The sequence below is a fragment of the Giraffa tippelskirchi genome, chromosome 1, assembly GCF_054371585.1.
Source record: "Giraffa tippelskirchi isolate mGirTip1 chromosome 1, T2T-mGirTip1v1.2.pri, whole genome shotgun sequence".
Classification (NCBI taxonomy): domain Eukaryota; kingdom Metazoa; phylum Chordata; class Mammalia; order Artiodactyla; family Giraffidae; genus Giraffa; species Giraffa tippelskirchi.
Window position 1 is genome coordinate 111,715,086 of NC_137275.1, and position 287,345 is coordinate 112,002,430.

At 44.0% G+C, this 287,345-nt stretch overlaps 9 protein-coding genes, 6 long non-coding RNA genes and 5 pseudogenes across 24 annotated transcripts in view; 7 read left to right on the forward strand and 13 right to left on the reverse strand.

The window, feature by feature from the left end:
* Positions 1-1,183, reverse strand: part of LOC145506846 (uncharacterized) — a 4,932-nt gene extending 3,749 nt beyond the window's left edge. Inside the window, exon 1 of the long non-coding RNA XR_014054380.1 lies at positions 532-1,183. This is a non-coding gene — a long non-coding RNA (uncharacterized LOC145506846). The remainder of the gene's footprint in view (positions 1-531) is intronic.
* Positions 1-1,503, reverse strand: part of LOC145506893 (uncharacterized) — a 71,638-nt gene extending 70,135 nt beyond the window's left edge. Inside the window, exon 1 of the long non-coding RNA XR_014054425.1 lies at positions 1,373-1,503. This is a non-coding gene — a long non-coding RNA (uncharacterized LOC145506893). The remainder of the gene's footprint in view (positions 1-1,372) is intronic.
* A 109-nt stretch (positions 1,504-1,612) lies between these two features.
* On the forward strand, positions 1,613-28,942 carry LOC145506144 (uncharacterized). Its single transcript, XM_081490119.1, has 13 exons — positions 1,613-1,862; positions 11,446-11,529; positions 19,441-19,561; positions 22,303-22,362; positions 22,751-22,830; positions 23,654-23,815; positions 23,905-24,002; positions 24,476-24,587; positions 25,353-25,603; positions 26,052-26,077; positions 26,653-26,710; positions 27,890-27,956; positions 28,829-28,942. The coding sequence occupies exons 1-12, from the start codon at positions 1,747-1,749 to the stop codon at positions 27,904-27,906; spliced, it is 1,185 nt and encodes a 394-aa protein (XP_081346245.1). The 5' UTR covers positions 1,613-1,746; the 3' UTR covers positions 27,907-27,956; positions 28,829-28,942.
* LOC145506904 (uncharacterized) lies at positions 25,845-29,548 on the reverse strand. Its single transcript, XR_014054432.1, has 2 exons — positions 28,486-29,548; positions 25,845-26,746 (listed from the first exon to the last, which is right to left on the reverse strand). It is a non-coding gene; the product is annotated as an uncharacterized LOC145506904 (long non-coding RNA).
* Positions 28,843-51,171, forward strand: LOC145505898 (liprin-alpha-1-like). 9 transcript variants are annotated; one of them, XM_081489214.1, is made up of 11 exons: positions 28,843-28,942; positions 31,238-31,339; positions 31,811-31,951; positions 32,541-32,687; positions 38,586-38,669; positions 41,403-41,516; positions 42,749-42,811; positions 43,749-43,828; positions 46,034-46,169; positions 48,805-49,028; positions 50,833-51,171. In XM_081489214.1, exons 3-11 carry the CDS (start codon positions 31,880-31,882, stop codon positions 51,149-51,151), a joined length of 1,239 nt encoding a protein of 412 aa, XP_081345340.1. In that variant the 5' UTR covers positions 28,843-28,942; positions 31,238-31,339; positions 31,811-31,879; the 3' UTR covers positions 51,152-51,171. The 9 variants fall into 9 exon arrangements, with proteins under 9 accessions (XP_081345340.1, XP_081345350.1, XP_081345331.1 ...); XM_081489224.1 differs by having other exon boundaries at positions 31,276-31,339; XM_081489194.1 differs by lacking the exon at positions 28,843-28,942 and adding an exon at positions 29,449-30,035.
* Positions 51,172-97,977: 46,806 nt separating this feature from the next.
* LOC145505920 (liprin-alpha-1-like) lies at positions 97,978-119,479 on the reverse strand. 2 transcript variants are annotated; one of them, XM_081489256.1, is made up of 11 exons: positions 119,113-119,479; positions 117,809-117,910; positions 117,197-117,337; positions 116,461-116,607; positions 110,479-110,562; positions 107,632-107,745; positions 106,337-106,399; positions 105,320-105,399; positions 102,979-103,114; positions 100,120-100,343; positions 97,978-98,316 (listed from the first exon to the last, which is right to left on the reverse strand). In XM_081489256.1, exons 1-11 carry the CDS (start codon positions 119,227-119,229, stop codon positions 97,998-98,000), a joined length of 1,527 nt encoding a protein of 508 aa, XP_081345382.1. In that variant the 5' UTR covers positions 119,230-119,479; the 3' UTR covers positions 97,978-97,997. The 2 variants fall into 2 exon arrangements, with proteins under 2 accessions (XP_081345382.1, XP_081345374.1); XM_081489248.1 differs by lacking the exon at positions 97,978-98,316 and having other exon boundaries at positions 99,314-100,343.
* A 116-nt stretch (positions 119,480-119,595) lies between these two features.
* Positions 119,596-123,303, forward strand: LOC145506824 (uncharacterized). Its single transcript, XR_014054364.1, has 2 exons — positions 119,596-120,662; positions 122,402-123,303. It is a non-coding gene; the product is annotated as an uncharacterized LOC145506824 (long non-coding RNA).
* LOC145506143 (uncharacterized) lies at positions 120,206-147,534 on the reverse strand. The gene is made up of 13 exons (XM_081490104.1): positions 147,285-147,534; positions 137,620-137,703; positions 129,588-129,708; positions 126,787-126,846; positions 126,319-126,398; positions 125,333-125,494; positions 125,146-125,243; positions 124,561-124,672; positions 123,545-123,795; positions 123,071-123,096; positions 122,438-122,495; positions 121,192-121,258; positions 120,206-120,319 (listed from the first exon to the last, which is right to left on the reverse strand). The coding sequence occupies exons 1-12, from the start codon at positions 147,398-147,400 to the stop codon at positions 121,242-121,244; spliced, it is 1,185 nt and encodes a 394-aa protein (XP_081346230.1). The 5' UTR covers positions 147,401-147,534; the 3' UTR covers positions 120,206-120,319; positions 121,192-121,241.
* Positions 147,535-147,549: 15 nt separating this feature from the next.
* On the forward strand, positions 147,550-219,289 carry LOC145506871 (uncharacterized). Its single transcript, XR_014054407.1, has 2 exons — positions 147,550-147,774; positions 216,432-219,289. It is a non-coding gene; the product is annotated as an uncharacterized LOC145506871 (long non-coding RNA).
* Positions 147,901-152,895, forward strand: LOC145506845 (uncharacterized). Its single transcript, XR_014054377.1, has 2 exons — positions 147,901-148,615; positions 149,954-152,895. It is a non-coding gene; the product is annotated as an uncharacterized LOC145506845 (long non-coding RNA).
* LOC145543816 (olfactory receptor 10AG1-like) lies at positions 165,386-166,309 on the reverse strand (annotated as a pseudogene).
* On the reverse strand, positions 176,122-177,745 carry LOC145506249 (olfactory receptor 10AG1-like; annotated as a pseudogene).
* Positions 187,015-194,574, reverse strand: LOC145539166 (olfactory receptor 10AG1-like; annotated as a pseudogene).
* Positions 201,300-202,241, reverse strand: LOC145539172 (olfactory receptor 10AG1-like; annotated as a pseudogene).
* Positions 203,335-203,735, forward strand: LOC145521369 (large ribosomal subunit protein eL30). Its single transcript, XM_081529892.1, has one exon. It carries the CDS (start codon positions 203,387-203,389, stop codon positions 203,732-203,734), a length of 348 nt encoding a protein of 115 aa, XP_081386018.1. The 5' UTR covers positions 203,335-203,386; the 3' UTR covers position 203,735.
* Positions 219,290-223,768: 4,479 nt separating the features above from the next.
* On the reverse strand, positions 223,769-224,689 carry LOC145506758 (olfactory receptor 10AG1-like). The gene has a single exon (XM_081492103.1). The coding sequence runs from the start codon at positions 224,678-224,680 to the stop codon at positions 223,769-223,771; it is 912 nt and encodes a 303-aa protein (XP_081348229.1). The 5' UTR covers positions 224,681-224,689.
* Positions 224,690-232,628: 7,939 nt separating this feature from the next.
* Positions 232,629-233,694, reverse strand: LOC145506767 (ras-related protein Rab-12-like). The gene is given in 2 exon segments (XM_081492113.1): positions 232,629-233,161; positions 233,319-233,694. Coding segments are annotated over 2 exon segments (735 nt in total). The 5' UTR covers positions 233,606-233,694; the 3' UTR covers positions 232,629-232,713.
* Positions 233,695-239,619: 5,925 nt separating this feature from the next.
* LOC145506754 (olfactory receptor 10AG1-like) lies at positions 239,620-240,543 on the reverse strand. Its single transcript, XM_081492097.1, has one exon. It carries the CDS (start codon positions 240,526-240,528, stop codon positions 239,620-239,622), a length of 909 nt encoding a protein of 302 aa, XP_081348223.1. The 5' UTR covers positions 240,529-240,543.
* A 13,704-nt stretch (positions 240,544-254,247) lies between these two features.
* Positions 254,248-255,174, reverse strand: LOC145539176 (olfactory receptor 10AG1-like; annotated as a pseudogene).
* Positions 255,175-267,682: 12,508 nt separating this feature from the next.
* Positions 267,683-268,675, forward strand: LOC145539179 (olfactory receptor 5T1-like). The gene has a single exon (XM_081572765.1). It carries the CDS (start codon positions 267,683-267,685, stop codon positions 268,673-268,675), a length of 993 nt encoding a protein of 330 aa, XP_081428891.1.
* The last annotated feature ends 18,670 nt before the right edge of the window (positions 268,676-287,345 follow it).

Sequence of the window (287,345 nt, forward strand, 5' to 3'; positions counted from 1 at the left end):
GGCATGATCCCATACAGTTTTGAGATAAAGGATTATACATCAAAGCTCACTAAGGATATAGATCAACTCAAGCAAACTGAGCAGTAAGTCATTACGACCCCCTACAGAGCTGGCCAAGAATGCTAATCTTGTAAGACACTGCACTGCTAGGTCAGAAGGAAGGAAGGTGGATCTTTGCAGGCCAGGCGTTTCTCCAGTCTTTGACGTCTGGTTAATGGGGAAGGAAGGCAGACAGCACAGAGAACTTTCCGTTTAACTTCTTTTGTCTGACCTTAGTATGTAAACTTTAATCAGAAGCAAACCACCAGTGACAGCCCACACTCAGGATACTGCCAACCACAGTACCTGACCGCCTGGAGCCCGGCCACTGTGGCCTGTCCTGTGGAGAAGGGCTGTTATCTTATACACAACATCAGGGAACCGGGGCCCCAAGGCTGGCGGCATGTTTCTCCGAGGTCCTTGCCCTGAAGGGGGCCGTTGCTGTTCCCGTGGGGACACGGTTTCCTGTGGCGGTGCTGGGTTTCCACTCACCTGGCTGTTTGGGGAAAACAGGCTCTGGAATCAGCTGGAGATGTGGCTTGTGGCCCAGAACCGGGGACTTCTCCTGGGGGCCACCCACGTGCCGCCCCTCGGCTTGCTCAGGGCCCCCCCTCCAGGTGCTGAGGCTCTGGAGCCCCGGGCCCGCCCACGCAGCCGGCCTCGGTCAAGGAGGGGGACACCCTTGGGTCAAGCGGTCATGCGGGTGAGGGACCTCTGGGGCCAAAGCTGCTGCTCGCTATACCAGCCACGGCCTCTCGCGACAGCAGGCGCAGACCAGGCAGGTTCTGACCAGCCGTGCCAGCCCCAAGCCCCTCGGTTCTTCCTCGGGCTGCGCAGTGACCCTCCAGGGATGTGCTCGTCTCGGGGACCCCACCTGGGCTCCACCTGAGAGTGCCCTGACTCCGCCTGAGGCGCACCACTCCCCGCTCCCTTCTCTGCAGGGCTGTCCCGTGAGCTCTCCCTCCGCCCGGGACGCTGAGTGGGCAGGCTCCCCCGCGGGGTCTCAGGCTCCGAGCCCGTGGCCGGCCCGCCCTTCCAACCGCGGGCGTCACTCGGGGGCTCCTCTCCTAGTGGCTCGTTCGCCAGCGAGCCGGAGGCTCACTGCCGCCGCGCCGCGCCCCTCGGCGTCGCGCCCCCGCCCCTCGGCGCCGCGCCCCCGCCCCTCGGCGCCGCGCCCCCGCCCCTCGGCGCCGCGCCCCGGCCCCTCGGCGCCGCGCCCCGGCCCCTCGGCGCCGCGCCCCGCCCCCGCGACGCGCCCCGCCCCTTCTCGCGCCGTCTCGCCGTCGCGCCCGCCCCGCCCCCTCGCGCGCTCCCCCGCCTCCGCACGGCCCACCTCGTTTTTTCCTGGGAGGAGCGCGCTGATGTCTGTGGCCTCGGCAGCTCCAGGAGGCGAGACGGCGGACGCGTAGAGCCGGGCGGGCGCCGCGTCTGGCCTTTTGCGGAGGCCGCCGCCTCCGGCTGTCAATCCCGCCGGCCTGGCCCCGCCCCGCCCCGCCCCGCCCCGCCCCGCCCCGCCCCGCCCCGCCCCACGGCGGAGCGTCGCGGGGCGTAAGGCCGCGGGGGCTGCCGGGACGGACCCAAGATGGCCGGGCGCCTGTGTTCCGTTCCTGCCCTCGGCCCGAACCTCATTCCTTGCCGTGCTGCTGAGCGGAGCCGCGAGCCATCCCGAGGGCTCCGGGCGTTGTTCCCGCGGGGCCGCAGGCCGCCATGGCGACCCTGGAAAAGCTGATGAAGGCCTTCGAGTCCCTTAAGTTCTTCCAGCAGCAGCAGCAGCCGCCGCCGCCGCTATGCCCGGCCGTGGCCGAGGAGCCGCTGCACCGACCGTGAGTACTGACCCGCCGCAGCTCGGCCCCAGCCCTCCCCGGCCTTCGCCAGCCTCCCGCGGAGGCACGGAGGCGGCCCCGGCCCTCTGCCCTCCCGGCTGCCCAGTTTGGGGAGGAACCGGGGTTGCGTTGTGAGCAGGACTCGGCCGAGCCGAGGCCGCGTCCAGCCCCCACTCTTCTGCTCTGAGGGGAGCAGGGCCGCGCGGGCGCTGGACGCTCCCCGAGGAGCCGGGAATTGGGAGCCCGAGTGATGCGGGGACAGTGGTGACCTCATGCCCGGGGACGTCGGGCTGGAGGGCGGGGGAGCGCGCGCGTTCCAATGGGGAGCCTCTGGCGGGGCCCCCTTTAAACAGGCTGGGAGTCAGTCGGGCCTGTCTTCCCGTAGCCTCAGGGCTTTTCGTTTAGTTCGGGGGTCGCAGCAGAAGACTGAAGTGTTGGAAAGAGACCGGCTTGTCTCAGTTCAAGGCGGTCTGCAGGCCCCTTAAATGAGCGGTGGTCGCCCCGTAAGTGTGAACTTAGCCCAGATGGTTGTTATTAACACACAAGAAACAATCAAACGGCCTTCAATAGTGGGAAGAGTGGGCTGAAGTTTATTACTTGTCTGCAGTTGGAAATAAATCACATCTTGCTGAGGGAGAGGTTAATCGTCGGGGCGAGTGATGTCCATTTCACGGGCATCGCAGTCACGCTGGCCAGAACCTGGATGGGTGTCTGCGGACAGTCTCCTGTGGCAGACATCCTGGTACTGTTCGGAAGTAGGGGGTCTCGGTTGCTTGTGCTAGGGAACTTTTCGAAACAGAAGAAGAGAGACCATTTGATGTCACCTTCTTACAGAGCCCAAGTACTTTTCCTTGAAGTCTTGGGTGTTCCGCAGAGGTCAGGGCGTGCTCTGCTACAGTTCAGGCCTTTCTTTCATGTGCGGGCGTTTTCTTTCTCATCTGGATTTGTACAAGACGGCATTTAATGAGGACAGTTTTTGGGAAGCCGCCCCTTTAAGAAGTTCACCTTAATGTTAAGATGGATTCATTTTCAGGAATGTTTTCATCTTTGTTTCTGATATGATTCCTTGCTGTGTCCTGAGGTTTAATCAGGAAATGAGTATTTGGGGAGTCATTTTGGCTTATCTGTGAAAATGTAGCAGTAAAGCGCTTTTTCTGCTAAAAGGTGAAAAACTTGTTTGGATACTTTGAGAAAAAAGAATCTTTTTTTTAACAACTTGACGTTTCTCCGCAGCAAATAACTTGTAACCATGACCCATTCCAGACTTAGCATAGTGCTTCTCCGTGGAGGTAGAAGTCAGAGAAGTTGACGCATCTCAGCGTCTCTTGGATCTTGTGTACAAACAGGAAGCACCAGGCAGGCTCTGGGTGGGAAGGAACGTCTTAACTGCCGTCCCTGTCTGTTGTCCAGCACTTGGTCTGTCATCTTTGCATAAACAATACATTGCTGCTGCTACTGCTAAGTCGCTTCAGTCGTGTCCGACTCTGTGCGACCCCAGAGACGGCCGCCCACCAGGCTCCCCCGTCCCTGGGATTCTCCAGGCAAGAGTACTGGAGTGGGTTGCCATTTCCTTCTCCAGGGGATCTTCTTTCCCCAGAGATGAAACCACAGCTGTTGCTTCTCCTGGGTTAACAGGCGGATTCTTTACCACTAGCGCCACCTAGTCATTATTGTTTGAATTTTAATATAAGATCAGTCACCACTGAAGACCGTCCATCTACCTGAAGAATTTTATGATTTTAGAGCTACCTATTGAGTGCAGAAAAGACTAAAATTTAATCAGGGCAGATGTTTTCCCCCTCAAATCGGTGTGGATTGCTGGGAAGTGACTTTGGATGAGTTAGAAGAGAGATCTGAACCATGCGCTTTCTTCGTAGCTGACCGTGATGGGACGTGTACTCACTCTTTCTGGCAGTAAAGCTGTGACAGTCAGGGTCACAGACGGGCTGTCACTGACGTCTTGGTCACACCTGAGGGCTGCAGCTGGGACTCCACAAGCTGCTTGAGCTCAGTCGTGTGGGACTGCTCTTCAGGGTCTCTCTTTTTTTAAGCTTTGCTGTTTCTACTTCTCTTTCCATCTCTTGGTTTTAGAAACTCAAGGTTAACATAATTATCATTTATCTTCCGAAACCTGTTGGAAAGATTGACTCAAGACTTTTGAGTCAGTTTTACTGTGTATTGAACCTACTCCTTTGGTCTTCCCTTGTGGCTCAGCCAGTAGACTCTGCCTGCAGTGCGGGAGACCTGGGTTTGATCCCTGGGTTGGGCAGATCCCCTGGAGAAGGGAAAGGCTACCCACTCCAGTATTCTGGCCTGGAGAATTCCATGGACTAAGTCCACGGGGTTGCAAAGAGTCAGACACGACTGAGCGACTTTCATTTTCTTTCACTTTCAACCTACTCTTGTACGGCAAGCACTTGCCCACTCCTTTGTTGTCTGGGAAACACCTGTCCAGTGTAGGTGCTGGGCTGAGTGCCCGTGAGAGGCACGCGCTTGTTCTCAGTGAGTCTGTCATCCCTGGAGAGCAACCGTGGGAACCGTTCCTTCCAGAGTGTGGTGCTGGCTCATGGCAGGGCCTGGGGCAGGAGCCCTGAGGGAATAGGGCAGGCTTCCCCAATGGCTCAGCAGTAAAGAATCTGCCTGCAATGCAAGAGAGGGAGATGCAGGTTTGATCCCTGGGTCAGGAAGTTCCCCTGGAGACAGGGGATGGCTGTCCGCTCCAGTATTCTTGTCTGGAAAACCCCGTGGGCAAAGGAACCTGGTGAGCTACAGTCCATGGGGTTGCAAAGAGTCGGACACCACACACACACACACACACACACACACACACACGTATCTTTCACTCTATCCCCACAGGGAGCTCAGAGGAGGAGCTAGACCCAAGCAGACAACACAGGAGTGTACTTTTATTTTGATGGGTGAAATTGGTATTCGGTCTTTGATTTTTTGCTTGTTTCATAAATTTTGCTCAAATTCTAGCATGGGGCCTCGGGTGCAGCACATGTGAGTCTTAAGGAAATCAGGCAGCAGGTTCAGAAAGTGGTATCATTTTTTGTTACCTGTATTCTTGTGGCCTAGTCCACATACGAGGAGAGAGACACAGTTCTTTTTAAAGCTTATATTTGTATTGATCACTTTTCTGTTGTGACCATCTTAGGTAGCGAGGTGCACTCAATTTAGTGTTTGTCAGCTTTTTCTGATGGCCATCCCCCCAGGAGTTGTTTTAGACCCTAGGGTAAGAGGCTGCCCACAGAGGGGTCACTGCCTGTAGAGCTGGGAGACCGGGTGTGTGAATGCAGCTCATTTAAGGCCTTTGTGGGTTTTCACTTTGGAAGGGAACCATACAGAAGAGAGTTTGTTTGCCTCCTAACTTGTTGGGAGAGGTCAGTGTTCTTTAATTTTCTTGATGACTTAAGGTCTTCAACTAGGTGAGCTGCTGTAATCGAGACTTGAATGTGGTGGCTCGAAGAAGAGAGCATTTAAACTCTCATAGTACTTTCTGTTCATGATCTGAGCCACAGTCTGCTCCTGGTCTTGTTTTTGCTGACTGTATAGAGCTTCTCCATCTTTGGCTGCAAAGAATATAATCAATCTGATTTCAGTGTTGACCATCTGGTGATGTCCACGTGTAGAGTCTTCTCTTGTGTTGTTGGAATAGGGTGTTTGCTATCACCAATGCGTTCTCGTGGCAAAACTCTATTAGCCTTTGCCCTGCTTCATTCTGTACTCCAAGGCCAAACTTGCCTGTTACGCCAGGTGTTTCTTGACTTCCTACTTTTGCATTCCAGTCCCCTATAATGAAAAGGACATCTTTTTTGGGTGTTAGTTCTAGAAGGTCTTGTAGGTCTTCATAGAACCGTTCAACTTCAGCTTCTTCGGCGTTACTGGTCGGGGCATAGACTTGGATTACCGTGATATTGAATGGTTTGCCTTGGAAACGAACAGAGATCATTCTGTCTTTTTTGAGATTGCATGCAAGTACTGCATTTCGGACTCTTTTGTTGACCATGATGGCTACTCCATTTCTTCTAAGGGATTCTTGCCCACAGTAGTAGATATAATGGTCATCTGAGTTAAATTCACCCATTCCAGTCCATCTTAGTTCGCTGATTCCTAGAATGTCAACGTTCACTCTTGCCATCTCCTGTTTGACCACTTCCAGTTTGCCTTGATTCATGGACCTAACATTCCAGGTTCCTATGCAATATTGCTCTTTACAGCATCGGACTTTGCATCTATCACCAGTCACATCCACAGTTGGGTATCGTTTTTGCTTTGGCTCCATCTCATCATTCTTTCTGGAGTTATTTCTCCACTGATCTCCATTAGCATATTGGGCACCTACTGACCTGGGGAGTTCATCTTTCAGGGTCCTATCCTTTTGCCTTTTCATACTGTTCATGGGGTTCTCAAGGCAAGAATACTGAAGTGGTTTGCCATGCCCTTCTCCAGTGGACCACAATCTGTCAGACCTCTCCACCATGACCCATCCGTCTTGGGTGGCCCCACACGGCATGGCTTAGTTTCATTGAGATAGACAAGGCTGTGGTCCGTGTGATCAGATTAGCTAGTTTTCTGTAGTTTTAGTTTTAGTGTGTCTGCCCTGTGATGCCCTCTCGCAACACTTACCTTTTTATTTGGGTTTCTCTTACCTTGGGCCTTGGGTAATTCCTCTTGCCGCCCCCAGCCCCCGGCCCCCGGCCGGGCCTAGCCCCTGTCGGCCGCCGCCCCCGGCCCCCCGGCCCCCGGCCCGGCCTAGCCCCTCTCTGCCGCCGCCCCGGCCCCCGGCCCGGCCTATCCCCTGTCGGCCGCCGCCCCCGGCCCCCGGCTCCCGGGCCCCCGGCCCGGCCTAGCCCTGTCGGCCGGCCCCCCGGCCCGGCCTAGACCCTGTCGGCCCCCGGCCCGGCCTAGCCCCTCTCGGCCGCCGCCCCCGGCCCCCGGCCCCCGGCCCGGCCCGGCCTAGCCCCTCTCGGCCGCCGCCCCCGGCCCCCGGCCCCCGGCCTCCGGCCCGGCCTAGCCCCTCTCGGCCGCCGCCCCCGGCCCCCGGCCCCCGGCCCGGCCCGGCCTAGCTCCTCTCGGCCGCCGCCCCTGGCCCCCGGGTCCCGGCCTAGCCCCTGTCGGCCGCCGCCCCCGGCCCCCGGCCCGGCCTAGCCCCTCTCGGCCGCCGCCCCCGGCCCCCGGCCCGGCCTAGCCCCTCTCGGCCGCCGGCCCGGCCTAGCCCCTCTTGGTTGCCGCCCCCGGCTCCCGGCTCCCGGCCCGGCCTAGCTCCTCTCGGCCACGCTTCTGCGCCGAGCCGTCGCAGCCGTCGCAGCCGTCTTATGGCAGAAAGTGAAGAAGAACTAAAGAACCTCTTGATGAAGGTGAAGGAGGAGAGTGAAAAAGTTGGCTTAAAGCTCAACGTTCAGAAAACTAAGATCATGGCATCTGGTCCCATCACTCCATGGGAAATAGATGGGGAAACAGTGGAAACAGTGTCAGACTTTACTTTTTTGGGCTCCAGATTCACTGCTGATGGTGACTGCAGCCATGAAATTAAAAGACGCTTACTCCTTGGAAGGAAGGTTATGGCCAACCTAGATAGCCTGTTTAAAAGCAGAGACATTACTTTGCCAACAAAAGTCCGTCTAGTCAAGGCTATGGTTTTTCCAGTGGTCATGTATGGATGTGAGAGTTGGACGGTGAAGAAAGCTGAGCGCCGCAGAATTGATGCTTTTGAACTGTGGTGTTGGAGAAGACTCTTGAGAGTCCCTTGGACTGCAAGGAGATCCAATCAATCCATTCTAAAAGAGATCAATCCTGGGTGTTCATTGGAAGGTTTGATGTTGAAGCTGAAACTCCAATACTTTGGCCACCTCATGCGAAGGGTTGACTCATTGGAAAAGACCCTAATGCTGGGAAGGATTGGGGGCGGGAGGAGAAGGGGACGACAGAGGATGAGATGGTTGGATGGCGTCACCGACTCGATGAACATGGGTTTGGGTAAACTCCGGGAGTTGGTGATGGACAGAGAGGCCTGGCGTGCTGCAATTCATGGGGTCGCAGAGAGTCGGACACGACTGAGCGACTGAACTGAACTGAGTACTTTCTGTTTCAAACTGAGGTCTAATATACACATACATACACACACACACACATCTATCTATATAGTTGCTGTTGTTCACTCCTTCAGTCATGTCTGACTCATTGCAACCCCATGGACTGCAGCACCCCGGGCTTCCCTGTCCTTCACAATCTCCCAGAGTTTGTTTGCTCAAACTCATGTCCATTGAGTCAGTGGTGCAATCCAACCATCTCATCCTCTGTCACCCCCTTCTCCACCTGCCTTCAGTCTTTCTCAGCATCAGGGTCTTTTCTTAAGAGTCAGCTCTTCACATCATGTGGCCAAAGTATTGGCGCTTCAGCATCAGTTCAGTTCAGTTGCTCAGTTGTATCCCACTCTTTGCAACCCCATGGACTGCAGCATGCCAGGCCTCCCTGTCCATCACCAACTCGCAATTTACTCAGACTCATGTCCATTGAGTCGGTGATGCCATCCAAACATCTCAACCTCTGTTGTCCCCTTCTCCTCCTGCCGTCAGTCTTCCCCAGTCTTTCCTGAGTCTCTCCCATCAGGAAGCTTCCATAAGCCTCTTATCCTTCTCCATCAGAGGGCAGACAGAATGAAAACCACAGTCGCAGAAAACTAACCAGTCTGATCCCATGGACCAGAGCCGTGTCTAACTCAGTGAGCTATGCGTCATGCTGTGTAGGGCCACCCAGGACAGACGGGTCATGGTGGAGAGCTCTGACAAAACGTGGTCCTCTGGAGAAGGGAAGGGCAAAGCACTTCAGTGTTCTTGCCTTGAGAACCCGTGAACAGTATGAAAAGGCAGCTTTAGCGTCGGTCCTTCCAATGAATCTTCAGAGTTGATTTCCTTTAGGATTGACGGGTTGGATCTCCTTGCGGTCCAAGGGACTCTCAAGAGTCTTTTCCAGCACCACAGTTGAGAAGCATCAGTTCTTTGGCGCTCATCCTTCTTCACAGTCCAACTCTCACATCCATACCTGCCTACTGGAAAAACCATAGCCTTGACTAGATAGACCTTTGTCAGGAAAGTAATGTCTCTGCTTTTTAATACGCTGTCTAGGTTTTTCATAGCTTTTCTTCCAAGGAGCAAGCGTCTTTTAATTTCATGGCTGCAGTCACCATCTGCAGTGATTTTGGAGCCCAAGAAAATAAAGTCTGTCACTGTTTCCACTGTTTCCCCATCTATTTGCCATGAAGTGATGGGAGCGGATGCCGTGATCTTAGTTTTTTGAATGTTGAGTTTTAAGCCAGCTTTTCACTCTCCTCTTTAACCTTCATCACGGGGCTCTTGAGTTCCTCTTCACTTTCTGCCATTAGGTTGGTGTCACCTGCATATCTGAGGTTATTTATATTTTTCCTGGCAATCTTAATTCCAGTTTGTGCTTCATCCAGCTTGGCATTTCGGATGATGTACTCTGCATAGATGTTAAATAACCAGGGTGACAATATATAGTCTTGACGTACTCCTTTCCCAGTTTTGAATCCAGTTCACTCATCGGTACCTCTTTTAGTGTACTCCTCCCCTGCCAGGGCCCTGTAAATTTCAGACCACTTTACATTCCCTTAAAGGTAAAGACTGTGGCATAAATGAATCATCCCTGTGTACCTTGAAGCGGATGCATTGAAATTCATCCTTGTGTGTGTCAGTCGTTTGCTTCTTTCACTGCCAAGCAGTATTCCGTTACTCCATGGCAGCTGTTTATCCATCCACTGAGACATTTGGGTTGTTTCCATCCCAGCACTTTTGAAGTGAGTGACTCAGGTGGGCGGGAGGTGAAAGGCCTCTGCCTCCTCCTGCCACTCAGGACCCAGGCTCCTTCCATCCTGTCACCCTGCAGCCTTTTTGTTGTCTTTGTCTGTATGTTCAGAAACTGGGTGTTAGAAGTGTCTGTTCCAGTTGGGGGAAGCTAAAAGGAGGGGGTGGTGCCCTGGGCAAGCCACAGGCAGAAGCTCCGCTCGCTGCTGTGTTCCCGTTTCATCTGTGTGAACAGTCACTTGTGTGTGCCTGGCTGCAGGGAAGCCGGGCTGTGGGACTTGTCAGCAGGAAGCTCGTGTCTGAGAAGGGAAGCACGGTGTTTTGGTGGGTGCCTAGCAGCCCACAGCACAGCTCATCAGCGAGTCTCTTTTAGGAAGGAGACCAGTGGGGGACATGGTCACCTGTCCATGTGGTGAGAGACTTACTGGCTGCTGACTGGGAGCCCCTCTCTGCACACCATGGACTTGGCCTCTCATCCAGGCCTGTCTTTCCTTCTCCCGGGCCCTGACTTTCCGCTCGGGAGACTCTTCCTTGTCCATGTTCTTCCCTGGCCACGTCTGAACTGCCTTTTGAGGGTGTGTCTTTCTTGGTTTGCACAATTGCAAGAGTCTGTTCCTTCACATGTAGTTTTTTGGAGCCTGCAGTTGCTGCTGCTGCTACTGCTGCTAAGTCGCTTCAGTCGTGTCCGACTCTGTGCGACCCCATAGACGGCAGCCCACCAGGCTCCGCCGTCCCTGGGATTCTCCAGGCAAGAATACTGGAGTGGGTTGCCATTTCCTTCTCTAGTGCGTGAAAGTGAAGTCGCTCAGTCGTGTCCGACTCTTAGCGACCCCATGGACTGGAGCCTACCAGGCTCCTCCGTCCATGGGATTTTCCAAGCAAGAGTACTGGAGTGGGGTGCCGTTGCCTTCTCCGGCCTGCAGTTGCATTAGGGATTAAACGGAGGTGTTGGTCAGTTAGTATTTTAATCTCTTTGGTACTCTTTATAGAATCCCCTCAAAAACGTAGTAGTCTTCTGGTCTCACTGTTTCTAGTTAGTACCATGTCCTGGTAGCTGTCAGACACTCGGATCCTTTTTTGGATGTAATCATCAAGCCTGATTCTTTTTCGCTTCCTCTTTGGATCATCCCTGTCTTCTGTATTTCTCCGGTGCCTACTTCAGAGACCTCTGAAGTCATAGGTTTGGGTGAGAAGCAGGCACCTTTTATCTCATCTTCTTGACCAGTCTGTCTCCTTTTTACAATTTTGACTGAAAAGTCTCACTAGGAGGCTTTTGAGAAAGGCTCTGGGCAGGGTACTTGTTTGTAGCCATTCAGAGATATAGGAGCAATTAACCATTGTGTTAATACATTCTCTCATACTTCATTGTGTGAGGCCTGTGTGGGGCTGACTCGTCAGTCCGTGTGGTTTTGCGAGGGGGCCGCTGTGGAGAGTAGGTGTTATACTATTGCGTTGAATTGAAGCTCCCTCTGTCCACGCGATCCTGGGCCAGCCCTGTTGGCGCTGCAGTTTCTTCTCTCTGCAGCAGAGAAGGCAGGCGTGTTAGTGACGCCCCCTGAGTTTTCTGTGGAGCCCAGTCCTGGAGGGGACCCGAGGTTCGGCCCACCCCACCTCTCTGACCTCAGAGCACCCTGCCCCGGCACGGTTTTACTCCTTGGAGTCAAAGAAGCTGTGTTGAATGAATGAATGAATGAATGCCACGTAGAAATAGATGGAGTGGACAACACTAACTTCCTTTACTCTTTTTTTCCCCCTTTTAGAAAGAAAGAACTCTCAGCCACCAAGAAAGACCGTGTGAATCATTGTCTGACAATACGTGAAAACATAGTGGCACAGTCTCTCAGGTAACTGCACTTTGAACTTTCCAGTGAAAATAGAACACTTGTGTGTTTTCATCCTTAATGGGCTAGAATGTTCTTCGTCGCCCCAGTTGTTTTGAAACCTTGACGGGACCCCTCCCCCTTCTGGCGGTGGATATGGAGGATTTCCAGACACCGTCACCGTAATGAGTAATGCTTCCTTCTTGTAATCTTACACCGTGTCGTTGTAACCATTTGGATAACTGAACAGCATGTTTGTATTTTACTTATTGCGGTGTGGGAACAAGAGCCTGCCCAATTACTGGGATCTCGTGGTTGCTTTTCTTCTGCGCTCTGCCCTGTCCGCCCTGTGGGGGTGCTCCCTGCTCATCACAGCTTTGGGATGGTGGGCTCATGGGCGTTAACCGGAGGCCCACCTCCCTGGCTCAGGCTTTCCTGTGGGGTGAGCAGGCAGCACCTTCTTGTATCGCTTTTTTGCTGATTGTCCTCATTCTCCTTGCTTTTTACTGTCTGTCTCTCTTTCTGAGTACTGTTCCTTGTATCTGTGGGTGGTAGTTATTTTAAGCCTGTCTCTAAATGAGTGAGTAGGAAACAGATGTGCTTATGGTTTCTGAACTCCGTTCCTCGGATGGGACGTGTGAAATACTTCTCTTGGAGTAAGTACTTTCTCTTGGAGTAAATCATTCATGTTCTTCTCCTGTTGGGAAGGGCTCTTTGTAATCTATTAGAAAAACCTCTAAGAATAATCACCTTGGTTTTCGTACTGACAGAAATTTGGTGATTCATTTATTTTTCGTGGCATATTGCCACTTGTATTTTATACTTGCCGCTTGTATTTTATGCTTTCAAAGTGATTTCATGTAGACTATTTCATTTTAGTTGAACTCAATGCCATTTTGAAAGACAGTGTATGATTACTGTTTTTATCTAATTTGTAGAAATATTGTGGGAAGAAATGAAGTGACAAGTGAGAATATGTGCTGAAAATGAGAATACAAAAATTCTCAGTTAGCATGCTCTTGTAGACAACAGTACTAAGTAAAAGTAGGGGAGAAGGTTTGAATTCTGTCTCCGCTCCGAATAAGCCAGGCAGCTTCAGACAAGGCCAACTTCTTGGAGTCCCTGTGGCCTCGTCTTTGATGTGTAAACTCAGTGTACAGAGCTCTTGTGGGAGGAGCGACACCCGTGGGACGCTGTTGAGAGCTGCGTGAAAGTGCTCATGAGCTCCTGAGAGGCAGAAATCCATCCTGTGGGGGCGCACGTTGTCCTGCAAGCCGCCATGACTCTTGTGTGAATGGACGTTAGATGCCTGGCAGAGCCCCGGGGCCTGCTGCTTCCTTAGCACAGCTGTGCTCATCAGCCTTCCAGCATCCAGGTCTCAGGAAGGAACACCTCACATCGAAAGCTTATGGACCCAGAAAATAGACCTTTTCCATTCTGAGTGCTTCATGCCTTACGCTTACTTTGTTTCTTGATAATTCCCAGTGGACTTGATGGACTGTTGGCTTAGATTCACACCTGTGTGTGGGGGTGTGTGCGTGTGTGAGTGAGTGTGTGTTCAATTGCTCAGTCACGTTTGACTCTTTGCAGCCCCATGGACTGCGGCCCACCAGGCTCCTCTTATCCATGTAATTTTTCAGGCAGGAATACTGGAGTAGATGGCATTTCCCTCCTCCAGTGGATCTTCCCCACCCAGGAATTGAACCTGCATCTCTTGTGTCTTCTGCATTCAGTCAGATTCTTGACCACTAGCGCCACCTGGGAAGTACGTTGAGATATGTTAAGACTGGTTTGTGGTTCACTTTGCCATCGTAAATCATGGTAATCGCTGTTAATAGGTTCTCCATTCCTGTGTCTGTTCGGTTTTTATGGAGTAATGCTAATGGTCTTTGCGGTGCTTGTTCTACGTAGGATCAGGTGAATGGGATATGTTTTGGAGCCAGAGAGGTTGTCTTTGGTCGCATCAGATCAAAGAACGTGTTTGTTTTAAGATGTTCTCCATACTTTTCAGAAATGTCGAGTTGTAGAGCTGCAGTGGATCTTTTATACACAGGTAATGATTTAGGAAGTCTTCGTGGCTGGCATTTCCTGTGGTCTCTCCTCTAATGTACCTGATCTCTGGTACGTTCTTCAGCTTCTGTCAGGTACTGATCTTATCTCTCGGGGCTTATTTGAGGCAGCTTCTCGAGTCCTTGAGGTGTGGTGTGACTCAGCCTACTTCAGCTCTCAATTTGGTGGTCTGTCCTGCTGCTTCCTACATTCGCATGAACATCAGAATCACCCGGAAAATTTGTTAGAAATACAGGAACGAAGATAACCTCACTGCCCTCTTTCCCCAGCACTCTGATGTTTTCTGTCCAGTGGAGGGTGAGGATTCATTTGTAACTCGTTTCCTTTTGGGAGGACCTCAACACCCTCGTCTAAGCAAGTGGACCTGATAAGGTGATTGGGTAAAAATAAGTGTACAGGAATCTATAGATTTCCCATTCCCATATATTAGCTTAAATCTGTTAGAAAATATAATGCTTCAAGAGCCAATTCATAGTAGCACCAACATATACTATTTCAAGAAATTGACAAGAGATATGCAGAAACTATGGAAGGACTGTATGGACTTCCCTGAAAGGGACAGATGACTACTTCCTGCTTTTTCAACGTGGGAACAGTTCCTTATCATAAAGTTAAACTTTCTCTAAATTAATCCATAAATTTAAAATGAGCTTGATCAGAATTCTAGTAGAGATATTTTTGAACTTGTTCATCTGCAAGAATAAATACATCAGTTTTAACAAACAAAATCTGAAACCATCAGTAATTGGTGAGACCTGGTGTTCATGACATTAAAATAGCTCTTAGACATTAAAGAAGGTACAGAATAGGAAGTGGGAAAGTGTATGTGTGTATGTGCAGATACGAATTTCCGATAAAGGTAACATCTTGTATTAGTGTGGAAATGATGGATTATTGAACCAGTTGAGTATTTAGGGGAATATTCTTCATATTGCAGGCAAACGTAAATGCCAGATTAATTACCTAAATGTAAGAGAGTGAAGTCATTACTACAAAAAGAACATTTAATCTTAGTCTGTGGAATGCTTACAATATAAAGGAAGAAAGTGTTTAATCTAGAATATAGTTCAGTATGTCAAAATCTACTTGCAACTGAAACTTAAATGCAACTTGGGGAAAGTATTGATGGTATATGTATCAAAGGTTTACTAGCTTCTTTAGAGAGAAATTGTAAACCATTAAGAAAAAGGCTGTCTTTCTAATAGGAAAACAGGCAAAACTATGAATGGGCAGTTTGGAAAAGAAGAAATGTAACTGAGCCAGTAGACGTAATAGCTAACACTTATTTCATGCTTCCTGTGGAGAAATGTTCAGATTTACTAGTAATCACTGGAATGAGACGAAAACAAAAATGAGAACATTTCTTTTTTACCTGTCAACTTTACAGACATTAAGCAATACTCAGGATTTTGTCAGAGATGATGCAACTTTTTTAAAAGGCAACTTGGGGAATTTCACGGTCCAGGGGCTAAGACTTTGTGCTGCCGATGCAGGGGGCCCAGGTTCGATTCCTGGTCAGGGAACTAGATCCCGTGCGCGGCAACTAAGACCCGGCGCAGACAAATAAGTAAATATTTAAAAAAATGAAAGGCAGTTTGGCCTGTTTGATTTGGCCATTTCGCTTCAGGAGTTTATCCTTAGGAAAGTGTCTGGTGATACTGGTGCAATGCTAGTCATCCCGTTAAAGAATGAAAAATAATCTTGATGACTTACCTACAGGGGAATTGAACTTGATACATTTATGGAAAGGAATATTAGTTAACTTTATTAAAAATGATTTCTAGATCTGTGACTAGGTGATATAATAATAATATGATAAAGATTAAATTAAAAAATTATGAAGGATTTTTGCTTCTGACTCAGATGGTTAGATAGCATCACCGACTCAACGGACATGAGTTTGAGCAAACTCTGGGAGACAGTGGAGGACAGGGGAGCCTGGCGTGCTGCAGTCCATGGGGTCACAGAGTCAGACATGACTGAGCGACTGAACAACAAGATGAGTGACAAGGACAGGGTTTGCCTTCCTGCCCAAAGCAGTTGATAATGGATACAATGCATTAACTGTGGTTTTCAAGGCCTCAGGTATTAGGCATCTCTGGGAAAATGGAAGCTAATGCTATGAGCCTGAGGATTTCCCCAGATGACTGCCTGGAGGGGGTTTCCCAGTGAGGACGGGAGGAGGGAAACCCGGGAGAGCCCATGGTTGCTGGGACAGAGTTGATGGCCTCAGGAGGCAGGGTGGCTGGGACCATGGGGGGAGGATCAGAGAGGGACAAGCTGCACAGAGAGACCTGGAGACCCGCGAGGGCTCTCAGGTCTCAGCTGAGTCTTGCTGCAGACAGTGGCCTGGAGCTGCGGGTAGAGTCACCTGAAGGGGCTGGAGGGAGCAGGTGCTGAAACTCCAAGTGCGGGAAGAGCTCCTCTCACCAGCCAGAGGGGGAACCTCATCCTTCTGGCGCCTTGGGTCAGCTGCTCAGAAGGGTTTGCCTTCACAGCAGGGGTGACTCACTTCAGCCCTAGATGAGATGCTGTTCTGATCCTGCCTGCAGGTGGAGCCCAGGGCGGCCCTAGTCCTTCAGAATAACACAGTTGCATTCCAGGGCAAGCTTCAAGAATGTCGGAATTCAGAAGTGTATAGCGCCCAACAAGATAGAAGGTATAAGGTCTGGCATCTGATGAGAAATGGTCAGGAATGCCAAGAAGCAGGAAAACATGAGCAACGGTGAGAAAAATAACTGAAGCTGACCCAAACAGTATTTAACCCAGAAGAAGGCAGGGAAGAGGGCCAATAAAGAGCATATGGACCAAATAGGGAAGTCGCAGTACAGTGGCAGATTCAAACCTAGTTTTAGGGACTTTTCTGGTGGTCTGGTGATTAAGAATCCGCCTTCTAGTGCAGGGGACATGGGTTCAATCCCTGGTCAAGAAGCTGGGATCCCACATGTTGCAGGACAGCTGAGCCTGAGTGCCACAGTGAAGAGCCTGGGCGTTGCAGCTGAGACCCGTTGAGGCCAAAAAATAAAAAATAAACCTAGTTATATCAATAATGACATGAAATGCAAAAGATTTTTCAGATCAAATGAGAAGCAAGACCCAGTCTCTGCTGCCTACGAGAAATCCATTTTAAATATAAAGATTCATATAGGTTAACAGGAAGACAATGGAAAGAGGTTCACCATGTTGGCCCTGAACAGATGGAAGCTGATATTACCATCAAGTGGAAGTGAAAGTCTCTCAGTTGTGTCTGACTCTTTGTGGCCCCATGGACGATACAGTCCATGGGATTCTCCAGGCCAGAATATTGGAGTGGGTAGCCTTTCCCTTGTCCAGGGGATCTTCCCAACGCAGGGATCAAACCTAGGTCTCCCACATTGCAGGTGGATTCTTTACCAGCTGAGCCACCAGGGGAGCCCTGTTATCATCGAAGTGGGTCTCTAATCCAAGGCCATGACCTGGAATAGGATCATCATTTCATAACAACAGTAAAGGCATCAGTTCATCAAGTGGGCATGACAGCCCTAAATGTGTATGTACTTAAGTCCAGAGCTTCAGAAACACACGAAGCAAAACCTGATGGAATTGCAAGGAGAAATAGACAACCCCACAGTTACAGGCAGATGTCAGTGGCCTCTCAGAAATTCTTAAAATCTGGATCTAGAAAACTGCAAACACTGTCCCACTGTGTGCTGATCGACATTTACAGAAGCTCCATGCAGGAGAGCAGAAGCCTCCTTCCTTTTGAGTGCCCACAGGACACGTGCCAAGGAAGACTGACGGGGCCGTAAGCGGGTCTGTGGACGTAAATCACTGAACGTCACACAAAGCGTGCTCTCCGACCTCAGTGTAGGTGTCTGGGACTCTACTGCTGAAAGGCAGTCTTGAAAAGCCCCCACTATGTGGAAATCAAATAGCACATTTCCACGTGACCCATGGGTCAAAGAGGAAGTCAAAAGGGAAATTTGAAAATATTTTGAACTGAGTGAAAATAAAAAGAAAGGATTAAAAAACTTGTAATATGCTGCTATAGCATTTTAAAGGGGCATTTATAGCATTAAACGTCTATTTTCTAAAAGAAGGAAGGTCTGAGACCTTCAGTAACCTCAGTATACCTTAGAAAACTAAAAAGCAAATGAGACCCAAATTGAGCAGAAGGATGGCCATACTAAAAATAACAAAAGTCAGTAAAATTCAAAACAGAAGTGTATAGAAAAGTCAATAAAACGAAAAGTGTGTTCTTTGAGAATGTCAGTAAGAGGAATAAGACTGATCAGGAAAAAGTGAAGTCACAAGTTTCTAATGTCTGGAAAAGGGAAATGGTGTCAGTGTAGGTTGTACAGATAGTAAAAGGATAGCAAGGAAATATGAATTTTATGCCAGTAAATTCAACCACTTAGATGATGGGCACGTTTCTTTTTCGAAAAGCACTGTTTATTCTGTTTGGCGGTGCTGGGTCTTCGTTGCTGCGCACGGGCTTTCTGTAGTTGCAGCCAGCGGGGGCTGCTCTCCGTTGCGATCGGTAGGCCTTTCATTGCAGTGGCTTCTCTTGCTGTGGAGCACAGGCTGTAGGCCCACGGGCTTCAGTGGTTTCGGCTGTCAGGCTCTAGAGCACAGGCTCAAAATCTGTGGGGTACGGGTTTAGTTGCTCCGTGGCATGTGAGGTCTTTGTGGACCAGGGATCAAACCCATGTCCCCTGCACTGGCAGACGGATTCCTGTCCGCTGTAGCATCAGGCAAGTGCGATGGACAAGTTTCTTGAAAGACCAACTTCTAAAGCTCTCTCAAGCAGAAATAGATAGCTTGACTAGCCCTGTGTCTCGTTGTTGTTGTGTTTTGGGGGCGTGCTGTGCAGCTCACAGAATGTGTTCCCCCGCCAGGGGTCGAACCTGGGGCCACAGCAGCAAGAGCTCAAGAGTGCTAACCACTAGGCACCAGGGACTCCCTAAGTCCTCTATCTATTTTATTAAATTAAAATTTAAAAACAGTATTTGATTTCGTTATTGGAGAGCTTCTTAAAAGCATGGTTAGAAGTAGTATGTAAACCTACTTTTTGTCTTTTTTAAAAATTGAGAGAGAATGGGCCCACAACACTGGTGGTTTGATTCCCTTGTATAATGCACTGCGGCAACCTAGTGTTAGCCAGCACCTCTGTCGTATCATTGTCATTCCTTTTTGTGTGTTGAGAGCACTAAAGAGCTCGTCTCTTAGCAGCTTTGAAGTTTAAAATGCAGTATTGCTGACTGCAATCACTAGGCTGTGCTTCCGAGTTCCAGGTTTTCTACTAATTACAAGTCAGCCTGCTTTTTCAGCTGTGAATTGTATGGAATCTCTATACACGTATTTCTGTCTCCCCCCCCTCTCTCTTTTAAAGGTTTATCTAATTACTTGTTTTGGGCTGTGCTGGGTCTTCGCTCCTTCTCGGGCTTCCTCTAGTTGCAGCAGGCGGGGGGTGCTCTGATGGCGGTGTGCGGGCTCAGTATTGTGCCCGGGCTTAGCTGTCCCCACAGCACGTGGGAGCCTGCCAGTCTTCGCAGACCAGGGAGCGAGCCTGTGTCCCACCACTGGACCACCATGGAAGCCCCCAAATAAAATAGTTCTGATGAAAATTTTGTGTCTGAATTCAGATGTGCTGTAAAAGAGGTTGTTCCATAGCACAGTAATTTCTTCATGTTGATTACATGTTGAAGTAATATTTTGGATACATTGGGTTAAATGAAATATATTATTAAGATGAATTTTACCTGTAACGTAAATGTAACGTCCTTTTTCTCTTCCAGAATCCCACACAGGATACCAGAAACCTAACTGCGTTTCATCATCGTGTGTTCTCTGGGCTGTGACAGTCTCTCTTCTCTTTTCATTTAGAAATTCTCCAGAATTCCAGAAACTTCTGGGCATCGCTATGGAACTTTTTCTGCTGTGCAGTGATGACGCGGAGTCAGATGTCAGGATGGTGGCTGACGAATGCCTCAACAAAGTCATAAAAGTAAGAACCCTCTGGACGGTGTTCTCTGAGATACGATCACTGTAGCTAAGGGAAGAAGCCGTGACTTGGTGTTCTTTTGTTTTGAGTAGCAAAGTCCTTTAGGTCGTCTGCACTTTTTTAATCGAATAGTGTGTGGTTTGGAGGGACTCTAGTGTCTGCCAGGGTACTGGCTGTACCTGCCCAGTCAGAGGGAACGGGTTTCCCCTCATGCCTGCGCGGGGCGTAGGTCAGGGATGGGCGCTGGCAGTGACCTCTGGGGGCTCTTGGACCGAGTGTCACTCTGTCGAGAAACCATGACGCCCCGAGAAGGCAAGGGGACGGGCTGTGGAATCCGCCGTTGATGTCTTCATCTCCCGAGTCCTGGGTCGGGCAGGACTGTTCACAGGTAAGGACGTGCCTTCTCTGGTAGCTTGGCTGGAGTTCTGGCTGGAGTTGGTGTGACGTGACTGGGGAGATAGGAGTTCCCAGAAAAGGTTGGTGAAGCCAGAGCCACCTGGGTGGGAGGTGAGGTGAGGAGCGCGGGGGACACAGGTCCTCTTTGCTCAGGCTTTCCCAGTGCAGAGTTTGTACCCAAGATCAGTGTAGCTTTAATCCGCTTTTCCCTTTTCCTGTTTTCTGCTGCCATTGAAGATGAAGTTCTTTCATAATTCTTACTATCTTGGAAAACTGCCTTTGTTTTTCTCATTCTGCCCTTCTCCTTGTTTGTATCCCCAGCCATCCTGGGGTTTCAGCTGACAGTGTGCTCCTGCCTTCGGATGATGTACAGTCTCAGATGGGGAGCATGTTTGTTCAGAAATGCCTGAACGCATGGTGTAAGTTCTGAGTTCTGGGAGACGTTGGCAGCTCATCATTGCAGTCTGGAGGTGGAGGTGATTTCTGTGTGGGGAGGCAGAGCAGGCTCCCCGGAGGTGGTGGCAGTTAGGTGAACGAGAAGATTTAGGACCTTCTCTTTTTTTGGCTCCCTGTGTGGCATGTGGGGTCTGGGTTTCCCCCACCAGGGATCGAACCCGGGCCCCAGTACAGTGGAAGCAAGGAGTGCTCTAGGGACGTCCCTTAGGACCTTCTTAACGCTTGCAGACTCACAGAGGAGGGGGACTCTACCAGAGAACGGGAGATGTTGAGGATCAGTTCAAGGGGGTTGCACTTTATTTGGTAGAGAATGAAGAAAGGGAAGAGCTCTCGAGGATTTGTAACCTGGTAGTTGAAGTATCCTGGTGGTGCCTTGTATCCTGCCTTGGACAGAAGAGAGACTTTGTGCCCAGAATCCATGAGGGAGGCTAAGTGTCCAGGGAAGAGAGGTGGGGCCCTGAGCCAGGAGGAGGTGCTGGGGTGCCAGTGAGGAGCAGAGGTTGGGCTGTCACGGACTGGACCTGGCGGCTGTGTGTCCACCCCGGTGTGGAGGTGGAGGCGGGAGCAGGGGGGGCTCAGGTGGCGCATTAGCATCGCCTGTGGCTGTGAGCGCCCATTCAGTGCTATTTCTCGGCTTTGAAGTTTACTTTTCTCCTGTAATAAAATACATTTGACATTAGTTTATAAAACATTTATGAAGTGAAACAAAACTTGGATATGCCTTCTAGTTTTACTGGCCAAGCCGTGTTTTACTATATACTTGTCCGTTTTGATGTGCTTGTTTGAGGGACTGTAGTCCAAACTGAAATAGTAGAATTAGAATTTTAAAATATCCTAGGCATGATTCAGAACCTCCCAGAATGTAACCCTGTTTTGATTTTCAAGCTCGCTGAGCCTCTGTGGGTTTGCTAAGACCAGCTTGGTTTCTAGCTGTCACGTGCTTATATCACAGGAAAGGAAGAGGTCTTTTCTGTGGAGGCTTGGTTATATCTTCCCTCTCTTCTTGTGGACAAGCCATTGGCAGTACCGTTCGGAGGAGAGGGTTCTCATGGCTGAGAGCGGGGCCCAGAGATCTTTCCGTCTTGGGAAGCCATCTCCAGCGTGGACTTTGTGTCCTTGCTGGTGGTTGCCATCTGCCATTATTCCTGGGTTGAAGTTGCCCGTGTGGCCATTTCGGTTTGACTTGTAATCGAGCAAGAGGGTCAGGGCTCTGAGGAGCCTGTGGTTCCAGCAGGTTCGTGTGTCGCTGGGGCCCTGAGGTGGGGAGCACGTGTGCCTCACGGGCGGACCAGACCTTTGGGAAGGGTGCGGCTTCTGCGTGGAGCGGCGTGTTCCCACGCCAGAATCAGGGCTCTGCCCTTGGGTGTCCACCTCCTGTCCCACTTGCTCTGCAGACTCCAGGGAATTGCTGATGTTGGATCATCATTAAAAACGATGGTTAAAGAATGTGCTTTAATGACTAAAAATGATTAAAGTATGTACTTGAATTGAATATAAGAGCTTTAGAGTGAATTTGAACTATCTACCATTTAATTTTGGTATTATGTAGTGTTTGATTGTAATGAATATTCTTTTCCTTCCTTTTTTAAATATTATGGTGAATGACCTGTATCTAGTTGGTAACTTCCTGCATACATATACTTCTTTCTTAATGAAGAGGTTTTCAATTTAGTTGCTATTATATTCTCCTTCACATCAACATTGAAGTTTTAGTTGCCCTTCAGATTCCTTTAGAACTGCTTCGTGGTTGTTGTTCAGTCGCTCAGTCGTGTCCAACTCTTTGCGGCCCCGTGGACTGCAGCACGCCAGGCTTCCCTGTCCTTCATCACTCTTAGAACTGCTAGTAAGTAGAATGTATCTTCTCTGAACGAATCTCTTGTGTTTTGTTGTAGGCTTTGATGGATTCCAATCTTCCGAGGTTGCAGCTGGAACTCTATAAGGAAATTAAAAAGGTGGGTTTTTATTTTTCCTTATTGAAACAAGTCTATTGATCCACTGTATTGAGTAATGTATGAAATTTTCTTGTATTTGATAAGTAAAAATGTTAGAAGGAAGCAAATGCTGTTGGATAAAGTGGACTCTATTGTTTTACTTCTTCTCAGAATGTTGTTCTTCATTATTTATTGGATGCGATGGGAATTAAAATGGGAGTTTTTTAAAAAAATTCTGTATAATTTCGTCCCATTAAACCTTAAAATTTCAAAAGTAGTTGCACACTTAAATGGCCTTTTCTCTAAAATTAGAAATTAGTGAAAAGAGCTCTTTTGTTTATCTGAAGTCCTGTTGATGACCGGTGTCTGTGACTCCTCCGGGTAACACACCGCTCCTTCACTCCCTCAGAACGGCGCTCCTCGGAGCCTGCGCGCTGCCCTGTGGAGGTTTGCCGAGCTGGCTCACCTGGTTCGGCCTCAGAAATGCAGGTGAAGTGGGTGCTGTGGGTCGTCACTGTTGCTGTTATTTTGGTCGGGAGGCCAGCTCCTGTGGACTCTTTCTGTCTCAGCTCAAAAGTCGTTTGTCTGAAGGTCTCCCCCCCCCCCCCCATCTGAAGCCAGCCACCTCCTCCCGTCCCACTGCCGTCCGCTTCCTCTCCCTCACAGCAGCCGTGGCTCAGAAACGCTCTCACACACCTGTTCGCTTTCTGCCCCCCCGCCCCCCAAGGCACGTGCGTCCCAGGACAGGGGGCGTCCCTGTCGGCCTGCTGTAGCCCAGCACTGCGGACGGTGTCTGCCCGGGGGCTCGCCAAGGGGATGCTTGTCAGGTGGTCAAAGACTGCGTGCCACCTCACTGTTGCTCACCGTAGGGATTATAGAAAACTCTTGTCTGTCTGTTACATGGGTTAAAAGTAGGAAGTGTGAGGAAAGTTTTGACTGATTGAAACAGTTGTATCTTTTTAATTTCTTTTAATTGGAGGATAATTTCCTTATGGTGTGGTGGTGGTTTTTGCTATGAATCACCCATGGGTGCACATGTGTCCCCCATCCTGAAGCCCCCTCCCGTCTCGCTCCCCACCCCACCCCTTGGTTTGTCCCAGAGCACCGGCTTTGAGTGCCCCGCTTCATGCGTCGAACTTGCACTGGTCATCTCTTTTACATATGGTGATATTCATGTTTCCGTGCTGTTCTCTCAAATCATCCTGTCACCAAGATTTTCCAGGCAAGAGTACTGGAGTGGGTTGCCGTTGCCTCCTCCATTTTTTCCTCAATTAACCATCCTTAATTATTGAATGCAGACCCTTGCGTACAGGAACGTGAAACATGAGTGGATCGGCAACAAGTGGCTGCCCAGTCTGGGCTTCCCGCAGAACCGTAGCTATTTCATGGAGTGCCTTGTGCACGCGCAGATGCTGGACCACTTGACCAAGAAAGCCCTTCGTGGACAACTGAAAATGATTGATAGTTTTCACAGGTCAGTCGGTGCAAGAAGTTCTCACTAGCCTGCTGAGAGATGTTTGCCTGCGGCCAGGTCTAAATTTTTTCTTCTTCTCTTGGAAACAGAAACAGTTTGCAGTGTGGAACTGTGTGCCTGCGAAGGTTGAATTACGACCGAAAAGGACTGGAAAGGAAAAGAGAAGAACGCCAGAATGACCTGAAAGGCTAGTACAGTCCTATTTCTTGCTTCCCAGTGTATAAGCAGCCTCAGTGATTTCCTATTTGAAAGAAAACTTCAGGAAATGCTTTCCTTGGAGAAAACACACCTCGCATCATTACAGAGGAGGGAGGGATGGAAAGGACTGTTTTTGAGGTCATCCTCTGTGGCCAGAGAACCTGTGCTCTGTCCTGGGGCTCACATGGGTGAGCTCAGCCGTGTCCGACTCTTTGCGACCCCATGAACTGTAGCCTACCAGGATCCTCCGTCCATGGGATTGTTTAGGCAAGAGTACTGGAGTGGGTTGCCATTTCCTTCTCCAGGGGATCTTCCCGACCCAGGGATCGAACCCAGGTCTCCCGCCTGGTAGGCAGATGCTTTACCGCCTGAGCCACCAGGGAAGTTCCAAACACCCATGAAAAACACTAATTCTTTCATTGAAACAGCAACAAACAGCAAAACCTTATCTTTGGTCTCTAGGAGAAGAAGAAAAAAACCGCTGCACCTCCACCAAGGACACTGAGTGTCAGTGCAAACCTGGCACTTTCCGTGGAGAAGATGCACCTGAGTTCTGTCAAAAATGCAGCACCGGGTGAGACACAGGAGCCTAGGGGGCTTCCAACCCACAGGAGACCCCAGTTTCCTTGTACCCATGTCTCTCTCCTGCTTCCATGAAGCCCCTCCCACCTCTCAGAGCTCCCCTGTGCCTGTGGGGTCTCCTGAGCCTGCAGCGGCGCTCCCCACCACCCCCGTTTGTCCTGCACGGCTTTCCCAGTGGCCCCTTCCCACGTCTCCTCAGGAGGGGCCTAGAAAGACCAAAGTGCTGACAGCAGACAGAAGTCATCCTGAGGCCACGTGTGTGCTCCTTCAAGGTTCCTATAAAACCGGAGCCAACTCGCCAGGCCTCACACCCAGCCCTTGCTCCCCAGTAGCACCTGAATCTTTCCTGTTGGGGGGCTCGGTGGCCAATAGTAATTCACTGTCCTCTGACGCTCCAGTGTTGGCTGAGATTGGTAGGAAGAGTCAACAGGTGGATGAGAGGGCCTCGTATTTAAGTTTGACTGGAAGATGAGTCAGACTTGTGCCCATACCCTTCTGAGCCTTGACCTGGATGAGGCCCCCCTCACAGAGCTCTTGAAGAACAGCTCTGAACACTCAGCAGGAGCCCGGGGGCCACAATACACAATCCTGGATCCTTCTCCTGCCCAGTGAGGGGGAGTGAGGGGACCCTGCCCTGCAGAGAGCAGGAGCCTGTCCCCCCTCCAGTCTTGTCAGGGGACCCAGGACAGGAGGCTACCCCCTCTTTCTCCTCATGCAGCTAGCTGTCCCTGATGAGTCCCCCTGTATCTGTACCCAGGTGCCCTGATGGGAAGGTCATGGTCATGGACTGTACGCCTTGGAGCAACATCAAGTGTGTGGACCAAGAATCAAGTACCCTGGCCCATGGGGAGGTCCTGGTTCCTGGAGAGCGAGCAACCATGAGCCAGAGACTACCCATCACTCCCTCTCCCTCCTCATGCACTTCACTGGTGATGAAAATGGTAACTGGACTTGGAGTCAGCACTGTCCTAGTCCTAATCGGATGTGCTGTATGCTGGTACTTTAAAGGTGAGGTTCTAGAAGGGAAGGAGGAGGTGCTGGCTCCCTCCTCCATCTCCCCAATCCTCCTGTTCCTCCTGGCTTGTCTCTGATCTTCTTCCCCAGGAAACCCCTCCTCCTCCCACCTCACCAGGTCCTACCAAACCGTGATCACATCGGTCCCCCCAACTCAGCTGACGGTCCCCTCTTCCCCCTGGCCGAGTCTGGTGGGAGGAGGCAGGAGAAGAAGGTGGTTCAGGAGCGCTGCACAGAGATTTTCCACGGGTTTCATTTTATTTCCTTTTCTCCCTTCTCTTCTCTTCCCTGAGGGTTCTCCAGACTCGGAATGTCCCGCTTGCCGTCACAGGCCCGGGGCTCTGTTCAGTGTCTAAGCCCCCAGCCTGCACCCTGTCCCTAGGGAGGGAGGTGTGGCAAGAGGGCTGTCCCCACCACTCAGCGGATGTCTCTTCTCTTCTAGGTCGCTTGAGTGAGTGTTGCCACGAGGTGAGTCGGTTTCTCCAGCATCTGGCAGCATCAGACCCTCAGTCACTGCTTTCCCCCCACAACAAAGCCCAGGGTGGACACGGTCCCTGGTTTGTCCTCTACTGTTGTCGCTGATTCTCTCAACTGGCCTGGGGGCTCTAGGCTGAATGTAGGAGGGAGACGGGCCTGTTGAGAGCTGTCCTAAGGCCGGTTGGCAGCCCCGGCCCTGTCCTTACTGTTTGAGACACCCTCACTCTGTAACCCTGGACCCAGAGGCATGGGGGGTGTCAGGCATGGGTGCTCAGATCCCCTTAGCATCACATCAGAGTCTGGGTGCCATCAGCAGAGCCCAGATGTGCTGAGTCTATGCCCACTTGGGGGGCAAAGCACAGGAGTAGGTGGGAAGGCAGAACCCACTGTGTCCCCCCAGATACTGTAGGGGTTTGTGGGTTTGTGACTCCTGGGTCAGCGCCTTGCTTTCTCAAGGCCCTTTTCTGGTGCTTATGTGTCCCCCAAGAGGGTCTGGGACTCTGGACCATGCCCACAACAATACGCTGACCAATGGAGATTCCCTTTCTCTTCTGGTCCCTTGGCAGGAAAAGCTGACAGAAGACAACGCCCAGTCCCAAGATGAAGCAAGCAGTCTGTCTGTCGGTGAGTGTGGGGCTCTGGCCCTTCTGCTTGCTCGGGCTGTGGTAGAGACAGGGAGAGGCAACGCTGGTCAGGTCTCCTCTCCTCTGGGGAGGTGGTGATGGAGGGAGACCAGGGCATGGAGGGAAGGGAGCCCCACTCCCTGCTCTGGAGAGAGACCAGGGCATGGAGGGGAAGGGAGCCCAACCCCTGTTCTGGTCCACTGGCAGCTCTGATGCTGTTGATCCTCTGTCTTGTTCTCACCACATCCCTGGTCTAGAACAGGGCAGCCGAAGGGTGATGACTCCTCCCATGACTGACCCAGTGATGGAGTCAGAGCTACCTAATATTTGTCTGTGTGATTGTTACAGCCTTTTAAGCCATTCCTCGTCATAGTAGGAATTTCACATTTATTTCAAAAGTATGATTAAGTTGAATCTACTTGAAGTAAAATTTCTTTGTCAACATATAGAAGTATTTTCACTGTGTATATGTGTGTGTGTGGGGCATGGCAACCCACTCCAGTATTCTTGCCTGGAGAATCCCCATGGACAGAGGATCCCAGCAGGCTACAGTCCACGGGGTCGCAAAGAATCAGATATGACTGAGTGACTAAAGACATACATATAATATATATGTATACATATATGCACACACACATACAGTGACATCTACAGTTTGGAGTCCTATCACTTCAATAGCTTTGAGGTTTTTGAGTATTACCTTAATTTATAAATTAATCTAGAAGGAATTGAGATCTTTCAGGTGTTCTATATTTTTCTTATGAAAAGATTTAGCATTTTAAGTGAAGCGTTTTATAATCCCTCAACTCCATGTGTGTTTTTCTTTGGTAAATTTCTCATTTCTTGTTGAGGATGTATCTTTGTATTACAGTGTTCTGTAACCTTATGAGTTTATCCAACTCATAATTCATTATAGAATTTATTGCCTGTTATAATTTTTAACATTCATCCATCCATACATTCACATTTAGGTATTAGTGTTGAACCATTCGAGTTTGATAAGAATACAACCATACATACAATAATGACTCTTTTGTCCACTCCCTTCAAAGATCCTGCATTGGTTTTGTTTTGCTTATGGCTGCATCTGCCAGAATTTCAGAACAATGTTTACTAGGCTCAGTTCTGTAATCTAGGATCCTCGATGAAGACCAAGGCTGCTCTCCATTGTGTTTTACAGAAACCAGCAGCCCCTGAAGGATCTCAGAGGAGAAGATGGCTGCTGGTTCCAAGAGACGCCACTGAAAGTGAGTGTTTTTCTCCTGGGCAGTGGATCAGGAGTGGAGGGAGGAGTGACAGAATTAGTGGCCTAATTTCTGTCTCCATAGCTGTTAGGGCAACTCAGAGAGGGGACGGCTTGTCCCTGGACCATCAGGACTCGAATTCCCTCCCTGCACCCCTTTGTCCTCTACCAGTGGCCCCTAACACCTCCCTGTCCTTCCCTCCTCCACCATCCTCTCTCCTCCCTGGTTGCTCAGGGCCAGGTTGACCCACCCCGAGACATCTGAGAGGTTGTGCTGCCCAGCAGGGCACCCACTGGCCCAGGGAGGCTGTGGAGCACCTGTCTATGCGTGCTCAGTGGCTTGAATCATGTCCAACTCTTTGCAACCCCATGGCCTGAGGAGCCTGCCAGGCTCCTCAGTCCATGGGAATCTCCAGGCAAGAATACTGGAGTGGGTTACCATGCCCTCCTCTAGGGATCATTCCAACCCAGGGATCGAACCCACATCTCTTCCATCTCCTGCACTAGCAGAGCCCCAACTGCCCCAGGCTGACCTCACGCCGCTCCCACTGCTGTATCCTGAGCGGCTGGTGGTGGAGGAGAAGGCTGAGGAGGAAGGGGTTCGGTGACGTGTATTCTGTGACGTGGTCACATGCGGGTTTGCTTTTTCAGTTTGAAAATATGACTGCTTTTAGTCTTCCCTCCAGTTTCACGTGAAGGTTGAAAATGAAGATTTGATTCTTAAATTTGAGCAGTGATTTTACAGTCTCTTTGAAAGCAACAGTTGAGGTTTTCAAAAGACATCTCAGAAAACTCCAGTAGATAAAGCCAAAAAAACCAGAATGTGTTCAGGGTGAACTGCGGGCGGCACCCCAAACTGTCCTGTGTCTCTCCCAGAGTCTGTAATTGCTGAGATGGGTGGATATAGGACCCCAAGCACCCTCGGGACTGAGGTCTTCAAGTGACAGCAGAGGTCCCGGCTGAGCCAGGAGCAGTGTGGCCTGTGCCCCGGTGAGTGGGGAGCCGTGAGGGTGGGAGTGGAGCCGGGAGAGGGGCGTGGGGGACTCGGGGGCGGAGGAAGGGGCAGCACCTGGCGGGGCCTGGGAGGGGCTGGCTGTCGGGGCTCGAGGCAGGGACACCCCTGAACCTCCACCATGCAGCCCTCACAGGGCAGAGTTGTCTGACCGCCCAGGGTCGAAGTTAAGAGAGCGAGTTCGCAGCAGGTTGAGTGAACCCCTGTACCCACTGTGGGTTCATTTTAAGTGCCTGGAGTGAGGTTGGTCAAGCCCTTGCTGAGCTCGATTGAGAGAGTCAGTCAGGGAGGACCGAGCTCAGGGTGAGAGTGAGGGGCAGCTAGTGTGGTGAGTCCTCCTCACCTGGGTGGGTTCTGGGGACGCCCTTGAGTTCAGGGGTGCCCTTTCACTAGCCTCCCTGGAGGCTTGTTTAGTGGGTGGAGGGGCAGAAGTCCACTTAGAAGATATGCTCATTCCTAGTGGTGGTGGTTTCTGAAGCAGTTCATCCTGTTCGGTTCGACTGTGAACCAGTACCTTGCAGGATCATGTTTGACGGTAGGCCTGAGCTGTGGGCACGGCCTTCCTTCTCCCGCACCCCACACTCACCTGCCGTCTTTTTGGCAGCCCCTCCCCCTTCTCTGCGCCCTTGCTGGTGGGCCTGAGGCCAGCCCCCCTGTTACCATGGAGCCCCTTGTGACTCAGTGGGTTCCAGGTTCCGGGCTCCAGGGAGACGTGCTGGAGGCAGAGCCTTCGTGCCATTTCTTCTTGAGACACCGGTGCTGGTGGACGTAGTGTGAGAGCAGTGGTCATAGTGTGAGAGCTGTGTGTGTGAGAGTGGGGTGTGAGAGTGGGGTGGTTGTAGTGTGAATAGCGGTGGTCATTGTGTGAGATCGGTGGTGATAGCTCGGGTGCTGAGGCATCTGATTGTGAATCAGCAGTTGCCCCCTAGTGGGGGGCTGCCCCCATCCGCGAGGATGGGTCGCAGAAAGACCCGCCTTTGGGGGCTTTTCCAGTGCTGCAACCCCAAGGCAAAGGCCAAGAGGAGGAAGAACTTGGTCTCGGCCCAAGTCCTGGAAGCAGAGTGGCCTGAGGTGAGAGCAGCCGGGGTCTGGGCCCATTAGATTGGCCCTCAGCCGGCAAAGCGTTGGCTTTGTGTTTGATTTTGTTAGCACGGTTGTGGGCCTTGCCGGCCAGGGCGTTTGGCCTTAGTGGGCAGGATGGACCCCAGCAGGTGGACCTTGTAAGAGGTTGTGCAGGTGCTGCGTGGAGGATGGGCGGGGGCCCCACAAGAAGGGCAACACTGGCTGGAGGAGTCACTGGGGCACGTAGACTGAGCTATGGAGTCAGTCCTTGAAGCAGAAAGGCGAAGCCCCTTATTATCTCCCCTCTTCCAAAGAAGGGATATACTGGCTGGAGGAGTCTCTGGGGCCTGTGGATCGAGCTAGAGAGTCAGTCCTTGAAGCAGAAATGCTAAGCCCCTTAACGTCTCCCATCTTACAAAGCACAGACGAGTGGGTCCAGTATTTTAATGACTGGTACCTACTGCTTTACGTGTATAACATACACCCTCATAGCTTCACATGTCTACTACATGCCTCTCACAAGAGTTGGGCACTGTTCTGGGTGCTGAATACTCAGTATGTAGTAGGGGATACATAGCCCAGGATTTTTGTATTTCTGCAAAGAAAAACAGAAGAATGAAAGACTCCGTGTGGTTTAGTTTGAGCAAGTTCAGCACGTGGACGGCCCCGTGTGCACGCAAATTGTGGTAAAATACATATAACGTGAATTTAACATTTTAACCAGTTTATTGAATGACTGGGTGACTTCAGTGGAGTCAGGCTAACGGATGGCCTTGGGGTGCCATCAGCCTTTTTCCCAGAGGAACACTCCAAAGCCTGGTGGCCTTGTAGACCTTACCTTTGTTCTTCACTCTCCCCAGTGGTTCCAGGTCACTTGTCTGGGTGTCATTTAAGAATCTCTTTATCCACTTTGTTGTTAGGATTTCTGTTTAGGAAAGTTTCTCAGACGTCCCTGGGTCTTGAGAAGGCAGGCTTGGATTCCGGGTTCTCCCCTGCCGCGTGCCTGCCAGGTCGAGGTGGAGGCTGCAGGCCGGTCTGAGTTGTGGTGGTCTGTGTGGTCTGGGGGTCAGGGGGACCCCCTCTTCTCTGGAGGGACAAGGAGATCCTTTGTGTGGAGCCTGGAGAGACTTGACAGGGTCAATGTTCAGCGGCTCGCTCTCTTTTTAATTTGTGTTTGCATTTAGTTACTTACTCATTTCACTGTCTTCTAGGAGTTTATAGAACTTACTAAAGAACTCAATGTATGCAGGGAGCAGCTGCTTGAACGAGAAGAAGAAATTGCTGAGCTGAAAGCGGAAAGGAGCAACACCAGGGTCAGTAGGGGGATTCTCACGTGTTGCCATTTGCCCCGCGGGGGTCACCACTGGGCTCTGTGTTGCTGTCTTTAAACTCGGTCTGGTTTTCAAGTCATTTTTCACATCTTCCCACTGAGCAGACCAAGGGGGATCAGTTCGGGGTTCTCATACCTTGCTTCAAATTTACGATGAGAGCTAATGTAATTTTAGTACGTTTGAGGGGAGAATTCTCTTAACTTACATTTTTGTCCATGCTCCACTTTGTGTGGGATCTTAGTTCCCCGACCAGGGATTAAAACCTATGTCCCCTGCCGAAGTGCGGAGTCTTAACTACTGGGCCACTGGGGAAGTCCACTCTAACTTGAGACTGAACTGGCAGGATTCCGACTTGCCTTAGCGTGGTTTCAGCTTTAGCGTGTGGCTGAGAGGACTTATTGGCCCTGAGTTCAAGAATGAGGTTGACGGCGCTCCTTTGGCCCCGCCCTGCAGCTGCTGCTGGAGCACCTGGAGCGCCTGGTTTCCCGGTACGTGCCGTCCCTCCGCACGTCCCCAGCCGGCATGACCAGCGAGGTGGAGGTGCTCAGGGCACTGAAGTCACTCTTCGAGCACCACAAGGCCCTGGGCGAGAAGGTACCAGCCACCCGGCCGTCCTGGATTTGTACACTTGCTGCCTTGTTAGGTGGATGATGCACGTATTTATGTAACTAGTTGACTTTTGAGCTTCTTGAATTTTTGTAAATACATTTTTTCTGTACGAAGTCAGAGTTTTATATGGTTAAAAAGCATTGCCTGCGTACGTGCTCAGTCATGTCCGAGTCCTTGTGACCCTGTGGACTGTAGCCCACCACACTCCTGACTCCTGAGGTCCTGACTTCATGCCAGATACCTTTCCTCCTGGAATTCTTGCAATAACAGGGTAGTTTAGTATACTTTTTGTTTGCTGTTTGGGTTTATTATATAGAAAAGAAGCTTGATAAACCGAGTGGCCAGACAGAACGTTAAGACAGATGGGTGCCAGTCGTGGCAAATGTGACATTTGAAGTAGGCACGTTTCTGCTCAAGTCTGAGAAAAGGGCCCTGTCTAGGAGTTTAATTTTGAGGATGCCAACTTTATGTGTGATTTGAGACTTAGGATTTAGTCCAACTGTTTTACTCTTAAGTGTATTGGAGTGTTGTGTGATAATGACTTACCTTTTCTACTCTGCAATGCCCGCTATAGGCCATGGCCCAGAACACGGACATGGAGGCGAGAATCACTACCCTTGAGAAACGCTACCTCGCCACACAGCGTGAAGCCACCTCTGTGCACGACCTCAGTGATAAAGTTGAAAATGAAATCGCAAATAAGGATTCTATGCATCGACAGGTAATGGCTTTTACTGAACTGTGTCTGACTTTTATAGTAGTGAATTCCTGAGGGAGGAAGGAAGGTAAAGACCTTTTCATGTGACTCCCACGTTGGAAATCAAGTACCAGTGTAAAGCTCTTATGCCCCTAAAATACTGCGTTCAAAAGTGTGGATGTACATCATGGTAAAAAAGCGGTACTGGAAGGAAATCCATTTTTTAAAAATTGGGGGTGACTGCAACTTACAGGTTTGAATTATTTGGGATTTGGTGTAACCATTTTGTGGAATTCCACTCCTGACTCTTTAGTTTTACTTGAACGTGAATCTGTTGGCTTGTTAGCATTTTTCCTGAAAGAGCAGAGTTCAGTTCAGTCGCTCAGTCGTGTCCAACTCTCTGCGACCCCATGAACTGCAACACGCCGGGCCTCTCTGTCCATCACCAACTCCCGGAGTCTACCCAAACCCATGTTCATCGAGTCGGTGATGCCATCCAACCATCTCATCCTCTGTCGTCCCCTTCTCCTCCCGCCCCCAATCCTACCCAGCATTAGGGTCTTTTCCAATGAGTCAACCCTTCGCATGAGGTGGCCAAAGTATTGGAGTTTCAGCTTCAACATCAGACCTTCCGATGAACACCCAGGATTGATCTCTTTTAGGATGGACTGCTTGGATCTCCTTGCAGTCCAAGGGACTCTCAAGAGTCTTCTCCAACACCACAGTTCAAAAGCATCAATTCTGCGGCGCTCAGCTTTCTTCACCGTCCAACTCTCCCATCCATACATGACCACTGGAAAAACCATAGCCTTGACTAGACGGACTTTTGTTGGCAAAGTAATGTCTCTGCTTTTAAACATGCTCTCTAGGTTGGCCATAACCTTCCTTCCAAGGAGTAAGCGTCTTTTAATTTCATGGCTGCAGTCACCATCAGCAGTGATTCTGGAGCCCAAAAAAGTAAAGTCTGACACTGTTTCCACTGTTTCCCCATCTATTTCCCATGAAGTGATGGGACCAGATGCCATGATCTTAGTTTTCTGAACGTTGAGCTTTAAGCTAATTTTTTCACTCTCCTCCTTCACCTTCATCAAGAGGCTCTTTAGTTCTTCTTCACTTTCTGTCATAAGGGTGGTGTCATCTGCATATCTGAGATTATTGATATTTCTCCCGGCAATCTTGATTCCAGCTTGTGTTTCTTCCAGCCCAGCGTTTCTCATGATGTACTCTGCATATAAGTTAAATAAGCAGGGTGACAATATACAGCCTTGACGTACTCCTTTTCCTATTTGGAACCAGTCTGTTGTTCCATGTCCAGTTCTAACTGTTGCTTCCTGACCTGCGTACAGGTTTCTCAAGAGACAGGTCAGGTGGTCTGGTATTCCCATCTCTTTCAGAATTTTCCACAGTTTATTGTGATCCACACAGTCAAAGGCTTTGGCATAGTCAATAAAGCAGAAATAGATGTTTTTCTGGAACTCTCTTGCTTTTTCGATGATCCAGCGGATATTGGCAGTTTGATCTCTGGTTCCTCTGCCTTTTCTAAAACCAGCTTGAACATCTGGAAGTTCACGGTTCACGTATTGCTGAAGCCTGGCTTGGAGAATTTTGAGCATTACTTTACTAGCATGTGAGATGAGTGCAATTGTGCGGTAGTTTGAGCATTCTTTGGCATTGCCTTTCTTTGGTATTGGAACGAAAACTGACCTTTTCCAGTCCTGTGGCCACTGCTGAGTTTTCCAAATTTGCTGGCATATCGAGTGCAGCACTTTCACAGCACCACCTTTGAGGATTTGAAATAGCTCAACTGGAATTCCATCACCTCCACTAGCTTTGTTCGTAGTGATGCTTTCTAAGGCCCACTTGACTTCACATTCCAGGATGTCTGGCTCTAGGTGAGTGATCACACCACCGTGATTATCTGGGTCGTGAAGATCTTTTTTGTACAGTTCTTCTGCGTATTCTTGCCACCTCTTCTTAATATCTTCTGCTTCTGTTAGGTCCATACCATTTCTGTCCTTTATCGAGCCTATCTTTGCATGAAATGTTCCTTTGGTATCTCTAATTTTCTTGAAGAGGTCTCTAGCCTTTCCCAATCTGTTGTTTTCCTCTATTTGTTTGCATTGATCGCTGAGGAAGGCTTTCTTATCTCTCTTTGCTATTCTTTGGAACTCTGCATTCAGATGAGAATATCTTTCCTTTTCTCCTTTGCTTTTCGCTTGTCTTCTCTTCCCAGCTATCTGTAAGGCCTCCTCAGACAGCCATTTTGCTTTTTTGCATTTCTTTTCCATGGGGATTTTCTTGATCCCTGTCTCCTGTACAGTGTCACGAACCTCTGTCCATAGTTCATCAGGCACTCTGTCTATCAGGTCTAGTCCCTTAAATCTGTTTGTCACTTCCACTGTATAGTCATAAGGGATTTGATCTAGGTCATACCTGAATGGTCTAGTGGTTTTCCCTACTTTCTTCAATTGAAGTCTGAATTTGGCAATAAGCAGTTCATGATCTGAGCCACAGTCTGCTCCTGGTCTTGTTTTTGCTGACTGTATAGAGCTTCTCCATCTTTGGCTGCAAAGAATATAATCAGTCTGATTTCGGTGTTGACCATCTGGTGATGTCCACGTGTAGAGTCTTCTCTTGTGTTGTTGGAATAGGGTGTTTGCTATCACCAGTGCGTTCTCGTGGCAAACTCGATTAGCCTTTGCCCTGCTTCATTCTGTACTCCAAGGCCAAACTTGCCTGTTACGCCAGGTGTTTCTTGACTTCCTACTTTTGCATTCCAGTCCCCTATAATGAAAAGGACATCTTTTTTGGGTGTTAGTTCTAGAAGGTCTTGTAGGTCTTCATAGAACCGTTCAACTTCAGCTTCTTCGGCGTTACTGGTCGGGGCATAGACTTGGATTACCGTGATATTGAATGGTTTGCCTTGGAAACGAACAGAGATCATTCTGTCTTTTTTGAGATTGCATGCAAGTACTGCATTTCGGACTCTTTTGTTGACCATGATGGCTACTCCATTTCTTCTAAGGGATTCTTGCCCACAGTAGTAGATATAATGGTCATCTGAGTTAAATTCACCCATTCCAGTCCATCTTAGTTCGCTGATTCCTAGAATGTCGACATTCACTCTTGCCATCTCCTGTTTGACCACTTCCAGTTTGCCTTGATTCATGGACCTAACATTCCAGGTTCCTATGCAATATTGCTCTTTACAGCATCGGACTTTGCGTCTATCACCAGTCACATCCACAGTTGGGTATCGTTTTTGCTTTGGCTCCATCCCATCATTCTTTCTGGAGTTATTTCTCCACTGATCTCCATTAGCATATTGGGCACCTACTGACCTGGGGAGTTCATCTTTCAGGGTCCTATCCTTTTGCCTTTTCATACTGTTCATGGGGTTCTCAAGGCAAGAATACTGAAGTGGTTTGCCATGCCCTTCTCCAGTGGACCACAATCTGTCAGACCTCTCCACCATGACCCATCCGTCTTGGGTGGCCCCACACGGCATGGCTTAGTTTCATTGAGATAGACAAGGCTGTGGTCCGTGTGATCAGATTAGCTAGTTTTCTGTAGTTTTAGTTTTAGTGTGTCTGCCCTGTGATGCCCTCTCGCAACACTTACCGTCTTACTTGGGTTTCTCTTACCTTGGGCCTTGGGTAATTCCTCTTGCCGCCACCACCGCCGCCGCCGGCCCCAGCTCCCGGCCCGGCCTAGCCCCTGTCGGCCGCCGCCCCCGGCCCCCGGCCTGGCCTAGCCCCTCTCGGCTGCCGCCCCCGGCCCCCGGCCCCCGGCCTGGCCTAGCCCCTGTCGGCCGCCGCCCCCGGCCCCCGGCCCGGCCTAGCCCCTCTCGGCCACCGCCCCACCCCTCTCGGCCACCGCCCCCGGCCCCCAGCCCCCCGGCCCCCGGCCCGGCCTAGCCCCTGTCGGCCGCCTCCCCCGGCCCCCGGCCCGGCCTGGCCCCTCTTGGCCGCCGCCCCAAGCCCCCAGGCCCCGACCCCGCCTAGCCCCTCTCGGCCACCGCCCCCAGCCCCCGGGCCCTGACCCGGCCTAGCCCCTCTCGGCCACCGCCCCAGCCCCTCTTGGCCACCGCCCCCGGCCCCCAGCCCCCGGCCCCCGGCCCGGCCTAGCCCCTGTCGGCCGCCGCCCCGGCCCCCGGCCCGGCCTAGCACCTCTTGGCCGCCGCCCCCAGCCCCCAGGCCCCGACCCGGCCTAGACCCTGTCGGCCGCCGCCCCCGGCCCCCGGCCCCCGGCCTAGGCCCTCTCGGCCACCGCCCCCGGCCCCCGGGCCAGCCTAGCCCCTCTCGCCCCCCGGCCCCCGGCCCGGCCTAGCCCCTGTCGGCCTCCGCCCCCGGCCCCCGGCCCCCGGCCCCCGGCCCGGCCTAGGCCCTCTCGGCCGCCGCCCCGGCCCCCGGCCCGGCCTAGCCCCTCTCGGTTGCCGCCCCCAGCTCCCGGCCCCCGGCCCCCGGCCCTCAGCCCGGCCCGGCCTAGCTCCTCTTGGCCACGCTTCTGCGCTCGTTTGTGGACTGAGCAGCATGGGCAGGGGCACGGAGGGACAGCACAGGAACAGGAGCCAGTAAGCCTCAGCAAACCACAGCAAGTACAAACCCTAATCAGCAGCAGGGAACTTCACGGCAGCCTGTTGGGAACTGGGGTCACTGTGACAAAAGGCAGGGTTAGAGCTCCAGTCTGATTAGGGTTTGTACTTGCTGTGGTTTGCTGAGGCTTACTGGCTCCTGTTCCTGCGCTGTCTCTCCGTGCCCCTGCCCATGCTGCTCAGTCCACAAACAAGCGCAGACGCGGGGGTCGTGCTGCCCGTCCGAGATGGGAGTGCTCCCTGAGTGTCAGACAGTCCCCGCTTGTGTGTCATCCATACGTTCATTTCCCTCCAGTTTTGTCCTGTGTTCTGTGTGTCCCCAGGACACTTCAGCTCCGAGTCACTGCTGCTCAGAGTTCAGTCAGCAACTCAAATCCTAGCAGGATAGAGACCTAGAAAAATGCCATTCTCGTTGAAGAGATGGCTTAAATAGCTCTGCAGTGAACACAGCTTTTTTATTCATACACTTGCTGAAGACGTCAGAGCGGGGCATGTGCAGACCAGGGGCCCCACTCCCAGCTCGCCGTCCCCGGAAGCCGGAGGGTGAGAGGCCGCGTCCCAGAGATGTGGCGCTGCTGGGGGCATTGTCCCCACAGCCAGCCAGCCAGCCACCCCGTCCTTCTGGCAGGAAAGGCGTGGCCCTGCGCTGCCGGCGGGCACTGTCTGGGCACGGAGAAGCGGGCTGGGCCTGTTCTGGCGCGGCTGTGGGAGCGTTGCCCGGAGCTCAGTGAGCGGCAGAGGGGCCGGCCGGTCGCGGGAAGCCGGCGGTGGGGCTGCTGGCAAACCCCCCAGAGCAGGGTCAGTAACAGGCGCAAGGGGAGCGCCCTTCTGCCTGTGATCTTCCTCTCAAGGCTGGCTTCTTCTCTCCGCTGGCATCTGTGCTGTCTGTCCCCGGTCGGCCTCGTAGTCTGACCTTTTGTCTTCCAGAAGCTCTGCCATAAGGAGGCTAAACTGTTGGAACTTACCTTCCAGCTTAGGAAGGCAGAACGCATGCCCTCATGCGTCCCGTGCTTGCCGCTGCCTGCTGCCCACGCTGGCTCGCCACAGGCAGTCTGAGGAGGGGGCGCAGCGGCCGCGGTTGTGGGGCCCGGGGTGGGGGGGGGCGCACGTCTCCTCTCATGAGCCGGTCACCAGCACCCTGCGTCACCCACGTGTCACACGCGAAGCTGTGCAGGCTGCGTGAGCCGGCGTGCGGGCGTGTCCCCCGCGAACCCGGGGCCAGTGGTCCACCCAGAGCATGGCCCGCTTGCCGCCCCTGTGGTCACAGCCCGCATGTTGTCAGGACAGTGTTTGTTGCGAGCGGAGCTGACGCTGTTCTTGGCCGACAGGCGGAGGAGGGACACGGCAACATCGAGGAGAGGCTGCGCCAGATGGAGGCCCAACTGGAGGAGAAGGACAAGGAGCTGCAGCCGGTGCGTGTGCTGACGGGGAGGCCGCGTCTGGGCCGGACATGCGGCTTGGGCGGGGGCCGGCGCTGCCGTTCTCCGCTGCTCCCGTCTCTGCCGCGGAGTGTGTGCGTGTGTGGCCCGTCTGCTGATCCGGGCACCCACCTCCTCGGGAGCAAGGCCAGAGGTGGTCGCCCATAGGCGGTGGGCAGGGGCCAGGGCGTCCCCACGTTCAAGGAGGCTGCTTGTTGCTCTGACCAGCCAGTCCGGCGAGCTGCTCGGGATACAGGTGGACCTCCCGACTGCCCCGCAAACAAAGCTGAGGGTGCCAGCCCGGGGCTCATGAAACTGAAGGCATGGCGCCCAGATGTGGAGCTGCTTGCCTCAGACGTGGCGCTGAAGTCCCATATGCCAAACTGCTGGTCCAGACAGGGTGTGTGTGTAGGATGGCTGCTCCTAGGCAGGAGGAGAACCGTAGTTGTGCTGGGACAGAAGGCGCATCAGGAAAGGGCGATGGTGGAGGCTCGCATGAGCGAGTCCTGAGGGAGGTTTCCGAGAAGGGTTGTCCACACGGCGATACAGACCATCTAGGAAATGGAGTGGGGATCCCAGGTCCAGCCTCAGGGGTCAGTACGGTCCCCACCATACCAGTGTTCTTGGGCCTGGACTGCAGAGCCTCACACGCGGGCTCCCAGGGGGCAGTGGTTCTGACTCCCATCAGGAGACCCGCAGTGAGGCGCTCTCCCCGCCTCGGCAGAGAGCTCAGTGTCTCCCGATCAGGGGTGTACTTCCTCACTTTCAGAACTGCTGCTCAGAGGCTGTTGAGATTGGGATGCTGTTTATGACTAAGCCAATTCAAAGTCAACTTTTGTTTTGCTTTAAAAATATTTGAATGCCGATGCCTTATTGTGGAAGTTGTGACAGGTTTTATTTCCATGGGCTCAAAAATCACTGCAGCCATGAGATTCAAAAAAAATGCTTGCTCCCTGGAAAACGATGACAAACCTAGACAGCATATTAAAAAGCAGAGACGTCACTTTGCCGACAAGGGTCCATGGAGTCAAAGCTATCGTTTTTCCAGTAGTCACGTGTGGATGTGAGAGTTGGACCACGAAGAAGGCTGAACACTGAAGAATTGATGCTTTCGAATTGTGTTGCTGGAGAAGACTCTGTTTTAACAGACAATATTTAACAGAAAAGAACCTGTTTTTTAAGTTTTTACGATGGAAAATTTCAAACATGCACAAACGTGGATGCAGTAGGATAATAAATACCCATGACCCGTCAATCAGCCTCAGCAATTTCTAACACAGGGCCAGTCTCAAATATATCATTCTTGTGTCTTCTCTGCATTTTTTTTTATACAGTAGGTCCTAAAACAGCTTTCTAAACGGTGAAATTGATGCTCATTTTATAAAACACAGATTTGCCAACTTTGTTATTACATTTAAAAATTGCTTGAGGTAATTATTTCCAGTGTTTTCATATGAATTTTCAAATTGGAAAAGACCCTGATGCTGGGAAAGATTGAAGGCAGGAAGAGAGTGGATGACAGAGGATGAGATGGTTGGATGGCATCACCCACTCAGTGGACATGAGTTTGAGCAAGTTCTGGGAGTTGGTGATGGACAGGGAAGCCTGGCATGCTGCAGTCCGTGGGATCGCACAGTCAGACATGACTGAGCAAGTGAACTGAATTGAATATGAATTATCATTGGAAGCAAAGCTATGACCAAGCTAGACAGCATATTAAAAAGCAGAGACATTACGTTGCCATCAAAGGAACACCTAGTTAAAGCTATGGTTTTTGCCGTAGTCATGTATGGACGTGAGAGTTGGACCGTAGAGAAGACTGAGCGTCAAAGAATCGATGCTTTTGAACTGAGGTGTTGGAGAAGACTCTTGAGAGTCCCCTGGACTTCACTGAGATCAAACCAATCAATCCTAAAGGAAATCAGTCCTGAATATTCATTGGAAGGACTGATGCTGAAGCTGAAGCTTCCATACTTTGGCCACCTGATGCAAAGAACTGACTCATTGGAAAAGACACTGATGCTGGGAAAGATCGAAGGCAGGAGGAGTAGGTGCGACAGAGGACGAGATGGTTGGATGGCATCACTCACTCGATGGATGTGAGTTTGAGCAACTTCTGGGAGATAGTGAAGGACAGGGAAGCCTAGCGTGCTGCAGTCCATGGGCTCACAAAGAGTCAGACACAACTGAGCCGCTGAAGAGCAGCAATCATTACAAAGAATGCAAGTGATGTTGCATATAAAGAAAAATTAGTGAAAGTCTATCTCCACTGACTTTTTTCCCAAAATGAATTTTCTCACCTTTTACTTTACCAATTGAATTCATTTTACCCCCTTAATCCAGACTCAAGCTTCTGTTTATGTACTGAGAAATTCCTTCACCTACGTGTGTGTAAGCCGATCGCCTTTAAAGTCTCCTTGTTTCTGAGTGTAAATGTGCTTGCCTTCGGAGCCCCTTCGACAGGAAATGGCTAGTGACACTAAGGTCCCCCAGGTGCTGTGCCGAAGAGAAGCGTTGGGAGTGACCTTTGACAAGTGAAGTCCCAGCCTCCCTCTGCACCTGCCCGTCTGCTCTGGTGATGCTCAAGAGCCCACCAGGGGTGGCCGTGGGAGGGGTCCGCCTCGGGAACCGGGGCATAGGCCGCTCACGTCGCGGCTCCCCAGTGCTTTTAAAAGAACGACCGTACTTGCTCTTGAAGTTTATGAGTTTTTGTGTTTCCTGTTTTAGGTGAGGCAGAGAGAAAACATGCATGAAGAACATACTGAGGATAAGCTTCTGTCCGGATCAGATGAGAGGCTTCAGCTTCATCTGAAGGAGAGAATGGCGGCTCCGGAGGATAAGGTGAGCCAGCCCCACGGCCCCTTTACAAAGAGGCGCATCTGGCCTGGCCCGGCCCAGTCTGTGTGTGGGGGGGGATCTCCAGGACAGGAGTCGGAAAACTGTTCCCATAGAGGGCCCCAGAGTGAGTGTCTTTCATGGTTACGAATAATTGAGTAGCAGCATTTCATGCTAGTCAATAAGCGTGACAGCTTCCACAGGCAGTGTGTACAGGAACAGACCTAGATGTGTGCCCACAACCCTTAGAGAAAGCATCAGGGAGCTGGATCCACCGACGGCCCCGGTGTTGCCAGCCACCGTGTGAGAACTTTCTTCTATATCCACCCTCACCCCTTCGTTTCTTTCTTAGAAGTTGATTTCTGTGGCTTTGCTGGCAGTCCAGTGGCTGAGAGCCTGCCTTGCAAGGTCAGGGATGCAGGTTCGATCCCTGGTTGGGGAGCTAAGGTCCCACGTGCCAGGCGGCAGTCTCGTCAAAGGAGTCCTGCGTGATGCAGCTAAGGCCCGACGCAGCCAAATCAAGAAGTTTAGTTCGGGATCTTTTATATAATGTGATAGAAAAGAATGAAGCAAGTAAACGCAAGCTTTCTCATATGCCAGCTCCAGCCTCCTCTCGTTTCATTTGCTTTGGAAAGTGTCTGAGAAGCTCCATCAGAGCAGCTCAGTGGGCAACAGTCGGGTTCAGTCTTGGTGAAAACCTGTCCCAGCTGCACCAGTGCCCTAAAGACAAGGCCCAGAACCTTCCCCGCGGTCGGCGCTTGGGCGACGCTTGTCTGAGAGGGACCCATGGTCACTACAAGTGCTACGGCACGTTTTTCCCCCACAAAACCCAAGGTGACACACACCTCACCAGAGACCACACAGGGCTCCCCTCACGTCACCCTGACCTGTGGGCTGGGCCTGAGGTGGGGAGAGTTTTGTCTCAGGTTTGAATTTGGCATATGTACCCTGCGCCTGTTTCCTGAGTGACCACTGAACTGCAAGAGCTGAAAGCAAGTATAAAGCAGTTTCACTTAGCCCAGGGACCTGGTGTCCTTGTATCTCGAAGATCAGTCGGGGAAGCAGGAGATTGTCTGTGTACAAGTGAGCGTTAAAAGTTGTCATCCGGCCTCGTGCCAGCACTTCACTCTGCCGCTCCTCCCGAGGTGCTTTTCGCTTTCAGACGGAAGAGGAGCCCTCCGCAGTCCACGCGATGTCTGTGACTATTGACTCTAAAGCACTGTGTGTGTCTTTTTCAGAATTCTTTCCAACGGAGAGTTGAAAACGCGATAAAGGAATTAGAAGAAATGCAAAACTACCAGGTACTTAAATCTCTAAATCCTTCAGAAATGTGTTAAGAGCTGAATTGAGCTGGGTTCATTGTTACAGTTACTACAGATGCTTAGTGGAAGTCGAGTTACCTTTTCCTCCTGGCCAGTCTACTGCTGTAACACGTATAGCATTTCTGGTTTTGAACATTGAATGTGTTTGCATTATAGGTGGATTTAGAGTGTGTGGCCGTTGTGTGTGGTTCAGAATTCTGAGTAGTCCTTTCTGGGTTCACCCGAAAGCTGAGACAAAGCGTGAGCCTTTCCCGTGGACAGTGCTGTCCGTCAGAAAGATAATACGAGCCACACACACAGTCTAAACTTTCCTAAAAACGAACGAGCTACTTCCATACTTTTTTCACCGCGAGTCTTGAAATCTGTGTGATTTCCACATCGAGCTTTGCACCGGCCTGTGTCTCGTCCTCAGTGGCTGCACGAGGTGATTGACTGCCGTGGCCGACAGCACAGAGCTGCCAGGTTGAGTCGAGTGACTCGGAAACTTGGCCCGTTTGACTTGTTTTACCCCGTGAGGAAGTGAAGTGGGGTGTAGAGGAATGAATGTGAGCTCCATGGAAACACTTTAAAGCAGTGAGAGGAGCGAGGGCAATAGAGTGAGTCCTGTCCCCCCGACCCGAGCCCCCGCCCCAAGTCCAGCTTCTCTCTACAGCCTTCATTGTTGTTCATGGCTTGCCATGATACCTCCAGAAGCTTTTCTACACCTGAGATGTAACTTCTAATTCATTATGGTTTATAAGGGTTACTATTGTTCTGAGTGTTTACATTTGCTCTGGGACGCTTAGAGTACATTTCCTCAGAATTAAAATGTTCGGAGTTGATAACGACTAACGTAACCTGTTACGCACATTTTGGTGCAAGTCATTTTACATCCGGAAAGCAAGCGGTGCAGGCTGTGTCATTTGCTCTCTCGTAGGACCAGCTGATTAAAAACCTGGAAACCCTGAGAGCCGAAGTGGACCAGATGATCCTGGGAGGGGCTCCCCTCCACCACGGGTAGGGCCCTCCCCTGGGCAGCTCCCCTCAGCACTGTCGAATGTGACACGGGCCTGTCTGGTGTGTGGACAGTATGACTGGGTGTCGCTCATGGTCGCACCTCAAGGAGCCTGTAGCTTCGTGGCCAGCGAGAGGGAAGAGACAAGCATCGTTCCTCAGGGTCGAACTTGGTACCGGGGAGAGTGGTGGTCACAGTATTGACAAAACTCAAAACCACAGGCGGAGGTTTGGAAGTAGGGGGCGGCCCAGTTGATATATGGGTGTATTCATTTGAGGGACCTGACAGACTGTGACACTGATGTTTCTTTAAAGTCGCAGAAGGTTAATGACCTGTAGTCTTTTCTACGTGAATGGAGACTGAGACGTGACTTGGCCATTGGCTGCGGTGGGAGGAATCACCTGGCTTGTGAATGAGGCGACCAGATTACTGAGCATCCTGATTTTTTCTTCCTCGTTGTTGTAGCGGCAGTAATTCTTATTAAGTATTTAAATGTTTCTTTGGCTTCTGCATGGAAAATGGTCACAAGTAAGAGAGAAACTTTAGCAAAGGTTATTGAAGTGCTTAACTGGTGACATTCATTCATATGTAGGAAATCGACTGCTGCTTGAATCCCGATTTAGGAGACAGTTTGGAGCCCACACGCATATTTCTGTGTTTGTGTGCTTAGGGGATGCTCGCGGTCCAGGGCCCCTGCCCAGCCTTCTTCTAGAGTAAGGGGATATCATTTGAGACAAAGACAGAGCCAGAAAGGCTGGTGCAAGGGAGGGGTGTGTCCAGGAGGCAGCTCTCAAGGGCTCATGCAGGGACTTGGCAGCACAGGGGGGCCTTGGAACAGGGCTTGCGGGCAGTGTGGACTGGGTAGGGGGCACTATGCTGGCTCAGGAGGGAGGGAGTGGGGACAGAAAAGCTGGCTCACAGTCAGGGCAGGCTCGGCGTATTTGGCAGGACCTCCCAGTGGAAATGGTCACCTTGTCTCTGAGACCTTCTCCCAGAGGAAAGAGCCTCGGGTGAAGAGGGAGAGAGAGATGGAGGCTGCACTCCACGAGGGGACTGGGAGGTGATGGTTGGGGGGCGACACACCCAGAGACCTTTGTGGCCTTCAGAGGACCCTCGAGTGTCCGCAGTCCACAGCGGGACTGTGTCGTACCTCCCACCCAGTTCCCAAGTGTGGTCTGGCCCCGGGCCCTTGGGTAGAAGTCGAGGAGAGAAAGGAGTGGTTCCCTCAGGAGGTGGGGGAGCCGGGAGGGAAGACAGGTGTGGCTCGGGGAGAGTCCAGATTTCCATCTCAGCGCAGCACAGTTTTCCTCGCAAAACTGTTGAGCAGAGCAGCGTGTGAACCCGAGCAGGCTGACCGGTGGTTGGCCTGGCCGCTCTGCAGACGTATGGGGTGTCCTGTCCTCGGAGGAGGGCTCTGTCTCCCGGGTTTAGGGACTCCTGCAGGTGAAGGCGCCACCCTCTTCCCAGAGACAAGACTGAGCAGACCCCCGGCGGTCCTGCAGTGTAGGCGGCTCACAGTCAAAGCGGGGCCGCACCGCCTCTCAGCAGGCCCCTCCTGAGTGAGCTCCTGGCACCAGCAGGCCCAAGTCTTAGTGCTCAGGGCCTGAGCATCTGTGCTGGGCCTTGTTCCGCCCAGAGTCTGGTGACATGCTCATCTCTGCTTTTGATGGGAGACACCAGTGCGGCTCAGCTCGGAGCTGTGGGTCTCAGGGCTTTCTGCTGCTGGTTGTCTGAGGCACCTTTAGAAGCGCTGAGAGCGGTGCAGAAAATGTTCCAGGTAGACGGGTGATTGTGATCCACGGACATGACGCGGGAGAGGGAGGTCAGAGCAGGCGCGGGCCGGAGGGGAGGTGCGGGTGCCAAGGAGAAAGCAGAGAAGGTGCAGGCCCCGCCCTAGGACCTGAGGGTGGGCTCCGAGGGGACCACGGACGCCCCAGCCCCAGACAGCTGATCCCGTCCTAGTCAGCTCCACACCCTCGCGTCAGCACTGCCTTCCCCCCATATGGGAGTTTTGCAGATGGTGGGCTGAGCCCTGAGTGGTTGCGGGGCAGCAGGCGGCCTGTTCCTGTTGGAGCCAGGAGGGCAGTGCCCTCCCGGGGGCCCTTTTCTCTGAAATTGCCGATTTTCCAAATCGACAGGCTCTGGCTTGACTGACAGAGTGAACTCTCGTTCCTTCTAACAGCGCTCTTGTCTCCCGTGTGTTTCAGCCAACCCCACTTGGACAGCGCCCTGGACTTCAGGTTCCCTGTGGCGGATGGGCCGGCAGACTCCTCCAGCAGCGGGGCGGTGCTGCGGTGCCCCCAGAAAGGCCGGCTGGCCGCGCTGCGTGACGAGCCGTCCAAGGCAAGGACCCCCCCGCCCCCTGCCCGTCCCTGGTGGGCACCTTGTGAGGCACCTGCACCCTCACACTGCGGTCCTGAGATGGGTTTGGAACAAAGCGTTGATAGATCGCTTTATGTCTTCCCATTTTCCTTTTTCTGGCTAAGAGTTTACTTTGAAGACATGCTTTTTTTGTCTTAAAAGAACCAATTCTGATAACTTGTGGCCTACTGCGAGGCCCAGCATGGTACTAATTAGCACAGTTTTGAAATCGTCCTACGAGTAACTGGATACACATATCCATCATCTTATAGTGAGAAGAATTCTCATTGGAAGTTTAAGTGCCTTTATCTTTTTGCCTCATTCATGGCATGAATTTTTTCATACATGTCTGTGTTTGAGCTTCCATATTCAGTGAGCAGCTAGTTGGGGCCAGACATCGTCAGAAGAAGGACTCCAGCAGTGAATTAAAACCCGTGTGCATTCTTGATCCACTGCGACGTAAGGAATCACTGCAAAGCTTAGTGACGTCCCAGTGAGCAGGTCACAGAGCACCGTTTCTGTGCATTGTTGCAGGTGGGCCTGGTTCAGGGCCTCCTGAGGGCACAGACATGGGAAGGCCCCCCAGGGCTGGATGGCAGGCTTTCAGACTCACCTGGCTGGTAGGGAGAGGCCCAGGTCCCTGCTGTGTGGACCTCTTCATGGCCTGGCTTTCCTCAGAACACCCTCTGAGAGCGAGAGCGCGGGATGTAGCCCGGGGCCTTTTGCGCCCCGGTCTCGGAAGCCGCACACCTTCAGTTCTGTTTGCGAGAATGAGCTGCGAAGTTCTGCCTCGCTCAGGGGCTGAGCAGGAGTTGCCCCCCTCTGCCTCTTGAAGGGAAGAGGATGGAAGAATTTGTGGACCCATTTTTAAACCCACGCAGCCTGTCGGACAGTAATGAGCAGGGAAAGGAGACCAGAGTGCCTGAGTTGTCTGAGGAGGGGGGACGATCGTGTGTGAACAGGGTGGCCAGCGAGGTGACACCAGGAGGGTGACCTTGAACAGAGACCCGGAGGATGGAAGAGAAGTAGCCACTCGGAGATAGATAAAAGGGTCTTGTCAAGAAGCTAGGATAACGGAGAGAGAGGGCCGCATCAGGGAGGACCCCGGACTCAGGCCTGAGCAGCTCGAGGCCGGAGCCTGTTTCCTGAGGTGAGGAGGGCACTGGGGTGGGGAGCTAAGAGCCGACCTCAGCCCTGTTCAAGTGGACGAGCCCGTCAGATGTCCAGGGGACGTGTCAGGTCAGCAGCTGAGTGTTCCGGCCTGGATCCGGGAGAGGACTCAGGGTCGTGGGCATACAGATGGCATTTAAAGGCACGAGCACGGTAAAGTCACCAGGCATATGCTGGTGGAGAGAGATGGGGTACAAGAGTAGAGCCGTGGGGTGCCCCACATTCCAAGGTTGAGAAGGGGCAGGAGGGACTGAGGAATAACCCCAGAGAGGGAGGGGCCAGGAGCCCAGGGAGAGACATGCTGCGGGGGCAAGGAGGGGAGGGGGCAAGGAGGGGAGGGGGCTTGATAACATGGGTTCCTTGACGCCCCCGGGGAACTGCCCTGCGGGGTGGGGCACACCACCTGCTTGCAGAGAGCTGGAGACTGGGTGGGGCAGGGGACAGTAGAGGCCGCTCCCAGGGAGCTTTCAGAGAGCTGCAGTGGGTGCTGCAGGGAGCCCTGGAGGAGGAATCTGCTGGTTCCCATTGTGTGATTTTAAGGTGAGAAAAGGGAGAGGACGTGCTGACCGGGCTGATGGGGGTGAACCCATAGGCAGCTGGTTCACTGGAGCGGAGCAGGAATGATGGCAGGAGGTGCTGGAGCCAGCGAAGGGGGTGGCCCAGCCCTGGGGAGGGATTGTGACGAAGAGAGAGGGCGAGGGCACAGACAACGGGGGATAGGGAGCCGTCGAACCAGCCCCTGAAGGCTGCCCCTCGGTTGCTTTGAGGTCATGTCTGGGAAAAGAAGGCAGGACCTGGGTTGAGAGTGGGGCAGGGGGGAGATTTGCAGAGAGAAGGGTGTGAGGTGTGAGAGTGGAAGAGCGGCATGGGGCCCAGCAGGCACTCTCCCGGGCACCTGTGATGACAGCCGCCCCTGCGGTGTGAGGGGCCGTCCCCCAGAACAGCCCAAGTGCCTGTGTCCCGAGAGGAGAGCCGCGGGTGGCTGGCCCTCCCGTCCCCTGGCTGCCCCTGCTCACTCCTGTCTGAGGTGTTCAGACCAGCCTGGAAAACGGAGGGCTGGGAACCTGCGAGGACTGCACTCCTCGGTGAACTAGTACAAGTGATGATGGCTGAGGTGGACCCAGCGGCTGCGGAGCTGAAGGATTTTTTTTTTCTTTTCCTTCAGCCTGGCTGAAGAAAGCATGGATGTATTTTTTTTTAATTTTTGGTTTTTGTCTCTGACTCCATCAGCCCACCCTTACGAAAAACCTCACAGGATTGCCTTCCGTCCATGCTAAGACCTGAATGTCACCAGGCCATCTAGGAATTGGATTCTCCTCCTGCCCGTTTCTTCAGTGCTGCTCGCTGAATAGATGGCAGTGTCTCATAAGCATGGCCCGTTTATCCAAAGTCAGGGCTTCCATGTAAAATCGTGGTCACTGATGAGACGTGGTCCTCTCGTGCCCAGGTGCAGACCCCGAAGAAACAGGACTGCGAGCGCGCCAAGGAAGCCAGCGTGCCGGCCAGCGTGGCCCAGGCGTTCGAGAGTGACGTGGACGTGTCTGACGGCGAGGGCGACAGGGCCACCCTCTTCAGCTCGGCTGCTCTGCTGTCGCCCAGCGGGCAGGGCGATGCCGAGACTCTGACTGCGATGCTTCAGGAGCAGCTGGACGGCATCAGCGAAGAGATCCGGTGGGTGCGCCCGAGCCCAGCTTCCTGGAAACTTGGTTTCTCTGAGGAGCTGTTCTCCTTAGACAAGTCTGAGTGTTCCCTAGTAAGAAAACTGACTTCAGGTCTGCTTCAAGAATTTTCAGTTCCGAGATCACCCTTGATTATAGAGCTCAGTCAGCCAGGGCGTTCGGTCCACAGTGTGGTGTCAGCACTCTGTGGGGAGGCGCCGTGGGCTGTTCCCCTCTCAGCTCTGAGCCCCAAGGTGGGTGAGGTGCCAAGGCGGTGTCCCCCTGTGGCCCGTGCACCCTCCGGCACCGAGGGTTCGCCCTCCTGTGTCCTTCGGAGCCGCCCACATTCTGGTGAAAAGCCACCTAGAACAGAAAAGCTGGGGTTTGGGGGTTGGCAAATTCCCACTCAGATCTGCATTTTCCTTTTAAAGTTAATACAGTGTGAAGATCGGCTTGTTGTAAGTAAGACAGTGGTCCAAGGACATGTGTTTGAGTTTTTCTCATCTCATCAGTATATTGAAGATGTTTTCCTTAGACACCGTCTTGGCAGTTATAACAATTTACAAAACGGGCTAGAATCCAAAGGCCGGCCTCGTGGTGAACAGGGGGCCTTGGGTCTGGGTGCAGCCGGGTGGCTGGGGGCCCCGAGATCTGCCTGGTACCACACCCGCACAGCCGTGCCTCCTGTCCCGAGTCCACGTTCAGAGTTGGTCGCAGGCCGGTGACTCTGCACAGGACCTGGCAGAGCCGCTGCTCAGATTGTTCTTGTCACGTCAGCCCAGGCCGAGGTGCCTGTTCCTGTCGGCCGAGCACGGGGCACCCGGGGGAAAGGCGGGGGTGACGGCCAACCAGCAAACGCAGGTGGTGCCGCCTGCACTTCTGACGCCGTAGACAGACTGCTCTGTGGGCCGGCTTTGAGCACAGACAGCTCAGAAAGATTGTCTTTCCCCGTCCCCGCAGGTAATCTGGAACGGTTATATATTAATATTTTTATTTTTACAGCACGTTGTCAGGTAAAGGTGATTTTTCCTTATGCCACAAGTTAACTTGATGTAAATGGCAAATGCTGTCCATCAACTTGTTATCAATGGTGAAAAACTTCCAGTATGTATAAGCAGAAGTGAAACTGGAGAGGTTACGACCTGTAAGAATCTTGTAGTTAAATTTGAAAATCATTTTATTTGCATAATCGAGTATTTAAACTGCTATATAAAATCATCCACGACACATTAGGGGAGAAAAGCAGTAACCATGAATTACAGGTTAATGCAGCACATTGACATGAATCCAGAAACTCACACAAAGCTGGTGGAGAACTGCATCAAGTGATGCGTTTGTATGTATAGAACCTTAAAAAAAAAAAAATCAACTCAGCACTTCATCTGGTCTGGAGACTTGTGTTTAGAAACTCCAGCTTGTTCGTGAATTGCTGTTTGATTATACAGAGTTCCTGATTCCCAGTGGAAAAGACTTCAGGCACTGCCGTGCATCTCTGCCCTGAGAGCAGGGAAGGTGAAGGTTGTCAACTTCAGGTATCTCCTCACAGGGAGAGAGGCGCCACCCAGGCCCCGTCAGAATGTTAGAGTAAATAAGTCAAATCAAACGTGAATGATCAGGGGCCACTTTGTAAGACTCAATGATAATTATTCTAAGTTTGAGACTATTGAAAAGAGGGAAAGTCCTACCTTTTTGCTGAGATGTTAGTTGAGCAACTGTTCCTGGAATTTGCTAATCGTGACACAATGCAAGCCCAAATTTGTTGTCCAGACACGTTCCTCTGCTGACAAAGGCAGGTGAAGAGTTTTATTCTATTTTAGGTTGATCCAAGAAGAGAAGGAGAACACGGAGGAGCGGGTCGAGGAGATTGAGAGCAGAGTGTGCAGGGGGAGCTTAGGCAACCTTCGTCGTCGTAAATCTGTGAGCTCCCTCAACCTGTGTCCCACCTCCTCGCTTGCCGACTCCTGCCCGCCCAGCAGTGGGCGCTCCAAGCCCCAAAGAAGGCTGCACAGCCCGGAGCAAGAGGTGGACAAGCTGGACATCAAGACTCTGGCCTCCCTGCTGCGTCCCTCCCCAAGCACACTGGTTTTGTTTTGTTTTTGTTTGTTTTTTGTTTTTTTCTCTTTTTACCCAGAATAAAATCAGATACATTTGCTACACTCAGAGGTCTAAGATTTTTAAAACCGGCTAGTCTTTAATCATTCTATAATCACACAGCGACAAATGAGTCTTGATATTTGGACCACCGGCTTAGCCACATCATCATGAACTCAGCCAGAGCCTGCCTCTGTAACGTTGGGCCTGGCCTGTGCTGGGTACAGCAGCTCCAGGGAAGTTTCTGTTCTCAGGGAGCAGACAGCTTCGTGAAAGTAACCATAGGCAGGTCTCATGGTGTGTGAAAACCGTGCAGCACATTTTCCATTGGGGATGCCTGGCTGCAGGGTGCAGGGCATGCGGTGGGAACAAAACCAAGAAGCTAAACTGGTCTGCTTGCTGCTGGACCTGGCCGCACGCTCAGGCCAGCTCTGCGTGTGAAACCAGGTTAAAAGCCCAGGGCCCCAGGGAAGAAGTTGGGCTTCCTCACTCTTCCGAGTCTAAAAATGGGATGACGACCTAGGGCTTTTGGTGACAGAGTGTGCGGCTCTAAAGCACATGTTCCAGCTTTCTTGCGTGTTTAGCTTAGGTTTTGTGAGTGCATTGCTGTTTACCCCATGAAATCATGTCTGCAACACTCTGCTTTGTAACTGCACTTGTACTATCACTTTTTTTTGTTACCACCCGTTTCATTGTAGCTGCATTGTTAGTTAGCATATAATTAAATTAACGGTGAATCATTTTAGCTGCAGATGAAGTGGTAACTCGTCCATTTTGTGGTCTCTTGACACACTGTTTTTATAATTTGCATCACTGGCTAATTAGTTGGTATTTAAAATTCTTTGAAATTTCTCTGTGGTTTCATGTTTGATTTCTTTCCGAGTATTTGTAAAAGAACAGTTCTGTATATTTTTTCCTTGTTGTTGGAGCTCTCTGACGGTGTGTCTGCTTTCATCATTGGTTTTGATTTCCTGTCTCATACTGTTGTCTGCTTAGTCGTCGTCAGTCCAGACCCCAGCCTCCCATCCCCCCACCCGGAGGCTGTAGTTTACCCATCCGTCTCCCCTCCCTCGCCCTCCCACTTGCTCTGGTCATAGCAGTGCTGTGGTCCACAGCGTGTGTCCCTTTTCGTCGGGTTTGTGCTTTGTCGTCATGTCTCATTAAATGATGTTCTTCCCCCACAGCAGGAAGTTTGAATTATTGTATCACTCTGCAGTTACAAGCAGAATGTAGATGGATAGTACACTACGTAACGTGTGATTCATAAATGAGATTATGCTTACCTAAAGAAATGATCCTCTAAGTGTAGAATTAATGGACTTTTGACACAATATCCTTTCTGTGTTGGTGCTTGTACTTAAGACTGTAAATCTCATCAGCTTTTGCACGGTTAATGTCTCTACTAGACTCTTTTAAAATGTATCTTCTATGGTTCATAAAATGTAAAGACTCCACCTGCTATTATTCTAGCTTTCATTCTTATATATTTTCACAGGGTACCTGCTTTAATGAACTTATTTTGAGAAGTTTGAAATCAGATGCTACGTAAAGATATTACATTAACGTCCAATAGGTGGTTAGATTTGTTCAGTGTTAAAAAAGGTATTATGGTAACTTCCTCATCTGTTAAATTACTATTTTGAAGTATAACATGTTATTTATTAAGAGAAACTAAGTTATAGAGAAGTTTGGCTGAGAATAGAAAACTCAGGCCCTCTGTTAAGGCCCTTTGTTGTACAGAATGCTGTGCTTTAACAAATCATGATGTTGGAATAGAATTGTATCTTCCTGAGGAATAATGTATAGTGTTTCTCTAGTAAATCCTGAATAGCTTATTTAACTTCTGTGGTCAAAGAAAATGTTCTGTTTCCAGTTACATGTTCTCTAAATCTTCATCTCACTTATATGTTTGCTGTCATTTTTGCTTTACTGTCTTTGCCTATACGGATTCTTGGATTTTTAGCTTCAAAGTCGCAATAAATCTGGTTTCTCTTCATTTCTTTGCATGCATCTATCAGCCTAGTGATTTAAGGAAGCATCGTCGAAAGGTAAACTATTTAGTAATTTAGCATGCCTTTGTTTCTCGATGAAGTATTAAAGAGTCTTTATCGTTTTACATGAATGAACGCTATGTGGTTATGTACTGGTGAATAATTGACATTTTAATGGAAGTGATGAAACTCACCCACCACTTAAAATATGCTGATGGTTTTGTTGCAAATGGGTCATTCCTTGGGAAAATTGTAACAGTTTGCCTTTCTCCCACTTGTTTGCCTTCTAATCATATCATGCTTATTTATAATGGACATAGTATTATTTATTATTTTTAAAATTTTATTTACTTATTTATTTTGGCCATGCTGCACAGCTTACGGGATCTTAGTTTCCCAACCAGGGATCAGATTTGTGTCCGGGCAGTGAAAGTGCCTCTGGACCTAACCTCTGGACCACCATGGAATTTCCACTTAGTGGTTTTTTAAAAGAAATGACTGAATCAGAACCATAGATGTTAGAATTGGGGGAAACCAATTTAATGACGGTGGGTAGCAGTGTGCAGGAGACTCTGTGCGCCAGGCACCCCGAAGAGTGCTTTCTGAGCCTGTCATCTAATCCCACAGACACCCAGGTGAGGTCCAGGCTGCTGTTATCCCCATTCAGCAGACATGGACACTGAGGCTTAGAGAGGCTGGGCACCATGCCCAGGCTTGCACACCCAGCAGTGCGGTGGGGACTGGTCTGATCAGAGCCTGGACACTTAGCTGTGGTGCCGTCCAGCCCGCTTTCCTCCAGAGGCTCTCGTGTCCATCATGGCATCCCTGATGGAGGGAGCATCAGGAGGGAGCTCGGTGCCTCTCCCCTCGGGTCACTTGGATGAGCCCCTGTTGTTGGAGTCCAGTGCCCCGAGGGCTGGCCTTCCTTGTCCCTCTCTCGCTTCCAGCCTGCTAATCGAGCACTCCTGGGGCCTTCCCGCAGGACTCGGGCAGCCGCTCTCCAGTTCAGGCAGCGCAGTGCCCAGGAACCCTTCTGCCGGGCACAGCAGAGCAGCACCGTCACCCTGGGGTTTGTGACCTGGGTGTACGGCTCGCCCGCTTTGTGGCCTGCTTTGCCCTCTTGTTAAGTGAGGACACGGTACTGCCCGTCCTAGTCACGTGGGCACCCGTGGGGCGGGCTCCCATCCTGGGGGAGGGCAGCCAGGCTGGGGACCCAGAGGCCTGCCTTAGGAGGAGGCCTGGGGGAAGGGCCTGGCCGTGGTCCCTGACTTTGAGGCAGGTGTTTTTCTCCATGGAGTCTATAGTCAACCCAGGTGTGTCACTTCCTTGGTCTGTTCTTTGTTGTTTTCTGATTTTTATGAATGCTTCTTTTAACTTGAATTTGAGATTGATCCCTGTTCAGTTCCATGTGGATAATTTCTAGCCTTTTAGCCTTCTGTTGTCTGAGGGTGGTTGTTACAGATCAGGGGAGGGTGCACAGTTTATTCAACTGCTGTTAAATGAGTTCAGCTGTATTTTGCACTCAGTCACTTTGTTGTCACCAAGCTCCTGTGGGGCTGCAGTGGATCAGTATTCTTTACAGAATCTCATTAAAAAGGCACAGGTTAGTTGGTTAAAACAGCGCACTCATTGTTTATAAAAATACTTGGCCGTGCATATTTCCTAAAACCTCTCCTGGCTGAACCACACGCGCAAAGGTATAAGTGAGACCCGTCTGGACCCTGAAGGGGTTAGCTGTTCCCCACACTGTTGCCACCACTATTTCCTGTCCTCAGACCCAGGACCAGTGGAAAAGCTGGGAGTCCAGGAGAGATCATCTATTTTTTTTTAATTAGTTTATTTTTTAATTGAAGGATAATTGCTTTACAGAATTTTGTTCTTTTCTGTCAAACTGCAACATGAATCAGCCACAGGTACACATATAGACCCTCCCTTTTGAACCTCCCTCCCATCTCACTTCCCATCCCACCCCTCTAGGTTGATACAAGATTATCTCTTAGTGAAGACTTCTTTTCAGTTCAGTCGCTCAGTCGTGTCCGAATCTTTGCAACCCCATGAATTGCAGCACGCCAGGCCTCCCTGTCCATCACCAACTCCCGGAGTCCACCCAAACCCATGTCCATCGAGTCGATGATGCCATCCAGCCATCTCATCCTCTGTCGTCCCCTTCTCCTCTTGCCCCCAATTCTTCCCAACATCAGGGGCTTTTCCAATGAGTCAACTCTTCGCATGAGGTAGCCAAAGTATTGGGAGTTTGAGCTTCAACATCAGTCCTTCCAATGAACACGCAGGACTGTTCTCCTTTGGGATAGACTGGATGGATCTTCTTGCAGTCCAAGGGACTCTCAAGAGTCTTCTCCAACACCACAGTTCAAAAGCATCAATTCTTTGGCACTCAGCTTTCTTCACTGTCCAACTCGCACATCCATACATGACTACTCGAAAAACCATAGCCTGGACTAGACGGATCTTGGTTAGCACAGTAATGTCTCTGCTTTTAAATATGCCATCTAAGTTGGTCATAACTTTCCTTCCAAGGAATAGGTGTCTTTTCATTTCATGGCTGCAATCACCATCTGCAGTGATTTTGGAGCCCCCCAAAATAAAGTCTGACACTGTTTCCACTCTTTCCTTACCTATTTGCCATGAAGTGATGGGACCAGATGCCATGATCTCAGTTTTCTGACTGATGAGCTTTAAGTCAACTTTTTTTTTTTTTGTCCTTTTTTTTTTTTTTCCCATAATAGTGAAAATAACTCATTTCTTTTATTTTTTATTTATTTATTTATTTTTTAGTTGGGGGCTAATTACTTTACAATATTGTAATAGTTTTTGCCATACATTACATGAATCAGCCATGGGTTTACATGAGTTCCCCTTCCTGGACCCCCCACCGACCTCCCTCCCCATCCCATCCCTCTGGGTCATCCCATTGCCCTGGCCCTGAGCCCTTGTCTCATGCATCGAACATGGAATGGTGTTCTGTTTCACATATGATAATAGACATGTTTCAATGCTATTCTCCCAGAACGTCCCACCCTCACCTTCTCCCTCAGAGTCCATAAAATTGTTCTATGCATCTGTGTCTCTTATTCTGTCTCACATAAAGGGTTATCGTTACCATCTTTCAAATTCCATATATATGCATTAGTATACTGTATTGTTGTTTTTCTTTCTGGCTTACTTCACTCTGTATAATGGGCTCCAGTTTCATCCATCTCAGTAGAACCGATTCAAATGTATTTTTTTTAATGGCTGAGTAATATTCCATTGTGTATATGTACCACAGCTTCCTTATCCATTCGTCTGCTGATGGACATCTAGGTTGCTTCCATGTCCTGGCTATTGTAAACAGTGCTGCGATGAACATTGGGGTACACGCGTCTCTTTCAATTCTGGTTTCCTCGGTGTATATGCCCAGCAGTGGGATTGCTGGGTCATATGGCAGTTCTATTCCCAGTTTTTTAAACTAGTACAGCCACTATGGAGAACAGTGTGGAGATTCCTTAAGTCAACTTTTTCACTCTCCTCTTTCACTTTCATCAAGAGACTTTTTAGATCCTCTTCACTTTCTGCCATAAGGGTGGTGTCATCTGCATATCTGAGGTTATTGATATTTCTCCCGGAAATCTTAATTCCAGCTTGTGCTTCCTCCAGCCCAGCATTTCTCATGATGTACTCCGCATAGAAGTTAAATAAGCAGGGTGACAATATACAGCCTTGACGTACTCCTTTTCCTATTTGGAACCAGTCTGTTGTTCCATGTCCAGTTCTAACTGTTCCTTCTTGACCTGCATACAGGTTTCTCAAGAGTCAGGTCAGGTGGTCTGGTATTCCCATCTCTTGGTGAATTTTCCACAGTTTATTGTGATCCACACAGTCAAAGGTTTTGGCATAATCAATAAAGCAGAAATAGATGTTTTTTGGAACTCTCTTGCTTTTTCAGTGGTCCAGCAGATGTTGGCAATTTGATCTCTGGTTCCTCTGCCTTTTCTAAAACCAGCTTGAACATCTGGAAGTTCACGGTTCACGTATCACTGGAGCCTGGCTTGGAGAATTTTGAGCATTTACTAGCGTGTGAGATGAGTGCAGTTGTGCAGTAGTTTGAGCATTCTTTGGCATTGCCTTTCTTTGGGATTGGAATGAAAACTGACCTTTTCCAGTCCTGTGGCCACTGCTGAGTTTTCCAAATTTGCTGGCATATTGAGTGCAGCACTTTCACAGCATCGCGGGGGTTGGGGGCGGGGGCGTATTATGGGACCTCATCAGGAGGATGTTCAGGAGGCTGGTGTTCCCCCGGGTCCTCCATTTCCCTGTGGACTCTTGAAAGGATGTCACTGAGTGGTCCCTTTCCTGTGACACTATCAGAGGGTGCCACGTGGCATGGATGGTAGACGGTCATTGACCATCTAGAGGAGGGGTCCTCAGTCTCCAGGCTGTGGTTCAGTACCTCCTGTCATCATCAGTAGTGGGGTTAGATTAAAAATAAAGTGCACAGTAAATGGAAAGCTTGAATCATCCTGAAAACACCCCTCATTCCCGGCTGGGGGAAGAATTGTCTTCCACAAAATTGGTCTCTGATGCCAGAAAGGTTGGGAACCACTGATCAAGATGACCAGCCTGTGTTCCATCTAGAAAACAGTGCTCTGCTGACACGCTGATGGCATTACACTAACTGAAGAGGTCAAAGAAAAGCCCGCTGTGGGCAGAGGTAAGCACTGTTCCTTCCTTTCACCGTCAGAGGAAATTGCCAACAGCAGAAGTGGCTTTTGCCCATTGTTGGGGATGAGCCAGTGGGCCTCTGATGCGGTCTGGAAAATGGGCCTGAGACACCTGAAGGGAAAAGAAGCCCAAAGTGGGGGCTGCATCATGAAACTCCTTACTGCATCGCGGGCGGGTGTCCCACTGCAGCAGTTTCAGACTAACCCCAGGCAACTCCCACAGCAACCAGGAACTGCTGGTGCAGGTGAGTCAGCCTGGCTTGGCGGCATAACCAGAGACAGATCTCGCCGGAAGCTTCTAGCAAAGTCTCCCAAAGCAACACACATCCACAGGTGATGGTCCCATCTGTGGGTGTCGCATCCTCCCATGTGGGGGGCCTCGATGGCAAGCCCATGGTTTGCCTGGACTCTCCTGCCTGCCGCTCCAGGTCCTTATCTTCACTAAAACCTCACACAAGGATGCTCCACAGAGCATCAACCATCTGAATCTCATTTTCCATATATTCAACCTCAACTATATTATGGAGAAATAATAAAGCCTACTTCATAGGCTTGTTTACAGGGACAAATTAAAACTATTTAAAGTGTTTAGAACAAAGCTGGCACATTTGGTGCTGAAAAATATTCACTTTTATCACTGAAACAAGGGCATCACTGCCATCATTAATAATCTCCCAAGGCAAACAACAATACATGCCTGGATATGTAAATTCCAGCTTGTCTATTTCTTAAATACTTCACAATCACACATCAAAATGAAATATTATTTTGCAAAAACTGTATTTGCTATTTCAATGGATAAGACTAGTGTGTGTGCTCAGTCGCTCAGTCGTGTCTGACTCTTTGCAACCCCATGGACTGTAGCCCACCAGGCTCCTTTGTCCATGGGATTTCCCAGGTAAGAATGCTGGAGTGGGTTGCCATTTCCTACACCAGGGGATCTTCCTGACCCAGGAATCCAATCAATGTCTCCTGCACTGCAGGTGGATTCTTTACTGCTTGAGCCACCAGGGAAGGATTTTTATATGATGACATGAACTTTATTTACTGATTTCAAGAAAAGTTAAGTCATGGTTATGGCTCTGCTTTGTTCACATCTGCTCCGTGAGAACTGATGCTCCTTCCTAGGACCAGCTCCAGCCTTCACATGGGAGTCAGACGCATCTTGTGTTTCAATTTCAAAACAAACAAATAAATTCGCCTGGCAATGCAGGAGACGAGGATTCAGTCCCTGGTCCGGGAAGATCCCGCCTGCCCCAGAACAACTAAGCCCGTGTGCCCCAACTACTGAGCCTGTGCTCCAGAGCCCGGGCTGCAACAAGAGAAGCCCCTGTAAAGCGAAGTCTGCATTCTGCAACGGAGAGGAGCCCCCGCTCTGCACAGCTCGAGAAGAGCCTGTGCAGCGACGAGACCCAGCACAGTCGGATAAATAAAAAACAATTTTTAAAATGGTATTGACAAACCAAAAGGAAAATATCCTCCAGAAACACCTGATACCTCTTTTCAATACACATTGCTTTTAATGTTAATTTCATATGAGACCCATTTACCATCATAAGTATTTCTCCTTCTTTAATGAGAATGATTCTCTGACTTCTAATCTCTCTGAAATATATGAAAATTACTATTCCAGAAATATGAACTTTGTTTCAAATTAACATATATAACTAATGTACTAGAATCTAACTTTTAAAGTGGTGAAAATAATTTTGTAGTATGTTACTTTTTTCTTTGAGTTTTAACTAAATTTCTTATAAGGTTTGGAGTCTCTGATTTGAAAAATAATTTAAAACAGGTTATTCTTATTCATGAATTCTGTTGCTACAAAATGGAAAGGGTGAATGCAAATTTCCAATTAGAGGCAGCCTTAAATGGGCTTTTGAATCTCAGTCTATGTCCAAAGTGCAGAGATAAAGATAATTTTTAAAATCATATTTTTTCATTTATGCATGACATAGATAGCTATTGTATATTCTATGTGAATTCTCTCAAAAAATTGCTTTAGATTGAAGAGCAATACTCTGTCGATATATGAAATTGACAGTCACATTTAGAGTTGGACAAATGTGGCTTATACAAGGAAAATCTATTCTTATAATTGATAAGCAACACAATTCAGGAAAGCTAACATTTCCTATTTCGCTTCGGAGAGAGTCTTGAGGTTTACAAAGATGGAGGTTTCAGGGATTGCTGGCTAGGATGACCAGTGATAACATTTTTAAAGTCTTGGAAAAGAATATTTCTGAAAAGTAGATGAATTTGGATGACTGGTAACTTTGGTTGTTACACTAACAGGTGACCCGAATATGCCATACAGGGTGAGAGCACGGCCACACGGGGACGTCCAGGGGCCCACCAACATGACCGCCTGCCTTGCCCTCGGTTCCAAATCCTTAGAAAAACCAATTCATTCATTCAAACTATTTTGGGTGCTTTATATATGTCATATATAACTATATATGAGCTTCCCTTGTGGCTCAGATGGTAAAGAGTCTGCTTGCAATGCAGGAGACCCGGGTTTGATCCCTGAGTTGGGAAGATTCCCTGGAGGAGGGCATGGCAATCGACTGCAACATTCTCACCTGGAGAATCCCCATGGACAGAGGAGCCTGGAGGGCTACAATTCATGTGGTCACAAAGAGTCAGACACGACGGAGCCACTAAGCACAGAACAGCACAAGCTTTATATAGAGGATAGGTAAACAACAAAGTCCTACTGTACAGCAAAGGGAATTGCATTTACTGTCCTGTGATAAGCCATAATGGAAAAGAATATAAATAAAAGGTATATGTATGTGTGTGTATATATATATGTATATATAGCAATCACTTTTCTGTACAGAAGTAATTAGCACACTATGAATCAACGCAGAAAAGTGAAAGTGTTAGTCATTCAGTCATGGCTGACTCTTTGGGATCCCATGGACTATAGCCTGCCGGACTCCACTGTTCCATGGGATTTTTCAGACGAGAAGACTGGAGTAGGTAGCCATTTCTTTCTCCAGGGGATCTTCCCAACCCAGGGATCGAACCTGGGTATCTTGCATTGCAGGCGGATTCTTTACTGTCTGAATTGTACTCATTATTATACTACTTCAGTTTTAAAAAATCAAATTAAAAAAAAAGAACAGGTTGGCCAGGTTAAGATATTATAAGGAAGCAATGTTCAAGCAGAGGTCTCAATAAGAAGAAAGAGCCACGCTTGCCAAATATGGGCACAGGGGTCCACATAAATGAAGAGCAGGTTTACATGTCACGTTAAGGTTCTGAGCAGGAGCCGAGTTTGCTGTCCACAAGCCCTCAAGGAGACGGCCTTTGGTCTGGAAGGAAAGGCAGGTGAGCAGGCAGAAAGGCTCAGGGCAAGGCCAGGGCTGAGCACAGCCTGGCGAGACTGGGGCAGAAGATGGGTTTTATCTGAACTGTCAGTCAGTGAAGGATGTTAGAGGGGTGAGAGACAGATCCAACTCTCTCTGGTTCAGCCTGCAGACCGGACACTGCAGAGCAGAGCAGGTCATCAAAGCTGCTCTGTGAGGACGAGGGAGCAGAGGTCGAGCTGGCGTGAGAGGAGACGCTGACCCAGGTCAGGACACACCGCAAGGCAGTGTCACAGGACCTTCTGGTGGTTCAGGGTACACAAAGCCTCTGAGGGGTGAGACCCAGATTCCTGGTTTGAGCAGCTGGTTGGGTCGTGGGAGGAATGTGGTGGCTTTGACTCACATGGGAGGGTGGGCTGCATTGAGGTGAATAAAAATGTCTGGTCCTTCTTGATACATTAAAAATTTTTTTCTTGGCGTCTAGTTGCTTTACAATGTTGTGCTAGTTTTTGCTATACAGCAAAATGAATCAGCTATACGTATACACATATCCCCTCTTTTTTGAATTTCCTTCCCCTTTAGGTCACCATGGGCTTCCCTGGTGGCTCTGACAGTAAAGAATCTGCCTGCAATGCGGGAGACCTGGGTTAAATCCTGTGTCGGGAAGATCCCTGGAGAAGGGAATGGCAACCCACTCGAGTATGCTTGCCTGTAGAATTCCATGTACAGAGGAGCCTGGGGGGCTACAGTCCATGGGGTTGCAAAGAGTCGGACACGATTGCATGACTAACACTCTTACTAGGTCACAGAGCACTGAGTAATCTCTCAGAGATGTGTCTGCTTTCCTGACTATGAAGTAGGTAGAGTCATCTTTAAGCTCTTAAGCAATAGCTGCCCATCAAAGAGAAAAAGCCCATGTCCTCACAGGGACTCAGGGTCCATTCATTTGGCTTTATTTTCCTCTGGCTTTTGTTTTAACTTTCTGCCTCCTGAGTCCTTCTTTGCGATCCTATGACATACCAGTCAGCCTCCTATTAAAGAGCCGTTGCTTGGGACTTCCCTGGTGGTCCAGTGGCCAAGAATCTGCCTTCCAAGGCAGGGAATGTGGTTTGATCACTGGTCGGGGACCTAAGATCCCACGTGCTGTGGGGCACCTAGTCCCGTTCACCCAGAAAGGCACGGCTTTATTCTTCCTGAGATGCTCTGTCTACATGGCTTCTCTTCCATCTTTCACTTCTCTACTTTGTTTTCTGTTCTCCCAGGAAAAAAGGAAGCAGGTTGACCATTGCTTATTTCTCTCCTCATTTACAACTGATAGCACCTAGATTATCTTGTAGTTCCGTATTATGTTCTGAGAAAGCCAAGCAAAATAGAAACAAATTAATATTTAGGTTTATTGATGATTACCTTTTCTACCATCATCATGAGATTAATTTTTATTTTCACAATAAGCCATAACATAAGCAAAATAAATAACTGGAAAATAACTTTTAGTAAAATTCTTAATAAAATACATACCTCCTTAACAAAATTAAGGAAAAGCACTGCCCTTGATGTATATGATAATTGCATTCCTGGAAAATTCACTATTGTTAAAAATTACCCCCACATACATGATTTCTATATATTCAATGTCGTTGTTGTTTAGCTGCTAAGTTGTATCCAACTCCTTGTGACCCTTTGGACTGTAGCGCACCAGATTTCTCTGTCCATGGTATTTCCCAGCAAGAGTACTGGAATGGATTGTCATTTCCTTCTCCAGGGGATCTTCCTGACCCAGGGATCAATCCTACATCTCCTGCATTGGCAGGTGGATTCTGGATTCTTTACCACTGAGCCATCACAGAAGCCCAAATATTCAGTGGGAGTCTTTCAAAAGTCATGTGGGTATGAAATGTCCTTTTTTTTTCTTTTCTTGGTCAGGACTGTCCAGTGTTTCAGAGAATTTCTAGTATCCTTGACCTACTCACTAAATGCTAGCAGCGCTCCTAGATATTACAACAATAAAAGTGCCCCCACCAGATATCCAAAATGCCCACCTCCAGGAGATGGTGTTACCTTTACTGACAGCCATTGCTCTAAAGGAATTTGGGTGGAGTGTTCCTTCCCTGACTTTGGGGCCAACGGTCCTTCTGAGGAAAACACAATTTAGCATCATGTGCTTTGTCCTAAAGGCATAGGTTGTAAGGGAGCTCAGTTCTTGCCCTTTGTAACTGACGCAGGGTGAGATGACTGTGCCCCCACGTGCAGACATATTAACGGAATCACTGATGCTTTTCCTGCTGACCATGTAGGCTCTATGAGTGTGATTTTCTCCATGTGGAATTTAGGGAGGAAAAAAAAGGGAGAAAAGGCAAAAGCAATCTTCTTTTGCTACATATGTCTTAGCCCCATTATGTGTGAAAGTACTAAATTTACAGGAAGGTCTAAGTAACTGCAAACAAGATAAGGAAAATTTCCTCCTAACAGGCAAGGCATAATCTCCCTAAAAGGGACCTTGAAGGAGACTTATTCAGCTGTACATTTAGGGTATTTTGCTGTCAGGGGAAACTAGAGGAAGATTTGAGGGCAAATGTTAACCTGAAATGCACACACAGCTGCATGCAAATATCTAGGGCACAATTTCGCTTTAGTTAAGTGAAAGACCTTCTTCATCCTTCTTGCAAAGTTGTAGCTCCTGGTAATAAATAAGTTTATTTCTGAATGATCAGATTCTCCTTCTTTAGTCTTCCCATTTTTTTAGCTTGCCCCCCCTCCCCCGAACATTCTTGGCTATCGAATCCTTGTTTATCAGGAGGGCTGAAGATGAATAATTTTCTACAACTGTAACAAGCTATTCCTTGTGGATGCCCCAGACTCTTCATCTATAATATAGGGAAGGAAGTTTGAACAAGACTCTTTAATCGCCCTTCCAACTCGAGAGCTTCGGTTTCAGGGACCTTAATTCTAGCTGAATGACCTTGTATTTAATAGCAAGGATATTCTTCCAATAAATGGGTAAAGTGACTAATTTTTCCAGTAGGAAATTAGGTGACCCCCCCACATTCAAATCACTCTTCTGCCATTGTTTATCTCAGTTTAGTCTCTCATCTCTGCAGTGTATCATCTGGGGTTGAATCTCAGACGGATTCCTCAGTAGCTGGGTGACCTTGAGGCAGTTACTGAGCATCTCAGAGCCTCAATTTCTTCAAGTGTGAAACAGACAATATTGGTTTCTATAGAGCTCTTATGAGGAGTAAATACCTGTGAACATATTAGCTGGTCACCATCATCCCCAGCATATGGTAGGACTCAGCACCATTTGACTTTTTAAAAAAAAACTATTTAAAAATTTTTTAAAGTATTTATTTATTTATTATTTTTGGCTGTGCTGGGCTTTCGCCGCTGCATGGGCTTTCTCCAGCTGCGGGAGCGGAGGCTACTGTTGCAGCGGTGCTCAGGCTCCAGGCGCACGAACTGCAGTAGCTGGGGCGCACAGACTTAGTTGCCCCGTGGCCTGCGGGGTCTTCTTGGACTAGGGATCAAACTTGTATCCCCTGTGTTGGCAGGTGGATTCTCAAACACTGGACCCCCAGGGGAGCCCTTGACTTGCTATGTGCATCCCTACTTCTCAGCACGTAGGGGACATGCATTCAAAACTCAATGAACTGAATAAGGTCACTTCCATCCTGGCCATTTCTCCAAACTCACTGTTCCTATTGCCGGGGCTAGCTGTAAAACATTGTCTCCAGCCTTTCAGAGATCTGGATTTTTAGTGAATTTCTGAAATCATACTGAATCTGGCAGTGCCTGGCTCCCCCAGGTACGGTAGAGCATTTTCCCAGTCTGTCATTTGCGGCTCTGCGGTGGTTCCGCCCACACATTCCGGGAGTTACCCCCGCACAGCTTCACAGCACAGTCATTCCACTTCGTCCATAACCTTGAGAGAGGGGTGCTCAGGGTTCCCATTAAAAGGTAACAAATGAAGGCCCCAGTCTTCCCATCCGCCTCAAATATATGGACTTTTTAACCCTGGGAGGATTTTACGTTTCTGTTATAGAAATGATAAGTGTAGTGGGCTTCAGGTTTCCCTAAATTGAAAGAGCTCTGTCATATCCTTCAAATGCTACGGGCTGCTCTCTCCCTTCCCAGAACAAGTACATTCATACTTAGGGGAATTTCAAACGTGACTCTGCAGCAGGCCAACACTGGAGCTATAGACTGTTTTGTGCACCCTCAAAATCCATATGTTGAAGTCTAACCCCTTCTGGTTTCAGAAGGGTGGAGCACCCCATCAATGAATTAGTGCCATTTACCAAAGAGATGCTGGAGAGCTCCCCTCCCCCCTCTGCCATGTGAGGACATTACAAACAGATGGTAGCCTGTGAACCAGGAAGTGGGCACCCAGGAGACTCCACACCTGCCCATGCCTTGATCTTGGACTTCCCAGCCTCTGGAATGCACAGAAACAAACGTTTGTGGTTATAGTCATCCAGCCTACAGTGTTCTATTACAGCACCCAGAATGGACGAAGGCAGCTAGGGTAAAGGGAATGTGACACTGGCCTTAGGTGCAATACCCGAGAGGCCACCAAAAAACCTAGTAATCCAGATAAACCATACTTTATTTTATAAAATATTTATATTTATTTATTTGCACTGGGTCTTGGTTGCAGCACGTGAATTCATACTTGTGGCATGTGGGATCTGGTTCCCCGACCAGGGATTGAACTTGGGCCCCCTGCCTTGGGAGCATAGAATCTTAGCCACTGGACCACTAGGGAAGTCCCCAGATAAATGATATTTAATGCAATAGTTTTAAAAGTCAAAATTAATTTAAAATCCCATGATGGGACTTCCTGATGGTACAGTGGCTAAGAATTCACCTGCCAATGCCAGGGACACGGGTTGGCTCCCTAGCCCAGGAGGATCACATGCTCTGGGACAACTAAGCGCATGAGCCATACTGCAGGAGCCCACAGCCCCAGTGCCCAGCAGCGAGAAGCCACTGCAATGAGAAGCCCACGTGCTGGAACACAGAGAAGCCCCACTTGCTGCAGCTAGAGAAAGCTCAGGCAGCAGTGAAGACCCAGTGCAAAAAAAACAAAGAACAAAAAAACCCCATGATGAATGAAAAAATCAAAATTTTAAAGAAAGATTGGGTCAAGAGTAGTGTTAGAGTGAGCCATTAGTTAAAGGAATTAATAATAGTAATTGTGCATTAAAAATATTTTGTTTATCATGGATGTTTTGGTGTTAATTTTGATTGAAAAATGCTACATTATAATGTGATGTACCTGGATAACTGAATGCTTTGGCATTCTGTCTTCCACCCTTAGATTTTGTGTCTGAGCTTGTATTTCTCTTCTCTCATGTTAGTCTTTACCCTGAAAGAGAGGGTCATCCATTCCTCTTTACATTGTGTTCAGAAAACTTCCTTTGCTTATCTTTCGACCACTAAAAACAAACAAACAAACACTACAGGAATCATTCTTAAGCCTTGGTCAAAGATAAGGGACAGAAGTATTTGGCGCATGGACCGCAGTCATTGGCTGACCTCCACTCTAGGCCAAAGCCAAACTACCCAGCTCTTAGTTATGAGACAATCTGAGAATGTCTTTCAGCAAAATGATTCAAAGTATCTTCTAGAAGGTAATTTAAAAATGTGAGTTTCTTAGATGAGAGTCGGGATTTTTATAAAGAGATGTAGAGAGAGTAGATTAAGAGAAGCACAGATTTGTTGTTCTAAATAGCCAAGTTACATTAGGTGCCCCCTCTCAACCTTCTAACATTGTGTAATTATCTGTATGGAGCATTTAAATTGCCTGTAGTTATGTCTGTTTTCTCGTCTGGACTGACAGTCTGTGATGGCAGAGGTTCTTGTACTCTTGACTCCCTGGACAAATTTGGTGCAAAGCAAGGTTATAATGAATGTTTGATGAATGCATAAACACATATTTACATCCCAAGAAATAAGCAGAAATTTCCGTATTTCAGGCTCACCAACAAATACTATGTGTGTCAACACAAGCATAGTTTTGCAGCAATTTATGGAGACATTAATCCACTAAGAAAAATAACATTGTTTCATTCTTCAGAGGAGAGATAGTCTAACAGCAATAGTAATAAAATACTCTTCTGTCTGATGTGAGTTATTAACTACTCGCCATAAAATCAAAAATAAAATGAAAGACTTAAATGGTTATATCTTGCTTTTAAATGGATAAAATAAAGTATTTCCAAATTTTCTGAATAAACCAAGAATCTCAAAGTCTAAATTTACTAATGAGCTGGTTTTTTACAGGAATCAGTCACTTTGTTAACATAAGGAAAGATCCTGGGTAATTCAACTTTAAGATCGATGTTGTTCAATTATTTAGTAATAAATCCTCCTAGAGCAGCATTATACAAGCACTGTGCCTTTAAAAACATAGGATTGGAGGGAGATGAGATGGCAGCTTTTTGATCAGATGAGACTATGCGGGGAGGTGATAAATTTCTGTAGATGCTGGCAACGCTGAATGCCACTAGAAATGATTCTAGTATTTTATCTATACATTAAAAGCTAAATTGCAAAGTATTTGGCATCTTTTCAGCGCAAAAGCCATCTTAGGGAATCCTCATTCCATCTCAGGTAAAATTCGAAGGTCAGTACAGAGGGCAGAAATCATCTGCAGGGTGAACTAACTGTGAAAATCTCTTTAGGAGGGCATCCTATTGGAAACTGACATACATTAGGTCAATGATTCAATCTGGCCACTTCTGCTCTTGGGTACAAAGAGATCTCTGTTTTTCTGTGTAAGCATCCCAAGAAGCAGTTGCCTTGTATTTTTAGGCAAGGCTGTAGAAAAGGGAATTCTGCGTCATTAAGCCCCAGCGAGTCTGATGGTTATACGGTGAAAGGCAATGGAGAAGGGAGACGGAGAAAGAAACAACAGATCTGTGTTTCTTACATGATTCTTACTCTGCAATGATTTACTCACTGGTTGGAGGGGGCAGTTGCTTGCACTGTTGCAGGTATTTCTGACGCTCTGTGAATTGACCTCTACTTGGCCACCTTGCTGGATTAATTAACTCACATGTTCCTTCTGGAAAGCATCCTGACTCCTTATGCCTCCACGCTGAAGACTCCAGGCTGGTAGACTAGTTTTCCTGCACACTTCTATTGCAGCTTGGTGCTTGCCAAGTGTTCATTTTTTTGTCTTAAATCTGTTCATGGTAATTGTACTTGCTATTATAATTATACCATTTAATTAAGCATTGTATAAACTGATAAGTTGTAAGTATGAAAAGAGAATTATCTCTATGACAACTAAGTTGAACACGTTGGAAAAAAATGATAAAGGCAATCAGCTAAAAGATGCTATCATATTGGGTGTGAGGGAGACAAGACAGTGAAAATATCATACAAATCTAGAAGTCTGAAATCAAAGTACAGTAAAAGTCTTTCGAGGTCCTGCAGCATTTTCAAGAAACTACCATTTATCTAGTTAAGTTACATAAGCAGCATAGGATTGGTCAGCTTGCAGTTGTCAGTATCTGCACCACAAGAAGAAAGAAGAAATGCTCCGAGACCATCCCCTGACCTCCTAGAGTAGCCACGCTGGAGGGCGCGGTGGTGCCCTTGGTGCTGGAGGTCATGCGAATGGCACCCTCAGAGTTGATCAGTGTGCAGCCTGAGGAGCTGTAGATGGCGCTCCTGCTGATGCTTGCCAAAATCAAAACCGCCTCATTAACCAACCATACCCACGGTCCTGGAGAGTATGTAGCAAAGCAGATAAACTCCCAGACGTGATTGGTGGGAGTGAAAGTTATCTAGTTCTTGAGAAGGGCAGTTCTACCAGAAATTAAACACTATATGCACTTTGAGCAGGGCTTTCGTCTTCTAGGAGGTTATTTTTTAATTAATCGATTTTACTTTTGGCTGCACTGGGTCTCTTGCTCCCCGTGGGCTCTCTCTCGCTGGGGCGTGTTGGGGGCCCACCCTCGCTGGGGCGTGCCCGCCTCACCGCGACAGCGTCGCATGTCGGTCACTACAGGCTCTCGAGTGTGCAGGTGTCTGTAGCTGCCACCCTGGGCTCAGCAGCTGTGGCTCATGGGCTGAGCTGCCTCGTGGCATGTGGCATCCGCAGACCAGGGGTTGAAACCAGAGTCCTTTGCATTGCGAGGTGAATTACTGACCAGTGGACACCAGGGAAACCCTATTAGGTCAGTTTTAAGAAATTCTTGGGGCTTCCCTGGTGGTCCAGTGGTTAAGACTGCACACTTTCCCTGCAGGGGGCACAGGTTTGATTCCTGGTTGAGGAACTAAGATCCCACAAGCTGAGTATCAGGGCCCAAAAAGAGAAAAACAGCAATTCTCATTCATGTGCATGGAGATACATGTTCACATGTGTCCATTTTAGCAGTGGAGAAAAATCTAAATGCCCTTCTTACTCCAATCCTTTGTTATTTGGACTAGGGATCAAACTTGTATCCCCTGTGTTGGCAGGTGGATTCTCAACCACTGGACCCCCAGGGGAGCCCTTGACTTGCTATGTGCATCCCTAGTTCTCAGCACATGGGGGACATGCATTCAAAACTCAATGAACTGAATAAGGTCACTTCCATCCTGGCCATTTCTCCAAACTCACTGTTTCCTATTGCCGGGGCTAGCTGTAAAACATTGTCTCCAGCCTTTCAGAGATCTGGACTTTTTGGCTTATGGAAATTCAGACTGGAAGAGACACACAATGACCCTGACCTCAGGAAGCATGCCTTTCTGTGAGGTCTCAGATAAACCAGCCAACAGATGCACAAATAAATATGTATCATGATATCGAAAGGTCAATAAGGCCATGGAGACATTATTTATGATTCATTTTGGAATTCTATTAAGCCATAACAAAAGAATGACATAACCAATTTTTACAGATAAAAAAATTATTAAAACATTTTCAATTCTTTCCCGGAAAATAAGTCACACCACAGTGCAATGTGAATCATAAGATCACAGCTATGAACAGTCTGTGTCCATGGGCGTACATATGACTCTACTGTACAGAAGACATCTGAGAGTGTACGCATCAGAATAGAATGGAGCTATGTCTGGGGTGGGGGTCTTAGTGCTGGGAGAGGGCGAGTGTGTATATGTGAGGTGGGTGAGGTGGGGAGTGAGAACAAGGGGAAGGTTGATACTCTGTTTTGCCTTATTGCATCTTCCCATTCCACTTTTGTGTTTGAAAAGAAGAAATCTATGAGCACTAATCAGTGCTTCTCTAAAGCTGATAACTGAGTGGGGCAGTGAAGAAAGGAACTCCCCTGTCCTGATGCAGGACTGAAAAATCTAACCTTTCTAGAAGGCAAGGTCAACAGCTTTAAAAGCTCAACTTTTTGAAGCAACAATTTGACATCTAGGAATTTAGCCTAGAGAAGTAACTCATGGTGTGGAAAAAAATTTAAATAGAAGAATGTCCATCTCAGGTTTTTCTGCTTAGAAAATTTTAAAAATGATGTCCACATAGGGAAATGGCTAAATAAATTATGACAGTTCCTAAGAGATAAAATATTACACAATTCAAAAATCTTCTTTTGGGGATTGTGAACATATAAATGCTCACAATATTGCAAATTTGGGAAAAATATTAGAAAACAAAAACAGACCACTTGGCATAATCCAATATTGTAATAAAAATAGAATATGCCTTTGAGGAGGACATGGCAGGCCACTCTAGTATCCTTGCCTTTAGAATCCCATGGACAGAGGAGCCTGGCGGGCTACAGTCCATAGTGTCACAGAGGGTCAGGCACAACAGAAGTGACTTAGCCCATGCAGGAGACACAAGACACGCTGATTTGATCCCTGGGTTGAGCAGATCCCCTGGAGGAGGAAAACGGCAACCCACTCCAGTATTCTTCCCTGAAAAATTCCATGAGCAAGAGGAGCCTAGTGGGCTATCATCTATGGGGTCAAAAAGAGTTGGACATGACTGAGCAGCTGAACATATACACACATATCTACCTATGCATTTATGCATGAGTTTATGTATCTACCTATCTATCCATTAATCCATCCATACACACAACAGAAAACTGGAATGAAAACCAAAGTCTTGGGGGCCTTCCCAGGTGATGTGGTCACTGAGAACCCACCTTCCAATGCAGGGGACGGGGGTTCAGTCCCTGGTGGCAGGGATCTGGTCCCATGTGGCAAGGGACTCGAGAGCCGGGAGGCTCTGGGACCCAGAGCAGCAAGAGAAGCCTCATGCCACGACGGGGCACCCACATAGCCAGTAAATACATAATTAAATAACAAACAAATGAAAGCAAGTTGTTTATACGGAAAAGAAAACCCCAAATTTTACAATGAGAGCATAGAATCGTGTTCATTTTTAAATTAATTTTGTAAAATTTTCTAAGTGTCCGAGACGCAGACGTGTTATCTTTATGCACATGTGTACACATAGATACTAGTTATCGTCCTGCAAACATGAAATACAAGGACCCGTGTGTGGCAGCCGTCAGCATCATCTTATTTCCTTTCAGTGTTGCCAACTCAAAAGGTTATTAATCCTAAGGAAAGCGTGCTGTTATGACAGCTGTGAATGAGGCTTTAACCGTATGAAATTGCTGTTTATAGCGAAAAATGTCGGTAATTTTATAGGTTCAACATATTGGTGCTAGTATATTCTTCAATCCTAATGAAATTAATCAGCGTCTCTAGACCCTCATTGATTCTTTTTTTTTTAATCAATTAATTGTTTAAATTGGAGGGTAATTGCGTTACAACGTTGTGTTGGTTTCTGCCATACAACAACGTGCAGAAGTCAAACCTTTACACACACACCCTCCCTCCTGAGCCTCCCCCCTAACCCCTCTGGTAATCACAGAGCTCTGGGCTGAGCTCCCTCTGCTATAGAGTAGCTTCCCTCGAGCCGTCTATTTCACACACGGTCGGGTATACTTGTCAACACTACTCTCCCAGCTCTCCCCAATCCCCGCCTTCCCCCGCTGTGTCCACAAATCCATTCTCTCCCTCTTCTTCTCTATCCCTCCCCTGCAAATCAGTGTGAGTACCTGTTCTCTAGATTCCATATATCTGTGTTAATGTATGATATTTGTTTTTCTCTTTCTGACTTCACTTTGGGGCTGGAAAAAGATATTGTATGCAAATAAAAATCAAAAGAATGCTGGAGAAGCAATACTCCTATCTCATTCTTTCTTGCAAAGAGCTGTTCTTTCTGGGAGACTCTGCCATGAAGATGGCCGCATGCTTTGTCTTTGTGATATGGAAGGTTTCACTGGTCACACTAAAAAGAGCCCTGGGTTTGATGTTTTACTGTACTGTGACTGTTGTGAAATTCTTCATAACTTTTGTACAATGGACCCCATGTTTTCATTGGCACCGGGCCCCACAAATTTTACCGTGATCCTAGACAGGTATGTTCTTGAGAACAATGGGCTGTGATTTCAAGGATGCATATAAAGAAGCTAGTATTTTTGGAAACCCTAAGGAAGCAGTCAAATAAAATCACTCCCATTTCCTAAGTCATAAACCTAAGCATGTTAACACCAGCCTCTGTGTCCCTGGGGACATCGTGGGGGTTGTGCTAGGTGTCGATGTGTAGGAGGTAATGGAAGGCTTCACTGGGTTCTTCTAACTTAAAAAAAAGTGATAAAGTTATATAACTCCCTAAGGTCCACATGGGCACACGGAGTCCTCATTAGTGTTTCTGTAAGCTTCTCCTTTGCCCATTGGGAAGAAAAGGAATTCTCGCTGCTTGCTTTTGGAATGAAACTGGCAGGAGAGAAAACAGCTCCAACTTTTGTGTCTCCTCCAAATACAGAGCTTCCCAGGTGGAGCAAGTGGTAAAGAATCTGCCTCCTGCCAGTGCAGAGGATGCAGATTCCATCCCCACTCCAGGATTCTTGCCTGGGAAACCCCATGGACTGAGGAGCCTGGCGGGTTACAGTCCACGGGGTTTGCCAAGAGTCGGACACGACTAAGCATGCACCACACCCAAACACAGAAACTATAATGCCTGCGAGGTGGGGTTCTGCCGGGAGCCAGCTCACGAGATCCCACCCATGACAGAGTCATGAGGAGAAGACCTGATGAGCAGAGCAACTCAGGCCTCAGGGCATTCTCGGAAGGCTGCTTCAGCGCTCACCTTAAAGATGATATCTATCTTTCTAATAAACCTCTTCTTATTTTCTGCGGCTTAGGTAGAAGGCCTTTCCTGATCTCTTCTCAAATAGATCAATCTGAAAACTTTACGGCCCCTGAACGGTAGTTCCCTATAAGAGTATCTAGGATATAGAGTATTTTAATTGACACTTCTCTTACTAGTATATTAGTTTGCTTGATAAAAATCCCTGTGCCTTTGGAGCTAATGTGCGTGACTGCTCCTTAACAATAAACAGCATTAAGAGCCTCCGCACAGAGAGCCCCAATGGGCACAGAGCCCTTCGTAGGAAAGGGCTTATTAGAAAACATAAGAAACACTGCTTTATGAAACTGTTACTTAGTCTATATTTACTTGCTATATTTTTCCTCTTAACATATTTAGCCTACATAATAAAAATATAATAGTTTAAGAATTATAAAAATAAAAGCTTAGCCTTAATACAAATAATAAGACAATTGTTAATTCAGCTGGTGATTTTTGCTAAGAAATGACCTTTGCGCTACATTGTTTCAGCTTGCTCTTCTATGATTTTATGGGACCACATTCTTTTCTGTTAGGCTCAAGGCTAGGATAGATTAGGGAAAACAGGTTTTACTTGGAAACTTTCTGTTGATGAATTCTTTCCTGCTGTGCCTGATACAAAAGTGTTCTGGCTGATCAACCCTTATCAATAGAGTCACAAGATGTTAGCAGGCCCCCAGGCCAGAAGATGATGTAAACAAAATGAAACTTTTTGTAACTAAGATATGCAAACGGTGTCCATAAGGGTTAAAACTGCTGAGCCATTAAGCTGATTTGGTATGACTCTACACGTTACATTTGTTTCTATGTACCACTAAAAATTTAAAAGCTGTCGTGAAAACAATAAAGTCAGGAGACACTTGGACACTCTAAGATTCGCTGTGTCTTCTCATTTCGCATGGCTGACGCCGTCCTTCCTGAAGGAACCCCTGGACCAGCTGGAGCAGAACTCCGGCAAGACCTCACCCATATATCTGCAAGAGAAGGCAGAGAATGGGGTATAGGTCAGGTCATGGAGGTCACTGCCAACCTCCACAGGACCCAGCAGGTAGAGGGGGTGGGTGACAGCCCAGGTAGGATGCAGCCAGGGAGATTCAGAGGTGAGGAGCAGGATAACACAAGTACAATACACTTTGGAGGACTTGTGCCATAAGAAACAGAGTTTGCAATAACTGGCGAAGAAAGTGGGATTGTGAAAAACTTTTCAGCACAGTAGAAGCTGTTTACAGATAAAGAAAATGAATTCACATACGAGAATATATTTCTATTTCTACCCATGGAACTTTTGCTGGTATTCAAATTTGCTCATAAATGTTATGAATACTTACACACACATATACGAATATACATGTGTGTGTGTGTTTGTGTGTGTGTCTATGTGTAACCTCCTCTCTAGAAGCCATGTGCTGGGATGTTGAGAGCCAGGGCTTCTGCATTAGCTGGGCTCAAACTCTGGCACAGTTACTTAATAAAGCTGCTAATAATAGTTCACTTTCCCAGGTGTGTTTTGTGCTCCAGGGCTTCTCAGAGCTTTACCTGCCAAGTGATCCTCGAGAGACTCCTCTAACACAGGTGCTGTTATGCCACCCATTCTGCTGTGCTGTGTGCTGTGCTACGTTGCTCAGTCATACCCAGCTCTTTGCGATCCCACTGCCGGCAGCCATGGGATTCTGCCCTCTGTCCACGGGATTCTCCAGGCAAGAATACTGAAGGGGGTTTCCACGGCGTCCCCCAGGGGATCTTCCTGACTCAAGGAAGGAATCCACGTCTCTTATGTCTAATCTTCATTGGCAGGTGGGTTCTTTACCACTTGCACCACCTGGGAAGCCCATATCGCCCATCTCACAGGTAGGAAAATTGAGATGCAGAAAGCTTAAGTAAGGGCTTCCCAGGTGGCGCTCAGTGGTAAAGAACCCGCCTGCCAAACCAGGAGATGCGGGTTCAATCCCTGGGTGGGGAAGATCCCCTGGAGGAGGAAATGGCAGCCCACTCTAGTATTCTTGCCTGGGAAATTCCACGGACAGAGAAGCCTGGCGGGCTACAGTTCATGGGGTCGAAAAGAGTCGGACACAACTGAGTGACTAAACAACGACAAAGCTTGAGTAAATGGTCCTCAGCACAGAGCCCTGGAGGTAAAGCTGGCCCTGAGTGCTCGTGCAGTAGTGATCCTACAGTTATGTTTGCCCTGCTCTTCCAGTAAAGCAATCCACAGCTGTTACAGAAGTTTTGAAATACTATTAGCAATAATAATAATACTTATTAGCAATATGCTTGTATATGACTACAAGGAAAACGTGCCTGCATCGAATTTTCCAGTCCAGCATGTATGAGTTCAACAGAAGCTTCAGTTGCAGTGGAGGCCCTCACCCACGAGTCATGAGTTTTGTTAAATTCCAGAGTGTCAAGTTCAGACAATGCAGTCCTGTGATAGTAAAATGCAATCGCAGTACGAATAACCTTTTCTTATTATTTGTTCAGTAAGTCATACTGTAGATAAGCAATGCAAATCACATTTCTTGCTTGGAATGTTTCTCTCAGGAATCCCTTTCTATAGGAAAAATCTGCTTTTCAAACGATTTTGCCTTTGAATCCACTGTACTCCAATAAACATGTTTTACAAAAGATCTTGCCCTTCCCAGCTTCTACCCCCAGGGGAGGGAGGCCTTCTCAGCCTGCAGACCCTCCCAGACTGAAAGCCCGGACTTGCTTCTGACTTCCTGCCTGTCTGCCTTCCTCACCGGCCATTCGCACCTGAGCAGCCATGCGTTTAATTCATGTTGTTGTTATTCGGTCCTCAGTCATGTGCGACTGTTTTTGACCCCACGGACTGTCATGCGCCAGGCTTCCCTGTCCATGCGATTTCCCAGGCAAGAATATTAGAGTGGGTTGCCATTTCCTCCTCCAGGGGATCTCCACCCAGGGATCAAACCCAAGTCTGTGCCTCCCGCCTTGGCAGGTGGGTTCTTTAATACTGAGCCTTGTTTTGTGTTCGTTGAGCTGAAATGTAGAATGCCTTGTCGCCCATTCTAGACGTTAGCTCAGCTGCTGTTGTCGGACTGTTCTCAGGCCATTCTGGAAGCAAATCTATGAGTAACAGCATCTCTGTGAAAATACCGCTGCTAATTTCCTCTCTCAGTTGGACTGACAAAGGGTCTGCTCTTTCCTTCGTAACATAACCTCGAATTATGTAGGATCATCACACTTAGGGGCTTCCCTGGTAACTCAGCTGGTAAAGAATCCACCTGCAGTGCAGGAGACCTGGGCTGGGAAGATCCCCTGGAGGAGGGCATGGCAACCCACTCCAGTATTCTTACCTGGAGAATCCCATGGACAGAGGAGTCTGGCGGGCGACAGTCCATGGGGCTGCAGAGAGTTGGACATGACTGAGGGACTAACACACAGCAGTGACACTTCGACGTGTTTACCCTCTAACTGTGTACGTGTGATGGATACAGTTTTGGACTTACATTCTGTTTCGCCACTTCCTGCCTTTCCATTCCTGGAAAAATTATTTAACTTCTCTAAGCCTCAGTATATTCATATGGAAACTGGTAGATAAAATTTTCCATGAAGGTTGTGAAGCCTAAAAGCAATATATTTAAAACCACTGAGCAGGATGTCTGGAGCCTCCAAGAAGAACGGAAGGACCTTTGCGTGTCCAGGAGTATTCTTGTAAAAAGATTCACAGTGACTGTTCCATCAGACAACGCACGCAAAGCTCCCGCTGTTTATCACCGACTAGGAAATTGTAATAGTGATAACTTCTCTCTGTGTAAAATAAAATGTAAATTCAGGTATGGAATGTGTGCTCGACATATTCTATTGCTTGTGATCTTCCCATGATTAACTTTTTTCAGAGTCAATAAATGTGGTAGAAATAGGAAAGTTGTCAAAAGGAAAGGAAAAGGACTATAATTTCCTTTGAGGCAAAAGGGAAGAGTGTTCCCAAGTAAAGGAGTCTATAATAAATAAAATGCTACTGTACAAAATGATGGAGGAGGAAATGATAACCCAACCCACTATTCTTGCCTTGGAAATCCCGTGGACAGAGGGGCCTGGTGGGCTACAGTCCGTGGAGTCACAGAAGAGTCAGACACGACTTAGTGACTGAGCACGCACACAAAACGGGGGAATCAGTTGATGACAAAACAGGACAAAAACAGCCAACAGTTTTGGCAGAAGAATCAGGGCGATGTATGTGGAAGAGACAGTGTTTTGCTGTGGATAAGAGCTTGAGTTACGGTGGCAGAGAGAGACCTGGTTTAGATACTGATCTGGGCAGGTTTTTGGCAGTGCTCTGCAGTGAAATTTTTTCCACTCGAAGAGACATGTTATAATACCATCTTCCTGACGGGTGATTTATATCTGGCTAAATAGTAAATCAAAACAATTCGAGGCTCGCCAACGTCATTTCATTAAAGCTTGCTTTTGACAGTTTTACAGTCAAGCACACCTGTAAAATACTTACACCTGTAAAATACTTACAGGAAGGTGAATTTACCTTCTTGGTGTAATTAACCCACTTGAATTACTTTAATCCCTGAGGGTCCTCGAACTCCAAAATTCTGGAAAGGAATCTTCAAGGAGTGCATATGCTTCTTTCCCATAGAAATATAACTGCTTTTCTCTAATTCTTGCCTCTTGCTTGATTGCTGTTTAAATTTTCTATGTTTTGTAACTGACATAATGCATTATTTTGGTGGCTCCAAAGACAGTCATGTGTTTATACCAAGGGGGTGAATTCAGGTGTCATTCAATCAGAGCTGCTGAGAAGAAGGCTCAGTCGATAATTTAATTTTAATGTAAACTCAATAGTTTAACAAGCAACCCAGTCAGTAACTATCTCCCCTATGACTTGAAGACTTTTGCTTATTATGCAAAAGTCTGCCTTTTGCTGAAGGACACACACCCAGAATGGAGATCAAACAGGTGAACTTGACCTCATATATTGGCCTCTTTAATAGCCAATTCTTCCCAGTTAGTCCATAAATCTTAAGGATATATATATAGAACAGGATGTATAAATATATATCCTAAAGACTATAAATATAATCACATGATTATGTAAAACCATGTCTCATTTTCTGAGATAATTCATAAAACCTAATATTTATCTCTGAAATAGATGATCAGAACACTTAAAATGAAAGTTTGGGTCTGCTGAAATCCAACTCTTTAATCTCTGATGTTCTTCTTTATCTACAGAAGCATGGCAAACCATTGCAGTTCTTTAAAAGCTTGTTATCATTGGTAACTTTTAGTAGTCTCTGAAATGTAATTTAAATATTCTATGAATATATCTTTTGATAGATGGGCATATAAATGTTAATATAACACCATATGTACCCACAGAATATAGTTTTAATTACTTCCAAATAATTGTACTTGAATGAACAAAAAGGGAGAAATCTTCTATTCATCCAAGTACAATTATTTGAAAGTAATAATCGGGAGAAAACAACTTCTTTTACAAATTAAATCATTTACTGTGCTGGCCTAAATTACATAACAACTTCTGTTTCTTTAGTAGAATGTAACTGCCTTACAATTAATAAGATGATGAAGGAAGTTTCAACTGCAAATAAGATCCTGAAATCTCAAGGAAAAATTAAGATTCATGAACCAACAGTGATGGAAAGTAGCTACAGTTGAGGTCCCATTCAATATTTAATTTGAAAAACAATATAAGTAAATAAAAATTTCTAGGGATCAATACTTTGTAAATGGGTAAATAACATCATTTTTGTGCCAGAGTTTAACCAAATACTTGTTTTCTTTTCTTGCATAACATTTTTGCACTAAAAATAAAAGGCTTCTGGAAAGCATTTTTAACGATACAGATTTTTAGAAAATCCTCAACAAAGGTATATATAATTTCCGAGGCTGTGTGAAGTGGATATCTTTTCAAATGATGTACATTTAAATAACTCAGCGTCTCTATAGGCTCTTCCAAAGTTCATGGACTATTAGAGCAATTGGATCAAAGTGGCTCAGACAAGGAAAAAAACAGAATGACTAAACTAAGTCTTACATTTGTTTAAATTCAAAATAATTGTTAAAAAATAAACTGTATTTTCTGAACATACCATAGATTTTAAATAAAAATTAGCAGTCAGGTTTACTTTTAGTTTCTTATAGAGAGACGTAAGTATGGAGACAAAAAGAGCTTATTACACTTCAGTTAGAATTCTGAGTCAGGTAACTTTAGAAAGTAGGGATCACTGAATTGCCTCTAGAGAATAATACATTATTTCAAAATTAGCATGAATTTGATATTTAATAACACAAACTTGGTTTAATAGTTACATTGAACACCTACTCATTAAAACTTTAATGAAGATAAATTAAAACACCAGTATTTCTTGTTGAAAATGTCAAGAACCACAAATGAAATTTTATCAACAAGGTTCACATCTCGAAAAACTGTCAAGTTTTATGAAAATAGCCATTATACTCACATAGTCTCCGCAAAACATTTTGATGATAGTGTTTAACTTCAGGGCAGATCAAAAGGTGTTTAGTGTGTGGTCAGTTGAATAGACTTGTTTCACGGTGTCCCTTGAAAGAACTGAAGTTCACCGTTCAATCCAATTTAAGTATGTCCACTCTCCGCTTTGGTTTCTCAAGCAAAAAAACACAGGGTCAGTTATGGACAAGCATTTATTAATATACTGAGCCACCAGTCACAGGCAGAAATAATGCACAAAACAAACAGAACCGGTAGCCTAACCCCTGGCTCTGTGTTAAGAAACATTAATTAGAGAACCTATGAAAGCAGTGTAATCTTTTGAGAAAGCTGGTGACTTGTGGAAAGTGGGTTGATTAACACATGGTTAATGATTTATTTTCTGCTTTGTCGTTTTTAACACTCAGACTTTTTCTGCTCCTCCAGCCTCTAGCTTCATGCTTCACGTGGCTAGGTTTTATATGCATCTATACCATTCACTTGGAGAAGGAAATGGCAACCCACTCCAGTATTCTTCCCTGGAAAATCCTGTGGATGGAGGAGCCTGGCAGGCTACGGTCAATGGGGTTGCAAAGAGTTCCACATGACTGAGCGACTAACACACATACTATTCACTAAATATATTAAACTGTTATGTGTCTAATGTTAAAAAACAGTTTATTTACGAAAGAAATGATTACCCAACAGGGACGTTTTGGAGAAATCACATATGTGCACCATCTTTGGTACACTTGGGCTTCCCTCATAGCTCGGTTGGTAAAGAATGTGCCTGCAATGCCGGAGACCCCGGTTTGATTCCTGGGTTGGGAAGATCTGCTGGAGAAGGGGTAGGCTACCCAATGTGGTGTTCTTGCGCTTCCTTTGTGTCTCAGCTGGTAACGAATCTGCCTGCAATGTGGGAGACCTGGGTTCGATCCCTGGAGAAGAGAAAGGCTACCCACTACAGTATTCCGGCCTGGAGAATTCCATGTATAATCCATGGGGCTGCAAAGAGTCACACACGACTGAGTGACTTTCATTTGTACACTTTTGTATGTATATACATTATCTTAGGATTTAGCCTTATTACATTTTGAGGAAACATTTTAAAAACAGCTTCAAAGTCCAATATATTTGTAAACGTATGTTTCATACATTATTTCTCCCAAATCACAAAATAAATGTGTATTATAGCATTTTACTGCTACTTGGCACTTAGTGAACAATCCAGTGTTCATTTGTTGTTGTTGTGGGTCAGTCACCAAGTCCTGTCTGACTCGCCGAGACCCCATGGACTGCAGCATGCCAGGCTTCCCTGTCCCCTGCCATCTCCTGGAGTTTACCCAAGTTCATGTACATTGCATTGGTGATGCCATCCAACCATCTCATCTTCTGTTGCGCCCTTCTCCTTCTGCCTTCAATCTTTCCTAGCATCAGGATCTTTTCCAATGAGTCGGCTCTTCCCATCAGGTGGCACACGTGGTGGAGCTTCAGTATCAGCATTTCCAATGAATATTCAGGCTTGATTTCCTTGAAGATTAACTAGTTTGATCTCCTTGCTGTCAAAGGGACTCTCAAGAGTCCTCTCCAGCACCGCAGTTCAAAAGCATCAACTCTTCAGTCCTTAGCCTTCTTTATGGTCCAACTCTCACATCTGTACGTGACCACTGGAAAAACTATAGCTTTGACTAGTCGTACCTTTGTCGGCAAAGTGATGTCTTTGCTCTTTAACACACTGTCTAGGTTTGTTACAGCTTTCCTGCCAAGAAGCAACTGTCTTCTAATTTCTTGGCTGCAGTCACCATCAGCAGTGATTTAAGAACCTAAGAAGAGGAAATCTGTCCCTGTTCCTACCTTTCTATTTGCCCTTCTATTTTGCCCTTTCTATTTACCCTTCTATTTGCCATGAAGTGATGGGACCAGATGCCATGATCTTAGTTTTTTTAATAATGAGTTTTAAGCTGGCTCTTTCACTCTCCTCCACCCTCATCAAGAGGCTCTTTAGTTCCTCTTCACTTTCTGCCAAGTGGTATCATCCACATATCTGAGGTGGTTGATGTTTCTCCCGGCAATCTTGATTCCAGCTTGTAACTCATCCAGCCTGGCATTTCATATGATGTACTTAACATCTAAGTTAAGTAAACAGGGTGACAATAAACATCTTTAGTATACTCCTTTCTCAATTCTGAACTAGTCAGTTGTTCCATACAAGGTTCTAACTATTGTGTATTGACCTGCATACAGGTTTCTCAGGAGACAGGTAAGATGGTCTGGTATTCCCATCTCTTGAAGAATTTTCCACAGTTTGTTGTGATCCATGCAGTCAAAGGCTTTAGTGTAGTCAGTGAAGCAGAGGTAGATGTTTTTCTGGAATTCCCTTGCTGTCCCTTGATACCATAGTTTTCTTCTGCTGATCTGCATCATTGTAGCTATGGGGGTTGAGAAGATCAGGAATCAAAAATCCACAAATTCAGGTCTGAAAGCCTCAAATTCACTTTTTTTTCCCCCCCTGGCGGAAATTGCTTTACAACGTTTTGTTGGTTTTCGAACAATGCAAATAACTGATAATTATATATATATATCCTCTCTCTCTTGAGCCTCCCTCCCAGCCCCACATCCCACCCTGCTAGGTCATCACAGAGCATGGAGCTGAGCTCCCTGTGCTGTACCGCAGCTTCCCACGAGCTGTTTTACACGCGGCGGTGTGTGTGTGTCAGTGCTCCTCTCCCAATGGGTCCCACCCTCTCCCTCCTCCCCTGTATCCACTGGTCTGTTCTCCACGAGGCTCATCGGTGCCATTTTTCTAGATTCTCTCTATATGCTTTCATATTCCTGGGTGGCTCAGAATGAGACACAAGTGTGATTCCTGGGTCAGGAAGATCCCCTTGAGCAGGATATGGCAACCCACTCCAGTATTCCGGCTGGAGAAATCCCATGGACAGAGGAGCCTGGCAGGCTACATACAGACCATGGGGTCGCAAAGGGTCAGACACAACTGATTGACACACACATATACAATACTTCTTTTGACTTGCTTCACTCTGTATAACAAACTCTGCGTTCATCCACTTCACTATCACTGACTCAAATTCCTTCCTTTTCATGACTGAGTAATATTCCATTGTATATATGTAACACATCTTCTTTATCCATTCAGCTGTTGATGGACATCTAGGTTGCTTCTATGTCCAGCATTATTGTAAATAATGCTGCAGTGAACATTGAGGTACATGTGTATTTTTGAATTGTGCTTTTCTCAGGGTATATGCCCAGGGATTGCTGGGTCATGTTGTCGATTTATTCCTAGTTTTGTTTTGTTTTTTTTTTTTTTGTATTTTCTTTAAAGGATTACTTTATTAATTCTAAGTACATAACATAAAGTATACTAATTTTAAATGCACAATTTTTCAAAACATGTATACATCAGTAAAACTACCACTCATAGGAAGGTATTGAACATTTATTTTACAATGAATGCCCTGTTATCTACCGCATGCTGCTACTGCTAAGTCACTTCAGTCGTGTCCGACTCTGTGCGACCCCATAGACGGCAGCCCACCAGGCTCCGCCATCCCTGGGATTCTCCAGGCAAGAATACTGGAGTGGGTTGCCATTTCCTACCACATAAATCATCTTAAATGTTACAACCTGTACTGTATGTCTTATAAATATGCTGTAGCTTGAGTTGTCTAATAAAAATATTGCTCCCTACTTGCATTTCTATGACTCTTTGTTTTCAGTATCTTTATACTCTTTTATGGTTTGTTTTCTACAAATATGAGTATCCAGGGTTATAGAGCCATACTGTTCTTCATAGTGGCTGTATCAATTTACATTCCCGCCAACAGTGCAAAAGGGCTCCCTTTTCTCCACATCCTCTCCAGCATTTATTGTTTGTAGATTTTTTTTTTGATGATGGCCATTCTAACCGAGGGCTTCCCTGATAGCTCAGTTGGTAAGAACCTGCCTTCAATGCAGAAGACCCCAGTTCGATTCCTGAGTCGGGAAGATCCACTGGAGAAGGGACAGGCTACCCACTCCAGTATTCTTGGGCTTCCCTTGTGGCTCAGCTGGTAAAGAATCTGCCTGCAATGCAAGAGACCTGGGTTTGATCCCTGGATTGGGGAGATCTCCTGGAGAAGGGAAAGGCTACCCACTCCAGTATTCTGGCCTGGAGAATTCCATGGACAGTATAGTCCATGGGGTTGCAAAGAGTCAGATATGACTGATCGACTTTCACTTCACTTCACTTCATTCTAACCGAGGGCTTCCCTGATGGCTCAGACAGTAAAGAATCTGCCTGCAGTGCAGGAGTCCCAGGTTCAATCCCTGGGTTGGGAAGATCCCTTGGAGAAGGAAATGGCAACCTACTCCAGTATTCTTGCCTGGAGAATCCCATGGACAGAGAAACCTGGTGGGTTAGGGGTCCATGGAGTCACAGTTGGACCTGACTGAGTGACTAAAACGTTCATTGTAGCCATGTGACGTGATACCTCATATAGTTTTAATTTTAATTGCTCTAATAATGAGTGATGTTGAGTATCTTTTCATGTGTTTATTGGTCATCTGTACGTCTTCCTTGGACAAATGTCTGTTTAGGTCTTCTGCCCATTTTTTGGTTGGGTTTGTTTTTCCAATATTGAGCTGCATGAGCTGCTTGTATATTTTGGAGATTAATCCTTTGTCAGTTGCTTCATTTGCAATTATTTTCTCTCATTCTCAGGGTTCCCTTTTCATCTTGTTTGTAGTTTCCCTTGCTGTGCAAAAGTTTTTAAGTTTTATTAGGCTCCATATGTTTATGTTTGTTTTTATTTGCATTACTCTGGGAGGTGGGTCATAGAGGATCTTACTGTGATGTATGTCATGCAGCGTTCTACCTATGTTTCACTCTAAGAGTTTTATTGCTTCTGGTCTTACATTCAGATCTTTAATCTGTTTTGAGTTTATTTTTGTATATGGTGTTAGGAAGTGTCCTAATGTCATTCTTTTACATATAGCTGTCCAGTTTTCTCAGCACCACTTATTGAAGAGGCTGTCTTTTCTTCATTGTATATTCTTGTCTCCTTTGTCAAAGAGAAGGTGCCAATATGTGCATGAGTTTATCTCTGGGCTTTCTACCTTGTTCCATTGATCCGTATTTCTGTTTTTGTGCCAGTACCATATTGTTTCAATGACTGTAGCTTTGTAGTATATCTGAAGCCAGGAAGGTTGGTTCCTCCAGCTCTGTTTTCCTTTCTTAAGATTGCTTTGGCTATTTGGGGTCTTTTGTGCTTCCAAACAAATTGTAAAATGATTTGTTCTAGGTCTGTGAAAAAAAATGCCTTTGGTAATTTATAAGGATTGCATTGAATCTGTAGTTTGCTTTAGGTAGTCTAGTCATTTTCACAGTATTTATTCTTCCAGTCCAGGAACATGGTATGTCTTTCCATCTGTTTGTGTAGTCTTTGATTTCTTTCATCAGTGTCTTACCATTTTTTGCATACAGGTCTTATGTGTCTTTAGGTAGGCTTATTCCTAAGTATTTTATTCTTTTTGTTGCAAACACATTTCTTACTCTTAAGAACTGTTTTTTTTTTTTAAGAGCAAAATTTCCTGTAGCCTCTATCTGATTTTGGATAATTTCTACTGCCTTTACATTTTCAACTTTTTATTTCATCTGGCTCTATAATTGTTATCTAGTACAATTTTTTATCTACACTGGTTGAGTCTACACAGCCATTTTACTTGGACAACATTTCTGGACATTGTCTCTCTGTTAAAAACTAAAATCTATTTATTTATGTTTGGCTGTTCTGGGTCTTTGTTGCTGCATCGGCTTTTCTCTAAGGGTGGTGAGCAGGGTCTATTCTGAAGTTGCGGTGTGTGAGTTTCTCATTTCAGTGGCTTCTCTTGTTGTGGCTCCTGGGCTCTAGAGCACAGGCTTAGTAGTTGTGGCTCCAGGCTTAGTTGCTCTGAAGCATGTGGAATCCTTCCAGACCAGGGATTGAACCTGTGTCACCTGCATTGGCAGGTGGATTCTTAACCACTGGACCACCAGGGAAGTCCTGGTTGTTCTCTCTTTATGCATAAAATGTAATTAGTAAAAATCCTGTGAACATAATCTTCTAAGTATTAAAATTTTTCTTTCTTTCAAGAGATTTCCTTAGAGTATTAGTGCACAATTGGTCAAAAATATAAACATTTTTCAGATATATTGTATTATAATGAGATAAATAAATGATTTTTCTCAAATCCCTGTGGGTGAATGTTGCTGGTAGCTGGAATGGGAGAGTAATAGTAAACCAGCAAGCATTCCAGTGTTTTAAAAGAGGGTTAGCTTTGCAAAGCATATTCAGATCAGTATTGCGGTAGGAACAAGAGAAGTTTGTTTGTTTGTTTACAAGAACGTAATTCACTTCTGTGAAGCTCTGAGTAATATGAACATTGTAAATGTCTCATTGAAACATTTATCAGTTTACAAGTTGACAAATTTGGTTCAGAAAGATTTTCTCTTCAATCATTATTATCATCATCTCAGTTTCTAATAAAAACACTGAAAAGCACAACCTCCCTAATGACTATTAATTTTGCTCTTCTTACTTTCTTAGATACATCTTGTTGTCAGAGTTAAAATCGAACATAACTGGGGAAACACGATGCTACAAATAGGAAAAGTGGGAAAGTTTTTACTCAAATTGTCACCTGGTATCAAAGACCTATATAACAATGCTTAATTTTCTTGGTTCTCTTTAAATCCCTTGAAAGTACTTGAAAATTGGACAGAAATCAGACGCTGTGGAAATACTAGATGTATTAGTAGCTAAATACAGTGTTTGAAAACAATTCAGTGTACAATTCAGACTTTTGCAGAATTTGAACAGCAGTGAACATCTGCAAGAATGTAATTAATCTTAACCCAACGAAGCTGGTTTTCCTAAATCCTAGGCATGACTCCCTGACTGCAGTGAGGGGTCCTTTGCCTTACTCTGACTGCACCAGGTCACACTGTCTCAGTCTCCTGCTCTGTGAACGCTTTCTCTTCCCCACCTCCCTATTTGGAAATGTCCCCTGATTCGTATTAGGTCCTTTTCTGTTTCTGTGTAAACACTTGTCCTGATTTATCTCATTTAATTCCTGAACTTTGAAACCGTCTATCTACTTAGGAGTCCCAATTTTTGGATTGGCCCCGAGCTCCAAAATGTTTATTCAACACCCTCACTTGAATGTCTACAAAGAGAAAAACAAATATCATGTGTTAATGCATATATATGGAATTCGAAAAAATTGATATAGATTATCTTATTTACAAAGCAGAAATATACATTCAGACATAGGGAACAAATGAACAAATGTATAGACACCAAGGAGAGGGAGAGAGGATGAATTGAGAGATCGGGATTGACACACATGTATTATTGACACTATGTATGAAGCAGGTAACGAATGAGAAGGTACCGTATAGCTCAGGGACCTCTACTCAGTGCTCTGTGACCTAGTAAGAGTGTTAGTCATGCAATCGTGTCCGACTCTTTGCAACCCCATGGACTGTAGCCCCCCAGGCTCCTCTGTACATGGAATTCTACAGGCAAGCATACTCGAGTGGGTTGCCATTCCCTTCTCCAGGGATCTTCCCGACACAGGATTTAACCCAGGTCTCCCGCATTGCAGGCAGATTCTTTACTGTCAGAGCCACCAGGGAAGCCCATGGTGACCTAAAGGGGAAGGAAATTCAAAAAAGAGGGGATATGTGTATACGTATAGCTGATTCATTTTGCTGTATAGCAAAAACTAGCACAACATTGTAAAGCAACTAGACGCCAAGAAAAAAATTTTTAATGTATCAAGAAGGACCAGACATTTTTATTCACCTCAATGCAGCCCACCCTCCCATGTGAGTCAAAGCCACCACATTCCTCCCACGACCCAACCAGCTGCTCAAACCAGGAATCTGGGTCTCACCCCTCAGAGGCTTTGTGTACCCTGAACCACCAGAAGGTCCTGTGACACTGCCTTGCGGTGTGTCCTGACCTGGGTCAGCGTCTCCTCTCACGCCAGCTCGACCTCTGCTCCCTCGTCCTCACAGAGCAGCTTTGATGACCTGCTCTGCTCTGCAGTGTCCGGTCTGCAGGCTGAACCAGAGAGAGTTGGATCTGTCTCTCACCCCTCTAACATCCTTCACTGACTGACAGTTCAGATAAAACCCATCTTCTGCCCCAGTCTCGCCAGGCTGTGCTCAGCCCTGGCCTTGCCCTGAGCCTTTCTGCCTGCTCACCTGCCTTTCCTTCCAGACCAAAGGCCGTCTCCTTGAGGGCTTGTGGACAGCAAACTCGGCTCCTGCTCAGAACCTTAACGTGACATGTAAACCTGCTCTTCATTTATGTGGACCCCTGTGCCCATATTTGGCAAGCGTGGCTCTTTCTTCTTATTGAGACCTCTGCTTGAACATTGCTTCCTTATAATATCTTAACCTGGCCAACCTGTTCTTTTTTTTTAATTTGATTTTTTAAAACTGAAGTAGTATAATAATGAGTACAATTCAGACAGTAAAGAATCCGCCTGCAATGCAAGATACCCAGGTTCGATCCCTGGGTTGGGAAGATCCCCTGGAGAAAGAAATGGCTACCTACTCCAGTCTTCTCGTCTGAAAAATCCCATGGAACAGTGGAGTCCGGCAGGCTATAGTCCATGGGATCCCAAAGAGTCAGCCATGACTGAATGACTAACACTTTCACTTTTCTGCGTTGATTCATAGTGTGCTAATTACTTCTGTACAGAAAAGTGATTGCTATATATACATATATATATACACACACATACATATACCTTTTATTTATATTCTTTTCCATTATGGCTTATCACAGGACAGTAAATGCAATTCCCTTTGCTGTACAGTAGGACTTTGTTGTTTACCTATCCTCTATATAAAGCTTGTGCTGTTCTGTGCTTAGTGGCTCCGTCGTGTCTGACTCTTTGTGACCACATGAATTGTAGCCCTCCAGGCTCCTCTGTCCATGGGGATTCTCCAGGTGAGAATGTTGCAGTCGATTGCCATGCCCTCCTCCAGGGAATCTTCCCAACTCAGGGATCAAACCCGGGTCTCCTGCATTGCAAGCAGACTCTTTACCATCTGAGCCACAAGGGAAGCTCATATATAGTTATATATGACATATATAAAGCACCCAAAATAGTTTGAATGAATGAATTGGTTTTTCTAAGGATTTGGAACCGAGGGCAAGGCAGGCGGTCATGTTGGTGGGCCCCTGGACGTCCCCGTGTGGCCGTGCTCTCACCCTGTATGGCATATTCGGGTCACCTGTTAGTGTAACAACCAAAGTTACCAGTCATCCAAATTCATCTACTTTTCAGAAATATTCTTTTCCAAGACTTTAAAAATGTTATCACTGGTCATCCTAGCCAGCAATCCCTGAAACCTCCATCTTTGTAAACCTCAAGACTCTCTCCGAAGCGAAATAGGAAATGTTAGCTTTCCTGAATTGTGTTGCTTATCAATTATAAGAATAGATTTTCCTTGTATAAGCCACATTTGTCCAACTCTAAATGTGACTGTCAATTTCATATATCGACAGAGTATTGCTCTTCAATCTAAAGCAATTTTTTGAGAGAATTCACATAGAATATACAATAGCTATCTATGTCATGCATAAATGAAAAAATATGATTTTAAAAATTATCTTTATCTCTGCACTTTGGACATAGACTGAGATTCAAAAGCCCATTTAAGGCTGCCTCTAATTGGAAATTTGCATTCACCCTTTCCATTTTGTAGCAACAGAATTCATGAATAAGAATAACCTGTTTTAAATTATTTTTCAAATCAGAGACTCCAAACCTTATAAGAAATTTAGTTAAAACTCAAAGAAAAAAGTAACATACTACAAAATTATTTTCACCACTTTAAAAGTTAGATTCTAGTACATTAGTTATATATGTTAATTTGAAACAAAGTTCATATTTCTGGAATAGTAATTTTCATATATTTCAGAGAGATTAGAAGTCAGAGAATCATTCTCATTAAAGAAGGAGAAATACTTATGATGGTAAATGGGTCTCATATGAAATTAACATTAAAAGCAATGTGTATTGAAAAGAGGTATCAGGTGTTTCTGGAGGATATTTTCCTTTTGGTTTGTCAATACCATTTTAAAAATTGTTTTTTATTTATCCGACTGTGCTGGGTCTCGTCGCTGCACAGGCTCTTCTCGAGCTGTGCAGAGCGGGGGCTCCTCTCCGTTGCAGAATGCAGACTTCGCTTTACAGGGGCTTCTCTTGTTGCAGCCCGGGCTCTGGAGCACAGGCTCAGTAGTTGGGGCACACGGGCTTAGTTGTTCTGGGGCAGGCGGGATCTTCCCGGACCAGGGACTGAATCCTCGTCTCCTGCATTGCCAGGCGAATTTATTTGTTTGTTTTGAAATTGAAACACAAGATGCGTCTGACTCCCATGTGAAGGCTGGAGCTGGTCCTAGGAAGGAGCATCAGTTCTCACGGAGCAGATGTGAACAAAGCAGAGCCATAACCATGACTTAACTTTTCTTGAAATCAGTAAATAAAGTTCATGTCATCATATAAAAATCCTTCCCTGGTGGCTCAAGCAGTAAAGAATCCACCTGCAGTGCAGGAGACATTGATTGGATTCCTGGGTCAGGAAGATCCCCTGGTGTAGGAAATGGCAACCCACTCCAGCATTCTTACCTGGGAAATCCCATGGACAAAGGAGCCTGGTGGGCTACAGTCCATGGGGTTGCAAAGAGTCAGACACGACTGAGCGACTGAGCACACACACTAGTCTTATCCATTGAAATAGCAAATACAGTTTTTGCAAAATAATATTTCATTTTGATGTGTGATTGTGAAGTATTTAAGAAATAGACAAGCTGGAATTTACATATCCAGGCATGTATTGTTGTTTGCCTTGGGAGATTATTAATGATGGCAGTGATGCCCTTGTTTCAGTGATAAAAGTGAATATTTTTCAGCACCAAATGTGCCAGCTTTGTTCTAAACACTTTAAATAGTTTTAATTTGTCCCTGTAAACAAGCCTATGAAGTAGGCTTTATTATTTCTCCATAATATAGTTGAGGTTGAATATATGGAAAATGAGATTCAGATGGTTGATGCTCTGTGGAGCATCCTTGTGTGAGGTTTTAGTGAAGATAAGGACCTGGAGCGGCAGGCAGGAGAGTCCAGGCAAACCATGGGCTTGCCATCGAGGCCCCCCACATGGGAGGATGCGACACCCACAGATGGGACCATCACCTGTGGATGTGTGTTGCTTTGGGAGACTTTGCTAGAAGCTTCCGGCGAGATCTGTCTCTGGTTATGCCGCCAAGCCAGGCTGACTCACCTGCACCAGCAGTTCCTGGTTGCTGTGGGAGTTGCCTGGGGTTAGTCTGAAACTGCTGCAGTGGGACACCCGCCCGCGATGCAGTAAGGAGTTTCATGATGCAGCCCCCACTTTGGGCTTCTTTTCCCTTCAGGTGTCTCAGGCCCATTTTCCAGACCGCATCAGAGGCCCACTGGCTCATCCCCAACAATGGGCAAAAGCCACTTCTGCTGTTGGCAATTTCCTCTGACGGTGAAAGGAAGGAACAGTGCTTACCTCTGCCCACAGCGGGCTTTTCTTTGACCTCTTCAGTTAGTGTAATGCCATCAGCGTGTCAGCAGAGCACTGTTTTCTAGATGGAACACAGGCTGGTCATCTTGATCAGTGGTTCCCAACCTTTCTGGCATCAGAGACCAATTTTGTGGAAGACAATTCTTCCCCCAGCCGGGAATGAGGGGTGTTTTCAGGATGATTCAAGCTTTCCATTTACTGTGCACTTTATTTTTAATCTAACCCCACTACTGATGATGACAGGAGGTACTGAACCACAGCCTGGAGACTGAGGACCCCTCCTCTAGATGGTCAATGACCGTCTACCATCCATGCCACGTGGCACCCTCTGATAGTGTCACAGGAAAGGGACCACTCAGTGACATCCTTTCAAGAGTCCACAGGGAAATGGAGGACCCGGGGGAACACCAGCCTCCTGAACATCCTCCTGATGAGGTCCCATAATACGCCCCCGCCCCCAACCCCCGCGATGCTGTGAAAGTGCTGCACTCAATATGCCAGCAAATTTGGAAAACTCAGCAGTGGCCACAGGACTGGAAAAGGTCAGTTTTCATTCCAATCCCAAAGAAAGGCAATGCCAAAGAATGCTCAAACTACTGCACAACTGCACTCATCTCACACGCTAGTAAATGCTCAAAATTCTCCAAGCCAGGCTCCAGTGATACGTGAACCGTGAACTTCCAGATGTTCAAGCTGGTTTTAGAAAAGGCAGAGGAACCAGAGATCAAATTGCCAACATCTGCTGGACCACTGAAAAAGCAAGAGAGTTCCAAAAAACATCTATTTCTGCTTTATTGATTATGCCAAAACCTTTGACTGTGTGGATCACAATAAACTGTGGAAAATTCACCAAGAGATGGGAATACCAGACCACCTGACCTGACTCTTGAGAAACCTGTATGCAGGTCAAGAAGGAACAGTTAGAACTGGACATGGAACAACAGACTGGTTCCAAATAGGAAAAGGAGTACGTCAAGGCTGTATATTGTCACCCTGCTTATTTAACTTCTATGCGGAGTACATCATGAGAAATGCTGGGCTGGAGGAAGCACAAGCTGGAATTAAGATTTCCGGGAGAAATATCAATAACCTCAGATATGCAGATGACACCACCCTTATGGCAGAAAGTGAAGAGGATCTAAAAAGTCTCTTGATGAAAGTGAAAGAGGAGAGTGAAAAAGTTGACTTAAGGAATCTCCACACTGTTCTCCATAGTGGCTGTACTAGTTTAAAAAACTGGGAATAGAACTGCCATATGACCCAGCAATCCCACTGCTGGGCATATACACCGAGGAAACCAGAATTGAAAGAGACGCGTGTACCCCAATGTTCATCGCAGCACTGTTTACAATAGCCAGGACATGGAAGCAACCTAGATGTCCATCAGCAGACGAATGGATAAGGAAGCTGTGGTACATATACACAATGGAATATTACTCAGCCATTAAAAAAAATACATTTGAATCGGTTCTACTGAGATGGATGAAACTGGAGCCCATTATACAGAGTGAAGTAAGCCAGAAAGAAAAACAACAATACAGTATACTAATGCATATATATGGAATTTGAAAGATGGTAACGATAACCCTTTATGTGAGACAGAATAAGAGACACAGATGCATAGAACAATTTTATGGACTCTGAGGGAGAAGGTGAGGGTGGGACGTTCTGGGAGAATAGCATTGAAACATGTCTATTATCATATGTGAAACAGAACACCATTCCATGTTCGATGCATGAGACAAGGGCTCAGGGCCAGGGCAATGGGATGACCCAGAGGGATGGGATGGGGAGGGAGGTCGGTGGGGGGTCCAGGAAGGGGAACTCATGTAAACCCATGGCTGATTCATGTAATGTATGGCAAAAACTATTACAATATTGTAAAGTAATTAGCCCCCAACTAAAAAATAAATAAATAAATAAAAAATAAAAGAAATGAGTTATTTTCACTATTATGGGAAAAAAAAAAAAAAGGACAAAAAAAAAAAAAGTTGACTTAAAGCTCATCAGTCAGAAAACTGAGATCATGGCATCTGGTCCCATCACTTCATGGCAAATAGGTAAGGAAAGAGTGGAAACAGTGTCAGACTTTATTTTGGGGGGCTCCAAAATCACTGCAGATGGTGATTGCAGCCATGAAATGAAAAGACACCTATTCCTTGGAAGGAAAGTTATGACCAACTTAGATGGCATATTTAAAAGCAGAGACATTACTGTGCTAACCAAGATCCGTCTAGTCCAGGCTATGGTTTTTCGAGTAGTCATGTATGGATGTGCGAGTTGGACAGTGAAGAAAGCTGAGTGCCAAAGAATTGATGCTTTTGAACTGTGGTGTTGGAGAAGACTCTTGAGAGTCCCTTGGACTGCAAGAAGATCCATCCAGTCTATCCCAAAGGAGAACAGTCCTGCGTGTTCATTGGAAGGACTGATGTTGAAGCTCAAACTCCCAATACTTTGGCTACCTCATGCGAAGAGTTGACTCATTGGAAAAGCCCCTGATGTTGGGAAGAATTGGGGGCAAGAGGAGAAGGGGACGACAGAGGATGAGATGGCTGGATGGCATCATCGACTCGATGGACATGGGTTTGGGTGGACTCCGGGAGTTGGTGATGGACAGGGAGGCCTGGCGTGCTGCAATTCATGGGGTTGCAAAGATTCGGACACGACTGAGCGACTGAACTGAAAAGAAGTCTTCACTAAGAGATAATCTTGTATCAACCTAGAGGGGTGGGATGGGAAGTGAGATGGGAGGGAGGTTCAAAAGGGAGGGTCTATATGTGTACCTGTGGCTGATTCATGTTGCAGTTTGACAGAAAAGAACAAAATTCTGTAAAGCAATTATCCTTCAATTAAAAAATAAACTAATTAAAAAAAAATAGATGATCTCTCCTGGACTCCCAGCTTTTCCACTGGTCCTGGGTCTGAGGACAGGAAATAGTGGTGGCAACAGTGTGGGGAACAGCTAACCCCTTCAGGGTCCAGACGGGTCTCACTTATACCTTTGCGCGTGTGGTTCAGCCAGGAGAGGTTTTAGGAAATATGCACGGCCAAGTATTTTTATAAACAATGAGTGCGCTGTTTTAACCAACTAACCTGTGCCTTTTTAATGAGATTCTGTAAAGAATACTGATCCACTGCAGCCCCACAGGAGCTTGGTGACAACAAAGTGACTGAGTGCAAAATACAGCTGAACTCATTTAACAGCAGTTGAATAAACTGTGCACCCTCCCCTGATCTGTAACAACCACCCTCAGACAACAGAAGGCTAAAAGGCTAGAAATTATCCACATGGAACTGAACAGGGATCAATCTCAAATTCAAGTTAAAAGAAGCATTCATAAAAATCAGAAAACAACAAAGAACAGACCAAGGAAGTGACACACCTGGGTTGACTATAGACTCCATGGAGAAAAACACCTGCCTCAAAGTCAGGGACCACGGCCAGGCCCTTCCCCCAGGCCTCCTCCTAAGGCAGGCCTCTGGGTCCCCAGCCTGGCTGCCCTCCCCCAGGATGGGAGCCCGCCCCACGGGTGCCCACGTGACTAGGACGGGCAGTACCGTGTCCTCACTTAACAAGAGGGCAAAGCAGGCCACAAAGCGGGCGAGCCGTACACCCAGGTCACAAACCCCAGGGTGACGGTGCTGCTCTGCTGTGCCCGGCAGAAGGGTTCCTGGGCACTGCGCTGCCTGAACTGGAGAGCGGCTGCCCGAGTCCTGCGGGAAGGCCCCAGGAGTGCTCGATTAGCAGGCTGGAAGCGAGAGAGGGACAAGGAAGGCCAGCCCTCGGGGCACTGGACTCCAACAACAGGGGCTCATCCAAGTGACCCGAGGGGAGAGGCACCGAGCTCCCTCCTGATGCTCCCTCCATCAGGGATGCCATGATGGACACGAGAGCCTCTGGAGGAAAGCGGGCTGGACGGCACCACAGCTAAGTGTCCAGGCTCTGATCAGACCAGTCCCCACCGCACTGCTGGGTGTGCAAGCCTGGGCATGGTGCCCAGCCTCTCTAAGCCTCAGTGTCCATGTCTGCTGAATGGGGATAACAGCAGCCTGGACCTCACCTGGGTGTCTGTGGGATTAGATGACAGGCTCAGAAAGCACTCTTCGGGGTGCCTGGCGCACAGAGTCTCCTGCACACTGCTACCCACCGTCATTAAATTGGTTTCCCCCAATTCTAACATCTATGGTTCTGATTCAGTCATTTCTTTTAAAAAACCACTAAGTGGAAATTCCATGGTGGTCCAGAGGTTAGGTCCAGAGGCACTTTCACTGCCCGGACACAAATCTGATCCCTGGTTGGGAAACTAAGATCCCGTAAGCTGTGCAGCATGGCCAAAATAAATAAGTAAATAAAATTTTAAAAATAATAAATAATACTATGTCCATTATAAATAAGCATGATATGATTAGAAGGCAAACAAGTGGGAGAAAGGCAAACTGTTACAATTTTCCCAAGGAATGACCCATTTGCAACAAAACCATCAGCATATTTTAAGTGGTGGGTGAGTTTCATCACTTCCATTAAAATGTCAATTATTCACCAGTACATAACCACATAGCGTTCATTCATGTAAAACGATAAAGACTCTTTAATACTTCATCGAGAAACAAAGGCATGCTAAATTACTAAATAGTTTACCTTTCGACGATGCTTCCTTAAATCACTAGGCTGATAGATGCATGCAAAGAAATGAAGAGAAACCAGATTTATTGCGACTTTGAAGCTAAAAATCCAAGAATCCGTATAGGCAAAGACAGTAAAGCAAAAATGACAGCAAACATATAAGTGAGATGAAGATTTAGAGAACATGTAACTGGAAACAGAACATTTTCTTTGACCACAGAAGTTAAATAAGCTATTCAGGATTTACTAGAGAAACACTATACATTATTCCTCAGGAAGATACAATTCTATTCCAACATCATGATTTGTTAAAGCACAGCATTCTGTACAACAAAGGGCCTTAACAGAGGGCCTGAGTTTTCTATTCTCAGCCAAACTTCTCTATAACTTAGTTTCTCTTAATAAATAACATGTTATACTTCAAAATAGTAATTTAACAGATGAGGAAGTTACCATAATACCTTTTTTAACACTGAACAAATCTAACCACCTATTGGACGTTAATGTAATATCTTTACGTAGCATCTGATTTCAAACTTCTCAAAATAAGTTCATTAAAGCAGGTACCCTGTGAAAATATATAAGAATGAAAGCTAGAATAATAGCAGGTGGAGTCTTTACATTTTATGAACCATAGAAGATACATTTTAAAAGAGTCTAGTAGAGACATTAACCGTGCAAAAGCTGATGAGATTTACAGTCTTAAGTACAAGCACCAACACAGAAAGGATATTGTGTCAAAAGTCCATTAATTCTACACTTAGAGGATCATTTCTTTAGGTAAGCATAATCTCATTTATGAATCACACGTTACGTAGTGTACTATCCATCTACATTCTGCTTGTAACTGCAGAGTGATACAATAATTCAAACTTCCTGCTGTGGGGGAAGAACATCATTTAATGAGACATGACGACAAAGCACAAACCCGACGAAAAGGGACACACGCTGTGGACCACAGCACTGCTATGACCAGAGCAAGTGGGAGGGCGAGGGAGGGGAGACGGATGGGTAAACTACAGCCTCCGGGTGGGGGGATGGGAGGCTGGGGTCTGGACTGACGACGACTAAGCAGACAACAGTATGAGACAGGAAATCAAAACCAATGATGAAAGCAGACACACCGTCAGAGAGCTCCAACAACAAGGAAAAAATATACAGAACTGTTCTTTTACAAATACTCGGAAAGAAATCAAACATGAAACCACAGAGAAATTTCAAAGAATTTTAAATACCAACTAATTAGCCAGTGATGCAAATTATAAAAACAGTGTGTCAAGAGACCACAAAATGGACGAGTTACCACTTCATCTGCAGCTAAAATGATTCACCGTTAATTTAATTATATGCTAACTAACAATGCAGCTACAATGAAACGGGTGGTAACAAAAAAAAGTGATAGTACAAGTGCAGTTACAAAGCAGAGTGTTGCAGACATGATTTCATGGGGTAAACAGCAATGCACTCACAAAACCTAAGCTAAACACGCAAGAAAGCTGGAACATGTGCTTTAGAGCCGCACACTCTGTCACCAAAAGCCCTAGGTCGTCATCCCATTTTTAGACTCGGAAGAGTGAGGAAGCCCAACTTCTTCCCTGGGGCCCTGGGCTTTTAACCTGGTTTCACACGCAGAGCTGGCCTGAGCGTGCGGCCAGGTCCAGCAGCAAGCAGACCAGTTTAGCTTCTTGGTTTTGTTCCCACCGCATGCCCTGCACCCTGCAGCCAGGCATCCCCAATGGAAAATGTGCTGCACGGTTTTCACACACCATGAGACCTGCCTATGGTTACTTTCACGAAGCTGTCTGCTCCCTGAGAACAGAAACTTCCCTGGAGCTGCTGTACCCAGCACAGGCCAGGCCCAACGTTACAGAGGCAGGCTCTGGCTGAGTTCATGATGATGTGGCTAAGCCGGTGGTCCAAATATCAAGACTCATTTGTCGCTGTGTGATTATAGAATGATTAAAGACTAGCCGGTTTTAAAAATCTTAGACCTCTGAGTGTAGCAAATGTATCTGATTTTATTCTGGGTAAAAAGAGAAAAAAACAAAAAACAAACAAAAACAAAACAAAACCAGTGTGCTTGGGGAGGGACGCAGCAGGGAGGCCAGAGTCTTGATGTCCAGCTTGTCCACCTCTTGCTCCGGGCTGTGCAGCCTTCTTTGGGGCTTGGAGCGCCCACTGCTGGGCGGGCAGGAGTCGGCAAGCGAGGAGGTGGGACACAGGTTGAGGGAGCTCACAGATTTACGACGACGAAGGTTGCCTAAGCTCCCCCTGCACACTCTGCTCTCAATCTCCTCGACCCGCTCCTCCGTGTTCTCCTTCTCTTCTTGGATCAACCTAAAATAGAATAAAACTCTTCACCTGCCTTTGTCAGCAGAGGAACGTGTCTGGACAACAAATTTGGGCTTGCATTGTGTCACGATTAGCAAATTCCAGGAACAGTTGCTCAACTAACATCTCAGCAAAAAGGTAGGACTTTCCCTCTTTTCAATAGTCTCAAACTTAGAATAATTATCATTGAGTCTTACAAAGTGGCCCCTGATCATTCACGTTTGATTTGACTTATTTACTCTAACATTCTGACGGGGCCTGGGTGGCGCCTCTCTCCCTGTGAGGAGATACCTGAAGTTGACAACCTTCACCTTCCCTGCTCTCAGGGCAGAGATGCACGGCAGTGCCTGAAGTCTTTTCCACTGGGAATCAGGAACTCTGTATAATCAAACAGCAATTCACGAACAAGCTGGAGTTTCTAAACACAAGTCTCCAGACCAGATGAAGTGCTGAGTTGATTTTTTTTTTTTAAGGTTCTATACATACAAACGCATCACTTGATGCAGTTCTCCACCAGCTTTGTGTGAGTTTCTGGATTCATGTCAATGTGCTGCATTAACCTGTAATTCATGGTTACTGCTTTTCTCCCCTAATGTGTCGTGGATGATTTTATATAGCAGTTTAAATACTCGATTATGCAAATAAAATGATTTTCAAATTTAACTACAAGATTCTTACAGGTCGTAACCTCTCCAGTTTCACTTCTGCTTATACATACTGGAAGTTTTTCACCATTGATAACAAGTTGATGGACAGCATTTGCCATTTACATCAAGTTAACTTGTGGCATAAGGAAAAATCACCTTTACCTGACAACGTGCTGTAAAAATAAAAATATTAATATATAACCGTTCCAGATTACCTGCGGGGACGGGGAAAGACAATCTTTCTGAGCTGTCTGTGCTCAAAGCCGGCCCACAGAGCAGTCTGTCTACGGCGTCAGAAGTGCAGGCGGCACCACCTGCGTTTGCTGGTTGGCCGTCACCCCCGCCTTTCCCCCGGGTGCCCCGTGCTCGGCCGACAGGAACAGGCACCTCGGCCTGGGCTGACGTGACAAGAACAATCTGAGCAGCGGCTCTGCCAGGTCCTGTGCAGAGTCACCGGCCTGCGACCAACTCTGAACGTGGACTCGGGACAGGAGGCACGGCTGTGCGGGTGTGGTACCAGGCAGATCTCGGGGCCCCCAGCCACCCGGCTGCACCCAGACCCAAGGCCCCCTGTTCACCACGAGGCCGGCCTTTGGATTCTAGCCCGTTTTGTAAATTGTTATAACTGCCAAGACGGTGTCTAAGGAAAACATCTTCAATATACTGATGAGATGAGAAAAACTCAAACACATGTCCTTGGACCACTGTCTTACTTACAACAAGCCGATCTTCACACTGTATTAACTTTAAAAGGAAAATGCAGATCTGAGTGGGAATTTGCCAACCCCCAAACCCCAGCTTTTCTGTTCTAGGTGGCTTTTCACCAGAATGTGGGCGGCTCCGAAGGACACAGGAGGGCGAACCCTCGGTGCCGGAGGGTGCACGGGCCACAGGGGGACACCGCCTTGGCACCTCACCCACCTTGGGGCTCAGAGCTGAGAGGGGAACAGCCCACGGCGCCTCCCCACAGAGTGCTGACACCACACTGTGGACCGAACGCCCTGGCTGACTGAGCTCTATAATCAAGGGTGATCTCGGAACTGAAAATTCTTGAAGCAGACCTGAAGTCAGTTTTCTTACTAGGGAACACTCAGACTTGTCTAAGGAGAACAGCTCCTCAGAGAAACCAAGTTTCCAGGAAGCTGGGCTCGGGCGCACCCACCGGATCTCTTCGCTGATGCCGTCCAGCTGCTCCTGAAGCATCGCAGTCAGAGTCTCGGCATCGCCCTGCCCGCTGGGCGACAGCAGAGCAGCCGAGCTGAAGAGGGTGGCCCTGTCGCCCTCGCCGTCAGACACGTCCACGTCACTCTCGAACGCCTGGGCCACGCTGGCCGGCACGCTGGCTTCCTTGGCGCGCTCGCAGTCCTGTTTCTTCGGGGTCTGCACCTGGGCACGAGAGGACCACGTCTCATCAGTGACCACGATTTTACATGGAAGCCCTGACTTTGGATAAACGGGCCATGCTTATGAGACACTGCCATCTATTCAGCGAGCAGCACTGAAGAAACGGGCAGGAGGAGAATCCAATTCCTAGATGGCCTGGTGACATTCAGGTCTTAGCATGGACGGAAGGCAATCCTGTGAGGTTTTTCGTAAGGGTGGGCTGATGGAGTCAGAGACAAAAACCAAAAATTAAAAAAAAATACATCCATGCTTTCTTCAGCCAGGCTGAAGGAAAAGAAAAAAAAAATCCTTCAGCTCCGCAGCCGCTGGGTCCACCTCAGCCATCATCACTTGTACTAGTTCACCGAGGAGTGCAGTCCTCGCAGGTTCCCAGCCCTCCGTTTTCCAGGCTGGTCTGAACACCTCAGACAGGAGTGAGCAGGGGCAGCCAGGGGACGGGAGGGCCAGCCACCCGCGGCTCTCCTCTCGGGACACAGGCACTTGGGCTGTTCTGGGGGACGGCCCCTCACACCGCAGGGGCGGCTGTCATCACAGGTGCCCGGGAGAGTGCCTGCTGGGCCCCATGCCGCTCTTCCACTCTCACACCTCACACCCTTCTCTCTGCAAATCTCCCCCCTGCCCCACTCTCAACCCAGGTCCTGCCTTCTTTTCCCAGACATGACCTCAAAGCAACCGAGGGGCAGCCTTCAGGGGCTGGTTCGACGGCTCCCTATCCCCCGTTGTCTGTGCCCTCGCCCTCTCTCTTCGTCACAATCCCTCCCCAGGGCTGGGCCACCCCCTTCGCTGGCTCCAGCACCTCCTGCCATCATTCCTGCTCCGCTCCAGTGAACCAGCTGCCTATGGGTTCACCCCCATCAGCCCGGTCAGCACGTCCTCTCCCTTTTCTCACCTTAAAATCACACAATGGGAACCAGCAGATTCCTCCTCCAGGGCTCCCTGCAGCACCCACTGCAGCTCTCTGAAAGCTCCCTGGGAGCGGCCTCTACTGTCCCCTGCCCCACCCAGTCTCCAGCTCTCTGCAAGCAGGTGGTGTGCCCCACCCCGCAGGGCAGTTCCCCGGGGGCGTCAAGGAACCCATGTTATCAAGCCCCCTCCCCTCCTTGCCCCCTCCCCTCCTTGCCCCCGCAGCATGTCTCTCCCTGGGCTCCTGGCCCCTCCCTCTCTGGGGTTATTCCTCAGTCCCTCCTGCCCCTTCTCAACCTTGGAATGTGGGGCACCCCACGGCTCTACTCTTGTACCCCATCTCTCTCCACCAGCATATGCCTGGTGACTTTACCGTGCTCGTGCCTTTAAATGCCATCTGTATGCCCACGACCCTGAGTCCTCTCCCGGATCCAGGCCGGAACACTCAGCTGCTGACCTGACACGTCCCCTGGACATCTGACGGGCTCGTCCACTTGAACAGGGCTGAGGTCGGCTCTTAGCTCCCCACCCCAGTGCCCTCCTCACCTCAGGAAACAGGCTCCGGCCTCGAGCTGCTCAGGCCTGAGTCCGGGGTCCTCCCTGATGCGGCCCTCTCTCTCCGTTATCCTAGCTTCTTGACAAGACCCTTTTATCTATCTCCGAGTGGCTACTTCTCTTCCATCCTCCGGGTCTCTGTTCAAGGTCACCCTCCTGGTGTCACCTCGCTGGCCACCCTGTTCACACACGATCGTCCCCCCTCCTCAGACAACTCAGGCACTCTGGTCTCCTTTCCCTGCTCATTACTGTCCGACAGGCTGCGTGGGTTTAAAAATGGGTCCACAAATTCTTCCATCCTCTTCCCTTCAAGAGGCAGAGGGGGGCAACTCCTGCTCAGCCCCTGAGCGAGGCAGAACTTCGCAGCTCATTCTCGCAAACAGAACTGAAGGTGTGCGGCTTCCGAGACCGGGGCGCAAAAGGCCCCGGGCTACATCCCGCGCTCTCGCTCTCAGAGGGTGTTCTGAGGAAAGCCAGGCCATGAAGAGGTCCACACAGCAGGGACCTGGGCCTCTCCCTACCAGCCAGGTGAGTCTGAAAGCCTGCCATCCAGCCCTGGGGGGCCTTCCCATGTCTGTGCCCTCAGGAGGCCCTGAACCAGGCCCACCTGCAACAATGCACAGAAACGGTGCTCTGTGACCTGCTCACTGGGACGTCACTAAGCTTTGCAGTGATTCCTTACGTCGCAGTGGATCAAGAATGCACACGGGTTTTAATTCACTGCTGGAGTCCTTCTTCTGACGATGTCTGGCCCCAACTAGCTGCTCACTGAATATGGAAGCTCAAACACAGACATGTATGAAAAAATTCATGCCATGAATGAGGCAAAAAGATAAAGGCACTTAAACTTCCAATGAGAATTCTTCTCACTATAAGATGATGGATATGTGTATCCAGTTACTCGTAGGACGATTTCAAAACTGTGCTAATTAGTACCATGCTGGGCCTCGCAGTAGGCCACAAGTTATCAGAATTGGTTCTTTTAAGACAAAAAAAGCATGTCTTCAAAGTAAACTCTTAGCCAGAAAAAGGAAAATGGGAAGACATAAAGCGATCTATCAACGCTTTGTTCCAAACCCATCTCAGGACCGCAGTGTGAGGGTGCAGGTGCCTCACAAGGTGCCCACCAGGGACGGGCAGGGGGCGGGGGGGTCCTTGCCTTGGACGGCTCGTCACGCAGCGCGGCCAGCCGGCCTTTCTGGGGGCACCGCAGCACCGCCCCGCTGCTGGAGGAGTCTGCCGGCCCATCCGCCACAGGGAACCTGAAGTCCAGGGCGCTGTCCAAGTGGGGTTGGCTGAAACACACGGGAGACAAGAGCGCTGTTAGAAGGAACGAGAGTTCACTCTGTCAGTCAAGCCAGAGCCTGTCGATTTGGAAAATCGGCAATTTCAGAGAAAAGGGCCCCCGGGAGGGCACTGCCCTCCTGGCTCCAACAGGAACAGGCCGCCTGCTGCCCCGCAACCACTCAGGGCTCAGCCCACCATCTGCAAAACTCCCATATGGGGGGAAGGCAGTGCTGACGCGAGGGTGTGGAGCTGACTAGGACGGGATCAGCTGTCTGGGGCTGGGGCGTCCGTGGTCCCCTCGGAGCCCACCCTCAGGTCCTAGGGCGGGGCCTGCACCTTCTCTGCTTTCTCCTTGGCACCCGCACCTCCCCTCCGGCCCGCGCCTGCTCTGACCTCCCTCTCCCGCGTCATGTCCGTGGATCACAATCACCCGTCTACCTGGAACATTTTCTGCACCGCTCTCAGCGCTTCTAAAGGTGCCTCAGACAACCAGCAGCAGAAAGCCCTGAGACCCACAGCTCCGAGCTGAGCCGCACTGGTGTCTCCCATCAAAAGCAGAGATGAGCATGTCACCAGACTCTGGGCGGAACAAGGCCCAGCACAGATGCTCAGGCCCTGAGCACTAAGACTTGGGCCTGCTGGTGCCAGGAGCTCACTCAGGAGGGGCCTGCTGAGAGGCGGTGCGGCCCCGCTTTGACTGTGAGCCGCCTACACTGCAGGACCGCCGGGGGTCTGCTCAGTCTTGTCTCTGGGAAGAGGGTGGCGCCTTCACCTGCAGGAGTCCCTAAACCCGGGAGACAGAGCCCTCCTCCGAGGACAGGACACCCCATACGTCTGCAGAGCGGCCAGGCCAACCACCGGTCAGCCTGCTCGGGTTCACACGCTGCTCTGCTCAACAGTTTTGCGAGGAAAACTGTGCTGCGCTGAGATGGAAATCTGGACTCTCCCCGAGCCACACCTGTCTTCCCTCCCGGCTCCCCCACCTCCTGAGGGAACCACTCCTTTCTCTCCTCGACTTCTACCCAAGGGCCCGGGGCCAGACCACACTTGGGAACTGGGTGGGAGGTACGACACAGTCCCGCTGTGGACTGCGGACACTCGAGGGTCCTCTGAAGGCCACAAAGGTCTCTGGGTGTGTCGCCCCCCAACCATCACCTCCCAGTCCCCTCGTGGAGTGCAGCCTCCATCTCTCTCTCCCTCTTCACCCGAGGCTCTTTCCTCTGGGAGAAGGTCTCAGAGACAAGGTGACCATTTCCACTGGGAGGTCCTGCCAAATACGCCGAGCCTGCCCTGACTGTGAGCCAGCTTTTCTGTCCCCACTCCCTCCCTCCTGAGCCAGCATAGTGCCCCCTACCCAGTCCACACTGCCCGCAAGCCCTGTTCCAAGGCCCCCCTGTGCTGCCAAGTCCCTGCATGAGCCCTTGAGAGCTGCCTCCTGGACACACCCCTCCCTTGCACCAGCCTTTCTGGCTCTGTCTTTGTCTCAAATGATATCCCCTTACTCTAGAAGAAGGCTGGGCAGGGGCCCTGGACCGCGAGCATCCCCTAAGCACACAAACACAGAAATATGCGTGTGGGCTCCAAACTGTCTCCTAAATCGGGATTCAAGCAGCAGTCGATTTCCTACATATGAATGAATGTCACCAGTTAAGCACTTCAATAACCTTTGCTAAAGTTTCTCTCTTACTTGTGACCATTTTCCATGCAGAAGCCAAAGAAACATTTAAATACTTAATAAGAATTACTGCCGCTACAACAACGAGGAAGAAAAAATCAGGATGCTCAGTAATCTGCTCGCCTCATTCACAAGCCAGGTGATTCCTCCCACCGCAGCCAATGGCCAAGTCACGTCTCAGTCTCCATTCACGTAGAAAAGACTACAGGTCATTAACCTTCTGCGACTTTAAAGAAACATCAGTGTCACAGTCTGTCAGGTCCCTCAAATGAATACACCCATATATCAACTGGGCCGCCCCCTACTTCCAAACCTCCGCCTGTGGTTTTGAGTTTTGTCAATACTGTGACCACCACTCTCCCCGGTACCAAGTTCGACCCTGAGGAACGATGCTTGTCTCTTCCCTCTCGCTGGCCACGAAGCTACAGGCTCCTTGAGGTGCGACCATGAGCGACACCCAGTCATACTGTCCACACACCAGACAGGCCCGTGTCACATTCGACAGTGCTGAGGGGAGCTGCCCAGGGGAGGGCCCTACCCGTGGTGGAGGGGAGCCCCTCCCAGGATCATCTGGTCCACTTCGGCTCTCAGGGTTTCCAGGTTTTTAATCAGCTGGTCCTACGAGAGAGCAAATGACACAGCCTGCACCGCTTGCTTTCCGGATGTAAAATGACTTGCACCAAAATGTGCGTAACAGGTTACGTTAGTCGTTATCAACTCCGAACATTTTAATTCTGAGGAAATGTACTCTAAGCGTCCCAGAGCAAATGTAAACACTCAGAACAATAGTAACCCTTATAAACCATAATGAATTAGAAGTTACATCTCAGGTGTAGAAAAGCTTCTGGAGGTATCATGGCAAGCCATGAACAACAATGAAGGCTGTAGAGAGAAGCTGGACTTGGGGCGGGGGCTCGGGTCGGGGGGACAGGACTCACTCTATTGCCCTCGCTCCTCTCACTGCTTTAAAGTGTTTCCATGGAGCTCACATTCATTCCTCTACACCCCACTTCACTTCCTCACGGGGTAAAACAAGTCAAACGGGCCAAGTTTCCGAGTCACTCGACTCAACCTGGCAGCTCTGTGCTGTCGGCCACGGCAGTCAATCACCTCGTGCAGCCACTGAGGACGAGACACAGGCCGGTGCAAAGCTCGATGTGGAAATCACACAGATTTCAAGACTCGCGGTGAAAAAAGTATGGAAGTAGCTCGTTCGTTTTTAGGAAAGTTTAGACTGTGTGTGTGGCTCGTATTATCTTTCTGACGGACAGCACTGTCCACGGGAAAGGCTCACGCTTTGTCTCAGCTTTCGGGTGAACCCAGAAAGGACTACTCAGAATTCTGAACCACACACAACGGCCACACACTCTAAATCCACCTATAATGCAAACACATTCAATGTTCAAAACCAGAAATGCTATACGTGTTACAGCAGTAGACTGGCCAGGAGGAAAAGGTAACTCGACTTCCACTAAGCATCTGTAGTAACTGTAACAATGAACCCAGCTCAATTCAGCTCTTAACACATTTCTGAAGGATTTAGAGATTTAAGTACCTGGTAGTTTTGCATTTCTTCTAATTCCTTTATCGCGTTTTCAACTCTCCGTTGGAAAGAATTCTGAAAAAGACACACACAGTGCTTTAGAGTCAATAGTCACAGACATCGCGTGGACTGCGGAGGGCTCCTCTTCCGTCTGAAAGCGAAAAGCACCTCGGGAGGAGCGGCAGAGTGAAGTGCTGGCACGAGGCCGGATGACAACTTTTAACGCTCACTTGTACACAGACAATCTCCTGCTTCCCCGACTGATCTTCGAGATACAAGGACACCAGGTCCCTGGGCTAAGTGAAACTGCTTTATACTTGCTTTCAGCTCTTGCAGTTCAGTGGTCACTCAGGAAACAGGCGCAGGGTACATATGCCAAATTCAAACCTGAGACAAAACTCTCCCCACCTCAGGCCCAGCCCACAGGTCAGGGTGACGTGAGGGGAGCCCTGTGTGGTCTCTGGTGAGGTGTGTGTCACCTTGGGTTTTGTGGGGGAAAAACGTGCCGTAGCACTTGTAGTGACCATGGGTCCCTCTCAGACAAGCGTCGCCCAAGCGCCGACCGCGGGGAAGGTTCTGGGCCTTGTCTTTAGGGCACTGGTGCAGCTGGGACAGGTTTTCACCAAGACTGAACCCGACTGTTGCCCACTGAGCTGCTCTGATGGAGCTTCTCAGACACTTTCCAAAGCAAATGAAACGAGAGGAGGCTGGAGCTGGCATATGAGAAAGCTTGCGTTTACTTGCTTCATTCTTTTCTATCACATTATATAAAAGATCCCGAACTAAACTTCTTGATTTGGCTGCGTCGGGCCTTAGCTGCATCACGCAGGACTCCTTTGACGAGACTGCCGCCTGGCACGTGGGACCTTAGCTCCCCAACCAGGGATCGAACCTGCATCCCTGACCTTGCAAGGCAGGCTCTCAGCCACTGGACTGCCAGCAAAGCCACAGAAATCAACTTCTAAGAAAGAAACGAAGGGGTGAGGGTGGATATAGAAGAAAGTTCTCACACGGTGGCTGGCAACACCGGGGCCGTCGGTGGATCCAGCTCCCTGATGCTTTCTCTAAGGGTTGTGGGCACACATCTAGGTCTGTTCCTGTACACACTGCCTGTGGAAGCTGTCACGCTTATTGACTAGCATGAAATGCTGCTACTCAATTATTCGTAACCATGAAAGACACTCACTCTGGGGCCCTCTATGGGAACAGTTTTCCGACTCCTGTCCTGGAGATCCCCCCCCACACACAGACTGGGCCGGGCCAGGCCAGATGCGCCTCTTTGTAAAGGGGCCGTGGGGCTGGCTCACCTTATCCTCCGGAGCCGCCATTCTCTCCTTCAGATGAAGCTGAAGCCTCTCATCTGATCCGGACAGAAGCTTATCCTCAGTATGTTCTTCATGCATGTTTTCTCTCTGCCTCACCTAAAACAGGAAACACAAAAACTCATAAACTTCAAGAGCAAGTACGGTCGTTCTTTTAAAAGCACTGGGGAGCCGCGACGTGAGCGGCCTATGCCCCGGTTCCCGAGGCGGACCCCTCCCACGGCCACCCCTGGTGGGCTCTTGAGCATCACCAGAGCAGACGGGCAGGTGCAGAGGGAGGCTGGGACTTCACTTGTCAAAGGTCACTCCCAACGCTTCTCTTCGGCACAGCACCTGGGGGACCTTAGTGTCACTAGCCATTTCCTGTCGAAGGGGCTCCGAAGGCAAGCACATTTACACTCAGAAACAAGGAGACTTTAAAGGCGATCGGCTTACACACACGTAGGTGAAGGAATTTCTCAGTACATAAACAGAAGCTTGAGTCTGGATTAAGGGGGTAAAATGAATTCAATTGGTAAAGTAAAAGGTGAGAAAATTCATTTTGGGAAAAAAGTCAGTGGAGATAGACTTTCACTAATTTTTCTTTATATGCAACATCACTTGCATTCTTTGTAATGATTGCTGCTCTTCAGCGGCTCAGTTGTGTCTGACTCTTTGTGAGCCCATGGACTGCAGCACGCTAGGCTTCCCTGTCCTTCACTATCTCCCAGAAGTTGCTCAAACTCACATCCATCGAGTGAGTGATGCCATCCAACCATCTCGTCCTCTGTCGCACCTACTCCTCCTGCCTTCGATCTTTCCCAGCATCAGTGTCTTTTCCAATGAGTCAGTTCTTTGCATCAGGTGGCCAAAGTATGGAAGCTTCAGCTTCAGCATCAGTCCTTCCAATGAATATTCAGGACTGATTTCCTTTAGGATTGATTGGTTTGATCTCAGTGAAGTCCAGGGGACTCTCAAGAGTCTTCTCCAACACCTCAGTTCAAAAGCATCGATTCTTTGACGCTCAGTCTTCTCTACGGTCCAACTCTCACGTCCATACATGACTACGGCAAAAACCATAGCTTTAACTAGGTGTTCCTTTGATGGCAACGTAATGTCTCTGCTTTTTAATATGCTGTCTAGCTTGGTCATAGCTTTGCTTCCAATGATAATTCATATTCAATTCAGTTCACTTGCTCAGTCATGTCTGACTGTGCGATCCCACGGACTGCAGCATGCCAGGCTTCCCTGTCCATCACCAACTCCCAGAACTTGCTCAAACTCATGTCCACTGAGTGGGTGATGCCATCCAACCATCTCATCCTCTGTCATCCACTCTCTTCCTGCCTTCAATCTTTCCCAGCATCAGGGTCTTTTCCAATTTGAAAATTCATATGAAAACACTGGAAATAATTACCTCAAGCAATTTTTAAATGTAATAACAAAGTTGGCAAATCTGTGTTTTATAAAATGAGCATCAATTTCACCGTTTAGAAAGCTGTTTTAGGACCTACTGTATAAAAAAAAATGCAGAGAAGACACAAGAATGATATATTTGAGACTGGCCCTGTGTTAGAAATTGCTGAGGCTGATTGACGGGTCATGGGTATTTATTATCCTACTGCATCCACGTTTGTGCATGTTTGAAATTTTCCATCGTAAAAACTTAAAAAACAGGTTCTTTTCTGTTAAATATTGTCTGTTAAAACAGAGTCTTCTCCAGCAACACAATTCGAAAGCATCAATTCTTCAGTGTTCAGCCTTCTTCGTGGTCCAACTCTCACATCCACACGTGACTACTGGAAAAACGATAGCTTTGACTCCATGGACCCTTGTCGGCAAAGTGACGTCTCTGCTTTTTAATATGCTGTCTAGGTTTGTCATCGTTTTCCAGGGAGCAAGCATTTTTTTTGAATCTCATGGCTGCAGTGATTTTTGAGCCCATGGAAATAAAACCTGTCACAACTTCCACAATAAGGCATCGGCATTCAAATATTTTTAAAGCAAAACAAAAGTTGACTTTGAATTGGCTTAGTCATAAACAGCATCCCAATCTCAACAGCCTCTGAGCAGCAGTTCTGAAAGTGAGGAAGTACACCCCTGATCGGGAGACACTGAGCTCTCTGCCGAGGCGGGGAGAGCGCCTCACTGCGGGTCTCCTGATGGGAGTCAGAACCACTGCCCCCTGGGAGCCCGCGTGTGAGGCTCTGCAGTCCAGGCCCAAGAACACTGGTATGGTGGGGACCGTACTGACCCCTGAGGCTGGACCTGGGATCCCCACTCCATTTCCTAGATGGTCTGTATCGCCGTGTGGACAACCCTTCTCGGAAACCTCCCTCAGGACTCGCTCATGCGAGCCTCCACCATCGCCCTTTCCTGATGCGCCTTCTGTCCCAGCACAACTACGGTTCTCCTCCTGCCTAGGAGCAGCCATCCTACACACACACCCTGTCTGGACCAGCAGTTTGGCATATGGGACTTCAGCGCCACGTCTGAGGCAAGCAGCTCCACATCTGGGCGCCATGCCTTCAGTTTCATGAGCCCCGGGCTGGCACCCTCAGCTTTGTTTGCGGGGCAGTCGGGAGGTCCACCTGTATCCCGAGCAGCTCGCCGGACTGGCTGGTCAGAGCAACAAGCAGCCTCCTTGAACGTGGGGACGCCCTGGCCCCTGCCCACCGCCTATGGGCGACCACCTCTGGCCTTGCTCCCGAGGAGGTGGGTGCCCGGATCAGCAGACGGGCCACACACGCACACACTCCGCGGCAGAGACGGGAGCAGCGGAGAACGGCAGCGCCGGCCCCCGCCCAAGCCGCATGTCCGGCCCAGACGCGGCCTCCCCGTCAGCACACGCACCGGCTGCAGCTCCTTGTCCTTCTCCTCCAGTTGGGCCTCCATCTGGCGCAGCCTCTCCTCGATGTTGCCGTGTCCCTCCTCCGCCTGTCGGCCAAGAACAGCGTCAGCTCCGCTCGCAACAAACACTGTCCTGACAACATGCGGGCTGTGACCACAGGGGCGGCAAGCGGGCCATGCTCTGGGTGGACCACTGGCCCCGGGTTCGCGGGGGACACGCCCGCACGCCGGCTCACGCAGCCTGCACAGCTTCGCGTGTGACACGTGGGTGACGCAGGGTGCTGGTGACCGGCTCATGAGAGGAGACGTGCGCCCCCCCCCACCCCGGGCCCCACAACCGCGGCCGCTGCGCCCCCTCCTCAGACTGCCTGTGGCGAGCCAGCGTGGGCAGCAGGCAGCGGCAAGCACGGGACGCATGAGGGCATGCGTTCTGCCTTCCTAAGCTGGAAGGTAAGTTCCAACAGTTTAGCCTCCTTATGGCAGAGCTTCTGGAAGACAAAAGGTCAGACTACGAGGCCGACCGGGGACAGACAGCACAGATGCCAGCGGAGAGAAGAAGCCAGCCTTGAGAGGAAGATCACAGGCAGAAGGGCGCTCCCCTTGCGCCTGTTACTGACCCTGCTCTGGGGGGTTTGCCAGCAGCCCCACCGCCGGCTTCCCGCGACCGGCCGGCCCCTCTGCCGCTCACTGAGCTCCGGGCAACGCTCCCACAGCCGCGCCAGAACAGGCCCAGCCCGCTTCTCCGTGCCCAGACAGTGCCCGCCGGCAGCGCAGGGCCACGCCTTTCCTGCCAGAAGGACGGGGTGGCTGGCTGGCTGGCTGTGGGGACAATGCCCCCAGCAGCGCCACATCTCTGGGACGCGGCCTCTCACCCTCCGGCTTCCGGGGACGGCGAGCTGGGAGTGGGGCCCCTGGTCTGCACATGCCCCGCTCTGACGTCTTCAGCAAGTGTATGAATAAAAAAGCTGTGTTCACTGCAGAGCTATTTAAGCCATCTCTTCAACGAGAATGGCATTTTTCTAGGTCTCTATCCTGCTAGGATTTGAGTTGCTGACTGAACTCTGAGCAGCAGTGACTCGGAGCTGAAGTGTCCTGGGGACACACAGAACACAGGACAAAACTGGAGGGAAATGAACGTATGGATGACACACAAGCGGGGACTGTCTGACACTCAGGGAGCACTCCCATCTCGGACGGGCAGCACGACCCCCGCGTCTGCGCTTGTTTGTGGACTGAGCAGCATGGGCAGGGGCACGGAGAGACAGCGCAGGAACAGGAGCCAGTAAGCCTCAGCAAACCACAGCAAGTACAAACCCTAATCAGACTGGAGCTCTAACCCTGCCTTTTGTCACAGTGACCCCAGTTCCCAACAGGCTGCCGTGAAGTTCCCTGCTGCTGATTAGGGTTTGTACTTGCTGTGGTTTGCTGAGGCTTACTGGCTCCTGTTCCTGTGCTGTCCCTCCGTGCCCCTGCCCATGCTGCTCAGTCCACAAACGAGCGCAGAAGCGTGGCCAAGAGGAGCTAGGCCGGGCCGGGCTGAGGGCCGGGGGCCGGGGGCCGGGAGCTGGGGGCGGCAACCGAGAGGGGCTAGGCCGGGCCGGGGGCCGGGGCGGCGGCCGAGAGGGCCTAGGCCGGGCCGGGGGCCGGGGGCCGGGGGCCGGGGGCGGAGGCCGACAGGGGCTAGGCCGGGCCGGGGGCCGGGGGGCGAGAGGGGCTAGGCTGGCCCGGGGGCCGGGGGCGGTGGCCGAGAGGGCCTAGGCCGGGGGCCGGGGGCCGGGGGCGGCGGCCGACAGGGTCTAGGCCGGGTCGGGGCCTGGGGGCTGGGGGCGGCGGCCAAGAGGTGCTAGGCCGGGCCGGGGGCCGGGGCGGCGGCCGACAGGGGCTAGGCCGGGCCGGGGGCCGGGGGCTGGGGGCCGGGGGCGGTGGCCAAGAGGGGCTGGGGCGGTGGCCGAGAGGGGCTAGGCCGGGTCAGGGCCCGGGGGCTGGGGGCGGTGGCCGAGAGGGGCTAGGCGGGGTCGGGGCCTGGGGGCTTGGGGCGGCGGCCAAGAGGGGCCAGGCCGGGCCGGGGGCCGGGGGAGGCGGCCGACAGGGGCTAGGCCGGGCCGGGGGCCGGGGGGCTGGGGGCCGGGGGCGGTGGCCGAGAGGGGTGGGGCGGTGGCCGAGAGGGGCTAGGCCGGGCCGGGGGCCGGGGGCGGCGGCCGACAGGGGCTAGGCCAGGCCGGGGGCCGGGGGCCGGGGGCGGCAGCCGAGAGGGGCTAGGCCAGGCCGGGGGCCGGGGGCGGCGGCCGACAGGGGCTAGGCCGGGCCGGGAGCTGGGGCCGGCGGCGGCGGTGGTGGCGGCAAGAGGAATTACCCAAGGCCCAAGGTAAGAGAAACCCAAGTAAGACGGTAAGTGTTGCGAGAGGGCATCACAGGGCAGACACACTAAAACTAAAACTACAGAAAACTAGCTAATCTGATCACACGGACCACAGCCTTGTCTATCTCAATGAAACTAAGCCATGCCGTGTGGGGCCACCCAAGACGGATGGGTCATGGTGGAGAGGTCTGACAGATTGTGGTCCACTGGAGAAGGGCATGGCAAACCACTTCAGTATTCTTGCCTTGAGAACCCCATGAACAGTATGAAAAGGCAAAAGGATAGGACCCTGAAAGATGAACTCCCCAGGTCAGTAGGTGCCCAATATGCTAATGGAGATCAGTGGAGAAATAACTCCAGAAAGAATGATGGGATGGAGCCAAAGCAAAAACGATACCCAACTGTGGATGTGACTGGTGATAGACGCAAAGTCCGATGCTGTAAAGAGCAATATTGCATAGGAACCTGGAATGTTAGGTCCATGAATCAAGGCAAACTGGAAGTGGTCAAACAGGAGATGGCAAGAGTGAATGTCGACATTCTAGGAATCAGCGAACTAAGATGGACTGGAATGGGTGAATTTAACTCAGATGACCATTATATCTACTACTGTGGGCAAGAATCCCTTAGAAGAAATGGAGTAGCCATCATGGTCAACAAAAGAGTCCGAAATGCAGTACTTGCATGCAATCTCAAAAAAGACAGAATGATCTCTGTTCGTTTCCAAGGCAAACCATTCAATATCACGGTAATCCAAGTCTATGCCCCGACCAGTAACGCCGAAGAAGCTGAAGTTGAACGGTTCTATGAAGACCTACAAGACCTTCTAGAACTAACACCCAAAAAAGATGTCCTTTTCATTATAGGGGACTGGAATGCAAAAGTAGGAAGTCAAGAAACACCTGGCGTAACAGGCAAGTTTGGCCTTGGAGTACAGAATGAAGCAGGGCAAAGGCTAATCGAGTTTGCCACGAGAACGCACTGGTGATAGCAAACACCCTATTCCAACAACACAAGAGAAGACTCTACACGTGGACATCACCAGATGGTCAACACCGAAATCAGACTGATTATATTCTTTGCAGCCAAAGATGGAGAAGCTCTATACAGTCAGCAAAAACAAGACCAGGAGCAGACTGTGGCTCAGATCATGAACTGCTTATTGCCAAATTCAGACTTCAATTGAAGAAAGTAGGGAAAACCACTAGACCATTCAGGTATGACCTAGATCAAATCCCTTATGACTATACAGTGGAAGTGACAAACAGATTTAAGGGACTAGACCTGATAGACAGAGTGCCTGATGAACTATGGACAGAGGTTCGTGACACTGTACAGGAGACAGGGATCAAGAAAATCCCCATGGAAAAGAAATGCAAAAAAGCAAAATGGCTGTCTGAGGAGGCCTTACAGATAGCTGGGAAGAGAAGACAAGCGAAAAGCAAAGGAGAAAAGGAAAGATATTCTCATCTGAATGCAGAGTTCCAAAGAATAGCAAAGAGAGATAAGAAAGCCTTCCTCAGCGATCAATGCAAACAAATAGAGGAAAACAACAGATTGGGAAAGGCTAGAGACCTCTTCAAGAAAATTAGAGATACCAAAGGAACATTTCATGCAAAGATAGGCTCGATAAAGGACAGAAATGGTATGGACCTAACAGAAGCAGAAGATATTAAGAAGAGGTGGCAAGAATACGCAGAAGAACTGTACAAAAAAGATCTTCACGACCCAGATAATCACGGTGGTGTGATCACTCACCTAGAGCCAGACATCCTGGAATGTGAAGTCAAGTGGGCCTTAGAAAGCATCACTACGAACAAAGCTAGTGGAGGTGATGGAATTCCAGTTGAGCTATTTCAAATCCTCAAAGGTGGTGCTGTGAAAGTGCTGCACTCGATATGCCAGCAAATTTGGAAAACTCAGCAGTGGCCACAGGACTGGAAAAGGTCAGTTTTCGTTCCAATACCAAAGAAAGGCAATGCCAAAGAATGCTCAAACTACCGCACAATTGCACTCATCTCACATGCTAGTAAAGTAATGCTCAAAATTCTCCAAGCCAGGCTTCAGCAATACGTGAACCGTGAACTTCCAGATGTTCAAGCTGGTTTTAGAAAAGGCAGAGGAACCAGAGATCAAACTGCCAATATCCGCTGGATCATCGAAAAAGCAAGAGAGTTCCAGAAAAACATCTATTTCTGCTTTATTGACTATGCCAAAGCCTTTGACTGTGTGGATCACAATAAACTGTGGAAAATTCTGAAAGAGATGGGAATACCAGACCACCTGACCTGTCTCTTGAGAAACCTGTACGCAGGTCAGGAAGCAACAGTTAGAACTGGACATGGAACAACAGACTGGTTCCAAATAGGAAAAGGAGTACGTCAAGGCTGTATATTGTCACCCTGCTTATTTAACTTATATGCAGAGTACATCATGAGAAACGCTGGGCTGGAAGAAACACAAGCTGGAATCAAGATTGCCGGGAGAAATATCAATAATCTCAGATATGCAGATGACACCACCCTTATGACAGAAAGTGAAGAAGAACTAAAGAGCCTCTTGATGAAGGTGAAGGAGGAGAGTGAAAAAATTAGCTTAAAGCTCAACGTTCAGAAAACTAAGATCATGGCATCTGGTCCCATCACTTCATGGGAAATAGATGGGGAAACAGTGGAAACAGTGTCAGACTTTACTTTTTTGGGCTCCAGAATCACTGCTGATGGTGACTGCAGCCATGAAATTAAAAGACGCTTACTCCTTGGAAGGAAGGTTATGGCCAACCTAGAGAGCATGTTTAAAAGCAGAGACATTACTTTGCCAACAAAAGTCCGTCTAGTCAAGGCTATGGTTTTTCCAGTGGTCATGTATGGATGGGAGAGTTGGACGGTGAAGAAAGCTGAGCGCCGCAGAATTGATGCTTTTGAACTGTGGTGTTGGAGAAGACTCTTGAGAGTCCCTTGGACTGCAAGGAGATCCAAGCAGTCCATCCTAAAAGAGATCAATCCTGGGTGTTCATCGGAAGGTCTGATGTTGAAGCTGAAACTCCAATACTTTGGCCACCTCATGCGAAGGGTTGACTCATTGGAAAAGACCCTAATGCTGGGTAGGATTGGGGGCGGGAGGAGAAGGGGACGACAGAGGATGAGATGGTTGGATGGCATCACCGACTCGATGAACATGGGTTTGGGTAGACTCCGGGAGTTGGTGATGGACAGAGAGGCCCGGCGTGTTGCAGTTCATGGGGTCGCAGAGAGTTGGACACGACTGAGCGACTGAACTGAACTCTGCTCTTTCAGGAAAAATGCTAACAAGCCAACAGATTCACGTTCAAGTAAAACTAAAGAGTCAGGAGTGGAATTCCACAAAATGGTTACACCAAATCCCAAATAATTCAAACCTGTAAGTTGCAGTCACCCCCAATTTTTAAAAAATGGATTTCCTTCCAGTACCGCTTTTTTACCATGATGTACATCCACACTTTTGAACGCAGTATTTTAGGGGCATAAGAGCTTTACACTGGTACTTGATTTCCAACGTGGGAGTCACATGAAAAGGTCTTTACCTTCCTTCCTCCCTCAGGAATTCACTACTATAAAAGTCAGACACAGTTCAGTAAAAGCCATTACCTGTCGATGCATAGAATCCTTATTTGCGATTTCATTTTCAACTTTATCACTGAGGTCGTGCACAGAGGTGGCTTCACGCTGTGTGGCGAGGTAGCGTTTCTCAAGGGTAGTGATTCTCGCCTCCATGTCCGTGTTCTGGGCCATGGCCTATAGCGGGCATTGCAGAGTAGAAAAGGTAAGTCATTATCACACAACACTCCAATACACTTAAGAGTAAAACAGTTGGACTAAATCCTAAGTCTCAAATCACACATAAAGTTGGCATCCTCAAAATTAAACTCCTAGACAGGGCCCTTTTCTCAGACTTGAGCAGAAACGTGCCTACTTCAAATGTCACATTTGCCACGACTGGCACCCATCTGTCTTAACGTTCTGTCTGGCCACTCGGTTTATCAAGCTTCTTTTCTATATAATAAACCCAAACAGCAAACAAAAAGTATACTAAACTACCCTGTTATTGCAAGAATTCCAGGAGGAAAGGTATCTGGCATGAAGTCAGGACCTCAGGAGTCAGGAGTGTGGTGGGCTACAGTCCACAGGGTCACAAGGACTCGGACATGACTGAGCACGTACGCAGGCAATGCTTTTTAACCATATAAAACTCTGACTTCGTACAGAAAAAATGTATTTACAAAAATTCAAGAAGCTCAAAAGTCAACTAGTTACATAAATACGTGCATCATCCACCTAACAAGGCAGCAAGTGTACAAATCCAGGACGGCCGGGTGGCTGGTACCTTCTCGCCCAGGGCCTTGTGGTGCTCGAAGAGTGACTTCAGTGCCCTGAGCACCTCCACCTCGCTGGTCATGCCGGCTGGGGACGTGCGGAGGGACGGCACGTACCGGGAAACCAGGCGCTCCAGGTGCTCCAGCAGCAGCTGCAGGGCGGGGCCAAAGGAGCGCCGTCAACCTCATTCTTGAACTCAGGGCCAATAAGTCCTCTCAGCCACACGCTAAAGCTGAAACCACGCTAAGGCAAGTCGGAATCCTGCCAGTTCAGTCTCAAGTTAGAGTGGACTTCCCCAGTGGCCCAGTAGTTAAGACTCCGCACTTCGGCAGGGGACATAGGTTTTAATCCCTGGTCGGGGAACTAAGATCCCACACAAAGTGGAGCATGGACAAAAATGTAAGTTAAGAGAATTCTCCCCTCAAACGTACTAAAATTACATTAGCTCTCATCGTAAATTTGAAGCAAGGTATGAGAACCCCGAACTGATCCCCCTTGGTCTGCTCAGTGGGAAGATGTGAAAAATGACTTGAAAACCAGACCGAGTTTAAAGACAGCAACACAGAGCCCAGTGGTGACCCCCGCGGGGCAAATGGCAACACGTGAGAATCCCCCTACTGACCCTGGTGTTGCTCCTTTCCGCTTTCAGCTCAGCAATTTCTTCTTCTCGTTCAAGCAGCTGCTCCCTGCATACATTGAGTTCTTTAGTAAGTTCTATAAACTCCTAGAAGACAGTGAAATGAGTAAGTAACTAAATGCAAACACAAATTAAAAAGAGAGCGAGCCGCTGAACATTGACCCTGTCAAGTCTCTCCAGGCTCCACACAAAGGATCTCCTTGTCCCTCCAGAGAAGAGGGGGTCCCCCTGACCCCCAGACCACACAGACCACCACAACTCAGACCGGCCTGCAGCCTCCACCTCGACCTGGCAGGCACGCGGCAGGGGAGAACCCGGAATCCAAGCCTGCCTTCTCAAGACCCAGGGACGTCTGAGAAACTTTCCTAAACAGAAATCCTAACAACAAAGTGGATAAAGAGATTCTTAAATGACACCCAGACAAGTGACCTGGAACCACTGGGGAGAGTGAAGAACAAAGGTAAGGTCTACAAGGCCACCAGGCTTTGGAGTGTTCCTCTGGGAAAAAGGCTGATGGCACCCCAAGGCCATCCGTTAGCCTGACTCCACTGAAGTCACCCAGTCATTCAATAAACTGGTTAAAATGTTAAATTCACGTTATATGTATTTTACCACAATTTGCGTGCACACGGGGCCGTCCACGTGCTGAACTTGCTCAAACTAAACCACACGGAGTCTTTCATTCTTCTGTTTTTCTTTGCAGAAATACAAAAATCCTGGGCTATGTATCCCCTACTACATACTGAGTATTCAGCACCCAGAACAGTGCCCAACTCTTGTGAGAGGCATGTAGTAGACATGTGAAGCTATGAGGGTGTATGTTATACACGTAAAGCAGTAGGTACCAGTCATTAAAATACTGGACCCACTCGTCTGTGCTTTGTAAGATGGGAGACGTTAAGGGGCTTAGCATTTCTGCTTCAAGGACTGACTCTCTAGCTCGATCCACAGGCCCCAGAGACTCCTCCAGCCAGTATATCCCTTCTTTGGAAGAGGGGAGATAATAAGGGGCTTCGCCTTTCTGCTTCAAGGACTGACTCCATAGCTCAGTCTACGTGCCCCAGTGACTCCTCCAGCCAGTGTTGCCCTTCTTGTGGGGCCCCCGCCCATCCTCCACGCAGCACCTGCACAACCTCTTACAAGGTCCACCTGCTGGGGTCCATCCTGCCCACTAAGGCCAAACGCCCTGGCCGGCAAGGCCCACAACCGTGCTAACAAAATCAAACACAAAGCCAACGCTTTGCCGGCTGAGGGCCAATCTAATGGGCCCAGACCCCGGCTGCTCTCACCTCAGGCCACTCTGCTTCCAGGACTTGGGCCGAGACCAAGTTCTTCCTCCTCTTGGCCTTTGCCTTGGGGTTGCAGCACTGGAAAAGCCCCCAAAGGCGGGTCTTTCTGCGACCCATCCTCGCGGATGGGGGCAGCCCCCCACTAGGGGGCAACTGCTGATTCACAATCAGATGCCTCAGCACCCGAGCTATCACCACCGATCTCACACAATGACCACCGCTATTCACACTACAACCACCCCACTCTCACACCCCACTCTCACACACACAGCTCTCACACTATGACCACTGCTCTCACACTACGTCCACCAGCACCGGTGTCTCAAGAAGAAATGGCACGAAGGCTCTGCCTCCAGCACGTCTCCCTGGAGCCCGGAACCTGGAACCCACTGAGTCACAAGGGGCTCCATGGTAACAGGGGGGCTGGCCTCAGGCCCACCAGCAAGGGCGCAGAGAAGGGGGAGGGGCTGCCAAAAAGACGGCAGGTGAGTGTGGGGTGCGGGAGAAGGAAGGCCGTGCCCACAGCTCAGGCCTACCGTCAAACATGATCCTGCAAGGTACTGGTTCACAGTCGAACCGAACAGGATGAACTGCTTCAGAAACCACCACCACTAGGAATGAGCATATCTTCTAAGTGGACTTCTGCCCCTCCACCCACTAAACAAGCCTCCAGGGAGGCTAGTGAAAGGGCACCCCTGAACTCAAGGGCGTCCCCAGAACCCACCCAGGTGAGGAGGACTCACCACACTAGCTGCCCCTCACTCTCACCCTGAGCTCGGTCCTCCCTGACTGACTCTCTCAATCGAGCTCAGCAAGGGCTTGACCAACCTCACTCCAGGCACTTAAAATGAACCCACAGTGGGTACAGGGGTTCACTCAACCTGCTGCGAACTCGCTCTCTTAACTTCGACCCTGGGCGGTCAGACAACTCTGCCCTGTGAGGGCTGCATGGTGGAGGTTCAGGGGTGTCCCTGCCTCGAGCCCCGACAGCCAGCCCCTCCCAGGCCCCGCCAGGTGCTGCCCCTTCCTCCGCCCCCGAGTCCCCCACGCCCCTCTCCCGGCTCCACTCCCACCCTCACGGCTCCCCACTCACCGGGGCACAGGCCACACTGCTCCTGGCTCAGCCGGGACCTCTGCTGTCACTTGAAGACCTCAGTCCCGAGGGTGCTTGGGGTCCTATATCCACCCATCTCAGCAATTACAGACTCTGGGAGAGACACAGGACAGTTTGGGGTGCCGCCCGCAGTTCACCCTGAACACATTCTGGTTTTTTTGGCTTTATCTACTGGAGTTTTCTGAGATGTCTTTTGAAAACCTCAACTGTTGCTTTCAAAGAGACTGTAAAATCACTGCTCAAATTTAAGAATCAAATCTTCATTTTCAACCTTCACGTGAAACTGGAGGGAAGACTAAAAGCAGTCATATTTTCAAACTGAAAAAGCAAACCCGCATGTGACCACGTCACAGAATACACGTCACCGAACCCCTTCCTCCTCAGCCTTCTCCTCCACCACCAGCCGCTCAGGATACAGCAGTGGGAGCGGCGTGAGGTCAGCCTGGGGCAGTTGGGGCTCTGCTAGTGCAGGAGATGGAAGAGATGTGGGTTCGATCCCTGGGTTGGAATGATCCCTAGAGGAGGGCATGGTAACCCACTCCAGTATTCTTGCCTGGAGATTCCCATGGACTGAGGAGCCTGGCAGGCTCCTCAGGCCATGGGGTTGCAAAGAGTTGGACATGATTCAAGCCACTGAGCACGCATAGACAGGTGCTCCACAGCCTCCCTGGGCCAGTGGGTGCCCTGCTGGGCAGCACAACCTCTCAGATGTCTCGGGGTGGGTCAACCTGGCCCTGAGCAACCAGGGAGGAGAGAGGATGGTGGAGGAGGGAAGGACAGGGAGGTGTTAGGGGCCACTGGTAGAGGACAAAGGGGTGCAGGGAGGGAATTCGAGTCCTGATGGTCCAGGGACAAGCCGTCCCCTCTCTGAGTTGCCCTAACAGCTATGGAGACAGAAATTAGGCCACTAATTCTGTCACTCCTCCCTCCACTCCTGATCCACTGCCCAGGAGAAAAACACTCACTTTCAGTGGCGTCTCTTGGAACCAGCAGCCATCTTCTCCTCTGAGATCCTTCAGGGGCTGCTGGTTTCTGTAAAACACAATGGAGAGCAGCCTTGGTCTTCATCGAGGATCCTAGATTACAGAACTGAGCCTAGTAAACATTGTTCTGAAATTCTGGCAGATGCAGCCATAAGCAAAACAAAACCAATGCAGGATCTTTGAAGGGAGTGGACAAAAGAGTCATTATTGTATGTATGGTTGTATTCTTATCAAACTCGAATGGTTCAACACTAATACCTAAATGTGAATGTATGGATGGATGAATGTTAAAAATTATAACAGGCAATAAATTCTATAATGAATTATGAGTTGGATAAACTCATAAGGTTACAGAACACTGTAATACAAAGATACATCCTCAACAAGAAATGAGAAATTTACCAAAGAAAAACACACATGGAGTTGAGGGATTATAAAACGCTTCACTTAAAATGCTAAATCTTTTCATAAGAAAAATATAGAACACCTGAAAGATCTCAATTCCTTCTAGATTAATTTATAAATTAAGGTAATACTCAAAAACCTCAAAGCTATTGAAGTGATAGGACTCCAAACTGTAGATGTCACTGTATGTATGTGTGCATATATGTATACATATATATTATATGTATGTCTTTAGTCACTCAGTCATATCTGATTCTTTGCGACCCCGTGGACTGTAGCCTGCTGGGATCCTCTGTCCATGGGGATTCTCCAGGCAAGAATACTGGAGTGGGTTGCCATGCCCCACACACACACATATACACAGTGAAAATACTTCTATATGTTGACAAAGAAATTTTACTTCAAGTAGATTCAACTTAATCATACTTTTGAAATAAATGTGAAATTCCTACTATGACGAGGAATGGCTTAAAAGGCTGTAACAATCACACAGACAAATATTAGGTAGCTCTGACTCCATCACTGGGTCAGTCATGGGAGGAGTCATCACCCTTCGGCTGCCCTGTTCTAGACCAGGGATGTGGTGAGAACAAGACAGAGGATCAACAGCATCAGAGCTGCCAGTGGACCAGAACAGGGGTTGGGCTCCCTTCCCCTCCATGCCCTGGTCTCTCTCCAGAGCAGGGAGTGGGGCTCCCTTCCCTCCATGCCCTGGTCTCCCTCCATCACCACCTCCCCAGAGGAGAGGAGACCTGACCAGCGTTGCCTCTCCCTGTCTCTACCACAGCCCGAGCAAGCAGAAGGGCCAGAGCCCCACACTCACCGACAGACAGACTGCTTGCTTCATCTTGGGACTGGGCGTTGTCTTCTGTCAGCTTTTCCTGCCAAGGGACCAGAAGAGAAAGGGAATCTCCATTGGTCAGCGTATTGTTGTGGGCATGGTCCAGAGTCCCAGACCCTCTTGGGGGACACATAAGCACCAGAAAAGGGCCTTGAGAAAGCAAGGCGCTGACCCAGGAGTCACAAACCCACAAACCCCTACAGTATCTGGGGGGACACAGTGGGTTCTGCCTTCCCACCTACTCCTGTGCTTTGCCCCCCAAGTGGGCATAGACTCAGCACATCTGGGCTCTGCTGATGGCACCCAGACTCTGATGTGATGCTAAGGGGATCTGAGCACCCATGCCTGACACCCCCCATGCCTCTGGGTCCAGGGTTACAGAGTGAGGGTGTCTCAAACAGTAAGGACAGGGCCGGGGCTGCCAACCGGCCTTAGGACAGCTCTCAACAGGCCCGTCTCCCTCCTACATTCAGCCTAGAGCCCCCAGGCCAGTTGAGAGAATCAGCGACAACAGTAGAGGACAAACCAGGGACCGTGTCCACCCTGGGCTTTGTTGTGGGGGGAAAGCAGTGACTGAGGGTCTGATGCTGCCAGATGCTGGAGAAACCGACTCACCTCGTGGCAACACTCACTCAAGCGACCTAGAAGAGAAGAGACATCCGCTGAGTGGTGGGGACAGCCCTCTTGCCACACCTCCCTCCCTAGGGACAGGGTGCAGGCTGGGGGCTTAGACACTGAACAGAGCCCCGGGCCTGTGACGGCAAGCGGGACATTCCGAGTCTGGAGAACCCTCAGGGAAGAGAAGAGAAGGGAGAAAAGGAAATAAAATGAAACCCGTGGAAAATCTCTGTGCAGCGCTCCTGAACCACCTTCTTCTCCTGCCTCCTCCCACCAGACTCGGCCAGGGGGAAGAGGGGACCGTCAGCTGAGTTGGGGGGACCGATGTGATCACGGTTTGGTAGGACCTGGTGAGGTGGGAGGAGGAGGGGTTTCCTGGGGAAGAAGATCAGAGACAAGCCAGGAGGAACAGGAGGATTGGGGAGATGGAGGAGGGAGCCAGCACCTCCTCCTTCCCTTCTAGAACCTCACCTTTAAAGTACCAGCATACAGCACATCCGATTAGGACTAGGACAGTGCTGACTCCAAGTCCAGTTACCATTTTCATCACCAGTGAAGTGCATGAGGAGGGAGAGGGAGTGATGGGTAGTCTCTGGCTCATGGTTGCTCGCTCTCCAGGAACCAGGACCTCCCCATGGGCCAGGGTACTTGATTCTTGGTCCACACACTTGATGTTGCTCCAAGGCGTACAGTCCATGACCATGACCTTCCCATCAGGGCACCTGGGTACAGATACAGGGGGACTCATCAGGGACAGCTAGCTGCATGAGGAGAAAGAGGGGGTAGCCTCCTGTCCTGGGTCCCCTGACAAGACTGGAGGGGGGACAGGCTCCTGCTCTCTGCAGGGCAGGGTCCCCTCACTCCCCCTCACTGGGCAGGAGAAGGATCCAGGATTGTGTATTGTGGCCCCCGGGCTCCTGCTGAGTGTTCAGAGCTGTTCTTCAAGAGCTCTGTGAGGGGGGCCTCATCCAGGTCAAGGCTCAGAAGGGTATGGGCACAAGTCTGACTCATCTTCCAGTCAAACTTAAATACGAGGCCCTCTCATCCACCTGTTGACTCTTCCTACCAATCTCAGCCAACACTGGAGCGTCAGAGGACAGTGAATTACTATTGGCCACCGAGCCCCCCAACAGGAAAGATTCAGGTGCTACTGGGGAGCAAGGGCTGGGTGTGAGGCCTGGCGAGTTGGCTCCGGTTTTATAGGAACCTTGAAGGAGCACACACGTGGCCTCAGGATGACTTCTGTCTGCTGTCAGCACTTTGGTCTTTCTAGGCCCCTCCTGAGGAGACGTGGGAAGGGGCCACTGGGAAAGCCGTGCAGGACAAACGGGGGTGGTGGGGAGCGCCGCTGCAGGCTCAGGAGACCCCACAGGCACAGGGGAGCTCTGAGAGGTGGGAGGGGCTTCATGGAAGCAGGAGAGAGACATGGGTACAAGGAAACTGGGGTCTCCTGTGGGTTGGAAGCCCCCTAGGCTCCTGTGTCTCACCCGGTGCTGCATTTTTGACAGAACTCAGGTGCATCTTCTCCACGGAAAGTGCCAGGTTTGCACTGACACTCAGTGTCCTTGGTGGAGGTGCAGCGGTTTTTTTCTTCTTCTCCTAGAGACCAAAGATAAGGTTTTGCTGTTTGTTGCTGTTTCAATGAAAGAATTAGTGTTTTTCATGGGTGTTTGGAACTTCCCTGGTGGCTCAGGCGGTAAAGCATCTGCCTACCAGGCGGGAGACCTGGGTTCGATCCCTGGGTCGGGAAGATCCCCTGGAGAAGGAAATGGCAACCCACTCCAGTACTCTTGCCTAAACAATCCCATGGACGGAGGATCCTGGTAGGCTACAGTTCATGGGGTCGCAAAGAGTCGGACACGGCTGAGCTCACCCATGTGAGCCCCAGGACAGAGCACAGGTTCTCTGGCCACAGAGGATGACCTCAAAAACAGTCCTTTCCATCCCTCCCTCCTCTGTAATGATGCGAGGTGTGTTTTCTCCAAGGAAAGCATTTCCTGAAGTTTTCTTTCAAATAGGAAATCACTGAGGCTGCTTATACACTGGGAAGCAAGAAATAGGACTGTACTAGCCTTTCAGGTCATTCTGGCGTTCTTCTCTTTTCCTTTCCAGTCCTTTTCGGTCGTAATTCAACCTTCGCAGGCACACAGTTCCACACTGCAAACTGTTTCTGTTTCCAAGAGAAGAAGAAAAAATTTAGACCTGGCCGCAGGCAAACATCTCTCAGCAGGCTAGTGAGAACTTCTTGCACCGACTGACCTGTGAAAACTATCAATCATTTTCAGTTGTCCACGAAGGGCTTTCTTGGTCAAGTGGTCCAGCATCTGCGCGTGCACAAGGCACTCCATGAAATAGCTACGGTTCTGCGGGAAGCCCAGACTGGGCAGCCACTTGTTGCCGATCCACTCATGTTTCACGTTCCTGTACGCAAGGGTCTGCATTCAATAATTAAGGATGGTTAATTGAGGAAAAAATGGAGGAGGCAACGGCAACCCACTCCAGTACTCTTGCCTGGAAAATCTTGGTGACAGGATGATTTGAGAGAACAGCACGGAAACATGAATATCACCATATGTAAAAGAGATGACCAGTGCAAGTTCGACGCATGAAGCGGGGCACTCAAAGCCGGTGCTCTGGGACAAACCAAGGGGTGGGGTGGGGAGGGAGACGGGAGGGGGCTTCAGGATGGGGGACACATGTGCACCCATGGGTGATTCATAGCAAAAACCACCACCACACCATAAGGAAATTATCCTCCAATTAAAAGAAATTAAAAAGATACAACTGTTTCAATCAGTCAAAACTTTCCTCACACTTCCTACTTTTAACCCATGTAACAGACAGACAAGAGTTTTCTATAATCCCTACGGTGAGCAACAGTGAGGTGGCACGCAGTCTTTGACCACCTGACAAGCATCCCCTTGGCGAGCCCCCGGGCAGACACCGTCCGCAGTGCTGGGCTACAGCAGGCCGACAGGGACGCCCCCTGTCCTGGGACGCACGTGCCTTGGGGGGCGGGGGGGCAGAAAGCGAACAGGTGTGTGAGAGCGTTTCTGAGCCACGGCTGCTGTGAGGGAGAGGAAGCGGACGGCAGTGGGACGGGAGGAGGTGGCTGGCTTCAGATGGGGGGGGGGGGGGGAGACCTTCAGACAAACGACTTTTGAGCTGAGACAGAAAGAGTCCACAGGAGCTGGCCTCCCGACCAAAATAACAGCAACAGTGACGACCCACAGCACCCACTTCACCTGCATTTCTGAGGCCGAACCAGGTGAGCCAGCTCGGCAAACCTCCACAGGGCAGCGCGCAGGCTCCGAGGAGCGCCGTTCTGAGGGAGTGAAGGAGCGGTGTGTTACCCGGAGGAGTCACAGACACCGGTCATCAACAGGACTTCAGATAAACAAAAGAGCTCTTTTCACTAATTTCTAATTTTAGAGAAAAGGCCATTTAAGTGTGCAACTACTTTTGAAATTTTAAGGTTTAATGGGACGAAATTATACAGAATTTTTTTAAAAAACTCCCATTTTAATTCCCATCGCATCCAATAAATAATGAAGAACAACATTCTGAGAAGAAGTAAAACAATAGAGTCCACTTTATCCAACAGCATTTGCTTCCTTCTAACATTTTTACTTATCAAATACAAGAAAATTTCATACATTACTCAATACAGTGGATCAATAGACTTGTTTCAATAAGGAAAAATAAAAACCCACCTTTTTAATTTCCTTATAGAGTTCCAGCTGCAACCTCGGAAGATTGGAATCCATCAAAGCCTACAACAAAACACAAGAGATTCGTTCAGAGAAGATACATTCTACTTACTAGCAGTTCTAAGAGTGATGAAGGACAGGGAAGCCTGGCGTGCTGCAGTCCACGGGGCCGCAAAGAGTTGGACACGACTGAGCGACTGAACAACAACCACGAAGCAGTTCTAAAGGAATCTGAAGGGCAACTAAAACTTCAATGTTGATGTGAAGGAGAATATAATAGCAACTAAATTGAAAACCTCTTCATTAAGAAAGAAGTATATGTATGCAGGAAGTTACCAACTAGATACAGGTCATTCACCATAATATTTAAAAAAGGAAGGAAAAGAATATTCATTACAATCAAACACTACATAATACCAAAATTAAATGGTAGATAGTTCAAATTCACTCTAAAGCTCTTATATTCAATTCAAGTACATACTTTAATCATTTTTAGTCATTAAAGCACATTCTTTAACCATCGTTTTTAATGATGATCCAACATCAGCAATTCCCTGGAGTCTGCAGAGCAAGTGGGACAGGAGGTGGACACCCAAGGGCAGAGCCCTGATTCTGGCGTGGGAACACGCCGCTCCACGCAGAAGCCGCACCCTTCCCAAAGGTCTGGTCCGCCCGTGAGGCACACGTGCTCCCCACCTCAGGGCCCCAGCGACACACGAACCTGCTGGAACCACAGGCTCCTCAGAGCCCTGACCCTCTTGCTCGATTACAAGTCAAACCGAAATGGCCACACGGGCAACTTCAACCCAGGAATAATGGCAGATGGCAACCACCAGCAAGGACACAAAGTCCACGCTGGAGATGGCTTCCCAAGACGGAAAGATCTCTGGGCCCCGCTCTCAGCCATGAGAACCCTCTCCTCCGAACGGTACTGCCAATGGCTTGTCCACAAGAAGAGAGGGAAGATATAACCAAGCCTCCACAGAAAAGACCTCTTCCTTTCCTGTGATATAAGCACGTGACAGCTAGAAACCAAGCTGGTCTTAGCAAACCCACAGAGGCTCAGCGAGCTTGAAAATCAAAACAGGGTTACATTCTGGGAGGTTCTGAATCATGCCTAGGATATTTTAAAATTCTAATTCTACTATTTCAGTTTGGACTACAGTCCCTCAAACAAGCACATCAAAACGGACAAGTATATAGTAAAACACGGCTTGGCCAGTAAAACTAGAAGGCATATCCAAGTTTTGTTTCACTTCATAAATGTTTTATAAACTAATGTCAAATGTATTTTATTACAGGAGAAAAGTAAACTTCAAAGCCGAGAAATAGCACTGAATGGGCGCTCACAGCCACAGGCGATGCTAATGCGCCACCTGAGCCCCCCCTGCTCCCGCCTCCACCTCCACACCGGGGTGGACACACAGCCGCCAGGTCCAGTCCGTGACAGCCCAACCTCTGCTCCTCACTGGCACCCCAGCACCTCCTCCTGGCTCAGGGCCCCACCTCTCTTCCCTGGACACTTAGCCTCCCTCATGGATTCTGGGCACAAAGTCTCTCTTCTGTCCAAGGCAGGATACAAGGCACCACCAGGATACTTCAACTACCAGGTTACAAATCCTCGAGAGCTCTTCCCTTTCTTCATTCTCTACCAAATAAAGTGCAACCCCCTTGAACTGATCCTCAACATCTCCCGTTCTCTGGTAGAGTCCCCCTCCTCTGTGAGTCTGCAAGCGTTAAGAAGGTCCTAAGGGACGTCCCTAGAGCACTCCTTGCTTCCACTGTACTGGGGCCCGGGTTCGATCCCTGGTGGGGGAAACCCAGACCCCACATGCCACACAGGGAGCCAAAAAAAGAGAAGGTCCTAAATCTTCTCGTTCACCTAACTGCCACCACCTCCGGGGAGCCTGCTCTGCCTCCCCACACAGAAATCACCTCCACCTCCAGACTGCAATGATGAGCTGCCAACGTCTCCCAGAACTCAGAACTTACACCATGCGTTCAGGCATTTCTGAACAAACATGCTCCCCATCTGAGACTGTACATCATCCGAAGGCAGGAGCACACTGTCAGCTGAAACCCCAGGATGGCTGGGGATACAAACAAGGAGAAGGGCAGAATGAGAAAAACAAAGGCAGTTTTCCAAGATAGTAAGAATTATGAAAGAACTTCATCTTCAATGGCAGCAGAAAACAGGAAAAGGGAAAAGCGGATTAAAGCTACACTGATCTTGGGTACAAACTCTGCACTGGGAAAGCCTGAGCAAAGAGGACCTGTGTCCCCCGCGCTCCTCACCTCACCTCCCACCCAGGTGGCTCTGGCTTCACCAACCTTTTCTGGGAACTCCTATCTCCCCAGTCACGTCACACCAACTCCAGCCAGAACTCCAGCCAAGCTACCAGAGAAGGCACGTCCTTACCTGTGAACAGTCCTGCCCGACCCAGGACTCGGGAGATGAAGACATCAACGGCGGATTCCACAGCCCGTCCCCTTGCCTTCTCGGGGCGTCATGGTTTCTCGACAGAGTGACACTCGGTCCAAGAGCCCCCAGAGGTCACTGCCAGCGCCCATCCCTGACCTACGCCCCGCGCAGGCATGAGGGGAAACCCGTTCCCTCTGACTGGGCAGGTACAGCCAGTACCCTGGCAGACACTAGAGTCCCTCCAAACCACACACTATTCGATTAAAAAAGTGCAGACGACCTAAAGGACTTTGCTACTCAAAACAAAAGAACACCAAGTCACGGCTTCTTCCCTTAGCTACAGTGATCGTATCTCAGAGAACACCGTCCAGAGGGTTCTTACTTTTATGACTTTGTTGAGGCATTCGTCAGCCACCATCCTGACATCTGACTCCGCGTCATCACTGCACAGCAGAAAAAGTTCCATAGCGATGCCCAGAAGTTTCTGGAATTCTGGAGAATTTCTAAATGAAAAGAGAAGAGAGACTGTCACAGCCCAGAGAACACACGATGATGAAACGCAGTTAGGTTTCTGGTATCCTGTGTGGGATTCTGGAAGAGAAAAAGGACGTTACATTTACGTTACAGGTAAAATTCATCTTAATAATATATTTCATTTAACCCAATGTATCCAAAATATTACTTCAACATGTAATCAACATGAAGAAATTACTGTGCTATGGAACAACCTCTTTTACAGCACATCTGAATTCAGACACAAAATTTTCATCAGAACTATTTTATTTGGGGGCTTCCATGGTGGTCCAGTGGTGGGACACAGGCTCGCTCCCTGGTCTGCGAAGACTGGCAGGCTCCCACGTGCTGTGGGGACAGCTAAGCCCGGGCACAATACTGAGCCCGCACACCGCCATCAGAGCACCCCCCGCCTGCTGCAACTAGAGGAAGCCCGAGAAGGAGCGAAGACCCAGCACAGCCCAAAACAAGTAATTAGATAAACCTTTAAAAGAGAGAGGGGGGGGAGACAGAAATACGTGTATAGAGATTCCATACAATTCACAGCTGAAAAAGCAGGCTGACTTGTAATTAGTAGAAAACCTGGAACTCGGAAGCACAGCCTAGTGATTGCAGTCAGCAATACTGCATTTTAAACTTCAAAGCTGCTAAGAGACGAGCTCTTTAGTGCTCTCAACACACAAAAAGGAATGACAATGATACGACAGAGGTGCTGGCTAACACTAGGTTGCCGCAGTGCATTATACAAGGGAATCAAACCACCAGTGTTGTGGGCCCATTCTCTCTCAATTTTTAAAAAAGACAAAAAGTAGGTTTACATACTACTTCTAACCATGCTTTTAAGAAGCTCTCCAATAACGAAATCAAATACTGTTTTTAAATTTTAATTTAATAAAATAGATAGAGGACTTAGGGAGTCCCTGGTGCCTAGTGGTTAGCACTCTTGAGCTCTTGCTGCTGTGGCCCCAGGTTCGACCCCTGGCGGGGGAACACATTCTGTGAGCTGCACAGCACGCCCCCAAAACACAACAACAACGAGACACAGGGCTAGTCAAGCTATCTATTTCTGCTTGAGAGAGCTTTAGAAGTTGGTCTTTCAAGAAACTTGTCCATCGCACTTGCCTGATGCTACAGCGGACAGGAATCCGTCTGCCAGTGCAGGGGACATGGGTTTGATCCCTGGTCCACAAAGACCTCACATGCCACGGAGCAACTAAACCCGTACCCCACAGATTTTGAGCCTGTGCTCTAGAGCCTGACAGCCGAAACCACTGAAGCCCGTGGGCCTACAGCCTGTGCTCCACAGCAAGAGAAGCCACTGCAATGAAAGGCCTACCGATCGCAACGGAGAGCAGCCCCCGCTGGCTGCAACTACAGAAAGCCCGTGCGCAGCAACGAAGACCCAGCACCGCCAAACAGAATAAACAGTGCTTTTCGAAAAAGAAACGTGCCCATCATCTAAGTGGTTGAATTTACTGGCATAAAATTCATATTTCCTTGCTATCCTTTTACTATCTGTACAACCTACACTGACACCATTTCCCTTTTCCAGACATTAGAAACTTGTGACTTCACTTTTTCCTGATCAGTCTTATTCCTCTTACTGACATTCTCAAAGAACACACTTTTCGTTTTATTGACTTTTCTATACACTTCTGTTTTGAATTTTACTGACTTTTGTTATTTTTAGTATGGCCATCCTTCTGCTCAATTTGGGTCTCATTTGCTTTTTAGTTTTCTAAGGTATACTGAGGTTACTGAAGGTCTCAGACCTTCCTTCTTTTAGAAAATAGACGTTTAATGCTATAAATGCCCCTTTAAAATGCTATAGCAGCATATTACAAGTTTTTTAATCCTTTCTTTTTATTTTCACTCAGTTCAAAATATTTTCAAATTTCCCTTTTGACTTCCTCTTTGACCCATGGGTCACGTGGAAATGTGCTATTTGATTTCCACATAGTGGGGGCTTTTCAAGACTGCCTTTCAGCAGTAGAGTCCCAGACACCTACACTGAGGTCGGAGAGCACGCTTTGTGTGACGTTCAGTGATTTACGTCCACAGACCCGCTTACGGCCCCGTCAGTCTTCCTTGGCACGTGTCCTGTGGGCACTCAAAAGGAAGGAGGCTTCTGCTCTCCTGCATGGAGCTTCTGTAAATGTCGATCAGCACACAGTGGGACAGTGTTTGCAGTTTTCTAGATCCAGATTTTAAGAATTTCTGAGAGGCCACTGACATCTGCCTGTAACTGTGGGGTTGTCTATTTCTCCTTGCAATTCCATCAGGTTTTGCTTCGTGTGTTTCTGAAGCTCTGGACTTAAGTACATACACATTTAGGGCTGTCATGCCCACTTGATGAACTGATGCCTTTACTGTTGTTATGAAATGATGATCCTATTCCAGGTCATGGCCTTGGATTAGAGACCCACTTCGATGATAACAGGGCTCCCCTGGTGGCTCAGCTGGTAAAGAATCCACCTGCAATGTGGGAGACCTAGGTTTGATCCCTGCGTTGGGAAGATCCCCTGGACAAGGGAAAGGCTACCCACTCCAATATTCTGGCCTGGAGAATCCCATGGACTGTATCGTCCATGGGGCCACAAAGAGTCAGACACAACTGAGAGACTTTCACTTCCACTTGATGGTAATATCAGCTTCCATCTGTTCAGGGCCAACATGGTGAACCTCTTTCCATTGTCTTCCTGTTAACCTATATGAATCTTTATATTTAAAATGGATTTCTCGTAGGCAGCAGAGACTGGGTCTTGCTTCTCATTTGATCTGAAAAATCTTTTGCATTTCATGTCATTATTGATATAACTAGGTTTATTTTTTATTTTTTGGCCTCAACGGGTCTCAGCTGCAACGCCCAGGCTCTTCACTGTGGCACTCAGGCTCAGCTGTCCTGCAACATGTGGGATCCCAGCTTCTTGACCAGGGATTGAACCCATGTCCCCTGCACTAGAAGGCGGATTCTTAATCACCAGACCACCAGAAAAGTCCCTAAAACTAGGTTTGAATCTGCCACTGTACTGCGACTTCCCTATTTGGTCCATATGCTCTTTATTGGCCCTCTTCCCTGCCTTCTTCTGGGTTAAATACTGTTTGGGTCAGCTTCAGTTATTTTTCTCACCGTTGCTCATGTTTTCCTGCTTCTTGGCATTCCTGACCATTTCTCATCAGATGCCAGACCTTATACCTTCTATCTTGTTGGGCGCTATACACTTCTGAATTCCGACATTCTTGAAGCTTGCCCTGGAATGCAACTGTGTTATTCTGAAGGACTAGGGCCGCCCTGGGCTCCACCTGCAGGCAGGATCAGAACAGCATCTCATCTAGGGCTGAAGTGAGTCACCCCTGCTGTGAAGGCAAACCCTTCTGAGCAGCTGACCCAAGGCGCCAGAAGGATGAGGTTCCCCCTCTGGCTGGTGAGAGGAGCTCTTCCCGCACTTGGAGTTTCAGCACCTGCTCCCTCCAGCCCCTTCAGGTGACTCTACCCGCAGCTCCAGGCCACTGTCTGCAGCAAGACTCAGCTGAGACCTGAGAGCCCTCGCGGGTCTCCAGGTCTCTCTGTGCAGCTTGTCCCTCTCTGATCCTCCCCCCATGGTCCCAGCCACCCTGCCTCCTGAGGCCATCAACTCTGTCCCAGCAACCATGGGCTCTCCCGGGTTTCCCTCCTCCCGTCCTCACTGGGAAACCCCCTCCAGGCAGTCATCTGGGGAAATCCTCAGGCTCATAGCATTAGCTTCCATTTTCCCAGAGATGCCTAATACCTGAGGCCTTGAAAACCACAGTTAATGCATTGTATCCATTATCAACTGCTTTGGGCAGGAAGGCAAACCCTGTCCTTGTCACTCATCTTGTTGTTCAGTCGCTCAGTCATGTCTGACTCTGTGACCCCATGGACTGCAGCACGCCAGGCTCCCCTGTCCTCCACTGTCTCCCAGAGTTTGCTCAAACTCATGTCCGTTGAGTCGGTGATGCTATCTAACCATCTGAGTCAGAAGCAAAAATCCTTCATAATTTTTTAATTTAATCTTTATCATATTATTATTATATCACCTAGTCACAGATCTAGAAATCATTTTTAATAAAGTTAACTAATATTCCTTTCCATAAATGTATCAAGTTCAATTCCCCTGTAGGTAAGTCATCAAGATTATTTTTCATTCTTTAACGGGATGACTAGCATTGCACCAGTATCACCAGACACTTTCCTAAGGATAAACTCCTGAAGCGAAATGGCCAAATCAAACAGGCCAAACTGCCTTTCATTTTTTTAAATATTTACTTATTTGTCTGCGCCGGGTCTTAGTTGCCGCGCACGGGATCTAGTTCCCTGACCAGGAATCGAACCTGGGCCCCCTGCATCGGCAGCACAAAGTCTTAGCCCCTGGACCGTGAAATTCCCCAAGTTGCCTTTTAAAAAAGTTGCATCATCTCTGACAAAATCCTGAGTATTGCTTAATGTCTGTAAAGTTGACAGGTAAAAAAGAAATGTTCTCATTTTTGTTTTCGTCTCATTCCAGTGATTACTAGTAAATCTGAACATTTCTCCACAGGAAGCATGAAATAAGTGTTAGCTATTACGTCTACTGGCTCAGTTACATTTCTTCTTTTCCAAACTGCCCATTCATAGTTTTGCCTGTTTTCCTATTAGAAAGACAGCCTTTTTCTTAATGGTTTACAATTTCTCTCTAAAGAAGCTAGTAAACCTTTGATACATATACCATCAATACTTTCCCCAAGTTGCATTTAAGTTTCAGTTGCAAGTAGATTTTGACATACTGAACTATATTCTAGATTAAACACTTTCTTCCTTTATATTGTAAGCATTCCACAGACTAAGATTAAATGTTCTTTTTGTAGTAATGACTTCACTCTCTTACATTTAGGTAATTAATCTGGCATTTACGTTTGCCTGCAATATGAAGAATATTCCCCTAAATACTCAACTGGTTCAATAATCCATCATTTCCACACTAATACAAGATGTTACCTTTATCGGAAATTCGTATCTGCACATACACACATACACTTTCCCACTTCCTATTCTGTACCTTCTTTAATGTCTAAGAGCTATTTTAATGTCATGAACACCAGGTCTCACCAATTACTGATGGTTTCAGATTTTGTTTGTTAAAACTGATGTATTTATTCTTGCAGATGAACAAGTTCAAAAATATCTCTACTAGAATTCTGATCAAGCTCATTTTAAATTTATGGATTAATTTAGAGAAAGTTTAACTTTATGATAAGGAACTGTTCCCACGTTGAAAAAGCAGGAAGTAGTCATCTGTCCCTTTCAGGGAAGTCCATACAGTCCTTCCATAGTTTCTGCATATCTCTTGTCAATTTCTTGAAATAGTATATGTTGGTGCTACTATGAATTGGCTCTTGAAGCATTATATTTTCTAACAGATTTAAGCTAATATATGGGAATGGGAAATCTATAGATTCCTGTACACTTATTTTTACCCAATCACCTTATCAGGTCCACTTGCTTAGACGAGGGTGTTGAGGTCCTCCCAAAAGGAAACGAGTTACAAATGAATCCTCACCCTCCACTGGACAGAAAACATCAGAGTGCTGGGGAAAGAGGGCAGTGAGGTTATCTTCGTTCCTGTATTTCTAACAAATTTTCCGGGTGATTCTGATGTTCATGCGAATGTAGGAAGCAGCAGGACAGACCACCAAATTGAGAGCTGAAGTAGGCTGAGTCACACCACACCTCAAGGACTCGAGAAGCTGCCTCAAATAAGCCCCGAGAGATAAGATCAGTACCTGACAGAAGCTGAAGAACGTACCAGAGATCAGGTACATTAGAGGAGAGACCACAGGAAATGCCAGCCACGAAGACTTCCTAAATCATTACCTGTGTATAAAAGATCCACTGCAGCTCTACAACTCGACATTTCTGAAAAGTATGGAGAACATCTTAAAACAAACACGTTCTTTGATCTGATGCGACCAAAGACAACCTCTCTGGCTCCAAAACATATCCCATTCACCTGATCCTACGTAGAACAAGCACCGCAAAGACCATTAGCATTACTCCATAAAAACCGAACAGACACAGGAATGGAGAACCTATTAACAGCGATTACCATGATTTACGATGGCAAAGTGAACCACAAACCAGTCTTAACATATCTCAACGTACTTCCCAGGTGGCGCTAGTGGTCAAGAATCTGACTGAATGCAGAAGACACAAGAGATGCAGGTTCAATTCCTGGGTGGGGAAGATCCACTGGAGGAGGGAAATGCCATCTACTCCAGTATTCCTGCCTGAAAAATTACATGGATAAGAGGAGCCTGGTGGGCCGCAGTCCATGGGGCTGCAAAGAGTCAAACGTGACTGAGCAATTGAACACACACTCACTCACACACGCACACACCCCCACACACAGGTGTGAATCTAAGCCAACAGTCCATCAAGTCCACTGGGAATTATCAAGAAACAAAGTAAGCGTAAGGCATGAAGCACTCAGAATGGAAAAGGTCTATTTTCTGGGTCCATAAGCTTTCGATGTGAGGTGTTCCTTCCTGAGACCTGGATGCTGGAAGGCTGATGAGCACAGCTGTGCTAAGGAAGCAGCAGGCCCCGGGGCTCTGCCAGGCATCTAACGTCCATTCACACAAGAGTCATGGCGGCTTGCAGGACAACGTGCGCCCCCACAGGATGGATTTCTGCCTCTCAGGAGCTCATGAGCACTTTCACGCAGCTCTCAACAGCGTCCCACGGGTGTCGCTCCTCCCACAAGAGCTCTGTACACTGAGTTTACACATCAAAGACGAGGCCACAGGGACTCCAAGAAGTTGGCCTTGTCTGAAGCTGCCTGGCTTATTCGGAGCGGAGACAGAATTCAAACCTTCTCCCCTACTTTTACTTAGTACTGTTGTCTACAAGAGCATGCTAACTGAGAATTTTTGTATTCTCATTTTCAGCACATATTCTCACTTGTCACTTCATTTCTTCCCACAATATTTCTACAAATTAGATAAAAACAGTAATCATACACTGTCTTTCAAAATGGCATTGAGTTCAACTAAAATGAAATAGTCTACATGAAATCACTTTGAAAGCATAAAATACAAGCGGCAAGTATAAAATACAAGTGGCAATATGCCACGAAAAATAAATGAATCACCAAATTTCTGTCAGTACGAAAACCAAGGTGATTATTCTTAGAGGTTTTTCTAATAGATTACAAAGAGCCCTTCCCAACAGGAGAAGAACATGAATGATTTACTCCAAGAGAAAGTACTTACTCCAAGAGAAGTATTTCACACGTCCCATCCGAGGAACGGAGTTCAGAAACCATAAGCACATCTGTTTCCTACTCACTCATTTAGAGACAGGCTTAAAATAACTACCACCCACAGATACAAGGAACAGTACTCAGAAAGAGAGACAGACAGTAAAAAGCAAGGAGAATGAGGACAATCAGCAAAAAAGCGATACAAGAAGGTGCTGCCTGCTCACCCCACAGGAAAGCCTGAGCCAGGGAGGTGGGCCTCCGGTTAACGCCCATGAGCCCACCATCCCAAAGCTGTGATGAGCAGGGAGCACCCCCACAGGGCGGACAGGGCAGAGCGCAGAAGAAAAGCAACCACGAGATCCCAGTAATTGGGCAGGCTCTTGTTCCCACACCGCAATAAGTAAAATACAAACATGCTGTTCAGTTATCCAAATGGTTACAACGACACGGTGTAAGATTACAAGAAGGAAGCATTACTCATTACGGTGACGGTGTCTGGAAATCCTCCATATCCACCGCCAGAAGGGGGAGGGGTCCCGTCAAGGTTTCAAAACAACTGGGGCGACGAAGAACATTCTAGCCCATTAAGGATGAAAACACACAAGTGTTCTATTTTCACTGGAAAGTTCAAAGTGCAGTTACCTGAGAGACTGTGCCACTATGTTTTCACGTATTGTCAGACAATGATTCACACGGTCTTTCTTGGTGGCTGAGAGTTCTTTCTTTCTAAAAGGGGGAAAAAAAGAGTAAAGGAAGTTAGTGTTGTCCACTCCATCTATTTCTACGTGGCATTCATTCATTCATTCATTCAACACAGCTTCTTTGACTCCAAGGAGTAAAACCGTGCCGGGGCAGGGTGCTCTGAGGTCAGAGAGGTGGGGTGGGCCGAACCTCGGGTCCCCTCCAGGACTGGGCTCCACAGAAAACTCAGGGGGCGTCACTAACACGCCTGCCTTCTCTGCTGCAGAGAGAAGAAACTGCAGCGCCAACAGGGCTGGCCCAGGATCGCGTGGACAGAGGGAGCTTCAATTCAACGCAATAGTATAACACCTACTCTCCACAGCGGCCCCCTCGCAAAACCACACGGACTGACGAGTCAGCCCCACACAGGCCTCACACAATGAAGTATGAGAGAATGTATTAACACAATGGTTAATTGCTCCTATATCTCTGAATGGCTACAAACAAGTACCCTGCCCAGAGCCTTTCTCAAAAGCCTCCTAGTGAGACTTTTCAGTCAAAATTGTAAAAAGGAGACAGACTGGTCAAGAAGATGAGATAAAAGGTGCCTGCTTCTCACCCAAACCTATGACTTCAGAGGTCTCTGAAGTAGGCACCGGAGAAATACAGAAGACAGGGATGATCCAAAGAGGAAGCGAAAAAGAATCAGGCTTGATGATTACATCCAAAAAAGGATCCGAGTGTCTGACAGCTACCAGGACATGGTACTAACTAGAAACAGTGAGACCAGAAGACTACTACGTTTTTGAGGGGATTCTATAAAGAGTACCAAAGAGATTAAAATACTAACTGACCAACACCTCCGTTTAATCCCTAATGCAACTGCAGGCCGGAGAAGGCAACGGCACCCCACTCCAGTACTCTTGCTTGGAAAATCCCATGGACGGAGGAGCCTGGTAGGCTCCAGTCCATGGGGTCGCTAAGAGTCGGACACGACTGAGCGACTTCACTTTCACGCACTAGAGAAGGAAATGGCAACCCACTCCAGTATTCTTGCCTGGAGAATCCCAGGGACGGCGGAGCCTGGTGGGCTGCCGTCTATGGGGTCGCACAGAGTCGGACACGACTGAAGCGACTTAGCAGCAGTAGCAGCAGCAGCAACTGCAGGCTCCAAAAAACTACATGTGAAGGAACAGACTCTTGCAATTGTGCAAACCAAGAAAGACACACCCTCAAAAGGCAGTTCAGACGTGGCCAGGGAAGAACATGGACAAGGAAGAGTCTCCCGAGCGGAAAGTCAGGGCCCGGGAGAAGGAAAGACAGGCCTGGATGAGAGGCCAAGTCCATGGTGTGCAGAGAGGGGCTCCCAGTCAGCAGCCAGTAAGTCTCTCACCACATGGACAGGTGACCATGTCCCCCACTGGTCTCCTTCCTAAAAGAGACTCGCTGATGAGCTGTGCTGTGGGCTGCTAGGCACCCACCAAAACACCGTGCTTCCCTTCTCAGACACGAGCTTCCTGCTGACAAGTCCCACAGCCCGGCTTCCCTGCAGCCAGGCACACACAAGTGACTGTTCACACAGATGAAACGGGAACACAGCAGCGAGCGGAGCTTCTGCCTGTGGCTTGCCCAGGGCACCACCCCCTCCTTTTAGCTTCCCCCAACTGGAACAGACACTTCTAACACCCAGTTTCTGAACATACAGACAAAGACAACAAAAAGGCTGCAGGGTGACAGGATGGAAGGAGCCTGGGTCCTGAGTGGCAGGAGGAGGCAGAGGCCTTTCACCTCCCGCCCACCTGAGTCACTCACTTCAAAAGTGCTGGGATGGAAACAACCCAAATGTCTCAGTGGATGGATAAACAGCTGCCATGGAGTAACGGAATACTGCTTGGCAGTGAAAGAAGCAAACGACTGACACACACAAGGATGAATTTCAATGCATCCGCTTCAAGGTACACAGGGATGATTCATTTATGCCACAGTCTTTACCTTTAAGGGAATGTAAAGTGGTCTGAAATTTACAGGGCCCTGGCAGGGGAGGAGTACACTAAAAGAGGTACCGATGAGTGAACTGGATTCAAAACTGGGAAAGGAGTACGTCAAGACTATATATTGTCACCCTGGTTATTTAACATCTATGCAGAGTACATCATCCGAAATGCCAAGCTGGATGAAGCACAAACTGGAATTAAGATTGCCAGGAAAAATATAAATAACCTCAGATATGCAGGTGACACCAACCTAATGGCAGAAAGTGAAGAGGAACTCAAGAGCCCCGTGATGAAGGTTAAAGAGGAGAGTGAAAAGCTGGCTTAAAACTCAACATTCAAAAAACTAAGATCACGGCATCCGCTCCCATCACTTCATGGCAAATAGATGGGGAAACAGTGGAAACAGTGACAGACTTTATTTTCTTGGGCTCCAAAATCACTGCAGATGGTGACTGCAGCCATGAAATTAAAAGACGCTTGCTCCTTGGAAGAAAAGCTATGAAAAACCTAGACAGCGTATTAAAAAGCAGAGACATTACTTTCCTGACAAAGGTCTATCTAGTCAAGGCTATGGTTTTTCCAGTAGGCAGGTATGGATGTGAGAGTTGGACTGTGAAGAAGGATGAGCGCCAAAGAACTGATGCTTCTCAACTGTGGTGCTGGAAAAGACTCTTGAGAGTCCCTTGGACCGCAAGGAGATCCAACCCGTCAATCCTAAAGGAAATCAACTCTGAAGATTCATTGGAAGGACCGACGCTAAAGCTGCCTTTTCATACTGTTCACGGGTTCTCAAGGCAAGAACACTGAAGTGCTTTGCCCTTCCCTTCTCCAGAGGACCACGTTTTGTCAGAGCTCTCCACCATGACCCGTCTGTCCTGGGTGGCCCTACACAGCATGACGCATAGCTCACTGAGTTAGACACGGCTCTGGTCCATGGGATCAGACTGGTTAGTTTTCTGCGACTGTGGTTTTCATTCTGTCTGCCCTCTGATGGAGAAGGATAAGAGGCTTATGGAAGCTTCCTGATGGGAGAGACTCAGGAAAGACTGGGGAAGACTGACGGCAGGAGGAGAAGGGGACAACAGAGGTTGAGATGTTTGGATGGCATCACCGACTCAATGGACATGAGTCTGAGTAAATTGCGAGTTGGTGATGGACAGGGAGGCCTGGCATGCTGCAGTCCATGGGGTTGCAAAGAGTGGGATACAACTGAGCAACTGAACTGAACTGATGCTGAAGCGCCAATACTTTGGCCACATGATGTGAAGAGCTGACTCTTAAGAAAAGACCCTGATGCTGAGAAAGACTGAAGGCAGGTGGAGAAGGGGGTGACAGAGGATGAGATGGTTGGATTGCACCACTGACTCAATGGACATGAGTTTGAGCAAACAAACTCTGGGAGATTGTGAAGGACAGGGAAGCCCGGGGTGCTGCAGTCCATGGGGTTGCAATGAGTCAGACATGACTGAAGGAGTGAACAACAGCAACTATATAGATAGATGTGTGTGTGTGTGTATGTATGTGTATATTAGACCTCAGTTTGAAACAGAAAGTACTCAGTTCAGTTCAGTCGCTCAGTCGTGTCCGACTCTCTGCGACCCCATGAATTGCAGCACGCCAGGCCTCTCTGTCCATCACCAACTCCCGGAGTTTACCCAAACCCATGTTCATCGAGTCGGTGACGCCATCCAACCATCTCATCCTCTGTCGTCCCCTTCTCCTCCCGCCCCCAATCCTTCCCAGCATTAGGGTCTTTTCCAATGAGTCAACCCTTCGCATGAGGTGGCCAAAGTATTGGAGTTTCAGCTTCAACATCAAACCTTCCAATGAACACCCAGGATTGATCTCTTTTAGAATGGATTGATTGGATCTCCTTGCAGTCCAAGGGACTCTCAAGAGTCTTCTCCAACACCACAGTTCAAAAGCATCAATTCTGCGGCGCTCAGCTTTCTTCACCGTCCAACTCTCACATCCATACATGACCACTGGAAAAACCATAGCCTTGACTAGACGGACTTTTGTTGGCAAAGTAATGTCTCTGCTTTTAAACAGGCTATCTAGGTTGGCCATAACCTTCCTTCCAAGGAGTAAGCGTCTTTTAATTTCATGGCTGCAGTCACCATCAGCAGTGAATCTGGAGCCCAAAAAAGTAAAGTCTGACACTGTTTCCACTGTTTCCCCATCTATTTCCCATGGAGTGATGGGACCAGATGCCATGATCTTAGTTTTCTGAACGTTGAGCTTTAAGCCAACTTTTTCACTCTCCTCCTTCACCTTCATCAAGAGGTTCTTTAGTTCTTCTTCACTTTCTGCCATAAGACGGCTGCGACGGCTGCGACGGCTCGGCGCAGAAGCGTGGCCGAGAGGAGCTAGGCCGGGCCGGGAGCCGGGAGCCGGGGGCGGCAACCAAGAGGGGCTAGGCCGGGCCGGCGGCCGAGAGGGGCTAGGCCGGGCCGGGGGCCGGGGGCGGCGGCCGAGAGGGGCTAGGCCGGGCCGGGGGCCGGGGGCGGCGGCCGACAGGGGCTAGGCCGGGGCCCGGGGGCCAGGGGCGGCGGCCGAGAGGAGCTAGGCCGGGCCGGGCCGGGGGCCGGGGGCCGGGGGCGGCGGCCGAGAGGGGCTAGGCCGGGCCGGAGGCCGGGGGCCGGGGGCCGGGGGCGGCGGCCGAGAGGGGCTAGGCCGGGCCGGGCCGGGGGCCGGGGGCCGGGGGCGGCGGCCGAGAGGGGCTAGGCCGGGCCGGGGGCCGACAGGGTCTAGGCCGGGCCGGGGGGCCGGCCGACAGGGCTAGGCCGGGCCGGGGGCCCGGGAGCCGGGGGCCGGGGGCGGCGGCCGACAGGGGATAGGCCGGGCCGGGGGCCGGGGCGGCGGCAGAGAGGGGCTAGGCCGGGCCGGGGGCCGGGGGGCCGGGGGCGGCGGCCGACAGGGGCTAGGCCCGGCCGGGGGCCGGGGGCTGGGGGCGGCAAGAGGAATTACCCAAGGCCCAAGGTAAGAGAAACCCAAATAAAAAGGTAAGTGTTGCGAGAGGGCATCACAGGGCAGACACACTAAAACTAAAACTACAGAAAACTAGCTAATCTGATCACACGGACCACAGCCTTGTCTATCTCAATGAAACTAAGCCATGCCGTGTGGGGCCACCCAAGACGGATGGGTCATGGTGGAGAGGTCTGACAGATTGTGGTCCACTGGAGAAGGGCATGGCAAACCACTTCAGTATTCTTGCCTTGAGAACCCCATGAACAGTATGAAAAGGCAAAAGGATAGGACCCTGAAAGATGAACTCCCCAGGTCAGTAGGTGCCCAATATGCTAATGGAGATCAGTGGAGAAATAACTCCAGAAAGAATGATGAGATGGAGCCAAAGCAAAAACGATACCCAACTGTGGATGTGACTGGTGATAGATGCAAAGTCCGATGCTGTAAAGAGCAATATTGCATAGGAACCTGGAATGTTAGGTCCATGAATCAAGGCAAACTGGAAGTGGTCAAACAGGAGATGGCAAGAGTGAACGTTGACATTCTAGGAATCAGCGAACTAAGATGGACTGGAATGGGTGAATTTAACTCAGATGACCATTATATCTACTACTGTGGGCAAGAATCCCTTAGAAGAAATGGAGTAGCCATCATGGTCAACAAAAGAGTCCGAAATGCAGTACTTGCATGCAATCTCAAAAAAGACAGAATGATCTCTGTTCGTTTCCAAGGCAAACCATTCAATATCACGGTAATCCAAGTCTATGCCCCGACCAGTAACGCCGAAGAAGCTGAAGTTGAACGGTTCTATGAAGACCTACAAGACCTTCTAGAACTAACACCCAAAAAAGATGTCCTTTTCATTATAGGGGACTGGAATGCAAAAGTAGGAAGTCAAGAAACACCTGGCGTAACAGGCAAGTTTGGCCTTGGAGTACAGAATGAAGCAGGGCAAAGGCTAATAGAGTTTTGCCACGAGAACGCATTGGTGATAGCAAACACCCTATTCCAACAACACAAGAGAAGACTCTACACGTGGACATCACCAGATGGTCAACACTGAAATCAGATTGATTATATTCTTTGCAGCCAAAGATGGAGAAGCTCTATACAGTCAGCAAAAACAAGACCAGGAGCAGACTGTGGCTCAGATCATGAACAGAAAGTACTATGAGAGTTTAAATGCTCTCTTCTTCGAGCCACCACATTCAAGTCTCGATTACAGCAGCTCACCTAGTTGAAGACCTTAAGTCATCAAGAAAATTAAAGAACACTGACCTCTCCCAACAAGTTAGGAGGCAAACAAACTCTCTTCTGTATGGTTCCCTTCCAAAGTGAAAACCCACAAAGGCCTTAAATGAGCTGCATTCACACACCCGGTCTCCCAGCTCTACAGGCAGTGACCCCTCTGTGGGCAGCCTCTTACCCTAGGGTCTAAAACAACTCCTGGGGGGATGGCCATCAGAAAAAGCTGACAAACACTAAATTGAGTGCACCTCGCTACCTAAGATGGTCACAACAGAAAAGTGATCAATACAAATATAAGCTTTAAAAAGAACTGTGTCTCTCTCCTCGTATGTGGACTAGGCCACAAGAATACAGGTAACAAAAAATGATACCACTTTCTGAACCTGCTGCCTGATTTCCTTAAGACTCACATGTGCTGCACCCGAGGCCCCATGCTAGAATTTGAGCAAAATTTATGAAACAAGCAAAAAATCAAAGACCGAATACCAATTTCACCCATCAAAATAAAAGTACACTCCTGTGTTGTCTGCTTGGGTCTAGCTCCTCCTCTGAGCTCCCTGTGGGGATAGAGTGAAAGATACGTGTGTGTGTGTGTGTGTGTGTGTGTGTGTGGTGTCCGACTCTTTGCAACCCCATGGACTGTAGCTCACCAGGTTCCTTTGCCCACGGGGTTTTCCAGACAAGAATACTGGAGCGGACAGCCATCCCCTGTCTCCAGGGGAACTTCCTGACCCAGGGATCAAACCTGCATCTCCCTCTCTTGCATTGCAGGCAGATTCTTTACTGCTGAGCCATTGGGGAAGCCTGCCCTATTCCCTCAGGGCTCCTGCCCCAGGCCCTGCCATGAGCCAGCACCACACTCTGGAAGGAACGGTTCCCACGGTTGCTCTCCAGGGATGACAGACTCACTGAGAACAAGCGCGTGCCTCTCACGGGCACTCAGCCCAGCACCTACACTGGACAGGTGTTTCCCAGACAACAAAGGAGTGGGCAAGTGCTTGCCGTACAAGAGTAGGTTGAAAGTGAAAGAAAATGAAAGTCGCTCAGTCGTGTCTGACTCTTTGCAACCCCGTGGACTTAGTCCATGGAATTCTCCAGGCCAGAATACTGGAGTGGGTAGCCTTTCCCTTCTCCAGGGGATCTGCCCAACCCAGGGATCAAACCCAGGTCTCCCGCACTGCAGGCAGAGTCTACTGGCTGAGCCACAAGGGAAGACCAAAGGAGTAGGTTCAATACACAGTAAAACTGACTCAAAAGTCTTGAGTCAATCTTTCCAACAGGTTTCGGAAGATAAATGATAATTATGTTAACCTTGAGTTTCTAAAACCAAGAGATGGAAAGAGAAGTAGAAACAGCAAAGCTTAAAAAAAGAGAGACCCTGAAGAGCAGTCCCACACGACTGAGCTCAAGCAGCTTGTGGAGTCCCAGCTGCAGCCCTCAGGTGTGACCAAGACGTCAGTGACAGCCCGTCTGTGACCCTGACTGTCACAGCTTTACTGCCAGAAAGAGTGAGTACACGTCCCATCACGGTCAGCTACGAAGAAAGCGCATGGTTCAGATCTCTCTTCTAACTCATCCAAAGTCACTTCCCAGCAATCCACACCGATTTGAGGGGGAAAACATCTGCCCTGATTAAATTTTAGTCTTTTCTGCACTCAATAGGTAGCTCTAAAATCATAAAATTCTTCAGGTAGATGGACGGTCTTCAGTGGTGACTGATCTTATATTAAAATTCAAACAATAATGACTAGGTGGCGCTAGTGGTAAAGAATCCGCCTGTTAACCCAGGAGAAGCAACAGCTGTGGTTTCATCTCTGGGGAAAGAAGATCCCCTGGAGAAGGAAATGGCAACCCACTCCAGTACTCTTGCCTGGAGAATCCCAGGGACGGGGGAGCCTGGTGGGCGGCCGTCTCTGGGGTCGCACAGAGTCGGACACGACTGAAGCGACTTAGCAGTAGCAGCAGCAATGTATTGTTTATGCAAAGATGACAGACCAAGTGCTGGACAACAGACAGGGACGGCAGTTAAGACGTTCCTTCCCACCCAGAGCCTGCCTGGTGCTTCCTGTTTGTACACAAGATCCAAGAGACGCTGAGATGCGTCAACTTCTCTGACTTCTACCTCCACGGAGAAGCACTATGCTAAGTCTGGAATGGGTCATGGTTACAAGTTATTTGCTGCGGAGAAACGTCAAGTTGTTAAAAAAAAGATTCTTTTTTCTCAAAGTATCCAAACAAGTTTTTCACCTTTTAGCAGAAAAAGCGCTTTACTGCTACATTTTCACAGATAAGCCAAAATGACTCCCCAAATACTCATTTCCTGATTAAACCTCAGGACACAGCAAGGAATCATATCAGAAACAAAGATGAAAACATTCCTGAAAATGAATCCATCTTAACATTAAGGTGAACTTCTTAAAGGGGCGGCTTCCCAAAAACTGTCCTCATTAAATGCCGTCTTGTACAAATCCAGATGAGAAAGAAAACGCCCGCACATGAAAGAAAGGCCTGAACTGTAGCAGAGCACGCCCTGACCTCTGCGGAACACCCAAGACTTCAAGGAAAAGTACTTGGGCTCTGTAAGAAGGTGACATCAAATGGTCTCTCTTCTTCTGTTTCGAAAAGTTCCCTAGCACAAGCAACCGAGACCCCCTACTTCCGAACAGTACCAGGATGTCTGCCACAGGAGACTGTCCGCAGACACCCATCCAGGTTCTGGCCAGCGTGACTGCGATGCCCGTGAAATGGACATCACTCGCCCCGACGATTAACCTCTCCCTCAGCAAGATGTGATTTATTTCCAACTGCAGACAAGTAATAAACTTCAGCCCACTCTTCCCACTATTGAAGGCCGTTTGATTGTTTCTTGTGTGTTAATAACAACCATCTGGGCTAAGTTCACACTTACGGGGCGACCACCGCTCATTTAAGGGGCCTGCAGACCGCCTTGAACTGAGACAAGCCGGTCTCTTTCCAACACTTCAGTCTTCTGCTGCGACCCCCGAACTAAACGAAAAGCCCTGAGGCTACGGGAAGACAGGCCCGACTGACTCCCAGCCTGTTTAAAGGGGGCCCCGCCAGAGGCTCCCCATTGGAACGCGCGCGCTCCCCCGCCCTCCAGCCCGACGTCCCCGGGCATGAGGTCACCACTGTCCCCGCATCACTCGGGCTCCCAATTCCCGGCTCCTCGGGGAGCGTCCAGCGCCCGCGCGGCCCTGCTCCCCTCAGAGCAGAAGAGTGGGGGCTGGACGCGGCCTCGGCTCGGCCGAGTCCTGCTCACAACGCAACCCCGGTTCCTCCCCAAACTGGGCAGCCGGGAGGGCAGAGGGCCGGGGCCGCCTCCGTGCCTCCGCGGGAGGCTGGCGAAGGCCGGGGAGGGCTGGGGCCGAGCTGCGGCGGGTCAGTACTCACGGTCGGTGCAGCGGCTCCTCGGCCACGGCCGGGCATAGCGGCGGCGGCGGCTGCTGCTGCTGCTGGAAGAACTTAAGGGACTCGAAGGCCTTCATCAGCTTTTCCAGGGTCGCCATGGCGGCCTGCGGCCCCGCGGGAACAACGCCCGGAGCCCTCGGGATGGCTCGCGGCTCCGCTCAGCAGCACGGCAAGGAATGAGGTTCGGGCCGAGGGCAGGAACGGAACACAGGCGCCCGGCCATCTTGGGTCCGTCCCGGCAGCCCCCGCGGCCTTACGCCCCGCGACGCTCCGCCGTGGGGCGGGGCGGGGCGGGGCGGGGCGGGGCGGGGCGGGGCGGGGCGGGGCCAGGCCGGCGGGATTGACAGCCGGAGGCGGCGGCCTCCGCAAAAGGCCAGACGCGGCGCCCGCCCGGCTCTACGCGTCCGCCGTCTCGCCTCCTGGAGCTGCCGAGGCCACAGACATCAGCGCGCTCCTCCCAGGAAAAAACGAGGTGGGCCGTGCGGAGGCGGGGGAGCGCGCGAGGGGGCGGGGCGGGCGCGACGGCGAGACGGCGCGAGAAGGGGCGGGGCGCGTCGCGGGGGCGGGGCGCGGCGCCGAGGGGCCGGGGCGCGGCGCCGAGGGGCCGGGGCGCGGCGCCGAGGGGCGGGGGCGCGGCGCCGAGGGGCGGGGGCGCGGCGCCGAGGGGCGGGGGCGCGACGCCGAGGGGCGCGGCGCGGCGGCAGTGAGCCTCCGGCTCGCTGGCGAACGAGCCACTAGGAGAGGAGCCCCCGAGTGACGCCCGCGGTTGGAAGGGCGGGCCGGCCACGGGCTCGGAGCCTGAGACCCCGCGGGGGAGCCTGCCCACTCAGCGTCCCGGGCGGAGGGAGAGCTCACGGGACAGCCCTGCAGAGAAGGGAGCGGGGAGTGGTGCGCCTCAGGCGGAGTCAGGGCACTCTCAGGTGGAGCCCAGGTGGGGTCCCCGAGACGAGCACATCCCTGGAGGGTCACTGCGCAGCCCGAGGAAGAACCGAGGGGCTTGGGGCTGGCACGGCTGGTCAGAACCTGCCTGGTCTGCGCCTGCTGTCGCGAGAGGCCGTGGCTGGTATAGCGAGCAGCAGCTTTGGCCCCAGAGGTCCCTCACCCGCATGACCGCTTGACCCAAGGGTGTCCCCCTCCTTGACCGAGGCCGGCTGCGTGGGCGGGCCCGGGGCTCCAGAGCCTCAGCACCTGGAGGGGGGGCCCTGAGCAAGCCGAGGGGCGGCACGTGGGTGGCCCCCAGGAGAAGTCCCCGGTTCTGGGCCACAAGCCACATCTCCAGCTGATTCCAGAGCCTGTTTTCCCCAAACAGCCAGGTGAGTGGAAACCCAGCACCGCCACAGGAAACCGTGTCCCCACGGGAACAGCAACGGCCCCCTTCAGGGCAAGGACCTCGGAGAAACATGCCGCCAGCCTTGGGGCCCCGGTTCCCTGATGTTGTGTATAAGATAACAGCCCTTCTCCACAGGACAGGCCACAGTGGCCGGGCTCCAGGCGGTCAGGTACTGTGGTTGGCAGTATCCTGAGTGTGGGCTGTCACTGGTGGTTTGCTTCTGATTAAAGTTTACATACTAAGGTCAGACAAAAGAAGTTAAACGGAAAGTTCTCTGTGCTGTCTGCCTTCCTTCCCCATTAACCAGACGTCAAAGACTGGAGAAACGCCTGGCCTGCAAAGATCCACCTTCCTTCCTTCTGACCTAGCAGTGCAGTGTCTTACAAGATTAGCATTCTTGGCCAGCTCTGTAGGGGGTCGTAATGACTTACTGCTCAGTTTGCTTGAGTTGATCTATATCCTTAGTGAGCTTTGATGTATAATCCTTTATCTCAAAACTGTATGGGATCATGCCTTGGGCTTTTAACAGGCTCTCTCAAAGCGTCTGAGAGTTTGTCTCCTGGGTTATAATCTTCACTTTATTTTTTTTCAATTTTTTAAAAAAATTTTTAATTGAAGGATTATTGCTTTACAGAATTGTGTTGTTTTCTGTCAGACCTCAACATGAATCAGCCATAGGTATACATATATCCCCTAGTTTGAATAAAATTCTTTTTTAACTTAATTGAATTTTCACTGACACCTCTAACAGTGTAATGGGCAAAGGTGGCGCTCCTGGGTTTACGTTACAGAGGACTGAGCCTTCCCTCCAGCTGGCCTCCATACCCCCTTGCTTGCACATGTTCTTGAAGCCAGCTGCCATGGTGGGAGGCCCAGGTGGCCAGCAGCCCAGGAAGGACTAAATCTGCCAACGTCACAGGAGCTTGGACGCAGATCCCTGCCCCGTCCAGCTTTCAGGTGAGAGGCAGATGGTACTTGAAGGCAGGCTTTCAGGAGACCAGGGAGTGAAGGACCTCGTTAAGCTGTGCCCAGATTCCTGATCCACAACAACTATGACATCCTATGTGGTTAAGCCACCATGTAACTGGCAACAGATAAGTGTATTCATTTGCTAGGGCTGCTATAACCAAGCCCCACAGACTGGGAGGCTCCAACAGCAGGAATTTATCTTCTCACCTCCCTGGAGGAGGCTGAACTCCAAGACCAAGGTGTGAGCAGGCTAGTTCCTCCTGAGGCCTCTCTCCTTGCTGTGTGGACGGCCATCTTCTCCGTGCGTCTTCACGTGTTCTTCCTTCTATGCATTGTTGTTTTTGTTGTTTAGTCGCTGAGACCCATCCGACTCTTGAGACTTCACGGACCGTAGCCCTGCAGGCTCCTCTGTCCATAGGATTTTCCAAGCAAGAATACTGGAGTAGGCTGCCATTTCCTTGTCCAGGGAATCTTCCCGACTTAAGGATTGAGCCCACATCTCCTGCATTGGCAGATTCTTTACGGCTGAGCCACCTGGGAAGCCCCCTTTCATGCATGTCTGTGTCCTAATCTTCTTTTCTTGTAAGGACAATGGTCATATGGATTAGGGCCCACCATCATGACTTCATTTTATCTTAATCACACCATTAAAGACCCTTTTTCCAACTACAGTCACATTCTGAGGTGCTGGGGGTTAGGACACAACGTGTGAATTTCCAGGGGACACAACTCAGCCCATCACGGTACGTAGCGCAGCTGTCTCCTGTAGCCACTCTGATGTCTTCAGTACCAGGACCTCAGTTCTACCTGGGCAGTTTTTCACTGCATTTCTCTCCTTCCCTTCAGCTGGCTGTAGCTGTGTGACTAAATAAGTTTTTGCTGATGAGATGTAAGCAGAAGTGATGGGTACCTCTTAAAAGCAAGGGGTACACCTGTATTCTTCCTCTACTGGGCTGGGGACATAGTGGTTGGCCCTTAAACAGTCACTTTGGATCATGAGGATGAAAGCCACATCCCAGGATGATGGTGCTGGCAGGACTGGGTGGAGATGCCATTCCAGCCTGCCTACATCAGATCTGGACTGCCCACAGACAAATACCTATAGGAGAGAAATGTAACTCCATTTTTGCTTAAGCCACCTTTATGTTGGATTATACTGTATATCAGCAATCAATGCAAAGAAATAGAGGAAAACAATAGAATGGGAAAGACTAGAGAGCTCTTCAAGAAAATTAGAGATACCAAGGGAACATTTCACGCAACGATGGGCTCAATAAAGGACAGAAATGGTAGGGACCTAACAGAAGCAGAAGATATTAAGAAGAGGTGGCAAGAATAAGCAGAAGAACTGTACAAAAAGATCTTCACAACCCAGATAATCACGATGGTGTGATCACTCACCTAGAGCCAGACATCCTGGAAGGTGAAGTCAAGTGGGCCTTAGGAAGCAGCACTACGAACAAAGCTAGTGGAGGTGATAGAATTCCAGTTTAGCTATTTCAAATCCTGAAAGATGATGCTGTGAAAGTGCTGCACTCAATATTCCAGCAAATCTGGAAAACTCAGCAGTTGCCACAGGACTGGAAAAGGTCAGTTTTCATTCCAATCCCAAAGAAAGGCAATGCCAAAGAATGCTCAAACTACCGCACAATTGCACTCATCTCACATGCTAGTAATGCTCAAAATTCTCCAAGCCAGGCTTCAGCAATACATGAACCATGAACTTCCAGATATTCAAGCTGGTTTTAGAAAAGGCAGAGGAACCAGAGATCAAATTGCCAACATCCGATGGATCATTGAAAAAGCAGGAGAGTTCCAGAAAAACATCTATTTCTGCTTTATTGACTATGCCAAAGCCTTTGACTGTGTGGATCACAATCAACTATGGAAAATTCTGAAAGAGATGAGAATACCAGACCATCTGACCTGTCTCTTGAGAAACCTGTATGCAGGTCAAGAAGCAACAGTTAGAACTGGACATGGAACAACAGACTGGTTCCAAATAGGAAATTAAGTACGTCAAGGCTGGATATTGTCACCCTACTTATTCAACTTATATGCAGAGTTCTTCATGAGAAATGGTGGACTGGAGGAAGCACCAGCTGGAATCAAGATCGCCAGGAGAAATATCAATAACCTCAGATATGCAGATGACACCACCCTTTGGCAGAACGTGAAGAAGAACTAAAGAGCCTCTTGATGAAAGTGAAAGAGGAGAGTGAAAATGTTGGCTTAAAGCTCAACATTCAGAAAACTAAGATCATGGCATCCAGTCCCATCACTTCATGGCAAATAGATGGGGAAACAGTGGAAACAGTGGCTGACTTTATTTTTCTGGGCTCCAAAATCACTGCAGGTGGTGACTGCAGCCATGAAATTAAAAGACACTTACTCCTTGGAAGCAAAGTTATGACCAAACTAGACAGCATATTTAAAAGCAGAGACATTACTTTGCCAACAAAGGTCCATCTAGTCAAGGCTATGGTTTTTCCAGTGGTGATGTGTGGATGTGAGAGTTGGAATGTAAAGAAAGCTGAGCACCAAAGAATTGATGCTTTTGAACTGTGGTGTTGGAGAAGACTCTTGAGAGTCCCTTGGAATGCAAGGAGATCCAATCAGTCCATCCTACAAGAGATCAATCCTGGGTGTTCATTGGAAGGACTGATGTTGAAGCTGAAACTCCAATACTTTGGCCACCTCATGCTAAGAGTTGATTCATTGGAAAAGACCCTAATGCTGGGTGGGATTGGGGGCAGGAGGAGAATGGGACGACAGAGGATGAGATGGTTGGATGGCATCACCGACTTGATGGACATGGGTTTGGGTAGACTCCGGGAGTTTGTGATGGACAGAGAGGCCTGGCATGCTGTGATTCATGGGGTCGCAAAGAGTCGGACACGACTGAGCGACTGAACTGAACTGAACTGAACATGAGTACATCTTGTAATGATAACTCTAGAACAATGTACTCCTTCTGTCCAGTATTTAATAGATAGTAGTGTGTTGTACTCTTGACTGTAATTAGAGTGATACAATGAAATATAGTTCAGCTATTTAAAAAATAATAATAAAAGCAAAAATGATATTAGTGAAATGAAAGCAAATGTCAGTAAGCATCAGCTGAGAGCATGTTTTAGACAGGGACGAGTTTAAGGCAATTCCTTAAATCCTCTCAAGATACCAAGTCAAGGAGATTAATGAATTAACTGCTTTTCTCTTTGGCATTCTTTATTATTCTTGGCTTCTAGTAATCACAGCATAAATATTAAATGACTGAGTAAAGTGAGCAAAAAATTAGTGTTAACTTCTCATCTTTAAAAATCACTCTATATAGCCTCCTCACTAATTATATATGTGAGCAAACACAAATAGCTGCATTTAATTTTTATCCTAGTATGATTCAGGATGTTGAGTCATTACTACTGCCACAGTCGGCTAGAACAAATGGTTGGGGTCATTCTCTCATTTATATAAAATTATTGAGACAACTACAGGGCTAAGAACTTCATCGTAATATCATCTAATCACTAAAAGTATGCTATAATATAGGCACAGAAAAGCCTAAGAATTAGAAGGGTTAGGATGCTCTCTTATGTTATTATCTCAAAGAGTGTGAATGAGATGCAATACCTTGTTAGGATAGTGGTTAATTTACTCTTATTTTGCCTGTTTTCAAGGTAATCAGAGTGTTCAGAAATGATAAGACCTAAATTTAGAGTTTATAAGCATTTGGTTAGAATCTTATATTAGCCACGTGAATTGTATGACCTTGCACAATTAGAGAGAGAGAATCTGCTATACTTAATACATGTACTATATGCATATTATTATATATAACATTATATCTATTTAAAATCATGGTTTCTCTGTCAGGTTAAATTAGGAAGACTACCTATCTATACTTTCTTGCTATCTCAGTTTAGATAGACTGCCACATAATAGTTAGAGTGAAGATTAGTTTCAATTACTCCACTGCTCTCTGCTCAGCAGTAAAGAATCCACTTGCCAACGCAGGAGATGTAGGTTCAAATCCTGATCTGAGAAGATCTTCTAGAGAAGGAAATGGGAACCCACTCCAGTATCCTTGCTTGGAGAATCTCATGGGCACAGAAGCTGATGGGCTACAGTCCATGGGGTCACAAAGAGTTGGACATGACTTAATGACTAAATGACAACAGAAACAATTCCACTGCTCTTGCTTATCCCTAGCTAATAATTAGAACTATGTCACTATATCTTTTAAATAATAGTTATCATTTATATAATGATTGTGATGTGAAATGCAATATTCTAAACACTTTACATATAATTTATTTAACTGTCACACAAAAATATACTAACAAAATTTCGCAGCAGTTGCTATCACTGTCGTCTTTCTCTTACAGTTGAGGGAGCTAAAGCACAGAGAGCTGGAGAGCTAAGATGTGATGAAAATAGGATTGGAGCCCAGGCTCCTGCCTCCAAAACTTCAAGACAGATTGGCTGTGTTAGCTATATTCTCATTATTGATTCCATGTGTTGTATGGGGACATTGAAGCTTAATGTTCTGAGTCACTCCACAAGATGTGTGAAGTCAAAGTTCATGAGGACAACCATGAAGGTGGTTAGAGAATTAATAGTGTTGCCTCCGTGAGACAGGCTGTGGTGCAGACTTGCTGAAGGCAGGACAGAATGACTCAGTTATTTCCTAAAAATATAGTCCGTTACTCTCGGGGACTCACAGCGAGCATCCCTCTCAATAGACAAAGAAGGGTTTCCCTGGTGGCTCAGCCCTTAAACAACCTGCCTACAATGCAGGAGAATGCCTACAATTCAGGAGACCTGGGTTTGATCCCTGGTCAGGAAGATTCCCTGGTGAAAGAAATGGCAACCCATTCTAGTATTCTTACCTGGGAAATCCAATGGACAGAGGAGCTGGGCGGGGCCACAGTCCATGGGGTTGCAAAGAGTCGAACACGACTTAGTAACTAAACCACCTCTGCCGCCACCACCACCATCCATGTAGAGAAACGTGAATGAGAAGAGAAGCCCGAGGGGAAAAGTTGGAGATGAGCGTGAATCTTGGATTCTTGCTTTCAATGGGAATGACCAAAAAGATTCAATCAAACTGAAGTGATTCGCTAAATTTTTCATAAATATATAGCAAAACAATGTTAGAACAGAAAATAAATTAATTAAAACTATCAGGTAGCCAATCATGTTTCAGTTTATTTCTGTTAACAAAAAAGCTTATTTAAACAAGGTGAGTGTTTCAGATCCCTGCAGAAGCTGTAAAAGAATGACGCAGGTAGATTTATTTGTGGGTAATATCTAATACATATGATTTTATAACTATTTTGACACGTCAGTGGTCTCAGATCCATAAAAGTCTATTTTTGCATCAATAAAGCCAATCTGATAAACACAAAAGCTACTTACCAAAGAAGGAGACATTTTCCTATTACCTAGATAAATAATTTCACCGATAGAAGCAAGGACTTTTTATACATTCTCAAGCCATTAGGGACCTAATAACTGAAGATTCCAAACATGTTCATTTCCAAGAGATTCCTGGGGAATAATTAGTAAGTTATTGTGAATTATTATTTTGAAACAACTTCATAATTATAATAGCAATTCTGTTAGTGTTAGTTTGAAGAGGCAATTTTTGCTCTCAGTAGTATTGTGGTGGTTTTTTTCCTGACACTTGAAATCCCACTAGAGTCCTACACTCTAATACTGTAGAGGTTCTTTTAAATAGTTCATATATTTTAAAATGTAGCTCTCATCTAAATTATTTCAAAAACCACATGGAAGTTCCTAAAAATGTTACTTGATATCCTCAGCACTGAAATGTAATATTTTTTGTTGCACTGAAGGGTGAGACCAGCAGAGGCTACTATAGAGCCTGTCATCAGTAGGTGCTTTCTGAGAAGATGAAAGGACTTTATTTTTTAAAATTATCTATCTACCTATATATTTACTTTTGTCTGTGCAGGGTCTTCCTTGCTGTGCATGGGCTTTCTGTAGTTGCAGAGAGTGGGGGTACTTTCTGTTGCAGACCACGGATTCTAGAACTTGGGCTCTAATACCACAGGCTCAACAGTTGCGGTGCATGGCTTAGATGCCCTTTGGCTTGTGGTTATCTTCCTGGACCAGGGATTGGCCCTGAAAAGTTGTTGCTGGACCATGAAAACACGGCCGGGATTCTTAGCCTCTGGAGAAGAATTCAATCCGGGGCCAAGATGAGGCTTGATCGCTCAGAGCTTTTGTGTAATAAAGTTTTATTAAAGTATAAAGGAGATAGAGAAACTTCTCACATAGGCATCAGAAGGGAACAGAAAGAGTGCCCCCCTGGTAGTCTTCAGCTGGATGTTACATAGTCACCAGCAGTCTGTTAATGAAAGAAAGAAATGTCTTAAAACTCAGAATGGCACCAGGCCCCTCATCCATAAGATGTTTTTTGGGATAATCTTGGCACCAGACGAGGAATCCCGGGTCATAAAACGATTGACTTGAAACTTGTAGAAGGGCAGATTACCATGCAAATAGTTTCATTTACATAGATTAGGGGAACAATGTCTGAGTATCACATACTGGTTTGTCAAGTCTGTTATGAGCCATTAGGCAAACTGACTTGAAGCTAGAGTTTGGGGTAAATGCATAGTACATTAACATAGCTTAAGACAAACATTTTCATAAGAATGCATAGGTTAACTCAAGGTTTGAGAATAGTTAACTTCAGGTGAAACCAGGTGTCATTATGACAACACAGTATTTTAAGAGAAACCTCATTTAAATTTGTTTAGAGAAGGGAAAAAATATCACTAGTTTGTTTCCTCCTGCCACTTAAGAGAGATAAAAATGTCTGACACTTGCAGCCTATTTCCTCCATTTGGAGACCCCTGGCCTTCCTGCCTGTTACCCTCTCAACCCCATGTCCTCTGCAGTGGCAGGTAGACTTTTAACCACTGGGCCACCAGGAAAGTCCCAGAAGGACCTTTAAATAAGAGTCTTATGCCTGAGAGCATCAAAAGGAGGCAAAACCATCCCAGTTAGTAAACAGTTTTTCATCGTCAACTTGATTGTTCTTATGTGCATTTTGTATGACAGTTTCACTAAAACAATGATATTTCAGCGGCTCTCAGAAAAGCTTGCAGAACTTGTGGTAATTACACAGTACTAGAGTACCCAAACTGGAAATTTGCATGGCTACAAACACAGAGCTGTCTTCCCTTCACAGCATTTGCCAAATTTTAAATTGTTTGGAGTGGGGGTTAAAGATATATCAAAAACCTCTGAAAGACAAGAGTAGACGATTCTTTTTTTTTTTTGGAACACATGTACACCCATGGTGGATTCATGTCAATGTATGGCAAAACCAATACAATATTGTAAAGTTAAAAAATAGATAAATAAACTAATTAAAAAAAGAGTAGACAATTTTATATTACTTTCGTGCTGAAGAGACCAAGAAAGCTCAAGTACTTATGTGAAAGTCCTAGGTTGCTATGCCCTAGTAAGAGGGGTGAACTGGAGATACAGTGCATGTTGCCAAAACCAAAAGAATCAGTTTTCTATTGAATGGGGCTTACCACTCTTAATTGCATCAGAAAAATAATTGAAGCTTCGTTGATTTGAGAAATCCTGTAGAACATCTTTGTAGTCTGTATGGCATAAAATAAACAAATTACTAAGAATGATAACAGGAAAGATTTTATGCCCATACAAGAGGGAAAATGCCAAAAGCAAATACACATTGAACCAAAATTGGAGTTGGCAAGCAAGAATTTAAAAATAATTCTAAAAACATCCTAAAGAAAACTGTCAAAAAAAAAAATTGAAAATGACAAAAATTGGGAGACATTCCACAAATGATTGGAAACCTTAGAAAATAAGAGAGAATTGAAAATACATCTAAATTAGCAACTTATTGAATGGATTTATTGATACATTGAATTTTTAAAAACAAAGAATTGGATGAAAAGTGACAAGGTCAAAAGTGTTTGTATTAAGGATCTTTGGTTTGGAACTTGCAACTAATCTGGTAAAGGAGGTCATCAGGAAAATATATGCTACTTCCACTCAAATACTTAAATGCTCACCATGAACCGGCCTTAAGAAAACAGACTTTCCTAGCAAATGCTCTTTCACATTGGCACTGCTTGAGAAGAATGAACTTAAAAAGTGTTTTCCATATACCATAGAACCTAGAATCCTTACATCTTTCAGACAATAGATGGCACCAAGACAACTATCTAATCTAGTTAGTACGCCTCTGAGTCAGTCCTGAAAAAGAAACTTTCAGTGGTCTTAAAGATTTTTGCATAACTGGGATTTCCAATTATGTTAGTACTCTGTTTCTCACCGTGTATATATGTTTGTTTGGGTTTTTTTTTCAGAAATTTAAATTTTCTTTTAAGAAATTCTCCCATTACTTGGTAAATTGATAACACTTCTCTCTGTGCAGGAAACTATGACTCTCAGGTTCCAGTAAATCATTATCAAGCAAAAAGTCCTGATTCTTCTCATCCTTCGTATTAATACCCAAATATTCTTGTTGTTGTTTAGTCTCTAAGTCATGTCTGACTCTTTGCACCCCCACGGACTGTAACCCACCAGGCTCCTCTTTCCATAGAATTCTCTAGGCAAGAATACCTGAGTGGGTTGCCATTTCCTCCTCCAGGGGATCTTGCTAACCCAGTGATCAAACCTGGGTCTCCTGCACTACAGGTGGATTCTTTATCGCTGAACCACTGAGGAAGCCCTGATATCCCAATAAGTTGAATTAATTTTACGGTAGGTCAGTAAAATACAATTGAATTAAAGTTGAACTCATGTTCTAGAATAAGCATCAAATTATTGCTTATAGTCTCACATATAGGGCTTTTCATAGGAAGCTGTGAGACAAGTAGATCTCAATACCCACCAGTCAGAATTCCAAATATTTATATAGAGGTCTTAACCAGCTTCAAGCATGTATACTGTCCAGACAGTCTCAACAGCAAGTTGCTCTCTCAAGACTGCTTGTGTGGTCTTTGAAAATATCTCTCACTGTAGGAATGATGGACAGAATGTACATTCTAAAGACTAGGGAGAGGGTGAGGAGCACCCAGGTCCAGTTTGCCAGTCAACCAGATGTCACCTTCTCCAGATGACCTCCTCCAATGGTCCTAAATGAATCTGTCAAATGAATCCCTTTATGTGCATGAGCCCTAAGTTGCTTCAGTCATGTCCGACTCTTTGTGACCCTCTGGACTGCAGCTCACCAGACTCCTCTGTCTATGGGATTCTCTAGGAAAGAACACTGGAATGGATTGCCATACTTTCCCCAGGGGATCTTCCTGACTCAGGGATTGAACTTGCATCTCCTGCAGCTCAGCAGGCAGACTCTTCACTGCTGACCCACTGGGGAAGCCTGAATCCGTTTATACATAATGTCATATCCATATTTCCAGAAGGAGTTGAATGCAGTTAATATCTTGAAAAAATTGTATGAGATGGCCAAGCTACTGAGATACCCTATGAGTAGTTAAGTAAAGTATCTTGTGTCTCTTTAGAGGTGAAAGCAAACTTCCTCTGAGAGGCAGTCGAAATAGGCACTGAACAGAATATATTAGCTAAATCTATGGCTGCAAAATACTTGATACTTGCTAATGGAATGAAGTCGGTAATTTCATTGTTATTGCCTATGGAGCCTTCATAGCTGGGGCTACGGCGTTAAGGTTGTGATCATATGGTGTCAATCATTATTTCCATTTTATGGACCGGCCAAACTAGGTTGTAAAATGGAAAAAAGTTGGGAGCTAATCCCCGCTCTTCCTGAATCAACTTGATCTGGAGAAAGGGGATGGATGAAGGTAGACGACAAAGCCAGGACACAAACCAAGGGCCCCTGGGCATTGTGCGGCTCTCGGTGCCTGATGGGGGGATGGAGTCCTTCATCCCTGTTCCCTGCAGCTTGTACCCCAGGACTGGGAACACGCTGCCTCTGGAACAGCCTATACTCTCTGAACCCAGACGGCCTGACCAGAAGCAAAGCAGAGGTCCTCCTGCCTTCCTGGGAAGGCCAGGGCTGCTGGGGCCCCCATCACCTCCGACTACAGGAGGGTCCAGCTTACGGCCATTCTCTCCCAGATGAATCACAGCCTGAACCTGGGGCTGTGCAAGGCCAGCCCCAGGGAGAGGGCGTGCAGTGAGCCTGTGGGCAGACAGGTCTGAGCAGGGGTCGCCTGGGCCTCGCTCTTTACACAGCCCCACAGCCACAAGCTGCCGGTGTCAGCCCGGAGAGTCTGTTTCACAGGGACGACCTGCAGCGGCTGGTGCGGGTACAGAAGGACGGGGAAGACTAGAAGAGGAAGGCGCTTTCGGGCCCTAATTACTCAAAAAAAAAAAAAAAAATCCCCTTCTCTTTCAAATGGTTCTTGCATAAAGAGTTTAAGTCTCAGAGGATCCCATTTTATTTTACACTGGGTCATTTCAACTGTTTTAACTGTGTGCTTTAAAAGTTTTCCACCGTCAAACATCAAGTATGGAGTCAGATTCCTTGTTTCAAGTCTCTTTTCATGAAACGTAGCATACATGTGCAGCTGAGCAGTTCTATCAGCTTAATTCCTGCCAGTAAAATTTTTGGATAATGGCTTTCTTTCATTTTGTAATCTGTCAATGAATATTGTTGTTGTTTATTCCGTAAGTCGTGTCTGACTCTTTTGCAACCTCATGGACTATGGCTTGCCAGGCTCCTCTGTCCATGGAATTTCCCAGGCAAGAATACTGGAGTGGATGGCCATTTCCTTTTCCAGGGGATCTTCCCCATCCAAGGATTGAACCCTTATATCATGCTTGGCAGCTGGATTCTTTACCACTGAGCTTCCAAGGAACCTGTCAGTAAATATAAATATATATGAATACTTATGCATTGCATATATACTTTTTGTATTTGCATATAAATATATAAAAATCTTAAAACTCTGTAATAAAGAAATCAACAGCACAAGTAAAATGTCAGAAAACAATTTGAACAGATAATTCATCAAAGAAGATATAGAGATGACAAATTACACCATGAAAAACTCAGTGTGAAATTACTGAGTTTGATTAAGAAAATCAAAATTAAAAAATGAAATATCTGTGTCTCTTTGGGAGGTGGGTTCTGGAAGGGGAAAACATGTACACTCACGGTGGATTCATGTCAATGTATGGCAAAACAAATACAATAATGAAAAGTTACAAAATAGATAAATAAACTAATTTAAAAAAATGAAATATCACTAGACACATTAAAGTTGAAAAGAAAATCTAATGAAAACAAAACAACAACAAAAATCAATGCACAAATAATACTTAATGCTGGTGATGATTTAGAACAAGTGAACTTCTGTGCATTTCTCATGGGAATGGAAAATTGAGACAGCTTCTCTGAAGGTTGGTGGTTCATTATAAAGTTATTTGCACACTTACAAAACACATTTATCCAGAAGTCCCACTTTATAGAGAAATGAAAACTTGTATTTACACAAAAATCTATTGCCAAACATTCAAGGCAGGTATAACAGTGAAATTCTGGAAACAGCCGCGTGTTCTTCACCTAAGGAATGAGTAAACAAACTCTGGTATACTGCATAGTGTAAGGCAATACTAAGAAATATAAATAAACAAACTATATTGATGCAGGCAGCAATATGCTAAATGCTTTATGCAAAGTGAAAATTCAGACTTGAAAGGCTTTATGATTCCATTTATATGACATTTTGAAAAAGGCATATTGGCAGAGGACTGGTCAGCTGGTAGTAAATTGGTAAGGTATTGACTAGAGAGACAAAAAATGAGAATTTTGGAGAGTTATCAAGCTGTTCTGTATTTTGATTATGTTTTTGGTAACATAACTCTGTGGATTTGTCAGACTTCTCAAAAAGTTTACAACAAAAAAGTGCATTTTAATTTGCATGCAAATTTAAAATATTATAGAATATATTTTAAAATGTTATCAATTAATGAAAACATCTCTATAGTATTATACATGGCCATTCTCATGAACCAGTCTGAAGAGGACCTTTTATCCTCATTTAACAATCAATTACCTTTGACAACTAGACTGCCATGGTCAGCCTGTGGGTTAAGAAATAATCTCAGTTAGATGCTGGCAGGAGGTCTTTGTCGTTCCTGAGTCACTTGTTTGTCACAGACACTCTCATACACCTAATCAATACAGTTTGCAGACAGGGACACACAGATGTTGACAGTAAAATTTAATGTTAAAACAAAACATGCCTGTTATGTCACAATTGTTTGACTGAAACATGCACAATACTGTTAAAATTGTGCTATATTTCAAACACGACGAAGTGATCCTTTCCAGACTAGAGAACAACCCATTCTTCCTTGAAGGCTATATATAAATATTTAACTAATTTAATTTCAATGATAAAATTTTAGTCATAGGAACATATTATCATGTTTGGCTGGACATTCAAAGGAAAGATAGATTGAAACATAACTATAGGTCAGTACCAATATAGGCATTATTAATCAGAAGCAGAGCATATCAAGAAAGGGTGGCAAGAATACACAGAAGAACTAAACAAAAAAAGATCTTTATGACCTAGATAACCACGATGGTGTGATCACTCACCAAGAGCCAGACATCCTGGAATGCGAAGCCAAGTGGGCCTTAGAAAGCATCACTACGAACAAAGCTAGTGGAGGTAGTGGAATTCCAGTTGAGCTATTTCAAATCCTAAAAGATGATGCTGTGAAAGTGCTGCACTCAATATGCCAGCAAATTTGGAAAACTCAGCAGTGGCCACAGGACTGGAAAAGGTCAGTTTTCATTCCAATCCCAAAAAAAGCCAAAGATTGTTCATACTACCGCACAATTGCACTCATCTCACATGCTAGCAAAATAATCTTCAAAATTCTCCAAGCCAGGTTTCAGCAGTACATGAGCCATAAGCTTCCAGATGTTCAAAGTGGATTTAGAAAAGGCAGAGGAACCAGAGATCAAATTGGCAACATCCATTGGATCCTTGAAAAAGCAAGAGAGTTCCAGAAAAAATCAACTTCTGCTTTACTGACTATGCCAAAGCCTTTGTGTAGATCAAAACACACTGTGGAACATTCTTAAAGAGATGGGAATACCAGACCACCTGACCTGCCTCCTGAGAAATCTGTATGCAGGACAAAAAGCAATAGGTAGAACTGGACATGGAACAACAGACTGGTTCCAAATTGGGAAAGGAGTATGTCAAGGCTGTATACTGTTACCATGCTTATTTAATTTATATGCAGAGTACATCTTGAGAAATGCTGGGCTGGATGAAACACAAGCTGAAATCAAGATTGCCAGGAGAAATATCAATAACCTCAGATACGCAGATAACACCACTCTTATGGCAGAAAGCAAAGAAGAACTGAAGGGCCTCTTGATGAAAATGAAAGAGGACATTGAAAAAGTTGGCTTAAAGCTTAACATTCAGAAAACTAAGATCATGGCATCCAGTCCCATCACTTCATGGCAAATAGATGGGGAAACAATGGAGACAGTGACAGACTTTATTTTGAGGGGCTTCAAAATGACTGCAGTTGGTGACTGCAGCCATGAAATTAAAAGACGCTTACTCCTTGGAAGAAAAGCTATGACCAACCTAAACAGCATATTAAAAAGCAGAGACATTGCTTTTGCTGACAAAGGTCCATCTAGTCAAAGCTATAGTTTTTCCAGTAGTCATGTATGGATATGAGACTTGGACTATAAAGAAAGCTGAGCCTCGAAGAATTGATGCTTTTGAACTGTGGTGTTGGAAAAGACTCTTGAGAGTTCCTTGGACTGCATGGAGATCAAACCAGTGACTCCTAAAGGAAATCAGTCCTGAATATTTATTGGAAGGACTGATGTTGAAGCTGAAACTCCAATACTTTGGCCACCTGATGCTAAGAGCTGACTCATTTGAGAAGACCTTCATGCTGGGAAAGATTTAAGGCAGGAGGAGAAGGGGACGACAGATAATGAGATGGTTGGATGGCATCACTGACTCAATGGACATGAGTTTGAATAAGCTCTGGGAGTTGGTTATGGACAGGGAGGCCTGGCATGCTGCAGTCCATAAGGTCACAAAGAGTCAGACATGACTGAGTGACTGAACTGAATTGAACTGAATCAAAAACTGAATTGAACTGAATCATAAACTGTGGAAATAGTTTTCCCAACTTTAGTTTTACCATTATTTCAAATAATGATTATGGGGTCATATTCTTTGTAAACAAAATTGTAAATAAAATCTGCAAAGCCTGCATGTTCAACAATGCTTTTTAATGTTAAAATCGTATAGGAGTAGTAACAAACTGGGTGACAAAAAGAAACACATTTTTTTTTAAATAGTAGATATTTGTGCAAAAATGCTGTCAAACATCTATAGCTATAGGATTTTTAATTATGAAATCCACACCTACAGAAGCATGCAATTCTTTTCTTTAAAATAAAACCTCTTTAACTGCTCTCGCATTGACACCATGAGTATATTAAATTCTTGTAAAGTACTAATGAGATGTGTCTGTAGTCACAGCTGTTTATATTCACAGAAGTTCATATATCAGATGTAGTTGTGTTGAATACATACACAGCAGAGGAAAGCACTGTTTAAACATCGAAGTGGTCAGTCAAAACACACACATTAAAATAACAAAAGCTGCATTTCTGAGAAACATTTCCTACCACTAAAGAGCTTCTGCACCAGCTGAAAAGCCACTAAAAAGTACTATCTACCACCACCAAACACTGTGAAACATGAATGTGTATTTTCTTCTTTAGCATCATATTCAAGCCTGTGTAACAAAACACATTTATTTATTTCACACAGCAACACTTCTGGTGGGATGGTATGGCTAACCTGTGCTTTTAAATAAGCTTCATACACATTTTAATTTTGTTCTTTAAAAGAATGAAAGGAAAAAATAGTAGCTAAATGACTTGCTCTACATCTGGTAAAGAGAAGATTAAAAGCCAATGATCAAACTCCTGGGACAGCAGTGTTCCACGATTTTGTAAAACCTTCTTTACTAAGTAATACATATATATGGAATCTAAAAAAAAAAATGATACTGATGAACCTATTTGTAGGAAAGGAATGGAGACACAGATGTAGGGAATGGACTTACGCAGTGGGGGAAGAAGAGAGTGAGATGAATGGAGAAAGTAGCATCAGCATATATACACAATCAAGTGTGTGATGGATAGCTGGTGGGAAGTTGCTGTGCAGCACAGGGAGCCCAGTCTTAGGTGATGACCTGGAAGGACGGGATGGGAGAGAGGAGGGGACATAGGAGTAATTATGGCTGATCTATGTGGTGTTGGAGAAGACTCCTGAGAGTCCCTTGGACAGCAAGGAGATCAAACCAGTCCATCCTAAAGGAAATTAGTCCTGAATATTCATTAGAAGGACTGATGCTGAAGCTGAAACTCCAATACTTTGGCCACTTGATGCAAAGAACAGACTCATTTGAAAAGACCCTGATGCTGGGAAAGATTGAGGGCAGGAGCAGAAGGGGACAACAGAGGATGAGATGGTTGGATGGCATCATTGACTCGATGGACATGAGTTTGAGCAAACTCCAGGAGTTGGTGATGGACAGGGAGGCCTGGCGTGCTGCAGTCCATGGGGTCGCAGAGTCAGACATGACTGAGCAACTGAACTGAACTGAAAAATACAGTATAAAAAGAAGTGGTTAACTTCTAAACTGGGAAATGTAGAGATCTTTAAAAAATTTCTCTAATAACCCTGTGTCCAGTATTTAAAGCATTTTAAAATAAACTCATCACACTACATTTTTCAGTAATAATTTTCTCAGTGCTGCAATCACATCCTTGTTCCGAAGGCTATATATCATGGGATTGAACATTGGAGTCACTATGGTGTAGAACAGAGAGAGGAGTCTGTCAGTTCCTGCAGAATGACTAGATTTGGGCCTTGAGTATGCAATGATAGCAGATCCAAAGAATAAAAGCACAACCAACAGTTGAGAAGAATACATGGAAAAGGCTTTGGTTCGCCCTCTGGCTGTTGGCGACATCAGAATAGTGGAAATGATTTTGCTGTAAGAGGCAAGGATCAGCATAAAAGATACAGCAACAAACAACAGAGCTACTGCATAGACTGAGAGCTCATGTGCAAAAGTGTCTCCACAGGCCAGCTTCAGAAGGGGGGGGATGTCACAGAAGAAGTGGTTAATCTAGTTCGAATGACAGAAACGCAGAGAGAAGATCTGGCACATTTGCCCTGTCTGCACTGGGATTCCACTGACCCAAGGAGCCCACAGCCAGCTGGAGGCACGTCTTTGGGGTCATGACCAGGGAATAGTGCAGAGGGTCACAGATGGCCACACAGCTGTCATAGGCCATCACCGCCAGGAGGAAGCACTCAGTGGTTCCAAGGATAAGGAAGAAGCACATTTGGGCAGCACAGTTCAGCACAGAAATGCTTCTGTCCTGAGTCCAAAGGTTCACCAGAATCCTAGGGAGAGTGACAGACATGTAACAGATGTCCAAGAAGGAAAAGTTTGTCAGGAAGAAATACATGGGTTTGTGCAGTGCTGGGTCAAGACTAGTTAGTAGTATTATGAGACTATTTCCAGTTAAGATAATGACGTAAATGATGGAGAACACCCCAAATAATAGCCCTTGGAGGTTTCTAAGATCGGAAAACCCAAGTAGTACAAATTGTATCACTGTGGACATGTTGTCTTCTGCTTCCATCTCTTCCTATTTCATCTGTGGGAATGATTCAATCAGAGGCACTGTCATTTCATTTTTATTGACTCTTGTTTTTTGTGTATAAACTAGATTATATGTCTTCTTACTTTTCATTTCCCTATAAAAACCAAACATAATGCCAGGTGCTCTAAAAGTACAGAGAAATATACTTTTATTTATCATTAAACCTATCTATAAGAAAAAACTTCTGTCTCTGTTTTCTCTACAATATATTATTTTATTGCTTTGATTCTAAAGACATGTGATTGCAATTTTGCTATTCATCTGAACACTTGAGAATTCAAATTGAAAATTATGTTCAGTTGTTACAATGATTTCATGTTTTCAACTGATGTGCTATTTTCACCTCTCTATTCTGTTTTCCATTATTATCAATTCAAAATTAATGTTATTGTTCCTGTAAATATTTTGCAAGCCACTTACAATTGTTTTGTGGATAAAGATAGTTAATTTTTAAAATGATGACCTTCCAGTGGTATTTCCAAATCTTGTTTGTCTTTGACGTTATGCATATTTAGCTCTTTTACTACAAAACCAAATCAATGAGCTGACCATTGAGTATTATGGGGTACTATTTATTTTTTAAAAGTGTGTCTTTCAATGTAATGTCTATAAAAGCAACAATCGTAGTTTTTTTTAATATATAATTTCTGTTTTTATTCATTTATTTATTTTAGTTTGGCCACAAGGCATGCGGAATCCTAGTTCCCAGACTAGGGATCAAATCTGGACCCTTGCAGTGGAATCAGGGAAACTTGGTTACTGGACCCCCAGGGAAGTCCCAGTAGTCACAATTTTTATTCAGATTTTCCAACTTGGAGAAAAGAATCATTAAGCTGATCTTTCTGTCCAGGAACACCCAAGAGAGAAGAAGTAGGTACATCTGGCACTTATGTTCAAGCTAGGAGTTCTAACTAGGATGCTCACCCCTCACACACTTACTGCATGAAAGAAACATCAGCCACAGTTCATCTCTGAGATCTTCCTAAATTCCTCACATCCTTAATAATTGCTGTTGTTCTGCTGGCCCCATTTAATTCATTCATTCTTGTGTGTGTGTGGTTTTTTTTTTTTTTTTTTGCATTTTTGTGTATGTTTGTTTATGTGAATGTGAATATGTTCAGCTGAGGTTGCCCATATTCATTAAGTACTTGTCCTTTGCTATAGCTAGATTTTAAGTTTCTTGTGATATTCTATACATCTTTCTATGGAGTATATAGTATATTTTCTCACAAAAGCAATTTCTGAATTTATTGAATAAATCTTGATTATTTCTTTACAATAGTCCCCAAGATGTAAGCGAGGATTTCTACCCAAAATTCAGAACAACTTCATGTATCCTCCTGTTTTATTTACTTATTTAATTCAGCATAGACTGTAGTACTTGGATACTGATTAAAATTGCTTGTTGAAAGAATCATCAATCTTTTTAGACCAGTACAGTTCTAGTGTACCTTCTGTAGAGCGTGTGTGTGTCTAGAAATTATGCTCTTTTCACTCACTCTTGTAGGAGTTGCAAATTACATCATTGTTTTCAGTATATCATACATAACTTCCATGGTATGTGTTAACTGATCTGAAAGTTCACAGAGACGAAGCCACTGCAAAGAAGAGACATAACTATATCCATATTCTAACAATTTTAAGTGAAGACGAGGGTCAACATTTCAGCTACAGAAATGTAGACACTCATATGGGGCAGAAGGAACAGTCCATCCAAAACTTGAGCATCCCAAGGAATTCCTTTTCCCTAGGAAAAGGAAAGCTAAATATGAATCTATTTTATCATCTACAATATTTCAGACTACTTATATATATATATTTTTTACACATAATATATATTAAGGATCAGAAGGTATTTAAACTTAACTTATTATTATAGAATTTTCCCAATGAAAATGTGATTTTAAGAAACATAAAAATGCTTTGACTGAGTCTTTAAAATGATTAGAAACGGGGGTCTGATAGGTGACATTATTATGATATGATTTTATGTGTATAAGACTATGAAACAGTGCCTATTTTTTTCACTACCTTATCCTGACACCTTTATCCATGTTTATTCACCTATTTAATTCAATGTAGAGTGTAATACTTGGATACTGATTAAAATTGCTTGTTGAATGAGCCATCAATCTTTTCAGTCCACTATGCGTCATGCCCTACATTTGATGAGTTAACCTCTGTCTTCAGAAACTACCGTCAGTTTGATTTTTTTTTCTTTTATTGCATCTTCTTTTTATATAAGGTTTTCTCTCATTTTTTGGACTTCTGTCTAAATTATTCCTTTCTGTTCAAGTAGGATAGTACATTTGAATATCCCTAGGTCAAGAAGGTTTCCTGGAGAAGGGAATGGCTACCCACTCCAGTATTCTTGCCTGGAGAATTCCATAAACAGAGGAGCCTGGTGGGTTACAGTCTATGGGGTCGCAAAGAGTCAGACATGCCTGAGCCACTAACACTTTCATTTTTTCACACAGGGTAGTACATTTGAAAATCATACTGAAACTCAGGTTCAAAAAATAGCCAGAAGAAGTCAAAAAACAGAATTTGCAATCACAAATACAGTGTTCTTAATTCATTGAAATATTTTTTTTATTCTTAACTTTGCTTTTCTTTGTCAAATGGAGCAAGATTTTATGAATCTTAAGTGGAGTTATCAATGTAAAATCATATTTAAAGTAAGAAATATTAAAGCTATTCAAATCCTACCCAAGTTACGCTTAGTTTTACAAACTCAATCTCATCAAAATTTTTCTTCTCAAATCTTGCAATGTCCCAGCTGGTTTCCAACTTCCGGAAACCTTTAGATACTACTACTACTACACTCAGAAAGAAGAACCACTAAATTGTTCAGGTTATGTAGCCACTTTTGTTTTTATCCAAATAACTCATGTTTGCTTTCCTGGTCTTTCCACTGTGTGAGGATTATAATAAGCATGTACATTATCTATCATTAAAATGTACATGGTGCTATTGAAAGCAAGTTTGTAAAATCAAACTGAAGATAGGAAATAAAAGTCTAAAATTGGTGACTCCAGAAGTCTAATTCCTTGTGTGCTGCAGTCCATGGGGTCACAAAGAGTAGGTCACAACTTAGCGACTGGACTGAACTGACTGAACTGAATTCCTTATTTAAAGTTTCTAAAGATTAAAATGAAAACATAGCAAAATCTCTTTCATATTGTCAGATTCAGTTTCCATAAAAGTTATTTTTAACAAACAGGATTTGATGTAAATAGGGTGCAAAATCCTTTTAATAAAGTTCATTTACTATCTTATCCCTTAGTTATATACAATTAATTTTAATGAGATATCCCCAGATTTAATACATGCAAGCTTCTTAAATACATACTTAACACATAGCAATCACTTAATAAAGGTTAGCATTTAAATTATTATGATAGTGATGCAGAGGTAGGTAAACTTTGATATACTGGCCCACTATATTATAAAGTACTTTTGTAATTGTTTATTTGATAATATAATGATGTGGGTCAGAAAAGTAAAAAGGCTATCTGAATCAGGGTTTTGAAATTAAACAACAATAACAACAAAAGTTTCCTTGCTAAATTTTCTGAAATGAGTGTTTTTTTGCCTGATGTTACATATAAATAGGAACATTTAAAACTAAATTCAACATTGGACAAAAATGAGGCATGCTTACCTGTTTATATTAAAGTCAAATATAATCCTTACCTTTATTAATTGAGTTATTGAGTAAAAAGCTGATAGAAACTGTGAGGGTTTTTTTTTTTTTTTTTTGGCAATTAGGTAATTCCTCATACCAAGAATTTGATACAAGGCTTAACCGCCCTCTAAAATATCTTCCATCTTCGTAACAAATAGGGCTCTTTAAATAGGAATTATTCTTACCCTTGGGATCAGCTTCTTCCCCAGGTCACTTCCTAATTGAGCTAAACCTTTCTGCCTGTCTCTCAAGAAGTTTGGTACAACAAGCAAAATCATACCTGTCTATACCACTTGTTCTATTAATTATTTCTCTTGCTGTATTTTGTAATTATTATGATATATTATTTTTATAAAATAAAGATAGTATAAAAAGATGTAAATATACAATGTCTTACAGGGAATTTTATTTTTCTGATATTCAGTATTCTATAGTAAGAAATTCAGGACTGTCAGGGGCAGTTGTGTCATCTTCAATATAGATCTTCCATCTCTCCGTCCACATGAGCTAGGTAGTCCTTATCGCCTCCCAGACTACAGGCGGATACAAAGGAATGCTCACTTACTCCTTTTTAGATGTACAAACTGGAAACAGAATACTGAATTTCCAGGCATGATCCTTCATATCAACATTAGTTACAATATCACACTAAACTGGAAGAGAGGACGGAAATATTTCTAGCTGTGCTGCCATATCTCTGGCCAAGACTCCCATTTCTATCAACTGTGCTCAGTTGTCACAAACTAAAGCTCCAAGAACTTACTGTATTTTTTCCTCATCCAAAGATGCCCTCAAGTTAATTGTGGCAGCTCTCAGTACAGAGACTATAAGGTACAGTATTGTCTGTACCACACACCACAAACAAACACACACAGACACAAACTTACAAAATACAATGGAGAAAAATATTAGATTTAACTATAGGAAGTAGAAATAGATTTATATTCTTATGAAGATTAATAAAGAGATAATTTAGAAATCTGATGCCCTGCATTGAAAGCTATTCAAAAGTTATATATATACACACCAATTTTGAATTATATCATTTTGTAATTTGTTTTATTTAACTCTAACAATTGAAATACATGTGTAGCATAATCTCCTTTTTGTTTTCATTTGCATTTTGATAATGACTAATGACAGTGACTATCCTTTATGTGATCATTTGACTTCTGCTTATCTGCTTTAGTAAAATATCTGTTTAAGAGTTTTGTATATTTAGTGGACATTTATATTACTTCCATGTCCTGCTTGTTGTAAGTAGTGCTGCAGTGAACATTGGGGTCCATGTGTCCTTTTGAATTATGGTTTTCTCAGGGTATATGCCCAATAGTGGAACTCTTGGGTCAATGGCAGTTCTTCCTTTTTAGTTTCTTAAGGAACCTCCATACTGGTCTGCACAGTGGTTGTATCATTTTAAGTTCCCACCAACAGTGCAAGAGGGTTCCCTTTTCTCCATACCTTCTCTAGTGTTTTTTGTTTGTAGATTTTTTGATGATGGCCAGAGAGCTAGTGGGAATCTGACAAGGAGCTCAACTCAGTGCTCTGCAGTGACGTAGATGATGGGATGTCAGGGGTTGGAGGGAGGGGACGTATGCATACATATAGCTAATTCACTTCATTATACAACAGAAACTAGCACAATATTGAATAGCAATGATACTCCAATGAAGGAAAAAAGAAAAATCTTGTACGCTGATGTTAGATTGCTTCTTTTCTTCCTGTCGGTTTTGAGAGTTCTTTGCATAATCTTTCTATACATTTCTTATGTGAAATGTGTGACTTTCAAATATTTTCCTTTTTAGCTTGTATTTTCTATTTGGGCTTCCCTGATAGCTCATTTGGTAAAGAATCTGCCTGCAATGCAGGAGACCTTGGTTTGATTCCTGGGTCAGGAAGATTCGCTGGAGAAAGGATAGGCTACCCACTCCAATATTCTTCAGCTTCCCTTGTGACTCAGCTGGTAAAGAATCTCTCTGAAATGAGGGAGACCTGGGTTTGATCCCTGGGTTGGGAAGATCCCCTGGAGAAGGAAAAGGCTACCCACTCCAGTATTCTGGCCTGGAGAATTCCATGGACTGTATAGTCCATGGAGTCACAAAGAGTAGGACACAACTGAGCGACTTTCACTTTCACTTTATATTTCTGAAGACGATTAGGACAACTTACTCTTCCTTTAGAGATCTTTCAAAAGCATTTTGCTGACTTTATCTTAATGATAAAATTTTAGATGTAGGAGCTTATTAAGACTGTATGAATATTCAAAACAAAAATAGATTGAAAATAAGTACTTAATCAGTACATATACAGGCATTATTAATAATGTCTCTTGAAATCATTTTTATCTTTGGGCTACTATTTCAAGTAATGATGAAGGGGTCATACTTGTTATGAACCAAGTTATAAGAAAAGTTCAAGGCCTGCAGGTTTAACAATGCTTTTACATGTCAGAATTATACAATAACAAAATTGATTACAAAATGAAATATTATTTAAAATGTAAGAGATTTGTCTAACAATTGCTTTCAGATCATCAAATTCCTTGCTGTGGAATATCATAATTATGAAAGCCACACTTACAGAAACATGCAATTCTTTTATTTGAAATATCAATAGGTCATTCCAGGGCCTTTCTTACTATTCTTCCCATTGACATTGTGGATATATTAAATTCTTGCAAAATGCTTATGAAATGTGTCTATATTCACAGCTGTCTACATCCACAGAAGTTCAGAAATTGGATAAAGTTGGGTTGAATGCACGCACAGAAAAGAAAAGCACACTTCCCTTGGAACATCCAAAATGTCAGTCATAACACACACATTAAAAGTATTAAAACCTGATACTATTCAGCTGCTAAAAGGAATGAAGTGATGTCATTTGCAAAAACATGGATAGATCTAGAGATTGTCATACTGAGTGAAGTCAGACATAGAAAGAGAAATATCACATGATATCATTTACATGCAGAATTAAAAAAAAAAGATGTGACGAACACACTGCTATATTTAAAATAGATGTTGAATGAAGACCTACCTACTGCACAGGGAGTGCTGCCCAATATTATGTAACAATGTAAACAGGGAAAGAGTTTGAAACAGAAAAGGTACATGTATATGTGTAAGTGAATCACTTGCTTTACACATGACATTTTGTGAATTTAGGGAACAGCACTATTTCCATGACATTGTGATTCCTGCTTTCCTAAATTTCAGAAACAAAACTACTATCGTTTTCTCCATCTAGATCGTCATCTTCATCATCACCATTATAATCCTCATCCTAGATTACATTACAGACTATAAATAAAAGTATATAAACATACTAAACATTTAATTAGAAGGTATATATGCATATCAGTTCAGTTCAGTCGCTCAGTCGTGTCCGACTCTCTGCAACCCCATGAATTGCAGCACGCCAGGCCTCTCTGTCCATCACCAACTCCTGGAGTCTACCCAAACCCATGTTCATCGAGTCGGTGATGCCATCCAACCATCTCATCCTCTGTCGTCCCCTTCTCCTCCCGCCCCCAATCCTACCCAGCATTAGGGTCTTTTCCAATGAGTCAACTCTTTGCATGAGGTGGCCAAAGTATTGGAGCTTCAGCTTCAACATCAGACCTTCCATTGAACACCCAGGATTGATCTCTTTTAGGATGGATTGATTGGATCTCCTTGCAGTCCAAGAAACTCTCAAGAGTCTTCTCCAACACCACAGTTCAAAAGCATCAATTCTGTGGCACTCAGCTTTCTTCACCGTCCAACTCTCACATCCATACATGACCACTGGAAAAACCATAGTCTTGACTAGACGGACTTTTGTTGGCAAAGTAATGTCTCTGCTTTTAAACATGCTATCTAAGGTTGGCCATAACCTTCCTTCCAAGTAGTACGTCTTTTAATTTCATGGCTGCAGTCACCATCAGCAGTGAATCTGGAGCCCAAAAAAGTAAAGTCTGACACTGTTTCCACTGTTTCCCCATCTATTTCCCATGGAGTGATGGGACCAGATGCCATGATCTTAGTTTTCTGAACGTTGAGCTTTAAGCCAACTTTTTCACTCTCGTCCTTCACCTTCATCAAGAGGCTCTTTAGTTCTTCTTCACTTTCTGCCATAAGGGTGGTGTCATCCGCATATCTGAGGTTATTGATATTTCTCCCGGCAATCTTGATTCCAACTTGTGTTTCTTCCAGCCCAGCGTTTCTCATGATGTACTCTGCATATAAGTTAAATAAGCAGGGTGACAATATACAGCCTTGACGTACTCCTTTTCCTATTTGGAACCAGCATATATGCATATAGACACTATGAATAAAATGAATAACTAAACCTAGTACATCATATTTACTGCCTAGATATTAAAGGAAGCAAATGGACTGAGAAGTGAAATATAACTAGCTTCACGATATTGCCTTATACACATGTGTACTATTATAACTAAAACAACGAAAGAGCATAACTGTCCAAAGAACTGCCAGCAGAATTATTCTCTAAATGAGTTGCTGATTGTGTGTGTGTGTGTGTGTGTGTGTGTGTGTGTGTGTGTGTGTGTGTGTGTGTGTGTGTGTGTGTGTGTGTGTGTGTGTGTGTGCGTGCGCTCAGTCGCTCGGTGGTATCCGACTCTTTGGGACCACATGGAGTGTAGCCCACCAGGCTCCTCTGTTCATGGAATTTCACAGGCCAGAAGACTGGAGTGAGTTGCCATTTCCTATTCCAGGGGATCTTCCTGACCCAGGGATTGAACTCGTGTCTCTTGCATCTCCTGCACTTGCAGGCAGAATTTTTACCACCCTGCCATCTGAATGGAATTGGGAGGATACCTGTTAATGATTCTATTGACAGATGCTCATTTTCCTTGTAAATATCAGGTCAAAGGTTTAAAAATTATATCACTTAGAGAAGGCTAAAAATATGGAGGACTAGGCAAGGCACACTAATGTAAACGCAATTGTGGAAACTTTGTGTAATTCTGAAAAGAACTTCTAACATTTTCTTCATATTAAAAATGCATATATTTTATTTTTAAAATATGAATTACATTGGGGTAGTTTGGAAGGCGTGATGAAATAATTCAAAGTAGATTATTTTGGGGTCAAAATTGCGACATAGAATATAGAAATATGTACAAAGTAAAAGTGTTGAGACAAACAGGGAGATTCTTCTATAACATGCAATTAGGAAAAGTGCTCACTACATGAAAGATTTTATTTTATTATGATTATTGAAGTAAGTCCTCATGAGGGTACAGTGGGCTGAATAAACATACTCCTAGTGCCTAATGATTCTTTGAAGTTTCTAGATTTTGCCCGAAGTCTGACATAGGGCAAGGTAATATGCATTAGTTTATTCATTTGTTCAATTCCTCCTTCAAATAGTCATTACTTGACTGCTACTGGTCAGTTTCCATGCAATTGAATCAAAAAATGCCAACAATAGAATTGGAAAAATAGAAGCTGTGATTTAGGTAAAGAATCTTGCATGTTTTAAGGTATATTTAAGCCAAAAGTCTTAAGAGCTTGAATTCTGTTTTTTCATAAAGTATGTCATGAACATTATTCTTTATTCACAATAAAGGATTATTAAGGTATGAAATATTGAAGACACTTTGACTAATTAGCCCGCCAGGCACCTCTGTCCGTGGGGATTCTCCAGGCAAGAATACTGGAGTGGGTAGCCATTCCCTCCTCCAGGGGATCTTCCCAACCCAGGGATCGAACCCAGGTCTCCCGCACTGCAGACAGATTTTTTACCATCTGAGCCACCAGGGAAGCCCAATAAATATTTAAGCACAGACAACTGTGGGTTATTTTAAAATATCTAAAAGTACCTTATAAGCTAGAAATAGTTAAGTTTTTAAGGGAAAATATAGATATTTAAAATCTTTCTCTGATAACTGTGTGACAGACAGCTAAAACATTTATAAATATACTCATCACACTATATTTATGTTTTCTGTCACTCAGTGGAGTCCAATTCTTTGTGATCCCATGGACAGCAGCGCGCCAGGCTTCCTTGTTCATCACCAACTCCTGGAGCTTGCTCAAACTCATGTCCATTCAGTTGGTGATGCCATCCAACTGTCCTGTCCTCTATCATCCCATCTCCTCCTGCCTTCAATCTATATTTTAAGTAACAATTTTCTCAATGCTGCAATCACATCCTTGTTCCGAAGGCTGTATATCATGGGATTGAACATCGGAGTCACTATGGTGTAGAACAGAGAGAGGAGTCTGTCAGTTCCTGCAGAATGACTGGATTTGGGCCTTAAGTAGGTAACGGTAGCAGATACAAAAAATAAAAGCACAACCAACAGGTGAGAAGAACACGTGGAGAATGCTTTGGCTCTTCTGGCTGTTGGCAACCTCAAAATAGTGCAGATGATTTTACTGTAAGAGGCCAGTATTAATATAAAAGGCACTGCAGCAACCAGCAAAACTACTACATGGACTGAGAGCTCGTGTGCAAAAGTGTCTCCGCAGGCCAGCTTCAGAATGGGGGGAATGTCACAGAAGAAGTGGTTAATCTGGTTCGAATGACAGAAACGCAGAGAGAAGATCTGGCACATTTGCCCTGTCTGCACTGGGATTCCACTGACCCAGGAGCCCACAGCCAGCTGGAGGCACGTCTTTGGGGTCATGACCAGGGGATAGTGCCGAGAGTCACAGATGGCCACACAGCAGTCATACGCCATCACCGCCAGCAGGAAGCACTCAGTCATTCCGAGGATAAGGAAGAAGCACATTGGGCAGCACAGTCCAGGATAGATATTCTTCTGTCCTGAGTCCAAAGGTTCACCAGAATCCTAGGCAGAGTGACGGACACGTAACAGATTTCCAAGAAGGAAAAGTTTGCCAGGAAGAAATACATGGGTTTGTGCAGTGCTGAGTCAAGCCTAGTTAGTATTATTATGAGACAATTTCCAGTTAAGATAATGACGTAAATGATGGAGAACACCCTAAATAATAGCCCTTGGAGGTTTCGAAGATCAGAAAACCCAAGTAGTACAAATTGTATCACTGTGGACATGTTGTCTTCTGCTTCCATCTCTTCATATTTCATCTGTGGGAATGATTCAATCAGAAATATCGTTATTTCATTGTTTCACTTTTGTTTCCTTATGTATAAACAGGATGCTATATCCTCTTATTTTCCCAGTTCCCTATAAAAACAAAACCTATTACTGATAAAATGTGTGACAGTATAGTGAAATATATTTTTCATTAATATTAAATATATTTTTAAGAAAATAAATCTCTTCAGTCTCTTTTATCTATCATGGGTTATCATATATTTTTTTATATCTAAGCTCATGTGTTTATAATGTATATGTCTTCAATTAAACAACAAAAAATGCAAAATATGAATTTGTATTCAGTTCTATCAGTCATTTCCTTGTTCTGGCTGATCTGTTTTGCTCCTTACCTCTCAATTCTGTTTTTAATCATTATCAATGTGAAAGTAATTTGGTTGCACAATTAAATTATTTGTAAGCCATCTAAGAAATTTTTAGGGGCAACTGCAGTTATTTTTTTAATTTTTTTATTTTTTAATGGAAGTATAATAGCTTTACAGAATTTTGTTGGTTTCTGCCAAACATTGACATGTAGTTAATTTTTAAAGTGATAGTTTACCTGCTGCTGTTTACTTTGGACATTTGCATATTTAGGCCATTTTATCTGAAAACAAAATTCACACGTTGACCAATCAGTATTATGGGATGATAAATATCATGTAATAATATTTAAAATGATGCATTTCAATGTAGGGTCTATAAAAACAGCAGTCATAATTTATATTCAGATTTTTCAGTCAGAAGAAAAGGAACTAAACTCATCTTCCTGTTCAGGAACTCTAGAGGTAAGAGGCATGTTCATCTATCACTTCTGTTCAAGCAAGCAATTCCAACAAGAATGTTCACCCCTCACACACTTATTTTAAGAGACATCAGCCCAACTCACCTCTGAAATCTTCCTAAATTACCCGCTTCTTCTATAATTGCTATTGTTCTGCTAACCATTTAATACATTCGTTCCTTTTTTTGTTATGTGTGTGTCTGTTAGTTCAAGCATGAGAATGCATTGAACTGAGATTGCCCATCTTTATGTTATACTTTTCTTACTGCTATAATTAGATTATAAATTTATTTGGATATTCTATACATTTTTTGTACAAGGCTTAGCATATCTCTTCCAGAAAACTTGATATACTAACTGCTTGAATAAATTAAAAGTGAATCAGTTTGATTGTTATTTTTTCAGAATAGTCCCCAAGGTTTAAGCAAAGGTTCCTACCCCAGATTCAGACCTTCTCTCCCCCTCTCTCCTGAGAGAGTTCCACCATGCCTTCAGTGGTGTGTGTGTACGAGAGTTGCTGTTATTCAGTGGCCAAGTCCATCTCTTTGCGACCCATGAACTGCAGCATGCCAGGCTTCCCTGCCCTTCATTATCTCCCTGAGTTTGCTCAAACTCATATCCATTGAGTCAGTGATGCCATCCAACCATTTCATCCTCTGTCGCCCCCTTCTCCTCTTGCCTTCAATCTTTCCCAGCATCAGGGTCTTTTCCAATGAGTTGTATCTTTGTATCAGATGGCCAAAATATTGGAGCTTCAGCTTCAGCATCAGTCCTTCCAATGAATATTCAGAGTTAATTCCTCTAGAATTGGCTAGTTTGATATCCTTGCTGTCCCAGGGACTCTCAAGAATCTGTGTTAGAAATTATACTCTTTCTACTCACTCTTTCACAGTAGCAATTATTTCATTGTTTTCAGTATGTTGTGTGTAACTTACATACTATGTGTTAATTAATTTGAAAGCCAGTAAATCCCTGCAAAGGAAACACACCTATATCCATATCCTTAAAGGATAATAAGTGAGGACAGTGGTCAAGTTTCAGCTACAAAAATGTAGAGATACATGAGGCAAAAGCAACAGTCCATATAAAACTTGAGAATCCTGAGGAATACTATAACTTAGAAAAGGAAATTTAAGTAGAAATTTCTTTTACCATCTACACTATTCCAGACTATATACATACTAAGGAACTGAAGGTATTTGAACCTTGCCTCATTATTATACAATTCTCCCAAAGAAAATGCTATTTTAAGAAATATAAAAATGCTATAAATGTGTGGTTAAAAGTGATCAGTAACAAGTGACTGATAGGTGATATTACTAAGAAATGGTTTCATCTGTATAAGTCTAGACAACCATGAATATTTTTTTACTACCTCATCCTGACACTTTAACCATGTTTTACTCACCTGTTTAATTCAATGTAGATAATAGCACTGGGACACTGATTAAAACTGTCTTGTGGAATGAATCACACTTTTTTTTTTCAACTAGCTTGTATCATCCACCTACATTTGATGAGCTAACCGTTGCCTTCAGAAACTGTCATCTGCTTTCTTCTTATCGTATCTGCTCTTTATGTAAGGTCTTCTCACAATTCTTATTGTTCCCCTCTCTCAATTATTCCTACTGTTCAAGTAGTGTAATGCATTTGAAATGCATACTGAAATAAAATATTTCCAGAAAAAGAAAGAACAACAGAACTTGATAGCAAGACTGTAGTGAAATCTTGTTTTGCCTCAATTTTTATTTGTCAAATGGAACCACATTTTATGACTGTTAAGTGGAATTATCAGTGTAAAGCCATTATTTGCAAAGTAAGAAATATTATAATTTTTCAAATTCTATCAAATTGGACTTATCTTCAAAACTTTAAGTGTTAGTTGCTCAATCGTGTCCGACTATTTTGCCATCCCATGGACTGTAGCCTGCCAGGCTCCTCCGTCCAAGGGTTTTTCCAGGCAAGAATACTGAAGTGGGTTGCCATTTCCATTCACAGGGATCTTCCTGACCCAGGGATCGAACCCCGGTCTCCTGCATTGCAGGCAGACTCTGTGCCATTTGAGTCACTAGGGACCACACTTCTGAACTCTATCTCACCAAAAATTTCCCTCAAATTATGCCACATATGTTCTGGCCTCTGTGACTTCTAGAAACTGTTGGGTCCTTCTATTATACTATTCAGAAAGAAAAAAAAATTAGCTAATTCAGCTATATGTAGCAACTTCTTTTACTCAAATTATTCAATTTTTTTTTTATATTTCCACTAAAACAATGATTTCCTTTGCTGTGGGGGTTATTATATTAAGTGTAGGTGGTATGTCATAATTCATTTATTACTATTGACAGCAAGTTTATAAAATCGAATTGAAGACAGGAAATAAAATCTAAAATTGATGAATGAAGTACAGAAACCTTTTTCTTTTAAGGAGAATTCTCCAAAGACAAAAAGAAAACCTGGCAATATATATTTAATACTTTCAGATTCATTAATCATAGAACTTAATTTTAACAAGCAAATGATTCCCTTGGTGTTAGTAGGATGCATACTCATTGTAATAAAGTCCATTCTCTTATCTTACTCCTTAGTAATATACAATTAAAATTTTAAGAGCTTGAATATATACAAACTGTTTAAAAGAGGTATAACACAAAGTGATCAATTAGTAAATACTCACAGTTAAGATGATAATGATGATGATGAAGATGTCAGTAATATGATATATTGGACCATTGTATTACAAAATACTTTGTAATTTCTCATTTGATAATATAATGATGAGAATCAGAAAAGTAAAAAGCTGTGTGAATTAGGGTTTGAAGTCAAACAACAACAATTACATGCAACAATTTCTTTTTTAAATTTTCCAGAATAAGTGTTGTCTTTCTGATGCTATTATATACAGATATATATAAAAAATAATTTGCAACTGGACAAAAATGGTTCATGCTTACCTGTTTAAATTGATATCAAATATAATGCTTACCTTTATAGATAGAGTGAAAAGACAGAGAGAGAATGAGAGTTTTTCCCTCATAGTTAGATAATTCAGATTTATTTAAAACAGAGGTTAATTGGCATCTAATATATGTTCTATTGTTTTAACATGTAGAGTTCTTTAAATAGGAAATATTTACTCTTGGGATCAGCTCCTTCCCCAGGTTACCTACCTCCTAATTGAAATAAACTATTCTCCCTGCCACTCAAGGACTTTATTACAACAACCAAAATCATATCTGCTCATACCACTCCTCAAAATTCTCTACCTCTCTTATGGTATTTTGTGATCATTAGGAAATATACACAATGTAAAATCAAAAGTTTATGATTATGTATTACTTGTGATATGAAATGAAGATGTTCTTAAAAAGGATGCAATTATACAATGTTTCAAATTGAAGATAACTTAATTTTTCTGAAGTAGGAAAAAATTCAGAAGTAGGAAATGCAGGGATGTTGGGGGCAGTTATGCCATCTTCACCATGAATCTTGTCTACACAATCACACAGTAGCCAGGTGTGCCTCTTAACTTCCCAGACTACAGAAAGGGAGCTGGTGATCACAGGAATCAATCACTAATTCCTTTTTTTGATGTACACTCTGGAAACAGCATGCAGAGTTTCCAGGAATAGTCCCTCATCTCAACTTTAGTTGCAAGATCACTCCAAGTAGGAAGAGAGGATGGAAATATTTCTAGCTGTCCTGCCATGTGACCGGCTAAGATTCCCTATTTCTTTCGTTAACTTCCCTCACTTGGAACAACCTGAAATTCTAAGTAGTTCCTGGATAAACTTCTCAGTCAAGGGTGTTCTCAGGTTAATTGTGAGGATTCTCAGCAGTGGTTACAATGTAACAGAACAATTACTCGCTATCACCTCTTACACACACACGCACACAAACACACTCACAAAATACAATGTAAGAGAATATTAGACTTAACTATGGGAAGCAGGAATACATTTGCACCTGTATAAAGATTAAAGGAAATTTGAAAAAAGCATATTTTAGAAAATCATGCCAATGCATGGAAATCGATCACTCTTCAAGGGTTATATATTTATATAACATAACAATGTTTAGTTATTACTTTGTGATTTATTTTAATTTAATTTAATTCTAGCCATTAAAATACATAAAAACATAAATTATGTTTAGCATAATCTTATCTTGGTTTTAATTCACATTTCATAATGGCTAATGGTGATGAGCATCTTTTATGTGATTATTTGATTTCTGTTTATTTGCTTTAGTAAAATATCTATTTAAGAATTTTGTACATTTGTTAGTTGTTGCTTGGCTTCCCTGGTGGTTCAGACAGTAAAGAATCTGCCTGCAATGCAGGAGACCCAGGTCCAATCCCTGGGTAGGGAAGATCTCCTGGAGAAGGGAAGTCTACCCACTCCATTACTCCTGCCTGAAGAATTCTATGGACAGAGGAGCCTCTTGGGCTATAGTCCCTGTGGTCATAGAGTCAGACATGACTGAGTGACTAACACTTTTTCAGACTTTCACATTTATTAATTGCATTATTTCTATTTTTACTGTTGAAGGCACCCTAGGTTTCAGAAAAAATCATTAAATAGGATTCACTAAGCTTACTGGATAAAAATTAAGCAATAATTTATGACAGTCAAGGCATCCTGTTAAATATCCAACTCCTTTTTTGCACTAGTGAAAAAAGAGAAAGCCATCCAACATGAACAGGAAAATGGTTTCAGCAGACTTACCATTTGAGTGGTATCCTCTTAGAATGGGTCTTATAGCTAGATGCAAACTCACCATAATGTCAAAAGAGGCAAATTTATATATAATATACGTTTTATATAATAATAAGTGCTGTAACATTCTTATTGGAGAAGGCAATGGCACCCCACTCCAGTACTCTTGCCTGGAGAATCCCATGGACAGAGGAGCCTGGTAGGCTGCAGTCCATGGGGTTGCAAAGAGTCGGACACGACTGAGCGACTTCACTTTCACTTTTCACTCTCATGCATTGGAGAAGGAAATTGCAACCCACTCCAGTGTTCTTGCTTGGAGAATCCCAGGGACAGGGGAGCCTGGTGGGCTGGCCTCTATGGGCTCGCACAGAGTCGGACACGACTGAAGTGACTTAGAAGCAGCAGCAGCAACATTCTTATGCATGATGATCTGTAGTATTTATAGAAATGTTATATATATATATATATATATATACACACACATATAGATACATATATAACATAATAAGAATGGTAATTATGCAGTGACTTATTCCCCATTTTTGTCTGAAAAGTACTTTTTTTTTTCTTATTTAAGAGTGAGTGTTCCTTGACAATCTTATTTAGCATGATCCTGTTCCAAAGAGAGAGAGAGTAAGGTGTCTAAAGAGAAATTTGAATACATTTACTACAATTTTAGTTCTTATTACTGTAATTCACTATATATTACTGAAGGGAGTAATATATCGAGACAGTTGGCAGATAGAAGGTTTTAGGAATTGTAGTTCATGGCTCAGCGGCTAAAGAATACATCCGTAACGCAGGAGACACAGGTTTGATCCCTAGGTCAGGAAGATCTCCTTGAGGAGCAAAATGGCAACCCACTCTAATATTCTTGCCTGAAAAATCCAGAGGAGCCTAGCAGGCTACAGTCCAAAGTGTTGCAAAGGATTGGACATGACTGAGAGACTAAGCACACACAACAAAGGCCACATGCAATTTTGCAGCTTAAAGATACGATGTTTAAAACTTTTATGTATCTTCTAAGGACACGTATTTCTATACGTCATAAATTTTTATTGAAATGGGCTTTTGTTATTATAATTGTTACTACCTTCTTATGGGTAATTAAGCTTAGTTTTCACAAGTATTTTCTTTAGAAGGTCATTATGCCAAAACTATTACTATTGCTAAAGAAACAATGTGTAAATGTCCCTTGTGAAAAGCAATCTTCAACATATAACAACATTCAACCAAAATGAATCCAGACAGGAATGCGCATGTTTTTTGTCTCATTAAACACACATTTTTGGTGGTATATATTTTGAAGCCATTGTTTTAACATAACAGAGAATCTAATCTCACCAAGTCATATACTGGGTAGCCCAATCAGGTGGCCAGAGGTGAAGAAATGCTGCTGTCCAGAAAGCAGGTGTAGTTTAAAAATCTGGAAAAACAAGATACAAGAGACTAATGTTTGGTCTTTACTTCAAGAGATTAATGGAGCCCCAGATGGCAATCTTTGGCTAATATTTCAAAAAAGTATAGATAAAGTCCATTGTTTTTATGAACCATATCATAAATTTCTTTCCTGTCAATTTAAAATATATTAGCTGCTAATGGATAGAAAACAAAAAAAAATTAAATGTCAAGAAATAATTTCTAGGGGCTACCCCATGTGAATCAAAAGTTTGGGAAGAAAAGAGTTAGAGAAATAAAAGGAGGAAATATAAAAATCGCAAGGAATTTTGTAATGGTATAATCCTGCCCTTGTTAATAAACACTGAGTTCACAATGATACACATGTTTACTGATATTTCATTTGAATATTACTGAAGGTCTAGCTCTGATTTAGAACTCAGTGCATGAAAGCCTTTCCTTTGGTATTCTGATTGGAGTTATTCCACATGAGGGTATAGTGGGTTAAATAACCAATGTTTAGTGGTTCTCTGAAATCTCTAGATTTTTTAGCATCAGTCTGAGATAAGCCATAGCAGTGTTCATTTCTTCAGTCATTCATTCAATCCCTCTGTCACACATTATTTAACTGCTAATGAGCAGTTACTATGCCATAGAATCCAGGAAAGCCAACAAGTACAGGTGTGGATTAGTAAGCAATTATGTACGTAAATAATCTTGCATATTTGCAGTATATTTGAGCCAAAAATCTTAGCAGACTGAATTCTGTTGTTGTTTTTGTTCAGTGGCTAAGTCAAGTCTGACTCTTTGTGATCCATGGATTGCAGCATGTCAGGCTTCCCTGTCCTTCACTATCTCCCAGTTTGCTCAAACACATGTCCATTGAGTCGGTGATGCCATCCAACCATTTCATCCTCTGAAATGATGCACATAACACTTTTATTCATAAAGAAGGATTATTTTTAGACATAGAGTATTGAAGATAGATTAATTTGCCTAGTATATACCTAAGCACAATAAATTTTGGTTTATTATTTTAAAGTATCTAAAAGTACATTTTGGAAAGATATTCCCATCTGAATGCAGAGTTCCAAAGAATAGCAAGGAGAGATAAGAAAGCCTTCCTCAGCAATCAATGCGAAGAAATAGAGGAAAACAAGAGATTGGGAAAGATTAGCGATCTCTTCAAGAAAATTAGAGATACCAAGGGAACATTTCATGCAAAGATGGGATCAATAAAGGACAGAAATGGTATGGACCTAACAGAAGCAGAAGATATTAAGAAGAAGTGGCAAGAATACACAGGAAAACTGTACAAAAAAGATCTTCATGACCCAGATAATCACGATGGTGTGATCACTCACCTAGAGCCAGACATCCTGGAATGTGAAGTCAAGTGGGCCTTGGAAAGCATCACTACGAACAAAGCTAGTGGAGGTGATGGAATTCCAGTTGAGCTATTTCAAATCCTCAAAGATGATGCTGTGAAAGTGCTGCACTCAACATGCCAGCAAATTTGGAAAACTCAGCAGTGGCCACAGGACTGGAAAAGGTCAGTTTTCATCCCAATCCCAAAGAAAGGCAATGCCAAAGAATGCTCAAACTACCGCACAATTGCACTCATCTCACACGCTAGTAAAGTAATGCTCAAAATTCTCCAAGTCAGGCTTCAGCAATACATGAACTGTGAACTTCCAGATGTTCAAGCTGGTTTTAGAAAAGGCAGAGGAACCAGAGATCAAATTGCCAATATCCGCTGGATCATCGAAAAAGCAAGAGAGTTCCAGAAAAACATCTATTTCTGCTTTATTGACTATGCCAAAGCCTTTGACTGTGTGGATCACAATAAACTGTGGAAAATTCTGAAAGAGATGGGAATACCAGACCATCTGACCTGTCTCTTGAGAAACCTGTATGCAGGTCAAGAAGCAACAGTTAGAACTGGACATGAAACAACAGACTGGTTCCAAATAGGAAAAGGAGGATGTCAAGGCTGTATATTGCCACCCTGCTTATTTAACTTCTATGCAGAGTACATCATGAGAAATGCTGGGCTGGAAGAAACACAAGCTGGAATCAAGATTGCCGGAAGAAATATCAATAACCTCAGATATGCGGATGACACCACCCTTATGGCAGAAAGTGAAGAAGAACTAAAGAGCCTCTTGATGAAAGTGAAAGAGGAGAGTGAAAATGTTGGCTTAAAGCTCAACATTCAGAAAACTAAGATCATGGCATCCAGTCCCATCACTTCATGGCAAATAGATGGGGAAACAGTGCAAACAGTGTCAGACTTTATTTTTTTGGGCTCCAAAATCACTGCTAATGGTGATGGCAGCCATGAAATTAAAAGATGCTTACTCTTTGGAAGGAAGGTTATGGCCAATCTAGATAGCATATTTAAAAGCAGAGACATTACTTTGCCAACAAAAGTCCGTCTAGTCAAGGCTATGGTTTTTCCAGTGGTCATGTATGGATGTGACAGTTGGACAGTGAAGAAAGCTGAGCGCTGCAGAATTGATGCTTTTGAACTGTGGTGTTGGAGAAGACTCTTGAGAGTCCCTTGGACTGCAAGGAGATCCAATCAATCCATCCTAAAGGAGATCAATCCTGAGTGTTCATTGGAAGGACTGATGTTGAAGCTGAAACTCCAATACTTTGGCCACCTCATGCAAAGAGTTGACTCATTGGAAAAGACCCTAATGCTGGGAAGGATTGGGAGCAGGAGAAGAAGTGGACGACAGAGGATGAGATGGTTGGATGGCATCACTGACTCGATGGACATGGGTTTGGGTAGACTCCGGGAGTTGGTGTTGGACAGGGGGGCCTGGCATGCTGTGATTCATGGGGTCGCAAAGAGTCGGACACGACTGGGCGTCTGAACTGAACTGAAAAGTACGTTATAAACTAGAAGTTGTTAACTTCTTAACAGAGGAATGTAGAGATTTGTAATGATTCTCTGATAACTACATGCAAGTAGATAAAGCACTGATAATTAACCTCATCACGCTATATTTTAAGTAATAATTTTCTCAGTGCTGCAATCACATGCTTGTTCTGAAGGCTGTATATCATGGGATTGAACATCGGAGTCACTATGGTGTAGAACAGAAAGAGGAGTCTGTCAGTTCCTGCAGAATGACTGGCTTTTGGTCTTGAGTAGATAATGACAGCAAATCCGAAGAATAACACCACAACCAACAGGTGAGAAGAGCATGTGGAGAAGGCTTTAGTCTGTCCTCTGGCGGTTGGCAACCTCAGAATAGTGGAAATGATTTTGCTGTAAGAGGCAAGGATCAGCATAAAAGGTACAGCAACAAACAACAGAGCTACTGCATAGACTGAGAGCTCATGTGCAAAAGTGTCTCCGCAGGCCAGCTTCAGAATGGGGGGAATGTCACAGAAGAAGTGGTTAATCTGGTTCGAACGACAGAAACTCAGAGAGAAGATCTGGCACATTTGCCCTGTCTGCACTGGGATTCCACTGACCCAAGGAGCCCACAGCCAGCTGGAGGCACATCTTTGGGGTCATGACCAGGGGATAGTGCAGAGGGTCACAGATGGCCACACAGCCGTTATAGGCCATCACCGCCAGGAGGAAGCACTCAGTGGTTCTGAGGATAAGGAAGAAGCACATTTGAGCACAGAAATGCTTCTGTCCTGAGTCCAAAGGTTCACCAGAATCCTAGGGAGAGTGACGGACATGTAACAGATGTCCAAGGAGGAAAAGTTTGCCAGGAAGAAATACATGGGTTTGTGCAGTGCAGGGTCAAGCATAGTTATTATTATTATAAGACTGTTTCCAATAAAGATAATGATGTAAATGATGGAGAACACCCCAAATAATAGCCATTGAAGGTTTGGAAGGTCAGAAAACTCCATGAGTACAAATTCCATCACTTTGGATATGTTGTCTTTTGCTTCCATATCTTCATATTTCACCTGTGGGAATGATCCAATCAGAGGTACTATTATTTCACTTTCATTAGGTCTTGTTTTCTTATTTATAAAACGGGATGTTGCAGCTTTCTATTTTTCAATTTCCTACAAAAACCAAACCTATAACACCAGGTACTCTAAATGTGTGATAAAGTATGTTTTTCATCATTATTAAATCTATCTGTAAATTAAAAAAAAAACTTTTAATCTTTCTTTTCTGCTATATACAATATTTAGTTCTGAAGATGCAAAATTGTAATTTTGCTATTCATCTGAACACTCAAAATTACAAATTCTGAATTTAAGTTCCTTTGTGAAATAACTTGATATTTTCATTTGAAGTGTTGTTCTTTTCACTTCTCCATTCTGTTTTTCATTATCAATTCAAATTTTTTTTTTTTTTTTACTCTTTTAAATGTCCTAAGCAATATAAAATAGTTTTAGGGATACATAAAGTTAATTTTTAAAAATCAGTTTTTTTTCAGTCATATTTCCAACATCTTTTTAACTTTGACATTCTGCATATTTAGCTATTTTATTATAAAACAAAGTTCATCAGCTAACCTCTCAATATTTTTGAATGGTATTTAATTTTTAAAACTATGTATTTCAATATAGTGTCTACAAATTCAGCATTGATAATTTTTATTCAGATTTTTCTGCTCAAAGAATTCTAAGCTGGTCTTCCTGTCCAGGAACTCTCATAAGGGTAAGAGGCATGTTCATATAGCATTTATATTCATTAAAACATTCAAACTAGAATGTTCACCTGTCACACACTTACTGTAAGAAATACATCCACCACAACAGCTATCTGAGAGCCTCTTAAATTACAAAGGACTTCAATAATTGCAACAATTCTGCTGAATACCTTTAATTAATTAATTGTTTTGTTTTGTTTTGTTTTGGTCCTATGTGAGTGTTAGTTCATGCATGTGAAAGCCTTGGGTTGAGATTGTCCATCTTTAAGTCATCTTTTTTCTTTGCTATATCTAGGTTTTAAGCTTTTGATCATCAGTGTGTCTTTGTATGCAATCTGTATTATGTTTCTTCCACAAAAAGTGACTTACTAACTTCTTGAATTAATAATTAAAATGAATCAACATGTTTGCTTTGTCAAAATAGTCCTCAACATGTAAACAAGGATACTTACCCAAAATTCAAATTGACCATCCTTCCCTCCTGGTACAGCTCAACCATGCCTTCTCTGCATATATGTCTGTGTGTGAGTGTGTGTGTATTTAGAAATTGCACTTTTTTCACTTACTTTTGCAAAATATCAAGTTATTTCATTATTTTCAGTATGTCATACATAGCTCTCATGGTATGTGTTAATTAATTTGGAAGTCCATGGAAACAGTCACTGCAAAGAAGAGGCACACCTATATCCATATTCTAAAGTGTTTTAAGTCATAATGAATGATCAACATTTTGGCTACAGAAATGTAGACACACATGGGGCAGAAGCAATAGTCCATCAAAACTGTGGGCTTCCCGAGGAATTCGGTGACTTAGAAAAAGAAAGCTAATAACATTTATCTATTTAATTCAATGTAGAGTATATTACTGGAACACTGATTAAAATTGTTTTTTGAATTAATTTCCAATCTTTTTAGACTGGCTTACATCATGCACCTACATTTGAAGAGCTGTTAATGTTCAGAAAATTCCACCTGCTTGATTTTCTCTATCGTATCTGCTCTTTATGTAAGGTCTTCTCTGCTTCTTTGGTCCTGTCTCTCAATTCTTTCTACTGTTCAAGTAGGGTAGTACATTTGAAAATCATACTGAATCTAAGGTGCCAAAAAAAAAAAAAAAAGAAAAATCAAGAATAACAGAATTTGATATTAAGAACATAGTGTTCCACATTTACTAAAATCCTTTTTAGCTTCAACTTTTTGTCAAATGGGACATTTTGTTAAAATCAATGGAATTATCAATGCAAAGTCATTTATAATGTAAGACATATTGCAATTATTCAAATCCCATCCAAATCATACTTAATCTAAACTCAACCTCATCAAAATTACTTTTCTCAAATCTCATAGCATAGCTGCTGGTTTCTGATTTCTGGAAACCTTTAGATGCTTTTATTTCTACAACTCAGAAAGAAAATTACTAAATGATTCAGCATACATAGCCACTTTTGTATTTACTCAAATAATTCATGTTTATTTTTCTGACCTTTCCACTGCAATGTTTATCTTTGGTGTGAGATTTATGATTAACATATACACCATCTATCATCAAAATGTATAGGCAAGTTTAAAAAATCAAATTGAAGACAGGAAATACAAATCTAGAATTTGTGACTACGATTCCGAAGCCTGTATCCTTAGGATAAGCATGTAAATATAAAAATGAAAACATTCCAATGTCTCATTATTATTTTCCATTTCATTTACCATAAAATTTAAATTTAACAAGTATAGAGTCTCTTTAATAATAGGATGCAAACCCATTTTAGGAAAGTTCATTTATTATTTTTCTCTTTAGTTATATACAATTAATTTTAATGGAATAGCCCCAGATTTAATACATGAAAACTACCTAAATATATGTGCAACAAAAAATCACTACAAGTGTTAGCACTTAAAAAGATTATAAATGACAAAAATGTTGAAGAGGTCAGTAATCATTGGTATATTAGCCCAGATGTTACAAAGTATTTTATTATTTCTCATTTGATAATATAATGATGACAATCAGAAAAGTATCAAAATGTTATCTGAATTTGATTTGAAATTAAATAGCAACAATTACTTTTTTAAAAATTTTCCAAAATGAGTATTCTCTTGCTGATGCTAAATACATACATATATATGCAAAAATAAGTTGATATTGGACAAAAATGATCCACACTTAGCTGTTTGAATTGTTAAATATAATGCTTCCCCTTATAGGTAGAGTTAAATGACAGAGAACATGACAAAGATTTTTTGTTTGTTTGTTTATTTTGACAGTTGAGAAATTCACATTTACTTGAAATGAGGTTAGTCAGCACCTAAAATGTATTACACTGACATAATAGATAAAGCCCTTTAAATAGGAGATATTATTTGCTCTTGGGAACAGCTCCTTTCCCAGCTCACTTTCTATCTGAATAAAACAATTTTGTCTGCCACTCGAGAAGTTTGGAGACGGCAATGGCAAACCACTCCAGTACTCTTGCCTGGAAAATCCCATGGACTGAGGAGCCTGGTGGGCTGCAGTCCATGGGATCGCGAAGAGTCGAACACGACTGAATGACTTCACTTTCACTTTTCACTTTCATGCATTGGAGAAGGAAATGGCAACCCGCTCCAGTGTTCTTGCCTGGAGAATCCCAGGGAAGGGGGAGCCTGGTGGGCTGCCGTCTATGGGGTCGCACAGAGTCGGAAATGACTGAAGCGACTTAGCAGCAGCAGCAGCAAGAAGTTTTGTGTAACAACCAAAATCGTATCTGTCCATACCGTGCCTTTTCAAAACTCTCTACTTCTCTAACAGCATTTTTGTGATTGTTAAGGAATATAAGCATTGTAAAAGCAGACATTTACATATTACTTATGATATAAAATAAAGATTTTTTAAAAATGCAATTGCACAGTGTCTCAAATTAAAGAGAAGTTTATTTTTCTGTCATTAAAATTTAGAAATAAGGGTCTTCCATGGTAGTAGAGTGGATAAGAAACTGCCTGTCAATGAAGGAGACACAGGTTCGATCCCTGGTCCTGGAAGATTCCACATGTCACGGGAGAGCTAAGTCTGCACCATGACTACTGAGCCTGCACTCTAGCATCTGCAAGCTGCAACTATTGAAGCCCATGCTCCTCAGAAAGAGAAACCACCACAATGACAAGCTCCATTACACACATATACGCAATCACACATAGACACTCACTCACAAAATGTAATGGAAAACAATATTAGATTTAACTATAAAAAGCAAGAATACTTTTATACTTTATAAAGATTAATGATTAGAAAGATGAAAAATGTATTTTAGAAACATTATGTCCATACATGGAATGGTATCACTATTCAAGGTTTATATATTTACTCACAAATTTTGTTATATTATTTTGTGATTTTTTATTTTATTTTAATTCTAGCCATTAAAGTACATGTGTATCATAATTTTATTTTAATTTTAATTTGCATTTCAAAATGCAAATGCAAATGCTGAAGATAGTGAGCAAGTTTTGTGTTATTATTTGAACTCTGTGTATCCTTTTAGTAAAGTATCTATCAAAGAGTTTTAGTCTCTATTACAGTATCTATCAATTTGTTGATTAGGTTGCTTCTTCTCTTGCTACGGATCTTGGGGAGTTTTTGTATTGTCTATATACATTTCACTTTTTTGAATATGTGATTCACAAATACTTCCACACCTCAGTTTTATATTAATGTTTTGTTGAGACAAGAAGACAACTTATTTTCTCCTTATGAGTCCCATTTTACATATTTAGCAGACTTAATCTTAATAATACAATTTTAGTTATAAGAACTTGTTATGACTCAGTTGTTCAAAGGAAAGACATTGAAATAACCACGGATCAGTACTGATGTAGCTACTATTAATCACAAGCTCTTGAATTAATTTTTCCTATTTGGGGATGCTATTTCCAATAATCATGAAAGTGTCATACTTGCAGTGAGCCAAGTTTGAAAGAATCTGCAAAGCCTACAGATTTAACAATGATTTTGAATATCAAAGATCATATAACAGCAGAACAATGTTGATGACAAAATTAAATATTATTTTAAAAATAAGGTATTTGCCTAAAAAAACGCTTTTAGATCATCAAATGTCTGACTGTAAAAAGTTATATTTATGAAAAACAAAATAACAGAAACATGCAACTGCCGGAGTCCAGCTCCAGCAGCCAGGGAATTGGCCTGAAGGGATGAGCGATGTAGGCAGAGAATGATGCAGCCTCTGACTCAAGGTACAGGTGCTGCTACTGCTAAGTCGCTTCAGTCGTGTCCGACTCTGTGCGACCCCATAGACGGCAGCCGACCAGGCTCCACCGTCCCTGGGATTCTCCAGGCAAGAACACAAGGTACAGGACTGCATGTTTATTTCAAGCATCAGGTTTTCTTTTATACTTTGACAAAAGCATTAGGTCAGAGGTTTGACATCTCCAGTTCCCCCTCACCCAGATTTATTGTCTCCAGAAATCATTGTTGCCCTTCAACCAGAGTTCCTGCTTTAGCGATTCTCTCAGAATCAGGTTTACTATCTATTATCTACTTTCTCTTTAAGTATCCTATGTTCAACTTGTGACTACATTGTAACTCATGCTTATCTCTGGGCTGCATACCACATTCCTCAGTTTATTTCTTATCTTTCTAAATCCTGCTAGCGGCCTAGTAGCCTAAGTTCATTATCTCCTAAAAAGGCTTCTAGCTATTAGTATCTCTAAAATTCCTAATCTCTATAAGCTATAGTAAAATATGCCAACACTACAACATTCCTTAAACTTTTAGCTTCTAACTATTCTTAATTATTCCTAAATCCTAAACTCAGCAAACTTCTTTTGCCATAAACATTTCCCTCACAAGCAGGTCTCAGATAACAATCTTTCCCATGGCCTCAAGCTGCGACCTACATGCTCATCCTGGAACATTCTTTGTAAAGATCCTTGAACAAATGTCAGTAGTTAACTTTATGGGTTATTTCCTGGGCATAACTGCAGAAGGCTTTATGCTTTCTCATGCTCCTCGCAAGAACAATAAGCACCTTAACACTATTTCCAGTCAACTCAACTGAAGGAAGGAAAGGAAAAGTCAGAATCACAAGACCTAACTTCTTCATCCCGGGACCGTGCCTGCGGGATGAGGAGAGGGGGTTGGGGCCGTGCCTCCATTTTGTCAGTAATGCCTAACGCGGCTCCCAACATGCAACACTTTTCTTTAAAATATCAATAGATCGATAGATCTTTCTAAAGTTAGACCTTTCTTGCCAATCTCCCATTGACACCAGGAAAATATTAAAATATTACAAAATAATAGTGAAACGTGTCTGTATCTTCAGCAGTCCATATCCCAAGAAGTTCATATATCAGATGAGAGTGTGTTGAGTACACGCATACCAAAGCAAAGCATCCTTGAAACACCGAAGTACTCAGCCACAATACACACATGATCATCATTAAAATCTACAAACAATAAATGCTGGAGAGGATGTGGAGAAAAGCGAACAGTGTTGCACAGTTGGTAGGAATGCATGTTGATATAGCCACTATGGAGAACGGTATGGAGAATTCTTTAAAAAAAAAAAAATTAGTAATAAAACTACAATGTTGTTGTTCAGTCACTCAGTCATGTCCGACTCTTTGAGACCCCGTGGACTGCAGCACGCCAGGCTATCCTGTCCTTCACCATCTCATGGAGCTTGCTCAAGCTCATGTCCATTGAGTCAGTGATGCCATCCAACCATCTTGTCCTCTGTTGTCCCCTTCTCCTGCCTTCAATCTTTCCCAGCAATAGGGTCTTTTCTAATGAGTCAGCTCTTCACATCAGGTGGCTAAAGTAATGGAACTTCAGCTTCAGTCAGTATCAGTCCTTCCAATGAATATTGAATACAACAACCAGTGGGAGCTGTGGAATGCTGGCCTAAGTCCTTTTGAAGGTCACCATTACTGTCATTACCCCTACCATAGGCCAAACTACAGAGAGGGAACAACACTCCACCCATCAGCAGAAAAGTGGATTAAAGATTTACTGAGCATAACCCCACGATCAGAGCAAGATCCAGATTTTGCCACAGCCAGTACCTCCCAGCAAGAAGTTTCTACAAGCCTCTTACCCTTATCCATCAGAGGGAAGACAGAATGAAAACCACAATCACAGAAAACTAACCAAACTTATCACATGGATCACAGCCTTTTCTCACTTAATGAAACTATGAGCCATGCCCTGCAGGGCCACCTAAGATGGACAGGTGGAGAGTTCTGACCAAGTGTGGTCCACTGGGGAAGGGAATGGAAACCACTTCAGCATTCTTGCCTTGAGAACCCCATGAACAGTATGGAAAGGAAAAAAGACATGACACTGAAAGATGAATTTTCCAGGTTGGTAGGTGCCCAATATGCTACTGAAGAGTGAAAAAATAGCTCCAGGAGGAATGAAGAGGCCGAGCCAAAGTGGAAGCAACACTCAGCTGTGGATGTGTCTGGTGGTGAAAGTAAAGTTTGATGCTGAAAGAACAATATTGCAGAGGAACCTGGAATGTTAGGTCCATGAATCAAGGTAAATTAGAAATGGTAAAACAGGAGATGGCAAGAGTGAACATTGACATTTTAGGAATCAGTGAACTAAAATGGATGGGAATGGGTAAATTTAATTCAGATGATCATTATATCTATTACTGTGGGCAAGAGTCCCTTAGAAGAACTGGAGTAGCCCTCATAGTCAACAAAAGAGTCTGAAATGCAGTATTTGGGTGCACTCTCAAAAATGACTGATCTCTGTTTGTTTCCAAGGCAAACCATTCAATATCATAGTAATCCAAGGCTATGCTCCAACCACTAATGCCAAAGAAGCTGAAATTGAATGGTTCTATTATGACCTTCAAGACTTTCTAGAATTAACACACCCAATATATGTCCTTTTCATTATAGGGGACTGGAATGCAAAAGTAGGAAGTCAAGAGATACCTGGAGTAATAGATAAGTTTGGTCTTTGAGTACAAAATGAAGCAGGGCAAAGTCTAACAGAGTTTTGCCAAGAGAATGCAGTGGTCATAGCAAACACCCTCTTCCAACAACATAAGAGACGACTCTACACATGGACATCACCAGACGGTCAATGCCAAAATCAGATTAATTATATTCTTTGCAGCCAAAGATGGAGAAGCTCTATACAGTCAGCAGAAATAAGATTGGGAGCTGACTGTGGCTCAAATCACAAACTCTTTATTGCAAAATTCAGACTTAAACTGAAGAAAGTAGGGAAAACCACGAGGCAATTCAGGTATGACCTAAATCAAATCCCTTATGATTATACAATGGAAGTAACAGGTCAATTCAAGGGATTATATCTGATAGAGTGCCTAAAGAACTATAAATGGAGGTCTGTAATGTTGTAAAGGAGGTGGTGATCAAAATCATCCCCATGAAAACTTCCATAAGACCCAGCAATCTCACTCCTGGGTATATAACCTGAGAAAACCATAATTCAAAGAGATATGCAGAACTGTTTACAATAGCCAAGACATTGGAGCAACCTAGATGTACACTGACAGATGAATGGATAAAGAAGTAGTGGTACATTTATATAATGGAATATTACTCAGTTATAGAAAGTAATGAATTTGTGTCAGTTCTAATTAGGTGGATGAATCTAGAGCATGATATATAGAGTGAAGTAAGTCAGAAAGAGAGAAACAAATAATATTGTATATTAATGCAAATAAAATGGAATCTAGAAAAATAGTAATGATGAATCTATTTATTTAAGCCTGTGAAATAAAACACATTTATTTACTTCACAGAGCACTTCTGGTGGGGTGGTATGACTAGTCTTATACTTTTAAAATAAAGACATTGGAATGTCAGGTTCCTTATGCTTTCCTGCTTTCCCATTCTTAGATATGACTTCTGCACTCTTCCAAGGATGAAAGATGGAGAAGGAAATGGCAACCCACTCCACTATCTTTGCTTGGAAAATCCCATGGACAGAGGAGCTTGGTGGGCTGCAGTCCATGGGGTCGCAAAGAGTTAGGCACGACTGAGTGACTAACACTAAGGATGAAAGTAGTGGAAACAAAAGACTGAACACCTGTTGACATCTATCTTCATGTTACTAGCCAAAATTGAGTCATTGCTTCATACTCAGCTGGAATGGAGGCTGATAAATTGAATATTTCAAATCCTCATAGTACCGCTGAATTGGTTATGAGTTTGAAGTTTTGAATTTGTATATCCTGAGCAGATCTACACCATCTCTTATATTATTTTCTGTGAACATCATTATTTTCTGTGTATTAGTTGTCTCTTGCAGTTTTAGTAAATTACCACAAACTGAGTGCCTTAAAATTTATTATCTTAGAGTTCTGTAGATGATAGGTCGAAAGTGTTGGGAGGGCCACATTCTTTTTTTATGCTCTAGTGAGTATTCTATCTTTCTTGTTCAATTAAATTATTGGCAGAATTTACTTCCTTGAGGTTGTCGGACAGAGGACTGACTCCTTGCTGGCAACTGGTCAAATATCATGCTCACTTTCTAGAGATCAGGACAATCCTTGCTCTTTGTCCCAACAGATTTTGGAGCCAACAATGACAAAATGAGCCCTCCTTTTCTCTGCTCCATCTGTGATAACCTATTTTTTGAATATTGCTTTTCTTTCTCTTCTTGTTTTTAAGGCTTATGTGATCAGATTGGTTCTACCTGAATAATCTCCCCATTTCAATGATTTATGATATTAATCATATCTGTAAAGTCCATTTTGTAGTGTACTTGTTTCCAGGGATTCTAGTTCATCTCACCAGGAGAGATATCTATAACAATCTCCCAATGAAATACCATGACTGGCTTATGTGGTCTTCATTTGATTGAACCATTAACTTCCATAAATTATTCTCTGATACACCATAAAGGTACATCCAGGGATGAAGCCAGTTAGGTTATAATTAAAACTAAAACTAGAGAATGGAATAATTGCCAAAAGAACTGTAGCAGAAGTTCTCAGGGACAGCTACAACAAATCATCTCTTAATGTTGCTGATTTGAGGATGGAATTGGGAAGATGGGCATTAATAATCCTAGTGAGATATGTTCACTTTCCTTGATTATATCAGTCAATGATTTAAAATTTTCAACACTAAAGGAGAGGATAAAGACACAGGAAGTTAGTCCAGACACACTAATGTAATGCAATTGTATGGACTGTGGGTAATTCTGAACATAACTTCTAAAACTTTTCTTCACTTTTATATCCGTATATATTCTCTTTTCAAAATTCAAATTGACATGGATTTAGCTGTTAGAATGCAGTTATGTAACAGATTAAATAACACAAAGCAAATTATTTTGGATCAAATTTGCTAAGTAGAACATGCAAATATGTGCAAAGTAAACCAGTTAAGATGAGTAGGAAGGTACTCTTTATCATGCACTTAGGAAGAGAACAAAGTCTATGAACGCTATTCTTTTGGTTTTATGATTGAAGTAATTTCATGTGAGTTTATAGAGAATTAGCAAATATGCTCCCAATATTATTGGTTTTCTGAAAAATCTAGATTTTTTTGCTAGCAGTCTGATGTTGGCACTAGCAATATTCATTTACCCATTCACTCATTCAATCTCTCCTTCAAACATTCAATTTTCAACTGCTAGTAGTCATTTTCTGTGCTATAGAATCAAAGAATGCCAGCAAATGCAAATGTGGAGATAGAGATAATTATTTAGATAAATAAACTTATATATTTTCCAGTATATTTAAGCCAAAAAACTTAACTGATTCAATTTTGTTTTAGCTTTTTTAATATGTAAATTACTATGTAATTCATCTGGAAGTTCACGGTTCACGTATTGCTGAAGCCTGGCTTGGAGAATTTTGAGCATTACTTTACTAGCATGTGAGATGAGTGCAATTGTGCGGTAGTTTGAGCATTCTTTGGCATGACCTTTCTTTGGGATTGGAACGAAAACTGACCTTTTCCAGTCCTGTGGCCACTGCTGAGTTTTCCAAATTTGCTGGCCTATCGAGTGCAGCACTTTCACAGCATCACCTTTGAGGGTTTGAAATAGCTCAACTGGAATTCCATCACCTCCACTAGCTTTGTTCATAGTGATGCTTTCTAAGGCCCACTTGACTTCACATTCCAGGATGTCTGGCTCTAGGTGAGTGATCACACCATCGTGATTATCTGAGTCATGAAGATCTTTTTTGTACAGTTCTTCTGTGTATTCTTGCCACCTCTTCTTAATATCTTCTGCTTCTGTTAGGTCCATACCATTTCTGTCCTTTATCGAGCCCATCTTTGCATGAAATGTTCCTTTGATATCTCTCATTTTCTTGAAGAGATCTCTAGTCTTTCCCATTCTGTTGTTTTCTTCTATTTCTTCCCACTGATCGCTGAGGAAGGCTTTCTCATCTCTCCTTGCTATTCTTTGGAACTCTGCATTCAGATGGGAATATCTTTCCTTTCCTCCTTTGCTTTTTGCTTCTCTTCTCTTCCCAGTTATCTGTAAGGCCTCCTCAGACAGCCATTTTGCTTTTTTGCATTTCTTTTCCATGGGGATTGTCTTGATCCCTGTCTGCTGTACAATGTCACGAACCTCTGTCCATAGTTCATCAGGCACTCTGTCTATCAGATCTCGTCCCTTAAATCTATTTGCCACTTCTACTGTATACTCATAAGGGATTTGATCTAGGTCATACCTGAATGGACTACTGGTTTTCCCTACTTTCTTCAATTGAAGTCTGAATTTGGCAATAAGCAGTTCATGATCTGAGCCACAGTCAGCTGCCGGTCTTGTTTTTGCTGACTGTATAGAGCTTCTCCATCTTTGGCTGCAAAGAATATAATCAATCTGATTTCGGTGTTGACCATCTGGTGATGTCCACGTGTAGAGTCTTCTCTTGTGTTGTTGGAATAGGGTGTTTGCTATTACCAGTGCATTCTCTTGGCAAAACTCTATTAGCCTTTGCCCTGCTTCATTCTGTACTCCAAGGCCAAACTTGCCTGTTACGCCAGGTGTTTCTTGACTTCCTACTTTTGCATTCCAGTCCCCTATAATGAAAAGGACATCTTTTTTGGGGTGTTAGTTCTAGAGGGTCTTGTAGGTCTTCATAGAACCGTTCAACTTCAGCTTCTTTGGCGTTACTGGTCGGGGCATAGACTTGAATTACTGTGATATTGAATGGTTTGCCTTGGAAACGAACAGAGACCATTCTATCGTTTTTGAGATTGCATCCAAGTACTGCCTTTTGGACTCTTTTGTTGACCATGATGGCTACTCCATTTCTTCTAAGGGATTCTTGCCCACAGTAGTAGATATAATGGTCATCTGAGTTAAATTCACCCATTCTGGTTCATCTTAGTTCACTGATTCCTAGAATGTCGACATTCACTCTTGCCATCTCCTGTTTGACCACTTCCAATTTGCCTTGATTCATGGACCTAACATTCCAGGTTCCTATGCAATATTGCTCTTTACAGCATTGGACTTTGCGTCTATCACCAGTCACCTCCACAGCTGGGTATCGTTTTTGCTTTGGCTCCATCCCATCATGCTTTCTGGAGTTATTTCTCCACTGATCTCCATTAGCATATTGGGCACGTACTGACCTGGGGAGTTCATCTTTCAGTGTCCTATCTTTTTGCCTTTTCATGCTGTTCATGGGGTTCTCAAGGCAAGAATACTGAAGTGGTTTGCCAGCCCTTCCCCGGTGGACCACATTCTGTCAGACCTCTCCACCATGACCCATCCGTCTTGGGTGGCCCCACACGGCATGGCTTAGTTTCATTGAGATAGATAAGGCTGCGGTCCGAGTGATCAGATTAGCCAGTTTTCTGTAATTTTAGTTTCAGTGTGTCTGCCCTCTGATGCCCTCTCGCAACACTTACCGTCTTACTTGGGTTTCTCTTACCTTGGACGTGGGGTATTTCTTCACGGCTGCTCCAGCAAAGTGCAGCCATTGCTCCTTACCTTGGACAAGGGGTATCTTTGCCAACAAAAGTCCGTCTAGTCAAGGCTATGGTTTTTCCAGTGGTCATGCGTGGATGTAAGAGTTGGACGGTGAAGAAAGCTGAGCGCCGCAGAATTGATGCTTTCGAGCTGTGGTGTTGGAGTAGACTCTTGAGAGTCCCTTGGACTGCAAGGAGATCCAATCAATCCATCCTACAAGAGATCAATCCTGAGTGTTCATTGGAAGGACTGATGTTGAAGCTGAAACTCCAATACTTTGGCCACCTCATGCGAAGAGTTGATTCATTGGAAAAGACCCTAATGCTGGGTGGGATTGGGGGCAGGAGGAGAATGGGACAACAGAGGATGAGATGGTTGGATGGCATCACCGACTTGATGGACATGGGTTTGGGTAGACTCTGGGAGTTGGTGATGGACAGAGAGGCCTGGCATGCTGCGATTCATGGGGTCACAAAGAGTTGGACACGACTGAGCGACTGAACTGAACTGATGTAATTCATGAGGCAGGATTATTCCTTAGGCATGGAGGATTGACGACTCATTTATCTGGTATATATCCAAGCCCAGTAAATTGTGGATTAGTTTTCTAAAGTATTCATAAGTACATCTGAGAATAGAGGTGGCTAACTTCTTAAAGGGGTCAGATAGAAGATGAAAATGTTTCTCTGTTAACTGTTTAGCAAACAGTTAAAACATTTATAATTAAAATCATCACCCTATTTTTTAAGTAATAATTTTCTCAGTGCTGTAATCACATCCTTGTTCTGAAGGCTGTATATCACAGGATTGAACATCAGAGTCACTATGGTGTAGAACAGAGAGAGGAGTCTGTCAATTCCTGCAGAATGACTGGATTTGGGCCTTAAGTATGCAATGGTAGCAGATCCAAAGAATAAAAGCACAACCAACAGGTGAGAAGAGCATGTGGAGAAGGCTTTAGTCTGTCCTCTGGCTGTCGGCAACCTCAGAATAGTGGAAATGATTTGGCTATAGGAGGCAAGGATCAGCATAAAAGTTACAGCAACAAACAGCAGAGCTACTGCATAAACTGAGAGCTCATGTGCAAAAGTGTCTCTGCAGGCCAGCTTCAGAATGGGGGAAATGTCACAGAAGTGGTTAATCTAGTTCGAATGACAGAAACGCAGAGAGAAGATCTGGCACATTTGCCCTGTCTGCACTGGGATTCCACTGACCCAAGGAGCCCACAGCCAGCTGGAGGCACGTCTTTGGGGTCATGACCAGGGGATAGTGCTGAGAGTCACAGATGGCCACACAGCAGTCATAGGCCATCACCGCCAGCAGGAAGCACTCAGTCATTCCAAGGATAAGGAAGAAGCACATTGGGCAGCACAGTCCAGGATAGATATTCTTCTGTCCTGAGTCCAAAGGTTCACCAGAATCCTAGGGAGAGTGATGGACATGTAACAGATGTCCAAGGAGGAAAAGTTTGCCAGGAGGAAATACATGGGTTTGTGCATTGCAGGGTCAAGTGTAGTTATTATTATTATAAGACTATTTCCAATAAAGATAATGATGTAAATGATGGAGAACACCCCAAATAATAGCCATTGAAGGTTTGGGAGATCAGAAAACCCTAGGAGTACAAATTGTATCACTGTGGACATGTTGTCTTCCGCTTCCATCTCTTCATATTTCATCTGTGGAAATGATTCAATCAAAGGTACTGTTATTTCACTTTCTTTGGCTTTTGTTTCCTTATATATATAAAAAATGGTACACCATTCATTTTTTCCAATTGAGAAGAAAACAAACCTATAATTGCTAGGTGTCTAACAGGTTGTGAATTACAGTTTTCATTATTATTAAATCAATTTGTAAGAAAAGTTATCCATTTAATCTTTATTTTCTGCCATGAATTATCACTTTTTCTTGAAGATATGTGATTATAATTTTGCTCTTCATCCGAATGCTCATAAATGCAAGAATTTGAGTTAAATTCATTTACATTAGTGATTTTGCTCTTACAGCCTGTGTTTTTCTCTTCACCTCTCAGTTCTGTGTTTAATTATTATCAATTGAAAGTTAATTTGATTGCATGGTGAAATATACTGTAAGTGACCTAAGATAGTTTTAAGGATGAATATAGTTAATTTTTAAAGTATTGGTTTTCCTGTGGTGTTTCCAAAGTCTTGTTTGGCACTGGCATTCTACATATTTTATTTTTTTCTTAAAATTGATGAGTTGACTATATAATATTATGGGATGTTACTAGTTTTCAAACATGTGTATTTCAGTGTAAAGTCCATATATCAGTAGTGATAAGTTGTATTCATATGTCTCAGTTGAGAGAAAAGGAATTTTAAGCTGTTCTTTTGGCCCAGGAACATTCGAGACGTAAGAGGCAAGTACATCCAGGTTTAAGTTCACGAAAGCAGTTCTAGCTAGAATGTTCACCTCTCACTCACTTACTGCATGAAACAGACACCACCGACAACTCATCTGTGAGATCTTCCTAAATTACCCACAATCTCAGTAATTGCTGTTTTACTGATGATCCCATTCAACTTATTCATTCTTTCTTTTTTGCATGTGTTTGTGTTAGTCATGCATGTGAATGCAATAAGTTGAGATTTCCCATCTTTTTTGCATTTTTCGTATTATTTTAACTATATTACTAGCTTCTTTTGTTTTTTCTGTAGATCTTTTTGGGCAATGAATAGTACATTTCTTCCATTAAATGTGATTCATTAACTTCTAGAATGCATTAAAGATGAATCAATTTGTCCCCAGCCATCTTGGCGGCTGCTCTTGGTTGGGGACTTCCCGCATCTAAGGCAGGAAGATGGTGGCCGCAAAGAAGACGAAAAAGTCACTGGAGTCGATCAACTCTAGGCTCCAGCTGGTTATGAAAAGTGGAAAGTACGTGCTGGGGTACAAACAGACTCTGAAAATGATCAGACAAGGCAAAGCGAAACTGGTCATCCTCGCCAACAACTGCCCGGCCTTGAGGAAATCTGAAATAGAGTATTATGCCATGTTGGCCAAAACTGGTGTCCATCACTACAGTGGCAATAATATTGAATTGGGTACAGCATGTGGAAAATACTACAGAGTATGCACACTGGCTATCATTGATCCAGGTGATTCTGATATTATTAGAAGCATGCCAGAACAGACGGGTGAAAAGTAAATCATGTACAATTTTTCTTTAATAAAACTGGCCAGAGCTTGTTTTAAAAACAAACAAACAAACAAACAAAAAATGAATCAATTTGATTGCTTCTTTGGAATTTCCCCCAAGGTATAAGAGCCCCGATAGCTCAGTCAGTAGAGCATCAGACTTTTGGTCTGAGGGTCCAAGGTTCAAGCCCCTGTTCAGGTGGAGGTTATTTCGGGCTTCCCTGATAGCTCAGCTGGTAAAGAATCTGCCTGCAATGCAGGAGACCCCAGTTTGATCCCTGGGTTGGGACGATCCACTGGAGAAAGTATAGGCTACCCACTCCAGTATTCTTGGGCTTCCCTTGTGGCTCAGCTGGTAAAGAATTTGCCCACGATGCGGGAGACCTGGCTCTGATCCCTAGGTTGGGAAGATCCCCTGGAGAAGGGAAAGGCTACCCACTTATTCTGGCCTGGAGAATTCCATGGACTGTCACAAAGAGCCAGACACAACTGAGAGACTTTCACTTCACTTCACTTTCAAAGTATAAAAATAGATTCCCACTGAAAATGTAAATCTCTCCTTCCTTTCTTTCCTGTTAGAGATCAAGCATACTTTTTGTGGGGCGTGTATGTGTGTATATTTAGAAATTATACTCTTTTTACTTATTCTTGCAAAAGTAGTAAATTACTTCATTGTTTTCAGCATGTTATACATGTATTTTCATATTATGTGTTAACTTATTTGAAATCCAATAGAAAATAAGTCACTGAAAATAAGATACACAACTAACTACATATTCTAAGGGTATTAAGTGAGGGCAAAAGTCAAGATTTCTGCTACAAAAATGTAGACAAACATGGGCTAGAACCAATAGTCCATACAAAAGCAAGAACACTGGGGTGGGTTGCCATTCCCTTCTGCAGGGGATTTTCCCTACCCAGGGGTCAAGCCCAGGTCTTTTGCATGGTAAGCAGATTCTTAATCATCTGAGCCATCAGGGAAACCACATACTATTTATATATGTACCATCTACAATATCTTAAACTACACATTACAGTACTAAAGATAATCAAACTTTTTCCATTATTATACAATTCTCTCAATAAAAATGTGATTATTAGAAATGCAAAAATGCTACGAATGACTCTTTTAAATGGTCAGAAGCTAGTGGCTGACAGATGCATTATATATGAGACTATGCAATCATGTCTCCTTTTTTCAATACCTTGTCCCTACACCTTTACTAAATTTTATTCATCTACTGAAATCAATGCAGAGTGTAGTACTTGGATACTGATTCAAATTGCTTGTTGAATGAATCATCAATCTTTTTAGCAAGCAGCATGCACCTACATTTAATGAGCCACCCATTTCCCGCAGAAACTGCCATCTGCTTTATTCTTTTTATTGTATCTGCTGTTTATGTATGTAAGGTTTCCTCTCGTTTTTTAATCTGCTTTGTAAATTATTCCTTGATGTTCGGGTAGGATAGTACATTTGAAAAGCATACTGAAACTAAGATGTCAAAGAGAAGCCAGAAGAAGTAAGAAAGCAAAACTTAATATCAAGAATGGAGTGCTCCACATTTATTAAAATATTTTTTGTCTCAACTTTTTTCTGTCAAAGGGAAACTTTTTATGAATAGTAAATGGAATTGTCAGTATAAAACTATTTCTAAAGTAAGAAATATTATAATTATTCAAATTCTATACAAACTGTACTTGTATTCTAAACTCTATCTCAGGTTCAAAGATTTCCTCAAATCTTGTGACATATTTGCTGGTTTCTCTGACTTCTGAAAACTGTCAATGCTTCTCTTTATACAACTCAAAGAGAAAATCACTATATAATTCATCTAAATAGAGCCACTTTTGTTTTTGCTCAAATTATTCATGCTTATTGTTCTGGTATTTCCACTGAAACGACAATTTTCTTTGATGTAGGGATTATGATATCATGTAAATCAGCTATACCACAATGCATTTATTACTGCTTAGAGCAAGTTTATGAAATCAATTTGAAATAGGAAATGAAAACCTAAAATTGGTGAATGCAGCTCAAAAGCCTACTTCCTTTAGGATAAAAAGGAAAACATGCCAATATTACTTCATTTTCTCATTCGTTTGCCATAGAATTTAATTTTAACAAACAAATGATTCCTTTGGTATTGGATGAGAACACATTTTAATAACTCCTCTTACTATCATACAACTTAGCTAAATAATTTTAAAAAAATTTTTGTGATATATCCTGATTTAATACTACATGCAAACTACTTAAATATATGCTTACTATGTAGTAATCACTTAATAAATCTTAATACTTAAGATGACTGATGATAATGATAATGAGGTTGTAATCTTTGATATATTGGCCAAATATATTACAAGACATTTCCTGGTGGTTAAGTGGTAAAGAATCTGTCTGGAATGTAAGAGATGAGAGACGTGGGTTTGATCACTGGGGAAGAAAGGTCTCCTGGAAAAGGGCATGGAACCCACTCCAGTATTCTTGCCTGGAGAATCCCAAGGACAGAGGAGCCTGGTGGACTACAGTCCATAGGTTCCCAAAGAGTCAGAAGACTGAAGCGACTGAGTGCACACATGCATATTACAAAGTACTCTGTAATTTCTCACTTGATAATATAATGATGAGAATCAGAAAAGTAAAAAGATTATCTGAATCAGGGTTTCCTAAATTAATTAACAGTAAGAACAAGGGATCTATTTTTAATTCTTCTGAAATGAATGCCTTTTTTGCTGATGCTACATATACATTCAGTTCAGTCACTCAGTCGTGTCCTACTCTTTGCGACCCCATGAACTGCAGCACGCCAGGCCTCCCTGTCCATCACCAACTCCCAGAGTCCACCCAAACCCATATCCATCAAGTCGGTGATGCCATCCAGCCATCTCATTCTCTGTTGTCCCCCTTCTCCTCATGCCCCCAATCCTTCTGAGCATCAGGGTCTTTTCCAATGAGTCAACTCTTCACATGAGGTGGCCAAAGTATTGGAGTTTCAGCTTCAGCATCAGTCCTTCCAATGAACACCCAGGACTGATCTCCTTTAGGATGGACTGGTTGGATCTCCTTGCAGCCCAAGGGACTCTCAAGAGTCTTCTCCAACACCACAGTTCAAAAGCATCAATTCTGCGGCGCTCAGCTTTCTTCACCACCCAACTCTCACATCCATACATGACTACTGGAAAAACCATAGCCTTGACTAGACGGACCTTTGTTGGCAAAATAAGGTCTCTGCTTTTCAATATGTTATCTAGGTTGGTCATAACCTTCCTTCCAAGGAGTAAGCCAATCATGGGGAATAAAATATCCAAGAGTGGATGTTATAGAATTTAGAAGTACTTCAGTAAAAGGTAAATGTGGGCCGTACATAGTTATAGTCTTTTTTATTTGTTGCATATGATAAAAGTTAATAGCCTCATATTGAGGTATTACGTGCCCTTGAGCGTCATGATTTCTTAAAACTGGAAGAGCAGAAAAACCATCGGCTTCAGAGACCTGCGATTGTAAAGCCATCAATTTAGAAAGCCTCTGTCTCGAAGGAGAGTGGGCGGGTAGCAACTTTTTACAATTAAGAGTATGTGGTAAAAACTCATCGTTGTTATTTAGAAGGGTGTTAATTTTAATGTCAAAAGGTGTCCTAGAGGAGTCGTTGCCAGAATCATTAGGTTTTAGCAAAGGAGAGGCTTTTAGATTTGTGTCTGATGGCAGACGAGGAGTGCTTGGAACAACCCGGGGAGGGTTTGTAAATATATTATGTTGTTCTAATTGGGCCTTTTGTAAGGTTTTATCATTTAGCTTATATTTATGTAATAAGTGTTCTGCCTATTGTTGAATATCAGGAGGGCCAGGATTACCTTGAAATGGCAGAATCATAGTTTCAATAGGAGCCCATTAAGGCCAGAAATCTGTAGGAATGTTTTTTCCCTGTCTGGCGGCTCATTTAGCATTCTTTTTGACCTGGTGCCTAATTTCTGAATCAATATTGTCTTCCTCAGGGAACCAAGGATTACATTCAACCACTGTTTGAAGGCCAGCCTCTATTTCCTGGTGTGAAACTGAAAATCCTTGAGCTTTAAACAAGTGATAAAGTTAAGTAAAAAGTTGATTGGGCTTTCCTGTCATTATATTTATGTCCTTAGTATTTACCAGCCTGAATAGGCTCACCCTTATACCCATGTCTTTAGTACTTACCAGCTTCAATAAGCTCTGGGTCACTCTGCCCGAACTGCCACGTATTCCGTGTCCCTGTTCTGGCGTACTATTTGTTGTGGTCCTTTAATGGACCGGAACTTGGGGGTACAGAGTCGACGATAAGAAAGTGAAAGAAGGAAGAAAAGAGGCTGATATTCCCTGGTTTACACAGCATGTCAATATAACTCTAGACAAAGAGTTAGCTCCATCTATGTAGGCACAAGTCACCTGGGTGGGTAAGTAGACACAGAGGACACCTGTGCTCCGTGGAAGCAGCCTGAAAGGGAGAGAGAGAGAGAACTGAAGAAAGACATGGGGACCAGTGTTCTGATGGAACAAAGGCGTTTATTCAACATATTGTGGGCATATATATACTGTCTTACAAGATAGCCTTTTCAGCAGAAATAGGGATAAAAAAAATCTTACAAGTTATTCAGGAAGCTTGAGGCTAGAATGATTTTCAAGAGAGGGGATTGTAAAAGTTACTTTCCATATCAGAAGGGAAGAGAGTTGTAAATGGCTACTTTTCACAATATGGAAAGGCTACTTTCCATACGAACGAGAGACATAAATTCCTATTATTCCGGGAACTTGTGTGGCTCCTCTAGCACCTGCATTCAAGTGCTAATGAGGAATAAAGAATTTATGCAAGACCGAAAACAGCATACAGGAAGCCTCCTGTTAAATGCTTCTTTACAATGTAATTTTTCAAGTATCTGGAGGTCTTCCTCTTATTGATCTACATTTTTACTTAACATAAATGTAACATATCACAATCTATGAGATGCAGCCAAAGTAGTACTTAAATATCATAGTACTGAACACTTAGAACATTAAAATAACATCTTAAGTCAATAAATTAAATTTTCACCACAATATATTCTAAAAGTCATAGTGAAATAAATCCAAATCAAACAGAAGGAAGAAAAAACAAAAAGAGTAGAAATCACCAAAACTAAAAAAATAAAGAAAGGCAATCAAGTAAAAAGCTGATACTTTGTAAATTTTATAAAGTAGATATTATTTTTAAAAAATAGACAATGAAAAAAGACATATCACATGTATTAAACACAAAGTATGAGCACTGGCACATTGAAATCTATAGATATTATTAAAGGATTAATAAAGATGCTTTTAATAACTCTGTGTCTATAAATCACCAATAAGATGAAATGGACTGATTCCTCAAAACTCACAAACTATCAGCGGATCTTTCCAACCCAGGGATTGAACCTGAATCTTTTAGGTCTCCTGTATTGGCAGATGGATTCTTTACCACTAGCACCACCTGGGAAGCTGCAGGATATTTATATCTATATCTGTATCTAGATATCTTATCTATGTCTGTATCTGTTAATTTATACTAATTTTAAAATATTCAATCGTTAAATTTAATGAGAAACTACAGCAAGCCAATTGGGGCAGCCTGAGGATCACAAAGAATCAGACCCAACTGAAGCAACTGAGCACACAGACATGCACACACAGCCCCTGGAATCATACATCCAGTTTCTGGAAATGCATCTCTGTGTGTTTCTGTGTGTATGTGTGCATGTTTGCAAAAGACTGAGGGCAAGAGAGAAAGGGAGCAACAGAGAAAGAGATGGTTGGATGACATCACCTTTTCTCTCCCTCATTCGATCAATTTTGAGTTAATTTTTAAATAAGGTTTTATGGTTTATATAGAAGTTCAGGGGTTTTTTTGTTGTTGTTGTTGTTGTTTGTTTCTTTGGATTTGCATGTGCAATGCTTTAATAACTTTTTTAAGACAATATATTTTTTTCTTAAATATATTGAATGATTTTGAACCTTTGTCAAAAATCAGTTAGTGATATTTGTGTTGGGAAATTTTTAAATGTCTTAGATTCCATTGGTCTAGTACCTACTCCTCCATCAACATTAGATGTCCTAATTCCCCTAGGATATTTATGTCCTTGCACACTAAGTAGCTTCAGTCATGTCCGACTCTTTGTGACCCAATGGACTGTAGGCCACCAGGTTCCTCTGTCCATGGGATTCTCCAGGCAAGAATCCCGAAGTCAGTTGCGTTGTTATTTAAAGCACTGCAGAATAGAGTAAGACATCACTGAAAAGGAATGCTATGGCCAGGGGCATTTTTGGTTGCTTTCCAAAATATTTGAATGGCTAGTATAATGAATCCGTTCAATTATACATTGATACAGGAGAGAAATAATTCCCAAGGCCAAAAGAAATCTATTTCTACTTAAAGAACACTATTTGCTTTGGAGGGAAAAAAATGATTTAGAAAGACATTTGCAGCACCTAACATTCAAATTGTTTAAAGTTGAATATCAATAGAACAACATTTAAAATACTCCTTATCAAAGAAAGAAATAACTTCATTCCAATCCAGGAAGGTAAGCGTGAACTCTTACATCAAAAGTGTTGTTTACATTTTAGATTGATTTTCTTAGCTAATCACATCTTAAATATCAAAGTTTATAAAGCCCAAATATTTACTGGCTATTGAGATAATATACTAGATTTGACAAGTTAGACTATATTTCAGGCAACATCTTCATTATTCTGTTAGAAAATTAGTGAGATAAATGACTAAAATAATTTTGAAATGTATTGTTAGTTTTAATGTAACAAAAGTTATTAAAATAGTTGAGGCAGTTTTGAAGAAAATTTTAAATGTAGGAAAACTTACTGAAGAAGGCAGTAATTGGTTTCTTTTAAAATGTTTTAAAAGTGTTTGCATACTACCATCAATGAAATACAGTATTATTTCTGAAGAAACACTATTTTGAAAAGTATCAGTTGCTCAGTTGTGTCCAACTCTTTGTTCTCATGGACTGTAGCCCTCCAGGCTCCTCTGTCCATGGAATTTTCCCACAAGAATATTGGAGTTGTCAGTAGCCATTCCATTCTCAAGGGGATCTACCTGACCCAGGGGTCAAACCCAGGTCTCCTGCACTGCAGGCAGACTCTTTACCATCTGAGCCAACAGAAAAGTCCTCTTGAAAAGGAATCTAACGTTTTAGGGCATTAAAAAAAATCATTGATGTTATGATTTTCTGATTAAATAAATACTACAAAATCAGACTACAAATAGAATTGTCTTTGTCCTCATCCAGAGGGAGTTAGAGCCCTGAGGTCATTAGCTAAATAAAAGAGAAATTGGCCTGTGTCCCTAAGAAAAGAAGCCAACCTAAAGGAAAAACAAACAAACAAACAAAAAGCCTTAATTAAAAGAATCAAGCCTGTTTACTGTTCACTTGGAAGGACGTCTGCAAAAGAAAAGTTTGAGTAGAATTAATTTTAGAGTAGTGACTTGACACTGCCTTTCTCTATCTACAGTGAAGGGGTATAAGTATACAATCAAATCACAATACTAATCTCATCTCCCGTATTAGGCGTAGATTGAAAACACTGGTGGTGGTTTAGTCACTGTCCTGTCTGACTCTTGTGATCCCCATGGGCTGCAGCCCACCAGGCTCCTCCATCCAAGAGATTTCCCAGGAAAGAATACTGGAGCGGGTTGCCATTTCCTTCTCCAGGGGATCTTCCTGACCCAGAGATTGGACCCATGTCTCCTGCATTACAGGTGGAGTCTTTATCGCTGAGCCACCAGGGGTTCACTAAGGTGAATATTTTGTTATGAAAATACTGAGAATAATTCATAGGTTGCGGCTTTTCCATCTTTCTCTCCCTCCCTTCTTTCTCTCCCTCCTTCTCTCCTTCCCTCCCTTCTTCCCTCTTTCTTTCCTCCTTCTCCCTCTCTCCCACTCTCTTTCTCTTGCCCTCTTCTTCCTTTTCTCTCTTTATGTTGCTTGAATTTCATCCACCTCATAATCGTTTTATTGCTTAAGTATCATTTGAAAAAATAAAATGTGGAGAGCCTTATAGTAGATGTGGTGGATAATGCCACCATTTCTGTATTGCGTGTGTGAATGCATGCACAATTGTGTCTGACTCTTTGCAATCTCCTAGACTGTAGCCCATCAGGCTCCTCTGTCCATGGAATTTTCCAGGCAAGAATGCTGGAGAGGGTCGCTATCTCTTCCTCCAGGCAATCTTCCAGACCTAGGGATCGAACCTGCAACTCTTGCATCTCCTGCACTGGCAGGCAGATTGTTTACCAATAGTGCCATGTGGGATCCCCTCTGTATTGCATAACACTGTAATTTCAATTAAACTGTTTTGGAAAGTAAACATAAAATCATTTAACACAAAAAGAAACTGTTAATCAAAGTCTGAAATAAACAGTGAACTTAGAATGGAATTTGTAGTCACCAACTGTTTTGTTTGTACACTTTTTCTTTGTAACTCCATTCTCAGTGTTGAGGTTATTAAAACAGAAATAATATGAGCCCAACACAATGTGTGATCAGTATATATACATCTTTTGCTGTCATAGATGAATACATTAATATTTTTCAGTAAGATAATAAAGCCATGCATGATTGGTATCCCTGAAACCACCTGGAAAACATTCCAAATTCATAGAGAAAATCCTCAGCAATTTTATATGAAGGAAAGATTTTATGCTACTATAATATTTAAGGAGGGAATTAGAAATTGGATAGAAATTGCTTAGTAAGTTCTCTACATTTCAAAATGTTTTATCATGCAATTTCTATTTAATAATCACAATAAAATACATGTGGAAATTTCAAAAATTACTTATCATTGCATCTTATTAAGAACTTGTCTCAAATCTTAGTCAAGCAAATTAGCACTCAGTTGTAGACTGCTCATTTCCAATTTGTTTTTTGATTGTTATTTTTACTTTTCTCTGATTTGTTTTTCCCAAAATACTTAAGAAAAATTTGGAAGGATATTGTTACAATATTGGGAAAGAACTAAGAAAAGACTTCAATGTGCAGAGAGAGAGGTGAACACAAAACACAATAATGAGAATAGTGCATCCCATACCAATCATTAGTGGAGGGTATAATACTCTAATTAATATTGGATATTGTTCAGTTCAGTTCAGTCGCTCAGTTGTGTCTGACTCTTTGCGACCCCATGAATCACAGCACGCCAGGCTTCCCTGTCCATCACCAACTCCCAGAATTTACCCGAACTCATGTCCATCGAGTCAGTGATGCCATCCAGCCATCTCATCCTCTGTCGTCCCCTTCTCCTCCTGCCCCCAATCCTTCCCAGCATTAGGGTCTTTTCCAATGAGTCAACTCTTCGCATGAGGTAGCCAAAGTATCGGAGTTTCAGCTTCAACTTCAGTCCTTCCAATGAACAACCAGGACTGATCTCCTTTAAGATGGACTGCTTGGATCTCCTTGCAGTCCAAGGGACTCTCAAGAGTCTTTTCCAGCACCACAGTTAAAAAGCATTAATGCTTTGGCACTCAGCTTTCTTCACAGTCCCACTCTCACATCCATACATGACTACTGGAAAAAACATAGCCTTGACTAGATGGAACTTTGTTGGCAAAGTAATGTCTCTGATCTTTAATATGCTTTCTAGGTTGGTCATAACTTTCCTTCCCAGGAATAAGTGTCTTTTAATTTCATGGCTGCAATCACTATCTGCGGTGATTTTGGAGCCCCCCAAAATAAAGTCTGACACTGTTCCCACTGTTTCCCCATATATTTCCCATGAAATGATGGGACCAGATGCCATGATCTTAGTTTTGCCATGATCTTAGCTCTGAATGTTGAGCTTTAAGCTAACTTTTTCACTCTCCTCTTTGACTTTCATCAAGAGGCTTTTTAGATCCTCTTCACTTTCTGCCATAAGGGTGGTGTCATCTGCATATCTGAGGTTATTGATATTTCTCCTAGCAATCTTGATTCCAGCTTGTGCTTCTTCCAGCCCAGCGTTTCTCATGATGTACTGTGCATATAAGTGAAATAAGTAGGGTGACAATATACAGCCTTGACATACTCCTTTTCCTATTTGGAACAAGTCTGTTGTTCCATCTCTTTCAGAATTTTCCACAGTTTATTGTGATTCACACAGTCAAAGGCTTTGCCATAGTCAATAAAGCAGAAATAGATGTTTTTCTGGAGATAGTAATACCAGACCATCTGACCTGCCTCTTGAGAAACCTGTATGCAGGTCAGGAAGCAACAGTTAGAACTGGATATGGAACAACAGACTGGTTCCAAATAGGAAAAGGGGTACGTCAAGGCTGTATATTGTCACCCTGCTTATTAAACTTATATGCACAGTACATCATGAGAAACGCTGGGCTGGAAGAAGCACAAGCTGGAATCAAGATTGCCGGGAGAAATATCAATAACCTCAGATATGCAGATGACACCACCCTTATGGCAGAAAGTGAAGAACTAAAGAGCCTCTTGATGAAAGTGAAAGAGGAGAGTGAAAAAGTTGACTTAAAGCTCAACGTTCAGAAAACTAAGATCATGGCATCTGGTCCCATCACTTCATGGGAAATAGATGGGGAAACAGTGGAAACAGTATCAGACTTTATTTTTTTGGGCTCCAGAATCACTGCTGATGGTGACTGCAGCCATGAAATTAAAAGACGCTTACTCCTTGGAAGGAAGGTTATGGCCAACCTAGATAGCATATTTAAAAGCAGAGACATTACTTTGCCAACAAAAGTCCATCTAGTCAAGGCTATGGTTTTTCCAGTGGTCATGTATGGATGTGAGAGTTGGACGGTGAAGAAAGCTGAGCGCCACAGAATTGATGCTTTTGAACTGTGGTGTTGGAGAAGACTCTTGAGAGTCCCTTGGACTGCAAGGAAATCCAATCAATCCATCCTAAAGGAGATCAATCCTGGGTGTTCATTGGAAGGACTGATGTTGAAGCTGAAACTCCAATACTTTGGCCACCTCATGCGAAGAGTTGACTCATTGGAAAAGACCCTAATGCTGGGTAGGATTGGGGGCAGGAGGAGAAGGGGACGACAGAGGATGAGATGGCTGGATGGCATCACTGACTCGATGGACATGGGTTTGGGTAGACTCCAGGAGTTGGTGATGGACAGAGAGGCCTAGCGTGCTGCAATTCATGGGGTCGCAAAGAGTCGGACGTGACTGAGCGACTGAACTGAACTGAACTGTTGTTCCATGTCCAGTTCTAACTGTTGCTTCCTGACCTGCATACAGGTTTCTCAAGAGGCAGGTCAGATGGTCTGGTATTCCCATCTCTTTGAGAATTTTCCACAGTTTGTTGTGATCCACACAGTCAAAGGCTTTGGCATAGTCAATAAAGCAGAAATAGATGTTTTTATGGAACTCTCTTGCTTTTTCGATGATCCAGAGGATGTTGGCAATTTGATCTCTGGTTCCTCTGCCTTTTCTAAAACCAGCTTGAACATCTGGAAGTTCACGGTTCACGTACTGCTGAAGCCTGGCTTGGAGAACTTTGAGCATTACTTTACTAGCGTGTGAGATGAGTGCAACTGTGTCGTAGTTTGAGCATTCTTTAGCATTGCCTTTCTTTGGGATTGGGATGAAAACTGACCTTTTCCAGTCCTGTGGCCACTGCTGAGTTTTCCCTATTTGCTGGCATATTGAGTGCAGCACTTTCACAGCATCATCTTTCAGGATTTGAAATAGCTCAACTGGAATTCCATCACCTCCACTAGCTTTGTTCGTAGTGATGCTTTCTAAGGCCTACTTGACTTCACATTCCAGGATGTCTGGTTCTAGGTGAATGATCATTAGATATTGTTATCCATTTGTAAATCAAATACTTTTTGGTTTATTTATATATGTTAGTTCCCAGGAAGGAGAAGTATATATAAATGATACATTGTATGTTCCCCTGAAATTATCTGTTGCAGTAAAAAGTAACTTGGATTTTGAGTTGTACATGCCTAAAATTCAGTCTTAATAATGCTTTTTATTTGCTTTGATCTTAGTTGATTTATATAACATCTTTAAGTTGAAATTTATTGAAGCATGGCTATCGATTGCAAGAATTACCACTCAAATGCAAAATCAGTGTTTTAGATTTGATAAAAACTTCTTTGGCTGAGTTTTTTTTGACTTTCAATTGAAATAAACTGACTATACCAACTATTATAACACAAAAAAATCACAAAGATCATCCCCCAAATCACTTTTTTTGGCTTATTTTTTAATTATAGTTGCATGGTAACTCAAAAATATTTGGATAGCTTAAATCAAAATATAAATAAATGCAATTAATTTAAAAGAAATAACATGAGAAAGGAGAATTGATGGAAAGGTCATTCTTAATAAAATTGCCAGATCTCTTGCTATATATTCCTGTCACAAAGCTGAATAACAAAACGCAGCATCAATTATTTCATTATTAGTAACGGGAAACTACAGCCATCTATCAGGAGACCTAGTTCCTGATATTACTCTTTTCTGATGGATTATTTTTTGTGAAAGAATGAACTTCTTTAAACTACGGCTTAATATCAAATTTAGATGCTTTTCTAGGACTCAAATTAGTTTTGAAAGTGCAGTGTACACATTTTATCACTTGAAAAACTGCCACTCAGAGAGATAGAGGACTTTACATTGATTATATATATATATATATATATATATATATTTTTTTTTTTTTTCTTCTGCAGATGCTTCCAGGAGACCAAACAGCAGAAGCAATTTCTCTTCAGTCATGGCATTTGTTCTCCTGGGATTTTCGGATCTTCTGAACCTCCAGGGACTTCTATTTGGAATTTTCTTTCTCATCTACATATTCATCTTAACAGGAAATGGTCTTATCATAATAATCACGAGGGTAGACTCTGTACTCCAGACACCCATGTATTTTTTCCTTGCAAATTTCCCGTCACTGGAAATCTGTTATGTATCTGTCACTCTCTGTAGGATTCTAGTGAACCTTTGGACCCAAGACAGAAGGGGCGTTTCTTTGCTGAGCTGCGCCATCAAACGCGCTTCTTCCTGTTCCGGGAGCCCCGGGGGTGCTCCTCCTGGCGGTGAGGGCTGTGACCCTGTGTGTCCATGTGCAGCTTCTGCGCCGCCCTCTGCTCATGACCCACAGGATGGGCCTCCAGTCGGCTGTTGGCGCCTGGGAGGGTGGAATTCCAGTCCAGAGAGCACAGACATGCCAGGTGTCCTCACTGCCCTTCTGTGCTTCACACCAGATCGACCACTTCTTCTGTGACATCCCTCGTTGGTCACCCTGGCCTGTGGGGACACTGCGCTTAATGAAATGTGTGTCTATGTGATTGCTGTGCTGTTTGCCACGATTCCTTTCCTCGTGATGCTTGGCTCTGATGTCAGAATCATTTCTGCCATCTGAAAGCTGCGCTCAGCCACAGGCCGGTCCAAAGCCTTCTCCACCTGCTCTTCCCATCTCACCGTTGTGCTTTTATTCTTTGGCTCCATGACTATTACCTATTTACGCCCGCAGTTAAATCATTCCCCAGGAACATACAAAATGCTCTCTGTTTCCTACACTGCTGTGACGCCAACGTTTAACCCCTTGATATACAGTCTTAGGAATAAGGATGTGATTTCAGCTTTGAAAAAAACTATTACTTAAGAAAACACTGTGAAGATGTGAAAGGTCACTTTTTAATGTTTGTCTCAGAGGGCTCACAGAAATATGATTTAATTTCACTCTTCCCATGTTTACTGATAGGGTAATTATTCCTAATTATTATGTTGTCATTTACATTTTTTACATATTTTGGGTTTTCTGCCTGAAGTCAATTTGACTACATTTTAAATAAGAAAATTAATTAATTGTGTTTTATTCTTTAAGACAAATCCACTTTTTCATAGCCATTTTAAATTTACCCAACTCTAACACTTTCAGATAAGTAAGCTGTTAGAATTTTGCTTAAAATGTGTAGAAAAAAAATACTTTGCCTTGATAACTGGTAAAGTATTTACAAATATACTGGTACCGCCATTTGTATTTGTGACACAGTCATTTCTCATGGGAGATTTTTTATTAGATATGTGATGAGGAATGAACACAAGACTAAATTATAAGTCATATGTTTGTGAACAGTAATTTAAAAATAGAAAGAAAACTTTTCATTGCCTCCACTTTCTCAGTATAAATTAAGAGAATTGTTTCATGTGTAACCAGAGGAAGCTGAATATATGGATCTTTTCTTCCCACTTCTTCCAAGAGTGATAAAAATTGAATATCAAACATCTGACATGGCACTGTCACACTGCTTTCATTACTGTACTTCATACCAATTTCCAAAATGCATTTCCTACTTAGAATCTTTGCGAGAGCTTACTTGAATTAACAAAGTTGCAATGAAAAAAAAATCTATGTATGGATTCTTTTTTTGCACTTAGTATCAGGAAACAGATTAGTAATCTAGATGAGAATTTGGAGCTTCCCTGATAGCTCAGTTGTTAAAGAATCCGCCTGCAATGTAGGAGACCCCAGTTCGATTCCAGGGTTGGGAAGATACCCTGGAGAAGGGATAGGCTACCCACTACAGTATTCCTGGACTTCCCTTATGGCTCAGCTGGTAAAGAATCTGCCCACACTGCAGGAGACCTGGGTTCAATTCCTGCGTTGGGAACATCCCTTGAAGAAGGGAAAGGCAACCCATTCCAATATTCTGGCCTGTAGAATTCCATGGACTGTATAGTCTATGGGATTGCAAAGAATCCAACATGACTGAGCGACTTTCACTTTCCAAGCAAAGATTCATGCACAATTGCTTAATATCACAAATAGTAATATATACATAAAAAAATGCCTAACACTGCCTGTCTATAAGCTGTATTTAAATTAGTATAAATATAACTAATCTTTACCAGTTGATCTTTCGGTAATGTCTATGAAATTAACCAGAGGGTACAGATAAATTCAAGAATTAACCCATCATAAATATCCTAACAGGAAAGAAAAAAGAATTTGTCAACACTTCACTATACACCCGCTTCTCTCTTTCAAATGTGTAACTCAAGGGATACTCAGTTTCTGTAACTAAAAATTATTACTAATACTTGTAGAGAACATCATTTATTTATCTAATGATAATGTCTCTTTATAGGTTTAATTTCTTTTGTAGATTTTGTTCCTTCAGATTAATTTCTCTTTAAAAGAGTTAACAGTTTAATTATAACATTTGATTTATAAATCTGGATTTTTATTTTTCTAGGGCTTGTGGAGATTCCTAGGTAGTGCACTGGTATAGAATTTGTCTGCCAATGCAGGAGATGCAGGTTCGATTCCTGGGTCGGAAGATCCCCTGGAGAAGTAACTGGCAACTCACTGCAATGTTCTTGCATGAAAAATTCCATGGACAGAGGAGCCTGGTGGACTATATAGTCCACGGGTTAGCAGGAGTCAGACATGACTGAGTGACTGAGTACACACATATGGCACACATGAATGTAAATATCTTAACCTACTTCATCTATTTTTTGTATGTGTCAAAAATTAAATACATTACTGATGGTAATAAAGAAAGTGAAGATATAATAGTTATGGGAGTGCTATTATTTCCCTTTCAAACTGTGATGCTAAAGAAGTCTCTTGGATGCAAGGAGGTCAAACCAGTCAGTCCTAAAGTAAATCAACCCTAAATATTCATTGGAAGTTCTGATGCTAAATTTGAGGCTCCAGTACTGGCCACCTGATGCAAGGAACCAACTCATTGGAAAAGACCCTCATGCTGGGAAAGATTGAAGGCAAAAGGAAAAGGAGGTGGCAGAGGATGAGATAATTAGATAACATCATGGACTCAATGGGCATGAACTTGAGCAAACTCTGGGAGACAGTGGAGGACAGAGGAGCCTCGCATACTACAGTCCATGGGGTCACAAACAGTTGGACATGACTTTGAGACTGAACAACAATAGTAAGTCTTTCCCTTAACTCTTAGATAAGCAAATTGTAATGAAATGAAACAGTATCAGTCCTGTAATTAAGATAACTGATTTTTTTTGAATGTATTATAATCTGTGCATTCTCAAGTATCTCAACTGTTCTTTTTGTATCAATTTCTCTGTCTATAAACTAGCAATAATGCCTACTATCATTAATTATGTCAAAGCAATATACACAATATCTTGGATTCAAGGAGTCTTTTTGGAAATTTTAAAAATCTTGGAGAAGGAAGCGTTTGCCAGCATCTAGTTTTCCATAGAATGAAGGCTACTCATTTAAATATTGAAATTATATTTAACAATATTATTAATACAAATTATCTTACAACAATGTTCACACTTCCATGCCTTCTTAAACCTTCAGGCAGAGTTCATTCTGCTTTGGTGTCTCATGATATGCATGCATGAATAAATGCCTGCTCTTATCCTTGGCTTACAGCACCTGGCACTATTTGCTGACATGGAACATTTAATTTTGCACTGAATTTCCATAGAACACATATTCTTCTATCTCCTTTCATTTCTTGATTCTCATCAATTGATCTTCAAGATTCTAGAAACATTCTTTAATTCATTAACTATTTTTTCCTACTATGTTTTTCATTGTCATCTATCATTCTTTATTACACTGAAAGAGGGTAGATAGTTTTTTGTTAGTCATTTGATTTTACTTACAATTCTAAATGAGACCTCACTTGAAAGAAAAGGACAGAGATTATCTCAAGGCTCTTTCTCTTTTTATTTGATCTAAGATATTCAGTGGTTTGCTAATGTTTACACATACTTTCAGTATGGAAATCCAATATATGAGGCAGTTATTAATTTATTCTCTGTTTTGTCAAGTATGTTGGCTGTCACAGAACAACGACCCTCAAAGACACATTTTATAAGGAAGGCTGAGTGCCAAAGAATTGATGCTTTTAAACTGTGGTGTTGGAGAAGACTCTTGAGAGTCCCTTGGGCTGCAAGAAGATCAAACCAGTCAATCCTAAAGGCAATCAATCCTGAATATTCATTGGAGGGACTGATGCTGAAGCTAAAGATCCAATACATTGGCCACCTGATGCGAAGAGCCGACTCATTAGAAAAGACCCTGATGCTGGGAAAGATTGAAGGCAGGAGGAGAAGGGGACAACAGAGGATGAGATGATTGGATGGCATCACCAATTCTATGGACATGAGTTTGAGCAAGCTCCAGGAGATGGTGAAGGACAGGGAAGCCTGGCATGCTGCAGTCCATGGGCTCACAAAGAGTCAGACACAACTGAGCGACTGAATAGCAACAACAATATATATATGTGACAACCTTGTGTGTGCATGCTAAGTCACTTCAGTTGTGTCTGATTGTGCCACCCTATGGACTATAGCCAGCCAGGCTCCTCTATCCATGGGATTCTCCTGGCAAGAATACTGAAATGGGTTGCCATGCCCTTCTCCAAGGTATCTTCCCAATCCAGGGATCAAACCCACGTCTCCTGCAGCTCCTGCACTTCAGGCTGATTCTTTACCACTGAGCCACTGGGGAAGGCCATAGATGACAACCTTAATCATTCTAATCATTCTAAATATAATTATAATTTATATTTTTTCCAACTCTTCCCTTAGACCATATGTTCACCTTCTCTTTATCTTCCAATTCTATTATTCTATTTCCATATATGTTCTCTGTACTACTTAAATGATAGTGAAATAAGCTTACATGCTTTCATGTCACAGCTAAAGAAATAGCTTATTGATACAAAGTTTACATATAGCAAAACACTATTCCAAGAAACAACTACACATATGATACCTATATAAATATGCAGATACCTTTAAAAGAAGGAAAGAAAGAGAATATGTTTACCATTATTCTTTTCCAGCAAAGAATCCATAGCAATTATACAATCCAGATGCACAATGAAGACATATTCACTTTTCACTTTCCCCGAATCAGGCTATTAATCTTGGAAAGATTTTGCACACATTATTGACCTTCCCATCCTTCATTGTCAGTTGACTTCAGTCCACACAAACAATAGTCTCCTAAAGTACACACACAGACACACAAAGACAAGCATGTATACCTACATAAATGAATATCTGTTTTCGTGTTTCTAAATAATAAAGTTGTGTGTGCTTAGTTTCTCAGAATTATAAGTGACTTGTTCTGGAAATAGTACAATGCAAAGTAGTAACAAAAGATTATCTTGCTAATAAAGATACTTATAATTTACAAAGCATTGGTGGTATTTACACACATTCATTGTGTTTTAAAAACAAGTGATATAGATACAGATTTTTGGCAAGCTATTACCACTGAATGTGGTAACTAGTTTAGATATGGTTTGTTAGTTGCCAAGCCAGAGAGAAAATAATTTCTGAAGCTGTCCACTGACATTTTTAGCTTGTGGAACTTCAGTATCTACCCAAAAAATCATAATGCTCCAAGATATCACTCTTATTTGCCCTTCTCTGTAAAAGGAGAGAGATTCAGTCACATCTGTTCAATATATCAATATTTTTAAATGTTGACCCCCCCCCCCCGTTAGTTATCTCTTCTCTCTAAAATTTGTTTTTTTAATTAGGCAGGAGGGAGAGAAAAAAAGAGAGAATTTCTTAATTTCTGTCTCAATCTTTTCAACATATAATAGTTTCAGGATTTATCCAACTTCTGCCTAGAAATTTTACTGGAATTGTGTTGTTGCTGTTATTATAGTTCTCTTTCTTTTAACTTCCCCTGTATTCAATCATTTCCATTAGATTTTAGTAGGTTATGATAGCTGCATTATCTGAGAATATTGGTGATTCATTGTTTACTTGGTTCTCAATAAGAGTTGGTTTTTCCTTCTTCACTTTATTATCAGAATTGTTCTCATGTCATCTGGTTATTTTCTCCCAAGGAGAAAGTGTTACTGCATCTCCCTATCCATGTGGAAATAGCCAGCTCCATATAAATGTGAACAAAACTGACATATATTTTTATGGGAATAAACTTTAAAAGCAACGGTTCAAGCTTCATCATATTTTTTAACTTTGAGTACTGGTGACAGGTCATATTTCTGCAATGATCTGTTGCCTGTCTATATGAAGGATTATTATATATACATGGAATTTTGAAAATTAGAAATAGCACACACAACTAATAATTGTGATTTTCCTTGTCCAGAATAAATACAAATTTATTGTTTGTTATTTTGATTACCTGAATAGCACAAGCTTATTGAAATAAACTGCACAATTTCAATAAAACAAAGGAAGAATAGAATGACTTACTCTGTGATTTCCATAATTAACAACAATGATTATTTTTGTATTGATCATTTCTAATATGTGTAAGTATGTAAAGTTTAAGGTGTACAATACTTGTGCTTTTATAGCAGATACTTACTTTTACAAAAATTTAAATTCTTTCCCTTTTCTCCTAACTTTCCTATCCCCATTATTATCTCTAGGAAAATATATTAAAGAACCATGATTTGTGAATATTCCCATCATCTTTTCCAGGCTCATCTTATTATATGTAAAGATTTCAATAATATCTTTTATTTTATCAACTCAACAAATCATATTATGGATTTAATCTGATATACACATAAATGATGCTTAATAATTACTAATATCACTGTACAACATCATTTATTAAACTACATTCCTAATGAGAGGTACTTTTCACTCTAAGAAATTACTTCTCTGTAGAATAATTGCTAAGCCAAACTATACATAACATTTTAATTAATGTCCATTACTAACTTAGTTTTAAAAATTTCTATGACAACTCTATGGAACTGAATAATATAGTTTCAAATAAGTGATATAAGTGAGTCTGTATTACAAGTGGGCCTATTATAACAATTCTTATCTAAAGTTCTTACTACAAGAGAACATTTCACAATAAGGTTATACAATTCCCAAGTGAATGATTTGCTATTTGTTGACCCATACACAACTGTATAACTAGAGACAGAAAGGTTTCTCAGTGTTACAAGTAATTTTTATTTTGGTAATAACTACCACTTTATAGACAGATAAATAGAGTTTAAGATAAATATTGAAAATTTATAACAAATACATAAGAAATCAAGTTCTGAAATACAATTTATTTTTTTAATGAACTGAGGTATTTGCATGGCCATTTTTTCAGTGCCATCATGACATCTTTGTTCCATAGACTGTATATCATGGGGTTAAACATAGGCGTCACAACCGTGTGGAAGAGGGAAAGCGCTTTGTCAGTTCCTGCTGAGCCCTGGGTCTTGGGTCTTAAATATGCGACAAGGCTCGATGCAAAGAACAGTGCCACAACCATAAGATGAGAGGAGCAGGTGGAAAAGGCTTTGCCCCGACTTGTGGCTGATGGCAATGTAAGGATTGTAGAGATGATTTTGCCATAGGAGACAAGTATCAACAGAAATGGAACCAAAACAAACAGCGCAGCAACTGTGAAGACCAACATTTCATTCAGAAAAGTGTCCCCACAGGCCAGCTTGAGTATGGGAGGGATGTCACAGAAGAAATGGTTGATGAGGTTAGAACCACAAAAGGGCAGAGAGAAAATCTGGCATGTCTGGCCTGTTTGGATTGGGATTCCACTGATCCAGGAGCCAGCCACTAGCTGGATACACACCTTGTAGTTCACGACTAGAGGATAGTGCAGAGGGCTACAAATGGCCACGTAGCGATCATAGGCCATCACGGCCAAAAGGAAGCACTCAGTGGCCCCAAGTATAAGAATGAAGCACATTTGTGTGGCACAAGCAACTAAAGAAATCATTCTTCTTTGTGTCCAAAGACTCATGAGCATTCTGGGGAGTGTAACAGACACATAGCAGATTTCCAAAAGGGAAAAATTGCCAAGGAAATTGGGGGTCTGGAGACCAGGGTCTAGTTTTGTTATCAGAAATGTGATGCCATTGCCCATCAAGATAATTATATAGATGAGTAAGAACAGTTCGAATAAAAACCTCTGGAGATGAGGAACATCAGCAAAGTCCAAGAGAACAAACTCCATCCATTTAGTGAGATTACCTTCTGGTGCTTTTTCTTGGTGTTGCATCTGTGAAAAGGTGGAAATGTAGTATCTGCTTTTCATTTTTACCATCAGGCATCAGTGCCTGTTTTATAAATTGTATCAGGATATCCAGAATGATTTCCATGATCAATGCAATTGTTTCTAATTTAACTTTATTATTTATGCATTTCTCCTTTCTCAGTTTATAATCCATGTGTTATCACCATACACTCTCCCTTGAAATATCTTTTAGGGCATTCTTTCCAAATACAGTCCAAAGTCAAAAATGTTAAAGCGTTAGTCATTCAGTTATGTCTGACTCTCTGATCCCATGGACTGTAGCCCACCAGGCTCTTCTGTCCATGGGATTTCCTAGGCAAGAATACTGGAGTGGGTTGTCATTCCCTTCTCTAGGGGATCTTCCCCACCCAGGGATCAAACCTTGGTCTCCCGCATTGCAGGTGGATTCTTTATCAGCTGATCCACCGGGGAAGCCCCAAATGCCCTGATCAGCACAGGCACTGGACAAATTGATAATCATCGAAGATAGACCCACAGTGTTGCTATGTGATCTCAGTTTTAAATACTTACATTATTTTGTGCCCGTGTCTCATGGCTTGTGGGATCTTAGTACCCCAACCAGAGACTGAACCTCAGGCTCATGGCAGTGAAAGCACAGAGTCCTAATCATTGGACTTCTAGGGAATTCCCTTAAATATTTACATTTTTTGGCAATTTTATTGTATTTCTCTATAACTTTTCTTTACATACTTCAGTAGAACTATTAATATAACAGAAATTATCTTCCTTATATATTTTCAACTACATATTTCAACTCTTCATTTCCCTCCCATCACTTGATGATCTTGACCATACATGTTCTTATATACAATTCACATTATTAGGTAATTTACAAAAAAGAAAAAATGAGAGAATATTTTATTTTATTGTACATAGGGGAATAAAATACATATATTTCAGTAAGATACTATGTGGGGGCTATCAGAAGGTTTTATTCTGGAAAAGTTGTGTGGGAATAGATACAGATGAAAGCAATTAAGAGGGTCACTCTGGGAAAACAGGGGTCACCTGGAATGTGTTCACTAGCTGTGTAAGATGCTTCCTGTTATGCTTTACCCTGTCTTCTGTGTGCATCTCTGAAGTCTTTGCGGTTCCTCAAAAAATAATAATAATAATTCAGATAACAGTTTATAAACTCACTTTTCATGAGCTAGGATACAGAGATTTAGCAATGATGGATACATTGATCATTTGCACATTGGTTTTGTAATTGCAAATCAGTTTCTATTTTTTAAATCACACTTAAGTTTGAATCCTAACTCCATTATTTATCATCTGTTATATCAAATAATTGTTTAAATTTTCTGTTTGCTTTCTTATTTGAGATAATTAATTATGATATTATTGATAAAATTACCTATCACTTTTAATATGTTTATGTATAAGTTATGGTCCTATAATTATAATTATTAATATGGTATAATGTTCTTAAATCTTTAGTTGCCAGGGTTGTAACACACTCCCTAAAAAAATTTTTTTTTTGTAGAGTTATTGAGTTGCTTGTTGATGATTGCATTTTTCCATTTTTTTTCCTTTCATCAGAGCCAGGAGTAGAATACGGTCCTACCTAAATAAGGAATGAGACTCCTCTAGTACAGAATGTAAGAGCATGCACTCAGTTTCAGGGCTGACTCTGCATTGCACCATTGTTAAAGTCACTGCCTCCTTAAATATTACACTCCAGGCATCACTTGACTCAACATGACTCCCAGCCATGCTTCATTTCCCCATCCTTTATGTTTCAAGTTTTCATGCAAGCAGAGTCTAAATATAGTGTCATGGACAAAAAATACAATCCTGACAAGATGGCCTGCAATCGAATCATGGCTTCACTTGCCAGCTGTGTGACAATGCGAACTGCTTAATCTCCCTGTGCCATAGATCACTTGGCTGTAAAACTGACTAACAATTGTATCAACAGTTAGAATTGCTATATGAACTAATTCATTTGATACATGTAAAGCAAATTAAAGATGTTTTGGCATTCATAGAAAGTCTATTTAAAAGCTAGCTATTATTTTTTGTCATTAAAAACTAAATTTTATTCTAAATTTCACTCTCTGTTTTACCACTATGAAAAACTGCTCTCTAATTTGCCTTGACTTTGTATCACATGGTTAATGAGGGAATGAAATAAGATATTAAAACAATCATCACAGTGTTATAAAAATCCTAGACTCTTAGATGTGAATTCTCCAAGAATTTCCTGCCAATAATTTCAATAATATTATCACCTCTATTCTGTAGAACTAATAGGGAGAACACACACAATTTTGTAGCACACAGTGTTGCAATTTGGCTAATTCCTTTCATTTACTTTTTATTTTCCCACTGATATTACATGATCTGGGATCGAAGGACTGAGACTATCTTCCTACTTGGGAACAATAAAGAACCTAGAAAATGCTTGTTTACTTAATATAGTGTTCATTATTTGATTCTGAAATTGAGAAAAGGAACAGACACTTTTAAAATTGTCAATCTGAAAAGGGAGAAAAGATTAATATACAAAAGAATAGAATTTTAATCTTTATCATTTTATGAATAAAAACATTTAGTATGAGCAATTTCCCTCATTACTTGAACAAAATTATTTCCAGTGCTATATAAAATATAGTTTCTAATTGTACAGATATGACATTTTGGTGATCAAATCTTGTATGACATGAAATAGGTAAGATTTGAGTTTGAATTTTTCAAGAGTAGAACAAGGTATATTTCAAGTATATTTGTATATCTGATAAAAATTAGCAACATAATCCTTGAAAATAATTTAAAAACAATGTTGGACTTAAATCTATCTTTTTTTTTTATAAATTTATTTATTTTAGTTGGGGGCTAATTACTTTAAAATATTAAAAGATAAAAGATAAATCTATCTTTATTATTTTATAAATCCTGAATTCTATAAGTTTCTTTCTTCAAAATAATTGTTCTTTGAATTCCCCAATGGTTGTAACTTTATTTTATGTGTTCTGTCATTCTAAATCTCTTATTATAATATCAAACTGAATAAAATATATATAACATTTTTGTTACAATGTGTTGACTCAAATGAAGTTTTCTTTAATATTATCTATACCTAGCAGTCCATGGGGTCGTGAAGAGTCAAACACGACTGAGCGCCTTCACTTTCACTTTTCACTTTGATGCATTGGAGAAGGAAATGGCAACCCACTCCAGTGTTCTCGCCTGGAGAATCCCAGGGATGGCGGAGCCTAGTGGGCTGCCGTCTATGGGGTCGCACAGAGTTGGACACTGCTGAAGTGACTTAGCAGCAGCAGCAGACTTTAATTATTACATTTTTTGACTTTTCAAAGTGACTTAGTACCATTACTTATTATTATTTAATTGCAAATTTTATTTAATAGAATAAGAAATATATAGAAGTTGCTTTAATGAACCAAAACATTTGCTACCATGTTAAAATTTATAATTTACACATTAAAACGTGTAATTATTAATTTTAAATTTAAAATAAGAATTAAACCTTACTATAATTATTTTCATATTTACCTTTCTTACTTGAGATGTTGCTGATTTTTCTCACTAGAGAAGGTCAGAATATTTAAGTTCCTGTAAGTGAACTTACTTGTTTCATCAAAGTCATTCAACTGGCTTTAAAATATTCTGTTCCTTCTAAACATAAAGTGCTCTTTAAAAGTAGTTATCTCTACCCAAGGGATCTCTGCCACCTGGCACGTTTAAATTTCCAATTAAAACCATCACTTCGTGAATTTTCTAACTTGTTGTATCTTTTTTTAATTTTCCCAGATAGCTCTCACTCTACTCAGAAAACGTTTTTCTTCAGCCTCTCCAGGGAAAAGGACATAGTGCATTTTATTTCTTAGATGTGAACAGGGTGCTAAGTAATATTATTTGTGGGCTCCCCAGGTGGTACAGTTGGTAAAGAATTGGCCTGCCAATGCAGGAGATGCAAGAGATACAGGTTTGATCCCTGGGTCAGGAAATTCACTTGGCGTAGGTAATGGCAACCCACTCCAGAATCCTTGCCGGGAGAATTCCATGGACAGAGAAGCCTGGTGGGCTACAGAGTCGGACATGACTGAGCACGCACACTCACACAGTATTATTTGGGTCGATCCAAAACAAACACACATCCAATTCTTACCTTAACTACTATGAATGCATTATGCAGAGCCTCTGTATGATATGTTCCTTGATTATTAGTTAGAGGACAGACCTGTGTAATAGTTATAATACATATTCTGATGGCAAATATTTTTATGTGCAAAATTAGTGTGTTATTGATTTCTTCAGAAACCTGAGATTTAGCTGATGAATGCATTAAACATATATCAAAATTTAAAAATTTAATCCAAGGTTAATCGTAGTAGGAGGAAAATTTTCCTCTCTTTTGCAGCCTACCACCAATTTATTTTACATGTTCAAGGTGTGAATACTTTCAGACTCTAGTTACAATAAAATGAGACCCTGGAATAAGTCCAGCTGAGATCATGGGAAAGATGCTAAGCAAAAAGTTTGTGAATTATACATTTCAAATGTGGAGAAATTTCTCCAACATAAAGATTGTTTAAAAATCTTGGCTTAGAGCCAGTTTCTCATGACCGAAAAAAATGGATATTGGTTCCTATCATTTAGTAAATAGTGATTTCTTAAACTTTATGATTATGAAGAGAAAATATTTACAAGAGAGGGAACACATGTAGTAATGTGACACTGGGAGTGATTTGGAAGGTTAATTAAAAAGTATCAGGAGCCTCATGGCAAAGATCATGGAAGGCCCGTGAGTAGCGGGTGGTGAGACAGGTTTCTCATGGGGACCGGATGTGATAAAGGACAGAAAGGGAGTGAGAGGCTGTTGCGGTCCTTTAATGGACCAGAACCTGGTGGTCCGGAGTCAATGATAAGAAAGTGAAAGAGAGAAAGAAGCTAATATTCCCTGGTTTACGCAGAGAATCAATAAAACCCTAGAACAGGTCTTGTACTGCTCACGAAGGCACAAGGCGTCCTCTCAAGGAGGTCTTGAAAACCCGGGCAAGACAGTGAGCTCGGCGGGTTTCCACACTCCAGAGAATTAGCCAGAGGGAGGGAGAAAGAGAGAGAAAGAAAGAAAGACATGGGGACCCAAGCCTCTGGTGGAGCAAGGGTGCTTTTAATGATCTTTCTGTTAGTATATACAGGCTGTTGTACAAGGAATTTCTTTCGACAAGGATAAAGATCAGAAAACCAAACGTACAGCAACCGTTATCAAGGGAACAAGGAATTAACAATGGTCATGAGGTCAGACGACAATCCACATCTCAAGAAAGAGGGTCGTGACTAAGCAGTTTTGTCATAGGAGAATGTTTACTGAAGGAAATCCATGCATGTGTTTCATCCTATGACCTCAGTCCTGGGAGCAGCATGCCGTTCCACTCATTCCAGTTGCCAGGAACTGATAAGGAACAGAGGATTTATGAGAGACAGAAAACAGCACACAGAAATCCTCCTGTCAAACGTTCTGTTACAAGAGGATAGCCAGACCTGAGCTCCTGCAGGGGCTCATCCAAGAAATAGTTCATGCTGGAAAGGAGTTACAAGACCTCGTGATTCATTCGCAGAGTGCAGTATTATGCATGGGCTTCTCAGGTGGCTCAGTGGGAAAGAATCTGCCTACCAAAGCAGGAAGGCCAGGGACGCAGGTTTGATTCTTGGGTCAGGAAGATCCCTGGGAGTGGGAAATGGTAATCCATTCCAGCATTCTTGCCTGGGAAATCCCAGGGACAGAGGAGCCTGGCAGGCTATCGTCCATGGAGTGGCAAAGAGTCTGACACCGCTGAGCAACTGAGCACAGCACAGCACAGTATCATGTGTAAATAAAGAAGCCTTCTGATGAAATAGAATAGAAATTCCAGAAAAGGCTCAAATATACATGAAAATTTGTCATTGACTAAAAATAGCCTACCAAATTGGCAAAGCGTGGGCATTTAAAATAACTGTGATTCAGGCAACTGGACAGCCTTAGAGGGAAAAAAAACAGTATATGTATTTTTGATAACTATCCCACAGCAGGATAAACCCTAAATGGTACACAATTTTGTATATTTTAGAGTGAAATAATGACAGTATTCTAAGAAATAGGTTTTATAATTTTGGAATAAGGAAAGTTTAACTGATTAAAATTTAGAAGGCAGGACACACACACAAAAACAAACAAACAAACAAAAAACTGTGTAAAAATAAATGATTCTAGATGCTGAAAAGTAGTAAGCCCCATAAGTATCAAATATAAATAATATAATGGAAAAAATTGTTACAACTGATTTCAAATAAAGTGATCTTGGCTCCTTCTTTAATACAGAGGAAAAGTCTAAAGTCTAAATTTTAAAAATGGGTAAAACAAATGAATTAACAATTCACAGAAAAAAATTATTCCTTCAACATACAGACAAAAGCTTCATTTGTAAAAAAAAAATAATAATAAGTAAATCGTAATCTGAACAATGATACAGTGTTAAAAATTCTAAGACATTTTCTTATGCATTGTGTATGTGTGGAGAGGAATATCCAATTGACCAATATCACAACTGTGCTCACTCTTTGAATTAATCAGTAATCATGCACACATACTAAGATATGCAGTAGCATGATATTGCAACATATTTGTGCTTGAAAAAGTGTGAATATTTTATGACTTAATGAGCCTTGATTTCGATATTGTCATCTATTTTTTGTCCCACAGTTATATGATATCTTTAAAATATGTTCTATAATTTATCAAAAATTTCTAGTGCTTGAAAATAGACTGGTTTATTGTGACCCAGTGCTTCTTAAACACAAACGAAAGTTATTTGTTTTTAATTGTTTTAGAGGTTGGAAAATTAAACTTGGCTTTAAGTATGTCCTTTTTTTTTTTTTCATTCATAAATACAAAATTTTATTTGCACTTCATTAGTGTAGAAGGACCACAATGCTTCTCATATCACAACACTCAAGACACGCCAAGTTATTCAAATACATAATGACTTATTTACCTTGACTAAACAAACAGTGCAGTTTAATAAAAGATATACCAAAGATAAGAGTTCACAAATTCATTATCAGACCAGGAAAAAAAAAAGAACACAGTCTAGGCTTAATAGGAATAAGCTTCACTGTCAAGGGGAGAGGTTTTATCATTACAAAGGTATATAGAATGTTTAGGCAAATACGTGTAGGTTCTTTGATATAGTAAAATGCATCTCTTTAAAATTCCTTTAAACAGGATTTGTGTAGGACAGCAGCGTTCTTTTAAAATCTTCTATAGTTTCAAAAACATTTCTTTTATTGAATCTTTGTAGTTCTTAAAAGTAGAGTGCGTTCATCAGGAAACCAGAGAGATTCCGAGGCCTCAGGACCAATTCAAGTCCTACATTCTAACTAGTCATGTTCTACCATTAATGTGAATAAATAACCTTCAAGACCTTTAAGCAAGCATGGAGCTCGCTTTGTGGGAAACACTCCAATACTTTAAAGATGCTACAGCTGGGAGAAATGTAAATAAAGAAAAAGCATTCAAGGTCGCTTTTCTCCCCCCAAAGTCTTTAGTTTTATAAATTTTCTTTAGAACAGTAAGCAAAGCACCACATTCTTTCTTCTTATCAGAATATCTCCATCCTCATAATATAGTTAACAAGGACAACTACATTATGTATTTCCAGAAACATTATAGCTCTCATTTCTCCTGTTCTTCATATCAGAAGTACGATGTTCCCCAGTGTACACACACTAGGCACTGGGATGATGAATGAAATATAATAATTTGGAGGGAAACATGTCATTTATAACCCAAACTTACCCAGGATTGCATATCTGCATATTTACAAGTTAGTGTATAGCTCTGACGTGGATTACAAAGTGCGAGAGGAAATTGTCAAAATGATTGTAGTGCAGAATGCGACCTTCCCCCTGTCCAGGAATTGCGCCCACTTCGCCTCCAAAGCGGCGGGTCAACAGCATCGCACGTGTGGTCTGGGTGGGGGCAGCTCTGGGGGGATCTCGGGCTCGGGTTGTAACGAGAGGATGCTGTTGGACAGCTCGTTCCTGAGCATGTCCAGGGGCATCTTTTTCAGGATGTCATCGACAAGCTTCAGGAAGATCTCGTCTACGTTGAAGTTATCCTTGGCGCTCGCTTCACAGAACCGCATCCCGGCTATCTGCTATGCAAACTTTTCACCCTGCCGTCTGCTGATCTCTCTGTCAGTTTCACAGTCCAACTTATTTCCGACTAAGAGAAGCTCTGCGTCTTCTGAAGCGTACTTATCAATCATCTTCATCCATTTTGGCAAATCATCGAATGTCTCCTTCTTAGTGATGTCGTAGACTAATATGATCCCCTTGGCACTTCTGTAATAAGCTGAGGTAATGCTGTTGAATCTCTCCTGACCTGCCGTGTCCCTGACACGGCCGGCGGGCGCCCCGCACGGGGGCGCGGGTGGGGATGAGACATGGCACTAACACGGAAGCGCTAGGTGACGATGGAGCCGCCGGCGCGGCAGCAATGAACGCGATGGAAGCGACATACACACGGCGGACAGACAGGGCTGAGGTCGACCAGATTTGTAGCCTAATTTTCTTTCCTCTTAGCTCTACGGTTTTGATCTTAAAGTCAACACCTACGGTGGACTTGCAGGCCTCGCAGAAAGTGTCGTCGGTGAAGCGCTCCATCAGGCTGGTCTTGCCCACGCCGCGGGAGCCGATGATGATGACCTGCAGCTTGAAGTCGGCCGGCCTGGGGGGCTGCTTGCGCCGGCGGGCCTGGCCGCCCGACAGAGCCGGGGAGCCCGCGCCCAACCCGCCGCCGCCCGCGGGCCGCCTGTGCAGCGCGGCGCCCGGATCCATGCACGCATGCGGCCCCCCGCGCTCCCGCGCCCCCTCGGCCTCCGCCAAGCGCCGCGGCTCAGCCCCGGGCTGGGCGAGCGCGCGCTCGAGCTGCCCCGGCGGCCCGCAGGCTCCGCGCTGCAGCTGCGCCGCCGGCCGGCCCCCAGCGTCCGCCTCGCCGCCGCCGCTGCCGCCGGGGGAGGAGGAAGGGAAGCACAAGTATGTCCTTTTATAAAGACGTTGATTTATTTTTCAAAGCAATTCTGTAGCATCACCAGTCTTGAATCATATTTTTGTTGCTTAATTACTAGTTTCAGAAAAAAATAGAAGCATAGCTAAAAAGTAAGAAAGAGTATTATGCTTTTTTCCATGATAGAATATGCTCATTAAATAAAATTTAAGAAATAGAGGGAATTATGTATATACATATGATAAATGGTGTTCTAAATACTGCTTTTTACCTTAACAAAAAAGATAGGTACAGTATGATTATGATTTGGTTTGCTTAAAAATGCTTAATCCATTCCCTATGTAATTGCATTTTATTCATTTCTATAACTCCTTGGTTTTCCTCTGTGTGTAATTATCACAATTACAGTCAATTCTAGTTTGATAAAGATTTGACAATATGAATGATGCAAAATGAGCATTCTCAGATGCGTCCCTTGAGACACATATGCATACATTTCTTCTGGTACATGCTTAAGGGTAAAATTTTCTTGATGAAGGCAGGCTGTGTGGTAATATGCTGTATAATTCATACACCAGCATCAGGTGAGAGCTTTCATTACTCCACATTCTTTACGTATGTGATAGGGTTAGTCTTGTTTATTTCATCCTTGTAATGAATGTGTCATAGATTTCATTTGGTTTTAATCTGGTTTAATTTGCATTTACTGGTTGCTAATGAGTTATTTTCTTCTTTTTTCTGGGCATTTGGATTTTTCTGTCTTGTGAAATGCATCTTTAAGTCTGTTGTCAATTTTTCTCCTGAATTTTTGATGCTTTTGATTTAGAGAACTCCTTTAATTATAGTATATTTAAGCATTTTATGTTGAAAAATTTCACTCTGAATAGCAGTATTTCTTAGTCCAGGAAGTGCAACAGATTAATGTTTACATTGTGACTAATAATTTTATCAAAAACACTTTTCTCGCACCAAAGTCATGAAGTTAATAAACATTATCTTGGAAAAGACTCATTGTTATGCATTTTACTTGAGTTTACAAATTATCTGAGATTACATTTTAAAATAAATTTTGTGAAGTGAGGGTCAAGCTCTTTTTTTTTTGCACAATTATATATAATTAAATTGATATAATTTATTAAAAGGCCATCTTTTCTACAGTTTCTGCAGTATGAACTTTTGCTTATTCAAGTGTGCCCATACTCTATAGTCATTTAACAAGTATTCTCTAAAGCTTTCCATATGCAGTAATCTTTGATAGCGGAAATCTTTTGTTTTTAAGTAAGTTATAACAATACAGAGGGAGACAAACTAGAATATACATTATGAATTTTGGATAAAAATACTGAGAGGCCAATTGATAGATAAAATATACTATATTGTTTTAGTACTTTGGCCACCTGATGCAGAGAGCCAACTCAATGTAAAAGACCTTGATGCTAGTAAAGATGAAGGCAAAATGGAGGAGACAGCAAAGGATGAGATGGTTGCATATTAATAGTGTCACTGACTCAATGAACTCTGAATCTGAGCAAATTCTGAGACATAGTGGAGGACTGAGGAGCCTGGCATGCTATGGTCCATGAAGACACAGAGTCGGACATGACTTACCAACTGAACAACAACAAGAATTCAAACAAGCAGTGAATTTTTGCTGACAGAGACTAGTCCATTAAATATGAGATCGGCAAAGGAATTAATTTCTTATAAATACAAACACTAGGGAGGTAATCCTGATGTCAGAAAGTCAAGCATAAAATGGCAAGTTCATAAGGATAATCAATTTATATTAATACAGGAAGCAAAATTTCAAATAATGTCTGATTAAGACAAGAGCAGAACTAACTGGGGAAAAAGATCACTAGCTCAAAGCAGTGGATAAGATGTTAAACATTAAGGCAGTCATTTTCTCAAGGCTGTCGTGACATCCTTATTCCTCAGAGTATATATCATGGGATTAAATGTCAGGGTGATGTTGTATAGAAAGGAGAAAAATCTTTCCTGTAAAATTTCTGGAATCATGTCATAAATAGGTAATGGTTCTAGGTCCACAAAACAAAGGCTCAACTATGGGGCTTCCCAGGTGGCACTAATAGTAAAAAACCTATCTGCCAATGCAGGAGACGTAAGAGACACAGATTCGATCCCTGTGTAGGGAAGATCCCCTGGAGAAGGGCACAGCAGCCCATTCCAGTGTTCTTGCCTGGAGAGTCCCATGGACACAGGAGCCCGGTGGGCCACAGTCCATAGGGTTGCAGAGAGTCGGACACAACCAAAGCAACTTAGTGCACACACTGTGATGTGAGGTGAGCAGGTGGAGAAAACTTTGGCTCATCCCGTTGCTGATGGCAACATAGGATGGAGAAGTGATTTTACTGTAGGAGCCAAGTATCAGCTGAAAAGGGATCATGACAAAGGATACACTAATGGTACAACTACAGAGACTGACATCTCATTCAGAAAAACATTGCCACAGGCCAGCTTGTAGTTAGATCCAAAAAATGACAGAGGGAAAATCTGGCATGTTTGCCTTATCCTGACTGTAACACCACTGATCCAGGAGCCAAGCATCATCAGCTGAATACAGAGCTCCTGGTTTATAACTAGAGGAAGTTGTGAAAGTTATAGTTGGCCACATAGCAGTCATGGGTCATAACTGTCAAGACCAAATATTCTGTGTTCCCAAGAAAACAAATAAAATATATCTTTGTAGTGCAGGCAAAAAATATATATTTTCTGACTGTGAAGGTTTATGAATATTCTAGATTTCCAGGAAGGAAAAGTTACTGAGGAAGAAATACATGGGAATTTGAGAGTCTGGTCAACCCTGATTATAAGAATATTGTTGTTGCTTCTCACCAGTATAATCACATAAAAAAGGAAAATATTACAAAGAGAAACACTCAGACATTTGGAATAACAGAAAAATCAAAAAGAACCAGTGTTATCACTGAAGTGAGATGTGCTTCTTGGTTGTGTGTGTGTGTGTGTGTGTGTGCTTGATGTTCTCTCTGTGAAAAAAGTGAAATCAGTAATTTTTATTTTTATTTTATATAGTAATTTTATTTTACATAGTGTAGCTATATATAAATATATGTATTTGTTGTTGTTTTTCAGTCTTCCAGTCATGTCCGACTCTTCGCAACCCTATGGACTGCAGCACTCCAGGCCACCCTGTCCCTCACCATCTTCCAGATTTTGCCCAAGTTCATGTCCATTGCATCCGTGATACCATTCAACCATCTCATCTTCTGTTGCCCTCTTCTCCTTCTGCCCTCAATCTTTCCCAGCATCAGGGTCTTTTCTAATGAGTCGGCTGCTTGCATCAGGTGACCAAAGTATTGGAGCTTCAGCTTCAGCATCAGTCCTTCCAATGAATATTGAAATATATATGTTTATAGTATATAAAATCTTGCCTGGAGAATCCTAGGGACGGCGGAGCCTGGTGGGCTGCCGTCTATGGGGTCGCACAGAGTCGGACACGACTGAAGTGACTTAGCAACTTAGCATTATATAAAATATATATTATACATATGTAAAAGTGCCTATGTACATATATATCCATTTCATAATCTTAAATTTATCTCTGTTTGTAACTATTATTAAAGCCATTTTAGTCCTTTTTTAAAGACATGCTGCTGCTGCTGCTGCTAAGTTGCTTCAGTCGTGTCCGACTCTGTGCGACCCCATAGATGGCAGCCCACCAGGCTCCCCTGTCCCTAGGATCTCCAGGCAAGAACACTGGAGTGGGTTGCCAGTTCCTTCTCCAATGCATGAAAGTGAAAAGTGAATGTGAAGTCGCTCAGTCGTGTCCGACTCTTAGCGACCCCATGGACTGCAGCCTACCAGGCTCCTTCATCCATGGGATTTTCCAGGCAACAGTACTGGAGTGGGGTGCCATTGCCTTAAAGACATGACTAAACATTATATATTCTGGCTCTGTTTAGTTCATAAAAAATATGCTATTTCTTTCAAACATCAAATATTATTTGGCTGATATTGAAATTTCTCTATTAGCTAAAATGTTGGGAGGCAATAAGAAAAGAAGAAATGCAGTAATTTTCTTCCATATGTAGTTTTTATTTTCTGAACAAAATTTATTATTTTTGTGATGTGCATATTACTCTCTTTGTAATAAATCCATACTACAAAAAAGTATAAATAAATAAATAAGTCAGACATTATCTGAACTCCTGTCACTGTAAAGAAGGCCATTCTCTCTTCTGATACACATCCAGATATTGCTGGCATATATACATACCAACTAGAAAGATGCACATGTGAAATGATATATGAATATATGGAAGCTGTCTCCCTTTGTTTTACAAAATAGAGTTTTGTTTTATACATGTATTTGTGTACTTACCTACATGTCTGAAAAGCTTGGGATTTCCTCACTGGTGTGGCTCTAAAACATTGTCTTGAGAGACTGTGCAGCATTACATGGTAAATGGACACCTATGAATAATATGTTCCAAATGAGAACAGCTTACCTTTGCTTTGCTAATGTTGTCTTTTACAGTATTAAAAAAGCTTTTAATAAACATCCTTGAACAAACACAATTAACCATCATTCTTGGGCAAATATTTTTATGAGGCTTCATTGGTATAGGTTTTAAAGTAAAAAAAAAAAAAATTCTACATATTTTTTTAAATCACTGTTCCCAAAAGATACAGAATTTATTCCGGATGATTAGAATAAAAACACCATAATAAAAAGACTGCTTACACAGTGTATTATTTTCCTAGATCTATTGCAACAAATTATCACAACTTGAGTGGTTTAAGGAACAGATATTGAGTTTCTCACATCTTTAAAAGCCAGTGTCCCATTTCACAGTGTTGACAGGGTTTTCTTCCACAGACTCTAAAGGGATAGTCACTCCTTGCCTATTTCAGCTTTCGGTGGTTCTTGACCTGCTTTGCGTCATGGTTGTGTCACTCCCGGTTGCTTCCTCCACCTTCACGTGATATTCTTCTGTGTCGCTGAGTCTCTATTTTTAACGTAATCTCTCTTCCCCCCTTATAAGAACTAAGAACATTCATCATAGGATATAGTGCCCTTCCCTTAAATTAAGATAATCTTATTTCAAAGTCCTTAACTGAATTACATCTGCAAAGGCTTTTATTTTCCTAATAAGTTCAGGTTTGCAGGTTGTAACCTGACATATATTTAGAGGGATCAACATTCAACCCAATGCAGTTTATAGTTTAAATTCCTAATATTCCTAATACTAAGGAGATACTTCAAAAGCAAAACATGAAGCTACAAGCCGGAGGAAGTGGTGTCACTAGAGAACAGTCAGCATTGAGGTAACGAAGGATTCTTTCATGGTTTGTACTCTGAAAGGGATATGGACAGTTGCAAAACAGAGAAAGAAGGGAAAATTGTTAGAAAACACTCAGATTCCCCTACTCCCACCAACTTGGATGCGGTTATTATTTTCTCATCGTCTAAATCCAATCCTAAGTATAGAAAAGGACAATGAATACGCCTGAAGGAATGGGAAGTTTCAAGCAAATTTCTTACAGGGTATGACCATGATCATTAGTTATATCGCAGTTAGCTATCATTTTATTGATCAGGAAATCTCTTAACTCACTCTTTCCTAGTGAGAGGAAAGATAGGTCTTCAGAATAGATCATTGCCAAGGAGATAATGTGTGCTTTGATAACCCAGAAACCCTTAACTCTTTGAAACTAGGGTCCTTTTACATAATGTGAGATGGCAGTGATGATATTAACTATCATTTTATAGGAACACAGAAATAATACTAGATGATATTCTCTGATGTATTTACATGAGAAACATAGAAACAAATTGCTTTTGTCATTTCAAGCCTTCGAGTCAAGTTGATAATTTACTTAGTACTTTTCTCAGTGCTACAGTGATATCTTTGTTCCTCAGAATATATATAATGGGATTCAACGTTGGGATCAAAACTGTGTAGAAAAGAGAGATCAGCTTCCCAGTTTCTTCAGATTGATTTGGTTTGGGCTGTAAATAGGTGGTAGAGGCTGTGCCGTAGAATAAGACCACAACTGTGAGGTGAGACGAGCAGGTAGAGAAGGCTTTAGCCCTCCCTCTGGCGGATGGCAGTTTCAGAATGTTGGAGATGATTTTGCCATAGGAGACAACAATCAACAGAAATGGAACCATGATGAATACCACTGCAACTACATAGACTGCTATCTCGTTCACAAATGTGTCCCCACAAGCAAGCTTGAAGACTGGGGGGAGGTCACAGAAAAAATGATTAATTATGGTAGACCCACAAAAGGGCAGAGAGAAAACCTGCCATGTTTGCCCAATTACAACAGGAACTCCACTGACCCAGGAGGCAGTGACCAGCTGGACACAGACCTGGGGGTTCATGATCAGACCATAGTGAAGAGGGTTACAAATGGCCACGTAGTGGTCATAGGCCATCACAGCCAGGAGGAGACACTCTAAACCTCCAAACAGAAGGACCAAACACGTTTGTGTAGCACAGGCAATGAAAGAAATGTGCCCTTTCTGGTTCCGGGGGTCCATGAGCATTCTTGGGATAGTGACAGTTACATAACAGATTTCTAAAAGGGAAAAGTGGTTGAGGAAAAAGCACATGGGGGTCTGGAGAGTAGGGTCAATTCTTGTTATCAGTACAGTGACACTATTGCACATCCGGATGGTCGGATAGAGGACTAAAAATATCCCAAAAAGAATCCATTGGAAATTGGGAATATCAGAAAACCCCAAGAGGATAAACTCCATCATTGTAGTGATATTTGATTTTTCTGTTCTTAATTTGTACTCCATCTGCAGATATGGTAAATTCAAGATGGTTAATTTATTAATGCTTTTGAGCAACATTTCCCTTCTGTTAACTGAATAAGATTCATGAACTTTACATAATCCATGCAAGTATTGCTGCCTTTGCCTTGCTCAGTTTCTAAGAAATGAGATTTGAAACCTCAGCAATGAACTGATGTGCAGTTAAAATCAATTAGAGAAGTAAAATCTTCATTTTCTTATACTTGGATGTAGTGATACGAGAGGGCTTCCCTGGTATCTCAGCAGTAAAAGAATTTGCCTGAAATGCAAGAGATACTGGAGATGTGGATTTGATCCATGGGCAAGGAAGATCCCTTGGAGGAGGGGATGGCAACCCACTCCAGTATTCTTGCCTAGAGAATTCCATGGACAAGGAGCCTGGCAGGCTATGGTCCATGAGATCACAAAGAGTCAGACATGATGGAAGTGACTGAGCAGCAGCAGTAATGATACCAGAAACAATATGATGTATGCGTTTTTATTTAGAGCTTATTGTACAAAAAAGATCTTCACGACACAGATAATCACGATGGTGTGATCACTCACCTAGAGCCAGACATCCTGGAATGTGAAGTCAAGTGGGCCTTAGAAAGCATCACTATGAACCAAGCTAGTGGAGGTGATGGAATTCCAGTTGAGCTATTTCAAATCCTCAAAGGTGATGCTGTGAAAGGGCTGCACTCGATATGCCAGCAAATTTGGAAAACTCAGCAGTGGCCACAGGACTGGAAGAGGTCAGTCTTCGTTCCAATCCCAAAGAAAGGCAATGCCAAAGAATGCTAAAACTACCGCACAATTGCACTCATCTCACATGCTAGTAAAGTAATGCTCAAAATTCTCCAAGCCAGGCTTCAGCAATACGTGAACCGTGAACTTCCAGATGTTCAAGCTGGTTTTAGAAAAGGCAGAGGAACCAGAGATCAAATTGCCAATATCCGCTGGATCATCGAAAAAGCAAGAGAGTTCCAGAAAAACATCTATTTCTGCTTTATTGACTATGCCAAAGCCTTTGACTGTGTGGATCACAATAAACTGTGGAAAATTCTGAAAGAGATGGGAATACCAGACCATCTGACCTGTCTCTTGAGAAACCTGTATGCAGGTCAGGAAGCAACAGTTAGAACTGGACATGGAACAACAGACTGGTTCCAAATAGGAAAAGGAGGACGTCAAGGCTGTATATTGTCACCCTGCTTATTTAACTTATATGCAGAGTACATCATGAGAAACGCTGGGCTGGAAGAAACACAAGCTGGAATCAAGATTGCTGAGAGAAATATCAATAACCTCAGATATGCGGATGACACCACCCTTATGGCAGAAAGTGAAGAAGAACTAAAGAGCCTCTTGATGAAGGTGAAGGAGGAGAGTGAAAAAGTTGGCTTAAAGCTCAACGTTCAGAAAACTAAGATCATGGCATCTGGTCCCATCACTCCATGGGAAATAGATGGGGAAACAGTGGAAACAGTGTCAGACTTTACTTTTTTGGGCTCCAGATTCACTGCTGATGGTGACTGCAGCCATGAAATTAAAAGACGCTTACTCCTTGGAAGGAAGGTTATGGCCAACCTAGATAGCATGTTTAAAAGCAGAGACATTACTTTGCCAACAAAAGTCCATCTAGTCAAGGCTATGGTTTTTCCAGTGGTCATGTATGGATGTGAGAGTTGGACGGTGAAGAAAGCTGAGCGCCGCAGAATTGATGCTTTTGAACTGTGGTGTTGGAGAAGACTCTTGAGAGTTTCTTGGACTGCAAGGAGATCCAATCAATCCATCCTAAAAGAGATCAATCCTGGGTGTTAATTGGAAGGTCTGATGTTGAAGCTGAAGCTCCAATACTTTGGCCACCTCATGCGAAGGGTTGACTCATTGGAAAAGACCCTAATGCTGGGTAGGATTGGGGGCGGGAGGAGAAGGGGACGACAGAGGATGAGATGGTTGGATGGCATCACCGACTCGATGAACATGGGTTTGGGTGGACTCCGGGAGTTGGTGATGGACAGAGAGGCCTGGCGTGCTGCAATTCATGGGGTCGCAGAGAGTCGGACACAACTGAGCGACTGAACTGAAACTGAACTATTGTACAGGAATAGTATTAAATTATTTCACTCCTTTTAAAAGTGAAATTATATATGACACAGCCTTGCTATTTTTTTTCTTTGGGTTCATCAATTTCTTTTTCTGTACCTATTGACTTATTCCATTTCCTTTCAATTCAAAGCTTTTCACTTAAAACATTTGCTTAATTCTTATTCAAAACATTTTAAGCCCTCCCATTTCTACTCCAATGAGACTGACTTTATTAAACTCATTCTTTGTTACTGGGGGAACAGATACGTGTAATGGTATCGTTCTCTACTGTGTACCTCACCCATCAGTTATGCTACACATGGAAAGCATTAGTTACATCATGGGGTCCAATAACATTCCCTGTTAATACCCATTGTACACTGCATTACAAATACCAATTAACCTTTAACTCAATCCATAAATATGACCCATTCTTCATGATATTTGGAGTTCCCTGATAGCTCAGTTAGTAAAGAATCCACCTGCAATGCAGGAGACCCTGGTTTGATTCCTGGGTTGGGAAGATCCCCTAGAGAAGGGAAAGGCGACCCACTCTAGTATTCCGGCCTGGAAAATTCTATGAACTGTCCATGCAGTCACAAAGAGTCAGATATGACTGAGTGATTTTCACTTTCATGATATTTTAATATAGTCTGTTCTTAACCTATGTGATTCTCTGATCCATTGTCATCTACTTCTCTTACAATCAAATAAAATAACTCCTATATAATTCCTTTGTAATTTTATCTGATAAATGTAACTTTATTTAAACCCTATGATTATTTATTTTAGGAATGCAAATGGCAAAAGCATATGAGTGGGACTGACACACACACACACACAGAGGCCTGTTATCTTGTTTCACTTCAAGTTCATGTAATCATATATCAGGCAGTCAACACTGTGTGACAATTTTCATAACACTTTATTAATGTTTATTCTCTAACTATGTTTTCATATTTAATTAAATCTACTATGTCTGTTCCCATCTTCCAGCTCCACAAACTATCATTTTTGTATTAATTCTTTGATAAAAAAAACTGAGTCAACAAATGTTCTCTCATATTTCTCTATTTCCACTAGAATTAGTTTTCAAAATTACCTTAAGTGAAAGTTTTATTATAAATACTATTATTATTATTGCTATTTCACTTATTTATAACTTTATTCTATCATTTAAAAAGTTAAGAAATACATTGGTTAATTTAAGTTGTTAACTAATTTTCAGATAAAGATCTCAGAATTTCATATTTTTCTGTTTTATCCCTTTTATCTTAAACCTCAAATTCAGAACTACTTTTAAATAAAACCATCTAACATCTTACCTTCTGGATTTACATGAAGTTATCTATAAGAATATAGATGTTTTGACCCTGTAAATTTCTACAATACTTTTGAATCAGGAAGTTACTGTCATTCTGAAGTATTCTTCAAATATCAGCTGCTCTTATGTAGGAAGTAGTCATGCTCACTCTGGGGGACATTTTCTCTTGAGTGTCAGTTTAATTTCTAGAAGACTGCTTCTGTTCAGTGATCATCTGGGTTTACGTTTTAATACTACTTTTTCTGTAGATGATTTGTCCTCTGAAGCTCCTTCTTGGCATAAAGGTTCCCCTCTGGGGGGGGGGGAATGACACTTAATTATATAGTATCAATAGTGGAAAAATGACAATTATCTAGTATCAATAGTACTTTCTGGAAAAAAAAAGATAAAGCTTTCAGTTTATTGCATTTCAGACCATTAGCAATTGCTGTAAGTTTGCCTTCCTTAATTTTATTCCCATAATTCATTCAGATCTCATCTTTCACATCTTTAGAAAAGTGTGTCACTTACTAATACACAAACGTGATATGGTTGTTCTTTCCAATACACTGCGGGGAGGATTAGATCCCTTTTCAGAAGTGGAACACTGTTCCTAGATTAACTTTTGTGGAAATTAAAGCATGTTGTATCTGCTGACAAAAATCTGGGTAGTTATTCATGTTAGGATATCTAGTTGGTCATCAGTGTAGGTATCTAGTAGATTCAAAACAAAAGGCACCTTAAAAATAGCCAAGAGCCTGTTATGCAGACTGAAGTAAGTCAGAAAGAGAAAGACAGGTATCCTATATTAACACACGTGTGCATAAATATATATATATGCATGTGTGTGTGTGTGTGTGTGTGCTTGAGAAAAATGATACTGATAAACCTATTTGCAAGGCAGGAATATAGACACAGACATAGAGAACAGACTTGTGGACACAGCAAGGGAAGGAGAGGGTGGGACAAACTGAAAGATTAACATTGAGACATACACACCACCACATGTAAAGCAGATAGCTAGTGGGAAGTTTCTAAATACGTAAAACAGGGAGCTCAACCTGATGCTCTGTGACAACACCGGGAGAGGAGGATGAGGGGGTGTGGAAGGGAGGTTAAAGACAGAGGGGATATATGTACACCTATGACTGATTTACTTTGTTGTATGGCAGAACCAAAACAACATTGTAAAGCAATTATCCTCAAATTAATACATTTTCTTTTTTAAACAAACATTTAAACACAATTATTTAAGACAGGGAAAAAAACAAACTTCTCCTGTCAAAATGCTTTTTCTATTTCAGCTACTTCCAGGCAGGTATGTAGGTAAAATTATCAGGAATGAGGTTATAAGGCCAATATCCACTTCTGCTCATAAGCACATTTTTTCTTTCTGTTTAGAGATTCTTTGACAATTTGAAACACTATTCGTGTTTCTTAAATTGTGTTTCTTCCATGCACCTATGGAAACCTTATCTTTGACAAAGGAGGCAAGAATATACAATGGAGAAAAGACAATCTCTTTAACAAGTGGTGCTGGGAAAACTGGTCAACCACTTGCAAAAGAATGAAACTAGAACACTTTCTAACACCATACACAAAAATAAACTCAAAATGGATTAAAGATCTAAACGTGACCTAAGACCAGAAACTATAAAACTCCTACAGGAAAACATAGGCAAAACACTCTCCGATATAAACCACAGCAGGATTCTCTATGACCCACCTCCCAGAATATTGGAAATAAAAGCAAAAATAAACAAATGGGACCTAATTAAACTTAAAAGCTTTTGCACAACAAAGGAAACTATAAGCAAGGTGAAGCGACAGCCTTCAGAATGGGAGAAAATACCAGCAAACGAAGCAACGGACAAACAATCAATCTCAAAAATATACAAGCAACTCCTGCAGCTCAATTCCAGAAAAATAAACGACCCAATCAAAACGTGGGCCAAAGAACTAAACAGACACTTCTCCAAAGAAGACATACAGATGGCTAACAAACACATGAAAAGAGGCTCAACATCACTCATTATCAGAGAAAGGCAAATCAAAACCACAATGAGATACCATTTCACGCCAGTCAGAATGGCTGCTATCCAAAAGACTACAAGCAATAAATGCTGGAGAGGGTGTGGAGAAAAGGGAACCCTCTTACACTGTTGGTGGGAATGCGAACTAGTACAACCACTATGGAGAGCAGTGTGGAGATTCCTCAAAAAACTGGAAACCGAACTGCCATATGACCCAGCAATCCCACTGCTGGGCATACACACCGAGGAAAGCAGACTTGAAAGAGACACGTGTACCCCAATGTTCATTGCAGCACTGTTTATAATAGCCAGGACATGGAAGCAACCTAGATGCCCATCAGCAGACGAATGGATAAGGAAGCTGTGGTACATATACACAATGGAATATTACGCAGCCATTAAAAAGAATATATTTGAATCAGTTCTAATGAGGTGGATGAAACTGGAGCCTATTATACAGAGTGAAGTAAGCCAGAAAGAAAAACACCGATACAGTATACTAACTCATATATATGGTATTTAGTTAATCGGTAAAGATAACCCTGTATGCAAGACATAAAAAGAGACACAGATAAATGGAACAGTATTATGGACTCTATGGGAGAGGGAGAGGGCGGGATGAAATGGGAGAATGGCATTGGAGCATGTAAATTATCATATGTGACACAAATCGCCAGTCCAGATTTGATGCATGATACAGGGTGCTCGGGGCTGGTGCACCGGGATGACCCAGAGGGATGGGATGGGAAGGGAGGTGGGAAGGGGGTTCTGGAAGGGGAAAACATGTACACCCATGGTGGATTCATGTCAATGTATGGCAAAACAAATACAATATTGTAAAGTTAAAAAATAGATAAATAAACTAATTTAAAATTTTAAAAAAACATTAAAAATTTAAAAAGAAAGAAAAAATATTAAAAAATTAAAAAAAATAAAATTGCGTTTCTTTTTTGTATTTTAAATTTGCTTCCCTTTATTACAGCATGTTCCTCATAAATTGGACTTATGTACTCTTTTTTAGGATTGATGTTTTATCCATGTCATTTAGTGTCATGTTTATTTACAAATGAGAATTACACTGATGATTTGTTTCAACTAAGTTTTACTTACAGGATGGAACAAACTGAATGCCTGTCACCCATCACCCATGTGAGTAAATTGATCTAATCCTTAAATCTATCGTTAGGATAGTGAATTGAATGTTTCTCTCTTCAATTCAACATCATCATCACCTGAAAACAAATCTACACTCTAAGACAATACCTCAAATATATCAGTGTAACAAAATAGAGAAACATCTTGCAATCGTATTACAGTACAAGTTTGCAGTCAGTGATGAAAAAACTCTGGTGTTTCCATCTAAGAGTCCCACTGTTCCTACTTCTTCTTTGTAGTTTCCTACTGGATCTTCAGCATGCAGAAACGTGAGACTTCAGACAGACAGAACATAAGGAAACAGATACACTATTCAGAGCCTCTACACATAATAAACACATCACTTCTACCCATATGTCACTGTAGAAAGTAATCACCTGGTCCAATGTAGTTCTGTGAAGGTTAGGGAATGATGTTCACTATATGCCAATAAAACAGGTGTATTTGAAGAGCATAAAGCCACACTCTGCCATAGTCCTCACTTTTGGTCACTAAAAAAAGAGGGTGTTATAGCATGCTACAACATGTATACCTTTAGACTGATGACTTAGCATGACACATAAAGGAATAAGTATGTATGGTACATATTTATGCATATTAACTTGTTTAATAGATATATTTGAGCCTAACAACAAAATGTCATTATTATTTTCATTAGGCTTTGATGCTTAAATTAGCAATAATGTTGAGGCATAATTTCCGAAATCACTGCAGATGGTGATTGCAGCCATGAAATTAAAAGACTCCTACTCCTTGGAAGGAAAGTTATGACCAACCTAGATAGCATATTAAAAAGCAGAGACATTATTTTGCAACAAAGGTCTGTCTAGTCAAGGCTATGGTTTTTCCAGTGGTCATGCATGGATGTGAGAGTTGGACTGTGAAGAAAACTGAGCGCCGAAGAATTGATGCTTTTGAACTGTGGTGTTGGAGAAGACTCTTGAGAGTCCGTTGGACAGCAAGGAGATCCAACCAGTCCATCCTAAAGGAGATCAGTCCTGGGTGTTCATTGGAAGGACTGATGTTGAAGCTGAAACTCCAATACTTTGGCCACCTTTGCGAAGAGCTGACTCATTGGAAACGACCCTGATGCTGGGAAGGATTGTGGGCAGCAGGAGAAGGGGACGACAGAGGATGAGGTGGCTGGATGGCATCACCGACTTGATGGACATGAGTTTGGGTAAACTCCGGGAGTTGGTGATGGACAGGGAGGCCTGGCGTGCTGCTATTCATGGGGTTGCAAAGAGTCAGACACGACTGAACGACTGAACTGAACTGAACTGAGGCATAATTTACATAACATAAAGCACGACCTTTAAAATTCAGTGACTGGTTGAGATATACTTGACTTATAGCATTATATTAACTTCTGATGTACAACATAAATATATTTTAAATGGTCATCACAATGTCTAATGTTAACATCCATCAATCACCACACAAAGTTATGCATTTTTTTCTTGTGATGTGAATTTTTAAAAATTTCTCTTAGCAAATTTCAAATATGCAAATTTATTTAACTATAGTCACCATGCTCTATATTATTTCCTTGGGCACCAAAATCAGTGTGGACGGTGAGCAGCCATGAAATCAAAAGGCGTTTGTTTCTTGGAAGAAAAGCTATGACAAACCTAGAGTGGATATTAAAAAGCAGAGACATCACTTTGCTGACAAAGGTCTGTATAGTTAAAGCTATGGTTTTTCCAGTAGTCACGTATAGATATGAGAGTTAGAATATAAAGAAGGCTGAGTGCCGAAGAATTGCTGCTTTCAAACTGTAGTGTTGGAGAAGACTTTTGAGGGTCCCTTGAACAGGAAGGAAATCAAACTGGTTAATCCTAAAGGAAATCAACCCTGAATATTCACTGGGAGGATTGGTGCTGAAACTGAAGCTTCAATACTTTGGTCACCTCATGCAAAGAGCCAGCTTATTGGCAAAAGGAGAAGGGGACAACGATGGAGGATGAGATGGCATCACTGACTCAATGGACATGAGTTTGAACAAACTCCAGGCGATAGTGAAGGACAGGGAAGCCTGACGTGCTGCAGTTTATGGGGTTGCAGAGTCAGACAAGACTTAGTCACTGAACAACATCAATACCATGCTGCACATTGATTGAATTGCTGTACATTTTAATAGCGGTTTTATAAATATGACTATATTTAAATTTACTGCCTTGCTGTTTATGTTTTATTTCTCTTATACAATATTTTCTCATACATATATATTTTCATTGATTTTTCTTCTTCTTACTTTTTGTGATTTTAATATACTTTGAGTATTTATGTATCACTTAGACAACACATTAAAAAGCAGAGACATTACTTTGCCAACAAAAGTCCCTCTAGTCAAAGCTATGGTTTTTCCAGTAGTCATGTATGGGTGTGAGAGCTGGACTATAAAGAAAGCTGAGCACTGAAGAATTGATGTTTTTGAACTGTGATATTGAAGAAGGCTCTTGAGGGTCCCTTGGACTGCAAGGAGATCCAACTAATCCATCCTAAAGAAGATCAGTCCTGAATATTCATTGGAAGGACTAATGTTGAAGCTGAAACTCTAATATTTTGGCCACTTGATGCAAAGAACTGACTCATTTGAAAAGACCCTGAGGCTGGGAAAGATTGAAGGTGAGAGGAGAAAGGGACGACAGAGGACAAGCTGGTTGGATGACATCACTGACTAAATGGACATTAGTTTCAGTAAACTCTGGGTGTTGGTAATGAACACGGAGGCCTGGCGTGCTTCAGTCATGGGGTCGCAAAGAGTCGGACGTGACTGAACTGAACCACTTTTTTATCCAATGCTCTTTATTAATTTTTAGCTGTAACTGTAGAGTTTGCAAAATAAATATCTGCCTAATACAATCTACCATTAAATAAATTATATACTTAAATGCAAAATGTTAAGATCCTGAAAATATTCCTATTTTTACAATCTTATCTTTTGTTTTGTATTATTGTCTTACACTTACTCTTTTTTAATTAATTTTTATTGGAATGCAGTTGATTTACAATGTTATTTAGCTTCCACCATACAGCAAAGTGAATCAGTGATACGTACACATACTTTGACTCTTTTTAAAATTCTATTCCCATATAGATTATTACAGAGTATTGAGTAAGGTTCCTGTCTTATACAACAGGTTCTTACTAGCTATCTATTTAGACAAGTTAGTTTGTATATTTCAATCCCAATCCCTCAGTTTACCCCTCCCCTTCCACCTTTCCCTCTTGGTAACTTTAAATTTGTTTGCAACATGTGTGATTCTATTTCTGCTTTGTAAAGAGATTCATTTGTACCAATTGTATAGATCCCATATATAAATGCTATGATGTGGTACTTTTCTTTCTCTGTCACTTCACTCAGTTTAAAATTCTCTAGGTCCATCCATGTCACTGCAAATGGCATTATTTCTTTCTTATGACTATTATTCATATATATGTACCACATTTATTCTTTAACTTATAAATACCATGATACTTCTTTTTTTGTTTTCAACTGTTTTTTATTATTTGATGGACATTTTAAAATATGAAAAATGTTCATTTTTGTCATCTTATTTTCCATTTTGTGATCTGTTCATTCTTTGTGTTGATCCAAATTATTTTGATCTGTATTATTTTCTTCTACTTGAAGAACTTCCTTTTACATTCCCATATACAAATATGTTTGTAATATATTTTTTCCCTTTAGTTTGTATGTAGATGTTGTTATTTTAAAGTTCACTTTCTGTTTTGTGGGATAATTTTATTAGAAAAATCATTCTAGTTTGATACTTGTTTTATCCAGTTCTTTAAAGATGTAATCTGTTCTTCTGTCCTAAATAGTTTCCAAATTGAAATCTGCATCAAAAAATCTGTCCCATTATTATGATATGTATTTTCCCCTGGTTGCTTCTAGTTTCATCTTTTTTTTTTTAAGTGTATGTATATGAAGGAGATACTGGTGGGGCTCTCTATCACATATCACTGATGTCTTTATCAATCACTGTCTGAATTCTGCACTATTATAGTAAGGCATGCTGTCCAGTGAAGTAAATCCTCTCACTTAACTTTTCTTCAGGAGTGCCTTGGTAATAATTGGTTGTCTTTATATACACAATTTAAAATCAGCCTAAGTCACACACACACACTCCCCTGTACACCACTTCACCCACCCATACACCAAAGGAATTTTACCCTACTTTATGGAATTTCTATATCATTGTATTGAATTATATCAGGGAAAATTGACATCTTTTACATATTGAGTTTTCCAGTACATAAAAATGTTATAGCAATCCATTTAGTTCCTTATCTTAAATTTCTCTCAAATTATTTTCTAGTTTACTAAATAAACTTCCTGCAGGGTTTTCATTTCCATTGCTTTCTAAATTTTCATATCTTTGTTCCTATTTAAATAGGATTTTCAATGTCTACTTATTTTTGCTTTCCGATGTGGGAATAAGGGCTTCACAGGTGGCACTAGTGGTAATGAATCTGCCTGCCAATGTAGGAGACATAAGAGATGCGGGTTCCATCCCTAGATCAGGAGGATCCCCTGGAGGTGGGCATGACAACCCTCTCCAGTATTCTTGCCTGTAGAATTCCATGGACAGAGGAGCCAGGCAGGCTACAGTATATAGGGTCGTAGAGAGTTGGACACGACTGAAGTGACTTAGCATGCACGCACATATGGAAATAAATTGATTTGTGTTTTCTGACTCTGTATCCAGGACACATATTGAATTCATTTATTATGTCTGATAACTTCATTATAGATTATTAAATATTTTCCACATATTCATATATAACCTCTTCCAACAATTAGGTTAATAAAACCCTGGTGGCTCAGATGGTAAAGAATCTGCCTGCAATGTGGGAGAACCAGGCTTGATCTTCTGGGTTGGGAAGATCCCCTGGGGAAGGAAATGGCTACCCACTCCAGTATTCTTGCCTGGAGAATTCCATGGACAGAGGAGCCTGGCAGGATACAGTCCACTGGGTAGCAAAGAGTCAGACATGACTGAGCGACTAACACTTTACAATGTTCACATATACATTTTATTCTCTTTCTCTCTCTCTTTTTTTTTTTTTACACTGTATAGGCTAGTATCTCTAGTAAAATGTTGGAAAAAAAAAACTGTAAGAGAGAAAAATCCCTTTCCTTGGCTCAAATTACAGAAAAACATGTTTCAACATTTTTAATTTAATTGTGTTTGTCAGCCCTATTGTTGAGATTAAAAAAAAAAAAATTACTTTAGTGTTATCCCTTACTGAAAGCATTCTTTAACTTCTTATTTCCCAAACTTAAGTTAGTTCAGTTCAGTTCAGTCGCTCAGTCGTGTCCGACTCTTTGCGACCCCATGAATTGCAGCACGCCAGGGCTCTCTGTCCATCACCAACTCCCGGAGTCTACCCAAACCCATGTCCATCGAGTCAGTGATGCCATCCAACCTAAGTCAAACACCATTCTAATATTACAAGTTCAATGTGGATCATTTTACTGTAGGATTTATTTTATGCTTTTATGCTAAATTACTTTATTATTTATCTAGTAACAGTCTGTTCCCCTAGAGTATGAAATTTAAGTGAAAACTGGAATTTTTTCTCTGTAATGCATCATTGTAACTACACGATATAGTTATGTGAAGCTTTTTAGACATGAAAACCGAATCAGTCACCATATGAATTCTCTTTAGTGATGACGGTCAATGCTATACGGAAGAGAACAACCATGCAGCTGATCCCTGCCTCAGTACTGGACAGTGTATGGGATACAATCAAATGATATTATTCTAAACCATGAATTTTGGATATAATTTGTTGTGCAGCAACAGAATATTGAAACAGAGGACTTCAAAATGGCTACAAAACCAACTTTTATATTTTACTTCCTTTAGTCCTCTCAATGGGTAATTTGTAATAGCCATAGTTGTCATCTGTTGCTGTCATCTGCACATTATCTCCTCTGAAATGATCACTGTAATCTTTGTGTGCCTTTTAGATGTCTTTTTTGATGACATGATACCTGCTCAAAGAAGAGAACTAGCTGATAGATGAATTATGGTCTTATGAAAAATAATTTAAACACATAGTATAATAAGAGAAAGACAGATTTAAAAAGAAAATACAAAAGAAAAAAAAACCTTCCTCAGATTGCATCATTTCCCAATCAGTTTGACTGAAAATGATCCAGTGCACTGTCTGTAGTTTGACTCTTTCCATTTGAAGAAATACAAGATCTTTTTAATAGTAATTTTTTTTAGTTTAATATAGTGATTCTGTCTTATCAAGTATAATCCTTTACAACCAGGAAAACTTGGGAAAATAATGTACTAAATATCCCAAGTATTTTTATTTTAATTTCAATTGTGTACTTCACAAAAAGAATTTTTTAAAAAAGCAAGAGATCTTAGAGAATGGATAACACTATATGGGCAGAAAATGATCGAATCCCATACATCTTATATCTCTGAACAGCAAACATGCTTTCATATTTTTTGCATTAGTAAAAATTAAGTGAACAAATTATCAAGATGCTAGTAGCATGATTTGGCTACATAAACAAAACATATCTTGAGAGAAGAATTCAGAGAGAAGCAGAGGGTAAAAATTTATTGCCACACTACAAAAATGTAAGGGTCATTGTGCAGTTTTATATTTAATCTTTACAGAAGGATCAAATTGAAGTCATTGAAAGGTAAAATGTCTAAAGTAAAAAAAAACATAGATATTTAACAACTGTTCTCCAAACTTTTACCATCTGTATTATCTAAAGACATCATGAAAAGGGAAAAAAAAGTTCATGATAGTTATATGAACAGGAAAAGTACAAAAATATCTATGGTTTTAGGGGAAAAGGTAGGTAAGTGATACTATACTTTCTCATAATATTGCAAATCACCAGTAAATTTGTAGACTGATTACAATATTGCCTAAATACATAGTTTCTTATCAGTAAGATACCATAATATAATCCTGATATTAAAAAATCCGGTATAAAACAATAAGGCCAGGAATGAATGAATGTAATATATCCTATTAATCATGTGGAAAAAGCAAACTATTTCTGATTATACAATGGTAAAATTAAATAGGAAAACAGAAAATGAGTTTAAATCAAGCAGCCAATGCTTTACATGAAGGTAGCAGTTTTCTCAAGGCTGTCAAGACATCCTTATTTCTCAGCGTGTATATCAGGGGGTTAAACATCTGGGTGATAGTGGTATAGAAAAGTGAGAGAAATTTGTCTGTTCTTCCAGACAAATTCTTCCAGAATTTTTGGATTTAGGTCATAAATATGTAACGGTTGAAGATCCACAGAATAAAGTCACAACCATGACATGAGATGAGCAGGTGGAGAAAGCCTTTGCTCTTCCTGTTGCCGATGGCAACTTCAGGATGGTGGAGGTGATTCTACTGTAGGAGCCAAGAATCAGCAGAAAAGGGACCATGACAAAAAGCACAGCAACTGTAAAGACCAACATCTCGTCCAGAAAAGTGTCCCCACAGGTCAGCTTCAGTACTAGGGGGATGTCACAGAAGTAGTGATTGATTTGGTTGGATCTACAAAAGGACAGAGAGAAAATCTGGCCCGTCTGCCCTACCTCAGTTGGAACTCCAGTGACCCAGCAGGCAGCCACATGGACCTTGTGGTTCATGACCAGAGGATAGTGCAGGGGGCTACAAATGGCCATGTAGCATGCAGCGGTCATAGGCCGTCACTGTAAGAAGCAGGCACTCTGTGTTTCCAAATATAATGACAAAACTCATCTGTGTTGCACAAGCAAGGAAAGAAACATGTGTTTTCTGAGTCCAAAGGTTTATGAGCATTCTAGGAAGAGTGGCAGACACATAACAGATTTCCAAGAAGGAAAAATTACTGAGGAAAATGTACATGGGAGTCTGGAGAGTCTGGTCTGTCCTGCTTATGAGAATAATGATGCCCTTTCCAACCAGAGTTATTACAGAGGTAAACAGAAACATCACAAAAAGAAACATTTGGAGATTGGGAACGTCAGAAAATCCCAAAAGAACAAATTCCATCATTGAAGTGAGATTCACATTTGCTAGATATTTTTGAGGTTCCATCTGTGAAAATAGTACAATTAGACATTTATCTTTTTTTTTGTAATTCTATAAATTAAAGGGATTTAGAGGAATCATTAATAGTACATAAGATTTCTATTCTCTATTAACGTCTAGTGTTTTATATCCTGGACTCAACACAGCTGAAGTCTAATGGAAACTGCTGTTACTGCTAAGTCGCTTCAGTCGTGTCCGACTCTGGGCAACCCCATAGACAGCAGCCCACCAGGCTTCCCCGTCCCTGGGATTCTCCAGGCAAGAATACTGGAGTGGGTTGCCATTGCCTTCTCCAGTGCATGAAAGTGGAAAGTGAAAGTGAAGTCACTCAGTCACGTCCGACTCTTCGAGACCCCATGGACTGCAGCCTACCAGGCTCCTCCGTCCATGGGATTTTCCAGGCAAGAGTACTGGAGTGGGTTGCCATTGCCTTCTCCGTAATGGAGACTATGTATGCTAAATTCTAAATATAAAAGCATAAGTTGCAATTCAAGGTTTAACTTTATATAAAAGTGATATGCTTAAGAATTATGCACTTTCATTTTGAATCTGTGTGCAGAGCAAAATCTATCCATTTTACTTATATTAAAAAAGCGAAATTCTGAAGCAGAAATATTTGCGTACCACTTTCTCAGTGGTAAGGCACCACCAAATTCTGTAATGCATTTTTCAGGAATTTCCCAACTCTTCCATTGGAACTTTCTCAAGAATGAAGCATGCTTTTCCTTCCATATTCTGCAATGATAGCTCTTACTTCTTGTGTGTGCACTTTATTTGAGACCATTCTGACTGCCTTTATCTACTAAAATAAGCAACATAGCCATTAGGCATTATAAAGCAGGAACTTTTATTTATCTTTTGCAAGGATGCAGCTTATGTTTGACAGTGTTGTTGACTTATTGGTTATTTAATTAATAATGACAAACTTGAAGGAACTACATTGATGATATGATTTCTGAAACTCTGCTTGGTATATCTATTCTCAAATATCTTATGATGTGCCAGGGGTCACTTTCATTTAAAAATTATCAAGCTAATAATATATCTAAGATGCAGCACATGAAAATTAAAACTGAAAGCTACAAATTATTTAAAATATGGCTAATACACAGTTCCCCAAAATATCAAAACCAGAGAATACATATATTTTTGCTGGTAGGTAAGTGAGCAAGTATCGTTTAGTGAGTAATTAGTGAGACCTACAGACATTCAAAGTTCTCCTGTATTGAGATATACTTGGAAAATATAAAAATTTTAAAAGAAAGATGATTAGTAAACTGTAGCTTTAAATAATATCTAGGAAATTGGAAAACACAATTTACTTTGTGCTACTCTTGTGTTAGTAAGCTACTTGCAACAGCATGTTATTGAATTGTGTTAATGTCATGTTATATTGATATTATAGATGAAGAAACTAGGGCTCAAAGGTTTACATGATTAAACTAAGAAAAAAAAAAAGATGTTCTCTTTGACTTCCAGGATTCATGAGCATTGTGAAGGGTAACAGATCCATAGCTATTTCCAAAAGGAAAGAATTGCCAGGGAAAGAATACATGGGAATGTAGGTGTCAAGACCCACTTTTGTTATTAGAATTATGGTGCTGTTGCCCATCAAAATAATGATATACCTGACTAAAAACAACCCAAATAGAAGCCACTGGAGACGGTGAACATCAGCAAAGCCCAAGGGAAGAAATTCCTTCAAATTAGTTAGATTTTATTCCGGTATATTTCTTTTTGTTCTCTTCTCTGTTTGTGTTTTCTCTATAGAAAAAGAAGATTTAGCATTTGCTTTCACTCCTCCATCCCCAACATTTCTTTTCTTCAGTGCTAAATAAATTATAATTTCTAATTGTACAAGTCCAGCATTGTGATAGTTAAATCATCAGCATATACCATGAATAAGATTCATGGTAAGACAAAGTTTTGCATGTTATTCTCAACAGTGAGCAAATTAGAAAAAGCGACTACTCTGTGTGCTGTCTCTAAGTTGTCTGCACTATACCTCTTTCTTGTAAATGTTTAAGTGCTTATTATCAAGGGAAATAAATATTAATGCTTTAATATTGCTATTTTGAACTCAAGTCTCCATTATTCAGAAAAACTGAAATGATTAAAAGGATGTATGATAATATTCCATATCAGTTTGTTATTGCTCATACCACCATCTCTACCCTACCTACTTCAGTTAGGTCTATATATTTAATATTAATTAGCAGGTTAAATCATGTAAGTAATTTAAAAACAGTATTGAACTAAAAATTATTTCATTATTTTAAACTTAAAAGCATTTATTTTTTCTTAAAAATAGATGTTCCTTGAATTCCCCAGAAGTTGCAACTGTATGAACTAGATTGCTTTATATTTATTTCAGTTCAGTCGCTCAGTCATGTCCGACTCTTTGCGACCCCATGGACTGCAGCATGCCAGGCTTCCCTGCCCATCACCAATTCCTGGAGCTTGCTCAAACTCATGTCCATTGAGTCAGTGATGCCATCCAACCACCTCATCCTCTGTGGTCCCCTTCTCCTCCTGCCTTCAGTCTTTCCCAGCTTCAGGGTCTTTTCTAATAAGTCGGTTCTTCGCATCTGGTGGCTAAAGTATTGGAGCTTCAGCTTCAGCATCAGTCTTTGTTTTATATTAGTATAATCTCTTCTTAAAGTATCAGCAGGATTCTAATTAATTTAAGAATGTCCATTGAAATATCTTTGCTCAAAACCAAGTTTATCTCCCCACATTGTATAAAATATATCAGTTAATACTGTTCTATTTATCTGTGTCTCTTTTGATGTCTCACATATAGGGTTATCTTTACCAATTGACTAAATACCATATATATGTGTTAGTATACTATATTGATGTTTTTCTTTCTGGCTTACTTCACTCTGTATAATAGGCTCCAGTTTCATCCACCTCATTAGAACTGATTTGAATGTATTATTTGTAATGGCTGAGTAATATTCCATTGTGTATATGTACCACAGCTTCCTTATCCATTCGTCTGCTGGATTCATGTCAATGTATGGCAAAATAAATACAATATTGTAAAGTTAAAAAATAGAAAATAAACTAATTTAAAAATATATATATCAGTTATTCAAGTCTTGAGCATTTCAAAATAATTCAACATTATTAGTAAATTTTTTTAACTGTAAACTTTATTTGACCTAGTCAGAAATACATGGAAGTTCCTTTAACATAACATTCTTGCTATTATATATCAAGTATTAAATTTTAAAATAAAAGTTATAAACTAAAGCTTACAAGAATATAAAAGAGTTCATATTTACCATTCTTATATAAGATGACACTGATTTTTTCTCACTGTAGAGGATATAAATAATGATATTAGTTTAAGCGAAATCACAATTTAGTCAGACATTCAACTTACTTTTAAAATATTCCATCCTTTCCAAAATAAAGGGCTCGTCAATAAAGTTTCTCTACCCTAGGAGATCTCTTAGAGCAGTTACGTTACATTTCCAATTAAAAGTATCACTTGGCACTCTATGGTTTGTTTTATTTTTCCCTGTTAGTTCTCACTCCACCCAGAATACTTTCTCTTCAGCCTCTTCATGGACTAGAGTGCACAGCACATTTCTTATTTCTTAGAATTGAATAGGGTGCTGAGCAGCATAACTGCAGACCATCTAAAACTGACACACACCCAGTTCAAACACTATCATGAACACTCTACTGTGTGCCTCGTTCTATTAACACTGAGCTTGCAGCACAATTTCCTGAACATGTTTTTCTTATATCCTCCTATATTATATTCTTAATTGATATTTAGGGTTCTGCAACATGCAATTGCCCAGATGATAAATACTATTTTAATCTTATATGTTATTGATTCTTTCCCAGGCACCAGGGAAACCTAAGAGATAGATGTTGTATTATTATTCCTGGAATAAAAAAAAAAATTTAGCACTAATAATAGAGGTTTTATTTTCTCAGTTTCAAATTTCTAGTGTGAATGCAGTTGTGAGAGAAAATAATTCCAAAACTTTGTATAGGATAAAATAACTTGAATTTTCCAACTGAGATAGTGTGGAAAGATGCCAGCAACACAGTCTGTGTCTTCTTGGCTTCAAGTCTGGGAAAAATAATTATTCCCAACATCTAGACTGTTTCAAAAATGTTGGTTTGGATCCAATCATGTTACTTGTTAGTAAACAATGGGTACTAATGTTTTATGATTACAAACAGAAAATATCTCTATGAGAGGGAACTCTGATGGTAGTGTTATAACAGAGAGTGACTATGAAGGCAATAACCGAGTATCAGGGATCATGTGCAAGACACCACAGAAGGTGAGTGAGGAGTGGGTGATGTGAGAAGCCAGCCAGAACTGAGCTACGGCAGGTGCACATCCAAAGATCAACTGTGCTCTAAAGTCTCATAATTAGCACAACGTGGTATTATGAATGAATAGAGAAATTTTCTGATGCCATAGAAAATCAAATTCAGAAAAGAGACACAAATTCATCATCCAATAGCAAAATACCGTAACACATTTGCAAAATAGACTTTTAAATTAATGTTATTGGAACAGCATGGTAGCTTTAAAATAGGAAAGCTTTAAATGAGGCATAGGTTTACATAGTGTAGTAAGTGAGTGAAACAATGAAAGCATTCTAAATTAAAATTTGTATAATCTTGAAGCAAGAAAAGTTTAACTTTGGCTGAAAATTAGAATTCAGGGCACAAAACCTGAAAAAAATTAATTACATAAAAGTAGATAATTCTACTTGGTGGAAATGAACATGCACCAAAGTTAAAGTTAAACTAGTATGGGTAAAATTTTGGAAAAAATTATGTCATATCCCAGATAGATATTTATTTTTTAATTATCAAGGAAAAATCTAAAATGAGATTAGAAAATGATACAAATAGTTTAAGGAACACTTCACAGAAAACAGAGGGAAACAATTGTTTAAAAAAGGGAAGATATTCAACTTGTTAATGAACAATGAATAAAATTTAACTGTACAGAGATTTAATAGTTAAAAATAAACTGATAATTTTCTACGCAGTGTCCTGGGAAAACACATGGATACATTAATTATATTGAGAAAAACTCTAATAGAAATTAAAATTTATCCTATAATAAAAATAGCATACCAAATTAGCAAAATAAGAGCATTAAGAAAAAACCTGCTATTGGACTACCGAGAAAACTTTGAGAAAGAAATATGGACTTTAGTTAATACATTATAATACAGTAGGAAAATCTTAAGGGTTCGCACATTTACATATTTCAAAAGTGAAATAACGAAAGAGTTATAAATAAATATTTCTATACCATTAAAGTAAAGAAAGTTTTTCTCGATTGACTCAAAATTAGAATGCAGAACACAAAAACCAAAAAATCTACACAAAAATAAATAATTCTACTTGATACAATCTTACATTAAAAATTAAAATGTTTTGATAAAGATGACAAAATATAATATCTCACCTAAAATGTTATTTGCTTTTATTAATAACCTCCACCTAAATATCAGGAAGTCAAAATAAAACAAAAGTAGAAAAATGGACCAAATAGTTGAAGCAACAGCTCACAGAAAAGGGAGGAAAATCATCATTTAAAAATAGGGGCGAAAACTCAATTGCATTCAAGAAAAAGGAATGAAAAATGTATATCGTGTAGATTTAGTACACGAAACAGTCCAAGACATTTCCCCAAACAATCTCTTGGGAAGATACACTTTTTACACTCATGAGAATGCAAGTGCCCAAACCTGTGGAGAAGAACTGGGCACCTTCAATGACTCTTTGAATCAATAAACATGCGTAAGTATGATTTTATGCAGTTTTGCATCTTTCAGCATTGTTTGTAAAAGATGATCAGTCACCCAATTGTGAATGATCAGGTGGACTGTCTCTCTCTGACTTAATGAGCCTTCATTTTGATGTTGTCATTGACTTTTTACTTTTTTCCATAGCTATCTGTTTCCTTCAAAATAGGAGTTTTGTAATTCTTTATCCAAATTTGTCTAGTGTTTTCAGTAGGAAGAATGGCTTGCTGTGACCCTGTATGTCACAACCAGAAATGAAAGTTACTTCTTTATTGTTTAAAAGTTCCTAATTATATTCAAGTTGATTTTACTACATAAAATATTGTTTTTGTATACTTTATAATCCCTCCTCTCAATAATCTTATTTGTTTATTATTATATCTCCTCTACAAACTGCCAGTGGATTTATCTCTTTACCCCTTTCCCCCTTTGTAGTGTAGCACTTTAAAATTTAAATATATACGGTAATCTTTACTTAATGATAATGAAGTCTATAATAGGTACTTTCATATTATTTCATTATGTAAACATTTACAAAATTTTGAGAGTAGTATCACGTTATATTCCCAAGTAGAGGAAACTGGATTTCAGAGTAATTAAATCATCAACCCAATGACACAGCTGTTAAACGTCAGAGCTTGTTCCATGTCCTATATCATTAGATGTCATTCCAATTCTGTGCATATTTTTCTTCCGCTGAGAGATCATCTTACAACAGAGGCCAGAGTGCATTCACATATCATTTCAACTTTGTTGTTCATTGCTCCAGAATCAAACATTTTTCTTCATCACTAAGAAGAGGAAAAAAAAAATCTTGTTACTTTTCTATCCCGGAAGAGAATTAGTGTTTTTCGTCCTTGAGATATCCCTAAAGATTTCAAGAGCCAGAGAATCTGGTATAAGAGTCCAAATGCTTAATACTCACAGCATATTTTGACTGAGTGTACAGTTCATTTTCACAGGTAATATTAAAGGATTTTAATTGATTACAAAATATTTCAGAAGCGATAACCTTGAACCTCATACTAGATTCTATGCCTTAATATTTAACTCTTAGATAAATTTTTCTAGTTAATTCAGAATTGAATTAAGCATTGAGTGAGGAAATTTATGAGAACATAGTAGGGGAAATAAGAAAGGCTCCCTAGATTTTTAGCCCAATGTAGCTATAAATTAGGAAATTGTTTTAGTTTCCTAGATGGAAGACATCAGTCAGAATAAGGGTATAAATAAATGGTTATATTTAAACTTTAGGAAAATTATTAAATGGAAAGAAAATTATTTATTAACCAGCTGTTGAGTATACATCATTTGAAGATCATTATTTTTTCTCATGGAGGGATATAAATTAGTTTTAAATTTATTTCACCAGTTAGCTGATTGATCTTGAAGCTACAGCAAGATTTTTCTTTCATTTTATTTTCATAGTCTACTTAAGCTTGATTTAAAAAAAAAGATTCAAGCACATAAGAATGTTAATGTATTTCTAGGGCATAGCAATTCCAGGAATTGTGGCATGTTACAATTAGATTGTGATATGTTGATGGTAATAGCATGGGGTCTGGCAACAGAGAAATTTGTACTTCAGCATTGGTGCCTCTAGCAATTCACTATGTGAACTTACTCAGTTCATAGGTCTAGCTGGTCTTCAATTGTCTAATCTATAAAAGAATTCTCATTTATTTTGTTGCAGGTTGCTATGTAGATTGCACAGAATATTGTATGTACCATCTATAACCTCTTGTAGCCATCGTATGATTTGTGGTAGCTGTTAACACAGCTTTGTTTTTCTCCAACTCAGTGTTTATAATATTATTCATATCATGAGTGTCTATTATTGTGTTTTCCACCTGTTTGAGAGTTGAGGAGCTCATTTGATTTAGCTTTTCAGAATGATGATACTTTGTCAAAAATCTGGGACCCATCTTCTTAGACTCTTTCTCTCAAAGTGGAATCAAGCTGGATGCAAAAACAATTAGTTCTAATCTCCTTAATTAGTGGACAGAATCGCCTGTTTGAAGAGCACCCTGGATGAAGTAAATGACCCCATACTTTTTGTCTGTGTGTGCTAAGTCATGTCTGACTCTTTGCCACCCCATGGACTGGCCCATTAGGCTCCTCTGTCCATGGAATTTTCCAGGCAAGAGTAATGGATTGGATTGCCCTTTCCCTCTCCAGGCTATCTTCACGATCCAGGGATCAAACCCACATCTCTTGCATTGGCAGATGGATTCTTTACCACTGGCACCACCTGGGAAACACTTTTTGTCTACCATTCCTCATTTCTCTACATTGAAATAGGTAATTGCTCTAATGAAGCATGACTAAGAACAGCACATGCCTTCATTCATAATCCACCTTTTGTACCTATGGCTGATTCATGTTGAAGTTTGACAGAAAACAACAAAATTCTGCAAAGCAATTATCCTTCAATTAAAGAATAAATAAATTTTTTAAAAAAGAAAAGAAATGGAGTAAAAAAAAATAGATCAGAGATACAAACGTGTATGACAAAGTTGTAAAGGACAAAATTATCAGGATATGTAAGTAAACATACTATTATTTTATTGATATGCCCCACATCAGAATGCAATAGAAGAGAATTTTTAAGATGGTTGATAGTATTAAATATTGGAATTCAGTTAGTTTAATTTCATGAGAATGATATTTTAATTTATATTGAGTGTCATGTAACACATAAGCTTAACTAAAACAAGAGCTACTGAGATTTTGGTTTGGAGTCCATTCATTATCCAATGCTTTGACAAAACTTTGATTTCCTAGCTCCCTATTTATTTATAATTGCCCCTTCAAGTTAAGAAAAATTTGAAACAAATTATAGTCATATTTAATATGTATAAATCCTTCACATATAATTAATACTTTAACAAAACATTTTAATGCATCTCATAAATAAAAACTCTGTTGTCATACTATGTTTATGTAGTCAAACAAAATATGCACCAAAATTTTGATCAATTTTATTCTTTCATTTGAAGGATTAAGTTGCTTTTGCTAAATCACATTAGGGGCTAAATCTGAGACTGTAATATTAAGGTTCTAGAATTAAATACCATATTTTTTAACTTCCACAACTTTTCTGTCTCAAACACATCAGTTAAATAAAAATTAGAATCAAAATAAAGCTAAAGTTTCCCTTGTAAAGGTTAGTGATCACGTATTTATTAAAGAATTTCTTTATTAGACCATCTCTTGAGGTATTTTTCAAAATTTGCCTGCATATTTTTTATTTTTACTGTATTTCTTATCTGCCTAATTCCTATTTTGAAACTGACTCTTCTCAATCAATATTTTTGTGTGTAATATATGGATTCTTGAAGGAGAAATATTGATAATAAAGGATTTTAAAAATGACTATATTTTTGATACTCAAATAATACATTTAGTATACCGGACTGGAAAAGTCAGTTTTCGTTCCAATCCCAAAGAAAGGCGATGCCAAAGAGTGATCAAACTACCGCACACTTGCACTCATCTCACATGCTAGTAAAGTAATGCTCAAAATTCTCCAAGCTGGGCTTCAGCAATACGTGAACCGTGAACTTCCAGATGTTCAAGCTGGTTTTAGAAAAGGCAGAGGACCAGAGTTCAAATTGCCAATACCCGCTGGATCATCGAAAAAGCAAGAGGGTTCCAGAAAAACATCTATTTCTGCTTTATTGACTATGCCAAAGCCTTTGATTGTGTGGATCATGATAAACTGTGGAAAATTCTGAAAAAGATGGGAATACCAGACCATTTGACCTGTCTCTTGAGAAACCTGTATGCAGGTCAGGAAACAACAGTTAGAACTGGACATGAAACAACAGACTGGTTCCAAATAGGAAAAGGAGGACGTCAAGGCTGTATATTGTCACCCTGCTTATTTAACTTATATGCAGAGTACATCATGAGAAACGCTGGGCTGGAAGAAACACAAGCTGGAATCAAGATTGCCGGGAGAAATATCAATAACCTCAGATATGCGGATGACACCACCCTTATGGCAGAAAGTGAAGAAGAACTAAAGAGCCTCTTGATGAAAGTGAAAGAGGAGGGTGAAAAAGTTGGGTTAAAGCTCAACGTTCAGAAAACTAAGATCATGGCATCTGGTCCCATCACTTCATGGGAAATAGATGGGGAAACAGTGCAAACAGTGTCAGACGTTATTTTGGGGGGCTCCAAAATCACTGCTGATGGTGATTGCAGCCATGAAATTAAAAGACGCTTACTCCTTGGAAGGAAGGTTATGGCCAACCTAGATAGCATGTTTAAAAGCAGAGACATTACTTTGCCAACAAAAGTCCATCTAGTCAAGGCTATGGTTTTTCCACTGGTCATGTATGGATGTGAGAGTTGGACGGTGAAAAAAGCTGAGCGCCGAAGAATTGATGTTTTTGAACTGTGATGTTGGAGAAGACTCTTGAGAGTCCCTTGGACTGCAAGGAGATCCAATCAATCCATCCTAAAGGAGATCAATCCTGGGTGTTTATTGGAAGGACTGATGTTGAAGCTGAAACTCCAATACTTTGGCCACCTCATGCAAAGAGCTGACTCATTGGAAAAGACCCTAATGCTGGGTAGGATTGGGGGCGGGAGGAGAAGGGGACGACGGAGGATGAGATGGCTGGATGGCATCACCGACTTGATGGACATGGGTTTGAGTAGACTCTGGGAGTTGGTGATGGACAGAGAGGCCTGGCATGCTGCAATTCATGGGGTCGCGAAGAGTCGGACACGACTGAGCGACTGAACTGAACTGAACTGAATACCTTTAATGTTAATAAACTTGAAGGTGTTATAAGATATTTTATTAATATAACCATTCAAACTAAACTGGAAATTTTATAATACATTTGTGTGTGTATATGTTCTTTCAAGAGTAAGATATGAGTTCTTTGAATTAACAAAGAGATAAACATTTAATTATATATTAAATTTATACCATATACATTTCTCTAAGAATTAAGTAAGATTTTCCGTTTTGATTTGGCAACTCCACAATTGAAAATTTATTTATTCTACGTATTAAGAAAAATTTTCACGGGAAAGGAGGAACTATGTGGGAAAATGAAGACATGAGACTCTGTTTTCCTTCTAAAAGTGATTTTAAGCTGATTTGCTTATTCTCTATTTGATGTATGCTTGTCTCATTATAACAACGATATAGTGCATTTCATGTTAGTAATATAAGCCATTGGTAGGTCATTGAATTCAGCTCAGTCCCACCCACAGCAGATTTTTCACTCTTTTAAATAAATGTTGATTTAAATGCTGAAGACTTTAGGTACAGATACTGATGACCTTTTAACATTTTGCTTGTTTGTTATGCACTTTGCTTTCTTCCTACTCCACTGAATAAGCAACAGTCTGACAGCACAGGGAAATAGAGCCATAATAAAACAGTACATTGTGGTTTACCTAGTCATGTGCTTCTTTTAGCAATACCTTTTCTAAAAAGTTTTATTATCTGTCATCAGGAGATATTTACAGTCAGTGCTATTTATATCCAAGGGCTCTACTTCCCTGGATTCAATCAACTGTAGGTCCAAAGTATTGAGAAAATAATAATTTGCAGAGTTCAAAAAGTAAACAAATTTGCAGCACATCAACAATTATTTTAAAAGCATTTAAATTATATTTACAACCTTTTAGACAACATTTACATTATATTAAGTTTTATAACTAATCTATAGATGGATTCAAGTATGTGAGAAGAGGTGTGTTGCTTATATTGTAAACATCTCCCCATTTTATATAAAGAACTTGAGCATCTTTCATTTTGGTATTGGGAAGGGGGATTCTGGATCTACATGCCCCCCACCTAGGGATGACTGTATCTTATAGTAATTACAGAAAATTCAAGTACCAGAATGCCCAAGTGGTTAAGGCATTGAACTCAAGATCCAATGGATTTATATTCTTGTGGATTCGAACTTCACTTCTGGTACAAGTGGATCTGCTTAGGCTTCCCTGGTGACTCAGATTATAAAGAATCTGCCTGCAATGCAGGAAATCCAGGTTCGACCACTGGGTCGGGAAGATTCCCTGAAGGAATGGCTACTACGCACTCCAGTCTTCTTGCCTAGACAGAGGAGCCTGGCAGGCTGCAGTCCATGGGGTTGCAAAGAGTTGGACATGACTAAGTGATATCACAATAATTACAATAATCCTATTTCCCAGTAACCTGGGAACATGATAAAGTTAAGTAATTTTCACATTGGTTTTTAACATTTAAATTCAATACTATCTTCTGATGTAAATGTACTTGCTCATATTTTACAAATTGTAAATTTCAGGCATGCTGTAGAAAATCTGGGATTAGCACTCAGATATGAATTTTCTACTATAATAATGTTGGGATTAAAAACTCCTATATTAATTTGTCTTTGTGGGGAATTTTAAGATGACATCATATGAAAGTGAGCAGTCATAAATTCAACAGAAAATAAATTGGAAGTTAAACCATGTAAACTGGCACTATTTTTAACATGAAAATTTAACCAACAGCAATTAATTTATTTTTACAGAGTAATGCATCCACTTGGACTCAACTTTTAATCATTGGACTGTTCCCTCGCTGGAAAGCATTTCTAAGAAACAGACATGAGGATGTAATTGGTGGACTCTATTTTTGCCACATATTGCTTTTGGAACTGAAAACTGAGATGTCAGGATCACCATCAAATTTTGATTTATACAGAATTCAGATAAAAGATAGGATTGAGGTCACCATGTTTATACTGATGGGTTTTACAGATTATTTTGAGGTGCAAATCTTTCTATTTTTACTATTTCTAGCAATCTGTCTTTTTACAATGATAGGAAATTTGGGGTTGGTTTTCTTAGTCGTTATGGATTCCCAGCTCCACAACCCCATGTACTATTTTCTGATAGCATTATCATTCTTAGATGCCTGCTGTTCTTCCGTTATCATCCCCAAAATGATGATCAATTTCCTATCCGAGAATAAAACCATTTCCTTTCTTGGATATGCCACACAGATGTTTCTCTTTCTTACTTGTGGGACCAGAGAATACTTCATCTTGGCCACAGTGGCCTATAATCACTATGTAGCCATCTACAACCCTCTTCTGTATTTAGTTAAAATGTCACCCAGAGTCTATGTGCCACTTATAATTTCCTGCTATATTGTTGGTATCTTGCATGCTACTTTACACATAGTGGCTACTGTTACCCTATCCTTCTGTGCATTCAATGAAATTAGACATGTCTTCTGTGACATCCCTCCCCTCCTTGCTATTTCTTGCTCTGAGATGTGCAAGAACCAGCTTCTAGTTTTCTATTTGGCAGGCTCTATTGAGATATCCACCATGTTGATTGCTCTGACCTCCTATGGTTTCATTCTGTTGGCCATTCTGAGGATGCATTCTGCTGAAGGGAGAAGAAAAGTCTTTTCTACATGTGGCTCTCACCTAACAGGAGTGTCCACTTTTCATGGTACAGTTCTCTTCATGTACGTGAGACCTAGTTCCAGCTATGCCTTGGATCATGACATGATTGTGTCCATATTTTACACCATCATAATTCCCATGCTGAATACCATCATCTATAGTTTGAGGAACAAAGATGTCAAAGAGGCAATGAAGAAGGAGTTTGGGAAAAACTGGTTTATCAACAAAGTGTATTTTTCACACTAAACATTAAATGGAAATAAATTCAGACTGATGTTTATCGTTTTCAAATCAAAAAGTTTTAATTAAAATATTTCCTTTTAGTTCATTAGTGTCTACCTATTATTCTTAGATACTTAAAATAAAGATTATAGTCAACCCACCACATATGCAGTGTTTGCACATGCAGGAAACTGTGGCATCTATCTCCACATCACATGGGTATATAATATATATTTTATTATCAGCTTCCCTCATAGCTCAGTCAGTAGAGAATCTGCCTACAATGCAGGAGACCCAGGTTTGATTCCTGGGTCGGGAAGATCCCCTGCAGAAAGAAATAGCAATCCACTCCAGTATTCTTACCTAGAAATCCTATGGACAGAGGAGCTTGGCAGGCTACAGTCCATGGGGTCACAAGAGTTGAATACAACTTAGCAACTAAACCACCACCACCATGTGGAGACTTTATATATATATACATATACATATATGTATCTACAGATAAGCACATACATATGTACACACACACACACACACACACACATATACACATATATAAATACTGGTTGTATTAGTTTGTTGGAGCTGATATAACAAAGTACCATAGACTGGTTGCTGAAAAAATAGAAATTTCTTTGTCTGGCTTACGTTACTTAGTATGACAATCTCTGAGTCTATCTATGTTGCTGCAAATGGCATGATCTCATTCTTTTTTATGGCTGAGTAATATACCATTGCATACATTTACCATATCTTCTTTATCCATTCCTCTGTTGGTGGGCACTGAGGCTGCTTCCACATCCTGGCTATTGTAAATATTGCTGCAATGAACACTGCAGTGCATGTATCTTTTCAAATATGGCTTTCTCCATGTATATGCCCATAATGGCATTGCTGAATCATATGGTAGTTCTATTTTTATTTTTTTAAGGAATCTCCATACTGCACTGTAAGTAGCTGCGCCAACTTACATTCCCACCAACAGTGTTGCAGGGTTCCCTTTTTCCACACTCTCTCCTGCATTTATTATTTGTAAATATGATATTGCTTAAAAGTGAATCTACAAAAAGGGCCCAAATGAACTTATCTACAAAACAGAGTTGCAGATGTAGAAAACAAACTTATGGTTACTAGGGAGTAGGGGGAGATTGGGATTGACATATATACGCTACTACATAAAGTATATAATTAATAAGGACCTACTATATAGCACAGGGAACTCTACTCAATACTCTGTAATGGCCTATATGGGAAAATAATGTAAAAATAAAAAGTGTGGATATATGTATTAGTATAATAGATTCATTTTGCTGTATAGCTGAAACTAACAGAACGTTGTAAATCAACTATACTTCAATAAATATTTTTAAAAAGAAATTTATTTTCTCACTATTCTGGAGTCTAGACATCCTAAATCAATGTAACAGCAGGGTTGATTGTTTTCTGACGCCTCTCTTTTTCATTTGTAGATGGCAGCCTTTACCCTCTGTCTTCACGCTAGTTTTTTCTCTGAATTTCAGTGCCCTAATCTCTTCTTGCTTGCTTAGTCTCCCAGTCGTGTCCAATACTTTGTGACCACATGGACTGTAGCCCAACAAGCTCCTCTGCCCAAGGGATTCTCCAGGCAAGAATACTGGAGTGGGATGCCATTCTCTTCTCCATAATCTCTTCTTACATGGTCAACAATTATATTAGATAAGATCTGCCCTAAAGGCATCACTTTCAGTTAATTGCCTCCTCAAGGAATATCTCCAAAACAGCTACATTCTGATCTCCTAGGGCCTAAGACTTCAATATGCAAATATTGGATTTATTTGCATACCCACAGAGATATCTACACATGTAATCTTAATATTAAACGTATATTGTCATTTTCTGTCTCCATATAGTGCAAAAAGGATAGGTTCCCATTATAATTATAAGTGATCTGACTAGCTTGAGAAAATACAACTCATGTAGAGTAAAACAATACCTCACATATTCCAATCCTCTTTCCATGGAGTCAATGGCAACTAACTTCAGATTAAAACTGTGAAATAGACGAAACTCTGCTTCATCTATACATGTGCAGCAAACTAAACCCAGGAAACTAAACCCAGCATTTAATTCTGAGAGCGCAGATGATGGAGAAAATTCCTTATGTCACTATATGCTGTTTAATAGGGTACATTTTTTTGCTTTTACTTTTTTTTTTTATCCACAGCATGGACACTAAACCCATATTTTATTTCTTCACATCATACAGAGACTGCACTCATGCTTGCTAAGTCACTTCAGTCATATCCTTCTGTTTGCAACCTATGGAGTGTAGCCCACCAGGCTCCTCTGTCCATGGAATTCTCCGGGCAAAAATACTAGAGTGGGCTGCCATACCCTCCTCCAGAGGATCTTCTCAATGCAAGAATTGATCCTGTGTCTCTTATGTCCCCTGCATTGGCAGACAAGTTCTTTACTACTAGCGCCACCTGCAAAGCCCATACTTCTTGGCATTAGTATTTATCAGGATTATCACTTCATTGCAGTTGCTCAGTCATGTCTCACTCTTTGTGACCCCATGGACTGCAGCATGCCAGGCTTCCCTGGCCCTCACCAAGTCTCAGATTAACTCAAACTCAAGTCCATTGAGTCGGTGATGCCATTCAACCATCTCTGTCATCCCCTTTTCCTCCAACCTTCAGTCTTTTCCAGCATCAGGGTCTTTTCAAATGAGTCAGCTCTTCGCATCAGGTGGCCAAAGTATTGGAGTTTCAGATTCAGCATCGGTCCTTCCAATGAAAAGTCAAGACTCATTTCCTTTAGGATGGACTGGTTGGATCTCCTTGCAGTCCAAGGGACTCTCAAGAGTTTTCTCCAACACCACAGTTCAAAAGCATCAATTCTTCAGTGCTCAGTTTTCTTTATGATCCAACTCTCACATTCATACATGACTACTGAAAAAACCATAGACTTGACTAGACGGGCCTTTGTTGGCAAAGTAATGTCTCTGCTTTTTAATATGCTGTCTAGGTTGGTCATAATTTTCTTCCAAGAGTAAGTCTCTTTTAATTTCATGGCTGCAGTCACCATCTGCAGTAATTTTGGAGCCAAAAAAATTAAAGTCAGCCACTGTTTCCACTGTTTCCGCATCTATTTGCCATGAAGTGGTGGAATCAGACACCATGATCTTAGTTTTCTGAATGTTGAGCTTTAAGCCAACTTTTTCACTCTCTTCTTTCACTTTCATCAAGAGGCTCTTTAGTTCTTCTTCACTTTCTGCCATAGGGTGGTGTCATCTGTGTATCTAAGGTTATTGATATTTCTCCTGGCAATCTTAATTCCAGCTTGTGCTTCTTACAGCCCAGTGTTTCTCATGATGTACTCTGCATATAAGTTAAATAAGCAGGGTGATAATATATATAAAGGAGGAGCCTTGACGTACTCCTTTTCCTATTTGGAACCAGTCTGTTGTTGCATGTCCAGTTCTAACTGTTGCTTCCTGACCTGCATACAGATATCTCAAGAGGCAGGTCAGGTGGTCTGGTATACCCATCTATTTCAGAATATTCCACAGTTTATTGTGATCTGCACGGTCAAAGTCTTTGTCATAGGCAACAAAGCAGAAATAGATGTTTTTCTGGAACTCTCTTGCTTTTTCGATGATCCAACAGATGTTGGCATTTTGATTTCTGGTTCCTCTGGCTTTTCTAAAACCAGCTTGAACATCTGGAAGTTCACGGTTCACGTATTGCTGAAGCATGGCTTGGAGAATTTTGAGCATTACTTCACTAGCATGTGAGATGAGTGAAATTGTGCGGTGGTTTGAGCATTCTTTGACATTGCCTTTCTTTGGGATTGGGATGAAAACTGACCTTTTCTAGCCCTGTGGCCACTGAGGAGTTTTCCATATATGTTTGCATAATGAGTGAAGCACTTTCACAGCATCATCTTTTAGGATTTGAAATGGCTCAACTGGAATTCCATCACCTCCACTAGCTTTGTTCGTACTGATGCTTCCTAAGGCCCACTTGATTTCGCATTCCAGGATATCTGGCTCTAGTCGAGTGATCACATCATCCTGATTATCTGGGTGATAAATACATTTTTTGTGTAGTTTTTCTGTGTATTCGGGCCATCTTTTCTTAATATCGTCTGCTTCTGTTAGGTCCATACCATTTCTGTCCTTTATTGTGCCCATCTTTGCATAAAATGTTCCCTTGGTATCTCACATTTTCTTCGAGAGATTTCTAGTCTTTCCTATGATACTGTTTTCCTCTATTTATTTGCACTGATCACTGAGGAAGGTTTTCTTATCTCTCCTTGCTATTTCTTGGAACTCTGCATTCAAATGGGTATATCTTTCCTTCTCTCCTTTGCTTTTCGCTTCTCTTCTTTTCACAGCTATTTTTAAGAGCTCTTCAGACAGCCATTTTGCTTTTTTTGCATTTTTTTTTTTCTTGGGGATGATCTTGATCATTGCCTCCTGTACAATTTCATGAACCTTTGTCCATAGGTCTTCAGGCACTCTGTCTATCAGATCTAGTCCCTTAAATCTATTTCTCACTTTCACTGTATAATCGTAAGGGATTTGATTTAGGTCATATCTAGGTCATAGCTGAATGGTCTAGTGGTTTTCCCTACTTTCTTCAATTTAAGTCTGAATTTGGCAATAAGGAGTTCATAATCTGAGCCACAGTCAGCTCTCGGTCTTATTTTTGCTGACTGTATAGAGCTTCTCCATCTTTACTGCAAAGAATATAATCAATCTGATTTTTGTACTGACCATGTGGTGATGTCCATGTGTAGAGTCCTCTCATATGTTGTTGGAAGAGGGTGTTTGCTATGACCTGTGCATTCTCTTGGCAAAACTCTATTAGCCTTTGCCCTGCTTTCTGTACTCCAAGGCCAAATTTGCCTGTTACTCCAGGTATCACTTGACTTCCTACTCTGCATTCCAGTCCCCTATAATGAAACACTTTTGAGGGGTGTTAGTTCTAGAAAGTCTTGTAGGTCTTCATAGAACCATTCAACTTCAGCTTCTTCAGCATTACTGGCTGGGCATAAACTTGGATTACCATGATATTGAATGGTTTGCCTTGGAAATGAACAGAGATCATTCTGTCATTTTTGAAATTGCATCCAAGTACTGCATTTTGGATTCTTTTGTTGACCATGATGGCTACTCCATTTCTTCAAGGGGTTCGTGCCCACAGTAGTATATATAATGGTCATCTCAGTTAAATTCACCCATTCCAGCCCATTTTAGTTTGCTGATTCATAAAATGTCAATGTTCACTCTTGCCATCTGCTGTTTGACCACTTCTAATGTGCCTTGATTCATGGACCTAACATTGCAGGTTCCTATGAAATATTGCTCTTTACAGCATTGGACCTTGCTTCCATCACCAGTCATTTCCATAACTGAGTGTTGCTTTTGGTTTGGCTTCTTCTCTTCATTCTTTCTGGAGTTATTTCTCCACTGATCTCCAGTAGCATATTGGGCACCTACTGACCTAAATCGACTTAAGTTGACCAAAATCAAACTAAAATTATTAAAATAGATAGCCATGGCTCCTCATTACTTCCTAGAATTGAGCCAGTTTACAGCCCCAGAAACCTTTCAATGAAGGAGAGTTTGGGTCCTCTAAAGAAGGACTTGCAACAATAGCCAGAATTTTTATTTGTAGTATTAATCCCACCCTCCCAAGAGGGACTCAAAGATTTTATCAAGGTAAATGCACTTGGGAAAAGGAAATAATCATAATTTTCTGAAACTACTGGGCACTTTATTTTGGGGGCTCCAAAATCACTGCAGATGGTGACTGCAGCCTTGAAATTAAAAGACGCTTGCTCCTTGGAAGAAAAGCTATCACCAACCTAGACAGCAAGCTAAGACATTACTTTGCCAACTAAAGTCCGTCTTGTCAAAGCTATGGTTTTCCCTGTAGTCATGTATGGGCCAACTAAAGTCCGTCTTGTCAAAGCTATGGTTTTCCCTGTAGTCATGTATGGATATGACAGTTGGACTATAAAGAGAGTTGAGAGCCGAATAATTGATGCTTTTGAACTGTGGTGTTGGAGAAGACTCTTGAGAGTCCCTTGGACTGCAAGGAAAGCTCACCAGTCCATCCTAAAGGAAATCAGCCCTGACTATGCATTAGAACAACTGAGCTGAAGCTGAAACTCCAGTACTTTGGTCATCTGGTGTGAAGAACTGCCTCATTGGAAAAGACCCTGATGCTGGGAAAGTCTGAAGGTTGGAGAAGGGGACAACCTAGGATGAGTTGGTTGGATGGCGTCACTGACTCGATAGACATGAGTTTGAGTAAGCTCTGGGAATTGTTGATGGACAGAGAAGCCTGAAGTGCTGCAGTCCATGGGGTCGCAAAGAGTTGGACACAACTGATAGACTGAACTGAACTGAACACTGGTTGTGAAATGACATTGATTCCAAGAGACCCGAATTGTCACTGTGGTCATCCAGTCACAGTAGAACCTTATGGGGGTCAACTTATCAACAGAACTTTAGTTTAGATTCACCTCATAGTGAATCCAGGGAGTTCCTGAACTCATTCTATGGTTATTTTCCAAGTTCCAGAATGTATAATTAGAATATATATTCTTAGCAGTTGGCAGCAACCCCACATAGGTTCCCTAAACTGTGGAGTGAGTGGTGTCATGGTGAGATATTCCAAATGGAAGCAATTAAAACTGACCATTTCTGGGAAAATTTTACAACAGTACTACATTCCTGGATATATTACAGAGATGAATGCTATCAGAGTGCATGCATGTGTGCTAAGTAGCTTCAGTTTTATCCTGCTCTTTGAGACGCTTCTCAACTCAACAAGAAGCCTGACAATGCTGTTACAACTCGAGAGGAAAGCTGAGTTCCATGCCTCAACACGAGACTAGGCCTGACTCACCTCTTCAAACTCGATAGGAACGCCGAGATCCCTGTGGCAACTGGAGAGGTGCCCTGAGTTTCCTGCCTCAACTCGAGATGAGGCCCGATTCCCTGCAGTGACTTGAGAGCAATCCCGCGCTCCCCCTCACAGTTCGAAAGGAGGCTTGACTTCCCTGAGGCAACACGAGAGGTTCCCTGAGGTCCCTGTCACAACTCTAGAGGAACCCCAAGCTTCCCACCGCAACTCGAGAAAAACCATGAGATTCCCCCCCTCAACGCGAGATGAGGCCCTTTTACCCTGCAGTGCTGCAAGAGCAATCCCGAGTTCCCACTTGAAACTCGAAAGGAGGCTTGACTCCTTTATGCAACTCAAGAGGTTCCCCGAGATACCCGTCACAACTCTAGAGGAACCCCGAGTTTTCTGCCACAACTCGAGAAGAGCCCCGTGTTCCCCACCTCATCTCCAGATGAGGGTCTAGTCGCGTACTTCGACTCAAGAGGAATCCCGACTTTCCCCTTGCACCTCAAGAGGAGGCCTGTCTCACTTATTGAAACTCAAGAGGAACCCCACATTTCCTGCGGCAAGCCGAAAGGACACTGAGTTCCCCCTCAACTCGAGATAAGGCCTGAGTCCCCTGCATTGACTTGAATGAAACCACGAGTATCCCCTCACAACAAGAGGGGAGGTCTGACTCCCCTGTTGCATCTCTAGAAAAAGCCCAGTTTGCCATCTGAACTCGACATGAGGCCTGACAACCATGTCACAACTCGAGAGGAAAGCGAAGTTCCATGCCTCAACTCAAGATGAGGCCTGACTCCCCTCTTGCACTCGCTAGGAATCCTGAGATCCATATAGCAACTGGAGAGGAACACTGAGTTACCAGCCTCAACTAGAGATGAGACCCTATTCCCCTGCAGCAACTTTAGAGGAATCCTGAGGTGCCACTCGCAACTCAGAAGGAGGCCTGACTTTCCTGAGGCAACATGAGAGGTTCCCTGAGGTCCCCATTGCAACTCGAGAGGAAAAGCTTCCTGCCACAACTCGAGAAACCCCACAAGATTCCCGCCTCAATGCGATATGAGGCCTGATTCCCTGTAGTGACTCAAGAGCAATCCGCACTTCCCCTCACAATTCAAAAGGAGACTTGACTTCCCTGAATAAACACAAGAGGTTACCTGAGATCCCCGTGGCAACTTGAGAGGAACCCCAATCTTCCCTCCACCACTCGAGAAAAACCACGAGATTCCCCCTTCAATGTGAGATGAGGCCCTTGTCCCCTGCAAGGCTTCAAGAGCAATCCCGAGTTCCCTCTCGAAACTCGAAAGGAGGCTTCACTCTCTTTATGCAACTCCAGATGTTCCCCGAAACACCTGTCGCAACTTGAGAGAAACCCCAAGTTTCCCGCCGCAACTCAAGAAGAGCCTCGTGTTCCCCACCTCATCTCGAGATGAGAGCCAATTCCCCTGCTTCAACTCAAGAGGGATCCTGACTTTCCCCTTACACCATAAGAGAAGGCTTGTCTCACCTGTGGAAACTCAAGAGGAGCCCCGTGGTTCCTGCTGCAAGTGGAAAGGACACCAAGTTCCCCCTCAAGATAAGGCCTGATTCCCATGCACCAACTCAATTGGAACACAGAGTATCCCCTCACAACACGAACAGCGATCTGACTTTCATGTTGCACCTCTAGAAAAAGCCAAAGTTCCCAGCCTGAACTTGGCAGGGGGCCTGACACCCTTTTTACAACGCGAGAGGAAACTGGAGATCCATGCCTCAACACAACACGAGGCCTGACCCCCTCTTAAAACTCGATAGGAACCCTGAGATCCCTGTCGCAACTGGAGAGGAACCATGAGTTTCCCGCCTCAACTCGAGATGAGGACATATTACCCTGCAGCAACTCGAGAGGAATCCCGAGGTGTCCCTTGCAACTTGAAAAGAGGCCTGACTTCCCTGAGGCAACATGAGAGGTCCTCTGAGGTCCCCATCGCAACTTGAGAGGAACCCAAAGCTTCCCACCACAACTCGAAAAACACCACGAGATTTCCCCCTCAATGTGAGATGAGGCCCGATTCCCCTGCTTCAACTTGAGAGAAATCCTGACTTTCCCCTTGCACCTCAAGAGGAGGCCTGTCTCACCTATTGAAACTCGAGAGGAACCTCATGGTTCCGGCCGCAAGTCGAAATGACACGAAGTTCCCACTCAACTCGAGATAAGGCTTGATTCCCCTGCACAGACTCAAATGGAACCCCGAGTATCCCCTCACAACAGTAAGGGAGGTCTACTCCCCTGTTGCACTGCTAGAAAAAGCACAAGTTCTCTGCCTGAACTCGACAGGAGGCCTGACACCACTTTTACAACTTGAGAGGAAAGCAGTGTTCCATGCCTCAACATGAGACAAGCCCTGACTCCCCTGATGAAATTCAATAGGAACCCCAAGATCCCTGTCACAGCTGGAGAGGAACCCTGAGTTTCCTGTCTCAACTTGAGATGATACCCTATTCCCCTGCAGCGACTCGAGAGGAATCCCGAGTTGCTCCTCACAACTTGAAAGGAGACCTGACTTCCTGGAGAAACATGTGAGGTTCCCTGAGGTCCCCGTTGCAACTCGAGAGGAACCCAAATCTGCCCAGCGCAACTTGAGAAACACCACAAGATTCTCCCCTCAATGCAAAATGATGCCCCATTGCACTGCAGTGATTTGAGAGCAATCCCACGCTCCTCCTTGCAACTCGAAAGGAGGCTTGACTTCCCTGAGGCAACATGAGAGGTTCCCAGAGGACCCTGTCGCAACTCGAGAGGAACCCCAAGCTTCCTGCCGCAACTCGAGAAAAACCACGCGATTCCCCACTCAACGCGGTATGAGGCCCATTTCTCCTTCATTGTCTCGAGAGCAATCCTGAGTTACCTCTCAAAACTCGAAAAGAGGCTTGATTCCCCTTATGAAACTCGAGAGGTTCCCCGAGATACCGTCACAACTCGAGAGGAACCCCGAGTTTCCCGCCACATCTCAAGAAGGGTCCTGTGTTCCCAACCTCATCTCGAGATGAGAGCTGATTCCCCTGCTTCCACTCGAGAGGAATCTTGACTTTCCCCCCGCACCTCAAGTGGAGGCCTGTCTCACCTATTGAAACTCGAGACAAACCCCGTATTTCTTGCTGCAAGTCGAAAAGATAACGAGTTTCCCCTCAACTCGAGATAAGGCCTGATTCCCCTGCACTGACTCCAATGGAACCCCGAGTATCCCCTCACAACCTGAAGGGAGGTCTGACTCCCCTGTTGCACTTCTAGAAAAAGCACAAGTTACCCTCCTGAACTCGACAGGAGATCTGACACCCCTTTTACAACTCGAGAGGAAAGCGGAGTTCCATGCCTCAACACGAGATGAGGCCTGACACCCGTCTTGAAACTCGATAGGAACCCCGAGATCTCTGTCGCAACTGGAGTGGAACCCTGAGTTTCCCGCCTCAATTCGTGATGAGGCCCTATTCCCATGCAGCAACTCTAGAGGAGTCCCAAGGTGCCCCCCGCAACTTAAAAGGGGGCCTGACTTCCCTGAGGCAACATGAGAGGTTCCCTGAAGTCCATGTCGCAATTAGAGAGGAACCCAAAGCTTCCAGCCACAACTCAAGAAACACCACGAGATTCCCACTTCAATGAAAAATGAGGCCCAATTAACCTGCAGTGACTCGAGAGCAAACCCGCACTCTGCCTCACAACTCGAAAGGAGACTTGACTTCCCTGAGGCAACACGAGAGGTTCCCTGAGGTTCCCTGAGGTCCCCGTCGAAACTTGAGAGGATCCCAAAGCTTCCCGTAGCAACTTGAGAAAAACCACGAGACTTCCCACTCAACACAAGATGAGGCCCTTTTCTCCTTCAGTGCCTCGAGAGCAATCCCAAGTTCCCTCTTGAAACTCGAAAGGAGCTGACTCCCTTTATGCAACTCAAGTGGTTCCCTGAAATACCCATCACAACTCTAGAGGAACCCCGAATTTCCAGCCACAACTTGAGAAGTGTCCTGTGTTCCCCACCTCATTTCGAGATGAGAGCCGATTCCCCTGCTTTGACCCAAGAGGAATCCCGACTTTCTCCTCGCACCTCAAGAGGAGGCCTGTCTCAGCTATTGAAATATGAGAGGAACACCAAGGTTCATGCCGCAAGTCGATAGGACACCGAGTTCCCACTCAACTTGAGATAAGGCCTGATTCCCCTGCACTGACTAGAATGGAACCCTGAGTTTTTCCTCACAACACGAACGGAGGTTGGACTCCCCTGTTGCACCTCTAGAAAAAGCCCAAGTTCCCACCTCACCTCGACAGGAGGTCTGACACTTCTTTCACAACTCCAGAGGAAAGCAGAGTTCCATACCTCAACACGAGATGAGGCCTGACTTCCCTGTTGCAACTCGAGAGGAACCCTGAGATCCCTGTTGCAATTGGAGAGGAACCCCGAGTTTCCCGCCTCAACTAAAGATGAGGCCCTATTCCCCTGTAGCAACTGGAGAGGAATCCCCAGGTTCCCCTTGAAACTCAAAAGGAAGACTGACTCTCCTGAGACATTGCGAGCGGTTCACTGACATTCCCATCGCAACTCGAGAGGAACCCCCAGATACCTGTCGTGATTTGAGAGGAACCCCGAGTTTCCCACCTCAACTCAAAGTGAGGCCGGATTCCCCTGCAGCGATTTGAGGGCAATCCCGAGTTCTCCCTCACAACTTGAAAGGAGGCCTGGCTCCCCTGAGGCAGCATGAGAGGTTCCCTAAGGTCCCCGTTGTAATTCGAGAGGTACCCCGAGCTTCCTGCCACAACTTGAGAAAAACCACGAGATCCCCCCCCCCTCCAATGTGAGATGATGCCCAATTCCCCTGCAGTGACTCTAGAGTGGCGCCACTTCCCCTTCGCTACTTGAAAGAAGATTTGACTCCCTTTTGGCATCTCAAGAGGTTCTCCGAGATTCCCGTCACAACTCAAGAGGAACCCCGAATTTCCCACCACAACTCAAGAAGAACCCCGTGGTCCACACCTCATCTCAAGATGAGGGCCGATTCCCCTGCTTCAACTCGAGAGGAACCCCGACTTCCCCCTCGCACCTCAAGAGAAGGCCTGTCTCGCCTATTGCAACTCCAGAGGATCCCCGAGTTCCCTGTCGCAACTTAAGAGAAACCCCAAGTTTCCCGCCACAACTCGAGATGAACCCTGAGTTCCCCTTCTCAATTCGAATTGTGGCCCGATTCCCCTGAACTGACTCAAGAGTAACCCCGAGTTCCCTATCTCTATTCAACACGAGCCCCAAGACCCTGATGCAACTGCAGAGGTCTCCCAAGAAGAGCCTACACCACCCCAATTGGAGAAGAGCCCTCTAATGCAACCAGAGAGGAAGCCTCATATCGCAACTAAGCAGGAGGTCCACCGTGCCACAAATAACCAGTAGCTTCCTGCACTTCACAACTAGAAAAAGCACCCCTTCTCATTACACCCATAGAGGAGTCACTCAACTCCCAATTTGAGAAGAGCACTCTACCACATCTAGAGAGGAGCACAATTATCACAATTGAAGAGGAGTTCCCCTGCCACAACTAGAGAGTTGGCTGCAAACAACAACTAGAGATCAGCCGACCCACAGCAAATAAAGAGTGCACCCCCACTGCAATTGGAGTGGAGCCCATGCCACATCAAGAAAGTAGCTTCCCATACATTTCACTCAAACGGGGACCAGCTTGCACATCACTACTAGAGAGGATCTCCCCCACTGTAGCTCAAGAGGAGTCTCCACCACACCTTTAAAGGAACCCCGAGTCACATGCTGCAACTCAAGAGGCACCCCGAGTTCCCCACTGCAATTTCACAGGATCCCTAGGCTGGCACAAGAAAAGGGGCCACTGCAACAAATGACAGAGGGGCTTTCCAGCCAAAACTGAAGTGGATTCCCCAGGCACAACTCGAGAGGTGTCCCCCAGGATATCACACCTAGAGAGAAATCCTTCTGCCTCCAGTGGAGACAAGCTCCCTGAAAGAAGTAGAGTGGAGGCCCTCACAACTAGAGAGCAGCAATCCCATGAATAGAGTTGAGGAATCCATAGTGCCAAAAGCAGAGAGGACCTCCCATGTGGAGACACGCACACCCCAACCTGAGAGGACACAGCCTCGCCCCTCAAGAGAAGCCCTCCACCACAACTTGAGAGGAACCCACTGGACATCACATGTAGAGGGGAGCCCCTCTTCTGCTAATACAGACGAGCCTCACACCACAAGGAAAGAGGAGCTTTCACACCACCACTAGAGAGAATCAAAGCCCCCACAACTACAGAGTGGACCTCGACCACAATGATAGAGTAGTCCCTTGTCAAAACTACTGAGCAGCCACCCGTCATTGCAACAAGACATGAGCCATCCTGCACATCCTTGCTAGAGACGAGTTGCCCCATGAGAACTCGACAGGTGGCCCCACCCCAAGTCTCCAAGAACCCAGAGGACCAACCATGATTGAGGAGAACACCAACTTCCCGGCCACGACTCCAGTGCAATCCTGCATTCCGTGCTGCAAATCCAGAGGAACACTGATTTCTCGCTGCACTTTGAGAGCAGCTCTCAGTCCCCTGTGGCAACTCTGAAGGAAACCCCAAGTTTCCAGGAACAACTAGAGAAGAACCCCAAGTTTCTCCTGCAATTCGAGAGGAGGCCTGACTCCCATGCTGCAACTCGAGAAGAAACACAACTTCCTCACCTCAACTCGAGAGGAGTCCTGACTCCCCTCTTGCCACTCAAGAGGTATCCCCAGATCCCCATCCCAACACAAGAGGAAGCCCGAGTTTCCCGCCACAAGTTGAAAGGACACCAAGTTCCACCTCAACTCAAGATAAGGCTTGATTCCCCTGCTTCGACTCGAGAGGAATCCCGACTTTCCCCTCGCACCTCAAGAGTAGGCCTGTCTCACCTATTGCAACTCCAGAGGATACCCAAGTTCCCCATCACAACTCAAGAGAAACTCCGAGTTTCCCGCCAAAACTCTAGAAAACCGTGTGTTCTCCACCTCAGTTCGAGATGTGGCCCGATTCCCCTGCAGTGATTTGAATGGAACCCCGAGTTTCTCCTCACAACAAGAAGGGAGGTCTGACTCCCCTGTTGCAACTTGAGAAAAATCCCAAGTTCCCCGCCTCAACTTGATAGGAGGCCTGACACACCTTTTACCACTCGTGAGGAAAGTGGAGTTCCATGCCTCAACAGGAGACGAGGCCTAACTCCCCTGTTGCAACTCGAGAAGAACCCAGGATCCCTGTCGCAACTGGAGAGGATCCCTGACTTTCCCACCTCAACTTGAGATGAGGCCGTATTCCCGAGCATTGACTCGAGAGGAATCCCGCGGTTCCCCTTGCAACTCAAAAGGATGCCTGACTTCTCTGAGGCAACCCGAGCGGTTCCCTGAGATCCCCATTGCAACTCGAGAGGAACCCTGAGATACCCATCACAACTAGAAAGGAACCTCGAGTTTCCCGCCACAGGTAGAAAGGACACCGAGTTCCCCCTCAACTCAAGATAAGGCCTGTTTCCTCTGCTGTGACTCAAATGGAACCCCGCGTTTCCCCTCACAATATGACGGGCGGTCTGGCTCCTCTGTTACAACTCGAGAAAACCCTGAGTTCCTCACCTCAACTCGACAGTAGGATGGACACCCTTTTTACCACTCAAGGGGAAAGCAGAGGTCCATGCCTCAACACGAGACGAGGCCTAACTTCCCTCTTGAAACTCGAGAGGAACCCTGAGTTTCCCGCCTCAACTCAAGATGAGGCCCTATTCCCACGCAGCAACTTGAGAGAAATCCTGAGGTGCCCCTCACAACTCGAAAGGAGGCCTGACTCGCCTGAGGCAACCCGAGTGGTTCCCTAAGATTCCTGTCACAACTCAAGAGGAACCCCGAGTTTCCTACCTCAACTCAAGATGAGGTAAACTCGAGAGGAGTGCCTCAAAATTAGAGCAGAGCAATCCTGCAACAAACTAGTGAGGAGATCCCAGTGCCAAAATTAAAGAGGATGCCCCACCTCACGGAGACAACCCACCAGTATTGAAAAGGAGGCATCACCGCAGTTTGAGAGGAGCTCTGGGTCCACTGCCTCAACTTAAGAAGAGCCTTCCACAGCAACTTGAGAGGAACTCAGAGTTGTGTGCTATACTTGAGAGGAACACCAAGTATCTGCCACAAATTGAAAGGAGCCCCAAGTCCTCTGTTGCAACTCGAGAGGGACCCCGAGTTCCCCACCACAACTTGAAAGGATCCCAAGACACCTGCTGCAACTTGAGAGGAGGCACCACCAGAACTCAAGAGGAGCTCTGAGTCCCCTGCCTCAACTCAAGAGGAGCTTGCTCAGCAAATTGAGATAAGACCTCAGGACAACTAGAGAGGAGCACCACGCCACCACAAGAGAGGAGCCCAGGCACACATCACTACGAGAGAGGAGCACCCATGGCACAATTAGTTCAGTAGAGCTCCCCACTACTAGAGAGGAGCCCACACATCACATCTGGAGAAGAGCTCCACAGCACATTTCAGCTACTGAGGAAAAGCCCTACCCAATGCACCTAGAGAGGAGACCCCCACCACAGTTAGAAATTTGACCACCTACCACAATTCAAGAGTTGAACCCCACTGCAACTAGAGAGGAGCCTTATGGATAAAACTAGACTGGAAACCCCACCACAACTAGAGATCTGCCCCTTGCACACAGCAACTACAGTAATGACTGCAACAACTTGAAGGAGCCACCAGATCACAACTAAAGGGAAACCCCCAGTACAGTGCAACTAGAGAGAGCCCCTGGCCACAACTTGTGTGTTGACCATGCACCACAACAAGAGAGAAGCATGCAAACTGCATTTGGAGATGACTTACCCACATACCGTAATGATTGAGGAACACCACTGCCCAACGTAACTAGAGAGGAACCACTGAGTGCTTTGCTGCAACACGAGAGGAGCCACTGGCCCCAGTGACAGAGGAGCCCCCATCAAAACTGAAGAGGTTTCCCTTGCCACACGTAGAGAGGTGACCAGCAAGACATCACACATAGAGTGGAGCCCCTCTGCTGCACATAGAGACGAGCCCCATGAAGTAAGTCGAGAGGAGGTTCTCACAAGCAGAGAGGAGCATCCATGTAAAAATTTGTGAGGAACACCGAGTGTCAAAAGAAGAGAGGAACCCCCTTCACAGCCACCCATCACCACCTAAGAAGAGAGACCACTGCAACTCTAGAGGAGCCCCGAGTCCACAACCACAACTGAAGAGGACTCCACTGCTATTTGAGAGAAGCCACTGGCCACAAGGTGAGAGTATGCCCCCAGACATCATACCTAGAGAGGAGTCACTCTGCGGGAAATATAGATGAGTCCCCCAACCACAACAAGAAAGGAGGCCCCTTCACATTGCAATGAGAGTGGACTACCCTCAGATGTTGCAGCTGAAGAGCCCCTCACTATAACTAGAAAGGAGCCTGCACACCACAACTAGAGGGTAGGCCACTAGCACACCACAACTAGAAAAGAGCAGTCACACCACAGCTAAAGATAATCCTTAACCACAACTAGAGAGGAGCTTGCACATCACAATTAGAGAGAATCAAACCCACCACAACTACAGAGTTGACCCCAACCACAACTAGAGTAAAGACCCATGCCCAAACAAGTGAGTAGCCACTGGGAAATTGCAGCAAGAGAGGAGCCATACTACACATCCCTGCTAGAGAAGAGTCGACGCAAGACAACTTGTGAGGAGACTCCCCCGCAACTCGAGAGGAACCCTGAGTAACCTCCAACTAGAGAGGAACCCCAAGTTCCCCACCACAGCTTGAGTGGAACCCTGAGACCCACGCTTCAACTCGAGAGGAACACTGAGTTTCCACCGCAACTCAAAAAGAGTTACGAGTACTCTGCTGCAACTGGAGAAGGACCCCAAGTTTCTCTCTGCAACTTGAGAAGGAACCCGTGTTCCCAGCCGCAACTCGACTGGATCCCCTGGTCCCCTGTTGCCACTTGAGAGGAATCCTGAGTTGCCTGCCTCAACCCAAGAGGAGGCCCAACTCCCCCAGGTGCAACCGGAGAGGAACCTTGAGTTAACCTGCCATAACTCAAAAGGACCCCAAGCACCCTGCTGCATTTAGACAGAAGGCAAGACCAGAACATGAGAAGAGCTCTGAGTCTCCTGCCTCAACTCAAGAGGAGCTCTCATGGTATACTGAGACAAGACATCAGCAAAACTAGAGAATCACCACACCACTACAAGAGAGGGACTCAGGCACACATTACTACAATAGAGGAGCACCCACAGCACAATTAGAGATGTGCAGCTTGCCACAACTTGAGAAGAGCCCACATACCACATTTGGAGAACAGCCCCACCTCACATTGCAACTATTGAGGAAAACCCCTGCCCAATGCAACTAGAGAGGAGACTCACCACCACAACTAGACAGTGGACACCCACTTCAACTAGAGAGGAACCTTCTGGATAAAACTAGATTGGAAACCCCACCACAACTGGAGAGTATCCCCTTGCCCACAGCAAACAGAGTAATAACTGCAACAACTCAAAGGAGCCACCACACCACAGAGAGAAATCCCCTAGTACAACGCAACTAGAGAGAGCCCTAGTCCACAACTAGTGTGTTGAACATGCTCCACAATGAGAGAGGAGCAGGCATCCCAAATCTGAACAAGAGTCCCCTGCATACCACAAAGATTGAAGAACACCACTTCCTAATGCAACTAGAGAGGAACAACCAAGTCTTTTGTTGCAACAGGAGAGGAACCACTGGCCACAATGACAGAGGAAACGCCCACCAAAACTAGCGAGGTTTTCCCCGCCACAAGTAGAGAAGTGTCCACCAAGACATCACACATAGAGAGAATCCCCTCTGTAGCAAATAGAGAGGAGCACCCTGAATTAGCTCGAGAAGGGGCCCTCATAAGTTGAGAGGAGCAACCACAATAAAAATTGTGAGGAATACCTAGTGCCAAGAGAGGAACCCTCTTCAGAGCCCCCCATCACAACCTAAGAGGAGGGACCACTGAAAACCGAGAGGAGCCCCAAGTCCACAACCACAACTCAGGAGGAGGACTCTGCCGCTTAAGAGAAGCCACCGGTGACAATGTGAAGGTATGCACACAGACATCATACCTAGAGAGGAGTCACTATGCGGTAAATATAGATGAGTAACCTCCAACTCAAGAGGAACCACAAGTTCCTTGCCACAGCGCAAGGGGCACCCTGAGTCCCGTGCTGCACCTCAAGAGGAACTTCAAGTTCTTCGGTGCAACTCGAGAGGAACCCCGAGTTCCCCGCCTCAACTCAAGAGGAGTCTCGACTCCCCTGCTGCTACTTGAGAGGAACCCCGTGTTCCCACTGGAACTCAAGATGAGCCCCACGCCCCCTGATGCACTTTGAGAAGATTCCCAAGACCTTCACTGCAACTCAAGAGCAACCATGAAAATCCAGCTCAGCTAAAGAGAAGCACTATTCCCCATCATGAGGACAGCCCCAGGAAACAAAGACAGAGGAACTCCCCCACCAGACAGAGAGGATCCCCTTACCACAACGAGAGTGGGGTCCCCAGGACATCACACCTAAAAAGGAGTCACTCGGCCACAAATAGAGATGAGCCCACTGAAGTATCTCAAGAGGAGTTCCGCAAAATTAGAGAGGAGCAATCCCATAAAAAACTAATGAGGAGACTCAGTGCCAGAAGTAGAGAGGACGCCCCACCCCATGGAGACAACCCACCACAACTCGGGAGAAGGCATCACCACAACTGGAGAGGAGCTGAGT

What these genes read in the sequence shown, in the direction of transcription:
- LOC145506758 (XM_081492103.1), bottom strand. Translation starts at nt 224,680, where the DNA reads ATGGAGTTTGTTCTCTTGGACTTTGCTGATGTTCCTCATCTCCAGAGG.
- LOC145506144 (XM_081490119.1), top strand. Translation starts at nt 1,747, where the DNA reads ATGGCGACCCTGGAAAAGCTGATGAAGGCCTTCGAGTCCCTTAAGTTC. An exon ending in ATGATTGATAGTTTTCACAG is followed by an intron (nt 23,816 to 23,904) that starts GTCAGTCGGTGC and finishes TCTTGGAAACAG; the next exon opens with AAACAGTTTGCAGTGTGGAA. An exon ending in TGAGTGAGTGTTGCCACGAG is followed by an intron (nt 26,078 to 26,652) that starts GTGAGTCGGTTT and finishes GTCCCTTGGCAG; the next exon opens with GAAAAGCTGACAGAAGACAA.
- LOC145505920 (XM_081489248.1), bottom strand. Translation starts at nt 119,229, where the DNA reads ATGGGTCGCAGAAAGACCCGCCTTTGGGGGCTTTTCCAGTGCTGCAAC. An exon ending in CGGAAAGGAGCAACACCAGG is followed by an intron (nt 117,338 to 117,808) that starts GTCAGTAGGGGG and finishes CCCGCCCTGCAG; the next exon opens with CTGCTGCTGGAGCACCTGGA. An exon ending in AGGATTCTATGCATCGACAG is followed by an intron (nt 110,563 to 116,460) that starts GTAATGGCTTTT and finishes CTTGGCCGACAG; the next exon opens with GCGGAGGAGGGACACGGCAA.
- LOC145506143 (XM_081490104.1), bottom strand. Translation starts at nt 147,400, where the DNA reads ATGGCGACCCTGGAAAAGCTGATGAAGGCCTTCGAGTCCCTTAAGTTC. An exon ending in TCTATAAGGAAATTAAAAAG is followed by an intron (nt 126,399 to 126,786) that starts GTGGGTTTTTAT and finishes TCACTCCCTCAG; the next exon opens with AACGGCGCTCCTCGGAGCCT. An exon ending in ATGATTGATAGTTTTCACAG is followed by an intron (nt 125,244 to 125,332) that starts GTCAGTCGGTGC and finishes TCTTGGAAACAG; the next exon opens with AAACAGTTTGCAGTGTGGAA.
- LOC145506754 (XM_081492097.1), bottom strand. Translation starts at nt 240,528, where the DNA reads ATGATGGAGTTTATCCTCTTGGGGTTTTCTGATATTCCCAATTTCCAA.
- LOC145505898 (XM_081489163.1), top strand. Translation starts at nt 29,919, where the DNA reads ATGGGTCGCAGAAAGACCCGCCTTTGGGGGCTTTTCCAGTGCTGCAAC. An exon ending in AAGAAATGCAAAACTACCAG is followed by an intron (nt 42,812 to 43,748) that starts GTACTTAAATCT and finishes GCTCTCTCGTAG; the next exon opens with GACCAGCTGATTAAAAACCT. An exon ending in GGGGCTCCCCTCCACCACGG is followed by an intron (nt 43,829 to 46,033) that starts GTAGGGCCCTCC and finishes CGTGTGTTTCAG; the next exon opens with CCAACCCCACTTGGACAGCG.
- LOC145539179 (XM_081572765.1), top strand. Translation starts at nt 267,683, where the DNA reads ATGTCAGGATCACCATCAAATTTTGATTTATACAGAATTCAGATAAAA.
- LOC145521369 (XM_081529892.1), top strand. Translation starts at nt 203,387, where the DNA reads ATGGTGGCCGCAAAGAAGACGAAAAAGTCACTGGAGTCGATCAACTCT.